The 288,358-nt window shown below is 45.2% G+C and overlaps 3 protein-coding genes across 3 annotated transcripts; 2 read left to right on the forward strand and 1 right to left on the reverse strand.

The window, feature by feature from the left end:
* Window positions 1-19,431: 19,431 nt before the first annotated feature.
* On the forward strand, window positions 19,432-65,834 carry PROZ (protein Z, vitamin K dependent plasma glycoprotein). Its single transcript, XM_073664407.1, has 8 exons — window positions 19,432-19,591; window positions 23,306-23,469; window positions 34,026-34,050; window positions 35,642-35,755; window positions 53,342-53,479; window positions 61,856-61,944; window positions 62,746-62,863; window positions 64,946-65,834. Exons 1-8 carry the CDS (start codon window positions 19,522-19,524, stop codon window positions 65,458-65,460), a joined length of 1,233 nt encoding a protein of 410 aa, XP_073520508.1. The 5' UTR covers window positions 19,432-19,521; the 3' UTR covers window positions 65,461-65,834.
* Window positions 65,835-68,087: 2,253 nt separating this feature from the next.
* On the reverse strand, window positions 68,088-135,544 carry PCID2 (PCI domain containing 2). Its single transcript, XM_073664408.1, has 15 exons — window positions 135,465-135,544; window positions 129,845-129,909; window positions 118,227-118,316; window positions 117,601-117,674; window positions 105,764-105,831; window positions 105,627-105,666; window positions 102,425-102,479; window positions 97,622-97,725; window positions 96,460-96,535; window positions 95,327-95,468; window positions 94,791-94,891; window positions 93,571-93,644; window positions 89,247-89,372; window positions 69,528-69,651; window positions 68,088-68,300 (listed from the first exon to the last, which is right to left on the reverse strand). Exons 2-15 carry the CDS (start codon window positions 129,878-129,880, stop codon window positions 68,211-68,213), a joined length of 1,200 nt encoding a protein of 399 aa, XP_073520509.1. The 5' UTR covers window positions 129,881-129,909; window positions 135,465-135,544; the 3' UTR covers window positions 68,088-68,210.
* CUL4A (cullin 4A) lies at window positions 135,514-228,439 on the forward strand. Its single transcript, XM_073664406.1, has 21 exons — window positions 135,514-135,634; window positions 142,605-142,823; window positions 146,848-146,963; window positions 154,857-154,960; window positions 157,950-158,019; window positions 167,441-167,514; window positions 168,169-168,331; window positions 169,894-169,983; window positions 170,678-170,760; window positions 171,952-172,019; window positions 178,610-178,728; window positions 179,728-179,920; window positions 181,865-181,969; window positions 185,251-185,361; window positions 198,296-198,381; window positions 207,571-207,678; window positions 210,023-210,136; window positions 214,904-215,009; window positions 217,650-217,822; window positions 218,088-218,240; window positions 227,738-228,439. The coding sequence occupies exons 2-21, from the start codon at window positions 142,694-142,696 to the stop codon at window positions 227,831-227,833; spliced, it is 2,262 nt and encodes a 753-aa protein (XP_073520507.1). The 5' UTR covers window positions 135,514-135,634; window positions 142,605-142,693; the 3' UTR covers window positions 227,834-228,439.
* The last annotated feature ends 59,919 nt before the right edge of the window (window positions 228,440-288,358 follow it).

Genomic DNA, 288,358 nt, shown 5'->3' on the forward strand with positions numbered 1-288,358 from the left:
AAGAAATAACTTGGTAAATGACTTTTGAGCATTTTGTCTTCAAATTGTACTTCCAAGTTATTCTACAATCACTTTAAAAATCATAATGTCTCTAATTATCTGGTTTCAAAATCAATTGTTAGGTCGATATCATAAGGTCTGTTTATGTGGCACCCCAGGGGTCTGGTTTCCACAGTAATAGCAGTATTACGTCTGTGAGCAGGTGGGAGGTCTCCTGGGCAGGAATCCTAAGCATGCCACACCTCCTGCTCAGTCCTGGGAGGGGAAGAACTTCCCCTACATAAACTGGGGCTGAGGCAGGGTTAGAAAGAGGAGTTCCAGACAGAGACGGAGTCTTGTCTGGACACACAGAAACAGGGACAGATAGACATCAGGAGCTCTGTAGGAGCCAAGGAGAAGCGCCAGGGGCTGGAGCTGTGCAGAGCTCGCCCTGGGAGAAGGCACTAAAACCGGACACAGGAGTCCGAGGCTGTGGGGACTAAGATATACCCAGCAGCAGAATCCATCCGGCAGGGGATTCCAGGTCCTCTGGCCATAAAAGCCCGGAGGCTCAGTCACAACGAAGGGACCAGCACCACCATCCCGGAGCGGAGGCTAACAGGAGGCCCCAGGTCACCAGCCATACGGGTGAGCACCACACGGTATACCCAGGGACGTGGGCTACTTGTAACCGCTGAAAGCAGGGTAGCCAGGAAGGGTACAGACTAACGGGAAGGCCTACAACTCCACCTGGCCAGGGGAACTCCGGCTTACCCGCAGACTAACCAGGCCCCAACTACTAGCCAGTACTCCCGGGGGAATTTGCCTTGTACCATCAGTAAAGGCCCTGAACTGTACCCTCGCGTCTCCGTGCTTCCATGTCGCACCGTTAGTGCCGGGACATCCCCACCATCACTCCCAACATCACCCACATCCGCTGCCCTGAGGCCATACCTCTCCCGTTGAGGGTTATATCAACATTGCTGCACACCTATACCACCGGCCTCAGCGGTCTGCCCTGCAGCGGCGGTTTCATAACCGCATTCAACGGGTGGCGTAGTCGGACACTAATACCATCACACCAATAACTGCCACTTAGTTTGACACCCTGGGCACGGACCGGGTCACCGCCACAAGAAGACTACTACCCCCATCGGATCCGGCTCCGGGTATCCCCGCGCGCACGCGCACCGCACTACAGCACTGGCCCAGGGGGCGAGTCATTTACATGGACTGCACTCGAATCAGAAAATCTGGCCCAACTGCTGGGTTCTCCAGCCCAAGCGAACTGCTTTATATAAGCCTATGAAGCAGTTAGCTCAGGTTAGGACACAAGGCAGTTAAGGCCGGGTCATCCAATGCAAGACAAATCTGTGTTTCATGGATGTGTGAAACTGGCCTTAATCCCTTAACGACCAATGACGGACATAGCATGTCATGAACGGCTGTCAGTTCCCGCACCATAACGTGCTATGTCCATCATGCATTTAAACTGTCACTGCGTGTAAACACGCAGTGACAGTTTCGTGCCGACAGCTGTAACTGACATCTGAGTAGCACAGGAGGAGGTGCGGGACCCATGCAAGCGGTCCCTGAACTCAGAGCGCTGTGATCGGTCAGTCAATCTGACTGACCGATCACACCATGATTGTGCAGGAGGTGCTAAAATATCATCACCTCCCGCATGATCAGTGAACACTGTAAAAAAAACACTTGGAAAACTATGGTTTTTCATCATACCACTGGAAAAAAATTGAATAAAATGCAAGAAAAAAAGCAAATGTAAAAAAAATGGTATAGCTGAAAACATCATCTTGTCCCGCAAAAAAAAATCTGACATACAGCTCCGTCAGCGGAAAAACTAAAAAGTTATAGCTTTCAGAATAAAGCGATGCAAAAATAATTATTTTTTCTATAAAATAGTTTTTATTGTGTAAAAGTACAAAAACATAAAATATATATATATATATATACAGTAAATGTAAACAAACAGTGGCCCACCTCATATAGCTAAACAGACCATGGTATCTGGTCACAATCGCAAGATGTGGTACAGTTGGGTTCCCGGGGAGGGAATGCCAAACAACTTCTGGCCCAGAAAGAGGCCAGATGGATTACCAACTTGGATACCATGACTCCGTGTGGCCTAAATGAAAATCTGGGATTTTCATCTTTTCTGTGATTTGTGACTATATTGTGGATGCTCTCCTGTAGTTCCCGCTCTGGATCATCCAGATCCGGGTGTGGCGATGTTTTTAGTTTGTTATTCTTATTATGTTTTAGTAATTTCTCCTATTTCTTTCATCTAGTGCTTATAATCTCAACAAGCTTTCTAGTGCCTGACCTTCTGTCCAGAGTCTGGAGTTGGGTGTCATTTGATTAGTCCCAGGAGATGATCTGGATATGCCTCTTGCCAGATGTTTTTGGTTATGATTGGACACTGCTGACTTTATAATGTGTATTTCCATTATTTCTTGTTTGAGTAATGCACGCCTGATATCACTATCACCTATTTTCTACTTTATGTGGTGTTGATGTGTGCGCGCTCATGTGCACTGGTACATGCACTTACACACATCTGTACCATGCACTCCTTATCAATGAGTGCTTGCGTGTATTATGCTGGGGGCTGTCCCTTTTGATCACCCTGCCCCCCCTTATTAGGACCTGCAACCCTTTGTGCCACCTACATTCACCTATGGGTGTTCCGATGGAGGGACGGGGCTCCGGGCGCACGCGCCGCTTGCCTTCAGATGGCTACTTCCTGATTTGTGGTCACATGACCACATATGGGCGTATTTATGAAGGTCCTTCTTTGTTTAGATGCGCCTCTTGAGAAAGTCCGGCAAAACGCGCGTCGGGGCGTGTTGCTACCACCACTGCACTCCTGTGATGGTCACAGTGGTCTGAGGGCTTCATAATATTCATCTCCTGGTGAGTGTTACATATGGATAGGAACAGGGAACAGGGAGATATGAGGTATGGGGTTGCTTGAACACTTCAGCCCACTAGGGCTCTCATGAGCTGATGCAGATTACCTGAAGTGGCGATCTCCATAGAATAATATCTTATACTCACCACCAATACCTATATAGAGATGCATTTCTAACCCAACGCCCATGTGTCCTCACAACACTTGGCACTCTGCACTTTATACCCCTTCTTTTTGATGTACTATTATGTATTTTGTGATATGCAATTCTTATTGAATAAAATTATGACTTTTATGCCTTTGTACTCATGTCTTCTCCTGTTTCTACATACAGTAAATGTAGTATCGCTAACACCCGAAGAATAACGCTGTTGTTCAATTTTACCACATGCGAAATGGCATTAAAAAAAATCAATTCCTGAATTGTTGGTTTCTGTTCATTCTGCCTCCCAAATATCGGAATAGAAAGCGATCAAAAAACGTTACATGCCCAAAAATTGTATTAATAAAAACATCAACTAATCCTGCAAAAAACAAGCCCTCACATCACTCTGTCGGCAGAAATATAGGAAAAATATAGCTCTCAAAATATGGCAATGCAAAAACATTTTTTTCCAAAAAAAAGCGTCTTATAATGTGCGACAACAGCCAAACATAAAAATCTTTATAAATTTGGTATCGCTGTAATCGCAGTGACCCGAAGAATAAAGTTGTCTAATCACTTACACTGCACGAGGAATGGCGTAAAAAATAAATAAAACCAATTTTTCATCTACTACTGATTTGTTCATTCTGCCTCCCAAAGATCACAGTAAGGCTCAGCTCACAATTATCCTGGGCTCTGCACTGAGCGCTTACATCGGGATTTCCTTGTAAATCTCTGAAATACATGATTTAGACGGAACCTCCAACAGAAGATGCCCTATAATGAGCAGTCTGGCCTGTGATCCAGAGGTGCCCATCTTTTTAAGCGTGCATGAAAGTGAGGAAGGCCACAGTTTTGAGCACTTCTGAAAAGGATACCGCAGAACAGAGGCCAGACAGAGTCCAGAGTAACTCTGCTGCTTCATTGTAGTGAATGGATCCTTCGGGGGTTTCATCTGAATCATGTCATTTGGAGATTTAGATGGAAACCCCCATGTAAGTGCTCAGCGTAGAGCACAAGATAGATGTAATCCCAAATGATATGTAAAATGTTCCCAACAAAAGCTTCAACTCAATCCACAAAAAAGTCCCCACTCAGGTCCATCATATGTTATTGGAAATATAAGTGGTTTCCACGTTACTGGTAGTACAAAGGCTCTAGAAAAGTGCTAGGGCGAGTCCTCATCCCTCAAAAAAAATCCAGCAAATTCTGCGCTCCCAAATCCAAATGCTCCTCTCCCTTCTGAGCCCCACAGTGCGCCTAAACCACATTTAGCATCCACATGTTTGACAGGGGTATAATTTCCAAAATAGGGTCACTTGCGGGGTGTATTCTGCTCTTTTAGCACTTAGGGGCTCTGTATATGGAGTCTGCAAACTATTCTAGTAAAATCTGCGCACCAGGAGGCAAATATCCCTCCTGAGTCTCGCTGTGTGGCTAAGTAGTACTGTACAGCCACATATGGGGTATTTCCACGTTCAGAAGAAATTGTGTGACACATTTTGGTGTTATTTTTACCCATTTCCCAATGTGAAAATGTAAAATCTGGGGCTAAAACAAAATTTTGGTCGTAAAAATTTTAATATTTTTTCTTCACTGCCCAATGGTATAAAATTCTGTGACACACCCATGGTGTCAATATGATCACAAAACCCTTAGATTAATTCATTTAGAGGTGTAGTTTTCAAAATGTGGTCACTTATGGGGGGTTCTGCTGTTCTGGCACCTCAGGGGCTCTCCCAGTGGGTCACAGCATATGCAAACCATAACAGTAAAATCTGCACTATAATATGGCACTCCTTCCCTTTTGAGCTTTGCACTGTGCATCAAAAGTAGTTGCCGATCATATGTAGTGTATTGGACCAATCAGGAGAAATTGCACAACAAGCTGAGAGGTCCTTTTTCCTACTGGCACTTATAAAAATTCAAAATTTCCGGTTAAAACACAATTTTTGAGATAAAAATGTAATTATTCTTTCTTCACCGCCCAATGGTATAAATTTCTGTGAGGCACATGTGGTGTCAACATAGAATCATAGAATGTTAGAGTTGGAGGGGACCTCCAGGGTCATCTGGTCCAACCCCCTGCTCAATGCAGGATTCACTAAATCATCTCAGACAAATGTCTGTCCAGCCTCTGTTTGAAGACTTCCATTGAAGGAGAACTCAACACCTCTCGTGCCAGCCTCTTCCATTCATTGATCACCCTCACTGTCAAAAAGTTTTTTCTAATATCTAATCTGCATCTTCTCCCATTCAGTTTCATCCCATTGCTAGTCTTTCTTTGTGCAGATAAGAATAAAGATGAGCTCGCTACAGTGTGACAGCCCTTGAGATATTTGTAGGCAGCCATTAAGTCTGCAGCTATGCAGTCTTCTCTTTTGCAAGCTAAACATTCCCAAATCCCGTAACCGTTCCTTATAGGACATTGTTTGCAGACCGGTTACCATTCTGGTCGCTCTTCTATGAACATGTTACAGTTTATTCATGTCTGTTTTAATATAAGGTGCCCAGAACTGGACACAGTATTCCAGATGACGCCTGACCAAAGAAGAGTAGAGGGGGATAATTACTTCACGTGATCTAGACTGTATGCTTCTGTTAATGCAACCCAGAATTGTGTTTGACCTTTTTGCTGCTGCATCACACTGTTGACTCATGTTCAGTCTGTGATCTATTAGTATACCCAAGTCTTTTTCACATGTGCTATTGATTAGCCCTCTTCCTCCCATTTTGTATATGCTTTTTTCATTTTTCTTTCCCACATGTAGGACTTTGCATTTCTCCTTGTTAAAAAACATTCTTTTAGTTACATGCTTACTGTACCCCTAGATGAATTCATTGAAAAGCGTAGTTTCTAAAATGACGTCACTTATGGGGGATTTCTGCTGTTCTGGCACATCAGGGGCTCTGCCAATGTGAAATGGCACCCTCAAACCATTACAGCAACATCTGAACTCCAATATGACGCTTCTTCCCTTCTGAGCTTTGCACTGTGCCTCAAAAGTAGTTTTCAACCACATATTGGGTATCGGTTAGTGTTGAGCCACCTCCGTAGTGTTCGAGTTCGGTTCGGTTCGTCGAACACCCGTGTGTTCGCCGAACTGTTCGTCGAACTGTTCGTCGAACACCTTCGAACACCGTTAAAACCAATGGCAGGCAAACAAAAACACATAGAAACACATAGAAAACACCTTCAAAGGTGTCCAAAAGCTGACAAACTGCTCAGAAGACATAACTAACACATGGAAAAGTGACAAGTACATATAGTCATGCGAAAATAAAAGAGGTGGAGGAGTAAAAGGAGGGGGAGACACAGATATAGGCATGTCATGCCCTTCTAAAATCCAAAAAGTGAGAAGCCGACACGGCCAGTCCGCTCCTGCCCGTGCCACCTTCGTGTCGCCGGGTTTGTGCCAGAGCCGCGGTGAACCCTGATGGCCAGCCTCCCTCTCCCAATACTGGTGCCTGTCCGCTGGTGGGTCGAGCGAGCCCCCCTGTGGTGGAGGCAGCTCTAAGCTTTTTAATTTAAATTGTCTCTCTAATTTGAATGAATACACTTTAAATCCATTTACAAGGATATATTGGAGGGCAAGTCTCATGCCAGCAGCCGTGTAATTCCAGCTCCAGTAGCGTCCACTAAAGCTGCTGCAGTTAAAAAGCTTTTATAAGGATCGAGCTCAGCTGTCCACCGCAAGGCATCCTACTGCCAGTCCCAGCACCTATGCCTTGGGGTGCCTCCTGATGCTCTTCACGGAGTATCCCATGGTCCCGAAGCATTTCCTTTGAAAAAATTAAGTGTCTAAACTACAGGTGGTGTAGCTTGCTTAACAGCCGGGATAATCCGCTGACTAGCAGACACTGCTACTAGGCACAAAGTATTTCCTGGGCTAGATGCAGTTAAAAATTTGTAATTAGATACTCTCGTTGGATGCTGAGAAAGCATTCCATAGAGTCTCCTGGCACGCCATATATGATTCTCTTAAAAAGCTTGGGGTAGGGGTCTAGGGGACCCTTTTATAGCCAAAATCACGGCCCTGTATCACAATACGTCACCTAGGCTGAAGATAAATGGAACTGTAGCACCCTGAGGGCTCGGTTGCTACAGAGGTATTGCACCTCACCCAGAGGTGTGATATCTCACTCTCAGGTAAGGATGGAGTGTGGATCAGGACCCGACACCTGCATGCATTACACCACATTGCCGTGGGGCAGGGCGACCAATATGCCTCTGAGATGGGCACGACAGTCCCTGTCCCTGGCTGGAGTGGGGGGAGGGAACACTGAGGAAGGGGAACCCTGTAGTGCAGGAGCAGGGAGGAAGCAGTTTCTGGGTGCATTGAGAAGGGAGTATAAAAGGTGGGCACCATCTTAGTTCAGTGCAGAGAAGTCTGAGCAGAAGTGGCAGGGAGCAGGGGCTCTGCATGAGCTCTGCTCCGGAGGCGAGCCTAGTAACAGAGGCCCAGGCCTGGAAGAGGGAGAAGGAAGGAAGAGGAGCGGAGAAGGCTCCAGGAACGAGGAATGAAGGGATCCCAGGGGTGCGGACGGGCGAGTCGCCACCGCACGCCCGAATCCACCTGCGTGGAGGGGTCAGGCCAAAGGGGGAGACCGGTCCCCGAAACTAGTGGAGGCAGGAAACGACCCTCAGCTAGAAACCGGAGGCTGTGACATTTTATGTGGCGCAGCCCCTCGCTACACCCGCTAGGAAGGCACCACATAGGGTCAGGGAAACTGGCGCCAAGTTTACCAAGAGGAGGCCCGAGGCAGCCAGACAGAAGGGTTGGTAAGAAAGGCCAGACAAAGGACACACAAAGGGGGTCCTGTGAAGCGCTCCAAAGTTATCTGGGAGTTGTCTGAGCCCCTCACCTGGTGAGCACAGTACGACGTGGGCAGCCGTTACCTGCAGACGTGGTCTGGATAATAAGAACTGTGAGTAAAGGCCCTGGACTGCATCACTGACTCCGTGTCGTTACTGCTGCTGCCCTGCACCATCACCCCCATCCTCCGCATACACTGCCCTGAGGCTATACTCCTCCCGTGGGGAGTTATGCTACGCTCTGCTGCACCCACAACACCAGCCTCAGAGGTCTGCCCTGCAGCGGCGGTTCACTCTGACCGCAATCCACGGGTGGCATAGTCGGACATTTAAACATCAAAACCACATAAATAGTTCCGCCACTGGTTTGACCACCCTGAGCCACAGAACCGGGTCGCCGCCACGAAGACTACAACCACCAGCATCCACCAAAAAGGGTCCGGCTCCGGGTGTCCCAAGGCCCAGGGGGTGCATCAGAACATTTTCATCACCTTTCACAATCACCAATGGGACAAGGCAGGGATGTCCTCTGTCCCCTCTCTTATACATCCTAGTGACGGAGCACCTGCTCTCATCAATTCGCCATAACCCCAATATTAGGTGGATTGAGGTGGGAGGCACCGAGTACAAGTGCTCTCTATTTGCTGATGATGTCCTAGTATATATCACTCAATCACATATATCCATCCATGCTGTTATGGCTGAAATAGATCACTTTGTTACATGGTCAAATTTTAAAATCAATGCAGCGAAGTCTGAGGCCCTCGATGTCTCCCTCCCCAAATCCATATAGGATTCCATCCAGTCCAACTTTCCCTTTGCCTGGCCCTCACAGGGTATCAAATACTTAGGAATTCCTATTCATAGAGACCTCTCCCATCTATGTTATCTTAATTTTGGGCCCTTTATTGAACAACTCCATACAGACCACGGTTGGCAAGTTAGAACTGTAAGATTCACTACGTGAACCACTGGTGTTTTGTGGAAAAGCACATGTACACTGCGTTCCAAATTATTATGCAAAAAGTGTTTAGGAGTGATAAGGGAAGAATTTGTTTGTTTGTCAGTTAAACTCATTGATGGTGATGTGTGTCAGGGCTCTTTATATCACTGTAAGCAATTGCAGACACCTGTGCTAATTAGTTTGGCAGGTGTGTCGAATGAAAGGCAAGACTACTTAAGAAGGCTGTCTCACATTATTAAGCAGCCTACATTTTCTGCCAAAATGGGAAAGAAAAAGGATGTGTCGGCTGCTGAGAAGCAACAAATTGTGGAGTGTTTAGGTCAAGGCATGACTACAATCAACATTGTGCGATGATCAGGATGAAGTGTCTTGGCAATCAAGAAGTATGTAGCTGATTCACAGTACACACGTGTGCGTGCTGATAAGGGCAAATTGAGGACTCTTTCCTACAGGCAATTACGTCAGGTTGAAAGAGCAGCGGCAAAAAAGCCTTGTCATAGCAGCAGACAAGTTTTTGAAGCTGCTTGTGCCTCCAACGTCCCCCGAACAACAAGATGCAGGGTCCTTCAGAGGTTTGCAGCTGTGCATACGCCATCCTGTCGACCTCCTCTATCCACTTCACACAAGCAGAAACGGCTCCAGTGGGCCAAACATTACATGAAGACTGATTTCAAAACTGTTTTGTTCACGGATGAGTGCCGTGCAGCGCTCGATGGTCCAGATGGATGGAGTGGAGGATGGCTGGTTGATGGACACCCCACGCAAACACGGCTACAGCGCCAACAAGGAGGAGGTGGAGTAATGTTTTGGGCTGGAATCATGGGGAGAGAGATTGTCGGCCCCTTTAGGATCCCTGAAGGCGCTAAAGATGAACTCCATAATGTATGTGGATTTTCTCAAACAGCACTTCCTGCCATGGTTCAAGAAGAAGAACCGTGTATTTCACAGCAAGATCATTTTTCTGCATGATAATGCACCATCTTATGCTGCACATAAAACATCTGCATCTCTGGCTGATATGGGCATAAAAGGGGACAAACTTATGGTGTGACCCCCATGCTCCCCTGACCTGTAGCCCATTCAGAACCTTTGGAGCATCATTAAAAGGAGTGTCTATGATGGCGGGAGGCAGTTCACATCTAAGCAACAGCTCTGGGAGGGTATTCTGTCCTCATGCAAAACAATTGAAGCAGAAACCATCCAAAACCTGACAAATTCAATGGACGAGAGAGTTCAGAAGCTCCTTTCGAACAAGTGGTCCTATGTGAAAATGTAACATCACCTAGAATAAAGTTTTGAGTTGAAAACTGTTTGATTTCAGTTTCTAACAACCTGCTAATGCTTACAATTTCAAAAATGACCATTTTTTTGGTCTTTATTAAAATGAAAAGGTTGATCGAAAAGTTTGGGGGATCTAAGAGTGTTTCAACCCAGTAGTCATGATTACTTCGAATTCTGACAATATGAGGGTCATGCTGCAGGTAGTGCAGCAAGAAGGCACTTATGTGTCTTGCGCAACTCGGAGCCCCAAAATTATTTTCCGGGCTAGATGCAGCTAAAAATTATTATTAATTTTAAATCTGGTGAAGCTTTAGTATAGATGGCCTAATAGGATCAGTGCTGCACACTGCTACAAAGCCCAAATTATTTTCCAGCCAAGATACAGATAAACATGATTAGTAATTTGAAAGCTTAAAACGGTTGGTAGGGTGATTTTAACCAATCATCAAGCTTTTACTCTCCCCAGGATGACACAGGGGTAGAAAAGTCGTTTCGGATCCATGATTTGTTCATCTTTATGAACGTGAGTCTGTCTACATTATCAGTGGAGAGCCGCGTGCGCTTATCTGTCAGCACACCACCAGCAGCGCTGAACACACGTTCAGACAGAACGCTGGCTGCGGGGCATGACAAGATCTCCAAGGCGTAAGTGGCTAGCTCCGGCCATTTATCCAGATTGGAAGCCCAAAAAGAGTAAGGGTCCAGTGACACAGTCGTGGCTTCAATGTTTACTTGGAGATACTCCTGTACCATCGTCTCTAGGCGTTGACTATGTGTCAGACTTCTTGTCTCCTGTGGCCTTGCAAAGGATGGGCTAAAAAAGTGGTGAAATGATTCCGCAAAATTGATGTTACCAGCAGATACTGTGGTTCTGTTACGGTTTGAGTGCTGAACACTTGACGGTCCCACGGTTGGCAAGTTGGAACTGTGAGATTCACTACGTGCACCACTGGTATTTTGTGGAAAAGCACATGTAAGATTCTGCAACAGTCTCTGCTGATACTCCTGCATGCGTGCATCCCTTTCTATGGCAGGAATAATTTCTGCAAATTTACTTTTGTACCGGGGATCTAACAGTGTGGCAACCCAGTAGTCAGGATTATTTCTAATTCTCACAATTCGAGGGTCATGTTGCAGGTAGTGCAGCAAGAAGGCACTCATGTGTGTTGCGCATCCAGGAGCACCAAGTCCCTGTTGTGTTGGTGGCGAGGTAACAATCATGCTTCCTTCCTCTGTCCTCTCCCCCCAACCTCGCACAACAGAAATGTGATCAAGGTCTCCCTCATCTGATGAGTCTTCCATCAGTTCGTCCTCCACTTCTTCCTGGGCTCCTGCACCTTCCTCACTAGTTTGGCTGCTACCATGCGCCCTGGTAAAACCATCTCCCCCACCCTCACATGCCTGCCGCCTTGGTGCTGCCGACCGTCTGGACCTTGCAGATGTTAGCCCTTCCGCATACAACTCCTCCTCCTCTACTTCCTCCACCTCCTCTTGTGCCACCACCTGACTCCGAATTCTGTTTAACATGTGCTCCAGCATGTAAATCACCGGAATAGTCATGCTGATAATGGCATCGTCAGCACTAAACATCTTTGTCGCCATTTCAAAACTGTGCAGAAGGGTGCATAGGTCCCTGATCTGAGACCACTCCTCCAGCGTGATTTGCCCCACCTCTGAATCTCGTTGGCCCAGGCTATACGTCAGAACGTATTGCACCAGGGCTTGTCGGTGCTGCCACAGTCGCTGCAACATGTGCAGAGTTGAATTCCACCGGGTAGGCACATCGCATTTTAGCCGGTGAAGTGGCAGGCCCAACGACTTCTGTAGAGATGTAAGTCGCTGAGCTGCGGGATGCGAACGGCGGAAGTGAGCACACAGCAACCGTGCCCTCTGCAGAAGGCCATCTAGTCTGGGATAGTGGGCTAAAAATTGCTGGACAACCAGGTTCAACATGTGAGCCATACAAGGCACGTGTGTGACATTGCCCCGGCGAAGGGCCGCACCCAGGTTTGCAGCATTGTCGCACACGGCCTTCCCTGGTTTCAGGTCCAGTGGAGACAACCATTCATGAAATTGGTTCTCCAGAGCTGACCACAACTCCTCAGCTGTGTGACTCACATTTCCCAGACATTTCAATGTAAAAACCGCCTGATGACGTTGAGCCCTACTGCCAGCATAGTAAGGAGGTGTGCAGGATCCCTTCTGCGCAGTTAGAAAGCTTGTGGCATGACCAGACAGGCTTTGGGTGCAGGTGGAAGACTGAGAGGAGGTTGAGGAGGCAGAAGCAGTGGAGGAACTTTGACATAAAGAGGATTGACGCACAACTCGTGGGGACGGCAAGACTTGGACAGCAGCCCCTTGTCCTGCTGTCACCATAGTTACCCAGTGCCCAGTCAGCGACATGTAACGCCCCTGTCCATGCCTACTCGTCCAAGTGTCTGTGGTGAAATGCACCCTGTCACACACAGAGTTCCTCAAAGAAGCGGTGATGTTGTGTGCGACATGCTGGTGGAGCGCAGGCACACCTTTCTTTGAGAAGTAGTGCCGACTGGGCATCTGGTACTGGGGCACTGCGACGGACATAAGGTCTCGAAAATCCTCTGTGTCCACCAGGCGGAAAGGCAGCATTTCTGTAGCCAAGAGCTTGCAGATGGTGAAATTCAACCTCTTAGCTTTCTCATGGCTAGGAGGAAATGGTCTTTTACTTGTCCACATCTGAGGGACCGAGGGCTGGCTATTGTGCTTAGACGGGGTTGATAAGGGTGTCCCCGGCAAACTGCCGGTCTGTGAGGAAGATGCAGGCGGACATGTTAGGTTGCCTTGATCCAAAGGTGGTGCTATCGATGTCAGACAGCGCTCAACACCAGCTGGTGTTACCACCTCCAAAGAAAATGATGACCTGCCAATCACGCTGGCTGTTGCGGGTAAAGAGGTGGCAGGTCTGCGCCCCAAAACAGGTGTGACTGCTGTACCCCCAGTCACAGAGGATGAAGAGGCCGCGGATGCACAAGATATGGCAGACGGTGGTTGGCCCGGCCGGCTAGGCCGCATTGTAGCACACTGAGCTTCCCACTGCAACTTATGCTTCATGTCCATGTGCCGGTTCATGCATGAAGCACTCAAACTATGTATTTTTTGGCCTCTACTTAGCTTTTGCTGACAAATGTTACAGATAACACGAGTTGGGTCATCTTTATCGATCTGAAAAAATACCCAGGCTATGCAAGGCTTAGCACCCATGCGACCTGAAGAGCCACCACGACTTGTGGTGAGAGGCAGAGTTGTGTTTGAGGATGCAGTTGTTGACGTGCTTCCAGTACTACGTCTCTGTCCAGGAAGGCGCAACCTGACCTCGTCGTCACTAGCATCTTCCTCCACCTCCTCTGCTGACCTCATCTCTTGGCTGACTGTGGGTTGACAGTAAGTGGGATCTCCAACCTCATCATCATCACCCTGTGCGTTATCACACCCGTCGTCCTCAGAGCCAACCTGTTCCTGCCCTGACAAAAAACTAAAGTTGTCGCTCCAATCAGGTATTTGAGTCTTATCATCGTCTTCCTCATTGTCTCCACCAACAGGAGTTACAGTTTGGGAATGAGGGTCTACATTATGGTCAGAACCTTCTGCGTCTGGTCCTGGATCCGACTCATAAAGATTCTGGGCATCAGTGCAGATCATTTCCTCGTCTGGATTCACAGAAGCGCTGGAGTCGACCTCTGATTCCCAGGCTATAGTATGAGTAAACAGCTCTGCAGACTCAACCATCTGTTCTACCTCATACTCAGACGGGCAGCTGGAGATTTGGGAGCTGTGAGGAAGCAAGTGCGATTGGGGTGACACCTTTGAGGACTGGAGTATTTGTGATGTTGAAGTTGATGTGGAGGAGAGCCCACTTAAAGGAGCACTTGATATCCGTTGAAGCACCTGCTGTTTTTGTGCCTCATCTGGAATTTGTAGCGATTGGCGTGGCCGTAAGAAAGGGATCTTATCACATTGTCCGCTAAAAGAAGTAGACATTTTAGTTTGGCTGGAAGATGGTCTTTCTTCTGCAGATGTTACTGTTGCTTTAACACCTACCCCACGGACACAACCTTTTTTCCCCTTCCCAACACGCCTATTCCCCTTTCCACCAGCAGCAGGCCTTTTTCCACTCATTTTGGTGGTTAACTAATTGCACAAAAAAACAATGGATGGGAACCGAGCAGAGCTGAGTGGCCAAACTGTGGTATTAGGCCAAAACTATTGGCTGGGTTAGATGCAGAAAAAAATTATATTCAATTTGCAACCTGATGGAGGTCTGTATAGATGGATTAATAGAACAAGTCCCACACACAGCTAGAAGCCCAATATTTTTTCAGAGGTAGATGCAGAAAAAAATATATTCAGTTTGCAACCTGATGGAGGTCAGTATAGATGGACTAATACAACAAGTCCCACACATAGCTAGAAGCCCAATATTTTTTCAGAGGTAGATGCAGAAAAAAATATATTCAGTTTGCAACCTGATGGAGGTCTGTATAGATGGATTAATAGAACAAGTCCCACACACAGCTAGAAGCCCAATATTTTTTCAGAGGTAGATGCAGAAAAAAATATATTCAGTTTGCAACCTGATGGAGGTCTGTATAGATGGATTAATAGAACAAGTCCCACACACAGCTAGAAGCCCAATATTTTTTCAGAGGTAGATGCAGAAAAAAATATATTCAGTTTGCAACCTGATGGAGGTCTGTATAGATGGATTAATAGAACAAGTCCCACACACAGCTAGAAGCCCAATATGTTTTCAGAGGTAGGTGCAGAAAAAAATATATTCAGTTTGCAACCTGATGGAGGTCTGTATAGATGGATTAATAGAACAAGTCCCACACACAGCTAGAAGCCCAATATTTTTTCAGAGGTAGATGCAGAAAAAAATATATTCAGTTTGCAACCTGATGGAGGTCTGTATAGATGGATTAATAGAACAAGTCCCACACACAGCTAGAAGCCCAATATTTTTTCAGAGCTAGATGCAGAAAAAAATATATTCAGTTTGCAACCTGATGGAGGTCTGTATAGATGGATTAATAGAACAAGTCCCACACACAGCTAGAAGCCCAATATTTTTTCAGAGGTAGATGCAGAAAAAAAATATATTCAGTTTGCAACCTGATGGAGGTCAGTATAGATGGACTAATACAACAAGTCCCACACACAGCTAGAAGCCCAATATTTTTTCAGAGGTAGATGCAGAAAAAAATATATTCAGTTTGCAACCTGATGGAGGTCTGTATAGATGGATTAATAGAACAAGTCCCACACACAGCTAGAAGCCCAATATTTTTTCAGAGCTAGATGCAGAAAAAAATATATTCAGTTTGCAACCTGATGGAGGTCTGTATAGATGGATTAATAGAACAAGTCCCACACACAGCTAGAAGCCCAATATTTTTTCAGAGGTAGATGCAGAAAAAAATATATTCAGTTTGCAACCTGATGGAGGTCAGTATAGATGGACTAATACAACAAGTCCCACACACAGCTAGAAGCCCAATATTTTTTCAGAGGTAGATGCAGAAAAAAATATATTCAGTTTGCAACCTGATGGAGGTCTGTATAGATGGATTAATAGAACAAGTCCCACACACAGCTAGAAGCCCAATATTTTTTCAGAGGTAGATGCAGAAAAAAATATATTCAGTTTGCAACCTGATGGAGGTCTGTATAGATGGATTAATAGAACAAGTCCCACACACAGCTAGAAGCCCAATATTTTTTCAGAGGTAGATGCAGAAAAAAATATATTCAGTTTGCAACCTGATGGAGGTCTGTATAGATGGATTAATAGAACAAGTCCCACTCACAGCTAGAAGCCCAATATTTTTTCAGAGCTAGATGCAGAAAAAAATTAGATTCAGTTTGCAACCTGATGGAGGTCAGTATAGATGGACTAATAGAATGATGCTATGCCCAAAAGATTTTACTTCACTAGGTGCAGTAAAAAAATTGGTATTCTATACACAGGTGGTATATCTTGCAACACAGATAGGCTACTCCACTGACTAACACACTCTGCAATAGGCCAAAAAGGATTAGCTTTGCTAGATTCAGCCAAATGCTGTGAAAAAAACTTGCACAGCACTGGCACAGACCTGCCTGGCAAAAACTGATAGGAACTGATGTAACCTAGTCCTGAAAAGGACTCCAATTACAATTAGTCTTTACTCCCACAATCTATCTATTTAAGAGCACAGACCTGCCTGATAAAAGTCGTAGGAAATGCTGTAACCTAGTCCTTAAAAGGACTGCAATCACAACTATTCCCTACTCCCAAGCTATCTGTAGATTTGTGCGAAAATTGGCTTGAAATTAACAAGGTATAGCGCACACAGCAACAGCGGTGCCGTCTAACACGCAGCTGCAGCAGTGAGAAAATGGTGGCGACGGGGAAAATGGCTTGGTCTTATAGGGCAAGGACATGTGACATACACTGCCAATGACACATGCCCTTGCTTGTGTGAAAAAAAGCACTTCGCTCCGTGTGTGCGCTGCTGATAGGCTGACAGATTGCACCTCCCCACTGCAAATGCGGGAAAGAGAAAAAAAAATGGAGATCTTCATTGTTCCTGCAGAGATCCATCCCCTGCCCCTCCCCCCTCCCCGCTGTACACTCAAACTGCGTATTAACATTAATTTTCAGCATTACTGAGAAAAAATCCAGTTATGATTTTGGTGCCACGAACAGTTATCGAACATAACCTCGAACAGCCGAATTTTTCTCAAATTGTTCGTGTTCGCCGAACGGCTCGAACACCGCCCAAAACAGCTCGAATTTGAGATTGGCGAACAGTTCGAGTAGAACAACACTCATCTCTAGTATCGGTGTATTCAGGAGAAATTGCACAACAATTTGTATGGTGAATTTTCTCCTTTTACCCTTTGAAAATGTGATTTGTTATTTTCATGGCTCTACACATCAGGGGCTCGCCCAGCACAACATGGCGCCTGCTCTCAATTCCAATCATTTTTGCATTCAAAAAGTTAAACAGTGCTCCTTCACTTCCGAGTCATGCCATGCGCCCAAATAGTTTTCCCCCACATATGTGGTATCAGCGTACTCAGGAGAAATTGCACAACAATTTTTTAGGTCAATTTTCTTCTGTTACCCTTGTGAAAATAAAAAATTTGGGGCTAAAGAAAATTTTTTGTGAAAAAAAGTAAAATGTTCATATTAATTTCTGTGAAACACCTGAAAGGTTGATAAACTTTTTGAATGTGGTTTTCAGGATTTTAAGGGGTGCAGTTTTTAGAATGGTGTCACTTTGGGATATTTTCTGTCATACAGGCCCTCAAAGCCACTTCAAATATGATGTGGATCCTAAAAAAAGAGGTTTTGTAAATTTTGTTGGAAAAATGAAAAATTGCTGATCAACTTTTAACCCTTCTAACTTTCTAAAAAAAAATTATGCTTCAAAAATTGTGCTGGTGTAAAGTAGACATGTTCTAAATGTTATTTACTAACTATTTTGTGTGACATAACGTTCTGGTTTAAAGGGCATAAGAATTAAAATTAGAAAATTGTGGCAGTGCGGAGACACATCTAGGTGTTAGGGGTCTATCTTAGTGTCGCTGGGTCCCACACATCTTTCAAGAAGAGTATAAGGTTATACACCCCTGTTGGGTGATCTATATATGGAAAGTACCTGTTTTAGACATTCTCCTTTCTCCCCTCCTTCCCTCCCCCTCCTAGCTTTTGGTTTGTCTTTTGACTTGATAGAACCATGCTTGGAATGTACACTCTGCTATTTACCATCTTATAACAACCTAGTCATGTATATTTTAAGTTTAAGAATATTTTAATATTCGCATTAATTAATGTAAATAAAAACAAGGTTTAAAAAAAAAAGAAAAAGAAGCACTCTCATAAAAACTTTTTTTTTGCCTTAATCTGTGTAAATGTACGTATATGTAATTGTATATGTAATATACTGTATGTGCGATAATATACTCATTCATCGCCGTCTTCTCCGGTTTCCAGCCCCGTTCCAATCCTCTTTTCTATTAGAGCATGCCGAATGATACTGGGGTTTATGTGTGAGTTGTAATTGGCTTTTACAATAAAAACCTATGGAGAAAACAATTGCAGCATGCTGCGAGTGGCTCCGTTATTCAGATCACACACACCCATACAAGTCTATGGGTGCATGTGAAACTTCAGACTGCACTAATCGGAGTGCAGTCCAACATCTACAGACAGAGACAATGGAGAAGATGGAGAAATTAAGTTCTCCTGTTGAGGAGAGCCATAGGATCAAATACTTAATTAACCTCAAGACATAGGAGATTGAGAGAAAAGACCCATAAAGTGTATTATTTCACCTTACATAAGCTTGTTTAGATCAAAAGATGGCTGTCATTTCCTGTTTCATCACACCATGCTCTGTTATGCAAGATGGCAACTGGACTTATGACTACATCCTGTCGTACAAGGAAGTTCTGGGAGGAAGCTGAATTCTATAGAAGGACTACCCAATCACAGAGCGACACATCGCTTGGAGACACCCACCCTGATGACCTCATGGATCACGCCCCCTGATGACCTCATGGATCATACCCCATGATGACCTCATGGACCAACCCATCCTGATGACCTCATGGATCTGCCCATGGACTAACCAATCTATACATCTGGTTACTCCCATTCTGGGGCTAACCGAGCCCATATAGAGAGTTTATATAAATCTATGTTCGAGTTGAATAAAGGACACTTGGAGCTGTGCCATAGCTGATTAAGGAGAGCTTACATCCGACTGTGTGTGTCTGATGTTATTCTTTCTTGCATGCACTTGATCATATCCATTAGGCCAGGAGCAGGCAACTAGTGAACATATCAAAGTGTTTGCCATAACACTCCGTCATCTCCACACCTGTGATGCAATTCTCTCATGCTAGAGAATCGGAGCACACTTAGATGATACTCGGATCAAACTCTGAGTTTGATCTGAGTGTCCTTAGTATAATCGGACCGTTACTCTTGCAAGAGAGAATATACAGCAGTGTGAGCGAGCCCTAAAAGTGACTTCGGGACACATAAACCCCAGTTTAATCCAGCGATCCGGAATAGAAGTCAAGTGAGTGAGAAGAGGATCGGGGAAACCGGGGAAGACGGTGATCGTTGAGTATATTGCTACATATACAGTTACATAGGTTTAGGTGATGAAAAGTTTAATGAGAGTGCTTCTTTAAGGGAAGTACTATTTTATTAACAAATGTACCAGTGACCTCACCACTAGACAAACTAAGCTTTGGCTTTCAAAGTGTACATTTACTGGACCCTGATCTTTGAACTTAAAAAAAAAAAAGGTTTCTCTATTTACCAGCTCTTAAATCAACATCTCTTCCCATTTTGACAAGGGAGCAAAATGGCAAATTCTGTGCAGACCCTGTGCATTACCTTTATAATACTCTTCATCCATCAGACTGAGCAATCAGGTATGATTTCATCTTGAATTTCTGAATTTTACAATTTGATTTATTTAGACATTTTTTTATAAAAATGAAATAAACCATTTTTATGTCATGGTTCCAACAAATGTAAATGTGAAAATTTGTCTTAAGTGTTACTGGTAAACTCATAGGGGAGAACTTTTGTGCCACAGGCAAAATCATTTAGATCATAGGAAATATTTTTTCTGCATATGCTCTTATCCTTACAAATGTTCTCAAAGCACAAATATTGGTAGACTCAATTGATCTGAAGGAGAATGTTTTTGGCTAGCTTTTCAGGATAATAATGTTAACTTCTGCTTCCTGATATCTCTATAATCCTGTACCTGGTCAGCATACATGCTGCTATACTGTACCTTACAATATAAGTGAATGGGAAGGCTTAAAACATGTCCGGAAGACGCTCGGGTATTTTTTTGAGGGCTTTCCCAGAGTGTTTGCTTCAGAAACCGCTAGAGGTTTCTTCATTGTTGAATGGAGAATAAAAAAAACAACGGGAGAATGTCAGTAAACAGAGAAGGTTCAAAAATGATGGAAAAATGCTAAAAAAAATAACCACTGGTAGATAAGAACGACAAAGCAAGCACTCGGGAAATGAGAAAAAAAAATACAAAATAGACTCATCAGGACTAAAAACACCAATGTGTCCTGAAGCATCTTCCTGATGGAAGCAGACTTTGTGTGAACATACCCTAATACAGGGGTGGGGAACCTTTTTTTCTGCCAGAGGCCATTTGGATATTTATATCATCATCATCGTACCAAATTATCAACTTGAAATTTAACCTGCTATGTTTGGTTTGGTCAAACAATTAATTAAATCCCCCCCAATGTGATGAGCTGTTTCTCTTTGGTGCAACGTGTGATGTTATGTGGTACTGATCATTCTACTCGCAACTGCTTTTCCAGATTTACATTGGTCTAGAGCGCAGTCGATTCTTTGGAATTAATTTTTGAAAAGAACTCACAGCAGTAAGTTCTGAACACAGATATATATTATACTGCGGGTCTCCTCACAGTGGGAAATTCATCAATGCTCATATTACTTTTGTAGAACTCAAGGAGTGAGAGGTCTTCAGTATACATCACTTAGGAGACACCAAGACTGCTGTATACATCCCATAGGATACACTAGAACTGCCGTATGCTTAACATAGCAGACACCGTGATACTAGGACAGCTGTATGTGTCACATAGGAGACACTGAGGCTAATGTATATACATCACATAGGAAACACTAGAACTGCTGTATATTCATCCAATAAGAGACACAGAGACTGCTGTATACATCACATAGAAGACACAGAGACTGCTGTATATAATTCACATAGGAGATGCTCGGGCTGGAGCATTTACATCACATAGGAGATGCTGGGCTGAAGCACATACATCACATAGGAAATGGAGGAGCTGGAGCATATACTGTACATCACATAGCAGAGACTGGTGTTGAAGTATGTACATCACATAGGAGATGCTGGAGCTGAAGCATATACAGTTATGCTCAAAAGTTTACATACCCCGGCAGAATTTTTCCTTTCTTGGCCTTGTTTCAGAGAATATGAATGATAAAAAAAAACTTTTTCTCCACTCATGGTTATTGGTTGGGTGAAGCCATTTATTGTCAAACTACTGTGTTTTCTCTTTTTAAATCCTAATGACAACCAAAAACATCCAAATGACCCTTATCAAAAGTTCACATACACCAGTTCTTAATACCATGTATTGCCCCCTCTAACATCAATGACAGCTTGAAGTCTTTTGTGGTAGTTGTGGATGAGGTTTTTTATTTTCTCAGATGGTAAAGCTGCCCATTCTTCTTGGCAAAAAGCCTCCAGTTCCTGTAAATTCCTGGGCTGTCTAGCATGAACTGCGCGCTTGAGATCTCCCCAGAGTGGCTCAATGATATTGAGGTCAGGAGACTGAGATGGCCACTCCAGAACCTCCACTTTGTTCTGCTGTAGCCAATGACAGGTCGACTTGGCCTTGGATCGTTGTCATGTTGGAACATCCAAGTACGTCACATGCGCAGCTTCTGGGCTGATGAGTGCAAATTTACCTCCAGTATTTGCTGATAATGTGCTGCATTCATCTTTCCTTCAACTTTTACCAAGTTTCCTGTGCCTTTGTAGCTCCCACGTCCCCAAAACATCAGCGACCCACCTCCGTGCTTTACTGTAGGAATGGTGTTCCTTTCATCATAGGCCTTGTTGACCTCTTTCCAAATGTAACGTTTATGGTTGTGGCCAAAAAGTTCAACTTTGGTCTCATCACTCCAAATTACCTTGTTCCAGAAGTTTTGAGGCTTGTCTCTGTGCTGTTTGGTGTATTGTAGGAGAGATACTTTGTGGCATTTGCACAGTAATGGCTTTCTTCTGGTGACTCGACCATGCAGCCCATTTTTCTTCAAATACCTCCTTATTGCGCATCTTGAAACAGCCACACCGCTAGTTTTCAGAGAGTCCTGAATTTCAACGGATGTTATTTGTGGGTTTTTCTTCGCATCCCGAACAACTTTCCTGGCAGTTGTAGCTAAAATTTTTGTTGGTCTACCTGACCGTGGTTTGGTTTTTACAGAGCCCTGATTTTCCATTTGTTCATCACAGTTTGAACGCTGCTGACTGGCATTATCAATTCCTTGGATATCTTTTTGTATCCCTTTCCTGTGTTATACAGTTCAACTACCTTTTCCAATAGATGCGTTGACAATTCTTTTGCTTTCCCCATGACTCACAATCCAGAAACGTCAGTGGCTGGATTAAAGATGCAAGAGTCTGTCTGGATCCCAGAAACTCACTCAGCTTTTATGCACACACACCAATAACAAGCAAACAGGTCATAGGTGAGGATGCTACCTTTAGTAGCCATTCAAACCCATTTGTGTCAAATGATCAGGGTCATTTGGGTATTTTTGGTTGTCATTAAGATTTAAAAAGAGAAAACAAAGTAGTTTGACAATAAATGGCTTCACGCAACCAATAACCATGAGTGGAGGAAAAGTTTTTTTTGTTAGCATTCATATTCTCTGAAACAAGGCCAAGAAAGGAAAAATTTTGCCGGGGTATGTAAACTTTTGAGCACAACTGTACATCACATAGCAGACGGTTGTGCTGAAGTATATACATCACATAAGAGACGCTGGTGCTAAAGTATATGCATCAGGTAGGAGAAGCTGTGGTTGGTGCATATGCATCCCTGGGGGTGGTGCATATACATCACAAGAGACACTGGGGATAAAGCATAAACATCATAGGAGACGTTGGGGCTTCAGCATATAGCTCATAGGAGACACTGGGGCTGCTGTCGTCATGGTGGGACTGAAGTGCACTGACTGCAACCACAAAGAACTGGCCATCGTCAAAATTTATTATTTTGTTGCATGCTCCACAGCGTTCAGTAGTGAACACTGTGTGCGCATGCTTGTGTTATAAGGAGCAATTAAAGATTCCCGAGCACTGCGGACCCTGGGAATTTGCACAGAAGCCAAAGAAAAGAAAATTGCGGACCGGAGGTTCCCACCCCTGCCCTAATGAATAAAAGCTTTGAATTTTTTTTTGCACATGAGAAAAAAAACTGATGGTAAAAAAGGACACAATGACCAAACACTGATGAATATCTGATCTTGCACACTGATGGACATCTGTTGAAAAATAACTTGTACCAAAAATATCTATCCTAATAATATTATATTCTCTACAGTTTTCCTATCCAGTGAAAATGCTAACCAAGTGATACAAAGAACCAAGAGGGCCAACTTCATACATATAGAGGAACTTAAAAAAGGAAATTTAGAAAGAGAATGTCTGGAAGAAATATGCACATATGAGGAGGCGAGAGAAACATTTGAGGACACAGATAAAACTGTGAGTTCTCATTGGGGGTTACATTATTTCTTCAACGTTTCCTTATATTGCAAATTATGCATAATGTAATCATTTTATATAATTCACAAAGGATAAACGTGTCCAAATAGATCACAACAGAGAAATATAAAAAACAAAAATATATTCTAATAAATATTAGTGCACATTTAAACGGAATATCACCTGGTTTTTACCACCTGAGAGCATCATAATGTAGAGAAAGAGAACCGGATTCCAGTGATATGTCACAGGGCTGCTTAGTCTAGTTTTGATAATTTCCTACTGATAAAATAGTGATTTTATCATTAGAGGTCTAGTGAACTGCTGACAGGTAGTCATTCATACTCATTATCCCCGTATAACCCTACTGTCCATGGGCAGAAAGCTGTCAATCAGTGGTTGGAGCTGGGTTATATAGAGTTCAACATTCAGATAACTGCGAGATCTGCAGCATATACTAATTTACTGAGATAATGACTTTTGTGTTTTCATTGGCTGTAAGCCATAATCATCAACATTCACAGAAATAAACACTTGAAATAGATCACTCTGTTTGTAATGACTCTATATAATATATGAGTTACACTTTTTGTATTGAAGAACTGAAATAAATAAACTTTTTGATTATATTCTAATTTAGTGAGTTGCACCTGTAAACCAGTGATTTTATCAAAATTACAGCAAGAAGCCCAGAAAGTTATTCATTGCTGAAATCAGGGTCTCTGCTTCTATGTTGTACTGTTCTCAGAAGCGGCAGCAAAAACCTGGTAAAATATTCCCTTTAAATGGGAACTGTACTTTCAATAAACATTGCAAAAATTAATAATACAAGCCAATGTAAGAAACTGATTCCTGAACTGATCATTCACGTAAAAACAACTCAAATCAGTCTTGTGTAAGACAAGGCAAACTGCCAGCACAATGAGGAGCTAGGTTCAACAGCATATTGAAGACTATGGAGAAGGGAGGAGGAAAGAGAAGCAAAGTGAGAAGCAAAGAAACTGATTCTAGGTAGCTTATACCAGTGCTGTATTCATAGCTATACTGCTCAGTACTGCTGTATGATTTCCTCCATGCATCTGCTACTTCTGTCTGTTTGTTACCACATCACCATCTTTCTGTGTGTTTTGCACAAAAGAGACATCACAGCAGCTAGTCTCCACCCACCAGCTCTGAGACAATTGCAAATTAGAGATAGAACAAGTAGAGCAAAAACTGATGAAAAATGCAGGATAGAAGTCATATAATAACCAGAAATAGTGTTATCACTCATTTATACACACAAGACAGCTTATTCTGAAGAGTAAAAAAAGTATAATTAGTTAACCTTTAATTCTGTGTAAATTCACATAAGTAAAATTGGCTTCAAAAATAATAAAAAATGTCCCTGTTGGTCCAGAATTCTTACAATACATGTGTATGACAAAGTTTTTGTAATTCCGTTTTAAGAACAGGAAAATAAAACATATGCCTATGTGATTACAAATCTGCGATGATTAAGTAGAATTGTCCATCTAGGTCCAAGGTCCATGGGGTTAACCTAAGGGTATCTTACCATTTTCACGGTAGAAGGTCTCAAAGCCAGCCTATGTTATCACCACTATATTTATATGTGTAATGATAACCTGTACAAAGTTGATAATTCATAATTACTTCTGTATCAGCTTGTAGCTGTGTTAACCAGCACTTGAAGAGGGCGTTATTCTAACATTTGCTATAGGTTTAATTTTTACCTCCAAGACAATAAAGGCCCCTACATCATTTTTTTTATTTTTTTATTATTTATTTTGGTTGGTGCCCCAGTGTGTTTCCTTTGTGTAATTACTAGAATTCCATTAATACTTAGTACTGGCTGTTACGGGGCCGGGTGGTGGAACCTCTGTGCCGAGGTGCAAGGAGGGACCCAGAGGGGCGTGACTAAGTATCCACCCGAACCGACCCTGGTCGTACGGCAGCTAACGACACCGTGACCAGGGAGGATCCGGGCTGAGGGACCAGGTGCTACTCTGGGGACGACCTTGTAAGAGAGCAGGTGGCTCCCACGGGTCAGATGGCTGGGACTGACCGGTATGGCGGATGGACTCGGCAAGCAGGCGGAAGTCTCTGGTAGCTGGCAGGTGGACACAGTTCGAGAAAGCAGGGCAGGTAGCAGTCTATAGGTTTTACCAGGAAGATGGTCACAACAAGTGACGGCAGGGTCTCCAGGCAGGCTGGCAGGAAACAGGTGGGTGCTCCCAGATGAGCGGGCAGACAGACGAGGCGGGTAACTGGCAGGTAACTGGTGGGCACTCCCAGGTGAGCGGGTTGATGGACACAGCAGGTAACAGGCGGGTGCTCCCAGGTGAGCGGGCAGACAGACGAGGCAGGTAACAGGCAGGTAACTGGTGGACGCTCCCAGGTGAGCGGTCTGACAGACGAGGCAGGTAACAGTCAGGTAACTGATGGACGCTCCCAGGTGAGCGGTCAGACAGACGCGGCAGGTAACAGTCAGGTAACTGGTGGATGCTCCCAGGTGAGTGGTCTGACAGACGAAGCAGGTAACAGGCAGGTAACTGGTGGACGCTCCCAGGTAAGCAGTCAAACAGACAATGCAAGTAACAGGCTGGCAGGCAGGACGAGAAGTCAGGCTAGCAGCGGAACCTGAGGGCTGAAGCACAGGTGAGACACAGTGCAAACAACTTTGCTCAGGCACCTCCATTTTGGAGGAGGTGCCTTATATATGGGAGGTCCTCCGGCAATTGGCCGGGGACTCCTTAGGACGGCGCGCGCGGTCCCTTTAAGAGAGGGGGAGCGCGCGCGCCCTAAGCACACAGCCGGGGAAGGAGCGCGTGCCGGAAGCAGCGGGGAGAGAAGCACTAGAGGACGCCGCGCCAGGAGCGGGGAGGTTAGAGGGACGGCGTCTCTATCTAGCAAGGGGCAGAGACGCCGATGCTACAGTACCCCCTCCCTTTAGGCCCCCTCTTTTTTAGGCCAGAAAGAAATTTTTCAAGGAGAAGCGGGGCGTTGATGTTCTCCCTGGGTTCCCAAGTTCTCTCCTCAGGACCAAACCCCTTCCAATCTACCAGAAAAAAGGTCTTTCCTCTTACCCTCTTGGTGGCCAGAATACTCTCTACCTCAAAGATGTCTTCAGCGGAAACCGGAGCAGGGGGAGTACCTGGATTGTTGGAAAAAGAGTTAAAGACAACGGGTTTGAGGAGAGAAACGTGGAAGGAGTTGGGAATCTGTAAGGTGGCCGGGAGTTTTAATTTGTAGACCACTGGATTAATTTGCCTGAGGATTTCGAAAGGGCCGATGAAGCGAGGACCTAACTTGTAGGAGGGTATCTTGAGCCGTACATGTTTGGAGGAGAGCCAAACCTTGTCTCCCGGACGGAATTGAGGCGGATCCAGACGTCTCTTATCAGCATATCTCTTCATCCGCTCGGAGGACAGAAGAAGTGCGGACCTAGTGCTCTCCCAAATACTAGAAAACTCGGTGACAAGAGACTGCGCGGCAGGGTTGTCCACAGAGGCGGAGACGGGAAACGGAATCCGGGGGTGCTGGCCATAGACAATAAAGAACGGGGACTTGGAAGAGGATTCGCTCTCGTGGTTATTATAAGAGAATTCGGCCCAAGGAAGGAGGTCCACCCAATCAGAATGGTGGGCATTAACAAAGTGCCGGAGATAGCTGGTAAGCATCTGATTGATCCGCTCCACTTGACCATTGGACTGTGGGTGGTAAGCGGAGGAGAAATCCAGGGTGACGTCCAGCAGTTTACATGTGGCTCTCCAGAAGCGTGAGGTGAACAGAACCCCTCGATCCGACACAATGTGGAGGGGTAGGCCATGGAGACGGAAGATATGGCTGATAAAGTCCTTAGCCAGCTCAGGTGCAGATGGGAGACCAGGCAGGGGAATGAAGTGGGCCATTTTAGAAAAGCGGTCCGCGACCACCCAAATGACAGTACACCCGGCAGAAACAGGGAGATCGGTAATGAAGTCCATAGCGATGTGTTGCCACGGGGCAACAGGTATGGGAAGCGGCAGGAGATGACCAGCTGGTAAGTGTCTGGGAACTTTGTTGCGGCCACAAGATGAACAGGCAGAGACGAAGTCTACCACATCCTTACGCAGGGTAGACCACCAGTAATGCCGGGAAATGAGTAGGAAGGTCTTCTTTTGGCCGGCATGGCCAGCTAGTTTAGAAGAATGACCACAGCGGAGAACCTTCTCATGGTCAGGAGCCGCCATGAATGTCTTGCCGGGTGGTAGACGAGTCAAATCCAAGGGGGCCACATTCATCACCTTGGAGGGGTCGATAATGTGCATAGGCTCCTCCTCTTGGTCGGAGGACAGGAAGGATCGGGACAAGGCATCAGCTTTGACATTCTGGTCTGCCGGGTGGAAATGAAGGATGAAATCGAAGCGGGCAAAAAACAAAGACCACTGGGCCTAACGTGGATTAAGTCTCTGGGCATTTTGGAGATATGCCAGGTTTTTGTGATCCGTGTAGATGATCACCGGGTATAGAGCCCCTTCAAGCAGATAGCGCCACTCTTCCAGCGCCAATTTGACGGCCAGCAGTTCTCGGTCTCCTATGGAGTAATTGCGCTCAGAGGAGGAGAAGATTTTGGAGAAAAAGCCGCAGGTTACCATTCTCCCGGATGAAGACTTTTGGGCGAGCACCGCTCCGGCTCCGGAGGAGGAAGCATCAACCTCCAAGGTAGAACTGTTTGTTGCAGTCCGGACGGTGCAGCACAGGGGCAGAGGAGAAGGCTTGCTTCAGGGACAGGAAGGCCTCCTCAGCTTCGGGTGGCCATACCTTGGGATTCTCTCCCTTATGGGTGAGCGCAGATATGGGAGCAGTCCGAGACGAGAAGTGAGGAATGAAGAGGCGATAGTAATTGGCGAAGCCCAGGAATCGCTGTATCGCCTTCAAGCCCTCCGGACGGGGCCACTTTAGGACAGCAGAGAGCTTCTCGGGATCCATTCGCAAGCCTGTCTGGGAGATAACATAGCCTAGAAATGGAAGAGAGGTCTGATCAAAAAGGCACTTCTCGTATTTAGCATAGAGGTGGTTCTGCCTGAGCCTAAGCAGGACCTGACGAACATCCCTCCGGTGTGTGGGAAGATCCGGAGAGAAGACCAAGATGTCGTCCAGGTATACCACCACGCAAGAGTAAAGAAGGCCACGGAAGATGTCGTTGACCAGTTCTTGGAAGACGGTGGGAGCATTGCAGAGGCCGAAGGGCATCACACGGTACTCATAGTGTCCGTCCCGGGTATTAAATGCCGTTTTCCACTCGTCTCCTTGACGGATACGGGCCAGGTTATACGCTCCACGTAGATCCAGCTTGGAAAAGATCCTGGCGCCTTTAAGGCAATCAAATAACTCAGAGATGAGCGGAAGGGGGTATTTATTTTTAACCGTGATCTGATTGAGTCCTCTATAGTCAATACAGGGGCGTAGCGAGCCATCCTTTTTCTTGACAAAGAAGAATCCGGCTCCAGCCGGGGAAGTAGACTTCCGGATGAATCCCCTGGCCAGATTCTCCTCTATGTACTCAGACATGGCCCGGGTTTCAGCCACAGACAACGGATAAATACGCCCACGGGGTGGAGTGGCGCCAGGTACCAGGTCGATCGGGCAATCATATGGCCTATGAGGTGGCAATGTCTCTGCTTCCTTTTTACCGAAGACGTCAGCATAGGGCCAGTAAGGAGCCGGAAGACCGGGTAAATTAGCTGGGGTAGGTGGAGGACGAACCGGACGAACCGGAACCAGGCAGGTTTTATGGCAGAGCGGCCCTCACCGGAGTACTTCACCGGAATGCCAGTTCAACACGGGTTCATGTGTCTGGAGCCAAGGTAGACCTAGCAATAGGGAGTGGGAGAGTCCGGGCAACACATGGAAGGAGATTACCTCAGAGTGCAGCATTCCCACCTGCAGGGTTATGGGTTCCGTGACGAGCAGGATGGTCACCGGAAGGAGTCTTCCATCCACGGAGGCGACTGACAAAGGTTCAGCCAGAGACTTGGTGGGAATACGGTATTTCTCAGCCAGGGATGGGGAGATGAGGTTTCCAGCGGATCCAGAATCCAGGTGGGCGAGTTCAAAGTGACGGTTCTCTCCCCAGGAGATAGATACAGACAAAGTCAGGGTTGGAGAGGACTTACTTTTGTCTAGGGCGACCTCTCCGAGTGGTCCTAGACACTGGAGTTTCTCGGCCTCTCCGGGCAGGAACGGATCAGGTGCTCCTTACTGCCACAATAGAAACAGCTCCCCTCAGCTCGGCGTGAGTCTTGGCGAGATTTGACCATCTGGGTCTGGTCGATCTGCATGGGCTCGGGTGAGTGCGCCCGGGGAGTGACAGAAGAGGAGATAGGTCTCTGGAAAGAAGGAGCTAGGCGGGGAAACCTTCTCTCACGGGTGGTCTCTTTGGTGCGTTCTTAAAACCGGATGTCAATCCGGGTAGCCAACGACACTAGGTCATCCAGGGTGGTAGGAATGTCCCGACCGGCGAGCTCATCTTTAATCCGACCGGAAATACCCTCCCAGAAGACGGACACCAGGGCCTCGTTATCCCAGGCAAGCTCAGAAGCGAGGGTGCGGAACCGTATGGCATATTGGCCCACGGTGAGACTCCCTTGGCGGAGACGTAGCAGAGAGGAGGCAGATGAGGTCTTTCGTCCCGGTTCATCGAAGACCCTCTGGAAAGCAGTGAGGAAAGACGACAGGTCGGACACCAGGGGGTCCCCTCTCTCCCACAGAGGGTTAAGCCATGCCAGTGCCTCCCCAGTGAGATGGGACATGATGAATGCCACTTTGGCCCGGTCGGAGGTAAACTGGTGAGCCAAGAGTTCAAAGTGCAGGGTGCACTGGTTTATGAAGCCCCGAGCTTGAGCGGGGTCGCCTCCAAAACGATGAGGTGCAGAAAGCCGGGGTCCGGGGCAGGATGCCATGGTATTGGTGGGCAGCGGCGCTGCCGGGGTGCGAGTCGTGCGACTTGCGGTGGTTGCAGGTGGAGCAGTCAGTGTGTCCAGGCGGGAGTTGACATTCCGCAGGTGGTTCAGGATGGACTCCTGCTGGGATCTCTGACGGGAGACTTCCTGGTATAGGTCAGAGAGCGAGGGAGCTTGGGTGCCACCGGGTTCCATGGCCCGAGCAAACTGTTACGAGGCCGGGTGGTGGAACCTCTGTGCCGAGGTGCAAGGAGGGACCCAGAGGGGCGTGACTAAGTATCCACCCGAACCGACCCTGGTCGTACGGCAGCTAACGACACCGTGACCAGGGAGGATCCGGGCTGAGGGACCAGGTGCTACTCTGGGGACGACCTTGTAAGAGAGCAGGTGGCTCCCACGGGTCAGATGGCTGGGACTGACCGGTATGGCGGATGGACTCGGCAAGCAGGCGGAAGTCTCTGGTAGCTGGCAGGTGGACACAGTTCGAGAAAGCAGGGCAGGTAGCAGTCTATAGGTTTTACCAGGAAGATGGTCACAACAAGTGACGGCAGGGTCTCCAGGCAGGCTGGCAGGAAACAGGCGGGTGCTCCCAGGTGAGCGGGCAGACAGACGAGGCGGGTAACTGGCAGGTAACTGGTGGGCACTCCCAGGTGAGCGGGCTGATGGACACAGCAGGTAACAGGCGGGTGCTCCCAGGTGAGCGGGCAGACAGACGAGGCAGGTAACAGGCAGGTAACTGGTGGATGCTCCCAGGTGAGCGGTCTGACAGACGAGGCAGGTAACAGTCAGGTAACTGATGGACGCTCCCAGGTGAGCGGTCAGACAGACGCGGCAGGTAAGTCAGGTAACTGGTGGATGCTCCCAGGTGAGTGGTCTGACAGACGAAGCAGGTAACAGGCAGGTAACTGGTGGACGCTCCCAGGTGAGCGGTCAAACAGACAAGGCAAGTAACAGGCTGGCAGGCAGGACGAGAAGTCAGGCTAGCAGCGGAACCTGAGGGCTGAAGCACAGGTGAGACACAGTGCAAACAACTTTGCTCGGGCACCTCCATTTTGGAGGAGGTGCCTTATATATGGGAGGTCCTCCGGCAATTGGCCGGGGACTCCTTAGGACGGCGCGCGTGGTCCCTTTAAGAGAGGGGGAGCGCGCGCGCCCTAAGCACACAGCCGGGGAAGGAGCGAATGCCGGAAGCAGCGGGGAGAGAAGCGCTAGAGGACGCCGCACCAGGAGCGGGGAGGTTAGAGGGACGGCGTCTCTGCCTAGCAAGGGGCAGAGACGCCGATGCTACACTGGCATCTTTAAGGGTATCTGTCAGTAGGTTCTACCCCCTGAGCATGGGCATGCAGGTCATAGAAAGTTGAATAAAATGAGTCACTGGAAGGGATGGAGGAGCGGAACAGCTGGGTCAGGAGTTGAAGAGGGGGGTGGCTCATGCAGGGAAAAGAGACTGCCTGTTTCTACATAGAGCTTAGAAGGATTCAGTCAATCTGTTTTTAATCATGTGATGTAATAGACCCAAGATTGGACTGGCACACAAGAGAACAGGAGAATCCTCCGGAGGGCCCCTCTGCAAGAGTGGGCCACCACCCTCTATGAGCAGTACTCGGCACAATATACATGAATCACTATGTACAGACAAAGGCAGCATCTTATTCATTTAAAAATCTACCCAGTCCATTGATATATAAATTTGTGATTGAGGATAATGTCACATTTGCATATATTTGAAAAGTGAGGTCCTGGAGTTGGTTACTGGTGGACCCTTGGCACCCCGGTCTGTCACTGCATAGACCTAATGGAAAAGAGAAGAATTAACTGTGTAGAAGGGCAATCTTCAATTCTGAGCTGCTGTCAGTGCCAGGTGCACGGTTAAAGCTAACACTATCTGTACACGGAGGAGTAACTGAACCCGCGCTGGTGCCACCCCCGTGACTGAAACCCGAACAGTGCTAGGGGCAATAAAGCTAATTTCCTCCTGGCAACGGGAATCGAGCAGCAGGCAAGTCCAGAACGCTATTAATCTGCAGATTAACCCTTAATACCATTTTTTCACGTGACTGGTTCCCTTTAAAACAGATTGGTCCTTATATGGCTATATTAGGATGCTTCAGAACATGATTGCAGCATTAGCAGCTGCACAGAGACCCGCTACAGTTCCTTAATACTTAGTGAGCCAGTCCTCTCCACTCCCAGCGACTTCACGCAGATGCATTACAGCGATGTGCATGCATGAAGCAAAGCTACTCTGTGTGAAATGTGTGGATGGAGAACAGATTCACATTTCTTCAAAATCATTTTTATTAATTTTCAATAAGGTTAAACGTACACAGACATGAAAAAATGAATTTACAATTACAATACAGAGATAAAGATAAACATAGTTATTAGTGATGATCGAGTATGCCTCATTAACCCTTTTGGTGAGCACGCTCGAGTGCTCGCCGATTATTTTGGCGTGCTTGGAGTTTCATTCATTGTCGCCGCACCTGCAAGTGTCACGGCTGTTAGACAGCTGTGACACATGCAGAGATTGACTGTTCGCCAGGCTATCTCTGCATGTGTCATAGCTGTCTAACAGCCGTGACACTTGCAGGTGCGGCGACAATGAATGAAACTCCAAGCACGCCAAAATAATCGGCGAGCACTTGAGTGTGCTCACCAAAAGGGTTAATGAGGCATACTCGATCATCACTAATAGTTATATAACACCAACTCCCTACGCCCCCAATACCATTCAGACATGGACAGTTGCATGTGTTTGATTGTAAAACCACATTGTGGAAAGACCTACCCTAATGAGGATTAATTTAAGAATATTCATATTAGGCTATCAACAAACCTATTGTTTAGGACACTCCACGCTACGCCTTATACCATATATGAATGGGATTATTGTTTTATATATCCCTGTTCTGTGACATGGAAGGTGGTGTTAAGCCTGGAAACTCCAACCATGTTAACCACAGTTTTTTATATTTAACATATACTCTTCTCTTAAGATACAGTATATTCTCACATATTATAACCAAGTTAACTTTGTTAATAAACTCGCTCTTGGTAGGTGGGGAAGGTTGAATCTAATGAAGCGCTATCAATTTACGTGCTATATACAATAAACGTCCAATAGCTGTTTTACCAAACAAGTCTACTGTTAACTCTTCTACATAACCAAGTATGCATGTCTTAGGGTTTCTGAATAGTTTAATGCAAAATACGTTATCTATAAGATCTAATATTCCAGACCAAAATCGATGGAGTTTCGGACAGGACCACAGCATGTGAATCATGTCAGCCTGATCCGCGCCACATCTGGGACAAATGGCATCCTGTCTGATTCCAATTTTCTTCAAAAACTTTGGAGTTCTATAAACTCTGTGTAATATATTTATTATATCACTCCATTGATCAGATGCTATAGGGCCTATGTCTCTTTCCCATTTATGCATATTTACCAGGGGATATTTATCGATTCATATTTCTTGACTGGTCTAGAGACACCACAGAAATTAATGCAAAGGTCTATAGCCATCTAACTTGTAATCAACTTATTTCTAACCAAGGTGAAGTTTCTCATTATGTTCTCAGTCATACTATGTCTTACTGTTTTTACAGGACACATTTTGGAAGACTTATTATTGTAAGTATAAAGGCCGGTCGATGTTTCGATGCGATTTCTTTGTAAAAGAACTCAATCCCCCCAACAAACAATATTTTCATATAATGATTCCGTTAACTGTTTTATTGAGTTGGTATAAATTTATTTGCATGTACCATTTTATCGGCAGCTACAGTAGTCTGTGGCTGCTGCACAGAAGAGGGAGTACCCCGACTCTTACCTGCTGATGTCCGGTGGATCCTCTTCTGATTAGCCAGCCTGGCGAGATATCACATCTGATTTACACCACAACTATGACGTCCTGCCAGGCTGGCTAATCAAAAGAAGAGCGGCGGACATCAGCATGTAGGAGGCGGTACTCCCTCTCCTGGGCAGGGGCCATAGATCACCATTGTGGTAGATGGAATGGGACGTGCAAATCAATGTGCACCACCCCAATTTTTTATAATCATGAATCTGTAACCTGCTTGTGCTTGATATACTGGACACAACATTCATCAATAAATTATGGCTAAAATTCACTCTTTTTATGCCAGGTCCTGTGTAGAATAGAAATATAACTTGTTTTCCGATTTACAATTTTTGTAACCCTTTCGTGAATGTGTTAAGGGTTCATTTCCACATTCAGACCAACTTTGGTCTATTCAGATCAAACTTGATCTTAATCTGACTGAAATCTATGTCATCCGAAAGAAAATTGATCTGACCTGCTTAACAAGCGCGACGATTGTAGTGTGGAAACAGATTTCTGAAAAACAACTCGATTATAAGGAATAACTGGATTCTAAGGAATAGGAAGGTTTTATTTTAGGATGATTACAACAGATGAGAGATGAGAATGTCTGTTGGTGTAAATGAGTAACTCAGACTAATGTTACAATCTAATATTGGCCTGGTTGGCCGCAAATCTCCAAGCGTAAATGCAGCTTTAATACTGGCCAAACCATTGGGGGCCCTTAGGTCCCTTTACAGCAGCACAACAGATAGGGAAAATCTTTGTCCTGCAAGCTGATAGGACAGGTGGAAATTTTACGTGACACCTGAGCACTATATAAGGTGACCCCAACTCCACTTGTGTATTCTTCTGTACTGCTGAGCTCAATAGGCCGGGGGGTGAGCAGACTGACTACATGGGATTTACATGGAGTTACCCATCTGGTATAATCTTAAACATTATTGCATTCAATCTGGCAGCATGATAGCAGGTCCGGGCTTCTCTGACTGCTTTTGTCTTCAAAGCGTTCCACTTACATGGTAGTAGGTATAGGCCATCACAGTAGCACAAGCAATATATGGCGCCTGATGTTGTCGTGTTTCACCTGTCCTCTTGTCTCGCAGGGCAGATAAATTCCCCATATGTTGCGCTGCTGACCGGACTAAGGGAAAGCAGGTTTACATTCTAAATCATCATTTTTTACCAGCAGGTTATTAATGTCCTATGACGTCTACAGTATATCCATAGGAATATGCTTTCTTTATGAAAACAGTATATGATCATAGGCAGGCAATAAGTTATAGCATGAGTGTATGAGCTGTTAGACACAGCACTGTATAATATGCAGTTCATAAAATAATTTAATCATCAAAAATACAATTTTACTCATATCTGTAGATGGGAGACCATGTTCCTCAGGCCCATGCCAAAATGAAGGTGCGTGCACAGACTCTATACGAAGTTACACCTGCACTTGTCCCGAAGGTTACACTGGAAAGAATTGCCAGTTTGGTAAGGACAAGAATCTACAAAAATATGATGCAGAAAAGTACAAGAATGTTGTGTATCTTGCTAGTTTTAGAGTGATTTAAAGGGAACCTATCACGTGAAAAAAAAATATTAACCTGCAGATATGGGTTTAGTTAGCAGGTTAATAGCACTTTGAACCTGCCTGACGCCTGCATTTAGAGCCCCGCTGCCTGGAAGAAATTAACTATATTCTTCCCGGTAGTGTTCGGACTTCAGTCATGAAGTGGCACCGGCGTGAGTTCAGTCACCACTGTGTATAGAGAGCGACGGCTGTAACCGCACCCCCAGCCCTGACTGACAGCAGCTCAGCATTAGGGCCAGCTATTAGTCAGTGTCAGGGGTGCAATTACAGCTGTCGCTCTCTATACACAGAGCCGTGACTGAACCCACGCCGGCGCCATCCCCACAACGAAAACCCAAACACTACTGAGAAGAATAAAGTTCATTTCCTCCCGGCAGTGGGTGTCTAAGTGCCGGCGCCGGGCAAGTTCAGAATGCTATTATCCTGCAGATTAACCCCATATCTGCAGGTTAATAGCATCTTTTCATGTGACAGTTTCCCTTTAATTATGGCCAAGATGTCAAAACTAGTATAAAAATAGAGTTCAGTTTACAAATCTACTGAAACAGCTTAAGGGTTATTCCCATCTCCAAGATCCTATGCCAATATGTAGTAGGTGTAATAACAATAATATTAGCAAATACCTCCAGTTAGAAATTTAGTATAGTTTTTAAGATTCACTATGTTGCTTACCCTATGTCCAGGGCATTGCAGTAGCTTAGGTATTCATGATTACAACCACTAACAGCTAACTTTGACTATATGAGTGGTCGCAACCATGGATACCTAAGCTACTGCAATGCCCTGTTCATGGGGAAAGTGACATAGCAAATCAGAAGAACTATACTACATTTCTAATTGGAGGTATTTGCTAATATTATTATTATTACACGTACTACATATTGGGATAGGATCTTGAAGGTGGGAATACCCCTTAAAATCCACGACACAAGTCCTGTAGCCATAAATATTGCTTACCTTCTAATGTACCCACATGGCAGCTTATTCTGAACCTGTCAAAAGCCATTTATCTGCAGATTTAATAGTACTTTGCAAGTGGTGTTTAATAATGTCTAACAGGCTTATTGAAGCAGTAGCCACTACTTAAGCCTTAGGCTGCGTTCACACATTGCGTATTTTTGCGCGCTTTTTTGCACGCGCTTTTTCAAAATACGCAATGTGCCTTGTGTCTGCCAGCAAAGTGAATGGGAAATTCACTTTGCCGTTCAGACACTGTGTGATTTTACGCAGCGTGAAAGCGCAGCTGCGTAAAGAATTGACATGTCAATCCTTTACGCACCGCGGCCTGCGCTTTCTCCCATATTGTGCCCATTATAAGCGATGGAATTAGGCAGCGGTGTTCACACACTGCGTAATTCCAGCGCTTTTTTACAGAGGTGCAGGAGAAACTATGGATACTCACCTATCCGATGGATGGGAGAGGCGTCTGGTCCGGTCCCACCGCTTCCAGCATCTGCTGGTGAACCGATCAGCTGACTGTCAGCTGACTTGCTTGTAAATCAGCTGATCAGTTTAGTCAGTTGATCGGTATACCGACCAATCAGCTGATGTATGAGCCGGTCAGCTGACAATCAGCTGATCGGTTCACCGGCAGAAGCTGGAAGCGGCGGGATGATGCCTCAGTGTCTGTAGGAGCAGGAGATGAGGCTTCGCCCTCCAGCTCTGGCCTGTAGCTCCAGCAGAGCGGCTGCTCCCAGCATGGCCCCTTCTCCCTGCCTCCCCTGTGCTCTCTCTCCCTGCCTACCCTGTGCTCTCTCTCCCTGCCTACCCTGTGCTCTCTCCCTGCCTACCCTGTGCTCCCTCTCCCTGCCTACCCTGTGCTCTCTCTCCCTGCCTACCCTGTGCTCTCTCTCCCAGCCTACCCTGTGCTCTCTCTCCCTGCCTACTCTGTGCTCTCTCTCCCTGCCTACCCTGTGCTCTCTCTCCCTGCCTACCCTGCTCCGCTCTCACCCTACTGCCGTCAGCCCTGCGATTTGCAAGAACACTCTGCAGTCGGGCCCTGGGAGATGGGAGGCTGCATCAGAGAAATGCATCATGTGGAATCATCTGCAGAGAGGGTAAGTCCATGTGTAATGTGTGTGTGTATGTGTGTATGGATATGTGTGTACATGTGTGTGTGTATATATATATGTGTGCATATATGCAGTGGTGTACCGCCAATGGCGGCAGGCCACTCCACTGTTATGGGACCCGTGAGCCTCACCGCAGCGGGCCCTGCTTCTTCTCGTTAGCACCCGCACTGCCTGGCCGCTCGCCCGCACAAAATGATGGGATTGGAAACGTCTTCTGATGCTTCCTCCTCCATCATCATTGCTCACACTGACAGCCGGAGGGGGCCCAGTGCAAGCAATTATAATGGAGGAGGTAGCGTCAGAAGACGTTTCCAATCCCATCATTTTACTCGACGTATGACGTCATTACAGGGCACTCGCTGCTATGAAATGTCCGGCGCTTCACACTGTACGCTGAGGAGACCGGAGCATCGGCTGGAACCAGGAGAGGTGAGTACTGGATCTATTTTTTTTAAATCAGTGACCGGTGGCCATAATACAGTATGAGTGTACACTGCAGAAAAAACGCATGCGTAAAAAAACACAGCACAAAACGCAGTGTGTGAATGGAGGTGCTTTTTTTACCTGCGCGAAAATACGCGCGCGTAAAAAAAAGCTACAAATACGCAATGTGTGAACACAGCCTTAGGCTGTGTGCCCACTATGCGTTTTTTAAGCGTTTCCGCAGCGGCAATTCCGCTGCAGAAATGCTTAAAAAACGCTGCAATGTTCCCCAATGATAATCCGCATTTGCTGTGCACATGCTGCGGAAATTTCCGCTGCGGATTATCATTGTGGAAAAATCCGTAGCACTACCAATTATTTTGCGTAATCGCGGCTTTTTTGTCACCATTGACTTGCATTTAATCGCTTAATATCCACATCACTACATGTGCACATGCGGATATTAAGCGATTCAATGTGTGGATGGTACCCGGGTTTGGAGAAGAGGAGACTCTCCTCCTGACCCCGGTACCATAGTACCTGTAAAAAAAAAGAATTAAAATAAAAAATAAATATTATGCTTACCTTCTGATGGGCCCCAGTCTGCATAGCGATCCGTCCTGGCTTCCCGGCAGCTCGCGATGGTCTAAAAGGACTTGCCATGACGTTATTTAGTCATGTGACGGGTCAGGGGACCGCTGAAGTCGGCGGTCGCGTGACCCGTCACATGACTAAATGACGTCATGGAGGGTACTTTTAGACCACCGCGAGACACCGGGGACACCGGACGAATCGGATAAGGACACCGGGGCCCATCAGAAGGTAAGTATAATATTTATTTTTTACCATTCTTTTGGTCACACTATATAAATCCATGCCGTTTGCATGGATTTATATAGTGTGACCAAGTTGTCAAGCACTTTCCAAGTGATGCTAAAATCGCTTGACAACCCACATGCGGAAATGCATGTGAAGAACGCTTCACACCCGCATGTCCCTGGCAGGAAAAGCGCATGTACAATCCGCATGCTTGTTTTCTGCCAGGGAGATGCAGAAACGCTCAGGAAAAATCCGGAGCATTTCTGCATCGTGGGCACATAGCCTTAATGAGAGTTACAACCTTGTGTCTATGCTGTATACCAGGTGGAAGTTGCTACAACTTGTTCAATCATTTCCTCACTCAGAAGAGAAGCCATGGTAAAAGTGTCAAGAAGCTACTTATCCTCATTTCCTTTGAAGCAAACATGAATGCTTAGTTGAGCTGACCATGCATGTTTATGGAAGAGTCGGAGAGATTAACAGTTGCATGACAATTATTATATGTCGATAGCTGCTTAAGGACCGAGCTATATTGTTAATGACCGAGCCTCATTTTTCAAATCTGACATGTGTCACTTTATGTGGTAATAACTATTTTTTTAGGGACCACAGCACATTTGAAGTGACTTTGAGGGGCCTGTGTGACAGAAAATATCCCAAAGTGACACCATTTTAAAAAATGCACTACTCAAAGATCTCAAACCCACTTTGAAGAAGTTTATTAACCCTTCACAAGAAATAAAGCAATGTGGAAGGGAAAAGTGTAAATTTTAAGTTTTCCCACAAAAATGTTGCTTTAGCCTCAAGTTTTCCATTTGCACAAGGGTAACAATTTCTAGTGAGTATGCCGACACCCCATATGTGGTAACAGGAGAAAATGGACCCCAAATTTTTTTGTGCAGTTTCTCCTGAGTACTTTGATACCCCATATGTGGTGGAAAACTAATGTTTGGGCGCACATTAAGGCTCGAACAGGAAGGAGCACGATTTTTTACTTTCGGAGAGAAAAATTGGCTAGAATAAATAGCAAACGCCATGTCGTGTTTGCAGAGTCCCTGATGTGCCTTAACAGTGCAAACCCACCACAAGTGATCCAATTAACACATGTGGAATTATATACTTAACAAAAAAAGTGTGAAACAACTGAAAATATGTCTTATATTCTAGGTTCTTCAAAGTAGCCACCTTTTGCTTTGATGACTGCTTTGCACACTCTTGGCATTCTCTTGATGAGCTTCAAGAGGTAGTCACCGGAAATGGTTTTCACTTCACAGGTGTGCCCTGTCAGGTTTAATAAGTGGGATTTCTTGCCTTATAAATGGGGTTGGGACCATCAGTTGTGTTGTGCAGAAGTCTGGAGGATACACAGCTGATAGTCCTACTGAATAGACTGTTAGAATTTGTATTATGGCAAGAAAAAAGCAGTGAAGTAAAGAAAAATGAGTGGCCATCATTACTTTAAGAAATGAAGGTCAGTCAGTCCGAAAAATTGGGCAAACTTTGAAAGTGTCCCCAAGTGCAGTTGCAAAAACCATCAAGCGCTACAAAGAAACTGGCTCACATGATGACAGCCCCAGGAAAGGAAGACCAAGAGTCACCTCTGCTTCTGAGGATAAGTTTATCCGAGTCACCAGCCTCAGAAATCGCAGGTTAACAGCAGCTCAGATTAGAGACCAGGTCAATGCCACACAGAGTTCTAGCAGCAGACACATCTCTACAACAACTGTTAAGAGGAGACTTTGTGCAGCAGGCCTTCATGGTAAAATAGCTGCTAGGAAACCACTGCTAAGGACAGGCAACAAGCAGAAGAGACTTGTTTGGGCTTAAGAACACAAGGAATGGACATTAGACCAGTGGAAATCTGTGCTTTGGTCTGATGAGTCCAAATTTGAGATCTTTGGTTCCAACCACCATGTCTTTGTGCGATGCAGAAAAGGTGAACGGATGGACTCTACATGCCTGGTTCCCACCGTGAAGCATGGAGGAGGAGATGTGATGGTGTGGGGGTGCTTTGCTGGTGACACTGTTGGGGATGTATTCAAAATTGAAGGCATACTGAACCAGCATGGCTACCACAGCATCTTGCAGCAGCATGCTATTCCATCCAGTTTGCGTTTAGTTGGACCATCATTTATTTTTCAACAGGACAATGACCCCAAACACACCTCCAGGCTGTGTAAGGGCTATATGACGAATAAGGAGAGTGATGGGGTGCTACGCCAGATGACCTGGCCTCCACAGTCACCAGACCTGAACCCAATCGAGATGGTTTGGGGTGAGCTGGACCGCAGAGTGAAGGCAAAAGGGCCAACAAGTGCTAAGCATCTCTGGGAACTCCTTCAAAATTGTTGGAAGACCATTTCCGGTAACTACCTCTTGAAGCTCATCAAGAGAATACCAAGAGTGTGTAAAGCAGTCATCAAAGCAAAAGGTGGCTACTTTGAAGAACCTAGAATATAAGACATATTTTCAGTTGTTTCACACTTTTTTGTTAAGTATATAATTCCACATGTGTTAATTCATAGTTTTGATGCCGTCAGTGTGAATGTACAATTTTCATAGTCATGAAAATACAGAAAAATCTTTAAATGAGAAGGTGTGTCCAAACTTTTGGTCTGTACTGTATATATATATATATATATATATATATATATATATATATATATATATATATATTTCCGAGTACATATATATATATATATATATATATATATATATAAATATCTATATATCTATATATTTATATTTATATTTGTTGTTGCTTAAAATACAAAGGGAATGTGTCATTTTTAACTTTAGGCCTTTTAGAGATTATTTCATCTTCAACTTGCTTAACTGTTCATAATAACAGTAATTTTGACCAGGGGTACTCAAACTATTACATGCCACTATAAAAAAAAAATCACGTACAAAAAATACGTGATTCAGACAGAACCCCTGAGGGATCCATTCACTAATTAGGCAGCAGAGATACTCTGGACTTCTGTTTTGTAGTATCCGGCTTTTAAGAGGTGCACAAAACTGTGGTTGACCGCACTTTTATGCACCCTTAAAAAGACAGACATTACCGGATCATAGGCCAGACAGTGTCCACAGTGCCTCCATCTGCCTCATTATAGGGAATATTCCATTGGGGTTTCCATCTGAATCAAGTATTTCAGAGATTTACACGAAAATCCTGATGTAAGCGCTCAGCGCAGGATAAATGTGAGCCGACCCATACTGGGATCTTTGGGAGGAAGAACAAATAAATAGCAGGTTAAGAGATGGTTTTATTTATTTTTTACACCATTCCTCATGCAGTATGTGATAAAATGACTTTATTCTTCGGGTCCGTGCGATTACAGAGATACCAGTTTTTTTTTATGTTTGGTTGCTAATCACACATTAAGCCCCCCACTTTTTTTTTACAAATTAAAAGTTTTTGCATTGTCATATTTTGAGAGCTATAATTTTACTATATTTCTGCTGACAGAGCCATGTGAGGGCTTGTTTGTTTTTTGATTGGTAACATTTTCGGGCACATAATATTTTTTGATCGCTGTCTATTCCGATTTTTGGGAGGCAGAATGAACAAAAATCTGCAATTCAGAAATAGTTTTTTTGGGTGTTTTTTATGCTGTTTTTATAGAAAACATTGTTTCTGCATCGCTGTATTCTGAGAGGTATAGCTTTTTTTTTCTACTGATTGAGCTGCATGGGGGCTTGTTTCTTGTAGGACAAGATGATGTTTGCAGCGATACCATTTTTATTTACATTTGTCTTTTTTATTGCGTGTTATTCTACTTTTTTTTGGAAGTATGATGAAAAAGCATAGTTTTTTTGCCAAGTTTATTTATTTTATTTTTTTTACGGTGTTCACTGTAGGGGTTAAATATTGTGACAGTTGTTTAGATCGGGATGTTCTGGATGCGGCTATTACTAATGTGTACTTTATTAGTTTTTGTTTTTACATAAATATGCATATTTATTGGTGTAATATTTTTTATTCTTTATTTTGTGGGTTGTTCTTTTCTGTAATATTTTTTTTTTCTTAACTTTTTTTTATACTTATTTCCTCTATGGGATCTTAACTTTTATTTGTATGATTACTGGTCTCATGCATTGCAATACAGAGTGTCCTGCAATGCATGAGACCTGTCAGATTACACAGATTGCCTGTTACACCCTGCCTATGGCTGGGTCTAACAGGTCACCGCACCTGGCACAGCAGGAGGTAATTGTTTGACTTCCAGGTGACATGACAACCATCTGTTCCCTGTGATTTCATCGCGGGTGTGCTGATGGTGGTGAGAGAAGGAGCCCCCTCCTTCTCATAAACTTCTAAATGCCGCGATCGCAGCATCAGTAGGGTCAAGCTACTGGAATCATGCTGATTGGGGGAAGCAGGCGGCCAATTAGGAGAGCCAGCTGTCAATCAGCAGGACACCAGTAGTCCCACCCTGTCAACAGGAAGAGAAAGAGCAGCTCTGCTGACGTGACGTCAGTGGAAGTCTGTGACCGCTATGTGCCGGTGGAGAACGGCGCTGGCCACAGAGTGCAACTACCTGCCTGTTAGGCACATTTTTGCTTTTTTTAAAGTCCCAGATATTCCCTTTAAATATTCTAAGGAGGGGTGTAGAATGGTGGGACAGCAGTCCGGCGCTTCAGGGATGGAGATATATGCTGACCCACCGAAGTGGTACAAAGTATAGATACCAGTGTTCACATGAATATAAACCTTGTTTCCTGCAGATATCAGCTCATCCATTTATATATGCTAATGTATGATATGTATAAGCTGCAATGGCGTCATGTGATCACAAGAGGTCACTGTTTCCTTACTACTCTCTGCTAAGTTTGTTTTTCAACAGAAAACAACGGAAATTGGTGTCTAGGGGAGATGGCAAAGGTGGGCGAGTACAACCGAAGGCCCACGTGAGGAGTGACAGTTGTCGGAGAAGGATACCAGCCACGAATGTCTGGATGGATATACCCCCGTTTGGGAAGGAAGTCCCCTCAGCTGCCTGCTAGTGTTATGTTCTGCTACCAGAGCTAAGGAAAGAGAGGAGATCTGTCCCTACGATAGAACTCAGCTGAATCCCTACGATGTAACAGGGAACCTGATCCTGCGATCAGACCTGCTAAAGTCCTAAGCTAGTCTGTACGGAGACCTATAGATGTGGGGAAGGAATCCCTACAAGTACTAAGGACTGGGAGGAAAATGGGACACCTCCTAACAGAAATAGTAGCAGACAGACGAACAAACAAAATATATAGAACATAGAGGTCCGTAGACCAAGCAAACTAACAGAGTTAGATACAGAGCACAGGCTAGCTAGAAAGTAGTTATACAATGAAGTCCAGCAAAGCCAGAAGGGCGGAGCAGGATTAAATAGGCCAACAAGGTCATGTGACCAGCAAAGGAAAAAACCTAAGAGCAAGGTTCTAACAGCTAGCACCTCACGAGTCAGACCCGGGTCTGTAAGAGATTTAAGGCCCTCGGCATCATTGTAGAGGGTAACCGTGCACGCAACTACATTTTTTTTTTAGACAGTGTTTTTGCGCAGGCCAGAACTTTTCCCACTAACGGAGCCCGGGATCTTGTTGTTATTTAGACTTTTATTTTTTTATTTTATGCTGGACTCCTGAGTATCTAGTACGGTGTGGCCGTACCTCACGTGCTATATAATTGAGAAGCTTTGAACCTTACGGACAGACTTGTTTTACATAGTAAGGTGCTTGAAAGGCACCTATGAACATTGCTATCGTAAAAGTCCCTGATCCAAAGTCCTGTTGGAGCAGCTGCTGTTAAAACGTAAATGTGTACACTAAGCGCTTTGGGGAGCCGGGATATTTAGAAGTAGTATTTGTAATGCAGCGGCTTGCTTGGCATTACTGTAATGGTACAGGGTGTGTTCTAGGCCGAACATGTACCTCCCCCTCAGGTGACTGGTCACATGACTGTGACATAGCACAGGTCCTGTGCACACAGAATGTCTGATCACATGACTGTGACATCAGCACAGGTCCTGTGGGTGTGTACTACAGGATATATAAACCCTGGTAGTCTTGGGACAGGGTGTGTAAGGCGTGAGGCCTATTCCTGTGAGGGATACCGCTAGAGTGTGAGGCCTAGTGAGGCCTATTGAAGCCTGAAAGGCGGAGGCTGGATCCTTAGCTGTGTAAGCGATCCCAGTAGCCTTGGAAGGCAAGAGGCTTGGAAGGCAAGAGCCTGAAAGGCAGAGGCTGGATGTTGGCTGTGTAAGCATACCAGTAGCCTTGGATGGTACGAGGGCTGAGACCCCCATCTGGGAAGCCGTAAAGCCACAGTGGAGGCAGAATAACCCTGAAGCAGCTAAACCCTGCCAAGTGTAAAAACACTGCGTTATATGGACATTTATGTTGTTGCCTAGCTGAGGGCTGTAACTGGAGCCAAGTGGACGTGTCTGTCGCTGGAAAGGCTCAAGAATGTTATGTGTGTAATATGCCGGTGAGCCACTAAGATAGACTGTGTGATAAGCAGTTATGAAGTGCAATAAACTGCTGAAGTGTATATATTGTGGGTGTAGCTTAATATAGCTCCCTCTTGATTCAGTAAAAACTTATTTTTTGGGGATAAACTGTGTGGGTCGTCTGCCTGGTCTGTGACTTCGTCGTATCCTGAGAACCCCCTCGGTACTCGGCTTACAATTTGGCGTAGTCGGCAGGATACGATGATCGTCATCAACAGGGACGCGGTGGGAGGTGGTGCCTCCACGCCAACTGCACCAGCACAGGCCCCAGCCCTGGATCTTTCAGCGATATCGGGCCCGGTGGCCCCGATGGTGTTCGAGCGACCTGCCCCCCTCTCCGGCTCGAGTATCTTCCCACGGGGGCGTTAATTCACCGCATGGCTAAGTTTGACGGTAGTAATATAGATCTACAGGATTGGAAAGAGAGGGTCCGAAGCGTGGTTAAATTGTGTAATCTGGCCCCAGAAGCACAGGCAGAGGTGGCTCTGAGCGCACTGGAGGGGGATGCTAGGCGGACGCTGATGGTGCGCTCTGAGCCTGAGAGAAACACTGTGGAGATTATATTCACCATACTGGAGAGGGTTCATGGGTCCCGTATACAGGTAACCCAGCTGAGGAGTAGTTTCTTCAACAGGCCGCAGGTTGAGGAGGAGACACTGATGTGGTATGCAAACGCTCTCTAAGAGGCAGTACAGGAGATTCGGAGGAAGGACGCCACAGGCCTTGGCGCATCTCAGGAGTTAGGCCAACTCCTGAGATCAGTTTATTGCAGGTATTAGTAGTGAGTCTTTGTGCGACAAGCTCAGAGAGAGGACTCGGAGCAATCCGGCTATGACGTTTGATGATAGCTACATGGCCGCTCTGGAAAGAAAAAAAGAAATCAACCCGGTGCACAAAACATCATTGAGCAGTGCATAAAATCGCAGAACCTCGAGTGGAATCAGGAGAAACAGTAGCCATGAGGGAGGCTCTCTGTGCCTTGACCACGACCCTGCAGGAACAAATGCGAGAACTCCGCCTAGAGATAGATGAAGTGAGGGCTTGACCACCCCAAACACCACCCGTAGCATCGCAACCTCGAACCCCTACAACAGGTTCGGCAAGAGAAAGGAGTCGCGCAGGATACAGCACTACAGAGGCCCGGCCCCGCCGTGGACGTCAATGCTGGTACTGCAGACAGTATGGCCACATGATTCGAGAGTGCACTAGACTGATGAGACCCGAATCAGCGTTAAACTTCAGCCTGCCGCAATAGATTGGCAACCTGCGGTGACCCACCGAAAGCCGAGCCCAGTGCGTGAGCAACATGACCTGTATACCAGTAGCCCCGTAATGGAAGCGGAGTTAGAAGGCCGACGTGTGCGCTGCCTAGTTGATACCGAGTCAGAAAGTAGCATTATGCCTCTGGCATTCTTCCAGAGAAACTTTGGACACATGATGAAGCCAGAAGACGGGAGTATCATTAGACTGATGGCCGCTAACAATCGCGAGATGAATGTGCGAGGGATAGTCTGGATGTGGGTCCATCTGTTTGGAAAGAACATCGGTAAGAAGTGGATCGTGCTGCTGAATCACATGCCCCGGATGGGATGAGATGTAACGCTGGGAATTAATGTGTTGCGAGACTTGGATCACCGTCTATATGCCAAAGAAAGTCCTGACTATTGGGAGAAGGCCATTACGCACCGGCCGACTCAAAAAGTTCTGCAACAAATGGTGAGGAGCTGTAGACTGCAGAAGAACATCAGGAGTGTTTGGCCTGTTGGACAGGTGAGAGTGTCCCCTAGAGGGCCAGTAAAGATTCCACCATGACAGGAGAAGTTATTCATGCTACCCGTGGGGACCTGGAAGTCTTGATTGAGCCTGCCAGCAGAGTAGACACGCCGACCCGACCACTGGTGGCTCGAACCCTCGCCACTGTGAAAGATGGCTGCGTGCCCATACGCTGCATTAATGTCCTAGACACTGAGATGATTATTCCTAGGAGGACACTATTGGCTGAAGTGCATGTGCTCGACGGGAAGGTCATGCGACGGGAAGATTTCACGCTGCGGCCTGACGGGAAATGCACTTGGACCTTTGCCATAGAAGTTCGACAGAAGGAGCTCCCGACGGAGGATTGGAATGGTTCCGTGATTATGAGTCGAATGGGAGTGGACCGGCATACCCTAACCCCGGGGCGACAGAAACTCCTGGAAAACACTCTTTGGGAATTCCAGGAGGCGTTGTCACAACATGACGAAGAATTTGGGTGTGCCTCCGTCATCGAGCATGAGATTCCCACTGATGATGCCACGCCAGTCAGGGAACGATACCGGCAGATTCCACCTAAAATTTATCAGGAGGTGAAGGACATGGTGACGAGTATGCTGGAAAATTGGGTGATTCGAGAAAGTGAAAGTCCTTGGGCAGCCCCAGTGGTCTTGGTGCAGAAGAAGGACGGGTCTCTCCGGTTTTGCGTGGATTATCGAAAATTGAATGCACAGACCGTCCGGGATGCGTACCCCCTTCCACGGATTGAAAAATCATTGTCCGCCCTGAGTCATGCAAAATTTTTCTTGACTCTTGATTTGGCCAGTGGATATTGACAGGTGCCGGTCGCCGAAAAGGACAAAGCAAAGACAGCTTTCATCCTACCTATGGGACTCTTTGAATTTAATTGGATGCCTTTTGGCCTGTCTAACGCGCCAGGCACCTTTCAGCGGTTGATGGAGCACTGTTTGGGCGACCTCAACTTCAAGTCAGTATTGATATACTTAGACGACGTGGTGGTGTTTGGAACCTCCTTCGAGGATCACCTTCAAAAGCTGCGACAGGTCCTAGAACGACTACAGAACCATGGCCTTAAGATCAAGCCTAAAAAGTGCCAATTATTCTGACGTCGGATAGAGTACCTATGACATGTAATCACTTCAGAAGGGGTACAGCCCACCACGAGCAAAGTAGAGGCAGTTCTGAACTGGCCTTGTCCAAACATGCTACGGGAGGTGCGAGCCTTCCTTGGACTGGCCGGATATTATCAAAGATTTGTACCCAAGTTTGCCCATCTGGTCGGCCCGATAAACGAGTTGCTGAGAGGCGTCAAAGGAGGGCCTAAGACTCGGCCCATCGGATGGGGACACCGACAACAAGAAGCATTTGCGGCTGTGAAGAAGGCCTTGACCAGTGCTCCGGTCTTAGCCTATGCACAATTTGATGCCCCATTTTTGTTGTACACTGATGGAAGTTTGCATGGTCTGGGAGCTGTGCTGTCTCAGGAACAAGACGGTCGCGAAAGGGTGATTGCTTATGGCAGCAGAGCTTTGAGGGATTCGGAACGTAATCCTGATAACTATAGTTCCTTCAAATTGGAACTATTGCCGTTGGTATGGGCCATGACAGAACGGTTCACTGAGTACTTGACAGATGCTTAGGTGACCATAATGACAGACAATAACCCATTAGCACACTTGGAAAATGCTAAACTAGGGGCCCTCGAACAGAGATGGCTGGCCCCACTCTCCAAGTACCAGTATCGCATTCGATTCCAGTCAGGGAGAGAGAACGGCAATGCAGATGCCCTCTCTCGGGTTCCTGTAGGGGTAGCAACCCAGAGTGTCGATGAAGAGATAGAAGACACTGAAACCCCGAATCTTGGTCAGTTGCCCCTGTTGCGGAACGTAACCCATTCAAGTGGGGTGGCGTCCGGGATGACGATGATGCTGGGGAAAACACTGACGGATTGGGAGAGAGTTCAGGGTGAGTGCCCAGACATTCAAAAAGTAAGAGAGTGGGTGCGAATTAAGGTCTGGCCCCGACCAGAGGAGAAAGCACGTCTGGGTTCTGAGGGCGAGAAGTTGCTGAGACAGTGGGATAGGTTGAGTGTTATCCAATGGCTCCTGTGCCGGAGAGTGTACTTGCCGGCGGAGCTGCAGCAGCGACAACAGATTGTTATCTGTTTGTCAATAGGGCCAGCGGCTGCTAGAGAAGCCCATGAGAAAGGTGCCCATTTTGGGAGCGATAAAACAAACAAATGGCTTCAGCGACTGGTGTATTGCCCTGAATTGGGAAGCATGGTGGCGGAGGCCTGTTTTAAGTGCCGGGCGTGTGGACTGAGCAAGAGTTCAGAACAGTGGGCCCCTGTTCAAACCATCACGACTTCTGCTCTCCTAGACATTGCGATGATTGATTATGTGCAGATTGGGTACTCTACTTCAGGTCATTCATATTGTCTAGTAATGATGGACCATTTCACGAAATACGGGGTAGCTGTACCCACCTGAGATCAGACTGCCGAATCGGCCACTGAGGCAGTGTGCAAACAGTTTATACAGGTGTTCGGGTGCCCACAGAAAATACACTCGGATCAAGGGGCATGTTTTCAGGGTGCTTTGATGGCTGAACTGTACCAACTTTATGGCATCGAACTTTCACGCACGACCCCGTACCATCCCCAAGGGAATGGGGCATGTGAGCGGTTCAATCGTACATTGCTCCAAATGTTACGGACCCTGGAAGACAGTCAAAAAGCCCAGTGGCCAGAATATTTGCCTGAGTTGATGTGGGCCTACAGCAATAGGGCACATAGCACCACCGGGTATTCACCGCATCTGCTCATGTTTGGAAGAGTGGGCCAAGAGATTAAGGATCTCCACATGCCCGATCCTATGCAACCACCACCCCGAAGCTCCACTGTGTGGGTGCAAGAACACCGCCGCCAGCTGAGGGCCGTACATAGGGTTGTGGGGGAGCGTTTGAGAGGAGTGGTGCATCCCAACCCATGGCTCATATGGCGGGATGAGTATGCCCCAGGTGATCGAGTTATGGTAAAGGCCAAACAGCCATCAGGGAAACTGGATGGGCGATGGGAGGCGGTCCCATACATAGTGAAGAGGAGGGTTGATCCGTATATTACAGTCTACGAAGTGGAACCAATGGGGACTGGGGGGCCTTCAAGAAACCTTCACTGTAACATGCTGAGACGTTGCACTTTTGAGGAGCCCATGGCTGTATAGGAAGTGCATACTCCGGCCACACATGCTGAGGAATCGTTCTTAGAGGATGAGTGGTGGGATACCCCCGTTTTGATCCCGACTGGGGTCCCGGCCATGACATGTTTGTCAACCCCGGAGGATTTCATACAGTCAACGGCCCCTCCCCTGGTGCCTGTGTATGACGCCACTGAGCCTACGGTATTGCGTAGAACGACTAGGTTCAATGATGGGGTGCCTCCACAGCGCTATACACAAGATGAGTTTGTATGGGGTGATTGCCGAGGACTTCAATCACTAGTGGGGTGGCTTATAGGATGGTGGGACAGCAGTCCGGCGCTTCAGAGATGGAGATACATGCTGACCTACCAAAGTGGTACAAAGTATAGATACCAGTGTTCACATGAATATAAACCTTGCTTCCTGGAGATATTAGCTCATCCATTTATATATGCTAATGTATGATATGTATAAGCTGCAATGGTGTCATATGACCACAGGAGGTCACTGTTTCCTTACTACTCTCTGCTACGGTTGTTTTTCAACGGAAAACAATGGAAATTGGTATCTAGGGGAGATGGCAAAGGTGGGCGAGTACAACCGGAGGCCCACGTGAGGAGTGACGGTTGTCGGAGAAGGATACCAGCCACGAATGTCTGGAAGGATATACCCCTGTTTGGGAAGGAAATCCCCTCAGCTGCCTGCTAGCACCTGACGAGTCAGACCCGGGTCTGTAAGAGATTTAAGGCCCCCGGCATCATTGTAGAGGGTAACCGTGCACGCAACTACATTTTTTTTGGCACTTAAACTAAAGTCTGATCAGAGCCCTGTATATAGCTAGTCAGTTAGTTAGACAGTGTTTTTGCGCAGGCCAGAACTTTTCCCACTAACGGAGCTCGGGATCTTGTTGTTATTTAGACTTTTATTTTTTTATTTTATGCTGGACTCCTGAGTATCTAGTACGGTGTGGCCGTACCTCACGTGTTATATAATTGAGAAGCTTTGAACCTTACGGACAGACTTGTTTTACATAGTAAGGTGCTAGAAAGGCACCTATGAACATTGTTATCGTAAAAGTCCCTGATCCAAAGTCCTGTTGGAGCAGCTGCTGTTAAAACGTAAATGTGTACACTAAGCACTAAACTGTCTGGGTCGTCTTCCTTGTCTGTGACTTCGTCTTATCCTGAGAACCCCCTCGGTACTCGGCTTACACGGGGAGGAAGGAGAAGCTAGAGACAGACAGCCACTCTGCTCCAAGTTCTCCTGAAATGGCAGTTACACTCCTTCATAGAACTTTATAAGCACCAACTGTCATCTCCTATCTCAGTAACGTAACAATCTGTCTTCACTGAATACACATTTTAACCGTGAACTGCAAATTTTTAGAATAAATGATCAGTCTTCAAAGAGGAAGAAGCAGATTTATCTAATTAGATATATAGCTGTAGGGAGGTGGACTGTCTTACCCTATTCCTACCACTGAAGACAACAATCGCGCTATGTGTATAGTGTCATTGCGGTTTTCCATGTAATGTGAATAGTGATGTGCGTCTTGTATAATGTGTTATGGTAATGTACATGTCAGTAATGTAAATTTTTAATGTATAATGTGAGTAGCGCATGGTAAGCACAGGATTAGATTAGGGATAAGATAAGTACTGTCTATATAGTAAGTGGTTTAGCCAAAGTATAGCGCATAGGATATGAGCAAAAGGTTTAGTCTATAGGATAGGACATAGTTAATAATAGAACTATCCCAGTGGTTGACTAGTGTTAATAAAAGGTGGGCACTTCCTAATAGTGCGGGAGATATAGAAGTGCAGTGACAAGTCCAAGTTCAAGTCCAGTGGGCTGCTAGGGTCAGCACATGTCTACTATTGGAGGCAGTGGGACGCTATGCTGGAATCCTGCGTGTACTCTGTCGTCGCACCCGGAGCACAAGGTGTGACATAGGGGCTGCCGGGCACATCATGTCCTTTGGCGTACAAGGGAATATGGACGGGGGCCCTCCAAGACGGAAGGTAATAGATCCTGGGTCCACTGCTGATCGGGAAAGGAGTTCCCTGGAGCTAACAGAGCCAGTAGGCGAAGGGATGCTCAAGGAGGAATGAATAGTAGGGCTGAAGTTGTGATGTGCTAAGAAAGTAAGGAATATGAATTGTTGTGCCCTATCCCATGTGTTACCACTTTATGAACTTGGACTGACCAGTTAACGTTTGCTTGTTGCAATGAATTGGTGTCCCCTGAATTGTGTGCGGTGGCTTCTGAGAATGGAGGCCTGGAGACCGCGGAGGCCTGCGGCCCATAAGTGAATGTGATGCACCCCACACCGGACAGCACATTGGGACTGGGACACAGTTTGTCTGTAAAGCGCCAGAGCGTAACCGGACAGAAGGCGGCAATGTAAAGTGTGCGAGAGCGGTAGTCATGACCAACTTTTTTTAAATTGACATTTAGTAAAGATTTCTGAAAAATAAATAAAACTAGGTTTACTTTTAAACAGTATTCATGTAAAAGCGGATGAGAATATGCTGCCCTATGTAAGGGAAAGATAATACATTGGCCACATAATTCTTGAATTCACAGTATTCACAAGGGAAGCAACTTTTTGCGGGGGCTGGCAGGGAAAGCACTTCTCTTATACATATTACAGGCTCAAACTATATGTCCAGTCTAATCATTTCCAATTACGGTATTTGTTTTTGCAGCGGTAAATGAATGTCACCCTGATGCAGAAGATGGATGCCAGCACTTCTGTGAACCTACTTATGGCCCTGACTTTGCTATTTGTTCCTGTGCATCTGGCTACAGGCTTGGTGAAGATGAAAAGTCATGTCATCCCACAGGCAAGCGAGAATAATACTGAAAATAAGATATTAGTATGTAATATTAGTATATAATACCTAGTATATGTGTAAAAACAAGGAAAAAAAAAGTAGATTATTGAAATTCAGTACAGTGCCCACGGAGGAGAGTAACCTGTATGCACATGTCGGCATGAGAAAAAAAATTGCTGCGTGCTGTGATTGGCAACATATCTCTGGTAACATGCACCCATACAAGTCTATGCATGCAAAACATCTGACTGCACTCAGATGTCATCCGAATGCACTGCAATTATTGCGGACGCCGGCATTGGAGAAGATGAAGAAATTACTTTCTCCGTCTCCTCCGCACCTGTGCTGCAATCTTCTCATGCGAGAGGAACGGAGCACAGTGCATTGACACTCGGCTCACGCTCGCAGCAAAGTTTGAGCAGAGTGTCATTAGCATATAAAATCTGATGCTATACACTAATGTGACCTCAGCCTAAGGCTATGTGCCCACGATGCAGAAATGCTCCGGAATTTTTCCTGAGCATTTCTGCATCTCCCTGGCAGAAAAATTGCATGCGGATTGTACATGCGGATTGTACATGCGTTTTTCCTGCCAGGGACATGCGGATGTGAAGCGTTCTTCACTGGCATTTCCACATGCAGGTTGTCAAGCGCTTTCCAAGCAATTTTAGCATCACTTGGAAAGTGCTTGTCAACTTGGTCACACTGTATAAATCCATGCAACCGGCATTGATTTATATACTGTGACCGAAAGAATGTTAAAAAATAAAAAAATAAATCTATACTTACCTTCCGATGGCCCCCGCAGTCTTGCTTCGCTCTGTCCTGGCTGCCGGCAGATCGCGGTACACTGAAGGACCTGCCGTCACATGACTATGACGTCAGCGCAGGTCCTTCAGTCCACCGCGATCTGCCGGCAAGTGAAGACAAAGAGACCAGGGGCCGTCAGAATGTAAGTATAATATATATTTTTTTTATTTTATTCTTTTTTTTTTACAGGTTCTATGGTACCCGGGTCCGGAGGAGAGTCTCCTCTCCTCCACACCCTGGTACCATCCGCACATTGAAACGCTTGGATTCCGCATGTACAGATGCAGTGATGCATAATCCATGCGTTCCAATGCAAGTCAATGGCGGCGAAAACGCAGCGCTTCCGCAAAATAATTGGTAGTGCTGCGTTTTTTTCCGCAATGATAATTCGCAGCGGAAATTTCCGCAGCATGTGCACAGCACATGCGGATTATCATTGGCGAACATGGCAGGCCTTCTACCATGCGTATTTGCCGCTGCTGAAACGCTTAAAAAACACTTTGTGGGCACACAGCCTTAAACTGAGTGTATAGGGTTTGTCTGAAGCCACTTGAAGACCTGTTCCTCATCACTACTCTTCTTTTTAAAAATGACCATTCAAAAAAAATGTCTTAGGCTGTGTGCCCACGATGCGTTTTTTAAGCGTTTCCGCAGCGGCAAAAACGCTTGGTAGAAGGCCTGCCATGTTCCCCAATGATAATCCGCATGTGCTGTGCACATGCTGCGGAAATTTCAGCTGCGGATTATCATTGCGGAAAAAACGCAGCACTACCAATTATTTTGCGGAAGCGCTGCGTTTTCACCGCCATTGACTTGCATTGGAACGCATGGATTACGCATCACTGCATCTATACATGCGGAATCCAAGCGTTTCAATGTGCGGATGGTACCCGGGTCTGGAGGAGAGGAGACTCTCTTCCAAACCCGGGTACCATAGAACCTGTAAAAAAAAGAATAAAATAAAAAAGGAGATTTTTATGTACTCACCGTAAAATCTCTTTCTCTTAGCCTCTAATTGGGGGACACAGGACCATGGGTGTTATGCTGCTGTCCACTAGGAGGTGACACTATGCTTAATCTGAAAAAGACTAACTGTGGCTCCTCCTCTGTAGTATACACCCCTGGACGGCGTCAGCCTTCTCCAGTTTTGTGCAAAAGCAGTAGGAGGAACGTAACATGGATAACATAACCATGCCTATAAGAAGGCAACTATGTACGAGCTAAAAAAAAAAACAATATGAGAACTCAACATAACAACGGCCCGGAACGGGCAACAGGGTGGGAGCTGTGTCCCCCAATTAGAGGCTAAGAGAAAGAGATTTTACGGTAAGTACACAAAAATCTCCTTTACTCTGTCGCCTCATTGGGGGACACAGGACCATGGGATGTCCCAAAGCAGTCCCTGGGTGGGAAGCAACGGACGAATATTGTGTAGACAGGCCCCTATAATTGGGGCACTGCCGCCTGCAGGATATGTCTACCCAGGCTCGCGTCTGCTGAGGACTGGGTATGAACCCTGTAATGTTTGGTAAATGTGTGTAGGCTAGTCCATGTGGCTGCCTTACACACTTGCTGCGCTGAGGCCTGGTGCCGAATGGCCCTGGAGGCCTCTACCGCACGTGTAGAGTGTGCCGTAATACCTGCTTGAAGAGGAGAATTTTTGAGGCGGTAGGCCTCTTGTATGGTGGATTTGATCCACCTGGCAAGGGTAGCTTTGGAAGCTGGTAGACCCTTGCGGAAGGAAGGATGGAACCGTACGGAGAACTACCTTGTCCTGGTAAAAAGCCAGGAAAGGGCGTCTGCAGGAGAGTGCTGTGAGTTCAGACACCCTGCGTAGCGAGGTGATTGCCACTAGGAAAACCACTTTCTGGGATAGAAGGCGGAGAGAGACTTCCCTAAGGGGTTCAAAAGGTGTTTCCTGCAATGCTGTCAGCACCAGGTTGAGATTCCACGTTTCTAGTGGTCGTCTGTAGGGGGGAACCAATCGGGAAACCCCCTGAAGAAATGTCATTACTTGCGGCCTGTTAGCAATGCGCCTCTGAAAAAGCACTGAGAGAGCTGACACCTGGCTCTTAAGGGAGGCCAGGGACAGTCTGGTCTCCAGACCCGATTGGAGAAAACCAAGTACCCTGGGGAGGGAATAAGGGAATGGGGTCTGGCCACGAGATTCGCACCAGGTAAAGAAGGCTTTCCAGGTACGGTAATAAATCTTTGCAGAGGTTGGCTTCCGTGCTCTGATCATGGTTCCAATGATGTCAGCCGAGAACCCTGACTGGGTTAAAACCCAGGTCTCAATGGCCATGCCGTCAAATTGAGGGCCCCTGAGTTCTGGTGGTAGAACGGGCCTTGTGACAGAAGATCCGGGCGGTCGAGAAGACGCCAGGGGACATCTGCTGTGAGCTGCACGATGTCGGCGTACCACGTACGTCTGGGCCAGTCTGGTGCGATTAAGATGGTTGGAACTCCCTCTTGCTTGATCTTCCTCACAACTCTGGATATCAGGGGGAGAGGTGGAAAAATGTACAGGAGCTGGAACTGGGTCCAGTCCTGGACCAGGGCGTCCGCTCCCAGGGCCCGCAGGTCGTGTGTCCTGGCCATGAAGTTGGAGACCTTGGCATTGAAGTGGGATGCCATTAGGTCCACGTCCGGAGTCCGCCAGCGATGGCAGATCTGGCGAAAAACTTTGGGATGGAGAGACCACTCTCCCGGGTCCATTCCTTGCCGGCTGAGGAAGTCTGCTTCCCAGTTGTCCACACCCAGAATGTGGACCGCCGAGAGAACCGAACCTGTGTCTTCCGCCCAGTGGAGAATGTGTGTCACTTCTCGCATCGCCTGGGCACTGCGGGTCCCCCCTTGGTGATTCACATATGCCACAGCCGTGGCATTGTCCGACTGTACTCTGATGTGAGAGGCTGCCAGTAAGTGATGGAAGGCTCTCAACGCCAGGAGAATGGCACGAATTTCCAAGATGTTGATGGGCATGGTCGCTTCTTCTGGGGACCACTTGCCCTGTGCTCTGTGGTGTAGGTGTACCGCACCCCAACCAGTCAGGCTCGCGTCGGTGGTCAGAACTTTCCATTGAGCCGTGAGAAAGGATTTCCCCTTTGTTAGTGAGGTTGGCTTGAGCCACCAGTGCAGGGACCTCCTGGTTGTCGACGTCAACTGGAACTCCCTGTCAAGAGAAAAAGGGTTCCTGTCCCATAACTTGAGGATGTTTAGTTGGAGAGGCCTGAGGTGAAGCTTGGCAAATGGGACCGCTTCTATTGCCGCCACCATCCTGCCAAGGACTCTCATGGCAAACCGGAGAGAACGAGGGGGTTTGCGAAGTAGGGTGCGGACTCCTAAACAGAGAGGCAGTGCTTTGTCCTTGGGAAGGAGTACTAGACCCTTGAGGGTGTTGAATAACATTCCCAGGAAGGTCAGAGACTGACTCGGGGTTGGTGATGACTTTTGTAGGTTGACTAACCAGCCCAGGTGACTCAGAATGTCTATTGTGATTGAGATGCTGAGTTCGCAGTCCTTGAAGGTGAAAGCCTTGATGAGGAGATCGTCCAGATATGGAACGACTATTATGCCCCTGGAGTGCAGGACGTCCATGGTGACTGCCATGACTTTGGTAAACACTCTGGGAGCTGTGGCGAGTCCGAACGGGAGAGCCACAAACTGGTAGTGTTCCTGGTTGATTGCGAACCTGAGAAATCTCTGATGGGCGGGCACAATTGGTATATGCAGGTATGCGTCTTGAATGTCTATGGAGGCGAGAAATTCTCCTTTCTCCATGGACGCAATGATGGACCAAAGGGACTCCATGCGAAAATTACGTACCCGTACATAATTGTTGAGCTGTTTTAGGTCCAGTATGGGCCGTAAGCTGCCTCCTTTTTTGGGGACTACAAATAAATGTGAGTAAAACCCTTGGAAGCGCTCGGCCGTGGGGACCGGTACTATGACTCCTGCTTGAAGAAGCGAGGAGACCGCGTGGTGGAAGGCAAGAGCCTTGTCTGGCGGTTTTGGGGGAACAGACAGAAAGAATCTGTTTGGTGGGTTGGACGTGAACTCTATTTTGTATCCTGAAGACATTAGTTCCCTGACTCACCTGTCTTCTGTAATAGGCAGCCAGACTTGGTGAACGAGCGAAAGACGGCCGCCTACAGGTGGGGTGTCTTCCAGAGTCCGTGAGTCATGATGAGGAGGAAATGCGAGATTTTCCCCTTTTAAATTTTGACTGGCCTGCCCTTGAATGCCAGGTCTTGTCCGACTTTTGCGTCGACCGAGTGTTGTCCCTGCATGGAGCGCGGTTGTTATTTTGTGCTGGTCGCGAGACGGACCAGCCGGAATCGTGCTTGATTGCGCTTTTTGTAAGTGAGTTTGGGCTTCAGTTGGGGGAGAGAGGTACTCTTACCCCCGGTGGCGTTGGATATCATTGTGTCCAACTGTTCACCAAAAGCCGACCACTGAGGTATGGGAGGTGTGTGAGGGACTTCTTTGAGGCTGCATCTGCTTTCCATTCCCGCAGCCAGAGGATACGCCGAATCGTGATGGCGTTTGATGCTATCCACGCTGCACCCCTTGCAGAATACAGAGCTGCATGGAGCATGTAATCTGCTACAACTGCTATTTTGGCCGCTTGGTCCGACAGTTCAGGGGTAGATGCTTGTAGGCCAGTTTCTAAATTTTTGGCTCAGGCCAAGATGGCCTTGGCAGCCCAAACCGAGGTGAACGCGGGAGCCAGGGAGGCCCCTGCGGCCTCGAAAATTGAATGAGCCATGCGTTCCACCTGCCGGTCTGCTGTGTCCCTGAGGGTTGAGCTATCTGGCAGTGAAAGGAGTGTCTGTGCTGCTAGTCTGGAGACTGGGGGATCCACCTCAGGTGGATCTGTCCACTGTTTGGTGACCTCCTGTGGGAAGGGGTACCGCGCCTCCAGATATTTGCGATTAGTAAATTTTTCACAGGTTGTGAGAACTGCTTTTTAAGGATCGCTTTAAACTCTGGGTGGTCAAAGAAGACCTTAGGCGGTTTCAGGACTCCATCAAAGGAAATCTTATGTCCTGGTGTCTCCAGGGGTGGGTCGGAGATGTCCAGCACCCGATGGATGGATGAGATTAGATCATCAACTAGCACTGTATTGCCAGGGGGGATAGGGATTAGGGACCCTTCGGTTTCCTTGTCTGAGTCGGAATCACAGATGTCTTCCGAATCCGGTGTATCACTAAGGCGTCTCCTGCTGGGAGAACCGGAGCGGAGGCCTTCTCTGGTCAGGGATGGCTGTGGGGATCTGCATTGTCTGTCCCTGTCAGGTGACGGTCTAGATGAGCTGGGAGTACGGTGTCTCTCACTGGAAGGGGACGACCGTGTGGTATGGGATGACGCAGATGAACGTGACCTGTGGGTCCGCTTGCGTCCTGACCTAGACGTGGATGTGCCCGTGCCATCATGTCCCCGAGTGGAACTCTCCCTTTGCTGAGTAGTGTTCATAGCCGAGGCATGACTCTGCAGAGCCTGAAGCAATGTGGATGTGAGGTTATCTATAGACTGCGTCATAGATTGCGACATCTGAGTGACCCATTCCGGTGTGGTATTAGGCACCGAAGTATTGGCAAGGGCTTCATGGGGCTCTGGCACAGCAGTCTGCATGCAGTCCTGGCAATGTGGATACGTGCTGCCACTGGGGAGAGTATTACTGCAGGCTGTACAGAGTGCATAATAGCAGTCCTGCCTGATTCTCTTGGACCTCGAGCTCGGCATAGTATACAGGGGTGGCTATGCAGAGGGGGCCAGCAATGCAGAGAAGCTTATAGGATTCACAGCCGAGTGAGAGACTCCAGCTGTGATCTTACCCCACCAGTGTGCCTCTTAAGTCCAGCGCCGCAGATCCACAATCCTGTGCCCCCCGGAGACTGGCAGGCCTGGTCTGTATGTGCCGACCGGTAGCTGCAGGGTTAATGTTCATGTAGCAGATAATGGCCGCCGGAGTGTGGAGAAGAAGGGGGGCGGAGAGCTGAAAAGGGCGGTATTATTGCTGAAAAACGCGCCCTTTCAGTCTGTCTCCGCCCCTTCAATGACACTGTAGAGTGTCATCTTCGTCATCTGGGGGGCGGGCCGGGGGGCGGAGAATGGGCGGCGGCTTCGGCTAGGCTGGAGCCGCGGTGTAAATTTATAGCCGATGCCCAAAAGGGCTCTAGGCCGGCGCGGAAGTCCGGGTTGGGGTGCCGGATCTGAACCGGACCCCCCCGGATTTAACGGCAGTAATGGCGGTGGGGGTATTAGTGTAAGGGGGGGGCCCTTGAAGGGTCCCCCTGATGCACCATAGCGCTGGTGCCAGCAAAGAGACAGGGCTGGGAAGGCCTGTGTCTATGTATGCCATGTCTGCCTTGCACTCTCCCCCGGCCCCAACAGGAGTCCGCAGCAGGGCTGGGATTCCTGAACTCGGTGCAGAGTGTCAGCTACTGGGAGCTGCTGATGCCTGCACAGGCCCTACCTGAGGCGTCTCAACCTAATACCCCCCCGAGGGGGATTAGGGAGGGTGCTGCTGTCACCATCAGGGGGCTGTTATCCTCGCCTCGACCTCAACCCAGAGACCAAAAGGAATTGGGGAAGGAGGGTGGTCTCGACTTCGAACCAGCACCCGAGGGGCTGGGGAAGGAGCGACATGGTAAGTAGACATCTGGACTTCAACTGTGCACCCCATAAAAGGGGGCAGAGGAAGGAGCCATGCCGGGAGTCTCGCAGACCCACTTATCTTCAACTGTAATTCTGTCGGAAAAAAATCGGAAAAAAGAAAAAAATCGGGAGTAAAAATCTTTAGGTGTGCCTCCTATGCGACACTAAGCAAAAACTGGAGAAGGCTGACGCCGTCCAGGGGTGTATACTGCAGAGGAGGAGCCACAGTTAATCTTTTTCAGATTAAGCATAGTGTCGCCTTCTAGTGGACAGCAGCATAACACCCATGGTCCGGTGTCCCCCAATGAGGCAACAGAATAAATAAATATTATATTTACCTTCTGATGGCCCACGGTGCGATTGTCTTCGCTTGCCGGCAGATTGCGGTGGACTGAAGGACCTGCGCTGACGTCATTTAGTCATGTGACGGCAGGTCTTTCAGTGTACCGCAAGCTGCTGGCAAACCAGGACGGATCGAATAAAGACTCCGGGGGCCATCAGAAGGTAAGTATAATATTTATTTTTTAACATTTTTTCGGTCACACTATATAAATCCATGCCATTTGCATGGATTTATATAGTGTGACCAAGTTGTCAAGCACTTTCCAAGTGATGCTAAAATCGCTTGGAAAGCGCTTGTCAACCCCCATGCGGAAATGCATGTGAAGAACGCTTCACATCCAGTTGTCCATGGCAGGAAAAACGCATGTACAATCATCATGCGTTTTTTCTGCCAGGGGAGATGCAGAAACGCTCAGGAAAAATCCGGAGCATTTCTGCATCGTGGGCACATAGCCTTACAACACTCAGTCCAATTCACGGAAATACAACATTGCTAAATTATAACATAGTGCAATGGAAAGTGATCAGTCATTGGAATAATATTTTGCTCTTGTTTTGTGCCTGTATTGACAGATCCCTATGCTTGTGGACAATTGGTAAATGATGAGAAAACTATATTGCCAGGTATCGAGAGCAACATCACCAATCCTTTACCCTGGCAGGTAAAGTTTAAAGTAGCACTGCAGGTTTTTTCTTTAACTAAAATCTATCACTAGTCCCCATTTGATATAATTCAGCTAAAATAGCTTCACGTAGTTGTTCCTATCTGAAATGTAATAGTATACTTGTCTTCAGCTAGGTCATATGATGAAATGGTCATCCCTTAATATATAAATGGCTTTATGTTCCCTTCAGAGGGTCACATTTTTAATTACTAGAACTTCCTGTGTAATGAAGGGGGAACAGAAACTTCTATCACAATTAATGATGATTATTACGCAGCTAGTGTCACCGAGTTATAATGTTGGAGATCACAGTTCAGCCTCCCTCACGGTCTATTAATAATCTATTAGCTTACTTAGGAGAATAAAGAGGAGAGGATAATCACACTGTTACCACAGTAGATGGTACTAGCTCTAACTGTCCATGTGATGCAGTGTTGAAGCATCATGGGATTGATAGCATAAAGGAGATCTGAATTCCAAGATGCAGTTTGAAGAGAAGAAAGGGATTGAAATGCATGGAAGTAAGTATACTATATAAAAGAAGTGCGTGTGACAGTTGAGGGTGCAAAGACAAAAAAAAACTAAATCCAGGGTGCTTCTTTACTGAAACATTATTAAATCTTATTAATTATGATCAGAACTTTTCTAAAAAACATTATTGGTATTTCAGAATAACAAGAACCTGTCACACTTGTTTTTTAGGTTATCATTAGGACTAAAAAACATAACCACAAAATCATTACAATGTAAGAACTTACCCCAAATTCTAATTCTCTAAGAAGGGTAATTTCTTTCCAGGTACTACTATTAGATTCAGAAGGGACTCCTTTCTGCAATGGGGTCATACTTAACCAGTCTTTGGTACTTACAACCGCAAAGTGCAGCAGTCAGCAGGATCCAATTTTCATCCTTGCAGGTAAGGGACAAACTTAATTGCTCGGAAGGGTTTAGTCCTTTCATTATGCAGGATTTTGAGGCTATTTATGCAGTAAAACAATTATTTCATGTTTTTAACTCTTTATAAGAATATACTTCTTTGTATCTAATAAGTAAAGTAGCACTCTGCAACGCTAAGTATGCGAACATGAAGAAACGCCTTATCGCGGCTACCAGGTACACATGAATTGGCCAATTTATGCGCTAAGATTTCTCAGTTATTTCTATTTTCTACAGCAGTAATGCTATTCATATTTCATATGTTTCATGTTTGCATACAGTACAGACCAAAAGTTTGGACACACCTTCTCATTTAAAGATTTTTCTGTATTTTTATGACTATGAAAATTGCACATTCACACTGAAGGCATCAAAACTATGAATTAACACATGTGGAATTATATACTTAACAAAAAAGTGTGAAACAACTGAAAATATGTCTTATATTCTAGGTTCTTCAAAGTAGCCACCTTTTGCTTTGATGACTGCTTTGCACACTCTTGGCATTCTCTTGATGAGCTTCAAGAGGTAGTGACCAGAAATGGTCTTCCAACAATCTTGAAGGAGTTCCCAGAGATGCTTAGCACTTGTTGGCCCTTTTGACTTCACTCTGCGGTCCAGCTCATCCCAAACCATCTTGATTGGGTTCAGGTCTGGTGACTGTGCAGGCCAGGTCATCTGGCGTAGCACCCCATCACTCTCCTTCTTGGTCACATAGTCCTTACACAGCCTGGAGGTGTGTTTGGGGTCATTGCCTGTTGAAAAATAAATGATGGTCCAACTAAACGCAAACCGGAAGGAATAGCATGCTGCTGCAAGATGCTGTGGTAGCCATGCTGGTTCAGTATGCCTTCAATTTTGAATAAATCCCCAACAGTGTCACCAGCAAAGCACCCCCACACCATCACACCTCCTCCTCCATGCTTCACGGTGGGAACTAGACATGTAGAGTCCATCCATTCACCTTTTCTGCGTCGCACAAAGACACGGTGGTTGGAACCAAAGATCTCAAATTTGGACTCATCAGACCAAAGCACAGATTTCCACTGGTCTAATGTCCATTCTTTGTGTTCTTTAGCCCAAACAAATCTCTTCTGCTTGTTGCCTGTTCTTAGACGTGGTTTCCTAGCAGCTATATTACCATGAAGGCCTGCTGAACAAAGTCTCCTCTTAACAGTTGTTGAAGAGATGTGTCTGCTGCTAGAAGTCTGTGTGGCATTGACCTGGTCTCTAATCTGAGCTGCTGTTAACCTGCGATTTCTGAGGCTCGTGACTCTGATAAACTTATCCTCAGAAGCAGAGGTGACTCTTGGTCTTCCTTTTCTGGGGCGGTGCTCATGTGTGCCAGTTTCTTTGTAGCACTTGATGGTTTTTGCAACTGCAATTGGGGACACTTTCAAAGTTTTCCCAATTTTTCGCACTGACTGACCTTAATTTCTTAAAGTAATGATGGCCACTTGTTTTTCTTTACTTAGCTGCTTTATTCTTGCCATAATACAAATTCTAACAGTCTATTCAGTAGGACTATCAGCTGTGTATCCACCAGACTTCTGCACAACACAACTGATGGTCCCAACCCCATTTATAAGGCAATAAATCCCACTTATTAAACCTGACAGGGCACACCTGTGAAGTGAAAACCATTTCCGGTGACTACCTCTTGAAGCTCATCAAGAGAATGCCAAGAGTGTGCAAAGCAGTCATCAAAGCAAAAGGTGGCTACTTTGAAGAACCTAGAATATAAGGCACAGTTTCAGTTGTTTCACACTTTTTTGTTAAGTATATAATTCCACATGTGTTAATTCATAGTTTTGATGCCTTCAGTGTGAATGTACAATTTTCATAGTTATGAAAATACAGAAAAATCTTTAAATGAGAAGGTGTGTCCAAACTTTTGGTCTGTACTGTACCTAGCATTGCAGAGTGCTACTTTACTTATTAGTTGTATATGGAGGTAGCTGCTTCTAGTAAGCACCTGCACACACCTATTTCTTGTCTTGGATGTGACGGTCAGTTTTTTTCTGTTTATACTTCTTTGTATAACCTGTGTCTAATTCTACAGGAAACAAGGGCACTGAGAAGATGCAGGAGATCAAGGTGGCGAGCCATCGTATCCACACAAAATACTCGAAGGACACAATAGACAATGACATTGCTCTCCTTAAACTGGAGGAAGGTATCAAGTTTAGTAAACATATTCTACCCATCTGCATCCCCCAGAAAGACTTTGCCGAGAGCGTGCTGATTCCACGTGTCCCAGGTACAGTAGGTGGCTGGACGCTAAACGCAGAATATATGGAAATAATGCCCGTTCAATTTTCTGTAGCAGAAACTAATAAAGAAACTTGTGAATCTGCTTTCAATGCAACACAAACGAACCGAATGTTCTGTGCCACATCAAACAGGAACATAGACCATGCACTGGTTGGCGGAAGCCATTTGGCTATCGAACACAATGGCGCATGGTTCTTGACCGGGATTATGGGATCCATAAATCAGGAAGCCTGGAACCCAAATGTGTTTACATTTACCAAAATATCCAGGTATATCATGTGGTTGAGGCAGAATAGTAGTTAATATTGTACTGGGCTTTTAATGCAAATGCTAATATATATTGACCATTTTCAAGTATTGTATTATATACATTTACTATCCTTAATGTTTGCTCTTCATAGAATATCATTTAACATGCCAAAAAGCTGAAAAATTATATGTAAATCAAATTATTGTGGAAATGGACACCAGGTCTCAAGATTGATTTTGCTTATTTTGGGAGAATGGGACAATATTGGCAGACGATCTGTACCGACAGTTTCCGAGATCTGAATCCAGTATTAGTTATTACTATTGAAAAAAAAATCTTTTAAAAAGATTTTTTTATTTTAAAGAAGACCCATTACCACCACAGATATTAATTTTAATAAATACTTGTATTTGCTTCAAAATAACAATTGTGGCTCATCTGTTGTTAGATCTGTGCTGTACAGTTGCTCGGTTAGTCACCTTGAAAAGCTGCTAAATCTTTGCGCATCTCGAAGTTGCGGCAACTTTTAGCAATTTCACACTATTCTTGGCAAAATCCATCAAAGTGGGTGGAGTATGGATGGGACAGGGCGTGTTGAAGCCAGCATGGTGAATTCTTCAAAAGTTACGGGACTGGGTTACATTTCTGGTGGGGCGCACACCAGTGATAAGATGTGCCTAAATCATTAAAGGGAACCTGTCACCGCCAGAAAACCCTATTTATTTGTAGATATAGGATTAATGCTACCTTAGTGAAAGTCCGGCTACTGGGAGGAAATGAACTTCTATGTTGTAAGCACCGGCTGTAATCATGCCCCGAGACAGTATAGAGAGTGGTGACTGTAGCCCCTCTGTTCACGCCCCCATGGCTCTAACTAGGCGTTTGCCAGGAGGGAGTAACTTAATTTATTGCTGGTAGCCGGACTCTCAGTAAGGTGACCGGACAGCATTGTGATGATATGTACCTGTAGATTAACCCTATATCTGCAGGTACATAGCACTTTCTAAGGTGACAGGTCCCCCTTAAATGTCTTGCGCCTCTTAATATATTAGACACATCTTACTCCTGCACGCCTTCTCTTTAAGTGCATTCATGCAGAGGTTTGGTATATTTCTAGTGTGATTGTGTGGGTAATTTTAAGGGTATGTGCACACGATGCAGAAATGCTCAGGATTTTTTCCTGAGCGTTTCTGCATCTCTCTGGCAGGAAAAAACGCATGCGGATTGTACATGCGGTTTCCTGCCAGGGACATGCGGAAATGAAGCGGTCTTCACTTTCATTTCCGCATGCGGGTTGACAAGCGCTTCCCAAGTGATTTTAGCATCACTTGGAAAGTGCTTGTCAACTTCACACTATATAAATCCATGCAACCGGCATGGATTTATATAGTGTGTGATGTCAAAAAATAAAAAATAAATCTATACGTTACCATCTGATGGCCCCCGGTGTCCTGCTTCATCGGTCCCGGCTGCCGGCAGTGAAGACTGTAGGACCTTCCGACGTCAGCGTCACGTGACCCGTCACATGACTCTGACGTCAGCGAAGGTCCTTCATTCAACCGCGAAGTGCGCGGGAAGCCGGCAGGACGCAGCGCGGGCCGTCAGAAGGTGAGAATATATATATTTTTTATTTTATTCTTTTTTTTTTAATGGTACCTGGGTCTGGATGAGAGTCCTCTCATCCACACCCGGGTACCATCCGCACATTAGACCGCATGAAAAGCGCATCAACATATACAGTGATGCGGATTCCATGCGGTCTAATGCAAGTCAATGGCGGCAAAAGAGCAGCGTTTCCGCAAAATTAATTGACATGCTGCGGATTTTTGACCGCAGCGTTTACACTGCGGAAAAATCCGCATCATGGGCACAGCACATGCGGATTTCCATTGGGGAACATTGCTGCCCTTCTACCATGCGTTTTTCATGCGTTTCCGCGGCGTTTACGCAACTGCAAAAACGCCGCGGAAACGCATGAAAAACGCATCGTGTGAACTCAGCCTATGAGTATGTGCACATGACATCTTCTCCAGGCAGGCAAGGTTTCCAACCAGAAACCGCTTCAGGAATCGCTGGTTTTCATTACTGAAGCGTCGTCTTTTTTGGCTTTTTTTTTACCGTTTCCGGAGCATTTTTCCATAGTTTTGCTCGACTGCGGTTTCTTCTTTAATTTTTGGGGTATTTATTTTATTTTTTTTAACTCTGACAATGAAGAAACCACTAGTAGTTTTTCAAGTAAAAACACTCAACAAGACGTCCTGGATATCTTTTGAGCCTTCCCACTGACTTGTATTGTAAAGTATACAGCGTCTTCAGAGTGCAAGACAGCTGAAGAAAGTTCATATCACTTCTTTTAACAACTTGGCATCTTTGGAAACCTGAAGTGGTTAAAAGACGCTGAAAAAACTGAACATATGAGCAGCAGGTCGTTTTTATATAGAAAATGCCTATGTTCACTATTTTGAGCCTCCAGTTAGAACTTTTCAGGTGAGTTTCGGAGTAGACTCACAAAGTTACAAAGATGTAATACCCTTAAGTTAACAAAAAAAAGTGAGTGTATATTACAGACTACAAAAACTGCATATATATTTACATGCAATTTGATTTTTTTCCCTACTGAAATCCCCAGTAAACAAGGCTACATTGTGTTCTGACCTGAACTGCAATCTAAAGCACGTAATAGAAAAAAAACTTGTTTTATTGGATTGTGAAAAATATACATTAACAGGAAAACAATAGAAAGTTACTTATACAAATCTATGAAATTAAAACTTGGCATTTATCATCTTCAATGCGACTCTTGTTAACTGATTGTTGACAGGGGAGGAAAGGGATTCTGCCTGCTGACCACAAGCTTTTGATGCTGATGAGAGATGTAGCCTTTAATGTGCCCCTAGAAAGAGAACAATATAGGTCACGGTAAAAACTGATGTTATATAATTACATTTTTACTAAGGTAAAGCAGGAGTACATGGTGTGTTCTCGCTGTGTGATACTCCATAGGAGCATGCTGATCAACGCTGCACGTTATGACTACGTCCGGGTTAGTGGCTTAAAGGGTAAAACATGCTGAATGTAATGTAAGCAGATTAGGGTACATAAGGGTGTCTATAGATTACAGGTCTGCTTCCTTCCTAGCAAGTCCTATGTGGCAAAACTATTACCACCACAGTGTGTAACATGCTTTTTACGTTAGTTTGCACACCTTTACTTTCTCAGTAAGGCATAATCAAAAGTGATATAGGTATTGATAAACAAAATAATCAATACACCTATTACAATCCATATTTTGGGAATATGTTATATTACCGCTTTATAAAATCATGTTTTGCTTCAGCTAAAAGTCAGCAAGGCTAAGCCTGCAGATATTGTTAGGATGTTCTGTAAGATGCTGTTCTATGGATAAGTTGTACTCACAGAAACAAGGCGCCTCCAAGTCTGTTTCAACATAATTATCCTTGACAACTAATAATTGCTTAGCAATTCTTTAATTATTACTGATGTTCCACATTATTTGGTCAGACATGCATAGAAACTCCATGGCTGTGAGCCAGAAAACTGAATCCTTTTGCAACATGTCAGATCCCTCTCTCATAGGGAATCCCATATATGAATTTATATATTATTGTTATCTATCCCTTTTAAATGTAATTTTTATTCTAAATAAATGTTCCTCTCATTCAAATCATCTGTGAAGACGGGATGTCTGTTGTTTTTTCATATCACTATATAATGCATTTTGATGCATAATCTGTTAACAGCATCAGATCACCGCACTATGATGGCAGTGGATTGGGCATTTTAATAAATATTAGGGTGATAATATTCACACATCTTCTCCTGAAATGACTGGGCTATATTGTATTACATAGGTCCATTAAGTCCTCCAAAGGAAAAGCAACGTTTCCCTGTTTCATGCCCTATATGATGATCATTTCAAACTAGATTTCTTTTTCTTGCCCTAAAGTCCAATCCCTCATGTAACATGTATAGAGAATGTTTAAACAATTTCAGAATAAATATTTCACAAATTATCCTTGGAAGAAAATTACGTGGTACATAATAATATTACTGGTAAGTGGCTATTCTGGAACATTAAAGACATCATTAATTAATTTACCGTGTAGATCAGATTGACTATGATACAATTCACTTCATCGATATCCACATCCTTCACTTGCATAAATTTTAGGGCAACCAGAAAGGCATCCAGAGAAAGCTGATGTGTCCGCAGTAGCAAATATCTGCATTTGGTCAATGAAAACACAAAAAAAAATATTAATAATTTGTATAATGTAAAAAAGCAAAACACAAAGAATACAAAAAACTGGTGTCAACAGTTTGGGACCCGGTCCTTTGTCAGCCATTATTTACACACGGAGTTCAACTTTGACACATGGTAAGGTTTTTAATATTACACAGAGTAGGACCATCCCGAAAGGGTTCACCTTGTCGTGGTGGGATAGCTTTTATGCTATTTTTGATCAAAAACAGTGTTACTAAGAACCCTATTTTATTTAAATGCACTTTTGTTTTTTATTTATTTACAGCAGGGTTTATGTTCATTTTGCTTCTTGTAGGTTTTTTTCTGATTTATGGCCATTGTGAACATGCGTTTATATGCTGCATGTATACCAGCTTAAATCAAGCTCAAATTTAGTGTTTTTTTATTTGTATAATGTGCAACACAAGATAATTCTCAATAAGCCTAAAACCTTTTGGATCAATGTTCTCTCTGTGAACCCTATAATGCACATTTTAAGAATGGCGTGTCTCTGTCTAAATGATCGAAATGAGATTTTACTGGGAAGAAAAGTTTTAATTTTAAGTTTTGACAGAGTGTATGGTGTTAGAGAAATCTCATGTTGCTATTAGTACATTCAATGAATTCCTAATGTAGAATGTAAATCATGAAATGTGAGAATATACACTATATCCTCTATGAGAGCACATTTTAATCAACGTCATGCATGTTAAATGGAGATGCTCACACTGCAATTCTTCATAACTAGAGATGGGCAACCCAAAACTTTTAGTTCGGGGTTCGTACTGAACAGTTCGTGTCCGATTCTAAATGCTGAACACGGACTTCTCCAAGAATTCGGGTGCAATGTTCGGCGTTCCGGGGGAAGTCCGCTGCAGAGAGAGGCAGAGATCGAGAGGGAGAGCTAGAGAGAGATCGAGAGGGAGAGCTAGAGAGAGATCGAGAGGGAGAGCTAGAGAGAGATCGAGAGGGAGAGCTAGAGAGAGATCGAGATCGAGAGGGAGAGCTAGAGAGAGATCGAGATCGAGAGGGAGAGCTAGAGAGAGATCGAGATCGAGAGGGAGAGCTAGAGAGAGATCGAGATCGAGAGGGAGAGCTAGAGAGAGATCGAGATCGAGAGGGAGAGCTAGAGAGAGATCAAGAGGGAGAGCTAGTGAGAGATCGAGATCGAGAGGGAGAGCTAGTGAGAGATCGAGATCGAGAGGGAGAGCTAGTGAGAGATCGAGATCGAGAGGGAGAGCTAGAGAGAGATCGAGAGGGAGAGCTAGAGAGAGATCGAGAGGGAGAGCTAGAGAGAGATCGAGAGGGAGAGCTAGTGAGAGATCGAGATCGAGAGGGAGAGCTAGTGAGAGATCGAGATCGAGAGGTAGAGCTAGAGAGAGATCGAGATCGAGAGGGAGAGCTAGTGAGAGATCGAGATCGAGAGCTAGTGAGAGATCAAGAGGGAGAGCTAGTGAGAGATCGAGATCGAGAGCTAGAGAGAGATCGAGATCGAGAGGGAGAGCTAGTGAGAGATCGAGAGGGAGAGCTAGTGAGAGATCGAGATCGAGGGGAGAGCTAGTGAGAGATCGAGATCGAGAGGGAGAGCTAGTGAGAGATCGAGAGGGAGAGCTAGAGAGAGAGAGGGAGAGCTAGAGAGAGAGAGGGAGAGCTAGAGAGAGAGAGGGAGAGCTAGAGAGAGATCGAGAGGGAGAGTTAGAGAGAGATCGAGATCGAGAGGGAGAGCTAGAGAGAGATCAAGAGGGAGAGCTAGTGAGAGATCGAGATCGAGAGGGAGAGCTAGTGAGAGATCGAGATCGAGAGGGAGAGCTAGTGAGAGATCGAGATCGAGAGGGAGAGCTAGTGAGAGATCGAGAGGGAGAGCTAGTGAGAGATCGAGAGGGAGAGCTAGTGAGAGATCGAGATCGAGAGGGAGAGCTAGAGAGAGATCGAGAGGGAGAGCTAGAGAGAGATCGAGATCGAGAGGGAGAGCTAGAGAGAGATCGAGATCGAGAGGGAGAGCTAGAGAGAGATCGAGATCGAGAGGGAGAGCTAGTGAGAGATCGAGATCGAGAGGGAGAGCTAGTGAGAGATCGAGATCGAGAGGGAGAGCTAGAGAGAGATCGAGAGGGAGAGCTAGTGAGAGATCGAGATCGAGAGGGAGAGCTAGTGAGAGATCGAGAGGGAGAGCTAGTGAGAGATCGAGATCGAGAGGGAGAGCTAGTGAGAGATCGAGATCGAGAGGGAGAGTTAGTGAGAGATCGAGATCGAGAGGGAGAGCTAGAGAGAGATCGAGAGGGAGAGCTAGTGAGAGAACGAGATCGAGAGCTAGTGAGAGATCGAGAGGGAGAGCTAGTGAGAGATCGAGATCGAGAGGGAGAGCTAGTGAGAGATCGAGATCGAGAGGGAGAGCTAGTGAGAGATCGAGAGGGAGAGCTAGTGAGAGATCGAGATGGAGAGCTAGTGAGAGATCGAGATCGAGAGGGAGAGCTAGTGAGAGATCGAGAGGGAGAGCTAGTGAGAGATCGAGAGGGAGAGCTAGTGAGAGATCGAGAGGGAGAGCTAGTGAGAGATCGAGATCGAGAGGGAGAGCTAGTGAGAGATCGAGAGGGAGAGCTAGTGAGAGATCGAGAGGGAGAGCTAGTGAGAGATCGAGAGGGAGAGCTAGTGAGAGATCGAGATCGAGAGGGAGAGCTAGTGAGAGATCGAGGGGAGAGCTAGTGAGAGATCGAGATCGAGAGCTAGTGAGAGATCGAGATCGAGAGGAAGAGCTAGTGAGAGATCGAGATCGAGAGGGAGAGCTAGAGAGAGATCGAGAGGGAGAGCTAGAGAGAGATCGAGAGGGAGAGCTAGAGAGAGATCGAGAGGGAGAGCTAGAGAGAGATCGAGAGGGAGAGCTAGAGAGAGAGGGAGAGCTAGAGAGAGATCGAGAGGGAGAGCTAGAGAGAGATCGAGAGGGAGAGCTAGAGAGATCGAGAGGGAGAGCTAGAGAGAGAGAGGGAGAGCTAGAGAGAGAGAGAGGGAGAGCTAGAGAGAGATCGAGAGGGAGAGCTAGAGAGAGATCGAGATCGAGAGCTAGAGAGAGATCGAGATCGAGAGGGAGAGCTAGAGAGAGATCAAGAGGGAGAGCTAGTGAGAGATCGAGATCGAGAGGGAGAGCTAGTGAGAGATCGAGATCGAGAGGGAGAGCTAGTGAGAGATCGAGAGGGAGAGCTAGTGAGAGATCGAGATCGAGAGGGAGAGCTAGAGAGAGATCGAGAGGGAGAGCTAGAGAGAGATCGAGATCGAGAGGGAGAGCTAGTGAGAGATCGAGATCGAGAGGGAGAGCTAGTGAGAGATCGAGATCGAGAGGGAGAGCTAGTGAGAGATCGAGAGGGAGAGCTAGTGAGAGATCGAGAGGGAGAGGGAGAGCTAGTGAGAGATCGAGATCGAGAGGGAGAGCTAGTGAGAGATCGAGATCGAGAGGGAGAGCTAGAGAGAGCTCGAGAGGGAGAGCTAGAGAGAGCTCGAGAGGGAGAGCTAGAGAGAGAGGGAGAGCTAGATCGAGAGGGAGAGCTAGATCGAGAGGGAGAGCTAGATCGAGAGGGAGAGCTAGATCGAGAGGGAGAGCTAGATCGAGAGGGAGAGCTAGATCGAGAGGGAGAGCTAGATCGAGAGGGAGAGCTAGATCGAGAGGGAGAGCTAGATCGAGAGGGAGAGCTAGAGAGAGAGGGAGAGCTAGAGAGAGAGGGAGAGCTAGAGAGAGAGGGAGAGCTAGAGAGAGAGGGAGAGCTAGAGAGAGAGGGAGAGCTAGAGAGACATCGAGAGGGAGAGCTAGAGAGACATCGAGAGGGAGAGCTAGAGAGAGAGAGCTAGAGAGAGAGATCGAGAGGGAGAGCTAGAGAGAGAGATCGAGAGGGAGAGCTAGAGAGAGATCGAGAGGGAGAGCTAGAGAGAGATCGAGAGGGAGAGCTAGTGAGAGATCGAGATCGAGAGGGAGAGCTAGTGAGAGATCGAGATCGAGAGGGAGAGCTAGAGAGAGAGGGAGAGCTAGATCGAGAGGGAGAGCTAGAGAGAGAGGGAGAGCTAGATCGAGAGGGAGAGCTAGATCGAGAGGGAGAGCTAGATCGAGAGGGAGAGCTAGATCGAGAGGGAGAGCTAGATCGAGAGGGAGAGCTAGAGAGAGAGGGAGAGCTAGAGAGAGAGGGAGAGCTAGAGAGAGAGGGAGAGCTAGAGAGAGAGGGAGAGCTAGAGAGAGAGGGAGAGCTAGAGAGACATCGAGAGGGAGAGCTAGAGAGACATCGAGAGGGAGAGCTAGAGAGAGAGAGCTAGAGAGAGAGATCGAGAGGGAGAGCTAGAGAGAGAGATCGAGAGGGAGAGCTAGAGAGAGATCGAGAGGGAGAGCTAGAGAGAGATCGAGAGGGAGAGCTAGTGAGAGATCGAGATCGAGAGGGAGAGCTAGTGAGAGATCGAGATCGAGAGGGAGAGCTAGTGAGAGATCGAGAGGGAGAGCTAGTGAGAGATCGAGATCGAGAGGGAGAGCTAGAGAGAGATCGAGATCGAGAGCTAGAGAGAGATCGAGATGGAGAGCTAGAGAGAGATCGAGATGGAGAGCTAGAGAGAGATCGAGAGGGAGAGCTAGTGAGAGATCGAGAGGGAGAGCTAGTGAGAGATCGAGAGGGAGAGCTAGTGAGAGATCGAGAGGGAGAGGGAGAGCTAGTGAGAGATCGAGATCGAGAGGGAGAGCTAGTGAGAGATCGAGATCGAGAGCTAGAGAGAGCTCGAGAGGGAGAGCTAGAGAGAGCTCGAGAGGGAGAGCTAGAGAGAGCTCGAGAGGGAGAGCTAGAGAGAGCTCGAGAGGGAGAGCTAGATCGAGAGGGAGAGCTAGATCGAGAGGGAGAGCTAGATCGAGAGGGAGAGCTAGATCGAGAGGGAGAGCTAGATCGAGAGGGAGAGCTAGATCGAGAGGGAGAGCTAGATCGAGAGGGAGAGCTAGATCGAGAGGGAGAGCTAGAGAGAGAGGGAGAGCTAGAGAGAGAGGGAGAGCTAGAGAGAGAGGGAGAGGGAGAGCTAGAGAGACATCGAGAGGGAGAGCTAGAGAGAGAGATCGAGAGGGAGAGCTAGAGAGAGAGATCGAGAGGGAGAGCTAGAGAGATCGAGAGGGAGAGCTAGAGAGAGAGATCGAGAGGGAGAGCTAGAGAGAGATCGAGAGCTAGAGAGAGAGGGAGAGCTAGAGAGAGAGGGAGAGCTAGAGGGAGAGCTAGAGAGAGAGGGAGAGCTAGAGAGAGAGGGAGAGCTAGAGGGAGAGCTAGAGAGAGAGGGAGAGCTAGAGAGAGAGGGAGAGCTAGAGAGAGAGGGAGAGCTAGAGAGAGAGGGAGAGCTAGAGAGAGAGGGAGAGCTAGAGAGAGAGCTAGAGGGAGAGCTAGAGAGAGATCGAGAGGGAGAGCTAGAGAGAGATCGAGAGGGAGAGCTAGAGAGAGATCGAGAGGGAGAGCTAGAGAGAGATCGAGAGGGAGAGCTAGAGAGAGATCGAGAGGGAGAGCTAGAGAGAGATCGAGAAGGAGAGCTAGAGAGAGATCGAGAGGGAGAGCTAGAGAGAGATCGAGAGGGAGAGCTAGAGAGAGAGGGAGAGCTAGAGAGAGAGGGAGAGCTAAAGAGAGGGAGAGCTAGAGAGAGGGAGAGCTAGAGAGAGAGGGAGAGCTAGAGAGAGAGCTAGAGGGAGAGGGAGAGCTAGAGAGAGAGAGAGGGAGAGCGAGAGAGAGAGGGAGAGCTAGAGAGAGAGAGAGGGAGAGCTAGAGAGAGAGAGAGGGAGAGCTAGAGAGAGATCGAGAGGGAGAGCTAGAGAGAGATCGAGAGGGAGAGCTAGAGAGAGATCGAGAGGGAGAGCTAGAGAGAGATCGAGAGGGAGAGCTAGAGAGAGATCGAGAGGGAGAGCTAGAGAGAGATCGAGAGGGAGAGCTAGAGAGAGATCGAGAGGGAGAGCTAGAGAGAGATCGAGAGGGAGAGCTAGAGAGAGATCGAGAGGGAGAGCTAGAGAGAGATCGAGAGGGAGAGCTAGAGAGAGATCGAGAGGGAGAGCTAGAGAGAGATCGAGAGGGAGAGCTAGAGAGAGATCGAGAGGGAGAGCTAGAGAGAGATCGAGAGGGAGAGCTAGAGAGAGATCGAGAGGGAGAGCTAGAGAGAGATCGAGAGGGAGAGCTAGAGAGAGATCGAGAGGGAGAGCTAGAGAGAGATCGAGAGGGAGAGCTAGAGAGAGATCGAGAGGGAGAGCTAGAGAGAGATCGAGAGGGAGAGCTAGAGAGAGATCGAGAGGGAGAGCTAGAGAGAGATCGAGAGGGAGAGCTAGAGAGAGATCGAGAGGGAGAGCTAGAGAGAGATCGAGAGGGAGAGCTAGAGAGAGATCGAGAGGGAGAGCTAGAGAGAGATCGAGAGGGAGAGCTAGAGAGAGATCGAGAGGGAGAGCTAGAGAGAGATCGAGAGGGAGAGCTAGAGAGAGATCGAGAGGGAGAGCTAGAGAGAGATCGAGAGGGAGAGCTAGAGAGAGATCGAGAGGGAGAGCTAGAGAGAGATCGAGAGGGAGAGCTAGAGAGAGATCGAGAGGGAGAGCTAGAGAGAGATCGAGAGGGAGAGCTAGAGAGAGATCGAGAGGGAGAGCTAGAGAGAGATCGAGAGGGAGAGCTAGAGAGAGATCGAGAGGGAGAGCTAGAGAGAGATCGAGAGGGAGAGCTAGAGAGAGATCGAGAGGGAGAGCTAGAGAGATCGAGAGGGAGAGTTAGAGAGAGAGATCGAGAGGGAGAGCTAGAGAGAGATCGAGAGGGAGAGCTAGAGAGAGATCGAGAGGGAGAGAGAGAGGGAGAGCTAGAGAGAGAGGGAGAGCTAGAGAGAGAGGGAGAGCTAGAGAGAGAGGGAGAGCTAGAGAGAGAGGGAGAGCTAGAGAGAGAGGGAGAGCTAGAGAGAGCTAGAGAGAGAGAGAGGGAGAGGGAGAGCTAGAGAGAGAGAGGGAGAGCTAGAGAGAGAGGGAGAGCTAGAGAGAGAGGGAGAGCTAGAGAGAGATCGAGAGGGAGAGCTAGAGAGAGATCGAGAGGGAGAGCTAGAGAGAGATCGAGAGGGAGAGCTAGAGAGAGATCGAGAGGGAGAGCTAGAGAGAGATCGAGAGGGAGAGCTAGAGAGAGATCGAGATCGAGAGGGAGAGCTAGTGAGAGATCGAGATCGAGAGGGAGAGCTAGTGAGAGATCGAGATCGAGAGGGAGAGCTAGTGAGAGATCGAGATCGAGAGGGAGAGCTAGTGAGAGATCGAGATCGAGAGGGAGAGCTAGTGAGAGATCGAGATCGAGAGGTAGAGCTAGTGAGAGATCGAGATCGAGAGCTAGTGAGAGATCGAGAGGGAGAGCTAGAGAGAGAGAGGGAGAGCTAGAGAGAGAGAGGGAGAGCTAGAGAGAGAGAGGGAGAGCTAGAGAGAGAGAGGGAGAGCTAGAGAGAGATCGAGAGGGAGAGCTAGAGAGAGATCGAGAGGGAGAGCTAGAGAGAGATCGAGAGGGAGAGCTAGAGAGAGATCGAGAGCTAGAGAGAGATCGAGATCGAGAGGGAGAGCTAGAGAGAGATCGAGAGGGAGAGGGAGAGCTAGTGAGAGATCGAGATCGAGAGGGAGAGCTAGTGAGAGATCGAGATCGAGAGGGAGAGCTAGAGAGAGATCGAGAGGGAGAGCTAGAGAGAGATCGAGAGGGAGAGCTAGAGAGAGATCGAGAGGGAGAGCTAGAGAGAGATCGAGATCGAGAGGGAGAGCTAGTGAGAGATCGAGATAGAGAGGGAGAGCTAGAGAGAGATCGAGAGGGAGAGCTAGTGAGAGATCGAGATCGAGAGGGAGAGCTAGTGAGAGATCGAGAGGGAGAGCTAGTGAGAGATCGAGATCGAGAGGGAGAGCTAGTGAGAGATCGAGAGGGAGAGCTAGTGAGAGATCGAGATCGAGAGCTAGTGAGAGATCGAGATCAAGAGGGAGAGCTAGACAGAGATCGAGAGGGAGAGCTAGTGAGAGATCGAGATCGAGAGGGAGAGCTAGTGAGAGATCGAGAGGGAGAGCTAGTGAGAGATCGAGATCGAGAGGGAGAGCTAGTGAGAGATCGAGAGGGAGAGCTAGTGAGAGATCGAGATCGAGAGGGAGAGCTAGTGAGAGATCGAGATCGAGAGGGAGAGCTAGTGAGAGATCGAGATCGAGAGGAAGAGCTAGTGAGAGATCGAGAGCTAGTGAGAGATCGAGATCGAGAGGGAGAGCTAGTGAGAGATCGAGATCGAGAGGGAGAGCTAGTGAGAGATCGAGATCGAGAGGGAGAGCTAGAGAGAGATCGAGAGGGAGAGCTAGAGAGAGATCGAGAGGGAGAGCTAGAGAGAGATCGAGAGGGAGAGCTAGTGAGAGATCGAGATCGAGAGGGAGAGCTAGTGAGAGATCGAGATCGAGAGGTAGAGCTAGAGAGAGATCGAGATCGAGAGGGAGAGCTAGTGAGAGATCGAGATCGAGACCTAGTGAGAGATCAAGAGGGAGAGCTAGTGAGAGATCGAGATCGAGAGCTAGAGAGAGATCGAGATCGAGAGGGAGAGCTAGTGAGAGATCGAGATCGAGAGGGAGAGCTAGTGAGAGATCGAGATCGAGGGGAGAGCTAGTGAGAGATCGAGATCGAGAGGGAGAGCTAGTGAGAGATCGAGAGGGAGAGCTAGAGAGAGAGAGGGAGAGCGAGGGAGAGCTAGAGAGAGAGAGGGAGAGCTAGAGAGAGAGAGGGAGAGCTAGAGAGATCGAGAGGGAGAGTTAGAGAGAGATCGAGAGGGAGAGCTAGAGAGAGATCAAGAGGGAGAGCTAGTGAGAGATCGAGATCGAGAGCTAGTGAGAGATCGAGAGGGAGAGCTAGTGAGAGATCGAGATCGAGAGGGAGAGCTAGTGAGAGATCGAGAGGGAGAGCTAGTGAGAGATCGAGAGGGAGAGCTAGTGAGAGATCGAGAGGGAGAGCTAGTGAGAGATCGAGATCGAGAGGGAGAGCTAGAGAGAGATCGAGAGGGAGAGCTAGAGAGAGATCGAGATCGAGAGGGAGAGCTAGAGAGAGATCGAGATCGAGAGGGAGAGCTAGAGAGAGATCGAGATCGAGAGGGAGAGCTAGTGAGAGATCGAGAGGGAGAGCTAGTGAGAGATCGAGATCGAGAGGGAGAGCTAGAGAGAGATCGAGAGGGAGAGCTAGTGAGAGATCGAGATCGAGAGGGAGAGCTAGTGAGAGATCGAGAGGGAGAGCTAGTGAGAGATCGAGATCGAGAGGGAGAGCTAGTGAGAGATCGAGATCGAGAGGGAGAGCTAGTGAGAGATCGAGATCGAGAGGGAGAGCTAGAGAGAGATCGAGAGGGAGAGCTAGTGAGAGATCGAGATCGAGAGCTAGTGAGAGATCGAGAGGGAGAGCTAGTGAGAGATCGAGATCGAGAGGGAGAGCTAGTGAGAGATCGAGATCGAGAGGGAGAGCTAGTGAGAGATCGAGAGGGAGAGCTAGTGAGAGATCGAGATGGAGAGCTAGTGAGAGATCGAGATCGAGAGGGAGAGCTAGTGAGAGATCGAGATCGAGAGGGAGAGCTAGTGAGAGATCGAGAGGGAGAGCTAGTGAGAGATCGAGAGGGAGAGCTAGTGAGAGATCGAGATCGAGAGGGAGAGCTAGTGAGAGATCGAGGGGAGAGCTAGTGAGAGATCGAGATCGAGAGCTAGTGAGAGATCGAGATCGAGAGGAAGAGCTAGTGAGAGATCGAGATCGAGAGGGAGAGCTAGAGAGAGATCGAGAGGGAGAGCTAGAGAGAGATCGAGAGGGAGAGCTAGAGAGAGATCGAGAGGGAGAGCTAGAGAGAGATCGAGAGGGAGAGCTAGAGAGAGATCGAGAGGGAGAGCTAGAGAGAGAGGGAGAGCTAGAGAGAGATCGAGAGGGAGAGCTAGAGAGAGATCGAGAGGGAGAGCTAGAGAGAGATCGAGAGGGAGAGCTAGAGAGAGAGAGGGAGAGCTAGAGAGAGAGAGAGGGAGAGCTAGAGAGAGATCGAGAGGGAGAGCTAGAGAGAGATCGAGATCGAGAGGGAGAGCTAGAGAGAGATCGAGATCGAGAGCTAGAGAGAGATCGAGATCGAGAGGGAGAGCTAGAGAGAGATCAAGAGGGAGAGCTAGTGAGAGATCGAGATCGAGAGGGAGAGCTAGTGAGAGATCGAGATCGAGAGGGAGAGCTAGTGAGAGATCGAGATCGAGAGGGAGAGCTAGTGAGAGATCGAGAGGGAGAGCTAGTGAGAGATCGAGATCGAGAGGGAGAGCTAGAGAGAGATCGAGAGGGAGAGCTAGAGAGAGATCGAGATCGAGAGGGAGAGCTAGTGAGAGATCGAGATCGAGAGGGAGAGCTAGTGAGAGATCGAGATCGAGAGGGAGAGCTAGTGAGAGATCGAGAGGGAGAGCTAGTGAGAGATCGAGAGGGAGAGGGAGAGCTAGTGAGAGATCGAGATCGAGAGGGAGAGCTAGTGAGAGATCGAGAGGGAGAGCTAGAGAGAGCTCGAGAGGGAGAGCTAGAGAGAGCTCGAGAGGGAGAGCTAGAGAGAGATCGAGAGGGAGAGCTAGAGAGAGAGGGAGAGCTAAATCGAGAGGGAGAGCTAGAGAGAGAGGGAGAGCTAGATCGAGAGGGAGAGCTAGATCGAGAGGGAGAGCTAGATCGAGAGGGAGAGCTAGATCGAGAGGGAGAGCTAGATCGAGAGGGAGAGCTAGATCGAGAGGGAGAGCTAGAGAGAGAGGGAGAGCTAGAGAGAGAGGGAGAGCTAGAGAGAGAGGGAGAGCTAGAGAGAGAGGGAGAGCTAGAGAGAGAGGGAGAGCTAGAGAGAGAGGGAGAGCTAGAGAGAGAGGGAGAGCTAGAGAGACATCGAGAGGGAGAGCTAGAGAGACATCGAGAGGGAGAGCTAGAGAGAGAGAGCTAGAGAGAGAGATCGAGAGGGAGAGCTAGAGAGAGAGATCGAGAGGGAGAGCTAGAGAGAGATCGAGAGGGAGAGCTAGAGAGAGATCGAGAGGGAGAGCTAGTGAGAGATCGAGATCGAGAGGGAGAGCTAGTGAGAGATCGAGATCGAGAGGGAGAGCTAGTGAGAGATCGAGAGGGAGAGCTAGTGAGAGATCGAGATCGAGAGGGAGAGCTAGAGAGAGATCGAGATCGAGAGCTAGAGAGAGATCGAGATCGAGAGGGAGAGCTAGAGAGAGATCGAGATCGAGAGGGAGAGCTAGTGAGAGATCGAGATCGAGAGGGAGAGCTAGTGAGAGATCGAGAGGGAGAGCTAGTGAGAGATCGAGAGGGAGAGGGAGAGCTAGTGAGAGATCGAGATCGAGAGGGAGAGCTAGTGAGAGATCGAGATCGAGAGGGAGAGCTAGAGAGAGCTCGAGAGGGAGAGCTAGAGAGAGCTCGAGAGGGAGAGCTAGAGAGAGATCGAGAGGGAGAGCTAGATCGAGAGGGAGAGCTAGATCGAGAGGGAGAGCTAGATCGAGAGGGAGAGCTAGATCGAGAGGGAGAGCTAGATCGAGAGGGAGAGCTAGATCGAGAGGGAGAGCTAGATCGAGAGGGAGAGCTAGATCGAGAGGGAGAGCTAGAGAGAGAGGGAGAGCTAGAGAGAGAGGGAGAGCTAGAGAGAGAGGGAGAGCTAGAGAGACATCGAGAGGGAGAGCTAGAGAGACATCGAGAGGGAGAGCTAGAGAGAGAGAGCTAGAGAGAGAGATCGAGAGGGAGAGCTAGAGAGAGAGATCGAGAGGGAGAGCTAGAGAGAGATCGAGAGGGAGAGCTAGAGAGAGATCGAGAGGGAGAGCTAGTGAGAGATCGAGATCGAGAGGGAGAGCTAGTGAGAGATCGAGATCGAGAGGGAGAGCTAGTGAGAGATCGAGAGGGAGAGCTAGTGAGAGATCGAGATCGAGAGGGAGAGCTAGAGAGAGATCGAGAGCTAGAGAGAGATCGAGATCGAGAGGGAGAGCTAGAGAGAGATCGAGATCGAGAGGGAGAGCTAGAGAGAGATCGAGATCGAGAGGGAGAGCTAGTGAGAGATCGAGAGGGAGAGCTAGTGAGAGATCGAGAGGGAGAGGGAGAGCTAGTGAGAGATCGAGAGGGAGAGCTAGTGAGAGATCGAGATCGAGAGGGAGAGCTAGAGAGAGATCGAGAGGGAGAGCTAGAGAGAGCTCGAGAGGGAGAGCTAGAGAGAGCTCGAGAGGGAGAGCTAGAGAGAGATCGAGAGGGAGAGCTAGATCGAGAGGGAGAGCTAGATCGAGAGGGAGAGCTAGATCGAGAGGGAGAGCTAGATCGAGAGGGAGAGCTAGATCGAGAGGGAGAGCTAGATCGAGAGGGAGAGCTAGATCGAGAGGGAGAGCTAGATCGAGAGGGAGAGCTAGATCGAGAGGGAGAGCTAGATCGAGAGGGAGAGCTAGAGAGAGAGGGAGAGCTAGAGAGAGAGGGAGAGCTAGAGAGAGAGGGAGAGCTAGAGAGAGAGGGAGAGCTAGAGAGAGAGGGAGAGCTAGAGAGAGAGGGAGAGCTAGAGAGAGAGGGAGAGCTAGAGAGACATCGAGAGGGAGAGCTAGAGAGAGAGATCGAGAGGGAGAGCTAGAGAGAGAGATCGAGAGGGAGAGCTAGAGAGATCGAGAGGGAGAGCTAGAGAGAGAGATCGAGAGGGAGAGCTAGAGAGAGAGATCGAGAGAGAGAGCTAGAGAGAGATCGAGAGCTAGAGAGAGAGGGAGAGCTAGAGAGAGAGGGAGAGCTAGAGGGAGAGCTAGAGAGAGAGGGAGAGCTAGAGAGAGAGGGAGAGCTAGAGGGAGAGCTAGAGAGAGAGGGAGAGCTAGAGAGAGAGGGAGAGCTAGAGAGAGAGGGAGAGCTAGAGAGAGAGGGAGAGCTAGAGAGAGAGGGAGAGCTAGAGAGAGAGGGAGAGGGAGAGCTAGAGAGAGAGGGAGAGGGAGAGCTAGAGAGAGATCGAGAGGGAGAGCTAGAGAGAGATCGAGAGGGAGAGCTAGAGAGAGATCGAGAGGGAGAGCTAGAGAGAGATCGAGAGGGAGAGCTAGAGAGAGATCGAGAAGGAGAGCTAGAGAGAGATCGAGAGGGAGAGCTAGAGAGAGATCGAGAGGGAGAGCTAGAGAGAGAGGGAGAGCTAGAGAGAGAGGGAGAGCTAAAGAGAGGGAGAGCTAGAGAGAGGGAGAGCAAGAGAGAGAGGGAGAGCTAGAGAGAGAGCTAGAGGGAGAGGGAGAGCTAGAGAGAGAGAGAGGGAGAGGGAGAGCTAGAGAGAGAGAGAGGGAGAGGGAGAGCTAGAGAGAGAGAGAGGGAGAGCTAGAGAGAGAGAGAGGGAGAGCTAGAGAGAGAGAGAGGGAGAGCTAGAGAGAGATCGAGAGGGAGAGCTAGAGAGAGATCGAGAGGGAGAGCTAGAGAGAGATCGAGAGGGAGAGCTAGAGAGAGATCGAGAGGGAGAGCTAGAGAGAGATCGAGAGGGAGAGCTAGAGAGAGATCGAGAGGGAGAGCTAGAGAGAGATCGAGAGGGAGAGCTAGAGAGAGATCGAGCGGGAGAGCTAGAGAGAGATCGAGAGGGAGAGCTAGAGAGAGATCGAGAGGGAGAGCTAGAGAGAGATCGAGAGGGAGAGCTAGAGAGAGATCGAGAGGGAGAGCTAGAGAGAGATCGAGAGGGAGAGCTAGAGAGAGATCGAGAGGGAGAGCTAGAGAGAGATCGAGAGGGAGAGCTAGAGAGAGATCGAGAGGGAGAGCTAGAGAGAGATCGAGAGGGAGAGCTAGAGAGAGATCGAGAGGGAGAGCTAGAGAGAGATCGAGAGGGAGAGCTAGAGAGAGATCGAGAGGGAGAGCTAGAGAGAGATCGAGAGGGAGAGCTAGAGAGAGATCGAGAGGGAGAGCTAGAGAGAGATCGAGAGGGAGAGCTAGAGAGAGATCGAGAGGGAGAGCTAGAGAGAGATCGAGAGGGAGAGCTAGAGAGAGATCGAGAGGGAGAGCTAGAGAGAGATCGAGAGGGAGAGCTAGAGAGAGATCGAGAGGGAGAGCTAGAGAGAGATCGAGAGGGAGAGCTAGAGAGAGATCGAGAGGGAGAGCTAGAGAGAGATCGAGAGGGAGAGCTAGAGAGAGATCGAGAGGGAGAGCTAGAGAGAGATCGAGAGGGAGAGCTAGAGAGAGATCGAGAGGGAGAGCTAGAGAGAGATCGAGAGGGAGAGCTAGAGAGAGATCGAGAGGGAGAGCTAGAGAGAGATCGAGAGGGAGAGCTAGAGAGAGATCGAGAGGGAGAGCTAGAGAGAGATCGAGAGGGAGAGCTAGAGAGAGATCGAGAGGGAGAGCTAGAGAGAGATCGAGAGGGAGAGCTAGAGAGAGATCGAGAGGGAGAGCTAGAGAGAGATCGAGAGGGAGAGCTAGAGAGAGATCGAGAGGGAGAGCTAGAGAGAGATCGAGAGGGAGAGCTAGAGAGAGATCGAGAGGGAGAGCTAGAGAGAGATCGAGAGCGAGAGCTAGAGAGAGATCGAGAGGGAGAGCTAGAGAGAGATCGAGAGGGAGAGCTAGAGAGATCGAGAGGGAGAGTTAGAGAGAGAGATCGAGAGGGAGAGCTAGAGAGAGATCGAGAGGGAGAGCTAGAGAGAGATCGAGAGGGAGAGAGAGAGGGAGAGCTAGAGAGAGAGGGAGAGCTAGAGAGAGAGGGAGAGCTAGAGAGAGAGGGAGAGCTAGAGAGAGCTAGAGGGAGAGCTAGAGAGAGAGAGAGGGAGAGGGAGAGCTAGAGAGAGAGAGGGAGAGCTAGAGAGAGAGGGAGAGCTAGAGAGAGAGGGAGAGCTAGAGAGAGATCGAGAGGGAGAGCTAGAGAGAGATCGAGAGGGAGAGCTAGAGAGAGATCGAGAGGGAGAGCTAGAGAGAGATCGAGAGGGAGAGCTAGAGAGAGATCGAGATCGAGAGGGAGAGCTAGTGAGAGATCGAGATCGAGAGGGAGAGCTAGTGAGAGATCGAGATCGAGAGGGAGAGCTAGTGAGAGATCGAGATCGAGAGGGAGAGCTAGTGAGAGATCGAGATCGAGAGCTAGTGAGAGATCGAGATCGAGAGGTAGAGCTAGTGAGAGATCGAGATCGAGAGCTAGTGAGAGATCGAGAGGGAGAGCTAGAGAGAGAGAGGGAGAGCTAGAGAGAGAGAGGGAGAGCTAGAGAGAGAGAGGGAGAGCTAGAGAGAGAGAGGGAGAGCTAGAGAGAGATCGAGAGGGAGAGCTAGAGAGAGATCGAGAGGGAGAGCTAGAGAGAGATCGAGAGGGAGAGCTAGAGAGAGATCGAGAGGGAGAGCTAGAGAGAGATCGAGAGCTAGAGAGAGATCGAGATCGAGAGGGAGAGCTAGAGAGAGATCGAGAGGGAGAGGGAGAGCTAGTGAGAGATCGAGATCGAGAGGGAGAGCTAGTGAGAGATCGAGATCGAGAGGGAGAGCTAGAGAGAGATCGAGAGGGAGAGCTAGAGAGAGATCGAGAGGGAGAGCTAGAGAGAGATCGAGAGGGAGAGAGAGAGGGAGAGCTAGAGAGAGAGGGAGAGCTAGAGAGAGAGGGAGAGCTAAAGAGAGGGAGAGCTAGAGAGAGATCGAGAGGGAGAGCTAGAGAGAGATCGAGATCGAGAGGGAGAGCTAGTGAGAGATCGAGATCGAGAGGGAGAGCTAGTGAGAGATCGAGATAGAGAGGGAGAGCTAGAGAGAGATCGAGAGGGAGAGCTAGTGAGAGATCGAGATCGAGAGGGAGAGCTAGTGAGAGATCGAGAGGGAGAGCTAGTGAGAGATCGAGATCGAGAGGGAGAGCTAGTGAGAGATCGAGAGGGAGAGCTAGTGAGAGATCGAGATCGAGAGCTAGTGAGAGATCGAGATCGAGAGGGAGAGCTAGACAGAGATCGAGAGGGAGAGCTAGTGAGAGATCGAGATCGAGAGGGAGAGCTAGTGAGAGATCGAGAGGGAGAGCTAGTGAGAGATCGAGATCGAGAGGGAGAGCTAGTGAGAGATCGAGAGGGAGAGCTAGTGAGAGATCGAGATCGAGAGGGAGAGCTAGTGAGAGATCGAGATCGAGAGGGAGAGCTAGTGAGAGATCGAGATCGAGAGGGAGAGCTAGTGAGAGATCGAGATCGAGAGGAAGAGCTAGTGAGAGATCGAGAGCTAGTGAGAGATCGAGATCGAGAGGGAGAGCTAGTGAGAGATCGAGGGGAGAGCTAGTGAGAGATCGAGATCGAGAGCTAGTGAGAGATCGAGATCGAGAGCTAGTGAGAGATCGAGATCGAGAGCTAGTGAGAGATCGAGATCGAGAGGGAGAGCTAGAGAGAGATCGAGAGGGAGAGCTAGAGAGAGATCGAGAGGGAGAGCTAGAGAGAGAGGGAGAGCTAGAGAGAGATCGAGAGGGAGAGCTAGAGAGAGATCGAGAGGGAGAGCTAGAGAGAGATCGAGAGGGAGAGCTAGAGAGAGATCGAGAGGGAGAGCTAGAGAGAGATCGAGAGGGAGAGCTAGAGAGAGATCGAGATCGAGAGGGAGAGCTAGAGAGAGATCGAGATCGAGAGGGAGAGCTAGAGAGAGATCGAGATCGAGAGGGAGAGCTAGAGAGAGATCAAGAGGGAGAGCTAGTGAGAGATCGAGAGGGAGAGCTAGTGAGAGATCGAGATCGAGAGGGAGAGCTAGTGAGAGATCGAGATCGAGAGGGAGAGCTAGAGAGAGATCGAGAGGGAGAGCTAGTGAGAGATCGAGATCGAGAGCTAGTGAGAGATCGAGAGGGAGAGCTAGTGAGAGATCGAGAGGGAGAGCTAGTGAGAGATCGAGATCGAGAGGGAGAGCTAGTGAGAGATCAAGAGGGAGAGCTAGTGAGAGATCGAGAGGGAGAGCTAGTGAGAGATCGAGATCGAGAGGGAGAGCTAGTGAGAGATCGAGAGGGAGAGCTAGTGAGAGATCGAGAGGGAGAGCTAGTGAGAGATCGAGATCGAGAGGGAGAGCTAGAGAGAGATCGAGATCGAGAGCTAGAGAGAGATCAAGAGGGAGAGCTAGTGAGAGATCGAGAGGGAGAGCTAGTGAGAGATCGAGATCGAGAGGGAGAGCTAGTGAGAGATCGAGATCGAGAGGGAGAGCTAGTGAGAGATCGAGATCGAGAGGGAGAGCTAGAGAGAGATCGAGAGGGAGAGCTAGTGAGAGATCGAGATCGAGAGGGAGAGCTAGAGAGAGATCGAGAGGGAGAGCTAGAGAGAGATCGAGATCGAGAGGGAGAGCTAGAGAGAGATCGAGATCGAGAGGGAGAGCTAGAGAGAGATCAAGAGGGAGAGCTAGTGAGAGATCGAGAGGGAGAGCTAGTGAGAGATCGAGATCGAGAGGGAGAGCTAGTGAGAGATCGAGATCGAGAGGGAGAGCTAGAGAGAGATCGAGAGGGAGAGCTAGTGAGAGATCGAGAGGGAGAGCTAGTGAGAGATCGAGAGGGAGAGCTAGTGAGAGATCGAGAGGGAGAGCTAGTGAGAGATCGAGATCGAGAGGGAGAGCTAGTGAGAGATCAAGAGGGAGAGCTAGTGAGAGATCGAGAGGGAGAGCTAGTGAGAGATCGAGATCGAGAGGGAGAGCTAGTGAGAGATCGAGATCGAGAGGGAGAGCTAGTGAGAGATCGAGAGGGAGAGCTAGTGAGAGATCGAGATCGAGAGGGAGAGCTAGAGAGAGATCGAGATCGAGAGGGAGAGCTAGAGAGAGATCAAGAGGGAGAGCTAGTGAGAGATCGAGAGGGAGAGCTAGTGAGAGATCGAGATCGAGAGGGAGAGCTAGTGAGAGATCGAGATCGAGAGGGAGAGCTAGAGAGAGATCGAGAGGGAGAGCTAGTGAGAGATCGAGATCGAGAGGGAGAGCTAGAGAGAGATCGAGAGGGAGAGCTAGAGAGAGATCGAGATCGAGAGGGAGAGCTAGAGAGAGATCGAGATCGAGAGGGAGAGCTAGAGAGAGATCGAGATCGAGAGGGAGAGCTAGAGAGAGATCAAGAGGGAGAGCTAGTGAGAGATCGAGAGGGAGAGCTAGTGAGAGATCGAGATCGAGAGGGAGAGCTAGTGAGAGATCGAGATCGAGAGGGAGAGCTAGAGAGAGATCGAGATCGAGAGGGAGAGCTAGTGAGAGATCGAGAGGGAGAGCTAGTGAGAGATCGAGAGGGAGAGCTAGTGAGAGATCGAGATCGAGAGGGAGAGCTAGTGAGAGATCAAGAGGGAGAGCTAGTGAGAGATCGAGAGGGAGAGCTAGTGAGAGATCGAGATCGAGAGGGAGAGCTAGTGAGAGATCGAGATCGAGAGGGAGAGCTAGTGAGAGATCGAGATCGAGAGGGAGAGCTAGTGAGAGATCGAGAGGGAGAGCTAGTGAGAGATCGAGATCGAGAGGGAGAGCTAGAGAGAGATCGAGATCGAGAGGGAGAGCTAGAGAGAGATCAAGAGGGAGAGCTAGTGAGAGATCGAGAGGGAGAGCTAGTGAGAGATCGAGATCGAGAGGGAGAGCTAGTGAGAGATCGAGATCGAGAGGGAGAGCTAGAGAGAGATCGAGAGGGAGAGCTAGTGAGAGATCGAGATCGAGAGGGAGAGCTAGTGAGAGATCGAGAGGGAGAGCTAGTGAGAGATCGAGAGGGAGAGCTAGTGAGAGATCGAGAGGGAGAGCTAGTGAGAGATCGAGATCGAGAGGGAGAGCTAGAGAGAGATATAGAGGGAGAGCTAGAGAGAGATCGAGAGGGAGAGCTAGAGAGAGATCGAGAGGGAGAGCTAGAGAGAGATCGAGAGGGAGAGCTAGAGAGAGATCGAGAGGGAGAGCTAGAGAGAGAGATCGAGAGGGAGAGCTAGAGAGAGAGATCGAGAGGGAGAGCTAGAGAGAGAGATCGAGAGGGAGAGCTAGAGAGATCGAGAGGGAGAGCTAGAGAGATCGAGAGGGAGAGCGAGAGAGATTTCTCCCAGCAAGGTTCGGTTCCCCATTGTTTTCAATGGGGTTCTGTTTCAAATTCAGGTACAGTTCTGGTGCTGAACTTTGGAATAAAGTTTGGGTATGGTCCGCTCATCCCTATTCATAATACAATCACACTATTGGAGTCTTTTTTTGCAAGCTGAACATGCAACATCTACAGGTGAAAGCTATGATTTGCGGCCTTTTGCTAACAGCGTTCTCTCCAAACCTATGTTCTGTTCTCTATACAAAACCAATAATGTAAAGTAAACTGAATCTGATTTTCTTGGATGTCCACTACGGTCACAGAAAAGTGTATGCACACCTAAGGGAAAATGGACCAGTTACTAATTTGTCGAGGATTTTCTGCTGTGCGGCTAAATCAACAATTGTTATAAGTGGATTTTGGTGCAATGGAAAGGGTAAAACCAACAGTAATTCTGCACAAAGATTTGGAAGGTTTCGAAATCCGTGCCAAAGGCCAATTTATGTACAGTAAATGAAAGCATTAAAGCAAAGCATAGTTAAGATTTTAAAAATATCATTAATTTAGTTTGGACTGTATTACCCATGGTGTGCAATTACCCTAAATCTTTCCAGACAAGTAACTGCCACATGGAAGTAATATGTATGACCGAATTAAGCTGCGATGCTGTACCTTGAGATTCCTACACTGGCAAAGTAAACTTACACTTTCTTAAAAAGATTCCTGTGTGTGATTATCTTCAATTTTTCCAGGATCAGGAAGATGCCACAACGGATGAAAAAAGTTTCATGTTTGGTCAAAGCCTCGGTCAGCAGTAAAAGATTCCCATCACTGAGAAGACAAACAATGAAATGAAAAAGGGGCCTTGTGGCATTGTATATCACTTCAAAGAAAACATCCTCAATACAGCGTACTAAGTAAATGGTCCTGATGTTCCCAATAATACTGTCAGATGGGCAAACAGGGAGCTGCATATGCAACAGATTTTATGGACAATTCAGATTGGTTGCTTCAACAGAACATCGATGATTAAGGCTACGTTCACATCACGTTTTTGACACACGTCAGTGATTCCATTGGGGCTTCTGTCTGATGTCCTTATAAACTTTAATGACTTTAATGAGGTGGACAGAGTAACTTTGTGCTCACTCTGACAATATTTTAGGCAGTATTAGACTTTTTCAAGCAAATACAAAAATGAGGACACTAAGGTAAATGAGGTCAGAAAGAGCACAGAGTGACTGTCTCCCTCATTAGGTTCAATGGCCCCATTAGGGTCATCAGAGCTAGTGAGACAAATGATCAGAGCTTTGTCTGGGGATAAGCTGCTGCAGGAGATTGTTCTGATAAGCATAGCACTCAGAGGAAGAGACAGGTGCTGACCCCTTATAATATAATAATAATTTTTATTTTTATAGCGCCAACATATTCCGCAGCACTTTACAAATTTTAGCGGGGACTTATACAGACAATACAGAATAAACATATCTCATATCAAAAGGAGTGAGGGCCCTGCTCGCAAGCTTACAGTCTATGAGGAAATGGGGGAGACACAAAAGGTAGAATGTACATATATTGTATAATGCAGCCTTGATATACTAAATAGGATAAATAATAATACTAAATAGGATAGATAATAATACATGGACTGGTCGCCTGCCAGTATGTGTACAGTCCTGATCGAGGCTATTAAGTGCATGGATGGTATGAACCTGAAATTGAAGAAGATTTTAATATGGGGGAAAACTGGGATGGACAACTGGGGTGGACAGATAGTGTGTGGAGGCGATACGCCAGTCTAAAGAAATGGGTTTTTAGGGTCCGCTTGAAACTGTGGGTATTGGGAATTAATCGAACTGTCCTGGGTAGTGCATTCCAAAGAATTGGCGCAGCACGCGAGAAATCTTGGAGACGGGAGTGGGAAGTTCGGATTATGGAGGATTTTAGTTTTAAGTCACTGGCAGAACGGAGGGCACGTGTAGGGTGGTAGACTGAGACAAGGGAGGAGATGTAGGGGGGTACTGAAGCATGGAGCGCTTTGTGGGTAAGCGAGATAAGTTTAAATTGAACTCTATATTGGATGGGCAACCAATGCAATGACTGGCATAGGCATCGGTGTAGCGTTTGGCGAGGAATATGATCCTTGCTGCTCCGTGAAGGACGGATTGGAAAGGGGAGAGTTTAGTAAGAGGGAGCCCGATAAGTAGAGAGTTGCAGTAGTCCAGACGAGAATGAATAAGAGCTACAGTAAGAGTTTTTGCCGAGTCAAAGGTGAGAAAAGTCCTGATTCTTGAGATGTTTTTGAGGTGTAGATGACATGAACGAGCGAGTGATTTGATGTGAGGAGTGAAAGAAAGATCTGAATCAAAAATGACCCCAAGACAGCAGGCTTGATGCTGGGGAGTAATGGTTGAGCCACAAACGGAAATGGCAATATCGGGCACAGGTAGGTTAGTGGAGGGAGGACAGACGAGTAGTTCAGTTTTTGACAGATTCAGTTTTAGACAAAGGGAGGACATGATGTTAGACACAGCAGAAAGACAATCACTGGTCTTTTGTAGTAATGCAGGGGTGATGTCCGGAGCAGAGGTGTATAATTGGGTGTCATCAGCATAGAGATGGTACTGAAAACTGAATCTGCTGATTGTTTGTCCAATGGGAGCGGTGTATAAGGAGAAAAGAAGGGGGCCTAGGACTGATCCTTGAGGAACCCCGACAGTAAGGGGAAGGAGAGAGGAGGAGGAGCCGGCAAAAGACACAGAGAAGGCGCGGTCAGAGAGATAGGAGGAGAACCAGGAGAGAACAGTGTCCTTGAGGCCAATAGTGCGGAGCATAGTGAGGAGGAGCTGGTGATCCACAGTGTCGAATGCTGCAGAGAGATCCAGGAGAATCAGCAGGGAGCAGTGACCATTAGATTTAGCTGTTAGTAGATCATTAGAGACTTTAGTGAGGGCAGTTTCAGTAGAATGTAAAGAGAAGAAACCAGATTGTAAAGGGTCAAGAAGAGAGTTATCTGAGAGATAGTGGATTAGACAGGAATGGACCAGGCGTTCCAGGAGTTTAGAGATAAAGGGAAGATTGGAAACAGGTCTGTAGTTGGCCGTGACCCCTTCACTGCCATCATCTCTACTCTAAATTATACATTCTGATATCAGTGAAGAAAGAATCCAGCACTCATTGAGTTGCAGAAATATAATGTCAGATTTATTAGCAAAGGAATCCAAAAACAGTGACGTTTCGGTCAAAAGGACTTTCTTCAGACAGACTGCATAGGGTACACTGTAACAGCGCTGTGGGGAATAAGGATTCAATGCTCATAGGATTTCCACTCTGATATCAATGCAACTAAAGGCAGGAAAATAGTCTGGGAAAAAGCAGATGTATGAATTCCAAATGATCAGAGCGTTCACTGCCATCATCTGTACTCCAAATGAGTACATTCTAATATCATTACAGTTGGAGGTAGACAGACTGGGGAAAAGCAGATGTATGGATTCCACTTAGGAGATTTGTCTTCATTTGTGTAAAAAAAACTGCATGCAAGTGGCTTCTGAACCCTTGGTTTTTCCCAGTTTATTTGTCTGACTTCAGCTGCATTGATATCATAATGTACTCATTTGGAGTACAGATGATGGCAGTGAAAGGGTCATCTCAGCACCTGTGTCTCTCTTACTCTGGGGTAAGCCACTGCAGGAAACTGTTCTGATAAGCACAACACTCAGAGAAGGAGACAGGTTCTGACCCTTTCACTGCCATCATCTTTACTCCAAATTAATATGTTATGATATCAATACAGCTGAAGGTAGACAGACTGGAGAAAAGCAGATGTATGGATTCCACTTAGGAGATTTGACTTCAACCTGTAACATTAACTGTCTATTTGTCTGACTTCAGCTTAATTGATATCATCTGGAGTACAGATGATAGCAGTGAAAGGGTCAGCATCTGTCTCCTCCTCTAAATGTTGTGCTATGGAAAGTCTCCTGCAGCAGCTTATCCCCAGTGTTAATGAGACAAAGGTGCTGTCCATTTCACTGCCATGACCTGTGCTCCAAATAAGTACCGTACATTCTGATACCAATGCAGCTAAAGGGTGGCAAAAATACTGAGGAAAAGCAGGGGTTTGGAAGCCACTTACATGCAATTACTTTACAGAAATGAAGACAAATTCCCTAATAAAGAGATTTGCAATGTTTCAGAACTTCCCATGCTGGACAAAATTATGAAAATAAATAAAAGTTTAAACTACCCTTTAATCAAAGTAAAATGTGAAGTATACCAACTTTAAAATATACTTTTGGCTTCAACGTTTTCAAGATATCTGCTTTTTCTTAGCGAATATAAACTTTTGTTTATGTCCCTAGGTATTTTACAGATGTCCTTAGATACCAGCAACTACATCAGTAACCTGCACTTGCTCCACCACCACCAGGCGCAATCATGCTGCTCCTTTACGCTGCTGTGCTCTGTGCTAGACTGTCTGCAACCATCACAGGAGGAGGCTGGCTGACACTGACATGGCAATTTATAAGTAAAAGCTGCTGACAAGTACACAGGTTATCCACTGCTCTTTTGAACCTAATACAGTTAATTTGTGGCCGAATTTTAAAGCGGTTTTGCAGTGTTAAAATATTGATGATCCACCCATAGTACAGGTCATCAATATCAGATCTGTCGGGGATCAGTTTCAGTGACGTCAGCAGTAAACCGTGAAAAGAGCCAAAACCGCTCTGTGTGTTGTAGCTGTTCTCTGGTGATACAGCTCTTATTAACGTGAATAGGAGCTTCAGTATCTGGGAACAACCACAACATAGTGAACAAAGCTGTGATGTTCCGGCTCCATGTACTGTTGACTTCAAGCAGCCAAAACTGATAACAGCTGGGAATTTCTATACTAAGAATAAGTCGTCAATCAATTCCTTTTAAGAGTCCCTGATTCCTACAGGTCTACAAGAAGGTCAAGATCGATCACTGACGCATTTCAGAAAAAAAAATCTGTTCCTTACAGAGAAAAGCAGAATGTACATACCGGACAGCTTTCGTCACTTCTGCAAACTGCATCAGGTCATATTTTTTCAGAAGCTGAATGGTTGGCATGTGACCCTAAGGGTTAACGGAAAACCAGTCACACACTGTATTTATATTCAGGTAATGCAGAGTACACAACACATTTAGTAAATATCAGATTAGGAATAAATGCTTTATAACTAAGCATCAGCAGATGTAGCAGCGCCTAACTGTTCGGGGTACACAGAATATGAACAATGAAAAGGCAAAATATTCTCTGTACAGCTCATACCCCACTTGGCTTAAAGCCCCATGCACATTAGAGTAACATTGGGCAAACTTGCCAATACAGATGGGTTCGGGAATCATTTAATGTGTATAGCCCCGGCCCTCCGAGTCTCCCCAGCAGATGATGTTCGGGGACAGAAGAATCCAGCATGTCCAATTTCGGACCGCCTATACCTGTTCTTCCTTGAGATTATAGATACCTGGCAGAGCGAGCGCTCCTGTGCATGGGAGAGTTGGGAGAGACAGCTGCCAGCTGAGCGATTGGCTGGACCCTTGTTTAGCCAACAGTTATCTAAAGTATATGGGGGTCTTTATAATCTATAACACAGTGATCGTCATCTTTACTACACACAGTTGTTAAGTAGCCACCACAGACACTAAGTACTGGTGAAGTAAACCCATATCTAGCAGAGTAAAGGTGCCCTCTAGAATGACATAAGGGTTTAACACCACCGACGGAATGATTAGTATTGATTTGGTGCCTCCTTTTTATCATTGTGGCGGCAATCCACGGATTTCAGGGCTCCTCTTCTTTCCCCACATGGCCGCAGTACTTCTCCAATACATGCCCCCAGCCGATCGGTAGCATGATGAATCTTCAAATCATCACTGTTACATTATTATGTGAGACTGGAGTGTCGCTTTCATGGCCATTTAATACAGTAAAGTGAACTTGTGACAAGGCAAAGGTCCAGGGATTTTAGTGGGGGCCTGATCTACTGTGCAGTTTACCCAGCAGGGGCCAGTTCTCCAGCAGGGAAACTGGTGAGAAGACTAGGCGAGTATAAAAAAGGACCACAAAGCAGGAGGTAAGAAATGACTTTGTTAGAAGTAGACTTTTACAACTAAAATAAAATGTGAATCAACCTGAAAGTGACTTTAGACTCCACACAAAGAGGAGCAGCTCCCAGACTCTAATGTGCGACAGAAACCGCTAAGACCCCGGACACTCACCAGGAGCATTTTCACAGGCAGCAGGTATATGAGAATCATCCTTTTATTTTTCTGGCAGGAGCGGAGACAATTCCTAAAGGCAAATGACAGATATTCCTCAGCTATGGGGACAAAAAAAGGAAATGAAAATTTTATATAATCATTTTGTTTACAAGCCAACAAAAGATAAAAGGACTAGTCTGGCACTTCAGTGTAACAGCCTAGATTATTAGATACACAAAGGGTTATCCGGGACTTTTACCCTGATGGCCTACCCTTAGGATAGGTCACCAATATTTGATTGGTGGGGGTGTGACACCTGGCATTGATTTAATAGGGGTTGGATGTGTAGTACACAGCCACATCCACAGCCACATCCACTGTGCAGCTCCACAACTGAGCACTTCCCATTGCCGCCAGCGACCCCATCAATCAGGCACTAAGGATAGGCCATCAATGTAAAGGTCCAGAAAAGTACCAGTGCCCTGCAATACTCTTTTCACTGTTTGAGAACTACATAAAGATTAGTGCTGGATTATCACTTCTACATAACTTACCTTTTTTGAACTCGCTGTCAAACATGGCTTTCTGACCCACATAGTATCTGTAAGTGACCTTTTGTGAAAGAGTATAGTCGTCCTTGAAGTTGGAACTTTCAATTGCTCTGATTAAGGGCTTGCATAAATGGAGTTTACTGATCTGCATTTGAAATAGAAAATGAATATGAAGGCGTGTAGCACCCACCAAACTCTTGATTAAGGCACCTTATAAATATGAAAAGGGTCTACGAGAAAAAACAGATTTTTCTTTTTCTTCTGTGCCCCTCCAGTCCAAAGTTATGCCACACAGAAATAAAGGTGCAAATTTTCCCTTCAATCAACTGGGTGTGCACCACAGAGCTTTCTCTGCGGGCGTGCACCACAGAACTTTCTCTGCGGGCGTGCACCACAGAACTTTCTCTGCGGGCGTGCACCACAGAACTTTCTCTGCAGGCGTGCACCACAGAGCTTTCTCTGCGGGCGTGCACCACAGAGCTTTCTCTGCAGGCGTGCACCACAGAGCTTTCTCTGCGGGCGTGTACCACAGAACTTTCTCTGCAGGCGTGTACCACAGAACTTTCTCTGCGGGCGTGTACCACAGAACTTTCTCTGCGGGCGTGTACCACAGAACTTTCTCTGCAGGCGTGTACCACAGAACTTTCTCTGCGGGCGTGTACCACAGAACTTTCTCTGCGGGCGTGTACCACAGAACTTTCTCTGCGGGCGTGTACCACAGAACTTTCTCTGCGGGCGTGTACCACAGAACTTTCTCTGCGGGCGTGTACCACAGAACTTTCTCTGCGGGCGTGTACCACAGAACTTTCTCTGCAGGCGTGTACCACAGAACTTTCTCTGCGGGTGTGTACCACAGAACTTTCTCTGCGGGTGTGTACATTTTCAACTCTGGTGCTGGCCAATCAGAACACAGCCACACCCACAGAGTTCTATGCTTTACGCCCAGTTGGTTGATGGGAAAATCTGCACCTTTATTTCTGGAGGGGGGACACAACTTTGGAATAGAGGAGCACAGAAGAAAAAGAAAACCTGTTCCAGAATCAATGTGGCAGCATCAAATGAAGGAGGTAAACAGTTTAAACTAAATAATCCAGGGAAAGTTCTTCAAAAAAAAGAATCAACTACTACAAACTTACCTTAAAATAAATTTTGAAAAGCTGGTTGACCAGAAATAACATTCCCCACTTTTTTGAGTCCTCAAAAGCCGCACGGCTGTCGTGAAAAGCAATACAGTATAAATACACAAAGAAAACTCAACAAAGTAAAAGGACACTCTTGTGATAGGAGGCAGAAACTGGGAATTGGTCACTTGATTTCTATTGTATAGTTAAGTGGTTTGAAACGATTAAAGGGAATATGTAAGCAGGTTTTTACTACGTAGTCTGAGAGCCTCATTCCAGTAATGTACTACTTACTGGTCTGCTTGCTGTCATTTTGATACAATCACTGTTTTTTCTGCTGCAGATCTAGCAGTGCTCAGAATGTTGAGATCTGTATAACCCGGCCCAAAACTATGCTTTCACTGAAATGCTTGAGTGTTTCAGAGTAAAATATCCCTGCAATGGTGCAGCCAGGTTCTGATTCATGCTACTTGTGGCTTGGGAAGTATGAATCAAGTGACAGGTTCCCTTTAAATGCCACTGTCAGTGATTGACAGCAGCATCTATATGGTTAAACAGCAGCGATTGGAGCTAGCTGCAGATGCCTGTTGTATTCCACGGCCATCATCTGCCTCATGTGGACGGTGGCTCAGTGGTTAGGACTGTTGCTTTGCAGCGCTGGGATCCTGGGTTCAAATTCACCAAGGATAACATCTGCAAGGAGTTTGTATGTTCTCCCTGTGTTTGTGTGGGTTTACGTAGGTTTCCTCCCACACTCCATACTGATAGAAAATTTAGAATGTGAGCCTCGATGGAGACAGCGATGATGATGATGATGTCTGTAAAGTGCTGTGGAATTAATGATGCTATATAAGCGAGTAAAATAAATAATAAAATTATATTCTGAGAACCCCAGCATAGATTAACAGTTACATCAATATACATTAAGGGGTTAAGCAGCTTAGAAAATAAAAAACATTGGAACCTATTGAAGAAGACTACTGAAAATTGCATTAAAAAGTGGTCTTCTGAGGGGGTGAGGGATATGCAATATGAATAATATATAGTGGGACTGGTAATCTGTCTAAATAAAGGAGTAGTTTTTCTGCACGTTCTAATCCATAGCTTAGCTATAAAGCTAGGAGAATGCAAATTGTAACTAATTTTATAGGGTCACTTCCAGGAAGGAAATACTCACGTATCACTAGCACACACCCTGAAGCAGCTCATCAACAGTTCTGCCGCTTTTTCCAGCATATCTCCAATTTTTCCTTTGCCTTTTTTCGCTAGCTGTTGGTCGGCCTAAAGAAAAATATATGAAGTTAAAGTTTAAAAGTGGATTTTAGCTTCAGCAAATAAAACTTTATTAATGTATACTGAGAAGCAATCATATATGTGGAATCATGAATTTTTAAGATGTAGGTCATTTTATAGGATTCTTTATTGTTTACTTCCAGTGGATAAGAATCTGTTCCTGCCATGTTCTGGCTTCTTCTCCATCAGAGCTCATCCTTGTAATTAGTTGTAAAGTATGACATGAACAAAACGGATTTTCCTCTTCAGGAAGTAAACACAGATGTCCCCATTAAATGAAAAAAAGCAAAAAACATCTTGTAAACTGTGAGAAACTGATACACAAAGTGAAGTGTAGTACAGATCATATGATTTTAAAGAAAGCCAGTCACAAGGACAAGGAAGGCCAGGTTTTGTCTTTATTTTATCCATATTGTTCCCCTGAGCATCTGGTATTTTATCTTTTTAAAATCCACGATACGGATCCAGAGATATGGGCCTTTTCATTTAGCCCTAATTTTTAGTCGTTATGGAGGGGGCGTAACTCACATTATTAACTGGGGGCATGTCTTAAATTGTTCCGCAGTATTGTTCTGTAAGCACTGCCCCCTTAGCACTAAAAGTAGATTTTTGGTACTCATCGTAAAATCGGTATCTCGAAGCCTTCACTGGGGACACAGAACCATGCCTAGTCTGCTGACACCTGGAGGCGGATACTAGTATTGCATTTTAATAAAATTGGCTCCTCCCCAGCAGACTATATCTTGGCTGCTAGAGTCAGGCTTCCTCAGTTTTGTGAGAAAGCAGTAAGAGGAGAAAATAAAAGAATTAAGGCAAGAAACATAACTGCACTCTTAACCTGGTAACCAAAGAAGGGAGCCGTGTCTAATGAAGACTACGAGAAACAGATTTTACGGTGACTACCAAAAACCTACTTTTCTCGTTCGTCTCATTGGGGGACAAAGAAACATGGGACATCCTTAAGCTGCCCCTAGGGTGGGAAAGAATTAAATATCATACTGTTACTACCTAGTCTTCCGTCGTACCTCAAGTGGAAGTCTAGAGACACTCTGAAGTATGAAGAGGAAGTCTGGGCTACTGCCGCCTGTGGTATCTTCCTACCAAGGCTTGCATCTGCAGAGGTAAAAGTATAGATCCTGTATGCACTGATGCCCAAATAGCTGCAAAGCCGATGCCTGATGATGAACCGCCCAGGATGCTCCCACAGCTCGTGTACAGTGCGCCTTAATCCTAAATAGGGCCATCCTGGCCTTAGCTCTATAGGACTGGATAATAGCTGTCTTGATCCAGCAGGCAATAGTCGCATTAGAAGCGGCCAAATCCCTACGAGGGCCCTCTGGTACAATAAACAAGGAATCAGAACGCCTGAATGAGGCAGTGGCCAATAAATAATATCTTACGGCTCTCACAACGTTCAACATGTGCAGAGCCTTCTCAATAGGATGAGATGGTGCCGGACAAAAGGAAAATAAAATAATGTCTTCATTAAGGAAAAAACACAATTAAAGACGGTACTGGCCTCAACAATACATTATCCTGATGAAGAATAAGGTAAGGAGCACATCAAGACAGAGCCACAGGCTCGAAGGCCCTCCTAATAGAAGTGATGGCTATAAGGAAAGCTACCTTATAAGGATGAAAAAGTGTAGAGATCTTTCTGATAGGTTCAAAAGGCGGAGACTGAAGAATCTTCAAAACAAGATTCACATCCCAAAGATATCGAGTCTTCACAAAGATAATGGCAGCAGTAATGGCCCTTCTACAGGACGGGGGCCTAGTGGTCATCCCTTACATCGACGACATCGTCATCAAGTCTCAATCCTTCTCCCTCGACCCAGGAAAGTCTTTCCATCGCTCTCAATACACTGTCTTGGCTGGATAGTCAACAGGAGAAAAATCTTGTCTTGTTCCTACCCAGCATTTGATCTTCTTCGGCATCCTATTCAACATGCTTCAGGCAAGGGTCTTTCTTCCCAAGTAGAAGAAGAGGACAGCCCCCAGTGGGGGGGGGTTCGCTCTCTTCAGGCCCCTCAACCTCCATCTCTCTGCTCGGCTATGGTAGTCCTGAGAAGGATGGTGGAGGTGTCGGAGGCGATTCCATTCGTGCAATTCTGCACCAGACAGCTTCAGCAAGCCATCCTATACCAGTGGAACAGATCAGTTCTCTCTCTGGACCGTCCAGTTCGGATCTTGTCTCTGGTCAGGACGTCCCTGAACTGGTGGCTGTTTTGCCCACTCATTCATCAGGGTCGATCCTTTCTACCCGTTCAGTGGCAAGTGGTGATGACGGATGCCAGCCTCCTCGGCTGGGGAGCGGTATTCCGCAACCTTCTGTCCCTTCGTCACTAGGAGGACCTTCTCAGGCGCCTACCAGTCTGGGTTCAGACAGACAATGCCACGGTGGTGGCATATGTCAACCAACAGGGAGGGACCCATAGTCCTTGGAGTTATCTGAAGTCTCCAAGATCCTTCTCTGGGCAGAGAGCAGGTTTCCGGCGATATCCGCAGTGAGTATTCCCAGCTTAGAGAAGTGGGCTGCCGATTTTCTCAGTCGCAAGGGCCTCAAGGCAGGGGAATGGTCTCTACATCAAGACATCTTCCGTCACATTTGCCTGAGGTGGGGCAACTTGGATGTAGATCTCTTGGCGTCTCAGTTGATCAGGAAGGTGCTGCAGTTCATCTCCAGGTTCCGCGACCCCCTTGCCGTTCGACTTAAAGCGCTGGCAATACCCTGGTTGCAGTTTGCGCTTCCTTATCTGTTCCCGCCCCTTCCCCTTCTTCCCAGGCTGTTGGAAGAAGATCAAAGCAGAAGTGGTGCTGGTCTTTCTGATAGCTCCGGGTTGACCCAGGAGGTCCTGGTATGCAGGGGTCGTCAACCTTCTCGTAGATGCCCCATGGAAGCTCCCGGACAGGCCAGATCTGCTTTCCCAGGGCCCCACTTCCCACCGGAATTCTCGGTCGCTGGATTTGACAGCGTGGCTGTTAAAACCGCGCTTGTAAGAGCGTCTGGGTTTTCAGAATGAGTGGTTCAGACGATGATCTGGGCTCGGAAGCCTTCATCGTCTCGAGTACACTATCGGACTTGGAAGGCCTTTTTCCGTTAGTGTGAGACTAATCACTCCGCACCTATGACATTCTCCCTTCCGTCGATTTTGGCCTTTCTTCAGGCTGGGCTTAACGCGGGACTTGCTCTCAGCTCCTTGAATGGCCAAATCTCTGCGCTTTCTATCTTCTTCCAGAAGAATTTGGCTTCTCACTCTCAGGTCAAAACCTTGCTTCAGGAAGTGGCTCATGCAGTTCCTCCGTATTGAACGCCGGTTGATCCCTGGGACTTAAACCTAGTTCTGGAGGCCCTTAGGAGTTCCCCCTTTGAGCCACTGCGAGAAGTATCTCAGTCTTTTCTTTCTTGGAAGGTGGTCTTCATTTTGGCCATCACTTCCATCCAGCGCATGTCGGAGCTGGCAGCTCTTTCCTGTCGTACTCCTTTCCTGATCCTCCACCAAGACAAGGTGGTCTTGAAACCGATGCCTTCTTTCCTTCTCAAGGTGGTCTCTCCACCTTTCATCTCAATGAGGAAATCGTCCCCGTTCTTTTTGTCCGGCTCCGTCTCACCCTCTGGAACGTTCCCTGTATAGGTTAGACCTTGTCAGGGCAGTTCAAGTTTACCTTGCTAGGACAGCCCCCTTCCAGAGGACGGATTCCCTCTTTGTTATCCCTGAGGGGGCGTGGAGAGGCCTTCCGGCTTCTAAGGCTACAATTGCTCTCTGGATCCGGACGGCAATCTTGGAGGCGTACCGGAGTAAGAACAGAACGCCCCCCCTCGGGATTAAGGTTCGTCATAGGGCATCCGCCCTACAGCTTTGCAAACCAGCAACCTGGTCCTCCATCCACACGTTCGCCAAAGTTTTACAGGATTCATTCCAACGCTTTGGCAGATGCCAGCCTAGGTAGGAGAATTTTGCAGGGGGCAGTGGTTAGTTCTCTGAGCTTAATGGAGTTCTGCTGTTTCCCTCCCCAGGGACTGCTTTGGGACGTCCCATGGTTTCATGTGTCCCCCAGTGAAGCGATAGAGAAAACAGGATTTTTGGTTACTCACCGTAAAATCTGTTTCTCGGAGCCTTCATTGGGGGACACAGCACCCTCCCACTTTTGACAGCTTTACTAACTGTTATTGTTATGTTACAGTTTGTTTTTTTTCTTGTATTTTTCTCTGTTTAATGTTGCTTCTCCTACTGCTTGTACACTAACTAATTAACCTAATGCCAGTCGGTGGGGTGTACACTGCTGGGGAGGAGCTAACTTTTTTTGTGCATAGTGTCAGCCTCCTAGTGGCAGCAGCATACACGAATGGTTTCCTGTGTCCCCCAATGAAAGCTCCGAGAAACAGATTTTACGGTGAGTAACCAAAAATCCTGTTTTCCTTCGCAACGGCCACCCAGAGACAGTTACATACAAAGAGCCAGAAAACAGGTAATTTTATTAATTCTATAGGAGGCACCATCTCTATAATAAAACAAATATCTTTATAACCATTCAATATCACTATTAGGAGTGAATTGAAAAAATGAAAAAATACAATTGTCTTCACAAATAAATATAAATATGATGGAGGCACAACCCTTTTAATGCCAATATTAGTGTTAAAAACATATGCATTAAAAAAAATATATACATATTTTTTACTTACGCTGTTGGCAAAATTTCTTAAATCAAGCGTAATAGCATACATAATAGGCAATGCCCTGTAGCAAGAGAAAAGAGCACAAATAAAATATATACACTTCACATATACAGTATTCATTCTCCCTCTATAAATATATATAAAATATATACAGTATGTGTGAATGTAATTTTATATAGAGAGATATATATATATATACACACACACTATATCTATATACACATACACAATATAAAACACATCTATAATATACATTTACATAATATGTGTGTGAGTATATATATATATATATATATATATATATATATATATATATATATATATACACACACACAGTACAGACCAAAAGTTTGGACACACCTCATTTAAAGATTTTTCTGTATTTTCATGACTATAGAAATTGTACATTCACACTGAAGGCATCAAAACTGTGAATTAACACATGTAGAATTATATACTTAACAAAAAAGTGTGAAACAACTAAAAATATGTCTTATATTCTAGGTTATTCAAAGTAGCCACCTTTTCCTTTGATGACTGCTTTGCACACTCTTGGCATTCTCTTGATGAGCTTCAAGAGGTAGTCACCGGAAATGGTTTTCACTTCACAGCTGTGCCCTGTCAGGTTTAATAAGTGGGATTTCTTGCCTTATAAATGGGGTTGGGACCATCAGTTGTGTTGTGCAGAAGTCTGGTGGATACACAGCTGATAGTCCTACTGAATAGACTGTTAGAATTTGTATTATGGCAAGAAAAAAGCAGCTAAGTAAAGAAAAAGGAGTGGCCATCATTACTTTAAGAAATGAAGGTCAGTCAGTCCGAAAAAATTGGGAAAACTTTGTTCCCAAGTGCAGTTGCAAAAACCATCAAAAGCTACAAAGAAACTGGCTCACATGAGGACCGCCCCAGGAAAGGAAGACCAAGAGTCACCTCTGCTTCTGAGGATAAGTTTATCCGAGTCACCAGCCTCAGAAATCGCAGGTTAACAGCAGCTCAGATTAGAGACCAGGTCAATGCCACACAGAGTTCTAGCAGCAGACACATCTCTACAACAACTGTTAAGAGGAGACTTTGTGCAGCAGGCCTTCATGGTAAAATAGCTGCTAGGAAACCACTGCTAAGGACAGGCAACAAGCAGAAGAGACTTGTTTGGGCTAAAGAACACAAGGAATGGACATTAGACCAGTGGAAATCTGTGCTTTGGTCTGATGAGTCCAAATTTGAGATCTTTGGTTCCAACCACCGTGTCTTTGTGCGACGCAGAAAAGGTGAACGGATGGACTCTACATGCCTGGTTCCCACCGTGAAGCATGGAGGAGGAGGTGTGATGGTGTGGGGGTGCTTTGCTGGTGACACTGTTGGGGATTTATCCAAAATTGAAGGCATACTGAAGCAGCATGGCTACCACAGCATCTTGCAGCGGCATGCTATTCCATCCGGTTTGCGTTTAGTTGGACCATCATTTATTTTTCAACAGGACAATGACCCCAAACACACCTCCAGGCTGTGTAAGGGCTATTTGACCAAGAAGGAGAGTGATGGGGTGCTACGCCAGATGACCTGGCCTCCACAGTAACCAGACCTGAACCCAATCGAGATGGTCTGGGGTGAGCTGGACCGCAGAGTGAAGGCAAAAGGGCCAACAAGTGCTAAGCATCTCTGGGAACTCCTTCAAGATTGTTGGAAGACCATTTCCGGTGACTACCTCTTGAAGCTCATCAAGAGAATGCCAAGAGTGTGCAAAGCAGTCATCAAAGCAAAAGGTGGCTACTTTGAAGAACCTAGAATATAAGACATATTTTCAGTTGTTTCACACTTTTTTGTTAAGTATATAATTCCACATGTGTTAATTCATAGTTTTGAGGCCTTCAGTGTGAATGTACAATCTTCATAGTCATGAAAATACAGAAAAATCTTTAAATGAGGTGTGTCCAAACTTTTGGTCTGTACTGTATATACATACATATATATATATATATATATATATATATATATATACATACACACACACACACACACACACACACACACACAATAAAATATGTATATATTTTTTATATTTTGGACATAACTCACTCTAATCAATTGGATATTACTATCAGGGAACAGCAACTTGATTATGTGCAATATAATACTTGTATATTGATTTTGAATTGTCTCCTATAATATATGCAATGTGGGATTGTGGCACCATCTTGTGGTTTCCCACTTTTTAATGCACTTTTTAATGCACTTTTTTTGTAATGCTGTAATTCATAAAACTTTCTATTGTTTTTGCCATATGTAGTTCTCGTGTACAATTTCTTAGATGATCTTACATGTTCACTATATGGTAGCAGTAATCTGGCAATATGATTCTCCAGCTCAGTATGAGTGCGAAGATATCAAAAACGTGCATATTTTTTAACTGGCACGGTGGTCTTCAGCAGACCCTCGCCTATCATGACAATCCATTGACAGCCTGCGATCTCGTTGATTAAATCAGCCATCATGTGCAGGGAAAGATGCGTGCTCAGCGAGTGAGTTGGCTTAACAGAGAGGGACATGACATATGACGTCGTATGTCATGAAAAGTGGCGTGTGCCTTGCCACAAATTTTACTCCAGTTGAGGACAGGAGTAAGATTTCTGGCATAAGGTACACCACAGATTGTAAAAATGCCAAAAGTTGCAAAATGTTTGAGTAACACTGAGTTGTGCAAAAATGTAGTGGCTTTTCTGACAGTTTTGTGGCGTAAAAGCTTTGATGAATCGGGGATTAAATGTTTCTACATTTAACAAAAACAAACTATGAACTTAATGTATGTGCTAAAACTGTTTTCTTTTTTGGGCTGATTACCTATTTTTAAAGAGTTATTTCCATCACACAAATAGAATAGTGTTCGGATAGGCCATCAATTTCTGCTACATGGTGGTGTGAGCGTTCAATCAATGAAACAGGCAATCTCATACCTTTAAAGGGAGCATGGAACGGCTGACCCTCCACCGCACTGACCATTGTGGAGTCTACGTGGTGAAGCAGAGCTTATGTGAAGATGAAGGACACCACCTTCTTCAAGGCACTTTTGTCAGCCAGTTACCCTGCAATATCACTGAATGGCTAACCATGGCAAAGATGAGCGTACCAAGTCCTCCATAGCAGAAGACACGCTTTCAAGCAGCTCTGCCACCATGTGGAATAAATCACAAACTAGTACAGTCACACTCACCAATTTTCTTCTTTATGCGCCTGGAAAATTTTCAGAAATGATGTAATCAATGTTTAGGAAAACATATAGAATGGTAGATGTAAATAAGTGTCTGATAACACATATCAATACTACAGTATCCCATCAGTAAAAAGGATATTGAACGACAACAGTCTGGCACTTGTATGCCTCCACAAAATCATGGTTAGAAACGGCATAAGTACACCTAAAGAAAGAATATGGAAGAGATTAACATAAAGTACATGATCATACTCTACTAAAACGTCCTAATATATACTACCTGAAATATCCATCAATTCAAGATGTTATTAGCATGTTTTACGGAATTGGCTTATACTATGTAACATTTGTCATTTTACAGCTGCGTGACAGCAGTGAGCTGGGTTAGCCGTATTGCAAGGGACGTGTGCCATAACTACTGACTGATACTCTCTGGTTAGTAATACATGCCTAGGATTCGCTTCAATGTGCACTTTTGTGTAAGGATGCAGTCACGATTAATGGTCAATGTGCTTCCGATTTATGGCTGATATTCCGCATTTTTCTCTTAAGCTATCCATTTAATAAGACCTATAAATGTGCAGCCATCTTTACATTGAAGTCGATCGCAGCATTGCGGGAGTAAGGGGGGAGGTAAGCGCTGCTTACTTACCTCCTCTCCGGCTTCCGGCGCCGTGTCTGCTGGATCCCGGTGGTTGTCATGGTGACCCGGATGTCGTAATGACGAGATCCGGGTCACCAGACAGCAGGAAGTGACTTTGATCATGCGCAGTACGCGATCAAAGTAACTTCTGCCTGTGCAGCACTGACAGCCTGTATAGCACAGGGTGCTGCTGCATCCCTATGCTATAAAGCCTATCAGAATGCAAAAAGTGAAAGCCCCTTAGTGGGACAAAGTATAAAAATAAGAAAAAAGTGTCAGAAAGTGAAAAAAAAAAAAAATTGTAAAAATATTTTAAAAAAATTAAAAAAAGAATCCCAAAAAAAGAAATTCCACTGTTTAGGCGCATCAGGGGCTCTCCAAATGCAACATGGCGTACGCTCTCGATTCCAGCCAATTTTGCGTTCAAAAGATCACACAAGGCTCGTTCCCTTCTGAACCCTGCCGTGCTTCCAAACAGCTTGAATGCGGTTTTGAGCACCTTGAGGGGTGCATTTTTGAGAGTGGTGTCACTTTTAGGTATTTTCTGTCATAAAGACCCCTCAAGGTCACTTCAAATGTGATGTGGTCCCTAAAAAAATGGTTTTGTAAATATTGTTGGAAAAATGAGAAATCGCTGGTCAACTTTTAACCCTTAGAACTTCCTAATAAAAAAAAAATTTTGGTTCCAAAATTGTGCCGATATAAAGTAGACATGTGGGAAAAGGAGATTTTTGTGTACTCACCGTAAAATCTCTTTCTCTTAGCCTCTAATTGGGGGACACAGGACCATGGATGTTATGCTGCTGTCCACTAGGAGGCGACACTATGCATAATCTGAAAAAGATTAACCGTGGCTCCTCCTCTGCAGTATACACCCCTGGACGGCGTCAGCCTTCTCCAGTTTTGTGCAAAAGCATTAGGAGGAACGTAACATGGATAACAAAACCATGCCTATAAGAAGGCAACTATGTACGAGCTAAAAAAAAAAACAATATGAGAACTCAACATAACAATGGCCCGGAACGGGCAACAGGGTGGGAGCTGTGTCCCCCAATTAGAGGCTAAGAGAAAGAGATTTTACGGTGAATACACAAAAATCTCCTTTACTCTGTCGCCTCATTGGGGGACACAGGACCATGGGACGTCCCAAAGCAGTCCCTGGGTGGGAAGCAATGGATGAATATTGTGTAGACAGGCCCCTACAATTGGGGCACCGCCGCCTGCAGAACACGTCTACCCAGGCTCGCGTCTGCTGAGGACTGGGTATGAACCCTGTAGTGTTTGGTAAATGTGTGTAGGCTAGTCCAGGTGGCTGCCTTACACACTTGTTGTGCCGAAGCCTGGTGCCGAATGGCCCAGGAGGCCCCTACCGCACGAGTAGAGTGTGCCGTAATACCAGCTGGAAGAGGAGAATTTTTGAGGCGGTAGGCCTCTTGTATGGTGGATTGGATCCACCTGGCAAGGGTAGCTTTGGAAGCTGGCAGACCCTTGGGGCCGCCTTCCAGAAGAAGGAAAAGAGAATCAGACTTCCGGAAGGGCGCAGTCCTAGACACATAGATACGCAATGCCCTGACAAGGTCAAGCGTATGCAGAGCCTTCTCCACTCTATGAACCGGGACTGGACATTGGGATGGCAGTGAAATTTCCTCATTAAGGTGGAAGTTGGACACAACCTTTGGAAGGAAGGATGGGACCGTACGGAGAACTACCTTGTCCTGGTAAAAAGCCAGGAAGGGCCGTCTGCAGGAGAGTGCTGTCAGTTCAGACACCCTGCATAGCGAGGTGATTGCCACCAGGAAAACCACTTTCTGGGATAGAAGACGGAGTGGGACTTCCCTAAGGGGTTCAAAGGGTGTTTCCTGCAATGCAGTCAGCACCAGGTTGAGGTCCCACGTTTCTAGTGGTCGTCTGTAGGGGGGAACCAATCGGGAAACCCCCTGAAGAAATGTCCTTACTTGCGGCTTGTTAGCAATGCACCTCTGAAAAAGCACTGAGAGAGCTGACACCTGGCTCTTAAGGGAGGCCAGGGACATTCTGGCCTCCAGACCCGATTGGAGAAACCCAAGTACCCTGGGGAGGGAATAAGGGAATGGGGTCCGGCCACGAGATTCGCATCAGGTAAAGAAGGCTTTCCAGGTACGGTAATAAATCTTAGCAGAGGTTGGCTTAAGTGCCCTGATCATGGTTCCAATGACGTCCGGCGAGAACCCTGACTGGGTTAGAACCCAGGTCTCAATGGCCACGCCCCTGAGTTCTGGTGGTAGAATGGGCCTTGTGACATTAGATCCGGGCGGTCGGGGAGACGCCAGGGGACGTCTGCTGTGAGCTGTACGATGTTGGCGTACCATGTACGTCTGGGCCAGTCCGGTGCGATTAGGATGGTTGGAACTCCCTCTTGCTTGATCTTCCTCACCACTCTGGATATCAGGGGGAGAGGTGGAAAAATGTACAGGAGCTGGAATTGGGTCCAGTCCTGAACCAGGGCGTCCGCGGGTCGTGTGTTCTGGCCATGAAGTTGGAGACCTTGCATTGAAGTGGGATGCCATTAGGTCCACGTCCGGAGTCCCCCAGCGATGGCAGATCTGTCGAAAAACTTTGGGATGGAGAGACCACTCTCCTGAGTCCATTCCTTGCCGGCTGAGGAAGTCTGCTTCCCAGTTGTCCACACCCGGAATGTGGACCGCAGAGAGAACCGAACCTGTGTCTTCCGCCCAGTGGAGAATGTGTGTCACTTCTCGCATCGCCTGGGCACTGCGGGTCCCCCCTTGGTGATTCACATATGCCACAGCCATGGCATTGTCCAACTGTGCTCTGATGTGAGAGGCTGCCAGTAAGTGATGGAAGGCTCTCAATGCCAGGAGGATGGCACGAATTTCCAAGATGTTGATGGGCATGGTCGCTTCCGCTGGGGACCACATGCCCTGTGCTCTGTGGTGTAGGTGTACCGCACCCCAACCCGTCAGGCTCGCGTTGGTGGTCAAAACCTTCCATTGACCCGTGAGAAAGGATTTCCCCTTTGTTAGTGAGGTTGGCTTGAGCCACCAGTGCAGGGACCTCCTGGTTGACGACGTCAGCTGGAACTCCCTGTCGAGAGAAAAAGGGTTCCTGTCCCATGACTTGAGGATGGCTAGTTGGAGAGGCCTGAGGTGAAGCAGGGCAAATGGGACCGCTTCTATTGCCGCCACCATCCTGCCAAGGACTCTCATGGCAAACCGGAGAGATCGAGGGGGTTTGCTGAGGAGAGTGCGAACTCCTAGACGGAGAGGCAGTGCCTTGTCCTTGGGAAGGAGCACTAGACCCCTGAAGGTGTTGAATAGCATTCCCAGGAAGGTCAGAGACTGACTCGGGGTTCGTGATGACTTTTGTAGGTTGACTAACCAGCCCAGGCGACTCAGAGTGTCGACTGTGATTGAGACGCTGAGCTCGCAGTCCTTGAAGGTGGGAGCCTTGATAAGGAGATCGTCCAGGTATGGAACGACTACTATGCCTCTGGAGTGCAGGACGTCCATGGTGGCTGCCATGACTTTGGTAAACACTCTGGGAGCCGTGGCGAGTCCGAACGGGTGAGCCACTAACTGGTAGTGGTCCTGGTCGATTGCGAACCTGAGAAATCTCTGATGAGCGGGTGCAATTGGTATATGCAAGTATGCGTCTTGTATGTCTATGGAGGCGAGAAATTCTCCCTTTTCCATGGACGCAATGATGGACCGAAGGAACTCCATGCGAAAGTGACGTACCCATACATATTTGTTGAGCTGTTTTAGGTCCAGTATGGGCCGAACGCCGCCTCCTTTCTTGGGGACGAATAAATTGGAGTAGAACCCTCGGAAGCGCTCAGCCGCGGGGACCGGTACTATGACTCCTGCTTGAAGAAGCGAGAAGACAGCTTGGCGGAAGGCACGAGCCTTGGCTGGCGGTTTTGGGGGAACAGAAAGAAAGAGTCTGTTTGGTGGGTTGGAAGTGAACTCTATCTTGTATCCCGAAGACACTAGTTCCCTGACCCACCTGTCTTCTGTAATAGGCAGCCAGACTTGATGAAAGAGCAAAAGTCGGCCGCCTACAGGTGGGGTGTCTTCCGGAGTCCGTGAGTCACGATGAGGAGGAAGTCTGAGATTTTCCTCCTTTGGACTTTGACTGGCCTGCTTTTGACTGCCAGGTCTTGTCTGACTTTTGCGTCGACCGCGAGTGGTCCCTGCGTGCGGAGCGGTTGCTATTTTGTGCTGGCCGCGAGACGGACCAGCCCGAAGAGTTCCGAAAGGATCGGAATCGAGTTTGGTTACGCTTCTTGTTCCTTGGTAGCCTCCTGTGGGAAGGGGTACCGCGCCTCCAGATATTTGCGATTGGTAAACTTCTTCTCAGGCTGTGAGAACTGATTTTTAAGGATAAACTTAAACTCTGGGTGGTCAAAGAAGACCTTAGGCGGCTTCAGAACTCCTTCAAAGGAAATCTTGTGTTGTGGTGCCTCCGGGGGCGGATCAGAAATGTCCAGCACCCGATGGATGGACGAGATTACGTCCTCAACTAGCACTGTATTGCTAGGGGGGATTGGGATCAGGGACCCTTCAGTTTCCTTGTCTGACTCGGAATCACAGATGCCTTCCGAATCCTGTGTATCGCTAAGGCGTCTCCTGCTGGGTGAACCGGGGTGGAGGCCTTCTCTGGTCGGGGATCGCTGCGGAGAACTGCATTGTCGGTCCCTGGTAGGGGATGGTCTAGATGACCTGGCACTACGGTGTCTCTCCCTAGAAGGGGATGACCGTGTGCTATGGGATGACGTAGATGAACGTGACCTGTGGGTCCTCTTGCGTCCTGACCTAGACGTTGATGTGCCCGGGTCGTCATGTCCCTGAGTCGAGCCTTCCCTTTGCTGGGTAGCGTTCATAGTCGAGGCATGACTCTGCAGAGCCTAGACCAATGTGGAGGTTAGGTTATCTATAGACTGCGTCATAGATTGCGACATCTGAGTGACCCATTCCGGAGTGGCATTAGACACCGAAGCATTGGCAGGGGCTTCTTGGGGCTCTGACACAGTAGTCTGGATGCAGTCCTGGCAGTGCGGGTACGTGCTGCCACTGGGGAGAGTATTGCTGCAGGCTGTACAGAGTGCATAATAGCAGTCCTGCCTGGTTCTCTTGGACCTTGAGCCCGGCATAGTGCACTGGGGTGGCTATGCAGAGGGCCCTACAAGGGTGGCTATGCAGAGGAGCCTATAAGGAATAATGGACTCACAGCCGAGCAAGAACTCTAGCTGTGATCTTATCCCACCAGTGTGCCCCTAGTTCCAGCGCTGAAGATCCACAGTCCTGTGCCCCCCCGTAGACTGGCTGGTCTTCCCTTATCCTGCAGCAGGTAATGGCCGCCGGAGTAAAATTAAGAAAGAAGGGGGGCGAAGAGCTGAAAAGGGCGGCAGAACTGTGTGAAATCGCGCCCTTTCAGTCTCGATCCGCCCCCTCTATGACACTGTAGAGTGTCATATTTGTCATCCGGGGGGCGGGCCGGGGAGAGGAGGTGGCCTAAATTAGATGCCTGATGCCCAAAGGGACTCCAGGCCGGCGCGGAAGTCCGGGAGGGGGCCGGATCTGAACCGGACCCCCCCGGATTTAAAGGCAGGATAGAGGTGGGGAATAAGCGGAAGGGGGGGGCCCTGTGAAGAGTCCCCCTGAGGCACCATAATGCTGGTGCTGCCGCAGAAACAGGGCGCAGGGAGGCCTGTGCCTCTGTTGTGTCATGCCTGCCTGCACTCCTCCCGGCCCCGACAAGAGCCCGCAGCAGGGCTGGGGTCCCTGGATTCAGCCGTAGTGTGCTGGCTGCTGGGAGCTGCTGCCTGTACAGGCCCTACCTGAGGCGTTTCAACCTAATACCCCCAGGGGGGGATTAGGGAGGTTCTGCTGTCACCGTCAGGGGGCTATATCCTTGCCTCGACCTCAACCCAGAAACCAAAAGGAATTGGGGAAGGAGGGGGGCCTCGACTTTGAACCAGCACCCGAGGGGCTGGGGAAGGAGCGACATGGGGAATAGCCATCTCGACTTCAACCGTGCACCCCGTAATAAGGGGCCGAGGAAGGAGCCATGCCGGGAGTCTCGCAGTAGACCCACTTTTCTTCATCTGTAATCCCGTCGGTGAAAATGGAGTAAAAGTTTTAGATGTGCCTAAATGCGACACTAAGCAAAAACTGGAGAAGGCTGATGCCGTCCAGGGGTGTATACTGCAGAGGAGGAGCCACGGTTAATCTTTTTCAGATTATGCATAGTGTCGCTTCCTAGTGGATAGCAGCATAACACCCATGGTTCTGTGTCCCCCAATGAGGAGACAGAGTAATGATATTTATTAACTATTTTGTGTAACATATCTCTCTGATTTAAGGGCATAAAAATTCAAAGTTTGAAAATTGTGAAATTTTCTCAATTTTCGCTAAATTTCTGATTTTTTCACAAATAAACGCAAGTCATATAGAGGAAATTTTACCACTACCATGAAGTACTGTATATCACGAAAAAAACAATCTCAGAATCAGTGGGATCCGTTGAAGCGTTATTACCTCAAAGTGACAGTGGTCAGAATTGTAATAATTGGCCTGGTCATTAAAGTGCAAACAACCTTCGGGTGTAAAGGGGTTAATGAAGAACAATTGTCTGAGCTTTTCATTAGGTTCCTTAATTGTCTCTACTCTTATTCTGAAGAAAGTCATGGACTTCCTGGTGAGGTTGTGATACTTGTGTGGCTACACCGTGTACCGTCCGGCCCAGGAGGGAGAGCAAGATATGGAAAAGGAGCGAATTAAAGGGAATCTGTCAGGTGTTCATGCAAATGACAGAAAGAAGCGGAGTTCTGTTACATAAAGGTTTGTATGATTAGGAACTCTATTTCACCCCACCCACACTGTGTGCACAATTATTATTACAGGAGTATTTTGACCATATCATTTTTATGCAGATTTGCCAATTCCAAGCTATATAAACTTCAGTGCTTATGGATGAAGCAGATCAGGTGATGGGTATTTGTGCAATGGCAGAGGATGTTGCCTAAGGATATCCTTGGGCAGAATTATTAGGTAGCTTGTTTTCAAGATATTTGGATGTGATCACAAAACCATCAAGTTTTGTTGCAAGTAGTCAATAGGGTAGCAAAAAACTTGTTAAGAAAAAAAGGCGCACGTTAAAGCACCATTCCAGTTTTTTTGTTACTGCAGAACAGGAGTTGCACTATTAATCTAAGGTCTCTGCACCTAGTATTATACTCAGCTTTTCCCAGCGTCACTCCAGTCTCGCGCCACCATCTTGTGACAGCAACTTCTGACAGACCAGAGGTAATGGTCAAAAGCTCTGAATTCGAGACTATGACAGCCAGAACGAGGCGAGAACGAGGCTCTCATAGACTTGCATTGAGAAGTGACCTCCAGCTTGCTCCAGAAAACATTGGAGTGATCTGGCAGGTCCCAAACTGCTGGTGACTGACCAGAGTGACACGGATAAAAGATGAAGATAGCGGCTGGTGAGTGTAAGACTAAGGACCTTATTTATTTTACTCACTTATATAGCGCCATTAGGGAGGAAACCGGAGAACCCGGGGGAAACCCACGCAAACAAGGGGAGAATATACAAACTCCTTGCAGATGCTGTCCTTGGTGGGATTTCAATCCAGGACCCCAGCGCTGCAAGACTGCAGTGCTAACCACTGAGCCACCGTGCTGCCCCTGACCTTAAATTAGTAGCACAACTCCAGTACTGAATTTAAAAAAAAAACACTTAAGTGGTGTCTTAAGATTTGAGAAAAATCAAACATGAAGTAACCAGGCAGCCATTATCCTTCAGTGCTGTCATATTCTACAACCCCTGGCAAAAATTATGGAATCACCGGACTCGGAGGATGTTCATTCAGTTTTTTAATGTTGTTGAAAAAAAGCAGATCACAGACATGGCACAAAACTAAAGTTATTTCAAATGGCAACTTTAGGGCTTTAAGAAACACTAAAAGAAATCAAGAGAAAAAATGAGGTACTAAGTAAGGGTAATTTTTTTTCAGACCAAGCAGAGGGAAAAATTATGGAATCACTCAATTCTGAGGAAAAAATTATGGAATCACCCTGTAAATTTTCATTTCCAAAACTAACACCTGCATCAAATTAGATCTGCTCATTAGACTGCATCTAAAAAGGAGTAATCACACCTTGCAGAGCTGTTACACCAAGTGGACTGACATGAATCATGGCTCCAACACGAGAGATGTCAATTGAAACAAAGAAGAGGATTATCAAATTCTTAAAAGATGGTAAATCATCACGCAATGTTGCAAAAGATGTTGGTTGTTCACAGTCAGCTGTGTCTAAAATCTGGACCAAATACAAACAACATGGGAAGGTTGTTAAAGGCAAACATACTGGTAGACCAAGGAAGACATCAAAGCGTCAAGACCGGAAACTTAAACCATTATGTCTCCAAAACAGGAAATGCACAACAAAACAAATGAGGAACGAATGGGAGGAAACTGGAGTCAATGTCTGTGACCGAACTGTAAGAAACCACCTAAAGGAAATGGGATTTACATACAGAAAAGCTAAACATAAGCCATCATTAACACCTAAACAGAAAAAAACAAGGTTACAATGGGCTAAGGAAAAGCAATCGTGGACTGTGGATGACTAGATGAAAGTCATATTCAGTGATGAATCGCGAATCTACATTGGGCAAGGTGATGATGCTGGAACTTTTGTTTGGTGCCGTTCCAATGAGATTTATAAAGATGACTGCATAAAGAGAACATGCAAATTTCCACAGTCATTGATGATATGGGGCTGCATGTCAGGTAAAGGCACTGGGGAGATGGCTGTCATTACATCTTCAATAAATGCCCAAGTTTACATTGAGATTTTGGACAGTTTTCTTATCCCATCAAATTGAAAGGATGCTTGGGGATAATGATGATGACATAATTTTTCAAGATGATAATGTATTCTGCCATAGAGCAAAAACTGTGAAAACATTCCTTGAAAGAAGACACATAAGGTCAATGTCATGGCCTGCAAATAGTCCGGATCTCAATCCAATTGAAAATCTTTGGTGGAAGTTGAAGAAAATGGTCCATGACAAGGCTCCAACCTGCAAAGCTGATCTGGCAACAGCAATCAGAGAAAGTTGGAGCCAGATTGATGAAGAGTACTGTTTGTCACTCATTAAGACCATGCCTCAGAGACTGCAAGCTGTTATTAAAGCCAGAGGTGGTGCAACAAAATACTAGTGATGTATTGGGAGTGTTCTTTTGTGTGTTTGTTTTTCATGATTCCATAATTTTTTCCTCAGAATTGAGTGATTCCATAATTTTTTCCCTCTGCTTGGTCTGAAAAACATTACCCTTACAGAGTATCACATTTTTAATCTTGATTTCTTTTAGTGTTTCTTAAAGCCCTAAAGTTGCCATTTGAAATGACTTTAGTTTTGTGCCATGTCTGTGATCTGCTTTTTTTCAACAACATTAAACAACTGAATGAACATCCTCCGAGCCCGGTGATTCCATAATTTTTGCCAGGGGTTGTACAACTGCAACTTCCTTGGAGGCCCAGAAGTACAAGGTGTTAAGTGCTCAGAGACATCGCCAAGGTAAGGAGGCTGAAACCCGACCACTACTGAACAAGACACAGAAGTTGAAACGTCAAGACTGGGCCAAGAAATATCTGAAGACAAATTTTACAAAAGTTTTATGGACTGATGAGATGAGAGTGACTCTTGACGGACCAGATGGGTGGGCCCGTGGCTGGATGGGCACAGACCTCCACTTCGACTCAGATGCCAGCAAGGTGGAGGTGGGGTACTACTATTAAAAATTATTAAAAATGAGCTAGTTGGACCTTTTCAGGTTGAAGATGGACTTAAAATCAACTCCCAAACCTACTTCCAGTTTTTAGAAGACACTTTCTTCAAGCAGTGGTTATAGGAACAAGTCTGCATCTTTCAAGAAAACCCTGATTTTTATGCAGGTTACTATTCCATCAAATGCATTAAAGTATCCACTACTTGTCTAGCCTTTCTTGGCCCAGTCTTGACGTTTCAACTTCGGTGTCTTGTTCAGTGGTGGTTGAGTTTCAGTGTACCTAACCTTGGCCATGGCTTGAGCACTGAACACCTTGTACTTCTGGGTCTCGAGATAGGTTGCCGTTCTGAAATATGACAACACTGGAGGATAATGGGTTCCTGATAGCTTCACATTTGATTCTTACCAAATATTAAGCAGTTAAAGTACATCTTGTTTTATCAACACGTTTTTGCGACTGATGACTATTGCAACAAAACTTTTGATGGTTCTGTGATCACCCCGCAATATCTTTCAAAAGTGCTGCATCCCTCTGTAAAACTTATTGTAACAATTTTTAAGTTTTCAGCTAAATGTCTTTTTTTACCTATTTTTCCTGAGGAGAACAATCTGCCTAATAATTGTGCACACCTTGATAAAGGGTGTTGTATGTTTAGGAAGCATCCTCCTCATTATACAAATACACATCACCTGATCAGCTTTATCAAATAAGCACTCAAGTTTATACAGCGTCGAGTTGGAAAATCTGCATAAAAATGATGATGTAGTCAGAATACTTCTATAATAAGTCTGCACACATTGGACACGGACTGTCAGCACCCTCTGTAACTACACTCATACAGGGCTGTCAGTCACTGTGCGGGGGGAGGGTGCTTAGGATGCTCACCGTCCCCTTTATGAGTGCTGTAAGAAGTGCTTGGCTTTTTACTCTGAAATCCTGCTCCCATAGTCTACACATAACAGGGCCAAGCATCTCCCCCTTATTGTATCCCGCTTTCAGAAAAAGTAGGATAAATTACCGGACAGGTTGGCTTTATCATAGAGCCAAAGAGGACTATTGTTTCTGGAATGCCATTTTTGAAGGGTATGGTGTGAACGGAGCTCTATAACCAGGGCTGTGGAGTCGGAAAGCCAAACCTCCAACTCCAACTCCTCAATTTATATGACACCAACTCTGACTCCGACTCCCTCATACATGGCTCATGTTTAAGTGACAAATTTCCTGTAGCACAGATTCATCTCAGCTAAAAGTCTAGACCCTTAGATCAGGAATAGGACAGACATTTATAGGACATTTCATAACTCTCCCAAATTCTTATGAAAAAATATTCCCCACAAACTGCATTGAACTACTGTACACAATTTATTATATATTTCAGGAGTTGGAGTCGGTCCATTTTATACCGACTCCACCAAAATTTGATCTGACTCCGACTCCACAGCCCTGTCTATAACCTCAACTACTTTAATCTATTATACAGCCATATGCCAAAACGTTTAATCCCCTTCAATCGCTGCTAAATTACCTTAAATGGGCTGCAAACATCTCATCATATGGAGGTTCCAAAATCTGCTGACATTTGTCCTCGGGAGCAGACAGCTGAATGGTAAAAGAGCCGATTAGTAATACGTGCACTATGATGTAGTATACAATAATAGCTCTAATTAGGTCACATATTGTGTCATATAGATAGCAAATAAATCATTAATGGGGTTGTCCACTACTTCAACTACCCACTTCTTAAAGGGTTATTCCCACTAATCACTGGGGATCCGATGTGGAGCAAGTTCCCATGGACATGGGATAACCTCATCGCGTTTCAGCGATGTTGGTGGCTGGTCTGCTGGTCCGTGGGTGATATTGTTATACCATGAGAGCACAGCAGTCAATCATACTCACATTTCCCTTTGACGAAACTTGGATGTCCGAGGAAGGTGTGAAAGCTGCAGCGCTCATGAGGAACAATAATGTCACCTTAGTGCCAGCAGACCTGACATCGCCAAAACGTCATCAATGCAGGAAGCGAGTATCTGGGGTTTTATCATTATTTTACATAACAGAATATAGTATTTAACAGGGGTTGTTCACAACCCTTTAATATAATCTAGTACAAATGCTGATGTGACAGGTAGATCAGGGACAATTTCCTACCTGTAGTCTGGGGTTGGCGCTGTGTGCATGTCTAAATGAAACCAGCTCCGAACAAGCTGCGCCATTCTTCTCTTCAATAGCCTCTACCACCTATAATACAGAACACATACAAATTACCTCTGATTTATTCACAATGACCTTACAGCACAATAAATATTACAGGAAAAGTTAGAACTACTACAATGACAACAGATCTAAGAAAATGAAAAATAGTTTATACTGTAAAATGACTCAGCCGGTACACAGCAGGAGCAATTTTTAAAATTTTTTTTTATGGCAATTTTCAAGTGGGAGGTGTAGGGCTTGGTACTCATTAGGCAGCGGTTGAGGTAGGCACAGAAGTGTTTTCAGTGAAATCCATGCTGGTTTATTAAACAGCATAAACCGCTCAGGAAACAAAACAAAAAGAAACAGCCTTTTCTGGCACAAAGTGGAAACTCAAAGAACAATTTCCATACAACGTTGCGGGGTCGCCAGCTCAGGTTACTGTCCAGTCCTTAGGTCCTAACACAGACCAACACTCTGGAGATCCACACATCTCCAGACACAGCCCACAAATGAGACGCTTGGTCTCCATTTTATATACATGCCCTGCGGTGGGGATATGTGAGCAGCCAATCCCCCCCAACTCTTATGACGGCTCGTAAAAATTGAATGCGCAGACCGGTAGCTCTGGCGGCCATTTTCCTGCAGATCACAGCTCTAGGAAGATGGCCGCACATACCGGAAACCTGCGCAGGCCGTACTGATTCGCCGCCCACTGCCTGACATCTGCCGCAGCCCGGTACAGCCCGGGCTCAGCACAGTACAGGCCCCAGCCCGAGGCCCCGGCCTCAGCCCCAGGCCGAGGCCCCGGCCTCAGCCCCAGCCCGAGGCCCCGGCCTCAGCCCCAGCCCCAGCCCCAGCCCCAGCACAGGAACCGGCCAGGCTAAGGGCCTCAGCCAGGCACAAGTCCCGATACAGGCTCCACAGCATCTGACCTCTTCTGCTGCAGCCGTCGACTTCCTGAGGGACCCTGCCTCCTGTGACCCTCGCTCCAATGCCTCCCAGGTAAGATACCGTACCTATTCAGACTATAAGATGGACCCCCATCTTGTAAAAAATATTTTTTTATATTTTCCAGTCCAAAATTTGGGGTGCATCTTATGGTCCAGTACGATATCTATCTATCTATATGTGTATATACACACACACACACACACACACACACACACTACAGACCAAAAGTTTGGACACACCTTCTCATTTAAAGATTTTTCTGTATTTTCATGACTTTCACACTGAAGGCATCAAAACTATGAATTAACACATGTGGAATTATATACTTAACAAAAAAGTGTGAAACAACTGAAAATATGTCTTATATTCTAGGTTCTTCAAAGTAGCCACCTTTTGCTTTGATGACTGCTTTGCACACTCTTGGCATTCTCTTGATGAGCTTAAAGAGGTAGTCACCGGAAATGGTTTTCACTTCACAGGTGTGCCCTGTCAGGTTTAATAAGTGGGATTTCTTGCCTTATAAATAGGGTTAGGACCATCAGTTGTGTTGTGCAGAAGTCAGGTGGGTACACAGCTGATAGTCCTACTGAATAGACTGTTAGAATTTGTATAATGGCAAGAAAAAAGCAGCTAAGTAAAGAAAAACGAGTGCCCATCATTACTTTAAGAAACAAAGGTCAGTCAGTCCGAAAAATTGGGCAAACTTTGAAAGTGTTCCCAAGTGCAGTTGCAAAAACCATCAAGCGCTACAAAGAAACTGGCTCACATGAGGACTGCCCCAGTAAAGGAAGACCAAGAGTCACCTCTGCTTCTGAGGAGAAGTTTATCCGAGTCACCAGCCTCAGAAATCACAGGTTAACAGCAGCTCAGATTAGAGACCAGGTCAATGCCACACAGAGTTCTAGCAGCAGACACATCTCTACAACAACTGTTAAGAGGAGACTTTGTGCAGCAGGCCTTCATGGTAAAATAGCTGCTAGGAAACCAATGCTAAGGACAGGCAACAAGCAGAAGAGACTTGTTTGGGCTAAAGAACACAAGGAATGGACATTAGACCAGTGGAAATCTGTGCTTTGGTCTCATGAGTCCAAATTTGAGACCTTTGGTTCCAACCACCGTGTCTTTGTGCGACACAGAAAAGGTGAACGGATGGACTCTACATGCCTGGTTCCCACCGTGAAGCATGGAGGAGAAGGTGTGATGGTGTGGGGGTGCTTTGCTGGTGACACTGTTGGGGATTTATTCAAAATTGAAGGCATACTGAACCAGCATGGCTACCACAGCATCTTGCAGAGGCATGCTATTCCATCCGGTTTGCGTTTAGTTGGACCATCATTTATTTTTCAACAGGACAATGACCCCAAACACACTTCCAGGCTGTGTAAGGGCTATATGACCAAGAAGGAGAGTGATGGGGTGCTACGCCAGATGACCTGGCCTCCACAGTCACCAGACCTGAACCCAATCGAGATGGTTTGGGGTGAGCTTGACTGCAGAGTGAAGGCAAAAGGGCCAACAAGTGCTAAGCATCTCTGGGAACTCCTTCAAGATTGTTGGAAGACCATTTCCAGTGACTACCTCTTGAAGCTCATCAAGAGAATGCCAAGAGTGTGCAAAGCAGTCATCAAAGCAAAAGGTGGCTACTTTAAAGAACCTAGAATATAAGACATATTTTCAGTTGTTTCACACTTTTTTGTTAAGTATATAATTCCACATGTGTTAATTCATAGTTTTGATGCCTTCAGTGTGAATGTACAATTTTCATAGTCATGAAAATACAGAAAAATCTTTAAATGAGAAGGTGTGTCCATACTTTTGGTCTGTACTGTATAATATTCACCTTCCTGTGAAGCGCGCGGCGTCCTCCAACGCTCCTTCCCTCGCTGCTGCCGGCGCGCGCGCGCTCCCCCTCTCTTAAAGGGGCCGCGCGCGTCGTCCTAAGGAGTCCCCGGCCAATTGCCGGAGAACTTCCCATATATAAGGCACCTCCTTCAAAATGGAGGTGCCCGAGCAAAGTTGTTTGCACTGTGTCTGATCTGTGCTTCAGCCCTCAGGTCCCCTCTGCTTGCCTGACTTCTCGTCCTGCCTGCCAGCCTGTTATCTGCCTGTTACCTGCCTTGGCTATCTGTCCGCTCACCTGGGAGCATCTGCCTGCCCTGTCTGTCAGACCGCTCACCTGGGAGCGTCCACCAGTTACCTGCCTGTTACCTGCCTCGTCTGTCTGCCTACTCACCTGGGAGCATCCACCAGTTACCTGCCTGTTACCTGACTCGTCTGTCTGCCCGCTCACCTGGGAGCACCCGCCTATTACCTGCTGTGTCCGTCAGCCCGCTCACCTGGGAGCGCCCACCAGTTACCTGCCTCGTCTGTCTGCCCGCTCACCTGGGAGCACCTGCCTGTTTCCTGTCAGCCTGCCTGGACACCCTGCCATCACTAGCTGTGACCACCTTCCGGGTAAACCTAAAGACTGCTACTTTCCCTGCTTTCTCGAACTGTGCCCACCTGTCAGCTACCAGAGACTTCCGCCTGCTTGCCGAGTCCATCTGCCATACCGGTCAGTCCCAGCCATCTGACCCGTGGGAGCCACCTGCTCTCTTACAAGGTCGTCCCCAGAGTAGCACCTGGTCCCTCAGCCCGGATCCTCCCTGGTCACGGTGTCGTTTGCTGCCGTACGACCAGGGTCGGTTCGGGTGGATACTTAGTCACGCCCCTCTGGGTCCCTCCTTGCACCTCGGCACAGAGGTTCTACCACCCGGACCCGTAACAGTTTGCTCGGACGATGGAACCTAGTGGCACCCAAGCCCCCTCGCTCTCTGACCTATACCAGGAAGTCTCCCGTCAGAGATCTCAACAGGAGTCCATCCTGAACCACCTGCGGAATGTCAACTCCCGACTGGACACACTGGCTGCTCCACCAGCAACCACCGCTGCCCATCAATACCATGGCATCCTGCTCTGGACCCCAGCTTTCTGCACCTCCTCGTTTTGGAGGCGACCCCGCTCAAGCTCGGGGCTTCATAAACCAGTGCACCCTGCACTTTGAACTCTTGGCACATCACTTTAACACCGACCGGGCCAAAGTGGCTTTCATCATGTCCCATCTCACTGGGGAAGCACTGGCTTGGCTAAATCCCCTGTGGGAGAGAGGGGATCCCCTAGTATCCAACTTGTCAGCTTTCCTCACTGCTTTCCGGAAAGTCTTTGATGAACCGGGACGAAAGACCTCGTCAGCCTCCTCTCTGCTACGTCTCCGCCAAGGGAGTCTCACCGTAGGCCAATATGCCATACGGTTCCGTACCCTCACTTCAGAACTTGCCTGGGATAACGAGGCCCTGCTGTCCGTCTTCTGGGAGGGTCTTTCCGGTCGGATTAAAGATGAACTTGCCGGTCGTGACATCCGTACCACCCTGGACGACCTGGTGTCACTTGCTACCCGGATTGACATCCGGTTCCAGGAACGTACCAAGGAAACCACCCGTGAGAGAAGGTTTCCCCGCCTTGCTCCTAACTTCCAGAGACCTGTCTCTTCTTCAGTCACCCCCCGGGCGCACTCACCAGAGCCCATGCAGGTCGACCAGACCAAATTGGTCAAATCCCGCCAGGAGTCACGCCGGGCCGAGGGGAGCTGTTTCTATTGTGGCAGCAAGGAGCACCTGATTCATTCCTGCCCGGAGAGGCCGGGAAACGCCGGTGTCTAAGATCGCTCGGAGAGGTCGTCCTAGACAAAAGTAGGTCCTCTCCTTCCCTGACTTTGTCTGTCTCTCTCTCCTGGGGAGAGGATCGGCACTTTGAAAACGCTCACCTGGATTCTGGAGCGGCTGGGAACCTCATCTCCCAGTCCTTAGTAGAGAGATATCGTATTCCCACCAAGCCTCTCACTGAACCTTTGTCAGTTGCCTCCGTGGATGGTAAACTCCTTCCAGTACCCATCCTACTCGTCACTGAACCCTTAACTCTGCAGGTGGGAATGCTGCACTCTGAGAAGATCTCCTTCCATGTGCTATCCAGACTCTCTCACTCCCTGTTGCTAGGTCTACCTTGGCTCCAGACACATGAACCCGTATTGAACTGGCGATCCGGCGAAGTACTCCGGTGGGGTCCAGACTGCCATAAGACCTGCCTGGTTCCGGTCCGCCCAGCTCGCCCTCCGCCTACTCCAGCTAATCTACCCGGTCTCCCGGCTCCATACTGGTCCTATGCGGACGTTTTCGGTAAAAAGGAAGCAGAGACGTTGGCACTCCATAGGCCATATGACTGCCCGATCGACCTGGTACCTGGCACCACTCCTCCACGTGGGCGTATCTACCCGTTGTCTGCGGCCGAAACCCGGGCCATGTCTGAATACATTGAAGAGAATCTGGCTAGGGGATTTATCCGAAAATCTACCTCCCCGGCTGAAGCCGGATTCTTCTTTGTCAAAAAGAAAGACGGCTCGCTACGTCCCTGTATTGACTACAGAGTACTCAATCTAATCACTGTAAAAAACAAATACCCCCTGCCGCTCATCTCCGAATTGTTTGACCGTCTCAAAGGCGCCAGGATCTTCTCCAAGCTGGATCTACGAGGAGCATATAACCTGGTCCGTATCCGTCAAGGAGACGAGTGGAAGACAGCATTCAATACCCGGGAAGGTCACTATGAGTACCTTGTGATGCCCTTTGGTCTCTGTAACGCCCCCGCTGTCTTTCAAGAGCTGGTCAACGACATCTTCCGTGACCTCCTGTACTCCTGCGCAGTGGTTTACCTGGACGATATCTTGGTCTTCTCTCCGGATCTCCCCACACACCGGAGGGATGTTCGTCAGGTCCTGCTTAGGCTTCGGCAGAACCACCTCTATGCCAAATAAAAGAAGTGCCTCTTCGACCATACCTCCCTTCCATTCTTGGGCTATGCTATCTCCCAGACAGGTCTACAAATGGATCCCGAGAAGCTCTCTTCTGTTCTAAAATGGCCCCGTCCAGAAGGTTTGAAGGCGATACAGCGATTCCTGGGCTTCGCCAATTACTATCGTCTTTTCATCCCACACTTCTCGTCCCGGACTGCTCCCATATCTGCGCTTACCCGGAAGGGGGCAAATCCCAAGGTATGGTCGCCTGAAGCCGAGGAGGCCTTCCTTTCCTTAAAGAGAGCCTTCGCCTCTGCCCCCGTCCTGCATCGTCCGGACTGTAATAAACAATTCTACCTGGAGGTTGATTCCTCCTCCTCCGGAGCCGGAGCGGTACTCACCCAAAAATCTTCTACCGGGAGAATGGTAACCTGCGGCTTCTTCTCCAAAATCTTCTCCTCGTCTGAGCGCAACTACTCCATAGGAGACCGTGAATTGCTAGCCGTCAAATTGGCACTGGGAGAGTGGCGCTATCTGCTAGAAGGGGCTCTTTACCCGGTAATCATCTACACGGATCACAAAAACCTGGCATATCTCCAAAATGCCCAAAGACTCAATCCTCGCCAGGCCCGGTGGTCGTTGTTTTTTGCCCGCTTCGACTTCATTCTTCATTTCCGCCCGGCGGACAAGAACGTCAAAGCTGATGCCTTGTCCCGGTCCTTCCTGTCCTCCGATCAAGAGGAGGAGCCTACGCACATCATTAACTCCTCCAAGGTGATGAATGTGGCAAGCTTGGATCTGACTCGTCTTCCACCCGGAAAGACGTTTGTAGCAGTACCAGATCGGGAGAGGGTTCTTCGCTGGGGACATTCCTCTAAACTAGCTGGCCATGCTGGCCAAAAGAAGACCTTCCAGCTCATTACCCGGCATTACTGGTGGCCTACCCTGCGTAAGGACGTTGTAAACTTCGTTGCGGCCTGTTCATCCTGTGCCCGTAACAAAGTTCCCAGACATCTACCAGCTGGCCATCTCCTGCCCCTGCCCGTACCTGCTGTTCCTTGGCAGCACATTGCTATGGACTTTATCACCGATCTTCCTGTTTCTGCCGGTTGTACAGTCATTTGGGTGGTCGTTGACCGCTTTTCTAAAATGGCCCACTTCATTCCCCTGCCTGGTCTCCCATCTGCACCCGAGCTAGCTAAAGACTTTATCCGCCACATCTTCCGTCTCCATGGCCTACCCCTCCACATCGTGTCGGATCGTGGGGTTCAGTTCACCTCACGCTTCTGGAGTGCCACATGTAAGCTGCTAGACGTCACCCTGGATTTCTCCTCCGCTTACCACCCACAGTCCAATGGTCAAGTGGAGCGGATCAATCAGATCCTGACCAGCTACCTCCGGCACTTCGTTAATGCCCACCATTCGGATTGGGTGGATCTACTACCATGGGCCGAGTTCTCTTATAATAACCATGAGAGCGAATCCTCTTCCCAATCCCCGTTCTTTATAGTCGGTGGCCAACATCCCCGGATTCCAGTTCCTGTCTCCGCTTCTGTGGACAATCCTGCCGCAGAGTCTCTTGTCAGCGAATTTTCTACTATTTGGGAGAGTACCAGGTCCGCTCTTCTTCTGTCCACCGAGAGGATGAAGAGATATGCTGATAAGAGATGTCTGGATCCACCTCAATTCCGTCCGGGAGACAAGGTTTGGCTCTCTTCCAAATATGTGCGGCTCAAAGTACCCTCCTACAAGTTGGGCCCCCGGTTCATCGGACCCTTCGAAGTCCTCAGGCAAATTAACCCAGTGGCCTTCAAATTAAAACTCCCGGCCACCCTACGCATTCCCAACTCCTTCCACGTATCCCTCCTCAAACCCATTGTCCTTAACACTTTTTCCGACAATCCAGGTACTCCTCCTACTCCGCTTTCTGCTGAGGACGTCTTTGAAGTGGAGAGCATCCTGGCCACCAAGAGGGTAAGAGGGAGAACCTTTTTTCTGATGGTTTGGAAGGGGTTTGGTCCTGAGGAAAGAACTTGGGAACCCAGGGAGAACATCAACGCTCCGCTTCTCCTTGAGAAATTTCTCTCTGGCCTAAAAAGGGGGGTACTGTTGCATCGGCGTCTCTGCCTCTTGCTAGGCAGAGACGCCGTCCCTCTCACCTTCCTGTTCAGCGTGCGGCGTCCTCCAACGCTCCTTCCCTCGCTGCTGCCGGCGCGCGCTCCGTCCCGGGCACTGTGCTTAGGGCGCGCGCGCTCCCTCTCTCTTAAAGGGGCCGCGCACGTCGTTGTAAGGAGTCCCCGGCCAATTGCCGGAGAACTTCCCATATATAAGGCACCTCCTCCAAAATGGAGGTGCCCGAGCAAAGTTGTTTGCACTGTGTCTGATCTGTGCTTCAGCCCTCAGGTCCCGCTGCTTGCCTGACTTCTCGTCCTGCCTGCCAGCCTGTTATCTGCCCGTTACCTGCCTTGGCTATCTGTCCGCTCACCTGGGAGCATCCGCCTGCCCTGTCTGTCAGACCGCTCACCTGGGAGTGTCCACCAGTTACCTGCCTGTTACCTGCCTTGGCTATCTGTCCGCTCACCTGGGAGCATCTGCCTGCCCTGTCTGTCAGACCGCTCACCTGGGAGCGTCCACCAGTTACCTGCCTCGTCTGTCTGCCTGCTCACCTGGGAGCGTCCACCAGTTACCTGCCTGTTACCTGCCTCGTCTGTCTGCCCGCTCACCTGGGAGCACCCGCCAATTACCTGCTGTGTCCGTCAGCCCGCTCACCTGGGAGCGCCCACCAGTTACCTGCCACTTACCTGCCTCGTCTGTCTGACCGCTCACCTGGGAGCACCTGCCTGTTTCCTGCCAGTCTGCTGGACACCCTGCCGTCACTTGCTGTGACCACCTTCCTGGTAAACCTAAAGACTGCTACTTTCCCTGCTTTCTCGAACTGTGCCCACCTGTCAGCTACCAGAGACTTCCGCCTGCTTGCCGTGTCCATCTGCCATACCAGTCAGTCCCAGCCATCTGACCCGTGGGAGCCACCTGCTCTCTTACAAGGTCGTCCCCAGAGTAGCACCTGGTCCCTCAGCCCGGATCCTCCCTGGTCACGGTGTCGTTTGCGGCCGTACGACCAGGGTCGGTTCGGGTGGATACTTAGTCACGCCCCTCTGGGTCCCTCCTTGCACCTCGGCACAGAGGTTCCACCACCCGGACCCGTAACATACAGTACAGACCAAAAGTTTGGACACACTTTCTCATTTAAAGATTTTTCTGTATTTTCTTGACTTTGAAAATTGTACATTCACACTGAAGGCATCAAAACTATGAATTAACACATGTGGAATTATATACTTAACAAAAAAGTGTGAAACAACTGAAAATATGTCTTATATTCTAGGTTCTTCAAAGTAGCCACTTTTTGCTTTAATGACTGCTTTGCACACTCTTGGCATTCTCTTGATGAGCTTCAAGAGGTAGTCACTGGAAATGGTTTTCACTTCACAGGTGTGCCCTGTCAGGTTTAATAAGTGGGATTTCTTGCCTTATAAATGGGGTTGGGACCATCAGTTGTGTTGTGCAGAAGTCTGGTGGATACACAGCTGATAGTCCTACTGAATAGACTGTTAGAATTTGTATTATGGCAAGAAAAAAGCAGCTAAGTAAAGAAAAACGAGTGGCCATCATTACTTTAAGAAATGAAGGTCAATCAGTCTGAAAAATTGGGAAAACTTTGAAAGTGTCCCCAAGTGCAGTTGCAAAAACCATCATGCGCTACAAAGAAACTGGCTCACATGAGGACCGCCCCAGGAAAGCAAGACCAAGAGTCACCTCTGCTTCTGAGGATAAGTTTATCCGAGTCACCAGCCTCAGAAATTGCAGTTTAACAGCAGCTCCGATTAGAGACCAGGTCAATGCCACACAGAGTTCTAGCAGCAGACACATCTCTACAACAACTGTTAAGAGGAGACTTTGTGCAGCAGGCCTTCATGGTAAAATAGCTGCTAGGAAACCACTGCTAAGGACAGGCAACAAGCAGAAGAGACTTGTTTGGGCTAAAGAACACAAGGAATGGACATTAGACCAGTTGAAATCTGTGCTTTGGTCTGATGAGTCCAAATTTGAGATCTTTGGTTCCAACTACCGTGTCTTTGTGCGACGCAGAAAAGGTGAACGGATGGACTCTACATGCCTGGTTCCCACTATGAAGCATGGAGGAGGAGGTGTGATGGTGCTTTGCTGGTGACACTGTTGGGGATTTATTCAAAATTGAAGGCATACTGAACCAGCATGGCTACCACAGCATCTTGCAGAGGCATGCTATTCCATCCGGTTTGCGTTTAGTTGGACCATCATTTATTTTTCAACAGGACAATGACCCCAAACACAACTCCAGGCTGTGTAAGGGCTATTTGACCAAGAGGGAGAGTTATGGGGTGCTACGCCAGATGACCTGGCCTCCACAGTCACCAGACCTGAACCCAATCGAGATGGTTTGGGGTGAGCTAGACCGCAGAGTGAAGGCAAAAGGGCCAACAAGTGTTAAGCATCTCTGGGAACTCCTTCAAGATTGTTGGAAGATCATTTCCGGTGACTACCTCTTGAAGCTCATCAAGAGAATGCCAAGAGTGTGTAAAGAAGTCATCAAAGCAAAAGGTGGCTACTTTGAAGAACCTAGAATATAAGACATATTTTCAGTTGTTTCACACTTTTTTGTAAAGTATATAATTCCCCTATGTTAATTCATAGTTTTGATGCCTTCAGTGTGAATGTACAATTTTCAAAGTCATGAAAATACAGAAAAATCTTTAAATGAGGAGGTGTGTCCAAACTTTTGGTCTGTACTGTATATTAGTAAGATGGCTGCCGGACAGGTCCTTGAGGGGAGATATGCATCACCCAGGTTGGTAGCTTCAGTGATGTAAAACCGGGAAAGCATGCTCCAGCATGTTTAGTGCTGAGAGGGTTAATAGAGCGTGTCAGGGACGATTTTTTCGAGCAGTCATAAGAGATGGGCGGGATTGGCTGCTCACATATCCCCACCCCAGGGCCCGTGTATAAAATGGAGACCGAGTGTCTCATTCAGGTCTGTGGCTGGAGGTGTGGAGACCTCCAGCGCGTCTGTGCTACAGGACACTGACTGGTAGCGGGCGAACCCGCAGCACTGTATGGACTGTTTTTCTTGTTTTGTTACTTTGTGCCAGACAACAGGGCTGTGGAGTCGGAGTCGTGGAGTCGGTGTCCATTTTGGCGGAGTTGGAATCGGAGTCGGTATAAAACGGACTGACTCCAACTCCTAAAATATATAATAAATTGGGTACAGTAGTTTAATGCAGTTTGTGGGGAATATTTTTTTCATAAGAATTTGGGAAAGTTATGAAACATTGTCCTATAAATGTCTGTCCTATTCCTGATCTAAGGGTCTAGACTTTTAGCTGAGATGAATCTGTGATACAGTAAATTTATCACTTAAATATGAGCCATGTATGAGGGAGTCGGAGTCATGGAAATTGAGGAGTCGGAGTTGGAGTCTGAGGTTTGGCTTACTGACTCCACAGCCCTGCCGGACAAGGCTATGTTTCATTTACCTGGAGAGTGTGGTTTATGTAGTCCGAATAAACCCACCTTGGACATTTTTAAAGAAACTGACTCCTGTGACTACCTTAAAAGCGGCTGAGTGAGTACCAACCCCCTTATATATATTTATTTATTACACATACATATATATAATTTTTTTTTCAGTTTATATTTTGAAGTATACGCATAAATTCTACAAGGTCCATAAATCCAAAAATTAAAATGGTTGTACCTGTTGTAAATACTGATTGATGGTAATATGTGCCATTTTCTCCACTAAATTATGAAACACAGGCCCTGTTGGGAAAAAAATGTCAGAAACAGAGATGAAGATGTGCAAGAAACCGCACAAAGGTGTTTCATCCATCCAGATCAGCCCCAACAAACTTGTACAGTGTAATAAAGCCAATGGAAATACTCACGCAAAATTAAAATGATCAATTAATTCAAACAAGTTAATCAACAAATATTAAATCAATGCATAAAATCAGATAAAAGGAGTTGTACTTCAGAGAATAACAACAGGTAAGTATAAATTAATTGCGTGTGCCCTACGAATTGTTAACCATCTAGACAAGTAATAGCTCATATGCATGGATTAATCTGGAAGAAATTTGATGGTAGAAACCCATATGGAGAAAAGTATACCATTGTTTGATTGCATTCAGATCTATAAATGATTCAAACCATAAACAATGTAATGTCTCCACCTAGTGGTATATTGCAGTATAAATTCAGATGCAAGAATTCAATAAACAGATCCATGATGAGATTATATAGGGTTAGCTAATACCACACAGGATAAATAAATATATGACCATAATTTGATTAGAATTGGCATCCAAATGTCGGGAAGTACCCTGCTCCAAATAGAATAATCTAAATAAATAAAGTGCTAGTGCTTTGACTTATCTTAAAGGGTGTAATCTGGTAACTATGAAGTGTGTATTTGTCATTTCAAGTGTTTGGTTATACCTCTTTTATCACTATTGAGCCTTGGACAACTGAGTGTCTGGATTTGCGATGCCTCCCTTAATCTAAGGTAAATCAAAGCGCTAGCACTTTATGCATTAGATTATTCTATTTTAAAGCAAAGTAATTAGCCCGGGCCCCAGCGTGCCACGCAGTCTGCCAGGCCGTTTAAACAGTAGTTCAGCTGTGCCCCCCCTCTTTGCTTCTGCTCACCGGTCCCCATACACCAGTAATGCCCTGATGGCGGCTCTGACAGACATAATTTACAGTATGAAAATAAATAATATAACTCAAATGAGGTGAATATATGGTAAAAAATCAAATCACCTAACCCCAGTAGATATAATCACCAAAATCAATAATATCCTAATAGTGCATATGAGAAAACATAAATATAAACTATGGGTCAAAAAATGTACATACAGTGGCATGTAAAAGTTTGGACACCCTTGGTAAAAATGACTGTTATTGTGAACAGTTAAGTAAGTTGAAGATGAAATGATCTCTAAATGGCCTAAAGTTAAAGATAACACATTTCCTTTGTATTTTAGGCAAAAATATATATATTTTCATCTTTTACATTTTAAAAATTCCAAAAAAGGAAAATGGGCCGATGCAAAGCTTTGGGCACCCCGCATGGTTAGTACCTAGTAGCACCCACTTTTCAAAGTATCACAGCTTGTAAATGCATTTTGTTTCAGCCAAGAGTCTTTCAATTCTTGTTTGAGGGATTTTCATCCATTCTTCCTTGGAAAATTCTTCCAGTTCTGTGAGATTCCTGGCTCGGTATTGCATGCACTGCTATTTTGGGTTCTAGCTACAGATTTTCAATGATGCTCAGATCAGGGGACCGTGAGGGCCATTGTAAAACCTTCAGCTTGTGCCTTTTGAGGTAGTCTATTATGGATTTTGACATGCGTTTAGGATCATTATCCATTTGTGGAAGCCATCCTCTTTTCAACAGATGGTGTTATGTTTGCATCAAGAATTAGTTGAAATTTCATTGAATCCATTCTTCCCTCTACCCGTGAAATGTTCCCCGTGCCATTGGCTGCAACACAATCCCAAAGCATGATTGATCCACCCCCATGCTTAATGGTTGGCGAGATGTTTTTTTTCCTGAAATTATGTGCCCTTTTTCTCCACACATACCTTTGATCATTGTGGTCAAAGAGTTCTATTTTAACCTAATGGGTCCACATGATTTGTTTCCAAAATGCATCAGGCTTGTTTTTTTGCATACTTCTGATATTGAATTGATGGTGAGGACGCAGAAGAGGTTTTCTTCTGATGACTCTTCCATGAAGGCCATATTTGTGCAGGTGTCTCTGAAAAGTAAAACAATGTACCACAACTCCAGAGTCTGCTAAATCTTACTGAAGGTCTTCTGCAGTCAAGCTGGAGTTCTGATTTTTCTCTCTAGCAATTATACAAGCAGATTTCACTGAAATTTTGCTTGGTCTTCCAGACCTTATTTCGACCTCCACTGTTCCTGTTAACTGCCATTTCTTAATTACATTTCGAACTGAGGAAAGGGCAACTTGAAAATGCTTTGCTATCTTCTTATAGCCTTCTCTTTGTGGGCCTCCACCATTTTCATTTTCAGAGTGCTAGGCAGCTGCTTACAATAACTCATTGCTGCTGTTTTTTGGCACAAGGTTAGAGGCGGCTGGGTTTTTATAAAGCTGGGAAATTTGCATTACCTGGCCTTTCCTAACGATTATAGTGAACAAGCCATAACCCTAACAGGCTAATTAAGATCTGAAACCTTGGTCAAAGTTAACTGAGCAAACAAATCTCCAAGGGTGCCCAAACTTTTGCATTGGTCCATTTTCTTTATTGTACTTTTTAAAATGTAAAAAATGACTATATTTTTTTTTGTCCCAAAATACAAAGGAAACGTGTCATCTTTAACGTTAGGCAAAGGTAACCTGGATTGTAAAGAATGCATCAATAGGGGGAAAAGCCATATTCCACACGTATCGCCACTATAATTGTGGCTTCATCAGGGACAAGGATGCAGCCTCCCACAGCTAGTAACAATCGTTCAATTTCATGTGTGTATAGGATTACATGAGCCATTTGCACTGCATCCATTTTTAATGTTGTCTCTGGTTTCTTTAAACCATTAATTATTTTAAGCAATTCCTTTCTGCATACTTCTCTATATTTTCATGCATCTATCCTGTGTATAGGTGATAAATGAGTAACCAGTAGAAGTAGAACACTGTGTTACCTGCCACTACAGTGTTTTCTACCACATAATTGCACAACTTTTGGGGTCCAATTTCTCCTGCTATCCTTATGAAAATGGAAAATTGGGGGCTAAAAACATTTTTGTGGGAATAATTTGAAAATTCACGGCTCTAAATTATAAACTTCTGTGAAGCATCTGGGGGTTCAAGGTGCTCACCACACATCTAGATAAGTTCCCTGAGGGGTCTAGTTTCCAAAATGGTGTCACTTGTGGGGGGTTTCCACTGTTTAGGCACATCAGGTGCTCCCCAAAGGCGACATGGCGTCTTCTAATTATTCAAGCAAATTTCACATTCAAAAAGTCAAATGGCGCTCCTTCTCTTCTGAGCCCTGCCGTGCGCCCAAATAGTAGTTTCCCCCCACATATGGGGTATCGGCATGCTCAGGAGGAATTGCACAACAAATTTTGGGGTCCATTTTTTCCTGTTACCCCTGTGAAAATAAAAAAATATGGATCTAAAGTAATATTTTTGTGAAAATACACATTCAAAAACTTCCTGTGAAGCACCTGAAGGGTTAATAAACTTCTTGAATGTGGTCTTGAGCACCTTGAGGGGTGCAGTTTTTAGAATGGTGTCACTTTTGGGTATTTACTGTCATAAAAGACCCTCAAAGTCACTTCAAATGTGATGTGGTCCCTAAAGAAACGGTTTTGTAAATTTTGTTGGAAAAATTAGAAATCGCTGGTCAACTTTTAACCCTTATAACTTCCTAACAAAAAAAAAAATTTGAGTTCCAAAATTGTGCTGATGTAAAGTAGTCATGTGGGAAATGTTAATTTATTAACTATTTTCTGTGACATATCTCTCTGATTTAAGGGCATGAAAATTCACAAATAAACGCAAGTCATATCAAATAAATTTTTCCACTATCATGAAGTACAATATGTCACGAAAAAACAAACTCGGAATCAGTGGGATCCATTGAAGCGTTCCAGAGTTATTACCACATAAAGTGACACTGGTCAGAATTGTAAAAATTGGCCTAGTCAGAAAGGTGAAAACAGGCTTCGGGGTTAATGACCAGGCCAAATTTTTTAATTCTGACCACTGTCACTACATGAGGTAATAACTCTGGAACGCTTCAACGGATCCCCCTGATTCTGAGACTGTTTTTTTCATGACATATTGTACTTCATGATAGTGGTAAATTTAGGTCAACATGCGTTTATTTGTGAAAATATCAGAATTTTGGGGGAAATTTTGAAAAATTCACAATTTTAAACTTTCAGTTTTTATACCCTTACACCAGTTAGTTATTCTGCACAGCGATACCAGATTTATATCCGGGTATTTTTTTATGATTTGCGGCTATCACACAGCAAAAATGCTTTTTTTTTATATAATAAGAAAATAGTTATTTGAGCTCCATATCCTGAGAGCTGTAACTTTTTTATTTTTTTGCCTAATGAGTCACATTAGGGCTTGTTTTTGAGGGATGATTTGGTGTTTTAATTTACACCATTTTTTTTTTTACGTATGACTTTTTGATGAAAAAGCGATATTTTTGGTGTGTTTTTTATGGCATTCGTCATGCGCAATAAATACGTGACAGTTTTATGGTTCAGGTTGTTCCAGACGTGTCGATACCAATTACATGTACTTTTTTTTACTTTTATTTTATCACAAACGCTGAGTTTTTAATGGCGAAACGGGTTTTCATGATTTGTATGCACTTTTTTTGTGTTTTATATTTTACATATTTTGTTTTCTTTATTACTTCTTCACTCTGTCTTACTGTGGAACATGTATATTTTTCACGTTGATCTCATTCTCTGCAGTGCTGCCTGAGACCTGTCCCTGACTGTGCCTGTGAGACTCTGCTTATGGCCACGGCCCCACTATCAGTATTCGGTCAGTATTTTTCCTCAGGAGTGGAAGCCAAAACCAGGTGAGGAACAATCAGAGAAAAGGTGTAATAGAAACAAGTCACCAATTCTGCATTTATCACCCACTCCTGGTTTTGGCTCCCACTCCTGAGAAAAAATACTGACCGAATGCTGATAGTGGGGCCGTGGCTTATAACTGGATCTCACAGGCCACTGTACCCTGGGGTCATCAGATGACTTCAGGTACCATGGCAACGATTGGCACTTGCGATGTCGATCCTGCCATAGGGAGTCTTTTAACCACTTAGATACTGCTGTCGTGACTGACAGCGGTATTTGAGGGGGCCAATCGGCTCTAGTCTCTTATTCCGATCGTCATTTTAAAATGGCGATGAGAAATAAGGTCCTTAACGGCCCCGTTTTAATGCGTATCTGCAGTCTTTAACGGGTTTCTAACATCTGTCAGTGACAGTGCAGCTTCCCCACACAGGGTGATATCTGGTGGTAATACACCGCCAAGTGGTCCAAACCCTGTCTCCACAGCCTGGTGGTCTATGTGCCGGGGGCTGCCCCCCGAATATCGTGAAGAAGGTAAGCCTGATGTCCTACAATGATGGCTGCACAGCCTGGTGTACCTCAGTGCCGAGCTCTGCAACCCTGTCCCCAACCAAACACCCAGCTGGAAAGCAGAAATCAGCAGTGCAATGAATGGGCTCCGAGCCGCTGCCCATGTAGATACCAAGCACTTATACCAGTCATATGAATACATCGTTATTGAACATTCTGCTCCACTTACCGTAAAGGACCGCGCATGCTCCGAACACGGTGTAAGGGCGACTACTGATGACGTAACGGCCTCTCTGGCGAGTACTATCTGTCACCGAAAGGCGCCTGCGCATAGAACTCAAGCGTCATTAGTAATGTCTGGCGGTGGAGACCTCATGGCGCATGCGCGATGCCTGCTTGGTGAGTCCCCGAGATGTAGCGGCGCTGGGTCCCGGTGTTACCGGAAGAGAGGGGCGCTGCACGTAGTCAGTGTAGCCGGGGCATCCACCTGTGTGTCACCAGTGGTGTCCGTGTCATTACTGTGCCAGGGCTCCAGAACGTGAGGCCTGTGGTGCTAGCACTGCTCCGGCAGTATGGAGGAGGTTAGTGCTAGGAGGAAGCCTGGTGCCTGCCTTCTCCTGAGTGCTGTGTGTAGCCATTAATAAAGCAGTCCACCCTGAGCTAGTGAGGGCAGCTGTCAGGTGACTTCTGCCAGTGTCACCCCCTCTCTGTACATAGGGGGGAGTCAGTCACCTATAGACCCGGGAGACGCTCTTGTTCCTCTAAGCTGAATGCCAGACTGTGATTTGTCGGTTGCTCTGGGTATCAGCACCTGTAGAAATCCCCCCTCTTGTGTTTCGCCAGGCCTTGCTGCAGCATTCTGCATGAGCGACACTTCAGAGCTGCGGCTCCTATGCCCCCGGAGTGCCCAGGCGGCTTCAGTATAGGGGAGTGGGCAGAGGTGAGGAGAAAGGCACCATCACGTCACCTGACTTGTAGCATAGCGTGTTACATCGGGTGTAGATCTCCAGAGGGCTTGTGATCCCTGGGCCCCAGTGTGACCTGTCGCACCATAAGCTGTGTATGGTGTCCTCATATCTAGTGCTGCAGCCAGCGAGGACAGCAGACACCCCAGTGCAGGTGTATGGCCACACAACCCGCAGAGTAATGACTACTGCACAGTGTCCAGCCAGTGAGAACAACGGACACCCCAGTGTAGGTGTATGGCCACGCAACCCGCAGAGTAATGACTGCTGCACAGTGTCCAGTCAGTGAGAACAACGGACACCCCAGTGTAGGTGTATGGCCACGCAACCCGCAGAGTAATGACTGCTGCACAGTGTCCAGCCAGCGAGAACAGCGGACACCCCAGTGTAGGTGTATGGCCACGCAACCCGCAGAGTAATGACTGCTGCACAGTGTCCAGCCAGCGAGAACAGCGGACACCCCAGTGTAGGTGTATGGCCACACAACCCGCAGAGTAATGACTGCTGCACAGTGTCCAGCCAGCGAGAACAGCAGACACCCCAGTGTAGGTGTATGGCCACGCAACCCGCAGAGTAATGACTGCTGCACAGTGTCCAGCCAGCGAGAACAGCAGACACCCCAGTGTAGGTGTATGGCCACACAACCCGCAGAGTAATGACTGCTGCACAGTGTCCAGCCAGCGAGAACAGCGGACACCCCAGTGTAGGTGTATGGCCACACAACCCGCAGAGTAATGACTGCTGCACAGTGTCCAGCCAGCGAGAACAGCGGACACCCCAGTGTAGGTGTATGGCCACACAACCTGCAGAGTAATGACTGCTGCACAGTGTCCAGTCAGTGCTCTGCAGTCGGGATGGCCGGGCTTTCAAGGCTTGTGGCCTCTTCCTCTGTCTAAGGCTATGTTCACACATGTTGGGGTTTTTTTACGTCACAAATCTGCAGCAAAACTGATCTCTGGCAGGAAATCAGCTGCGTCAAAAACGCACTGTCCTTCTGTCTCTATTTATGCATGTACATAAAGTTCTGTGTAAAAAAAGAACCCCATTCTGTGTTGCCATCAAAAATGCTGATGCAAATTTTGGTGCGTTTTTGATGTATTTTTTTTCACCACCCATTACTTCCTATGGGTGAAAAATCGCTGAAAGAAGTGACGTGCTCTATTTTCCAAAAACCCAACCAAGCCACAAAATACGCAACAAGAGAAAAAACAAGATGTGTGAACCGAGAATTCTGGTTTCTCATAGACTTTGCTGGTACTGCAAAATGCAGCTGAAAATGTGCATAAAAATCTGCACCAAAAAACGCTGAAAAACACAACGTGTGGGAACATAGCCTTATGGTTGTCACAGCAGTAATCCCCTCACCCTCTATCAGTAGGAATATCATTCCTCCGCTTTCCCAGGTTTTGGAGCAAAACAGAAATTAAAACTAATTCTTAATAGATTCATGGCTAACAAAGTGAAGAAGAAAACATATTATGGCGTCGTATTTCGGAGCCTCTTCAGACCTACAATAATGTTATGTGTTATGAGTGCCAGGTCTGAAGGTATTGCATGTCCGCCGCCAGCCGTCTTGCATGTGCCGGGCACTGTGCAGCAGGTTTATCAGGCAAAGCTATATACACAACAGGAGGAGATGGCTGGCAGACATGGGCATAATATGGCTGCAGGATTTAGGCCAGAATTCACATTTTTCCTGTCCATCATTTTTCTACATGAAGAACTAAACAGCGCCCCCAAATGCTTTCTGTGGGAATATTTTCCACCTTTTTTGGTTTGGACCCCTTTAGTAATTTTGTGGAATAACAACAAAACAGATCTCTCAAATATGAGAGCAAATGCTTCCTAAATTCAAGCGATGATTACCAAACGATGGAAGTGAGCAATTTTCTTGTTTTCCACATTTTCAGGGAAACATCCAAATTGCTAAATAAGGCCTTTAAAAAGTACCTGTCTCCAATCTGGGACTGCTCTTTATATTTAGTGAGATAGAAAAGCCTTGGGCTACCCACTAACTGTTATTGACAGAAGGGCGCAGAACACTCCCAAATGTTCCCCGAAATGGCCGGACTTCTAACAAAAGTCATCCCGAAACTCCTGCTTGTGGACCCATTAGACACAGAGAGGTATCTCACAGCCCTACACGGCCCCACTCTCAATGATAACATACAAGCGCTCCCTCTTTTCAGTAAACCAACACTGTCAAATCATTTACAAAGCGGTGACCCAAGCGGTCACATCCTTAGAGCGGTTACTATTTGGTCAACATTTAGTAATTGATTTGGGAGTGCTGGGTTACTGCAAAGAGCGAGATTTCCCACTCTTAGGGCTTGTTCTTTTTTTTTTTTTTTTTTTTTAAATCAGATACATTTTTTATTCATTTAAAGATAAAATAATGAAATACAACTTCAGTACAATAATTTTCCATTTTCTTATTATCAAAAAGAATCCCTCCCTCAACCCCCCTCCCCTTTTACGGAGAACAACAAACCTTTATTGTTATATAAAATATGGTTCAATATCACAAAAAACATCTTATAACCATTGCAATGCATTTTATATTGTAATCACCGGATTCTTCCCTCCAAAAGCATTAATCACACCGTCCATGGTGCCCATAGGTTGTCACTGAGTTTGGCGTTTTTCCTTTTTAAATAAATTTTCTCCTCCATCTGTACCACATAATCCACCTGCCTTATATACTCTTGTTTAGAGGGAGGCTCCGTTCGCACCCAATACCTTGCTATTACTTTCCTAGCTGCATATAAGAGTCTGGCAATTGCCAGTTTAGCGACATCATTCCCCACAAGTTCCTCCTCATATTCCAGCAAGCAAACCACTGGATCTCTAGGAATTATACAATGATACCGTCCTTCAATTAGGGCAGCTACTTCAGACTAATAGTTTGCAAGCTTTGGGCAACTCCACATAACATGTAGTATACCGGCAACTTCTGACCCACATCTCGGGCAGTCCGAATTCTCCCGTACCCCTATTCTGAACAAAAAATCGGGCGATCTCTATGTACAAGAAGTAGTTGGGACATTCTGGCAGGTTCATTTAGAGACAACTTGGGGATATATTCCAATATGGACTCCCACCTGTCATCTTCAATGGTACCAACATCCGCTTCCCACTTTTCCTTCGCCAAAACAGGATATTTCAATAAAAAGGTGTGAAGCAGATCAGCATACACCTTAGATATGCTCCTGTTGTACATCCCCCCCATACAAATATAATCAATAACGATATCCTTTTGAACAGATAGGTTCCTAGTTTTCCTTTGCTTAATAAACGCATGCTTAACCTGTGTATACTGATAGCTGTGTCCATCTAATAAGTGAAATTCCTCTTTCAGCGTCTCTAGGGTTTTGATGTTTTGATTATCCATCAGTTGGTAGATGTATTGTATACCCCTTGCCACCCATCCTCTCAGCTCTCCTATTTTATAAAATTCAGCTAAGTTTTCATTATCCCAAATAGGAGTATACATAGATATTCTCACTATGCCTCTAATCTTCTTCACCCTCGTCCACAGTTTATGGACTAAGCCACAGGTCGGGTATGACCTGCCCATCTTCCCAAAAAGTCCCGACTCTAGGCCCACTACCAATGGACTTTTTTAAGATGAAATTCCAAAACCACCTGGATAGTCCCCTTCGCTGCCCTCTGCGCCCACCCTCTAATATGCTGGGACTGTGCTGCCAAAAAATATATCCACGGGTTTAGTAGGGCTAGACCCCCCTCTTCTTTCGGCCTCTGGAGAGTCTCCAGCTTAATCCTAGGTTGTCCTCCACCCCAGACCAGATCCCTAAATATTGCATTAATGCGCTGGAACACCGGCTGAGGAATCCACACGGGGGAGTTATGTAAAACATATAGCAATTTGGGGATCAGCACCATTTTAAGAAGATTGGTGCGTCCCACCACCGAGAGGCACATTTTGCTCCATGTAGATGCTTTCTCTTTTAATTTCCCAAGTATTGGGTATACATTCAACTGAAGGTACTCCTTTACTGGTAGTGTTATTGTAATTCCAAGATATTTAAACTCTTACTAATTTAAGTTGTGTACGTTCCACCTGTTCAACATCTAAGCCATCCAGGGTATCTATTTCCATAATATGAGATTTATCCCAATTAATTTGTAGCCCAGATAACAGGCCAAATCTATTGATGATAGCTATTGCACCATATAATGACATCTGAGGGTCCTGTAAGAATAATAAAATATCATCTGCGTACAATGCTATCTTCTCAACCATTCCATACCGAAATCCCTTTACCACGTCTGACTGTCTCATTACAGAAGCCAGTGGCTCTATGGCCAGGTCAAATAACAGCGGGGAAAGGGGGCAGCCCTGTCTGGTTCCTCTTGTCATATCAAATTTATCTGACCGTTCCCCATTTACTCTTACTCTGGCTACCGGGCGCGTATACAATAACTTTACCCAGGCCATGAAAACCAGACCAAATCCCATCAATTGGAGAACTCGCCAGAGATAGCTTCACTCCACACTATCAAAGGCTTTCCGTGTGTCCAGTGAGACCACAACTCTATGCCCAGCATTGTCAGCGGCCAATTGCATGTTAAAAAATAGTCGCCTCAAGTTAATGGCCGTTGATCTATCTGGCATAAAACCTGACTGATCTGAGTGTATAAGGGCTTGTTCACACAATCGTATTTTCAGTCTGTTTTCCGTGGAAAAATTGAACAGCACTTGGATGAATGTTATTCTATGGAGCAGGGAAGATGAGCGATTTTTAAAAAAATGTTTTCCACTGACCGAATCTGTGTGTGAAAAAATCTCAGCACTAGTTTCTTACGTAAATTCACAGTATAGGATCTGATTTTTACAGATACATTACAATTCTGTAACATAGCAAACTGTAAATGGTCCTGTAAAGTATTAATAGCTGCTGTAGGAAAAAAAAATGGATAACAAGCGAAAGGAAAATTGTCCGAGTTTTCTGGACGAAACTTTTTTTTTATACTGTCGTGTAAAAGTTGGGCCATTTTGGGGGATATTTGGGTGTGTTCTGTGCATTTTTTGTCAATAACTTGAGCTGCCCACTCTTTTATAACAGGACGGGCAGCCGCAGACTGGTGATACTGTAAGTGCCCTTATTGAAGCTGTGTGCCCTCATTGAGTTTTTGATGTTGTGTATTTTTGCCTTATCAATAATGCGACTTCCAGATCCAGGAGAATGGATGGGATTTATAGAAATCTCATGCCCACTGTGCTTTTTTTTTTACTTAGCGTAAACTAACCTGCGGTGCATGTTTCAAGTTCACAAAATGTCAGTTTCTCTTGCGGGTGCGCTGGGTTTTATGTGCAGATTTTCCCTTAAACGTACGTCATCAGATGTGGAAAATCTGCATGGTAAAAACGCACTTGCTCATGTAATCCGCACTTAAGTATATCAATAACGTTTTGTCAAAGCAAATAACCAGGAAGTGTTAAAAAGAGCCGCAGCCAGTCCTTGTGTTGCAGTTCATGCTCGGACCGATTTGCACTGAATGTATCCTTTTTGATCAGTGTTATCAGAGTTTGGTTATTGTGTCCGTTTTACCATCAGTTTTTTGTCAGCTTTTTTCAGATAAAAAATAAAAATTGTGGAGGTTTCTCAGCCTTCTCATATCAAACAGTGCATGAAAAACTGACAGTACACAGATGGCATGTGAGTTCTGGGCGCTTCTTTCATGGACCCATAGACATATTGGCACTTTTGATCCTAGAATTGGATCAAGATCGGACATGGCTCCATGATTTTGTGCCGACTCTCTCTTTTCACTATCTGTGAAAAACATGGATAGATGCGAAAAACTGACTACTGAACAAGGCCTAGCAGTGGAGAGAAGTAGCAAGGAGTTGTATTGCCCCCATCCCTAACAGGAGGCTGCCATTTATAGAGCTGGGTTGTCATACCTGCATCATAATCTCTCTAAAGCTATTTCTACAGCATGACTCTGTTTTATAACCTAGATATAAGAGGTAAAAAAAAAACCAAGCCATGTTATTTTTTTTCAGCCATGTTTGCACTTTGACCAGATTTAATATTAACCTGGAAAACACAGGATAAACTTTCTTGTAGTCTTTAGTTTGTGTTTACCTAAAAGTGGATGAATATGGTGACCCGAAATGAAGCCTTGTACACACTGCACCGCTTACGATGTGCATTATGGCCGCTAAAACCAAATCTAATAGGTTTTTTCTATGCTGCTCGTTGTAACGCTACACAAGTTTAATACTTGTGCACATAAACTGTTATGACCCAAGCCTTTCAATGAAAAAGAAGCCTTTTTAGCCTCATTATCAAGTGTTCATTCACAAATCATTACTGCACTTATAAGATAAGTGTTTGTTATATATTCTGGATTTTCTTCTCTTTTGTATGCTCCAGACTCTGAATAAGTGGCCAATGATCATCACTCATTGAGGACATCTACTTGAAATCTTCTCCTCTGTGGCGTGCCGAACTGCCCTGCTGCCATGGAACAAGACGCTCAGAGGAAAGCAAACTTTTCAACACTAGTTAACCATACCAATGGACTGACTAAAAGTTCTGCACTGGCCGCCAAACCCTCAGCTTCCAAAAAATTAATAATTAAGAATTTTAAAGGTAATGTAATGGATGTGTTTAACGTATGTTTTATTACAGCCAAGCTGATAAGTACGATATAGAGATTGTACAAATGTACGAATTAACCTACGATGAAAACAAAATGAGCAAATACCCTGCTGTAAGTAAATAAGTGAATAGTAATAAATAGTTCATGTAAATAACATAAGTTACTCAATTGATATATTTTGATCACCCCTGGCACTGACTGACAGCTGACACTAGTAATGAGCAAGCTATCAGTCAGTGCCGGGGTGTGGTTACAGCCGCCGCTCTCTATACACAGAGCAGTGAATGAACCCAGCTGGCGCAACCCCCACAACTAAAACCGGAATGCTACCTTGAGAAATAAAGTTCATTTTTTCCCGCCAACATGATTCTACTTGTCGGCGCCAGGCAGGTTCAGAACGCTGTTAACCTGCAGATTAACCCCACATCTGCAGGTTAATAGAATTTTTTTCACCTGACAAATTCCCTTTAACCCCTTTTCGACGTGCAGTATGTCGGGTCTCTCCCTTTGGTGCGGGCTCCAGTGATGAGCCCGCCTTTCTGGGGACACGACAGCTGATCTGATCATCTCTCATGTGCCCCTAACAGTCGTGGGTGGAATCACGATCCACCCGCGGCTGTTAACATGTTAAATGCCACTGTCAATCTCTGACAGCAGCATTTAACATGGCCGCAGCGGAAGGACGTCATAAGTCCCTCCCATCGGCGCCTGTGTCACATGACCGCGTGTCGCCGATGAGTTGGCATGACAACCTGGGGTCTGCAGGAGACCCCTGCCATTCTCATTGCTGGGAAACTATTCTGATACATACAGGTGATTGGATGATAGCAGCTTCCAGTCTCCCGTGGAGACTATTGAAGCTAGTGTAAAGTAAAAAAAAAAAAAATGGTTTTAAAAATATAAAAGTTTAAATCACCCCGCTTTCGCCCAATTCAAAATAAAAAAATAAAAGAAAAATCAAATATACACATATTTGGCATCGCCGCGTTCAGAATCGCCCGATCTATCAGTATATAAAAAGAATTAATCAGATCGGTAAACGGCGTAATGAGAAAAATATCAAAATTTTAAGTTTTTTTGGTCACAGCAACATTGCAATAAAATGCAATAATGGGCGATAAAAATATCGTATCTACCCCAAAATGGTATCAATAAATATGTCAGCTCGGCGCGCAAAAAAATAAGCCATCGCCCAGCCCCAGATCCTGAAAAATGGAGACGCTACGGGTCTCAGAAAATGGCGACCTTTTTTTTTTTTTTTTTTTTAAACATATTTTTGATTTTTTTTTTCACCACTTTAAAAAACAACCTACACATGTTTGGTATCTACGAACTCGTAATGACCTGGAGAATCATAATGACAGGTCAGTTTTAGCATTTAGTGAACACGGTAAAAAAAACTGTGGAATTGCACTTTTTTGCAATTTCATCGCACTTGGAATTTTTTTCCTGTTTTTCAGTACATGATATGGTAAAACCAATGGTGTCGTTCAAAAGTACAACTCGTTCCGCAAAAAATAAGCTCTCACACGGCCATTTTGACCAAGAAATAAAAAAGTTATGACTCTGGGAAGAAGGGGATCAGAAAACGCAAAAATGGAAAATGGCCCGGGAGTGAAGGGGTTAATACTTGAGATAGGACCATGCTGATTGGGTACACCTTCTCACTGTGGGATGGATTTTACATGTTTTATTTAATCAAAATAGTGTCAACTAAGTACCCTATGTTATTTACATGTACTATTACTATTTGCTTACTGCAGGGTATTTGCTTCTTTTCTTTTTATCCTAGGTTATGTTTGTTAATGACCACCGCGTGATTGAGCACCTACACATTGCCCTTATACCAACATGTGCTCCGACTCATTTCTTTGGTTTTATATATAAGGATTAGTTAGGGACCAGTTAAGGCAAATTAATTTATCTGAATGGCTAGTATTTAGTGTACAAATAAACCAAATCTTCTGTTATTTTCTTAAATTGACCAAAAGCCAGTCTCTTACCTTGTGAATTAAGTCATCAATGCATCCCATTGGGAAATTAAGCCAAATAACCTGGTCACTTCTGCTAATTGAAATGTTTGGTTAGATTATGTCAAAGGGGGAGCCAAGAGCCATGGCAGATATGGGCCAACCATGTGTTATATAGACAACATTTCCTTTTAATTTACAGTGTGTTATGTAATATTCTTTGCTGAAGAGGAAAAGAGCGGCAGCATGTTGCTTCCCCAGCAGACTATTTTGGGTTAAAGCAACTAGACCTCCAGTGATCAGCCGATCATGGGGCAGCTTACATCTGCAAAGGGAGGACAAGCACTTTAAAGCGTACTGCCAGGTCTTATCTTGTGGTAATAAAAGAACATCCTGCACTCACAGATATATATCTCTCTATTATAAAAGTATTTTCATGTAAAAATGTATTGAAATATTGCTAGACTCTTAGAAAAAAGCCTGTGAGTCCTACTTCTGCTGCCCACATGCAGTCATCAGCTGCTCTCTGTATGCAAACTTGGGAATATGGAAACAGCAATGCGTGTGAACAGGGGATGAAGGACTCAGGCTTTCTTGGTAGCATTTCACCACAAATACTGAATCAAATGTAGGAAACAATATATCCCCAAGTGCAATGTCTCTATCCCATGCTGGCCTCCGCTTAGGTTTTACAGCAGACCTTAGCGATCTCATTGAAAATGTTCATTCAGTGTCCCACAGGATTTCACGTCAGGCTTTGGAGAAGTGCATCTTGACTTAGATGCAGGCTTAGATGCAGAGACCCGGATTCCAGTGATGTGTCACTTACTGGGTTCCTTACTTTAGTTTTGATAATCTCCTGCTGATAAAACAGTGACTTTATCAGTAGAGGACTTGCAAATCTGCTGTATTGTAGTTCTCAATATTCATGAGCTCTGTATAACTCCGCACCCACCGCAGATTTCTATGTGCATAGGCAGAAAATTGACAATCAGTGGTGTGGATGGGGTTATACAGAGCTCAGCATTCAGAGAACTGGTAGATCTGCAGCAGATAGAAAAGTTTTTAATAAAAACAGCAGCAAGCATCCCAGTATGTGATATAGCGGCTCCTATATCGTTTTTCTGACTGGCCACCTGTCTAATGTTGGATCCTGTACCCTCTTCACACTAAGGTTGCATTCACACATCTGTGTATTTTTTCGGACAGCACACGGACGCATTGATTATGTCCTATTATGATCCTGAAAATTATATCAGAATAAACTTGCTCTGTGTTTCTTGAATATGTAATTTTACAGATGTCTTAATACATCAATAGCGGGCCCATGCTAAAATTAAGTTGAAATTAAAGAGTAACCGTCATTTTTATTTCTTAAATCAATAGTACAGATGAAAATAAGTAGCTTTGTAATATATTTTATCAGAGAAATCTGATAAATTTTGAAAATGACTGATCAGTCCAGGAGGAGAAAGAAGCAGATTGCTAATATTTATTTATTTTGCTCACTTATATAGCGGCATTCATTCCGCAGTGCTTTGCATACACTATCATCACTGTCCCCATTAGGGCTCACAATCTAGATTCCCTATCAGTATTATAAAGCTGCTTATTTTCACGTGTGCTATTGATTTCTGAAATAGAAATTAAAATGACAGTTGCTCTTCAACTCTCATGAGAATTCCTGATCTTCCTGTAGGAGGCGTGAAAACCATCAGAGTCTTAGCAGTGATCACATAGAGGGGATGCTCTAAGTCTGCTATTTCTCACTCCATTCTAAAACAGCAGTTCTCTAAAATAAGAAAATTTATTCGAGGGGAATTCCAGTCTATAGAAATGAATACCTATTCACTTCTTAGATCATTATAGGTCCTACTCCTGCTAGGAAAGAGTGTGGACATACAACTAAAGGCCACATTCTGCTAGCAGAGCGCCCTACAAATTCTAAGTCTGCAGACCACACACAGTGAAGAATGATTATGTGCTGCTATTGCTGCCTGCCTCTAGTTGGTATGTCGACTTAGTACTATGTTTGTATTTCCAGACAAACCAAAGCTGCCTGATAACTACACTCAGGACACATGGCAGAAGCTTCACGAAGCAGTAAACGCCATAGAAAGCAGCACGTCTATAAAGTATAATTTGGAGGAACTTTACCAGGTATGATAATTCATTGCTTCAGAAACCCCTTTTTTACGTGAGGCGCCTTTCCCGTACAGTTGATAATTACTTCTTTCATGCGTCTTATTTATCTTCATCTGCAATACTGATACAAGAGTAATAAAGTTTAATGCATATATGGGTTAAAAGGGAACTGTGCTTTACATATAGAGTGGATGGAAAAGTTTTGCCACCCCTGGTCAAAATTACTGTTATTGTGAACAGTTAAGCAAGTTGAAGATGAAATGATCTCTACAAGGGCTAAAGTTAAAGCTTACACATTTCCTTTGTATTTTAGGCAAAAAAAAATTGTCTTTTAATTTTAAAAATTACAAAAAGGAAAATGGGCAGATGCAAAAGTTTGGGCACCCTTGGAGATTTGTGTGCTCAGGTAACTTTGACCAAGGTTTCAGACCTTAATTAGCCTGTTAGGGTTATGGCTTGTTCACTATCATCGTTCGGAAAGGCCAGGTGATGCAAATTTCCCAGCTTTATAAAAGCCCAGCCTCCTTTAATCTTGTGCCAAAAAACAGCAGCAATGGGTTATTGTAAGCACTCTGAAAATTGTGGAGGCCCACAAAGCAGGAGAAGGCTGCAAGAAGATGGCAAAGAATTTTCAAGTTGCCCTTTCCATAGTTCGAAATGTAATTAAGAAATGGCAGTTAACAGGAACAGTGGAGGTCAAGTTAAGGTCTAGAAGACTAAGCAAAATTTCAGTGAGAGCTGCTCATAGGATTGCTAGATAGGCAAATCAGTACCCCTGCATGACCGCAAAAGGCCTTCAGAAAGATGTAGCAGACTCTGGAGTTGTGGATCATTGTTCTACTTTTCAGAGACACCTGCACAAATATGTTCTTCATGGAAGAGTCATCAGAAGAAAACCTCTCCTGCGTCCTCACCATAAAATTCAGCATCAGAAGTATGCAAAAGAACATATAAACAAGCTTGATGCATTTTGGAAACAAGCCCCATTCACCGACGAGGTTAAAATAAATCGCTTTGGCCACAACGATCAAAGGTATGTGTGAAGGAAAAAGGGCACAGAATTTCAGGAAAAGAACAGTTCGCTAACTATTAAGCATGGGGTGGATCAGTCATGCTTTGAGATTGTGTTGCAGCCAATCGCATGGGGAACATTTCATGGGTAGAGGGAAGAATGGATTCAATGAAATTTCTACAAATTCTTGATACAAACATAACACCATCTGTGAAAAAGCTGAAGTTGAAAAGAGGATGGCTTCTACAAATGGATAATGATCCTAAACACACGTCAGAATCCACAATAGACTACCTGAAAAGGCACAAGCTGAAGGTTTTACAATGGCCCTCACAGTCCTTTGATCTGAACATCATTGAAAAAAAGAATTTTCCAAGGAAGAATGGATGAAAATCCCTCAAACAAGAATTGAAAGTTTTTACCAGGGGTGCCCAAATTTTGACATGCCACTGTATCAATTGCACAAGTGAATGTAAGTAACATTTTGTAATAAATATTCTCAAAGAAATCTGCTACTTTCTTCTCTTATGAGCCACTTCTTCCTTTCCATCTGCCTCCTAAACTCATCCACTCTTGAAAAACTGCTCAACTCCTTCTTCCTGGAGACAAGATGGGCTGTCAGCTCAGTGAAGTGTCAGGTTACACCTCCTATTATACTTTATCGAGCAGAGTAACAAAACTGCCAGAGATAAAAACAAAAAATTCATGTTACACATAAGTCTTCTACCTCATACTAGAGCTGGATTCACATCTACACTACTCAGTATTGCTGATTCATTTCTTCCATACTGATTATGCTTCTTCCTTTTCTGTGCTAATTAAGGAGTGAAGAACAGGAATCCCTCTTTGTGTGCTGCATATGGGAGACATCATAGCAGCTCATACCTCATACACAAATCTCAGAGTAGTGCAAATTAATAGATGGAGAATGCAGTGTGGAAAACTAGTGAAAATTCAGGATACAAGTCATATCCTGTCCAGAAATCTCCTTCTTATGCACAGGATAGTTTATTATGAGAAGTTACTTGAAAATACAGTTACCATTTTACAATGGATTACTATTAGCAGGCTTTACATTTGGCTATTGCACCAAGTATAGATGTGAAATGTGGACGAGGGACGGCCACAGGACGAGGAGTACAGCAGCAATCAGCAGACATGCACAAAGATTAGATAATATAATATAAATATTTACTAACCCGTTTATAGAACAAAGGAAAGGATGGTAGGTAAACAGTGTATAAGTAACAAATACAATGACAGCAGTTCCTCTGAATAGGAGTATACGCAGGTACACTAAAACAGAATTAACAGTTATATGCAAGCAAAATATAATGCTTTTTAACCCTTTCTATGCATGAATCAATAAAACTACAGTGTTGTGCCAGCACTTTAGTAATCGCCTGCTCGGGGCAGTTTTTGAAGTGTCTCCTATAGAAAAGACCTTTTCTCCTAACTAACTGGACCTCTATAAGGCTATTTATATATGCGCATATATATTCAGATGTAAGATGGTACCAGTGCGTCCTGAGACTGAAGTAGAAGGGTCCTTGCTGGGCTGACTCCCGAATAATCAGAAACGCCATCTTGAAGCTCTTAGGGAATGCCGATCTCTCCAATGCTGGGCTTCCCTAAGTCCTTAGAGAGAGGGCCTCACATGACATAGCCCAAGATGCTGTGTCCTTGGTTGTTTTCATCGAGGTGGCTCATGTCAAGCCGGACAACGCGTCTTAGAATCACCAAAAACGGATCCAGATTCACACCGCTCTATCCAGACCTTTCTCCAAGGATCCGCAGCTTTTCTTCAACCGCTCACCAACCGCCAAAAACCCTGTGCTCCAACTCCGGCCTCTCGCTGTTGCCCTATACAAGACAGATCTTATGTTACATCACAAATCTCCAACAATACAGTAAGCTGTGATTAACCCTTACATTCCACCCTACTAACATTTTCACATCTTGGCAAAAACAACACCAACCGAGATCTGGCCCCACTCAGTCTTTTTCGAGGTACCTTTGTGGAGACACGCCTACTGTGGGACGCTCCAACCTATGCAAGCCATCAGGATCCAAGGACTCTCTAGGGTTTTCAGCTTCTCTCTCTCTGTAGTTGTGGCTCTGGTTCGGGTGCCAGAGGTGTACTGTCTGTTAAGCTCGGCGTGACCAGTACAGTCCACCATTCATCATCATCGTAATCTCCCACAAGGGGTCTGTTGTTCCTGCTGGACTCAGGTTGAGGTTGTCTTGGGGAAGTCAATGGAACGAAAGGGGTGAAGCATGTTCCGATATAGTCGGCGTACCAAACCGAATCCGTGTTCTCGCTTCACATTGTACACTGGTCCATTCAGAATTATCTGCTTCAACACCTTGTAGAGTTCATACTCCCAGTGAACATCTATCTTTCCAATGGTAGTCTTTACACGGACCAGCACTCTGTCCCCAGGTGAACTGTTCACTTTGGACTGAACCACGGTCTCTGGGTAATTGATTTTGTTGCTTGTCTCCTACCAACTGGTGAATAGTTTTCAGTCTGATTCAGTGCTCCTGCACCCATGAGTCTGGACTGCGGTGTTTTTCTTCGGTTGGTGTACTCAACTTAAGTTCAGATACTTCTCTTCCTTACTGCCCGAATAATAACATGTAGGGAGTGTAGCCAGTAGTGCTATGCACTCGGTTATTGTAGGCCCAGAGTAGTTGAAGCAAATAATCCGGCCGTCGCAAATTCTTTTCTTCCTCCAGGATTCGAAGTATCTGCAGCAGTATTCGATTAAATCGCTCACAGGTGCCATTTTTCTGTTGGTGATACGGTGTTGTTCGGGACCTCCGTATCCCACAGATCTCATAGATCTTTCCTTGAAAGCATGCTCCTTGGTCAGAGTGAATCATCCTGAGACATCCTTATACCTTAATGAAGTGTCTATACACGATCATAGCCGCCGTCTCTGCAGTTTGGTTGCGGGTCGATATGGCCACTGCAAACTTTGAAAAGTGATCCATAATTATTAAACAGTACTGTAGCCCTCCTGCGGCAGGCCCGACCAGTAGATAATCGATCATCAAGATCTCCAGGGGTGTGCAGTTGACTAGATGACTTGAGTTGGCTCCCTTTGCTCCGTTGTCTTCGCAAACTCTGCATTGCTGGCAGAGACTCTGCTCTAGCTGAGGACACATTGTTGAATCCATTTGTAAGTTTTCTGTGGACTGAAATGGGCACTTTTCTCATGGCCCTCCTTAGCCACACTCCAAGCTAGGCTGCTATGAATCACGACTTGCCACTTCTTTTCTCTCTCTGACGTCAAATACACTATCTGGTGCATTACGCCATCTTTAACACGGAGTCTTTTCCACTGATGCAGAATCTTCCAGCCATCTGAGGACAATTCGGCCCGAGCCATCACAGAAGGCTATTCCCCCTTCTTGTAGCCAGCCCTTGATCATCTGGATTACAGGGTGGTCATCTTGGGTCTGGGCCCATTCAGCCAGTGTCCTGCTGAGCAGCACCATCTGGCCCGCTGTTACTCCATTACTCCTGGCTACGGAGGCCACAGGTTTCACTCGACCTAAGTCCAGTACATCCGTCTCTTCTTCTTTATCCACCTCTCCAGAGGAAACAAGAAGGGTGACTCGACACAAAGCGTCAGCATTAGCCTTCTCTTTTCCGGAATGGTACTTGATGGCGTAATTAAACTTCGCCATTTGGGCAGCCCACCTCTGTTCCAGGACCCCCAGCTTCGCACTTTGCAGATGAGCCAATGGATTATTGTCGGTCCGGACCAAGACTTGTGCCCCAGTGAAGTATTTGGCAAACTTCTCGGTCATGGCTCAGACGAGCGGCAACAGCTTCAGCATAAAGAAGCTGTAAAAGAAAAAAGGTTATAGTTCAGCTCACCTATTTAGTACACGGTCAAAAATGCTGAAAGCAGCTAGGCAGTATTTAAGGACCACAAGGGTCAGAATCGCGTTGCCTTATCTTTTTATGTTTTCTCTATATGCCTCATGGAGTACTGCTGTGTGAACTGTTGTTTTTATCTTTATTGGAATAAAAGCCATTTTTATGGATGAAGCTAGTGCTGGCCTCTTCCTGGACTTAAAAGACCTGTAGTTATCTGGGTTTCGTTTGGAGTATCTCAAAGACCGACTGCCTTACGCTAATACTTGTTCCTGGCCCCCCTGCTCCAGGGCCAGCACCGCTCTCAATCCGGGAAAACTTCTGTCCGTATATAGAATGAATGGACAATTATATGGAGCGTATACCAACACTGGAGCACTGGTCAAGACTTCTTTCAGTTGATCCAGGGCTTGTTGTCGTGAGGGTCCCCAGTTAATGGGCCGATTCTTTGGGCCTTTTGCGGTCCCCTTTAGTAACTTGTGAAGAGGCTCGGCTATCTTGACAAAGATCAAGATGAAACATTGATAATATCCTCTTCGTCTTAGGAAGGCTCGCAGCTCTGAGAGTCCATGGCGGAGGCCAGTTCCTTACCGCTTCCAGCCGGGCTGAAACCTTGAGCCTGTAGACGGGTCAGCACTTGTCGTAGTCTTCATAGATGTTGCTCGAAGGTGGGTGCATAAACGATGACGTCGTCCAGATAGATCAAGATAAATTCAAAATTCAGCTCTCCATACAGTGCTCCATTAACTACTGAAACATCCCAAGTGCATTGGTGAGTCCGAAAGGCATTCTGTTGAACTCGTACAGGCCCATTGGTATAATTAAAGCTGTTTTGGGCTTGTCTGTTTCAGCCACCGGAACCTGCCAGTATCCACTTGCCAGATCTAAGGTGGAGAAATACTTAGCCTGTCGAAGCTACGTCAGGGACTCCTCCACTCTAGGCAATGGGTAAGCGTCTTCAACTTGCGATAGTTGACACAGAATCTCAAGCTTTTGTCCTTCTTTCGGACGAGCACTATCGATGCCGCCCATAGACTCTGACTCTCCTGCATTACTCCACTACTCAGCATCTGTGATAGCATGTCTTTTACTACCTGGTACAGGTTAGGGGGAATCTGTCGATATCGCTCACGGATCAGAGGTTTGTCTCCTGTCAGAATCTCGTGTTCAATGCAGATTGTACATTCAATATCATCTTAATTTCTGGAGAAAGCAGCTCAAAATTCCCATAACAGGTTTTCAGCTGAATTTGTTTGGAGAACTGACTGGTGTCCAGTCGTATTATTTCGAGGATTTTTCAGCCATTCCACTCTGGAGTCAGGTCTGTCGTCGGAGATCACGTGGACCACGGTTCTGTTCCTCAGCAATCAGAGCCAGTTGGACTTCGGGGACTGTCTCTCCTCCATACACGTACATATCCACAACTTTTTCGCCCTTTTTTTTGGGCTTCTGGGGCTCAATAATTATGTTTATTCCGTTGAATCTTCGGTGGCTACTCACATCCATCTGTACTATCTGCTTCTGACGAGACGATATAGTAATATTTTGACCCCCTGGTGGGACAGTCGCAATCCTCACCACTTCATCTTCGGGAACACTGTAGCGAATCCCACATACCCGGCTCAGTCTCTGGAACGCCTTCTGTGTAGGCTGTTGTTTGGTGACTCTCTGCCAGTATGCCGGGCCATCTTTGTGGAACATCAACGGTCTAGATCACCAGGATATTCATTCCTAATATAATCGAGGTTTCTGACCGTGCATGACCATCCACCATCCTCCTTTTTGACCCACATCCAGGTCTCCAATCTTTCACGTGCGTTCATGCTATCCCGTGGACTGGAGTCTTCGTCTGGTTAACGGCCGTCAACTTAATCCGTTTTCCTCGCTAGGCTTTGATAAAGTAACCGTAATGAGTCTCGAAGTACTCCAGTGGCACTCTGGAGACTGCGGCTACTGTATCTACTAGGCTGCGCATGGTCTTGTCTTCAATCAGTACATCCATCACTGGACTTTGGGACACTAGGTTCTTAGGGCATTTCAGGCCTTGCCTACATGGGGCATTTCCTCCAGTGCACCCCACCACTGGAGGTGATCCTCGTCTAAATATCCTGGCTCAACCTCAACCATTCATTCTTTGTCTGATCTGGGGGGACAGTTCTGGGAGATATACCTTCTTTTTCGTCACCTCCAGCATATTGGGCCCCGGGGTAGAGAGTGTTCAGGTGTTTTTGGGTTTGGACGAGGTTGTCCTTGGGGGTGGGTCAGGCCGTGCTGGGGCCATCCAGTCCCAGGTCTATTCTATACGAATACGAAGGAACGTTTGACAGATGGCTTAGTTCCTCCCACCCCATCTGTTGACCAAAAAATTAAAACGTTTAATGTGTGTCGGAAAATGATGACACAAACCAAAAAAAACCCAGTTTTTACAAATTTACAATTTTTTTTTCACCACTAGAATAATAAAATAAACTGGATAAGGTTGTAATGTTGTAATCTCTGTAATTGTACTGACCTTGAGAATCATGATGGCCGGTCATTTTACCACACAATAAAAACCATGAAGCTAAACCCAAAAAAACAATGTAAGAATTGCATTTATTTCGAAATTTCACCATGGTTGGAATTTTCATTTTCTTTTTTTCCAGTACATTTTCTGTTAAAATGGATGGTGTCATTCAGAAGTACAACACGTGCCACAAAAAAAGAGCCCTCAAGCATCTGTGTGGAAAAATACAAAAGTAATAGATTTTGGAGAAAGGGAAGGGAAAAAACACCTCAAACACAAAAATTGGCTGCGGAGGGAAGTGGTTAATGATATTTATGAGATACAAGGGTCTTACGGTTTGCACATTGGCACCAGGTTCTTTAGTGAGCAGTTTTTTCCTTTTTTGCTCCTTGTGGCATTACAAACCTGATGTGATACCTGTAGTTGTATGCTTAGTGTGTAATAGTGTGTGGATGTGGAGTTCCGCTCTGCAGCATTAATTCTGCTTTTTTTCTTTCCTAGGCTGTGGAAAACCTATGCTCTTATAAAGTGTCACACACTCTATATAAACAGCTGCGCCAAGTGTGCGAGGAACATATGAAGTCTCAGATCCACCAGTTCAGAGAATATCCTTTACTTCTGGTACATTTGTGCAGTAAAAGAGACCCTACAATTGAACAGGTTAGGCTTTTCAGCCACCCATGGCATCATTATTAACTTGCAATGTTGTTGTATGCCATAATTAACCACTTCATTGCCGGAGGGTGTACATTCTGTTATTACCAGGCCAACATGTATTCTCATTTAGCGATAGGCGAACTATTAACCCCTTCATGACCTTGCGATTTTCCGTTGCTGCTCTTTCGTTTTTTCCTCCCTTTATTCTAAGCGGCATAGCTTTTTTCTATTTTTCTGTCTCCATAGCCATATCAGGGCTTGTTTTTTGCGGGACAAGTTGTACTTATAAATGACAACATTAATTTTATCCTGTGAGGCACTGGAAAGTAGGAAAAAAAATCCCAAGTGCGTTCAAATTGCAAAAAGTGCAATACCACAATTGTGTTGTTTTTTTTGTATTTTTTATTATTTATCATGTTTACGATATGGTAAAACTGACCTGGCAATATGATTCCCCAGGTCAGTATGAGTACGCTGATACCAAACATATATTGTTTTTTTTTTATTTATTTAAGTGTTAGAAAAAAAATGTTTCTAATGTCTTCATTTTCTGAGACCTGTAAAGTTTTAATTTTTCAGGATATGACGCGGTTTGAGGGCTTATTATTTGCGCCCTGAGCTGACATTTTTATTGATACAATTTTGGAATAGATGCGATAGTTTCATCGCCCATTATTGCACTTTATTGCAATGTTGCGGCAGCCAAAAAAACGTAATTCGTTTGTTTTGAATTTTTTTTTCGTTACGCATTTTACTGATCAGATTAGTTTATTTTACATTTTGGTAGATTGGACTTTTATGAACGCCGCCATACCAAATATGTAGTTTTTTTTCTTATTGTTCCATTTATACACTGTGTTCCAAATTATTATGCAAATAATATTTTCTCAGATTTTCCCAAATTACCTATATGAATTGCAGTCATTGTAATTTTCCAGTCAAATAACTGAGTACAATTGAAAGTTTTTTGTACAAACTGCCTATGATAACAGTATATTTTTAAAAAAATAAAAACTCAAACTGCACTCAAAATGCATGTTCCAAATTATTATGCACAGCAGAGTTTTCAACCTTTTCATTTTAATAAAGAACAAAAAAATGGTCATTTTTGAAATTATAAGCATTAGCAGGTTATTACAAACTGAAATCAAACAGTTTTCAACTCAAAACTTTATTCTAGGTGATGTTACATTTGCACATAGGACCCCTTGTTCGAAAGGAGCTTCTGAACTCTCTCGTCTATTGAATTTGTCAGGTTTTGGATGGTTTCTGCTTCAATTGTTTTGCATGAGGACAGAATACCCTCCCAGAGCTGTTGCTTAGATGTTAACTGCCTCCCACCATCATTGACACTCCTTTTGATGATGCTCCAGAGGTTCTCAATGGGCTTGAGGTCAGGGGAGCATGGGTGCCACACCATAAGTTTGTCCCCTTTTATGCCCATAGCAGCCAGAGATGCAGATGTGTTATGTGCAGCATGTGACGGGGCATTATCATGCATGAAAATGATCTTGCTGCGGAATGCACGGTTCTTCTTCTTGAACCATGGAAGGAAGTGCTGTTTGAGAAACTCGGCATACATTATGGAGTTCATCTTTACCCCTTCAGGGATCCTAAAAGGGCCGACAATCTCTCTCCCCATGATTCCAGCCCAAAACATTACTCCACCTCCTCCTTGTTAGCGCCGTAGCCGTGTTTGCATGGGGTGTCCATCAACCAGCCATCCTCCACTCCATCCATCTGGACCATCAAGATCATTTCATGCATAATAATGCCCCGTCTCATGCTGCACATAACACATCTGCATCTCTGGCTGCTATGGGCATAAAAGGGGACAAACTTATGGTGTGGCACCCATGCTCCCCTGACCTCAACCCCATTGAGAACCTCTGGAGCATCATCAAAAGGACGGTCTATGATGGCTTGAGGCACTTCACATCTAAGCAACAGCTCTGGGAGGGTATTCTGTCCTCATGCAAAACAATTGAAGCAGAAACCATCCAAAACCTGACAAATTCAAAGGACGAGAGAGTTCAGAAGCTCCTTTCGAACAAGGGGTCCTATGTGCAAATGTTACATCACCTAGAATAAAGTTTTGAGTTGAAAACTGTTTGATTTCAGTTTTTAATAACCTGCTAATGCTTATAATTTCAAAAATGACCATTTTTTTGTTCTTTATTAAAATGAAAAGGTTGAAAACTCTGCTGTGCATAATAATTTGGAACATGCATTTTGAGTGCAGTTTGAGTGTTTTATTTTTTTAAAAATATACTGTTATCATAGGCAGTTTGTACAAAAACCTTTCAATTGTACTCTAATAGTTATTTGACTGGAAAATTACAATGACTGCAATTCATATAGGTAATTTGGGAAAATCTGAGAAAATATTATTTGCATAATAATTTGGAACACAGTATAATGGTGCAAATGGGGGTGATTTGAACTTTTGTGATTTATTTTTTTCATATTTTTAAAAACTTTTTTTTCACACTTTTTAATGTATCGAATAATCTTCTTAAGGGACTTGAAGCTGCTATTCTGTGATCGCTTGTGCTATACATATCAGTGCATCAACCTGCTATGTATAGAAGAAATTACGATCTCCTGTGAAAGCCAGCCATAGGCTGGCCTTAACAGGAGTGTTGTAATAACAGGCACGGGGGGGTCACCCACAGACACCCAGCTGCATGACAATCTATCGGCGTCCCGTGATCATGTGACAGGGGCGCCAACGGCCGGGATGATTGGTGGGCTTCTGGTCGTCGCGTGTTAAATCCCCCTGTCAGTGATTGACAGTGGGATTTAACTCGTTAACAAAGATGTGGGTTCTGCGTGCGAGCCCGCATAAAAAGTTGGGACAAAGTTATATATTGTTGGTTTACTGCCTGAATTACCAAATCTTTTCATCGCTTTTCCTTAACTTATGTAATTGTGTACAGAATCTCTTGACAGCTTTCTGTTTTTGAAAAAGGTGAACTTGTGTTGGAAAGATCACTGCAGACAAATGGTAAGTTTGCCGTGCTTCTGTGGGTACGTTACACTTCATATACACTCTGAATGGCCATTTTATAAGAAACTCCTGCCCTTTATACTGTAGGAGCTTCCCTGTATAAGACATGTGCTTATACTCCAGGGAGCCTGTTTTCAGTGTTCGACTAGCCAGGGCAAGTATTTTAAGAACTGCCTGCCTTGTGGTGTTTTCTTGTGCAATGATGTCAACAGTATACAAAAATGATGTCATCAAGGAAAACATCCAGTAAAAGTGAATCCTGTAGATCTAAACAACTCGTTGAATGGCGTCATAGGAGGATGTAAAGAATCTTTCAGATGAACTGGCGGTGCACAGACAGGCACATTGCTGCTGAGTACAACACCGGTGCTACAGCTTACCTAAGTGAACACACAACTTGCTGTTCCTTAGCATAGATAAACAGAAGACGACCAGTTTGAGTGTCTTAAATTCCTGTTAGGGAAAAGTGGTCAAAAGGGCACAAATATTGCGGGAAATAGAAATACATTTTCTGGTTAGATTAATCCAGATTTGTGTTGCATCTTGCTGATGGGAGCCTAATCTATTCCTATCAGGTGTCAACGGTTCAGGATGGTGGAGGTAGAGTAATGGCGTGGGGAATGTCTTCTTGGCACAACTTGGACCCTCTGATACCTGTACTTGGATATTTGGATAGTATAGCTAACATAAGCATTGTGGACAAGTTTTATTCCTTCATGACAGCTGTTTACCCTGTGGCAGAAGAAGCACTTCATCCATACAGTGCCCCGTGCCACAAGGGTTATGTAGTCATGTATTGGAACATGACAGCAAATTTTCCTTGCTGCCTTCGCAATCATTAATGTTATTCCTATAGAGCAGGGGTGAGCAATTAAAGGGGTTGTCCACTACTATGACAAGTCCCTTCTAACTCTGAATGTTTGTCCCCATTAAAATAAAAACAGTTCAATTCACCTCCCGTGCTGCCGCCATTCCAGCAGTGTCGGCACCGTTCCATCAGTGTTGGTACTCGTGTTCTTGGGTCTCACATGATGTTATGTAATGTGAGCCCTGCACTCAATCAGCGCTGGTGTCACTGTCCCCTCTTACGGACGTATAAGTAGTTAGGCAGTGAAGTGAGAGCTTCGACTGACCGTTCACTTCCTCTTGATTACTTATATGTTCTGAAGGAGGAGACTTTGACACCAGAGCTGATTGGGTGCAGGGTGTGACGTAACAATCACATTTGAGCACCAGGAGCGCGAGTGCCGGCACCACTGGAATGGAGCCAGCACAGGAGGTGAATATAGGTATTTTTTATTTTAAGAGCAAACATCCAGAGTGATGAGGAGTTGTCCTAGTTGTGGACAGCCCCTTTAATTTTCCCCGGGGGGGCAGATGAGAGACCGTGACTGTTGTGGAGGGCCAAACCAATAGGCTGAAATTAATTTTTCTTCATATTAACATTTATTACAATTATTATTAATATAAAATAATTATATAACCTAATATTGAGCAGAATTAAGTATGCTGACATCCCCCTATATACGGTATGAGTTCCCACACAGCCCCCTATATGCCGTATGAGCCCCTTCACAGCCCGATATATACCTTAAGAGCCCACAAACAGCCCCTGTATACAGTGTGAGCACCCACATAGCCTCTCTATATACAGTATGAGCCCTCACATAGTCTCCTATATAGATGCAGATGTTGGGCGTATCCAACATCACATGCACAGGTAAGAATTAAAATCAAAGTCGTTTATTATCCATGTTAAAATTAGAGATTAAAAGCATTGTTGAAAAATGTTGCAAACAATATTAGGGATGAACCTTATGCATTTCGGACAATTCAGTTCTTATTTATAGTATTATACAGTGTGAGTCCCCACACAACCTCCCATATACAATGAGGCCCCACATAGCCTCCTATATACGGTATGAGCCCCCTCATAGCCTCCTATATACGGTATGAGCCCCCACATAGACCCCTACATACAGTATAAGCCCTCACATAAACCCCTATATACAGTATGAGCTCCTACATAGCCTTCTATATACATGCAAACAACACATACCCACCTCGCTCCCGTTTCCTGGCACTCTGCTCCAGTGTCTCTGGTGTACTAACTCTCCACACAGCATACACGATGTAATGATGTCATCGCATCTGCTATCTGTCGTACACTCCGATTGGTGGAACAAGGAGCCGACTGTTCCATACTTCACCAATCTGATTACCACTATCTGCATCCCGAGGATGTGGATAGCGGTGTCAGCGGGCGGCGGCTGACGGATGGCAGGTGAGGACAATGTGCGGCCCATGAGCCACTGTTACAGCCCTTCCACTGTATCGGTCCACGACCCGGACTGGAACAGCCAGAAGGCCGGATGTGGCCTGCAGGCTGCAGTTTCCTAGCCCTGCTGTAGAGCATCTTTAGTATGAGGGAAAACTGGCTTTTCAGAGCAATTACACCTCCATCTAACCTGTTCACATGGACCAATATTCATGCAGAAAAATATAAACACCTAGTGGTAACTATGCTACGATTGCTGCAACGCTGAAGGCCAAAAAGTGGTCCAATACACTATCACATGGGTGTCTCTAATAAAGTGGCCATTCAGTATATACATATGTATACGTGTGGGTGGGTGTTATATAAAGCAGAGTAGCCTTATACAGTGAATGAAATAAGTATTTGACCCCTTGCTGTTTTTGTAAGTTTGCCCACTGACAAAGACATGAACAGTCTATAATTTTAAGGGTAGGTTAATTTTAACATTGAGAGATAGAATATCCCCAAAAAATCAAGAAAATCACATTGTATAAATTAGATAAATTTATTTGCATTTTACAGTGAGAAATAAGTATTTGAGCCCTCTGGCAAACAACACTTAATACTTGGTGGCAAAACCCTTGTTGGCAAGCACAGCACTCAGACTTTTTTGTAGTTGATGATGAGGGTTGCGCATATGTCAACTCGGAGCTTCAACTCCCTCCATAAGTTTTGTATGGGATTAAGGTCTGGAGACTGGCTAGGCCACTCCATGACCTTACTGTGCTTCTTTTTGAGCCACTCCTTTGTTGCCTTGGCTGTATATTTTGGGTCATTGTCTTGCTGGAAGACCCAGCCACGACCCATTTTTAATGTCCTAGCGGAGGGAAGGAGATTGTCACTCAGGATTTTACAGTACATGGCTCCATCCATTCTCCCATTGATACGGTGAAGTAGTCCTGTGCCCTTAGCATAGAAACACCCCCAAAACATAGTGTTTCCACCTCTATGCTTGATAGTGGGGACGGTGTTCTTTGGGTTATAGGCAGCATTTCTCTTCCTCCAAACACGGTGAGTTGAGTTAATGCCAAAGAGCTCAATTTTGTCTCATCTGACCACAGCACCTTCTCCCAATAACTCACAGGATCATCCAGGTGTTCTTTGGCAAACTTCAGATGGGCATGCACATGTGCTTTCTTGAGCAGGGGGACCTTGCGGACACTGCAGGATTTTAAACCTTTAGGCTGTGTGCCCACGATGCGTTTTTCAAGCGTTTATGCTGCGGAATTTCCGCAGCGGAAACGCTTGGTAAACCTTCCCCCATGGTCTCCAATGCAATTCCGCACTTTCAATGCCCATGATGCTGATTTTTCCGCAGCTTTTATGCTGCGCTCAAAAATCCGCAGCATGTCCATTAATTTTGCGGAAGCGCTGCGTTTTCGCCGCCATTGACTTGCATTAGAACGTGCCAATTCCGCAAGACTGCATCTGTACTTGTGTAATTGGCGCGTACTAATGTGCGGATGGTACCCGGGTGTGGAGGACAGGAGACTCTCCTCCGGACTGAGGTACCATTAAAAAAGCTGTAGAAAGAGAATAAAATAAAAAAATAAATGTATACTTACCTTCTGGTGGCCCCCGATGCGCTCCTCCTTGCTTCCCGGCACTTCGCGATGGAATGAAGGACCTGCGTTGACGTCACAGTCATGTGACGGGTCACGCGACGCTGACGTCGGCAGGTCCTTCAGTCTACGGCTGCCGGCAGCCAGGACCGAGCTAAGCAAGACAGCGCGGGCCATCGGAGGGTAAGTATACATTTATTTTTTTATTTTTTGACATTCTCTCGGGTCACACTATATAAATCCATGCTGTTTGCATGGATTTATATAGTGTGACCAAGTTGACAAGCACTTTCCAAGTGATGCTAAAATCGCTTGGAAAGCGCTTGTCAACCCAAATGCGGAAATGCAAGTGAAGAACGCTTCACATCCGCATGTCCCTGGCAGGAAAAACGCATGTACAATCCGCATGCGTTTTTTTCTGCCAGGGAGATGCAGAAACGCTCAGGAAAAAATGCTGAGCATTTCTGCATCGTGGGCACATAGCCTTAAGACGTAATGTGTTACCAATGGTTTTCTTGGTGACTGTGGTCCCAGCTGTCTTGAGATCATTAACAAGTTCCCCCCGTGTAGTTTTAGGCTGATCTCTCACCTTTCTCATGATCAAGCATACCCCACAAGGTGCAATTTTGCATGTTGCCCCAGATCGATGTCGATTGACAGTCATTTGGTGTTTCTTCCATTTTCTTACTATTGCACCAACAGTTGTCTCCTTCTCACCTTACTTATGGTTTTGTAGCCAATTCCAGCTTTGTTCAGGTCTATGATCTTGTCCCTGGCATCTTTAGAAAGCTCTTTGGTCTTGCCCATGTTGTAGAGGTTAGAGTCTGACTGATTGAGTCTGTGGACAGGAGTCTTTTATACAGATGACTATGTAAGACAGCTGTCTTTAATGCAGGTAACGAGTTGATAACGAGCGTATAACTGGTCTGTAGGAGCCAGAACTCATAATGGTTTGTAGGGGATCAAATAGAAATAAAAATACAAAATGCTAATAAATTTATCTAATTTATACAATGTGATTTTCTTGATTTTTTTGGGGGGGATATTCTATCTCTCAATGTTAAAATTAAGCTAACCTTAAGATTATAGACTGTTCATGTCTTTGTCAGTGGGAAAACTTACAAAAACAGCAAGGGATCAAATAGTTATTTCCTTCACTGTACATATGTTGCATTACTAGTCATGCGTTGGCTAGTCCACAATTCTCCCTGATATTATTGGAATCTATCAGCACGGTTTTTGCTTGACACCTCCCTAAAAGTTTAGCTGCGCTCGTATACTATAGTGGTTTTCCTGTATCATATTCATGTAAGCTGACATTGAGTCTGCAAGGAATACAATCGATGGGAGCATTGATTACTGGCAGTTCTTTCTAGTTTTATTTTCCTACTATGCTATTCCATGCAGCATAAAAAGTATACCAACATATAACCACCCAAAGGAGGAGCAATGGAAACTGCTTGGACCTCTGTGGGCTCATGTTTTATAACTACTTGTAAAAAATGACCTGTTGTAAAATGGCATCATTAGGCTTCTCATCACCATCATGTAACTAATTAAAGATGAGCTGAACTTTTGGTGTGGTCATAAATCAGCATAGAAGAGCTCAGAAGAAAGGTGAGAATTGCAAACCCTGTTGCCAGTACAAGTTCACTGACAGTCATGATTAACTCATTTTGCAGCAAGCTATGTTCCATAAAACATAAAGGGCCCCATTCATCAGTTGCGCTATTATTTTTATATCAGTGACTTTTAAAATCACTCCAGGGGGCACTGAAGTACATTTGCTGAACGGTTCCAATAGTTTATTGATATCCAATTGCAAAAAAAAAATGCGTTCAAGTAAAACAAATTGCTCCCAAAGTGTCCATTTACTTTAAAAGGTTGCAAACTATTTATAAAAACAAACAACTTTACAATTTACTTTTAATAAAACTCCTTTCCATTCTCAGGTATGGCAGAATTTTAGTTTTTAATTTTTTTTGTTACTGCCCATTGCCTAGGTTACCATCCATCTCTGCAGTCTATCAGAGGAGGCCAGTCTCCTAGGCAGCTCTTTTCTCTAGAGGTTATTAGTGCTGCTCAGTAGCTGGCCGGGATCGCAGGAGTACACAGCTCCTCATCCAGCCAGCCTCCATGTCACTGCTGCAGAGACAAAGCTGCTTTAGGCTTTGTGCACACGTTGAGTATTTGGATGCAGAAATTTCTGCATCTCTTGGCAGGAAAAATGCAACTGCAAACTCGCATGTTTTTCCGTGCTTTCATTGTGATTTTGCATGCGTTCTTCACCTGCATTTTTGGACAGCAAAGAATGCTATAGAAATATATGTAGATGATGGATTTAGATAGATATAAACACAGACATATAATTGCACAACCCACCAACATATGATAATTTCACCCTATGGAGCTTATTCTACAGATTTTTATAAATAATGAAATAAAAAAAACTGACATGGGGCCTCCCCCATTTTTTGAAACCAGCAAAGGTAAAGCAGACAGCTGTGCGCTGATATTGTCACCCTGGGAAGGTCCCTGGTTATTCAAAGGGACATACATATTAAAAACCATTTAAAAGAGAAAATAGGGTAATGTGTAGGATGCTAAAAAACAGACCCAGTACACAATATAAACCCACCACACTGGTTGTAAATATAATATGGTAAGGTATACACACATAGAATATAAAGAACATTTAAATAATGGATGGTAGTGTGATGCATAAAGCAAATAGATAAACATGTACCTTATTTTTCCATAGAACGCACTTTTTTCCACCAAATTTGTGAGGAAAGTGGGGGGTGCGTCTTATGGTCCGAAAGTATGGTGGTAGAGTGGGATCGCCGCAGCAGAAGAGGAGGTGAGGCGGGCCGGTATCTGCTTGGGGACCGGGGCCTTGCCGGGTACAGGGGCCGGTGTTTTGCTGTGAGCGGCTTCCGGTGCGCGCAGCCATCTTTTTGAAGCTGTGATATACACGAAAATGGCCGCTGGAGCCGGCGCATGCGTTTTGCCATTCCGGCTGCCATTTTCCTGTAGATCACAGCTTCAGAAAGATGGCCATGCACTCCGGAAGCCGCTCTGCCCCGCCACTCACAGCAAGACACTGGCCCCGGTACCTGTCCCGAGCCCCAGGCCCCCAGTGCCAGGCTCCCAGCGCCAGCCCCCAGCCTCAGGCCACCAGCGCCAGGCACCCAGGCCCCAGCCTCTCAGGCCCCCAGTGCCAGCCACCAGGCCCCCAGTGCCAGGCACCCAAGCCCCCAGTTACCAGGCCCCCAGCGCCAGCCCCCAGGCCCCCAGCTTCAGGCCACCAAGCACCAGGCCCCCCAGTGTCAGCCACCAGGTTCCCAGACCCAGGCCACCAGCGCCAGGCCTGGCTTCCTGAAGGACCCTGCCTCCTGTGACCCCCACTCCACCGGTCCCCCCCCCCCCAGGTAAGATACCTATTCGGACGGACCCCTATCTTTTTTCTAAATTTTAACTATTTTCCACCCCAAAATTTGGGGTGCGTCTTATAGTCCGAAAAATATGTTATATATAAAAACAAAAGAAAGTAAATGGAGTGTGAGGAAATAATGCTCCAAGGTGTGACAGTATGGGAGTCTCACAAAGGGAGAACTAAGGCTGTGCAAACAGATGAGCAGACCAAGGTGCAAAATCACATAACAACCACACATAACCAAAATATGTTCAATACATCTGTAAACAATGCAGGAGGATAGTTATCTCATGAATGTGCCCCAGGGACGCCTCTCATATTGACACTGAGGCAACATTAGGTTATTATCTATCTCTTTAATAAAACCAGACACTGAGCATACACTGCTCAGCAACAAACAAGAACAGAATACATGTCCATTATAACAAAATCTATTTTTTACTAAGTAATGTATATTAAAAACAAGTAAAAACTCAGAAAAGATGCTGAAGATTGAGTGACACAAAGAATTATGCTATACAGTGCAACCTTTATTTATTATCTATCTCTACAGCATTCACTGCTGTCTAAAACGCATGCAAAAAAATGCTACAAAAGTACAGCAAATCCACAATAATTTTTAGACCTGCATTTTTGTAGCAGTTTTGATGGACTTCTTTGAAGTGGGTGGGTGAAAATGACCATGCTGCAGATTGGTATCTGAAGTCACAAATAAGCAATGTGTGCATGGGACTTCAGGATTCTCATTCACTTTGCTGGCATCAGGATTCCCTTCAGGTTTTTGTGACAAATTTGCACTGAAAAAACGACGCAGAAACGCAACGTGTACGCATGGCCTTACAGTTCAGGTCAGCGGTGCAACCATAATGCTGGTTCAAATTGTCAGTCATTCAGAAGTGTATTCTGACGAGCAGAAAGGTAAGAGGCTCTGGCCTTGAAAGCAAATGATGAGATGAACTCTATAAAGGGGATCTGTCAGCTGGTTTTTACTATGTAATCTTAGAGCAGTTGAGGTAGGGGCTGAGAGCCTGAATCCAGGGATGTCTCACTTTCTATGCTGTTGCTGTTTCAATAAAATCAGTGTTTTATCAGCAGGAGCTTATCATCACTACAGGACTGGGTGCCTTGTGTTAAGGCCCCGTCACACTTAGCGACGCTACAACGATCCCGACAACTATACGACCTGTCAGGGATCGTTGCTGCGTCGCTATGTGGTCGCTGGTGAACTGTCAAACAGGCAGGCTCACCAACGATCAGGGGAGCAGCGACATCGTGGAAAGAATCTTTCCACGATGTCCTGCTCCTGGTTACCAGCCTGCTGAAGCAGGAGCAGGCTGGTAACCATGGTAAACATCGGGTTACTAGGGGCACACGCGCACCTAGTAACCCGTTGTTTATCATGGTTACCACTCTGCTACGGTGAGCGGGAGGTTACCACTCACTTTAGCAGGCTCGTAACCATGATAAACAGCGGGTTACTAAGTGCGCGTGTGCCCCTAGTAACCCGATGTTTACCATAGTTACCAGCCTGATCGCTGCTCCCGCTGGTCACACACAGCGATGTGTGCTGACCAGCGGGAGGGCAACGACCAAAAAATGGTCCAGGACACTTTGCAGCAATCAGCGACCTCACAGCAGGGGCCTGATCGCTGCAAAGTGTCACACATAGCGACATCGCTGGTGAGGTCGCTGTTGCGTCACCAAAACTGTGACACAGCAGCGATCTCGCTATGTGAAACGGGGGCTTTACTAGTCCAACCCTGCCCCCACCACTGATTAGCGACCGTCTGTCAATGTACAGTGTACTTTGTGTGTCACAATAACAGTGCAAGTAGAGAGGGAGTTAGACACTGGACAGAAAGTAGTTTATATTAAGCAAATATGAAAACACACATCACCATTTTTTCTATAGACAATAAAAGATGTAAATAATAGTGAGAGATCATTAGTTACATTTTTTTAACTGAAGTGTCCCTTCTATCAGATTAGGCTTCATTCGGATGCTGCACATTTTTAGTGTGGGTTCTGTGATACTACAACACATATAAATATGGTTTTCTGTACACGAAAAAGGTTGAAACAGATCTGTCTTCCATTCTTTAGATCATGATTCGAAGCATTTTCCTATTCTTGGATCGAACCTACGTCCTGCAAAACTCTATGCTTCCTTCTATATGGTAAGTGTCTGTGTAACGGATGCTCTTCGGGACACCTACCTGTTATCAGACTGCATACAGGTTACTACTCGCAATCAGCATTTATTCTGGCCGCCCTTGGTTTACACACAGTAATTCTTCTCTATGGTCACCATGTAATTTTACATTCTGGCTGTGGCTTTCCCCAGCAATAGCAGCTGTTTGGTTGGGGTGCTGGGAGCAGGCTGCATTCTGGATGGGCTCATCTCTCATAATAACCCCTTTATTGACTGTCGCTGGATGACTGCTTACACTATGAATTCTACTACCATTGAAATATCAAATCTTTTGTTCAATAAACAGTAAAAATCCTTACAGAAATGTTGCCAACCCTATCATAAAGCACTCCTGTCCTCTGTTCTGTGTGGACTAGGTGGCGTAACAACGTGCCATGGTACTATATTACTAGCTCTACAACATAGGACTGATTGTCTCTACTATGTGTCGGCCAGTCTGGATGTACATAGGACTATTAGGAAACCATTTGCCAAACCCACCGCCTTCTAGTGGCCAACTTTACACTCAACTTAACATACATTTAGTGTGATTTTTGTCTTCTGCTCAGTGTGACTTGCTCAAGTCATAAATCACTCTTTAGAAAGTCATTTGCTTGCTTTTGTTCCTTTTTTCTTGTAGGGATATGGGTTTGGAGTTATTTCGCTGTCATGTTATAAGTGATAAGTTGGTTCAGACAAAAACAATAGATGGCATCCTCCTCCTGATTGAGAAAGAGCGATCCGGAGAGGCAGTGGACAGAAGCCTCATGAGAAGTTTGCTTGGCATGCTGTCTGACCTGCAAGTATGTGTCTTAAGTAGAGGAATCAGTCTAGAAGACAAAATTGTAGAAAGTCAGATTTGTTTTACACCATGTCCAAAAATAAATCCTAAAGAGAGATGGATAACTGAAATCTAACCCTCACCCAGCAAAACTATGAATTAGATTAAAATTACGGGCCAAATTAATCAAGACCAGCATTGTTCATGTCTGTCTTCATGAGGGGTCATGCTGGAGTCATACGCTCCTGATTCATAAAGAGGTGCACAAATCTGACGAGCGGCGTGCACCTCTGTGTGCTATGCCAGAAATCTTTCTCCAGTCAGGTACTGGAGTGAGATTTGTGGTGTAGAGACACTTCATGACTCGTCACAAACTAGTCGAGCTGTGGCATTGCACCCCTGTCCTGCCACAGTACCTCCCATTTAGTCAGTGGTGGGTGAAACTGTTGTGAAAACACCAAAAGTTGCAAAATTTAGGCACAACTCCAAGTTGAGCCTAAATTTTGCGACTTTTCAAAACTTTTACGCCAGAATTCTGGTGAGAAAGCTTTGATGAATCGGGCCCGTAGTGTTTGGGATTATTGGATGTTCTTAGAAAAGTGTCTAAAACTCACTTGTATAGGTGAAATATATCCAGTGGGATAGCCCAAATAAAGAGTACCTGTCATCAGGTAAAATTGATCATTGCTTGCTCTTGTTTTATTCCCAGTGCTTCCCAATGTCATCTGTTTTTTTTTTTTTTTTGTTATTTTTATGGACTTTACCAAGTAGGCGTAAATGCCCCCTTGGTAAAGACTGTCAAGTTAAGCTATACATAAAAAAGGCCCATATCTCCTGAAAGGTATGGTGAATTAAAAAAAAAAAAAGAATGGATTACTCAGGACTATAGGTTGGAATATGATAAGAGCAAAATCTGTTCACTCTTGGCCTGGTTACAGGTCCTTTGTGAGAATCATCACTCTTTATGAATCGGACCCTGTGTTTTTTTTTCTTTTTTTAACCCTGTATTGTAGATTCATTCATTCATACATGAAGGTAAAAAAATATAGCTGCAGGTAAGCTAATAGGGTCTCTGACCGTATAGTGTTGTTTGTCAGGCAACGAATCATGGTTTCTGGTACAAAGAAAACATGATTCTGTTGTAAACAGTATCTTCATGATATAATAACTTTTATTGCAGCATGTTGGGGGGATTGGGTCCTGCCGACTCCCTCCCAACAGGAGATGATGTGGTAGAGAAGGGTAGGGCATGTTGAATTACAGCACCTGTTTTCTTTTGTTCCCACTGGAGGTAAGCCACCACCATAGGTGTCTGACAGCAACTTATTTCACTTTCCCCATTAAAAACACATGCACGGTGGGCCACACGGAGTGTGTATATGTACGGGGGATGTTGGGAGAGCTAGATGTGTGTTCAAATTTATCTCAGGTGTACATGGACATATTTAGTATGGTTTTACCAGCTGAAAATCAATGACACAAGCATGAACTAACAGCCATTTTCAATGCTTCATATAAGACCATACCTTATATTGTTGCAGGATGCATTCGTGTACATCTCACTATTTTATCTTATTTGTGTAGGTGTACAAAGATTGTTTTGAAGGAAGATTTTTGGAAGAAACAAATTGCTTGTATGCATCAGAGGGGCAGAGGTTAATGCAAGAGAGAGAGGTAAGTAAGGCTAGCTTCTAACCCTATATCAATCAGCTTCCTTTATGAAGTGCCTTTCTACAGTTACAAATTGCATGCAGGCCTGATTTCCAGCAGTCTAGGAACCAATATGATGTATAGTTCTTTTAGTGACTGACCATATAGTGTTATGGCTAATGGTCTTAAAGGAATTGTCTGGTTTAGGAACCTCTGACAAATCCACTATTAGGGAGTTCTTCATTAATACAGGTGGTCCTCCATCTGGACCCACATTACCAAAGTGGAGGGTCCTGTATCTGGAAGATGTACGTGGACAGCCTCTTCATTATAATAAAGACGCCTTATGATCAGGAGACCCCCCTTCTAACAAAAAGAGGTTAATAGCTGACAGCCCCTTTAAAGAGAAGCCAATGTCACAGGTAGTGGCAAGAGAAAATCCTTTACCTGATCATAAAGAAGCAGTTTAGAACCATTTCCATCTTCTGTTTGCTGCCTATATAGCACACAATAAGCGATATGTAGTGAAGAGACAGTCTCAGGAGCACTGACCCCATTGGACCTGCAGAGCAGCTGGGGGTCCGTCTTATCAAACAGTATATGGTTGCAGCTATAAAACAAGCTAGGGTGTCGGTGTGTAAGTATATTTAGCTAGCATAGCAACTTGCCATATCTTCTTTCCTTTGGTTTACTTTCATGCCGGGTTTTCTGTTTCTAGATTCCTGAATATTTACATCATGTGAATAGGCGTTTAGAAGAAGAGGTTGACCGGGTCATCACATATTTGGACCATGGGACGCAGTAAGTAAAGTATTGTGATATTGTTAAAATTGTTGCCTGTCTTAGATGCCTCCAGTTCATATCCCCTTAGGACAAATAATATGAGGGATCACTTGTTAGCCGTAGGATCTCCTCTTCTGCGCATGACATGGATGACCCATTGATGTCTTTGTGCAGTAACACTGCAGAGAAATGAACACTTACGCTACTACATGATTTACTCAACTTCCACTGTCATGCTTCTATAATAATTTTCTCTTCAGGGCCAAATTCACATTAATAGATTGTCCAGATTGCCCCTTCGAGCTAATATTGACCCAATACAGTTGTGGAAATGTACTCTCAGGATAAAAGTTAGATTAGGTCAGGAATTCTGTTCTTTGTTGTGTATTTCTTTATTTTAATTTACTTGATGGAAAAATGAACACAACACAACACAGTACCAGCGGATTAAACAGAAGCAAGAAAATTTGGCTTGGTATCTTCAACCAATGGAAAACATCCAACAAAGGCAAACCTTACATAGTAACATTTATACAAGGGCCAAATGGTGGCATCATTTTACATACAGCCACCCAAGCATAGAGTTTAGAGCAATATTGGTAACATGGAATAACATGAGTGTAACTGCTGAATCTCTATAAATACAAAGTCATTGAGACCTATTGAAAAAACGTGAGTTTAAGGGGTTGTCCATCTTTACCCCATATGGGTCTGCAGGCTGGTTATGCTTTAAAATAATAAAATACTCATAGAATCTCCTGCCGCCCCCTTGCCACTCCGGTAATATTTCTGTTGACATATCTGCTGCGGACAGTAGATGAGACCCCACTGATGAATGCAGGCCAATCCCTGGCATTAGTGGGCATACTGAGGCAAAAGGCCCAGTATTGCTGAGTGCAGTGATGTTATTGCTTGGATGTCACCACTCCATCCCTGTCGACAAAGAACTCTAGGAAGCAGCGGAGAGGTGGCACTGGAGCAGAAGGGACATCCGCAGATAAGTACTCCTTTTCAATTATTTTATAGCATCACCAGTGTGTATGACTGCTTGGCCTGAAGATCGATAACCCATTTAAGCTTATTATATCTTCTTCTGACCAGAACAGTTCCTCTTGGTTTCACATACTTGGGCGTTGGCACTAATTTGCTATATTTTTAACTGCATTTGCAAATGCTTAACGAAGTAATGTCTTATATTTTATCATGCAGCAAACCTTTGATCGCTTGTGTGGAGAAACAACTACTAGGAGAACACTTGGTTGCCATCTTACAAAAAGGTAATTTCTTTTTTGGAACTTTTGTGTTAGCTATGTACAGTGGTTATTCATCCTGACTTGCTTTTGGTCAAGCATTTAGGAAATAAGTGTATTATGCCGCAAAGTTACTATACATATATATATATATTATAGAGCGAGAGTGAGAGATATAAATAAATATATACCTGGCACATAGACAGATTGAATTCTTGTGTTTTTTATCCACAGACGTCATTATTAATGATGAGCGAGTATGTTAACCCTTTTGGCGAGCCTAAGAAACAGGCATTCCTCACATGTATTATAGCTGTCAAACAGTTGCAAATCATGTGCACGAGTAACTAAAATATAACACCCAAGCACGCTGAAGATACTCGGCGAGCATGCTCTTAAATCTCGAGTAACGAGCATGCTCGCTCATCACTACTCATTATGTCTGTGGATGAAGAGGTTGCTGCACCACCCAGTTGTCTGTGTTCTCAATGCCCTAGCCATAAAAGACATAAAAGTATGCGGAATAAGATGGGAATAGGTTTTTGTTGGTGCCCCCGTTCTGGATTATGCAAATTTATAAAAAGTGCCACTATCGCCCCCTGCTTAATTTACAAAAATGTACAGTCGTTTCCTAAAGTTTTGAAATTGTCACAAATTTAGTTTTTCACAAAGTTTGCTGCTTCAGTGATTTTTAATTTTTATAGTCAGATCTTTCTGTGGTTACTGAAAGCACCACTCCAGCATTTTGTTTTTTTTATTGCACCGCTCGAGTGATGCTTTAAATGGTAGTCACCTGCCCCCTGTCTAATACTCGTCTTCCGCCGCCTTCATCAATTTCCACGCCTCTCCGGTCTGTTTCCTGTGAAAAGTGACCTGCTCCTAGCTCCAGTGTTTCATGGAGCTGCACTCCATCTTTGCTTCTGAGGCAGAGTCTCAGAAGCAAAGATGGTCAGAGGCTTATCAATCTGTGAACAACTGTGTCTAAAAATTGTGGAACAATTTCAGAAAAATCAGGTGGCACTGCATTAAAAACAGGCAATCAAATTAAAAATTTGGTCATGCAAATTACTTCATGGGTTCATGAATACTTCCAAAACTCATTGTTTGTTAGTATAGTTCTCTGTACAACCCCCAAATGCAAATTAAAGCTCTAGAATGCAAAGAAGAAGTCCTATATCGACACCATCCAGAAACGCTGCCGTTTTCTCTGGGCCAAAGTTCATTTAAAATGGAAAACTGATTTGTGGTCAGATGGATCAAAATGTTTATTTTTTTATGGACTTTATGCATCTCTGATGGTATGAGGCTGCACTAGTGCCTATAGCATGGCCAGCTTACACACCATGAGAAGCATTATCAATACTGAGCATTATACACAGGTTTTAGAATAACATATGCTGCTGTATAGACAACGTCTATATCAAGGATTAAGTTGCATATTTCAGCACGACAATGCTAAACCACATACTGCATCCATCACAACAGTATGGCTTCAAAGAAGAAGAATTTGGGTGATGAACTGGCCGCCTGCAGTCCAAACCTTTCACCAATAGCAAACATAGGCTGTAGGGCGTGCATCACTAATTGCATCATTGATGTTATTGCAGATTTTTACTCTGTGCGCACATGACATATGACATACAGTTACTTCATATGTTATGTCCCTGACTTTGATGTGGGATCGTAAGCTGAGCCTGCTTCTTTCCCGGCTGATATTGGCTGTTCAACCATCTTCCTCTAACAGCTGCAGGTGTAGTGTAACGCGGCCCGCGGCTGTTAAATGCTGCTGTCAATCCCTCACAGCTGCATTTAATACATTCCCGCACCCATCGGCCAACCCGTGATGTGATTGTGGGGCGCCAATGGGTTGCCATGACAACCTGGGGTCTGCTGAAGACCTCCAAGCTTGTCATGATGATTTTCTTGTGAAAGATTTGTATTAGACTGTGATTTTTGCTGAAGCACTGCTATGTATAGTACAAGCGATCAGATGAGCGCAGCTTCAAGTCCCCTAGGGAAAAAAAAATACAAGTTCAAATCACCCTCCTTTTGCAATTAAAAATACACATATTTGGCATCGCTGCGTTCGTAAAAGTCTGATCTATCAAAATATAATGTAGATTAATCTTATCGGTAAATGGCGTAACGATAAAAAAAATGGAAATGACAGAATTACGATTCTTTTGGCAACATTGCAATAAAATGCAATAAGAGGCGATCAAAACATCATATCTATTCCCAAATTGTATCAGTAAAAACGTCGGCTCAGGGCGCAAAAAATAAGCCCTCACACATCCCTTTAGCCCTTTATCCCGAAAAATGAAAACATTACGGTATCAGAAAATGGCAACACAAGCAACATTTTATTTAATTTTTTTTTTTTTCAAGTTTCTGATTTATTTATTTTTTAACCCCTAAATTAAAAATGTTATGGCGGCAACGCAAGTGCAAAATACTGATGAGACAATCACTCACAGCCTACCAGTTCATGGAGGGGGAGATTACTTAGTATTAAAATTGCAAAAAAAAAAGGCTCCTATAGGGCTCTGGTCATACATTAGTAATGCACAATGTCCTACTTACAGCCTATTCGTGACGCCCATACTATTAGATTAGGCGGGCTGCCCAGCTCTATATAAGTGCACCTCATGAGGACAGACATCCCAGTTTACAAGGCCAACGTTAATGGGCCTGCCTGCGCCCAGCAATTTTAATACTAAGCAATCACCCCCTCCATGAACTGGTAGGTTGTGAGTGGTTGTCTCATCAGTATTTTGCACTTGTGTTACCGCCGTCTCAATTATATGGGTTTGCTGCATCCTGATAGTGATTAGTACTGAGACCTGGGCAGGTAAATACTGCTGCCCCCTTTTTTTTTGTTTGCTGTGTTAATTTACAGTCCACTATGTGGTAACATTAATGGTGTCATTCAAAAGTACAACAGTACAAAATAAAAAAGTTATGGCTCTTGGAAGAAGGGGAGAACCCCCCCAAACTCCTCCCCCAAAAGAACTGAAAATAGCCCTGTAATGAAGGGTTTAAGGGGGTTGCCCAGTGATAACATGCTATTACCTATCCATGCTTGTTTTGACCAGACAACCACTTTAATTTCATTATAAGTGCCTACTTCCTCAAAAATTGCTGTTAATTTGCAATGCCAAGACTTGTTTGACTGAGGCAAAGCGATCACGTAGTGGTTTCCAAGCTACAGTGTATTTATATGAACAGCTATTTCACATACAGTGAGAGATAAAAAGTGTAGGCACAGCCCTAGCCTTACACAAGACTTGTAGAAAGAGATTCCTTAAGCCGATAATGTGCAGAAGTCTTTACATCCAATATGTAGATATCATGTTCATCTTAGTGTTATTCTTTAATTTACCTTTTGGTTGCAGTATTTCTACTAAAGACAGGGGTATATACAGTTTTGTCTAAGTGAAAGAACAATGTTTAACTAGTTAAATGATCTGACAATGTCAATTGTGTGGTGCGCGGGGCCAGTGATGCGTCCTTTGCAAAGCCCATCACACCGAAATACGAGTACAACTGGCCCCAGCAGCTCTCACTTCCTCCGGATGTACAGTACAGACCAAAAGTTTGGACACACCTTCTCATTTAAAGATTTTTCTGTATTTTCATGACTATGAAAATTGTACATTCACACTGAAGGCATCAAAACTATGAATTAACACATGTGGAATTATATAGTTAACAAAAAAGTGTGAAACAACTGAAAATATGTCTTATATTCTAGGTTCTTCAAAGTAGCCACCTTTTGCTTTGATGACTGCTTTGCACACTCTTGGCATTCTTTTGATGAGCTTCAAGAGGTAGTCACCGGAAATTGTTTTCACTTCACAGGTGTGCCCTGTCAGGTTTAATAAGTGGGATTTCTTGCCTTATCAATGGGGTTGGGACCGTCAGTTGTGTTGTGCAGAAGTCTGGTGGATACACAGCTGATAGTCCTACTGAATAGACTGTTAGCTGCTTTTTCCTTGCCATATTACAAATTCTAAGTAAAGAAAAACGAGTGGCCATCATTACTTTAAGAAATGAAGGTCAGTCAGTGCGAAAAATTGGGAAAACTTTGAAAGTGTCCCCAAGTGCAGTTGCAAAAACCATCAAGCGCTACAAAGAAACTGGCTCACATGAGGACCGCCCCAGGAAAGGAAGACCAAGAGTCACCTCTGCTTCTGAGGATAAGTTTATCTGAGTCACCAGCCTCAGAAATCGCAGGTTAACAGCAGCTCAGATTAGAGACCAGGTCAATGCCACACAGAGTTCTAGCAGCAGACACATCTCTTCAACAACTGTTAAGAGGAGACTTTGTGCAGCATGCCTTCATGGTAAAATAGCTGCTAGGAAACCACTGCTAAGGACAGGCAACAAGCAGAAGAGACTTGTTTGGACTAAAGAACACAAGGAATGGACATTAGTCCAGTGGAAATCTGTGCTTTGGTCTGATGAGTTCAAATTTGAGATCTTTGGTTGCAACCACCGTGTCTTTGTGCGACGCAGAAAAGATGAACGGATGGACTCTACATGCCTGGTTCCCACCGTGAAGCATGGAGGAGGAGGTGTGATGGTGTGGGGGTGCTTTGCTGGTGACACTGTTGGGGATTTATTCAAAATTGAAGGCATACTGAACCAGCATGGCTACCACATCATCTTGCAGTGGCATGCTATTCCATCCGGTTTGCGTTTAGTTGGACCATCATTTATTTTTCAACAGGACAATGACCCCAAACACACCTCCAGGCTGTGTAAGGGCTATTTGACCAAGAAGGAGAGTGATGGGGTGCTACGCCAGATGACCTGGCCTCCACAGCCACCAGACCTGAACCCAATCAAGATGGTTTGGGGTGAGCTGGACCCCAGAGTGAAGGCAAAAGGGCCAACAAGTGCTAAGCATCTCTGGGAACGCCTTCAAGATTGTTGGAAGACCATTTCCGGTGACTACCTCTTGAAGCTCATCAAGAGAATGCCAAGAGTGTGCAAAGCAGTCATCAAAGCAAAAGGTGGCTACTTTGAAGAACCTAGAATATAAGACATATTTTCAGTTGTTTCACACTTTTTTGTTAAGTATATAATTCCACATATGTTAATTCATAGTTTTCATGCCTTCAGTGTGAATGTACAATTTTCATAGTTATGAAAATACAGAAAAATCTTTAAATGAGAAGGTGTGTCCAAACTTTTGGTCTGTACTGTATGTGATTTGTCCAAAGGCAGGGAGAGTGAAGCTAGCGCTGATTGGCCGCAGGGATCGCATGACATAACAATGTTACACAATCCCCGGGAGAGCCAGTGCCGACATCACTGGAGCGGCACCGGAGTTGAGTTTAGGTGTTATTATTTTACAGGGGGGAAACATAGGGATTGAGAAGGCATTGTCTGAGTAGTGGACAACCCCTTTAATAAAAATAAACATTTCAACCAAACCATAAATAAGGAAATTAAAACAATTAAAAAACATATTTGGTATCACTGCGTCCAATCTAAAAATCCGATCTATGAAAATTAAATATGAATGACCCCATACTGATAAAGTCATGAATGAAAAAATTGAATCACCAAAATTGCCATTTTCCATTCACCGCACCTCCTCTTAAAAATGCAATCAAAATGTCATGTATACCCAGAAATAAAAAAGAAAGATTGACACGCAGAGAATCAAATCCTCACATAGCTCGATCAATGGAAAAAAAAAAAGTTACGGGTCTCAGAAAATGGTGACAGAAACAAAAATTTATTTACATTTTTAACCAATAGAAATCAGATTATAAAAGTTTAGTTTTACTGTAATTGTACTGACCTGTAGAGTCATGTTGCCAGGTAGTTTTTACTGTACAAGAACCCTGCAAAAGCCAAAAAATGAATTGCATTATACTAATTTATTTTTTCTCATTTTACTGCACTTGGATTTTGAAATGCATGCTCATATAGGGAAGATGGTTAGTCTTTAAGGGAGACTACCCTTGGACTTGTATTCTCAGAATGAGCAGGGATTTCAATGAATGAATTAGAAATTGAACTGAATATTTAACAGTAACCTGCACATTACTCGGATCTGCGCCTCCTGATCTACAACATGGTGCCAGTAGATCGGCAGCATCTCATGGTGACTGGTTCCCTTTAAAGAGGACCTGTCACAAGGTTAAAAGGGGTCAGTATTTTCTCTTATTTATTCTTGTTGCTCCCCTTATTATTCTGCATTAAATCCACTATACGGTTCTAAATATTTAAGCCTTTTTATTCAGTGCTAATTTCTATTGTTTTTACAATGGGGCGTGGCTCACAGGATTCTCTGGGGCTTGTCTTGGGCTGCTCTGCATTATTACCCTATTTTCTCCTTGGTAAACACCATTGAAATTAGCACTAAATAAAAAGGCCGATATGTCTGCAATCATATGGTGGATTTTTTTAATAAAAACAAAAAACTGAATGCTTAGCAGAGCAGGAATCATTTAGGATCAAAAACGGACTACTCTTTACCTGGTGATAGGTCCTCCATGAATATTCCAGTAGTGTATTCCTTCCCTTTTGTATATAGCGACGTATGCACACTGTGTTCTCTGGCTTGTCTGTAATAGCTGTGCGTGGTTTTCTACACGCAGGTCTGAAGAATATGCTGGATGAGAACAGAGTTCCAGACCTGACTCTTATGTATCAACTCTTCAGTCGGGTCAGAGGTGGTCAGTCAATCCTGCTGCAACACTGGGGGGAGTACATTAAAGTATGAAACCAAATACTGTATCATATTTGCATCACTGTAAAGCTGAGCTTCACGTCCTCTATTTATGCACATGAGTATATTTCCATAACTGGATAGTTCTGTGTCCTGTATGGTCTGCCAGCATGTAAAAGCTATGGAAACATATTTTCTAGAAGTCATAGACTGAAAGTTACTGTGGGCAAAGATGTACTGGAATTGTGAACCCAACATTACAGCCTAGTAATGCACAGCACAGTCATGGTTCATTTAACCTTCCCAAATGAGCGATCACAGTTATTGGCAGATTGGTACATCAATAGAGCAATAGTACCCACCTTATCAATAGTTAAAATCAGTGGCCCAGAGAAGGAATCAATGCAGTGTTAACCCAACCTATATCACAACACTGTCCATGTTTTCCCCCATTACTTCCCTAGTAGTAAAATTTGTGTATCCCCTCCAAGTAGTCACATCACTTCTTTTAATAACCTCCTTCACCCAAGTCATTGTGCTTCACCCATGTAGTGGCAGAATTGTCTTCCACCTTCCCCCAAACATGCACCTACAATGCACCCTCTGCTGTCAGCCTCCACTTGTAGCTGTCAATCTTCCCTAAGAGAGGTCTATTGATTGACAGCCGCTGAATGCCTTTACTACTTGGCAGAAGCCAACAGTGGCTTTATCCAGATGAAGTGTATGCTTCTTACAGGCACCGCCGTCTTACCAAGGTTTTGCTCCATAAACATATAATTTACCTAGTCCATGCATCTGTGAGGTGCAGAATGAAATGCTTTTATAAATTCATATATAAGCAGAGTCCTCCAGAGGGGTATTAGCTTTCCACTTTGGAGACTTATAATGAACCCTATTAGCCATATGGTTATGGGTTGTCTATAGAAGCCTACGCTTTTCTTTGTGGTGGGAAAATGAATGCAAATCAGCTATGTAATCTATACCATATGTAATTAATATTTGTAATGCTTATAAGATTATTGTGTTATGCACTGCTTCCTTCTACAGAGCTTTGGTAGCTCGATAGTCGTGAATCCAGAAAAAGATAAGGACATGGTGCAGGAGTTGCTGGATTTCAAGGATAAAGTGGATCATATCATTGATGTCTGCTTCCAGAAAAATGAGAAGTTTGTCAATGTCATGAAGGAATCCTTTGAAACATTTATCAACAGGAGAGCGAATAAGCCAGCAGAACTGATAGGTAAAAGAGTTGCTGAGTACCTAATAGCCATTATAATTCAGTAAAAAAAAGATACATATGTTAAATATTTCTAGTGTTGACATTGAAGATGGACTAATCAACACCATTATGTATCAATACACATTTACTGTGAATGTCTCACATACATACTCTCTAGACGTGTATGAATGCAGCCCACGCCAAGATCAGGATTTTCTGGCAAAAGCATGATACTATATGCAGCCATAACATGACTATAAATTAATAACATAAGAACTATTTCCATTATATTCACTAGGCTTCACATATACAGTACAGACCAAAAGTTTGGACACACCATCTCATTTAAAGATTTTTGAGCATTTTCATGACTATGAAAATTGTACATTCACACTGAAGGCATCAAAACTATGAATTAACACATGTGGAATTATATACTTAACAAAAAAGTGTGAAACAACTGAAAATATGTCTTATGTTCTAGGTTCTTCAAAGTAGCCACCTTTTGCTTTGATGACTGCTTTGCACACTCTTGGCATTCTCTTGATGAGCTTCAAGAGGTAGTCACCAGAAATGGTTTTCACTTCACAGATGTGCCCTGTCAGGTTTAATAAGTGGGATTTCTTGCCTTATAAATGGGGTTGGGACCATCTGTTGTGTTGTGCAGAAGTCTGATGGATACACAGCTGATAGTCCTACTGAATAGACTGTTCGAATTTGTATTATGGCAAGAAAAAAGCAGCTAAGTAAAGAAAAACGAGTGGCCATCATTACTTTAAGAAATGAAGGTCAGTCAGTGCGAAAAATTGGGAAAACTTTGAAAGTGTCCCGAAGTGCAGTTGCAAAAACCATCAAGCGCTACAAAGAAACTGGCTCACATGAGGACCGCACCAGGAAAGGAAGACCAAGAGTCACCTCTGCTTCTGAGGATAAGTTTATTCGACTCACCAGCCTCAGAAATCGCTGGTTAACAGCAGCTCAGATTAGAGACCAGATCAATGCCACGCAGAGTTCTAGCAGCAGACACATCTCTACAACAACTGTTAAGAGGAGACTTTGTGCAGCAGGCCTTCATGGTAAAATAGCTGCTAGGAAACCACTGCTAAGGACAGGCAACAAGCAGAAGAGACTTGTTTGGGCTAAAGAACACAAGGAATGGACATTAGACCAGTGGAAATCTGTGCTTTGGTCTGATGAGTCCAAATTTGAGATCTTTGGTTCCGACGCAGAAAAAGTGAACTAATGGACTCTACATGCCTGGTTCCCACCGTGAAGCATGGAAGAGGCGTGATGGTGTGGGGGTGCTTTGCTGGTGACACTGTTGGGGATTTATTCAAAATTGAAGGCATACTGAACCAGCATGGCTACCACAGCATCTTGCAGCGGCATGCTATTCCATCCGGTTTGCTTTTAGTTGGACCATCATTTATTTTTCAACAGGACAATGACCCCAAACACACCTCCAGGCTGTGTAAGGTCTATTTGACCAAGAAGGAGAGTGATGGGGTGCTACGCCAGATGACCTGGCCTCCACAGTCACCAGACCTGAACCCAATCAAGATGGTTTGGGGTGAGATGGACTGCAAAGTGAAGGCAAAAGGGCCAACAAGTGCTAAGCATCTCTGGGAACTCCTTCAAGGTTGTTGGAAGACCATTTCCGGTGACTACCTCTTGAAGCTAATCAAGAGAATACCAAGAGTGTGCAAAGCAGTCATCAAAGCAAAAGGTGGCTACTTTGAAAAACCTAGAATATAAGACATATTTTCAGTTGTTTCACACTTTTTTGTTAAGTATATAATTCCACATGTGTTAATTCATAGTTTTGATGCCTTCAGTGTGAATGTACAATTTTCATAGTCATGAAAATACAGAAAAATCTTTAAATGAGAAGGTGTGTGTCCAAACTTTTGGTCTGTACTGTACAATGATCTGCACATTGTCATTTCTGTTTCAATTTTCTTACAGCTAAATATGTTGATTCTAAGTTGCGCTCTGGGAACAAAGAAGCGACGGACGAAGAACTGGAGCGGTGCCTTGATAAAATTATGATCATTTTTAGATTCATTCACGGTATGTTGGTTACTTCATTTTTCATTTATTGACAACTTCAATCATGTAGATTCATTCTCTGTTACAGTGGTTTTTCACTAATATTTGATCCTCTTTCATATGTCCTTACAGTTCATAGCAATATAACATAATATACTTTCATTACCCATGCTGCTTCTATGAGTGCATCTCTGTATGCAATGTGATCCTTAATTGACACGTAGACACTTCTTCCTGTCTGTTACGTCCTATACCCCCCCAAATCCCTGCACAGTATCTGGATGGAGTGAGAAGAGCACGTCACTCTGCTCCTAATGTAGGCGAAGCTCCCTTAAAATGCTTGACAGGGTGCCTGAGCACCCAAGCTTAGCTCACAGACGTCTGTCTTTGCACTAATCCTGCCAATGCTTTGGAGTGCTGTCCCCTTCAATTGACAAGCACTGCATCTATAAAGAACCTTTCAGCATTTGTCAAGTGAAGGGGCTGCCACTTGTGCCCCAAAGCACCAGCAACATCAGTGCAGAAAACTGTGACATTCGTTATCGGAGCTTACCGATTCCTGGTGGAGACTGACCATGTTGATGCTTTGGAGTGCAGGATGCAGATGTGTAAAAAAAAAAAAAAAAATTGTATAAATATAAATTTGAAAAAAAAATAGAACAAAAAAACCACACAGTTTCTCCAATAAATATGCAATTTTATGTAAAAACAAAAGAGCCACATAATTGGTATCATCACATCCAAAACGACAGTCTATAAAACTGTCACATTATTATTATTATCCCATACAGTAAACACCATAAAAAAAATTGCAAAAAGGGGGGGGGGCTGTTTGTAAATAAAAATGTTGAAAAGACTTTATTAGTGCTGTCAGTGGAACAATATAAAAAGTTATACAGTCATGGCCGGAAGTGTTGACACCTTTAAAATTGTTCAAGAAAATGAAGTATTTCTCCCAGAAAATTATTGCAATTCTGCATTTTTTGTTATACACCTGTTTATTTCTTTTGAGCTTATTGGAACAACAGAAAAAAAAAAAAAATGGACATAATTTCACACAAAACCCCAAAAATGGGCCAGACAAAATTGTGGCTAAACAACTTTTTTTAAGCATGTGATGCTCGTTCAGCTCACCTGTGGCAATTAACAGGTGTGGACACTATGAAAATCATAACTGAAACCAGATGAAAAGGGGAGAAGTTGACTCAATCTTTGCATTGTGTGTGCCACACATTAACATGGAGAACAGAAAGAGGAGAAGAGAACTGTCTGAGGACTTGAGAACCGAAGTTGTTTAACAATATCCACAATCTCAAGGTTACAAGTCCATCTCCAGAGATCTTGACGTTCCTTTGTCCCACGGTGCGCAATGTAATCAAGAAGTTTAAAACCCATGGCACTGCAGCTTATCTCCCTGGATGTGAACGGTGGAGAAAAATTGATGAAAGGTTGCAACGCAGGATGGTTTGGATGGTGGATAAGCTGCTCCAATCAAGTTCCAAAGAAATTCAAACTGTCCTGCAGGCTCAGGGTGCATCAGTGTCAGCGCAAACTATCCGTTGACATTTGAATGAAACACTATGGCAGGAGACCCAGGAGGACCCCACAGCTGACACAGAGACATAAAAAAGCTAGCCTGCTGTTTTCCAAAATGTACGCAAGTCAAAATCCTTCTGGGAAAGCATCTTGTGAACAGATGAGACGAAGATGGAGCTTTTTTGGTAAAGCATATCATTCTACTGTTAACCGAAAATGGAATGAGGCCTACAAAGAAAAAATGTAGTACCTACAGTCACATATGGTTGAGGTTCAAAGATGTTTTGGGATTGTGTTGCTGCCTCTGCCACTGGTTGCCTTGACTGTGTGCAAGGCATCATGAAATTACCAAAGGATGTTGGGTAGCAATGTAGTGTCCAGTGTCAGAAAGTTGGTTTGCATCCTAGGTTATGGGTCTTCCAGCAGGACAATGACCTAAAACATACTTTAAGAAGCACCCAGAAATGGATGGAAACAAAGTGATGGAGAGTTCTGAAGTTGCCAGCAATGAGTCCGGATCTAAATCCCATTGAACACCTGTGGAGAGATCTGTTGGGAGAAGATATCCTTCAAATATGAGAGACCTGGAGCAATTTGCAAAAGAAGAGTGGTCCAAAATTCCAGTACAGAGGAGTACAAATCTTGATGGTTATAGGAAGCAATTGATTGCAGTTATTTATTCCAAAGGGTGTGCAACCAAATATTAAGTTGAGGGTGCCAACAATGTCCAGCCCCTTTTTAGGTTTTGTTTTAAATGATGTCCATTTTGCCTTTTTTTCTCTTTTTTTTGTGGTGTTCCAATACACAAAAAGGAAATACACATGTGTATAACAAAACAAATTCTGTGAAGTACCTTTGGGTTCAAGATGGTGTAGTTTCCAAAATGTAGTCACTTGTTGGGGTTCCTGCTGCCAAATTTCTGCTCCAAAAATCAAACGTCACTCCTTCCCTTCCGAGCCCATCCGTTCGCCGTAGTAGTTTCCCAACACATATGTCGTATATCAATGTACTCAGGATAAATTGCACAACAAATTGTGGGGTCTATTTTCTAACTTTACCCTTGTGAAAATGGAACGTTTGGGGCTAATGCAACATTTCCCTAAACAAAAATTTAAAATTTTCATTTTTTCTTTCCACTTTGTATTAACTGCTGTGAAGCACCTGAAGGGTTAACAAACTTTCTAAATGTAGTTCTGAATACTTTGAGGGGTGCAGTTTTTAAAATTGTTTTTTTGTTTGTGAGTTTTCTGCCATATAGACTCCTCAAAATCATTTCAAAAGTGAAGTGGTCCCTAACAAAAACCGGTTTTATAAGTTTAATTGAAAAAAAACATGAAAAAATACTGCTAAAATTTTAACACTTCTAAAATCCTAACGAAAAAAAGTTGTTAAAATGATACTGACATAAAGTAGACATGCTAAGTGTTAATTATTAACTCATTTGTGTGGTATGACTATCTGTTTTATGGGCATAAAAATTAAAAGTTAAAAAATTAAATCTTTTTAAAATTGTTGTCAAACTTGAGATATTTTCATAATCAAATGCAAATCTACCTAAATTTACTGCTAAATAAAGTACAATGTGTCGTGAGAAAACCCTCTCAGAATCACGAAGTATGTGGAAGCATTCCGAAGTTATTACCACAAAGTGACACGTCAGATTTAAAAAAATCAAAGGTGGCTTTGGCGGTAAGGGGTCAAAATAAGACTTTGATGTTTTCCTCCCATTCTTAATGTACAAATTGTCGTTTTCATTTATTTTATAGGTAAAGATGTGTTTGAAGCTTTTTATAAAAAAGACCTTGCTAAAAGACTGTTGGTGGGAAAGAGTGCATCTGTTGATTCGGAGAAATCAATGTTATCTAAACTTAAACATGGTATGTATGAAGGTTTGTAGCAATGGCACCCCTCATATGTGTGACTCTAAATTATTGGGTCGGTTAGTAAATATGTGTATGCTCAATATGTACAGTCGGGTCCAGAAGCATTTGGACAGTGACAATATTTTAATAACTTTATGCCACTTCAATGTATTCAAAGCAATGCCATCAAGAGTGTCAGCTCCAGTAAAGAGGGAAATAGGAGAGCAGGGCAGCCAGGCAGGTGCTGGTAGTGGGGGACTCAATTATTAGGGGAACAGATAGGGCAATCTGTCACAAAGGCAGGGATCGTCGAACAGTGTGCTGCCTAACTGGCGCTCGAGTCCGGCACATCGCTGATCGGGTTGACAGATTACTGAGAGGGGCTGGTGAGGACCCAGCGTTCATGGTGCACATTGGCACAAATGACAAAGTTAGAGGTAGGTGGAAGGTCCTTAAAGATGATTTCAGGGAATTAGGCTGCAAGCTGAAAGCAAGGGCCTCCAAGGTGGTATTCTCTGAAATACTACCGGTACCACGTGCCACGCCAGAGAGACAACGGGAGATTAGGGAGATAAAGAAGTGGCTCAAGAACTGGTGTAGGAAGGAGGGATTTGGGTTCCTGGAGAACTGGGCCGACTTCTCAGTTGGCTACAGACTCTACGCTAGGGACCGGCTGCACCTCAATGGGGAGGGTGCAGCCGTGCTGGGGGAGAAAATGGCTAGAAGGTTGGAGGAGTGTTTAAACTAGGGATTGGGGGGGAGGGTATTCATTTTATAGGTGGGGAAGATAGTGCAGATAGTGATCTGGGCACAAATAAAGAAATTGGGGGTGGGGTTAGAACAGTCAATAAAGTAAGAAGGAATAGAGGTACATAGAGATACATAAAATGCATGTACACTTATGCCAGAAGCCTCACCAACAAAATGGAAGAATTAGAATTAATTTTGTTGGAAAATAATTATGACATGGTAGGGATATCTGAGACGTGGCTGGACGAGAGCCATGACTGGGCAGTTAATTTACAGGGCTATAGTCTGTTCAGAAATTACCGTACAAACAAGCGAGGGGGGGGGTGTTTATATGTAAAATCATCCTTAAAACCCATCTTGCGGGAGGATATACAGTACAGACCAAAAGTTTGGACACACCTTCTCATTTAAAGATTTTTCTGTATTTTCTTGACTATGAAAATTGTACATTCACACTGAAGGCATCAAAACTATGAATTAACACATGTGGAATTATATACTTAACAAAAAAGTGTGAAACAACTGAAAATATGTCTTATATTCTAGGTTCTTCAAAGTAGCCACCTTTTTCTTTGATGACTGCTTTGCACACTCTTGGCATTCTCTTGATGAGCTTCAAGAGGTAGTCACCGGAAATGGTCTTCCAACAATCTTGAAGGAGTTCCCAGAGATGCTTAGCACTTGTTGGCCTTTTTGCCTCCACTCTGCGGTCCAGCTCACCCCAAACCATCTCGATTGGGTTCAGGTCTGGTAACTGTGGAGGCCAGGTCATCTGGTGTAGCACCCCATCACTCGCCTTCTTGGTCAAATAGCCCTTACACAGCCTGGAGGTGTGTTTGGGGTCATTGTTCTATTGAAAAATAAATGATGGTCCAACTAAACGCAAACCGGATGGAATAGCATGCCGCTGCAAGATGCTGTGGTAGCCATGCTGGTTCAGTATGCCTTCAATTTTGAATAAATCCCCAACAGTGTCACCAGCAAATCACCCCCACACCATCACACCTCCTCCCCCATGCTTCACGGTGGGAACCAGGCATATAGAGTCCATCCGTTCACCTTTTCTGTGTCGCACAAAGACACGGTGGTTGGAACCAAAGATCTCAAATTTGGACTCATCAGACCAAAGCACAGATTTCCACTGGTCTAATGTCCATTCCTTGTGTTCTTTAGCCCAAACAAGTCTCTTCTGCTTGTTGCCTGTCCTTAGCAGTGGTTTCCTAGCAGCTATTTTACCATGAAGGCCTGCTGCACAAAGTCTCCTCTTAACAGTTGTTGAAGAGATGTGTCTGCTGCTAGAACTCTGTGTGGTATTGACCTGGTCTGACTGACCTTCATTTCTTAACGTAATGATGTCCACTCGTTTTTCTTTACTTAGCTGCTTTTTTCTTGCCATAATACAAATTCTAACAGTCTATCCACCAGACTTCTGCACAACACAACTGATGGTCCCAACCCCATTTATAATGCAAGAAATCCCACTTATTAAACCTGTCAGGGCACACCTGTGAAGTGAAAACCATTTCCGGTGACTACCTCTTGAAGCTCATCAAGAGAATGCCAAGAGTGTGCAAAGCAGTCATCAAAGCAAAAGGTGGCTACTTTGAAGAACCTAGAATATATGACATATTTTCAGTTGTTTCACACTTTTTTGTTAAGTATATACCTCCACATGTGTTAATTCATAGTTTTGATGCCTTCAGTGTGAATGTACAATTTTCATAGTCATGAAAATACAGAAAAATCTTTAAATGAGGTGTGTCCAAACTTTTGGTCTGTACTGAAGGTGAATCTAATGAAAATGTAGAGTCCCTGTGGGTGGAGATAAGGGGAGGGGGACAAAAAAAATAAATTACTGATAGTGGTTTGTTATAAGTCTCCAAAAATAATGGAAGTAGCGGAGAATATCCTCGTAAAGCAAATAGATGAAGCAGCGACTCAAGGAGAAGTCATTATTATGGGAGACTTCAACTACCCTGAAATACATTGGGGGACAGAAACATGTAGTTCAAGCAAAGGTAATAGGTTTTTGACAACTATGAGAGACAATTACCTTTCACAACTGGTTCAGGACCCAACAAGAAGGGGGGCACTGCTAGACCTAATATTAACTAACAGGCCAGACCGCATATCAAATATACGAGTTGGGGGTCACTTGGGTAATAGTGATCACAAAATAATACGTTTTCATGTAACCTTTTATAAGATGTGTAGTAGAGGGGTTACAAGGGCACTTAACTTCAGGAAGGCAAATTTCCAACGGTTGAGAGATGATCTTAGTGCAATAAACTGGGACGATATCCTGAGACATAAAGCTACACAAAGCAAATGGGAGACATTTATTAACATCCTGAATAGGACCTGTGCACAATATATACCCTTTGGGAATAAACATGCTAGAAATAGGAGGAAACCACTATGGCTAAATAGAGCTGTAAGGGGCGCAATAAGTGACAAAAAGAAAGCATTTAGGGAACTAAAGCAAGTAGGTAGTGATGAGTCATTAAATAAATATAAAAAATTAAATAAATTATGTAAAAAACAAATCAAGGCAGCAAAGATTGAGGCAGAGAGAATCATTGCCAGAGAAAGTAAAAATAAGCCCAAAATATTCTTTAACTACATAAATAGTAAAAAACTAAAAAATGATAGTGTTGGCCCCCTTAAAAATAGTCTGGGTGAAATGGTGGATGAGGATGAGGAAAAAGCCAATATGCTAAATGATTTTTTTTCAACCGTATTTACACAAGAAAATCGCATGACAGAAAACATGATTAGTGATAACAAAAATTCTCCATTAAATGTCACTTGCTTAACCCAGCAGGAAGTACGGCGGCATCTAAAAACCACTAAAGTTGACAAATCCCCGGGCCCGGGTGGGATACACCCGCGAGTACTGCAGGAATTAAGTAACGTCATAGATAGGCCATTATTTTTAATCTTTAAAGATTCCATAATAACAGGGTCTGTACCACACGACTGGCGTATAGCAAATGTGGTGCCAATATTCAAAAAGGGGACAAAAACTGAACTTGGAAATTATAGGCCAGTAAGCTTAACCTCTGCTGTGGGTAAAATCCTGGAGGGTTTCTTAAGAGATGCTATACTAGAGTATCTGAAGAAAAATAACCTCATGACCCAATATCAACATGGGTTTACGAGGGACCGTTCCTATCAAACTAATCTGATCAGTTTTTATGAGGAGGCAAGTTCTGGACTGGACCAAGGAAATGCAGTGGATGTTGTGTATATGGACTTTTCAAAAGCTTTTGATACGGTTCCACACAAAAGGTTGATACATAAAATGAGAACAATGGGGATAGGGGAAAATATATGTATGTGGGTTAAGAATTGGCTCAGTGATAGGAAACAAAGGGTGGTTATTAATGGAAAACACTCAGACTGGGTCTCCGTTAACAGTGGGGTACCACAGGGGTCAGTATTGGGCCCCCTTCTTTTTAACATATTTATTAATGACCTTGTAGGGGGCATACAGAGTAATATTTCAATATTTGCAGATGACACTAAACTCTGCAGGGTAATCAATACAGAGGAGGACAATTTTATATTACAGGAGGATCTATGTAAACTAGAAGCTTGGGCTGATAAATGGCAAATGAGCTTTAATGGGGATAAATGTAAGGTAATCCACTTGGGCAGAGGAAATAAAATGTATAATTATATGCTTAATTGTAAAACACTGGGCAAAACTGTAACTGAAAAAGACCTGGGTGTATTGGTGGACGACAAGCTCACGTTTAGTGGCCAGTGTCAGGCAGCTGCTGCAAAGGCAAATAAAATAATGGGATGCATTAAAAGAGGCATAGATACTCATGAGGAGAACATAATTTTACCTCTATACAAGTCATTAGTGCGACCACACTTAGAATACTGTGTACAGTTTTGGTCTCCGGTGTATAAGAAAGACATAGCTGAACTAGAGAGGGTGCAGAGAAGAGCGACCAAGGTTATTAGAGGACTGGGGGGTCTGCAATACCAAGACAGGTTATTACACTTGGGGTTATTTAGTGTGGAAAAAAGAAGGCTTAGGGGTGATCTTATTACTATGTACAAGTATATGGGGGGACAGTACAAAGACCTTTCTACTGATCTTTTTACTCTGAGGCCAGAGATGGGGACAAGGGGGCATCTTCTACGTCTGGAGGAAAGAAGGTTTAATCATAATCACAGACGGGGATTCTTTACTGTAAGAGCAGTTAGACTATGGAACTCTCTGCCGCATGATGTTGTAATGAGTGATTCACTATTAAAATTTAAGAAGGGCATAGATGCCTTTCTTGAAAAGTATAATATTACAGGTTATATATACTAGATTCCTTGATAGGACGTTGATCCAGGGAACTAGTCTGATTGTCGTATGGAGTCGGGAAGGAATTTTTTTCCCCAATGTGGAGCTTAGTGTTTGCCACATGGGTTTTTTTTTGCCTTCCTCTGGATCAACATGTTAGGCTATGGGTTGAACTAGATGGACTTGGTCTTCCTTCAACCTTAAAAACTATGTTACTATGTAAGATGTGATTGAAGTATAGACTTGCAGCTCTAATTCAAGGGGTATTGCAAAAATCTTGCATTAACCATATAGAACCTTCTTTTTCACAATCTCAAAAGTTAATGGATAATTGACCTCGAAGCTGCTAAATGAGGCCTGATACCTCTCAAATTAAGGGTGTTGAAACTGTATTTGGGAATTGTTCATGGGACTCTCAATATTTATTCCAGAGAGGTGACGATGCAGGCTTCAAGGGAATCTGTCAGTAGGATCAACCCTCTTAAGTCATCTACATGGTCGTGTGGGTCATAGGAAGCTGAATAAAGTGATACCTGGATATCTGTGATCCAATGTATTATTCTAGAGAAATCCACTCATAAATTTTAACACCTAATTTAAATATTAAGAAAAATGTGTACTTCTCTGGAGTAAGATCACCGATATCAAGGTATCATATTATTCAGCTTCTTATGACCTACATGCCCATATAAACGGCTTAAGAGGGTTGATCCTACTGACAGGTTCCCTTTAACTTGTACCAGAGTGATGGGAAAAGAACAGTATGTGTTTGTAACAAACTAGAACTGCTTTGTAACAAACAAGTCCTACCTTACTAATCTAATTTCCTCCTGTGATGGAATCACTGACTGGGTGGATCAGGGAAAGGCGGTAGATCTAGTATATCTCAACTTCAGCAAAGCATTTGATAAAGTATCTCATACTATCCTTATTGAAAAAATGACCAAGTATGGGATTGAAAAGGCTACGGTTAGGTGGATTTATAACTGTCCCAGTGATCGTACTGAAAGAGTGGTAATAAATGCTTGCACATCCAATTGGAAGAGTGTTTCAAATGGGGTACCACAAGTCTCTGCCCTGGCCCCAGTGTTGGTTAACATTTATATAAATGATCCGGATAAGGGAACTTAAGTTAAACTAATCAGATTTGCAGACGATGCAAAGCTAGGAGGGATAGCTAACACTAGAGAAGACAGAGAGAGGATTCAGGAGGATCTAGATAAGCTTGAACAATGGGCAGCGACTAATAGAATGGTATTTAACAGGAGAAATGCAAGATTCTACATCTGGGCAAAAAAAAAAGAAAATTACAGAATGGGAGGAATAGAACTAAGCAACAGCACGTGTGTAAATTACTTGGGTATACTTATAGATCACAGACTGCACATGAGTCAACAGTGTGATGCAGCTGCAAAAAAGGCAAAAAGGGTTCTGAGATGTATTAAGAGCAGCATAGAATCTAGATCACGTGAAGTAATTATCCCCCTCTACTCCTCCTTAGTCAGACCTCATCTGGAATTCTGTGTCCAGTTCTGTGCACCACATTTAAAAAAAAGACATTGAAAAACTGGAGCAAGTTCAGAGAAGAGCTACCAGGATGGTGAGCAGACTGCAAACTATGTCCTATGAGAAACGGTTAAAAGATCTGGGAACGTTTAGCTTGCAAAAAAGAAGGCTAAGAGGAGACTTAATAGCAGTCTACAAATATCTGAAGGGATGTTACAGTGTAGAGCGATCATCTTTATTCTCATTTGCACATGAAAACACGAGAAGCAATGGAATGAAACTGAAAGGGAGAAGATACAGATTAGATATTAGAAAAAGCTTTTTGACAGTGAGGGTGATCAGTGAGTGGGACAGGCGGCCATGAGAGGTGGTGAGTTCTCCTACAATCGAAGTCTTCAAAGAGAGGCTGGAAAGACATCTGTCTGAGATGGCTTAGTGAATCCTGCAATGAGCAGGGGGTTGGACACGATGACCCTGGAGGTCCCCTCCAACTGTAACATTTTATGATTCTATAGTAAGGAAAGTAAGTGTTCATGATCTCAAGCATACCAGATCATCTGTCAGTTGTGGAAAAGGAATTCTTATGGCATCGCCATGTCTGCCACTGTAAGTGGGCTACTGGTGTTAACTAATGATGTGACTCTTGATAGAACTAGTGGAAGAAATTGTGAAGTACATGAAGCTATACATTCTTCTCACATTTATTGAAATGGTGCAAAATTGATAAGACTGCTTCACAATACAGAAGTATGATAACCTGTACATAATTATTTGTACAGTTGGAATTTAGCCTCTGAAAATGGCTGGAATTCATTTTTTTTTTTTTTAAATCATTTGAATTAAAGTTGAAAATTAGCTTAATGGGGTATTCCCATCTCAAACATCTCAAAGACCCAGTCTGTAGTAGGTATAATAATAATAATAATAATAATATTAGCAAATAGCTCCAATTAGAAATGTAGTATAGTTCTCCTCATTCGTTATGTTGCTTACCCCATGTGCAGGACATTGCAGCATCTTAGGTATCCATGGTTAAAACCACTCGTATAGTGACAGTGAGGGCTCATTCACATGTCAGTGATTTCTCATCAGTGTTTTTATGCGAATACCAGGAGTGTCTCCAAAACACAGAACAGGTGTTAAGCTACTATTAAAAGATTTTCTCTGCATGTTCCACTCCTGGTTTTGGCATTCAAACACTGATTAAAAATGGCTGACATCTGAATAAGCCCTTAGTGGTCATAACTGTGGATATCTAAGCTACTGCAATGCCCTGCACATGGGGTAAGTGACATAGCGAATCGGAAGAACTATACTACTTTTCTAATTGAAGGTATTTGCTAATAATTTTTATTATTACACCTACTAAATATTGGGATAGGATCTTAGAGATGGGAAAACCCATTTAAGTCACACCTTCGGGGCTTTGATTTTCATTCTGTGTACTAGTGTACAAATATGAGGTTCTGAAATTCCTGTTACTTTCCAAATACTTCTGAACCTAACCGTATGTGTCGGTTAACTTTATTCCCTCTTTCCTTAGCCGTCTGTGGTAAATACTGTTTGTTATAAGCATGAGATCTGCATCTTGTATACTGGACTAAAGAATGATCAGCATAGGTAATGATAAACTTGGCTACAATCCCATACATCTTATGTTTCCAAAGAAGATGTAACTTTATAAGGGTCTCATCACCATAAATCGGTAAAATCACAAATTATTTGTAAAAACAAGCAACTTTGAAATGTACTTCTTATTTTGAAATCCTCTCTGTCCTAATCAGAGAGGCCGGTTTCCTAGGCAAAAGTTGCTATGTAGTAAGTGTCACTGTGCTCCCCCAATACTGCATCTGCAAAGCTGCCTCTGCTTGCAGCATGACAAAGTGCATAAGTCAAGTCTGCGGCGCAACAATGCCGCTTGTCTGAACTATAAGGCTATGTGCCCACGTAGCAGATGCAGAGCGTTTTTGCTTCTCTCTGGCAGAAAAAAACGCATGCAGATTTACATGCGTTTTTTCTGCCAGAGAGAAGCATTTTTTCAGCGTTTTTACATGCGTTTTCGCATGCGTTTTTTCAAGCACTTTTCCAAGCGATTTTGAGAATCACTTGGAAAAGTGCTTGACAAGTTGGTCACACAATATAAATCTGTGCAACCGGCATGGATTTATAATGTGTGAACAACTTAGATGCTTTAAATGCAGCATCAATAGTAAAAAAAAAAAAAAAAAAAAAAAAGAATTAAAAATAAAAAAAACCTGTATACTCACCTTTCCAGTCTCCTCCCGGCGGCGATCCTCTCTCGTCGGCGTCCAACAGTGTACTGGCAGGACCTGCGGTGACGTCATTTAGTCAGCTGATGGTCAAACGACCATCACCTGACCGCTGACGTCAGCGGTCGCGTGACTATCAGCTGACTAAATGACGTCACCGCAGGTCCTACAAGTACACCGTGAGACGCCGAGGAGAGAGGATCGCCGCCAGGAGCAGACCGGAGAGGTGAGTATACAGGTTTTTTTTATTTTTAACTTTTATATTTCTTTTTTTTTCACCGCGTGGTAGCCGGGATGAAGAGGAGCTGTAGTCTCCTCTTCATCCTGGGTACCACACCCACCGCGATTACGCCGCAAATTCGCGGCCATTGAATTTACTTGAAACGCAGCAAATCCACATATACCTGCGGGTTTGCTGCGTTTCAATGTTCCTCAATGGCCGCAAATTTGCGGCGTAATCGCGATAGAAATGTTCATGCTGCGTTTTGCAACGCAATGCGAATTCGGTGCGCTAATTAGCGCATCATGGGCGCAGCACATCCGAAATTGCATGGCAGACGGTTTTACAAGCGTTTTCGCGGTTGTAAAAACACCGCAAAAACGCTACGTGGGCACATGGTCTGAGTCACCGCTTCACAGGTGGGAAGGGAACAGTGCACTCCTAAAGATCAATGATTACAACATTTTAACGGGCATTTCCAGAACAGTTCCACTTTCACCATGTAGATCTAAATACTGTGACTGAATATTCTTTAAACTGAAGTCCTCACAGCATTTTACAGAATGAAAGGAATCTGACGTGTTTATTCAGTAATAACTAACAAAGCTCCACTCTGTATTTTTACGCTATAGCGTACAAACATGAAATATATGAAATTGGAATTGCATTACAGCTCTAGAAAATAGGAAAAAAAACAAAGATACTTAGCGCATAAATTGGCCAATTCATGTGTGCCCAGCAGCCATGACAAAGTGCAACTCTATATGTTCGTTATATATGGAGGTGGCTACTCTTAGTGTGCACTGTTCACACCCGTTGGAAGAGACTGTCAGTGTTTGATATTTGTGTCTATTCAGTGAGACTTACTAAAGCTGCTACATCTTCCTTTTTATTATGCAATTTTAGCTTTAGATCACATTTAAAAAGTTGTCTGAGAATTGCTTTTTCTATGTTTAAAATACCAAATAGATGCGATAGAGGCATTTTGTTTAGTAGAATTAGTTAATTAAAAGATAAACAAATAAAAGCAACACGCTCCTTGGAAATGACTGTGTAAATGAGTTATAATTAGTGTTGAGCGATACCTTCCGATATCGGGAAATATCGGATCGGATTGGATCGGACCGATACCCAAAAAATATCGGATATCGCCGATTCCGATACCGGAAACCAATGCAAGTCAATGCGACACAAATATCGGAATGAAAATAAACCCTTTCTTTCCTTGTAGGTTAATTCTACATGAAGGAAAACAACTAAGAATAATGTAGAATGTATTACATGAAAAGCCGGCAATTCATCAGCGGCATTCACCGGTACCCGACAATTTAGAACAGAAAGAATAGAGCATCACACATAGATTAGATAGATAGAAACATGTCAATCACATATATATGAAGTACAGTGACAGTGTTGCTTACTGTACTTGTCATTTAGTGTTAAAGGATTTATTTAAAAAAATAATAGTGTTTTCATGCACCGTCTCTTTAAAAAAGCCGGCCGGCAATTCAGCAGCGGTACCCGACAATTTAGAACAGAAAGCATAGAGCTTCACACATAGATTAGATACATAGAAACATGTCAGTCACATATATAAGGAGTACAGTGATAGTGTTTATTACTGTACTTGTCATTTAGTGTTAAAATAAAGGGTTTATAAAAAAAAAAAAATTGGCGTGGGGTTCCCCGTAATTTTAGTCTCTAGCGGAGGTTAAACAGACAGCTGGGGCAGATGTTTGAAGCCTGGGAAGGGGGTAATACCCACGGAGCTTCCCAGGCTACTAATATCAGCCCCCAGCTGAATACCTAGCCTTTACTAGCTATTAAAATGGGGGACCCCCTCAAAAAAAATGACGTGGGGTCCCCCCTATTTTAATAGCTAGCAAAGGCTAGGCAGACCGCTGGGGGCTGATATTAATAGCCCAGGAAGGGTGCCATGAATATTGGCCCCCTGCCAGGCTAGAAACACCAGCCGTCAGCCACAGAAATGGCGCATCCATAGGATGTGCCAATTCTGGCACTTAGCCTCGCTCTTCCCACTGCCCTGTAGCGGAATAGATTTAACCCCTGTGCTGTTAGCAGAAATCTGCACCATTTATTATGATGGTGAAGTGCTTCTGATCAGTGCAGGAGTATGTGGAATCAGACACAGCGGTCTTCTGGCCTCTCAATGTCGCGGTAAACCCGTGACACCTCTACTCCAATTAGGATGTGAATGCCCTCAAATTAGAGTTGAGATTCTGCACTTTAAGCCCATATTGATTGTATAACTGTATCTTGAATATGTTTTGACAAACAGCTGAAATGCCAAAACTTGTCACTGTCCAAATATTTCTGGACCTAACTGTAACTATGGCCTGGTAGGAGTCATACGGCTGTACTCCAATGCCCACTATCAAATTTTCTGGCAAGGCATTATAAAATATGTAGTTACCAAAGCTGCTGGCTGCTGACAGGGTTCTATACAGTCACAATTTCAGAAAGAATGGATTATTCTGTGGGAAAATAACAGAACAGTGTTTTAGTATAGGTTATAGGGAGTGGTGGGGATTATTTCATATTTCTCTAATAGATTTTAAAAAGTGGCTCCAGAGTGAAACTTCACTGTGAATCTTAGGCTGTGTTCTCACACGTTGTGTTTTTCAGCGTATTTTGCTACAGATTTTTATGCACATTTTCAGCTGCTTTTTTTCAGTACCAGCAAAGTCTATGAGAAACCAAAATTCTCTGTTCCCACATGTTGTGTTTTTTTTTACTGCGTATTTTTTGCCTTGGTTGAGTTTTTGGAAAATAGAGCATGTCACTTCTTTCAGTGTTTTTTTCACCAATAGGAAGTAATGGGTGGTGAAAAAAAACGCTGAAAAAAGTTGGTAAATTTTTTTCAGCGTTTTTGATGCAAAATAGAATGAGCTTTTTTTTTCACAGAACTTTATGTACATGCATAAGTAGAAACAGAAGGACAGTGAAAAAAATGCTGAAAAAACGTAGCAAAACCTGCAGATTTGACGCAGCTGATTTCCTGCCAGAGATCAGTAAACTGTATACACGGCCAGATAATCGTGAAACAATCATTTTTAATGAAGTTCGTTCACAATTATCTTTCAATGTAAATTTCCCTTAATTGTCTGAACCCTAAAATCCAAACCTTGCAATGTGATTGACAAGGGTAAACTAGTAGTAATACATTTAAAATGGTTATTAAACAAGACTCCGCAGCTTCTATTACCCCCTGAAACAGGACCTCATCATGGGGCGGCGCTCACAACTTTTTCGCTGCCGTTCCCTGATGCTGCCCTGTTTCATTGGGGTGGTAGAGAACTGGTGGCTGCCACCCTCATTTTTAATGGCCGCTGTAATTCACCTTGCTTCTATCGCCACCCCCTGATGACGTCTCATTTGAGGGAAAGAGATAGTGGTGATAGAAGCAGGGATTGTGGCAGCAGACATTGAAGATTTTGTCACTTCTCCATCTTCCCCCTGAAACAAGACATCATCAAAAGATGGCAGTGACAAAGCTGTGTTAGGTGACCGCAGTGCTGCCCCCTGAAGACTGTCTGTTCCAGGCGGGGTGATTAAAGGGATAAGTGACTGCTGGGCCATTTGCTGTGGTGTCCCTTTTGAGACTCCCCTCAAACAAGACATAACAGTAAATAAAATAATAAAAAAAAGCACAGATAAAGTGGTTAGCTATATAGGGAGAATAGTATGAAATTTCATAATAAAGCAAATTACTAAAGTTAGTTAGGGCTTAAAGATAGATATTCATAAAGGGCTTTCAACCACCCCATTACATTAAAAACCATATTTATAGGATGACCCCTTTTAAATCCAATTTGATCTTGAAAATTGTATTTCCCCCTGTTCTAGTCTGACTTCTTGTTTTGCTAATTGTAGAGTGCGGTGCAGCGTTCACCAGTAAATTGGAGGGAATGTTTAAAGACATGGAGCTGTCAAAAGATGTAATGGTTCAATTCAAGCAGGTAAATCATCTTGTCTTTTTTTTTTTTTTTTTTAAAGCCTTTTTCAGAAAAATCAGTGAACTGCATATAAACCTAACGTCTAACTACACTTTTAGAAAACTTTTGATATGTCATAGAGAAATGTCAGTTTTAACCATGGAGACTCCAGGTGTGAAGCAATCCCAGCTCTACTTGAGACTGAAGACGGACCCAATTGAAAATCGGTGGAATCCGTCTTCAGTCTCTGTGTGTGTTTCATTGTATGTCATGTATGTCTTTTTTTTTGAGGGTCTGTACTCTCTAGCTTCATTCTTTAATCAGATTTCACAATATAAACTGCACACATTATTAGATAGATCTCTTAGATCTGATGAGGCTGCTGTACTTACTTTGAAAATCCATATCCAAATGGCTGTATTATCCTGATCTAAAAATAAGCGTTTTGATGGTAGACAAGGAAACCTTCAAAGGAGTGCATTTCCAAAGTAAGTACACCAACCTCATTGGGTCAACAAGATTTAATCATTTAAGCTGTTTACTTTGTGAAATCTGGAGACAGATCCGCTTTATCTAAGCCATAACGGCTATGATAGGTCAGTTTGTCTTCAAGCAGACCGCAACACATCCATTAGATCCAGTTACCGTATTTTTCGGACTATAAGACTCACCAGACCATAAGACGCACCTAGGTTTTAGAGGAGGAAAATAGAAAAAAAATGTAAGCAAAAAATGTGGTCATGATGCCCTGTTAAGGGGGAGGCGGTCTGCTGTTGACACTGGTATAGGGGTAATGTCTCCCAATTCTGTTAGTATCCCCGATCCTGGTATATATGGCCCCCTCCTTCCTGTTATACGTGGCCCTCATCCCCATCCTGATATGCATGGCACCCCAATCCACAATCCTGGTATTCATTACCCCCTTAACCTTCTTCCTGGTATGTATGGCACCCTTCATCCTGGTATTTATGGGCCCCCTCACATCTATCCTGGTATCTATGGCACCTTAATCCCTCTTCCTGGTATGTATGATACCTTCATTCCTCTGGTATGTATGGCACTCTTCATCCCTGTATGTATGGCCCCCCTTCATTTTGGTATGTATGGCCCCCTTCATCCCTGGTATGTATGTCCCCTTCATCCCTGGTATGTATGTCCCCTTCATCCCTGGTATGTATGTCCCCTTCATCCCTGGTATGTATGTCACCTTCATCCCTGGTATGTATGTCCCCTTCATCCCTGTATGTATATGTATGGCCCTCCTCATGCCTCATCCCTGTATGTATGGCCCTCCTCATCCTTGTGTGCATGGTCCCCCTCATCCCTGTATGTATGGCCCCCCTCTTCCTGGTATGTATGGCACCCTTTATCCCTGTATGTATGGCCCCCCTCATCCTGGTATGCTTGGCACCCCGTGATCCCCATCACGCTGCACAGAAAAAAATAAACAATCATACTCACCTCCAGCGCTGTTTCCCGCTCTGTTGCCAACAGGGTTCTCACTGAGCCGCGCATGGCGAAACATTGACCGTTCATTCTCCCTAATGACGCACACACACTGTAGCCGCAGCAGGCTCCTGCAGCGCTCGGCTGTCAGCGTGCCCGCTGTTAAAGTCCGTGAATATTCATGGACTTTACTAGCGGGCACACTGACAGCCGAGCGCAGCAGGAGCCGCGCTATGGGTACAGTGTGTGGCCGTTATTAGGGAGAATGAATGGTCACTGCTCCCCATGCACGCAGTCCCAGCGTGGGGAGCAGTGACTATTCCGGCACAGAGCGGGACACAGCGCTGGAGCTGAGTATGAGTGTTTATTTTCTTTCTGTGCAGCGTGACGGGGATCAGGGGTGCCAAGCATTTGAGGATGAGGAGGCCATACATACAGGAATGAAGGGTGCCAAGCATACCAGGATGAGGGGGGGGCCATACATACAGGGATGAGGGTGGCCACGCTGAAGGCACAGTGTGCCGGCTATTAAGGAAAATGAATATTCACTGCTCCCCACACCCATGTGCGTGGGGAGCAGTGAATATTCGTTGTCTTTAGTAGCAGGCACAGTGTAGGCTACAGCAGGTGGCTGCTGCCTCCTGTGCCACGCTACTCAGCCGCTGTCGCTTCCCCCACATCCCCCACCACTCATAGCCACAATATTTATGTACATTGGACTATAAGAATCACCCCCCATTTTCCTCCAAAATTTTGGAGGAAAAAGGAGATTTTTATGTACTCACCGTAAAATCTCTTTCTCTTAGCTTCTAATTGGGGGACACAGGACCATGGGTGTTATGCTTCTGTCCACTAGGAAGCGACACTATGCATAATCTGAAAAAGATTAACCGTGGCTCCTCCTCTGCAGTATACACCCCTGAACGGCGTCTGCCTTCTCCAGTTTTGTGCAAAAGCAGTAAGAGGAGCGTAACATGGATAACATAATCATGCCTATAAGAAGGCAACTATGTACGAGCTCAAACAAGGACAATATGAGAACTCAACATAACAACGGCCCAGAACGGGCAACAGGGTGGGAGCTGTGTCCCCCAATTAGAGGCTAAGAGAAAGAGATTTTACGGTGGGTACCCAAAAATCTCCTTTACTCTGTCGCCTCATTGGGGGACACAGGACCATGGGACGTCCCAAAGCAGTCCCTGGGTGGGAAGCAATGGACGAATATTGTGTAGACAGGCCCCTACATTTGAGGCACCGTCGCCTGCAGAACCCATCTCACATCTGCTGAGGACTGGATATGAACTCTGTAGTGTGTGGTAAACGTGTGTAGGCTAGTCCAGGTGGCTGCCTTGCACACTTGTTGTGCCGAAGCCTGGTGCCGAATGGCCCAGGAGGCCCCTACCGCACGAGTAGAGTGTGCCGTAATACCAGCTGGAAGAGGAGAATTTTTGAGGCGGTAGGCCTCTTGTATGGTGGATTTGATCCACCTGGCAAGGGTAGCTTTGGAAGCTGGCAGACCCTTGCGGCCGCCTTCCAGTAGAAGGAAAAGAGAAACAGACTTCCGGAAGGGCACAGTCCTAGACACATAGATACGCAATGCCCTGACAAGGTCAAGCGTATGCAGAGCCTTCTGCACTCTATGAACCGGGACCGGACAGAGGGATGGCAGTGAAAAACCTCATTGAGGTGGAAGTTGGACACAACCTTCAGAAGGAAGGATGGAACCTACAGAGAACTACCTTGTCCTGGTAAAAAAAACAGGAAGGACTGCCTGCAGGATAGTGCTGTCAGTTCAGACACCCTGCGTAGCGAGGTGATTGCCACTAGGAAAACCACTTTCTGGGTTAGAAGGTGGAGTGGGACTTCACTAAGGGGTTCAAAGGTGTTTCCTGCAATGTTGTCAGCACCAGGTTGAGGTCCCACGTTTCTAGTGGTCGTCTGTAGGGGGGAACCAATCGGGAAACCCTCTGAAGAAATGTCCTTACTTGCGGCTTGTTAGCAATGCACTTCAGAAAAAGCACTGAGAGAGCTGACACCTGGCTCTTAAGGGAGGCCAGGGACAGTCTGGCCTCCAGACCCGATTGGAGAAACCCAAGTACCCTGGGGAGGGAATAAGGGAATGGGGTCTGGCCACGAGATTCGCACCAGGTAAAGAAGGCTTTCCAGGTACGGTAAGAAATCTTAGCAGAGGTTGGCTTCCGTGCCCTAATCATGTTTGCAATGACGTGCAGCGAGAACCCTGACTGGGTTAGAACCCAAGTCTCAATGGCCACACCGTCAAATTGAGGGCCCCTGAGTTCTGGTGGTAGAACGGGCCTTGTGACCGAAGATCTGGGCGGTCGGGGAGACGCCAGAGGATGTATGATGTCGGCGTACCATGTACGTCTGGGCCAGTCCGGTGCAATTAGGATGGATGGAACTCCCTCTTGCTTGATCTTCCTCACCACTCTGGATATAAGGGGGAGAGTTGGGAAAAAATGTACAGGAGCTGGAACTGGGTCCAGTCCTGAACCTGGGCGTCCGCTCCTAGCGCCTGCGGGTCGTGTGTTCTGGCTCATGAAGTTGGAGACCTTGGTATTGAAGTGGGATGCCATTAGGTCCACGTCCGGAGTCCCCCAGCGATGGCAGATCGGGCGAAAAACTTTGGGATGGAGAGACCGCTCTCCCGAACCCATTGATTGCTGGCTGAGGAAGTCTGCTTCCCAGTTGTCCACACCCAGAATGTGGACCGCAGAGAGAACCAAACCTGTGTCTTCGGCCCAGTGGAGAATGTGTGTCACTTCTCTCATCGCCTGGGCACTGCGGGTCCCCCCATGGTGATTCACATATGCCACAGCTGTGGCATTGTCCGACTGTACTCTGATGTGAGAGGCTGCCAGTAAGTGATGGAAGGCTCTCAACGCCAGGAGGATGGCACGAATTTCCAAGATGTTGATGGGCATGGTCACTTCTGCTGGGGACCACTTGCCCTGTGCTCTGTGGTGTAAGTGCACCGCACCCCAACCCGTCAGGCTCGCGTCGGTGGTCAGAACCTTCCATTGACCCGTGAGAAAGGATTTCCCCTTTGTTAGTGAGGTTGGCTTGAGCCACCAGTGCAGGGACTTCCTGGTTGACAACGTCAGCTGGAACTCCCTATCGAGAGAAAAAGGGGTTCCTGTCCCATGACTTGAGGATGGGTAGTTGGAGAGGCCTGAGGTGAAGCTGGGCAAATGGGACCGCTTCTGTTGCCGCCATCATCCTGTCGAGGACTCTCATGGCAAACCGGAGAGATCGAGGGGGTTTGCTGAGGAGGGTGCGAACTCCTAGACGGAGAGGCAGTGCCTTGTCCTTGGGAAGGAGCACTAGACCCCTGAAGGTGTTGAATAGCATTCCCAGGAAGATCAGAGACTGACTCGGGGTTGGTGATGACCTTTGTAGGTTGACTAACCAGCCCAGGCGACTCAGAGTGTCGATTGTGATTGAGACGCTGAGTTCGTAGTCCTTGAAAGTAGGAGCCTTGATAAGGAGATCGTCCAGGTATGGGACGACTACTATGCCTCTGGAGTGCAGGACGTCCATGGTGGCTGCCATGACCTTGGTAAACCCTCTGGGGGCCGCGGCGAGTCCGAACGGGAGAGCCACTAACTGTTAGTGGTCCTGGTTGATTGCGAACCTGAGAAATCTCAGATGGGCGGGTGCAATTGGTATATGCAGGTATGTGTCTTGTATGTCTATGGAGGCGAGAAATTCTCCCTTCTCCATGGACGCAATGATGAACCGAAGGGACTCCATGCGGAAGTGAGGTAGCCGTACATATTTGTTGAGCTGTTTTAGGTCCAGTATGGGCCGTACGCCTCCTCCTTTCTTGGGGATTACGAATAGATTCGAGTAGAACCCTCGGAAGCGCTCGGCCGTGGGGACCGGTACTATGACTCCTGCTTGAAGAAGCGAGGAGACCGCTTGGCAGAAGGCACGAGCCTTGCATGGCGGCTTTGGGGAAACAGAAAGAGAGAGTCTGTTTAGTGGGTTGGAAGTGAACTCTATCTTGTATCCCGAAGACACTAGTTCCCTGACCCACCTGTCTTCTGTAATAGGCAGCCAGACTTGATGAAAGAGCAAAAGTCGGCCGCCTACAGGTGAGGTGTCTTCCGGAGTCCGTGAGTCATGATGAGGAGGAAGTCTGAGATTTTCCTCCTTTGGACTTTGGCCTGCTTTTGACTGCTTGGTCTTGTCCGACTTTTGCGTCGACCGCGAGATGTCTCTGCGTGGGACGCGGTTGCTATTTTGTGCTGGACGCGAGACGGACCAGTCCGAAGAGTTCCAAAAGGATCGGAATCGAGTTTGGTTACGCTTCCTGTAAGTGCTTTTGGGTTTCAGTTGGGGGAGAGAGTACTCATACCCCCGGTGTCGTTGGATATCATCATGTCCAACTGTTCGCCAAAAAGTCGACCACTGAGGTACGGGAGGTGCGTGAGGGACTTCCTTGAGGCTGCGTCTGTTTCCATTCCCGCAGCCAGAGGATACGCCGAATCGTGATGGCGTTTGATGCTATCCCCGCTGCACCCCTTGCTGAATGCAGAGCTGCATGAAGCATGTAATCTGCTACAACTGCTATTTGAACCGCTTGGTCCAATAGCTCAGGAGCAGATGCTTGGAGGCCAGCTTGTAAATTTTTGGGGCTAAGCCTGGATGACCTTGGCAGCCCAAACTGAAGCGAACGCGGGAGCCAGGGAGGCCCCTGCGGCCTCGAAGATTGAGCGAGCCTTGCGTTCCACCTGCCCGTCTGCTGTATCCCTGAGGGTTGAGCTACCAGGCATTGAAAGGAGTGACTGTGGTGCTAGCCTAGAGACTGAGGGATCCCCTTTGGGTGGATCTGTCCATTCCTTGGTGACCTCCTGTGGGAAGGGGTACTGTGCCTCCAGATATTTGCGATTTAAGGATCGATTTAAACTCTGGGTGGTCAAAGAGATCTTAGGCGGCTTCAGAGCTCCTTCAACGGAAATGTTCTGGTGCGTCCGGGGGCGGATCAGAAATGTCCAGCACCCGATGGATGGGCGAGATTACACCCTCAACTAGCGCTGTATTGCTAGGGGGGATTGGGATCAGGGACCCTTCAGTTTCCTTGTCAGAGTCAGAATCACAGATGTCTTCCGAATCCTGTGTATCGCTAAGGCGTCTTCTGCTGGTGGGGCGGAGGCCTTCTCTGGTCGGGGATCGCTGCGGAGATCTGCATTGTCTGTCCCTGGTAGGGGATGGTCTAAATGACCTGGAATTACGGTGTCTCTCCCTAGAAGGGGATGACCGTGTGCTATGAGATGACGCAGATGAGCGTGACCTGTGGGTCCGCTTGCGTCCTGACCTAGACGTGGAAGTGCCCAGGTCGTCATGTCCCTGAGTCGAGCTCTCCCTTTGCTGGTTAGCATTCATAGCCGAGGCATGACGCTGCAGAGCTTGAAGCATTGTGGAGGTTAGGTAATCTATAGACTCTGTGTCATAGATAGTGACATCTGAGTGACCCATTCCTGCGTGGCATTAGACCCGAAGCATTGGTAGGGGCTTCTTGGGGCTCTGGCACAGTAGTCTGGATGCAGTCCTGGTAGTGCAGGTACCTGCTGCCACTGGGGAGAGTATTACTGCAGGCTGTACAGAGTGCATAATAGCAGGCCTGCCTTGTTCTCTTGGACCTGAGTCCTGCATAGTGCACAGGGGTGGCTATGCAGAGTGCAGAGGATCTTATGAGAAATAATGGATTCACAGCCAAGGAGGAACTCCAGCTTTGATCTTACCCCACCAGTGTGCCTCTAGGTCTAGTGCCGAAGATCCACAGTCCCCTGCCACCCGGAGACTGGCAGGCCTGGTCTGTATCTGCCGACCGGTAGCTGCAGGGTTAATCTTTTTCCTGCAGCAGATAATGGCCGCCGGAGTAAACGTTTGAGGAAGAAGGGGGGCGGAGAGCTGAAAAAGGGCGGCAGTTTGCTGTGAAATCGTGCCCTTTCAGTCTGGATCCACCCCTTCTATGACACTGTAGAGTGTCATATTTGTCATCTGGGGGGCGGGCCGGGGGCGGAGAGGGGGGGACGGCTTCGGCTAGGCCGGAGCCGCGGTCTAAATTAGAAGCCTGATGCCCAAGGGGCTCCAGGCCAGCGTGGAAGTCCGGGAGGGGGCCGGATCTGAACCGGACCCCCCCGGATTTGAAGGCAGGATAGCGGTGGGGGTATAAGCGGAAGGGGGGGCCCTGTGAGGAGTCCCCCTGAGGCACCATATAGCTGGTGCTGCCGCAGAGACAGGGCGCAGGGAGGCCTGTGCCTGTGTTGTGCATGCCTGCCTGCACTCCCCCTGACCCCGACAGGAGCCTGCAGCGGGGCTGGGGTCCCTGGATTCAGCTGCAGTGTGCTAGCTACTGGGAGCTGCAGAGTTCTGCCTGTACAGGCCCTACCTGAGGCGTCTAACCTAATGCCCCCAGAGGGGGATTAGGGAGGGTGCTGCTGTCACCATCAGGGGGCTTTATCCTCGCCTCGACCTCAACCCAGAATCCAAAAGGAATTGGGGAAGGAGGGGCGGGTCTCGACTTCGAACCAGCACCCGAGGGGCTGGGGAAGGAGCGACATGGGGAATAGCCATCTCAACTTCAACTGTGCACCCCTTAATAGGGGCAGAGGAAGGAGCCATGCCGGGAGTCTCGCAGGAGACCCGCTGTTCTTCATCTGTAATCCCGTCGGAGAAAACAAAGTAAAAGTTTTAGGTGTGCCTCCTTATGCGACACTAAGCAAAAACTGGAGAAGGCTGACGCCGTCAAGGGGTGTATACTGCAGAGGAGGAGCCACGGTTAATCTTTTTCAGATTATGCATAGTGTCACCTCCTAGTGGATAGCAGCATAACACCCATGGTCCTGTGTCCCCCAATGAGGCGACAGAGTAAAAGTGCATCTTATAGTCCGAAAAATACGGTAATTTATAATGGGTTCAGTTGGAGTTCCTGTAAGAAAAACACAGCACATCTCAACATTAAGGAAAAGGTCAATGTGAACAGACCCTTTCTACTTAGATTCATTTGTGGTATAGATATTTTCTTGATAATCATGGAAAAGTTGACTATGGTTGTAATCTGGTAACTTGGTACATTGCAATGTTTTTTTTCTGTATCAATTTTAATATGGGCTAAAATAAAGGTTAGATTAATTTTCACTGATTCCATTGAACTGGCACCTGTTTAATCCAGAATGTGGCAAAAATAAGACCGTGCTGGATTATCAGAAATCTACTTGATAGTCCAGAACTGCACGCAGCAGGTTATGTAGGAGGTGTCATTGCCAGCGACTCAGCACTGCATCTGAATCTATAGCCTTAGCGCGGACATGACTGTCCAATCTCCATCATCTCAGACCCTCATGCCCTTGTCTCAGTTTTACTATAGCATGTTGTATTTTATGCCAGGTTCTGTTTTGTAATATTCATAATTGTTTTGTTCTGATTTTTTTTTTCTATAATGGAGCCCCTCTGTTAACTATGTTTGGTGAAATCCATTATCTGTATAATATTTGTTGGTTCCTTTGTTTGCACATTCGGCTTATTTTTAGTATATGTGGTGTAAAATGAAATCTTCTGCTGCCTGGAAACCTTTGACATGCTGCTGAGTCTTTGCTTGCGATTGTGTACTTTGTGCAGCTTCGCTTGGTGTTTGGGAACCTTTTAGAGCAATTAAGTCTTCATAGTGCTAAATATTACGTAGCAAGTATAAGAAATGTATCAATAATATCTTTGATAAACTATCTGATATTTTTTATACAGTTTATGCAGAACCATAGCGACCCCGGCAATATAGACTTGACGGTCAATATACTGACAATGGGTTATTGGCCTACCTATACACCAATGGAGGTCCACTTACCAACAGAGGTAGGCAAGCTCGAATATTTTACCATTCTAAGTATTTTTTTTGTCTTGTGGTATATAGTGTTATCATATGTAAGGTTAAAGGGAATATCTGTCACCGGGTATTTGCTACCCCATCTGAAAGCAGCATGATGTAGGGGCAGAGACCCTGATTCCAGAGATTTATCACTTACTGGGCTTTTTGCGGCAGTTTTTATCTCCTTAGATCTAGCAGTTCTCTGACTGCTGAGCTCTGGATAACCCCACACACACCACTAATTTGCAGCTTTGTGTACTGTGCATAGGCAGAAAGCTGCCAATTGGTGTTGTGGGCGGAATTATACATAGCCCACTACATGGAGCAGGTAGTGTAGCACTACGTGGCAGCAGGTTTAATAGTCCTCTAGGAATAATCTCCCTCCTGATAAAATAGTGATTATATCAAAACTACAACAAGCAGCCCAGTAAGTGACACATCTCCGGAATTAGGGTCTTTGTCTGTTTATTGTGCTGCTCTCCGATTAGGTGGTAGAACGCTGGTGACTGATTCCCTTTAAAGAGGTGTTCCTTTTTTTATATGTTATTTGTATCTAAAACAGAGAACCATAGAATTTTCTAGTATGAGTTATGCACAGTACAGCCTATACATCTTTGTATGGAGTATACAATTACTGAACTGTTCCAAAGGCTTTATTCTTCTACAGGCCTGAGACAGACTAGACGGGGTGGTGTACACATGACCCACTTACACGCACCATGCCACCATTCATTAAGATAGCAGCAGGGCTGAGTCAATACAAATAGATGCTAGATCATCATGGTGCTGGTGCCTGATCTATATAGCACGCATCATGTTAACCTTGTGGTTCAATGAATGACAGGAATCACTTGACTTAATACCATTAGTATTATTAATTTAGTCCATGGATGCGCCTTACAGGACACATCCATGGGTTAAATTATTTAGGTTCACTGGTGTAAGAGAGGTGTGTGGGTAGTTTTGTCAACTTACAAACTATATAGTGCAAAGACGAATCATTTTTTATTTTTCTGACATAAAAGGCCTTAAAAAACAATTTTAACCCCCTCCGAACCTGTTGATTTTTTTTGTTTTTGCATATTCATTTTTTCCGCCCTATTTTCCATGAGCCATAGCGTTTTTTATTTTGACATAGCCATATATAGGCCTGGTGCTTTTTTGCAGGATGAGTGCCATCATTGAAGATTACTATTTCTTTTTACCACATAATGTACTGAAAAACGGGAAAAAAATCAAAAGTGATGTGAAAACGATAAAATAAAATCCAAAATTGATTTTTATTTTTTAGGGTTTCTTTTTACGCTTTTCATTGCATGGTAAAAGTGACCTGGAAACATAATCCTTCAGATCATTATGATTATGACTATATGAAACGCATAAAGTTTGTGGGGGGTTTTTTGTTTTTTTTATAAAGTGGTGAAAAAAAATTTGTTTAAAAAAAAATAAATAGTTTTGTGTTACTAAGAGACACAATGTTTTCATTTTTCCATTGCCGGAGCTGTATGAGGATTTGTCTTTTACTTAGCAAGCTGATGATCAATTTGGGCTATAGATGACATTTTGAATGCTTCTTATAGCATTTTTTTTTTTGAGGGGTTGCAGTGAAAATATGCAATTTTGGCGTTTGCCTTTAGAGGCAGATGTGGGCTGTGTAACTGAGCGGAGTCTGCTCCATACACTGGATTCAGTTGGGGTTAAAGAGAACCTGACACCTGATAACATTCTGCCTAATTCTGGGCAGCATGTATCAGGCACTGACTGTATGATCCACTCTGAAACGCTGCGGCTTTTCAGAGACAAACAAACTTTAAAAGCGGCTTCTCTTCTCCTGCTGCCTTGAATTGAAAGGGATCTTTCTATACTCTCACGTAGGCAGTGGACAGGAATAACCCACCTGTCCCAATAATCTACAGCGCGGCTTTTTCTCTAAAACGCTGCAGCTGTTCATACGTACTGTAAGAGAATGGTCAGCCAGAATATGATGAACTGACATGTTGTGCCTAGCTGCTATTTTGGGCAAACATAACGGTCTTTCTATCAGATCCAGGCTGCCCACTGACAGGGCAGCATGTTTCAGCTGTCACTTTAAGTCACAGATTCTGCACATTAATGCAGACAAAATCCAGAGATTTTTTTTTCCATTCTTGCAAGTCAGTGGGGTATTTATAAAACCTTCACATTCTAGATGTGATTACTACCCACACAGCCTTTCTCTTTTGTGGACGTGGCCTTGGTTGCTTTGGTTTATAGTCCTATAAATATATCTCATTGTTGCTGTAAACATTACCGTTTCAATTCCTAATTCTTCTGTTTCTTTTTTCCTTTGAGATGGTGAAACTTCAGGAAATTTTTAAGACTTTTTACCTTGGTAAGCACAGTGGCAGAAGGCTACAGTGGCAGTCAACACTGGGGCACGCCGTTTTAAAAGCAGAGTTTAAACAAGTAAGTGCCCGGTGTCTGCTTCATGTCATGTGCTTTATTATCAGGATCTACCGGTTACTTGTCTAACTTCTTTATTATCTGATCATTTAGACTACATTGTAATATTATTAGTTTTGGCTATGCCTTTCTACATGTTATGGGACAGGTGCTTTAAGCATATTCAAAATTATATCCATTGATTCAAAAGGAAACTAAATCAGATTCTATTACTAGCAATCTTTTTTTGTCAGGGCATCTATAAAATGCCCAACAACAAGAGATCAGGGTCATATTCTATTGAAGGCACACGGGAGAACAAGAACTAGGGTCAGAGCCAGCCGCAATGAATAGTTTCAGAGACGCTCTTGCCCCTATTTTCGTATGACAAAGATGCCTATGTTGTTGTTGACCATTGCTGATTTTCATCTGTAAACCATTTTTGAAATAGGATGTCATTAAAAATGTTGGACCAATTGGCTTCTGCAGCCATTACGTACCATAGTACATAGCTGACTGCGGAATGAGCCAACAGTGAAATCCATTAGTGAGCTTTCAAACTCTCTCTCTTTTTCTGAAAGATATTCTAAGCTGATTCATGACCAAATTCATATTTGATTTTGTCCTCGATCAATGTAAAATATTACTTAGGAACGCAGAGAAAGGCTACAGCCGGCAACTTTATTGTATTTTATGCATAATAATAATAAATAATGATACCAAGTAACATTGAAAATCTTTGTTCTACTGATCTCTCTTTATAAAAACGTTATTGTGTAATTTTCTTAATAAAAATTATCTGTTTACAGAAAAAAAGGCTACAGCCGTCAGGCAAGCTCAGTGAGAAACTTTACTGAACACGCCATTCTGCAGGCACTCTAATAGATGGAGACTGCTGAATACAAACCCCATTACAACAATAATCATTTTATTTATATAGCGCCAACATATTCCGCAGGGCTTTACAATTCAGAGGTACTAGTACAAACAATAGCGCACATTAGAGTCACACATTCAAATTAGAGGAGGTACATCTCTACTCACAAAAGCTTACAGTCTATAGGGGTACAGACAAAAATATCTGCATTGATGTATAATACACTGTCCTGATTGGTGTCCATTTACACTAGTATGACATCTACAGCTGCTTTTAGCTGCCTTCTAGGAGGCCAAAGTCTTGCGTATCTAAACACTGACCCTTCCTCCTGATAAGATGTTTCCGTGCTCGCTTAGAGCGCACTCAGCATTTGCTATACTCCTGGCATTTTTGCTGCACTGTTTTTTTTGTTGTCTCTTGTTGAGGGGAAGTTTTATTTTTGTTTTTTAATAAAGATGCTCAGTTTATAGTAAGGTCTGCATTCACCGCAAAAGCCATGTAATATGATACTGATCTTGCTTTAACAACTGCGTAGTCACCGGGTTGGTCAAACAAGTTTCTCAAGCTTAGTTGTCTCCAAATACATTTGTGTTAGAAGGGGTGGTGCAACTAACAAATAAGCTTCCTGAAATGTGCTGCCAACATTATACATCTAATGATTGTCGCTGAGAGTGTGAGTGGTCAAAGTCCTTACTTAAAGGGAACCTGTCAACAGGTTTTTGATGCCTAATCTGAGAGTAGTGTAGTGTAAAGACAGAGACATTGATTCCAGTGATGTGTTACTTACTGGACTGCTTGCTGTAGTTTTAATAAAATCACTGTTTTATCAGCAGGAGATTATCACTGGAGGACTAGTAAACCTGCTGCCATGTACTCCTCCATATTCATGAGTTCTGTATAACCCCACCCCCTCCCTGGAAACTTTCTGCCTATGCACAGTGTGCACAGAAAGCTGTCAATCACTGGTGTGGGTTGGGTTATACAGGGCTCAGCATGCTAGATCTGCAGCAGACAAAACAGTGATTTTATCAAAATGACAACATACAGCCCAGTATATGACACATCGCTAGAATCCAGGTCTTTGCCTCTACATCATGCTGCTCTCAGAAGGTTGTAGCAAAAAACAGGTGACATATTCCCTTTAATTACTATTCCAGCCATACGGGTGGGATAACTGTTGGCCAAGCACAAGTGTCCAAACCTGTAAAGTAAAAAAAAAATAGTAATTTACTGTATAAATTGTATACTTGTATCCCTTCCACTTGTCATCATTGGTCACATGGTGCCACACATACAGTGACGGAGGTCACTCTTACCATTGCGCTGTTTAGATTTTTCTACACTTAGATCACATGAAGGTCCCAAGAGGGGACTGAAACATTACTATTTTTTTGAATTGGATAAAAATAATCTAAATCACTTACTTCATGGAGTGTCGAGTATTTTATCTATGCTCTGCTTGCCCATATAGACGGCTTATGAGTAGTGTTGAGCATTCCGATACTGAAATATCGGGTATCGACCGATATTCGCGGTATCTGAGTTCCGATACTTTTAGAATATCGAATACCGGAATCGGAAGTTCCCATAATGCCTGCGCTCTGCAGTGTCTCTGAAGGATGACAAGCTGGATGGCTAAGAATAATGTAGAATGTATTACATGAAAAGCCGGCAATTCAGCAGCGGCATACACCGGTACCTGACAATTTAGAACAGAAAGAATAGAGCATCACACATAGATTAGATAGATAGAAACATGTCAATCACATATATAAGAAGTACAGTGACAGTGTTGCTTACTGTACTTGTCATTTAGTGTTAAAGGATTTATTAAAAAAATAATAGTGTTTTCATGCACCGTCTCTTTAAAAAAGCCGGCCGGCAATTCAGCATCTGTACCCGACAATTTATAACAGAAAGAATAGAGCATCACACATGGATTAGATACATAGAAACATGTCAGTCACATATATATGAAGTACAGTGATAGTGTTGATTACTGTACTGTTCATTTAGTGTTAAAATAAAGGATTTATTAAAAAAAAAAATTGGCGTGGGGTTCCCCGTAATTTTAGTCTCTAGCGGAGGTTAAGCAGACGGCTGGGGCAAATGTTTGAAGCCTGGGAAGGGGGTAATACCTACGGAGCTTCCCAGGCTACTAATATCAGCCCCCAGCTGAATACCTAGCCTTTACTAGCTATTAAAATGGGGGACCCCCCCAAAAAATGACGTGGGGTCCCCCCTATTTTAATAGCTAGCAAAGGCTAGGCAGACAGCTGGGGGCTGATATTAATAGCCCAGGAAGGGAGCCATGAATATTGGCCCCCTCCCAGGCTAGAAACACCAGCCATCAGCCGCCCCAGAAATGGCGCATCCATAGGATGCGCCAATTCTGGCACTTAGCCTCGCTCTTCCCACTGCCCTGTAGCGGTGGCAGTGGGGTAATAGGGCTGGGGTTGATGTCAGCTTATAATGCCAGCTGACATCAAGCCCAGGTTAGTAATGGAGAGGCGTCTAGAAGACACCCCCATTACTAACCCCATAGTCAAAGTTAAAAAAAAACACAAACACCCAGAATAAAGTCATTTAATTGAAATAAACACACATTTTTTTAATGTTCTAAATTAAACCATACTTACAACCACGCCCATTCCAGCTGAAGCCAATGTCTTCTGCAATAAAAGTAAAATAATAAAGCAACCTCATCCTTACCTTTCCATGGTTCCCAGGACGGCTCCAGCTCTGCTACATTCACATGACAGGCTGAATCACAGCCGAAAGCTGCCATCCAGCTTGCCATGCCGCAGACACTGAGAAGTGCAGGCATGCTTGTGCTCCTCAGTGTCTGGCTGTGATGGCAGCCAGTTGTTTTCCTTCATGTAGAATTAACCTACAAGGAAAGAAAGGGTTTATTTTCATTCCGATATTTGTGTCCCATTGACTTGCATTGGTTTCCGGTATCGGAATCGGCGATATCCGATATTTTTTGGGTATCGGTCCGATCCAATTCGATCCGATATTTCCCGATATCAGAAGGTGTCGCTCAACACTACTTATGAGGGTTGATCCTAATAACAGATTCCCTTTAATTTTTCCTTTCTCTTCTTTTGACTAGCTGTTGGTCAGCCTAAAGATAAAAAATGAAGCAAAAAGTTTAAATACGGATTTAAGCTTTAGCAAATAAAGCATTAATAATGTAGAATGAAAAATGATATAGGTGCATCAATTCCTCATGGTTTTCAGTATGTAGGTAATTTTATAGGATCCTTTATTGTTTACTTCATGTAGGTAAGAATCTATTCTGCCAATGTAATGATTACAGGTGCATGGCGTCTTCCAGCACAATTATCACAGCTTTTCCTTGTAATAAGTCGAGCATCAGTGTGATCTATGGCCTAAGACTTATTTCCTATAAATACTGCTTTAATGCCAGCATAAAGAAAGTAGCAAAGAATGGAGATTATAGACACATGGCGGCATGTCACTATTGTGGTGGCCTAATGAAAACACAAACTGGAGAACAGGATTGATAGAAGTATACTGATTTTAGTGTTTTTCTAGTTTTTAAAGTCCTATGGTTTTGTTTCATTTTTTTTATAGAATTTCTGATCTTTTTAAAGGATAAGGATTAGTGATGAGCAAGCCTGCTCAAACATGGCAGGCAACCCCGGCATGTTTTTTGGCTGTCTAACAGCCGTGAAACATGCGGGGCGGGGACTCGAGCATGATACTCAATACGTACCTGAGCACCCCAATGCACGCTCGCTCATCACTAATAAGTATACCTACAATATGCTAAAATCACAAGAGTATTTCATTTTCTGCTAAAAACTTCTGAATTGTCTGTTACTTTTTCCCTGTTGCTAGACAAACACTATAGACTTTGTTTTTTTCTTTCTTTGGGGGGTCTTTAGGAGAAGAAAGAACTTCAGGTATCTTTATTTCAAACACTGGTGCTGCTCATGTTCAATGAGGGAGGTGAATTCAGCTTTGAAGAAATTAAACTAGCTACAGGAATAGGTGAGATCTTTGTCTATTGTCGTAAAGGGAATGTGTCCTCAGAAAATGTTGTTTTTGACCAGGGTTTTATGATCCTCATTTTTTTTCATAGCACAATCTATATTAAAAATGACTTTAAGATTAATATTTGACTCACACTTCCTATTCTGTGCAGGAAGCCACATGGACAAAGGCAGAATAGTCTGTCTTAGTCTTGAGTTATACAGAAGTGCTATTCTAGGCACAGGCAAAGAAGGGGAGCAGGAGGAACTGTTAAAGCGCACCTGTCAGCAGGATTGTGCTCAGTAAACTACATACTGTCAGGTGGGCGCCATTACACTGATTAAAATGATACCATAGTTGATGAAATCCGTCCTGTGGTTCTTGTGTAATCTTTACTTTCAGTTTGGAGATAATGATATGCCCGTGCTTCGGGGAGGCCTGTCGGGGGCACTCTGTCTGGTGCTCTGCTTACATATTCATCTGTATACTCTTATGGCAGGTCACTGTGCCTTCACTGACCTGTCTCCTATTTTACCTAGCACTGCACTACTGGATGCATTATGTAAAATAGGAGGCAGGTCACTGAAGGCACAGTGAGCTGCCATAAAAGCATACAGATGAAGATGTAAGCAGAGCACCAGATAGAGCGCCCCCCCCCAGGCCGCCCCGAAGCACGAGCATATCATTATCTCCAAACTGAAAGTAAAGATTCCACAAGAACCACAGGGCGCATTTCATCAACCAAGGTATCTTATTACTCGGTGTAATGTCACCCACCTGACAGTTTATGTGGTTTACGGAGCATAGTCCTGCTGACAGGTGCGCTTTAAATCGCCTAATGTCAATGGTGAAATATGTGTTCTCAAATATGCATAGAGGTGTCCGCTGTCATTGTATAATCCTTTCTGTGATGATTATGAGTTCTGAAAAGGCTCCTGTAAAAATAGCGAGTCTGAGTCTTGTATTAGACTTGATAGCTGATGTAAAATTGTTGGATTATTGTTTTTTTTTGTTTGTTTTTTCTTTTTCATATGGATAATGTTAGAAATGTAAAAAAATATATATACACTTAACATACAAAAAATTCTGCCTGATATACATCTGCATATTGCCAGTTTAAGAATGTATCCTGGCCCACAAAATAAATGACATCTAAAACTCTTCAAATTTGCAATTTTTATCTTATTGTGCCACAAAGGGAAGCAGTTGTGAAAAGTGAGCATGGTCAACCACAGACCGTAACTTTTAGACTCATTTATCAAACGCAGACATTTGCAGAGTGGCTTAAATCTATGGCAGGTCATGAAAAGGGTAAAAAGAAATTGTCACATTGTCTCTTTTTACCAAATTATACACAATTTTCAGTAAGTACTCTTTCCCATTTCATTTGGTGCGGAGTATCCAATTATTAATAAATGTAGACTATCACTGAGCAGATATGAAATGTATGTCTTTTTTATAGGAATTACAGCAGCTCTGTGGATTCTTACAATAAGCTATACCCCTAGTTGTGCAGCTAATAGAAAACCATGTTATTTACTTTTAAATGGGTGGTCTGAAACCAACATGGATTTAATCCTACATATCTATCTATTTAATGTAATAATCCAATCGCTTTTCTAATAGACTTTCATTAACAATTCCCTACTGTTCCCTTTCTACCCTCTCAAACTGCTTTATTTATTTTTCATACTTCCAGATTGGTGACATTTTGTTTGAGAATCCCCAGTACATGCTGGGAAACTCCAACGAGACATCGTCAGGGGGCAGAGGCTGAGATCACTGACGCAGACTTTGTCTCACCTATGAAACGAAGCATCATCAGTGACATCCGTGTCAGGGACTGAACTAGTCCCAGCTCTCCTGAGAATGCGTTGGTTGTCAATTCCAACTTATGTACCATGCGAGCTCTCATGTTACTGTGTGATATCCTTTTCAATGCACAGTGACAGTGCGCTCCCTCGCCAATTCTGATGAGAAGTGATGAGCTAGCAAGAGAGCACACTGTCTGTGTGCATTGTAAAGAGAACCTAGCAAGCAGAAAAAGCTGACACCACTCCCACCCCCGTAACAGACCTCACATTTGGGGGTGGGGCTGGTCTTTGTTCTCCCTGCTCAGCAGGTTCTCTCTTGCCGGATCGTCACTTCTCATCTGAGCCAGCAAAGAAGTGCACTGTCAATGTGCATTGAAAAGGATATTGCATAGTGGCAAGAGAGCTCGCACAGTACATACATTGGGATTGACAACCAGCTCATGCTCAGGAGAGCTGGGACTAGCTCAGCTCCTGAAACGGTCATCACAGATGTCTCTTCGTTTCAGGGTGTGGACAAAGGCTGCGGCACTGACCACAGCCTCTGCCCCCTGATGATGTCTTGTTTGAGTATCCCAGGATGCTGGGAGAGAGGGAACGGTAGGAGCTTTTTAATTAAGCTATTAGATTATTACATTAAAGAGAAATATATTTAGGATTAAATAAATGTTAGTTTTAGACCACCCCTTTAATGAAGAGGGAGAAGTGATCAAAAGAATACAACCCCTACTGATATAATGCAGACCTATTTGTGATGTAAGCAGTACTGTAATTATTACTACAGTTCTAAAACCTCACAAGGTTGCTAGTATTTTATTCTGTTGTGGTGATTTTGTTTCCTTGACAGAGGATAGTGAACTGAGACGGACTCTGCAGTCGCTTGCTTGTGGAAAAGCAAGGGTGCTAAACAAAATGCCAAAGAGTAAGGATGTTGAAGATGGAGACAAGTTTAACTTTAATGGGGACTTTAAGCACAAATTATATCGAATTAAGATCAACCAAATTCAGATGAAGGAAACAGTGAGATGCTTTGCTTGTTTGTTTGTTTTTTTTCTCTATTTTTAAGGGTTGATTTACGTGTCACTTTCTCATGTACGTGTACCGTCAGCATATTATTGCTGTTCTTTTTTAACTGACTTTGTATGCAAGAAAAATAGATGACTTGTTGGTGGTAATAATGGATTCAGTAAATGAAAAATGGTCTTATTTGCGAGAAAAAAACCTGATGTGAATTCAGGTTAACACATGTAATACTGCAGATCATTAATGTCTGTCATCTTTACAGGTAGAAGAACAAGTTACCACAACAGAAAGAGTTTTCCAAGACAGACAATATCAGATTGATGCAGCAATTGTACGCATTATGAAAATGAGAAAAACCCTCGCACACAACCTCCTGGTCTTAGAACTATATAATCAGCTGAAATTCCCCGTGAAGGTAGATAAAGCTTTGTGTGTTCTTTCCATGTTTGATTAAATTAAAACATCTTGTAAAATACAGTCAAAATCTTAAACACATTTTTTTAATATACCGTAACTTGTACATGTATGTCACACATTGGATGCATATGGCAGGCTCAGGAGCGGAGGTTGCTACATACAGGATGAAGTTTGGCTGACATTTTTTAACTGCCCAATTTTTGGCTCTCCTGACACGGTCTGTGGTTATAGAGTTGGGAGGCCCCCGTACACATTAGATCTCAGATTTACAATATTAAAGGGGTTGAACAATATTTGACAACCCCTGCTTACTTGACTCACTTTTGCTCTTCAGTAAGCCATCTGAGTGTACAAATTTCCCCTGTTATGGAAAATCTGAGACTGGCACCTTGTTATGGGAGCCACTTAAGAAGACATAGAAAATGTGTACCTTTTTAAAAAAAAAATGAAAAAGAAAAAAAATATGAATATATATTATACACACACACTTATATATATGTGTTTGTATAGATATATATTGGCAAAATTGTTTGTAACTTTCTGTTAAAATAAGAAAATCCCACAATGATCACTGAAATAATTTGAAACTGATGAGTAATTTTTAATTAAAATTTACTGAATATCAAATAATGAGAATAAGACACTGCTTTTGAATTATGGTTCAACAGAAAATTAAAAATAAAAGACTAATGAAAATGGCCTGGATAAAAATGATACCCTTGAAAAAGATTGAAAATAATTCGACCATAGCGACATGTTAAATCAAGGTGTCTCCTGTAATTAGCATCACAGGTGTCTAAAAACTTGTAATCAGACAGTCTGCCTATTTGAAGGTTGAAAAGTAGTCATTGTGCTGTTTGGTATCATGCTGTGTACTACACTGAACATCGCATGATATTCTGTACCTTAACTTTGTCTATAATTTTATGTCTAATCTCCTGAGACCTTCATTAGCTTTCTTTGGTCCATGTACTACACTGAACATGGACCAAAGAAAGCTAATGAAGGAGTTGTCTCAGAAGATTAGAAATACAATTATAGACAAACTTGTTAAAGGTACAGGCTATAAACCATCGTCCAATAACTTGATGTTCCTGTTACTACAAGTGCACAAATTATTCTGAAGTTTAAGATCTATTGGATTGTAGCCAATCTCTCTGGATGTGGCCGCAAGAGGAAAATCAATGACACATTTAACAGACGGATAATAAGAATGGTTAATAATGAGCCCAGAACAACTTTCAAAGAGATTAGAGGTGAACTCCAAGGTCAAAGTACCTCAATGTTAGATCGAACCATTTGTCACTGTCTTGGCAAAAGTGGATCATCGCCAAGATCCTATCCCAATATGTAATAGGTATAATAATAATATTAGAAAATACCTCCAATCAGAAATGTAGTATAGTTCTTCAGATTTGTTATGTCGCTTACCTCATGTAGGACATTGCAGTATCTTCGGTATCCATGGTTATGACCACTCATATAGTGACAGTTAGTTAGCTCTTAGTGGCTGTATCCATAGATACCGAAGCTACTGAAATTCATTGGACAGATTAGACGAAACTTCTTGGCAAGTCACATCAGCTCAAATTAAGAATACAAAGAAAAAAAACATTAGACCTACTGTGAAACATGGAGGTTATGTTTCAGGGCTGTTTTGCTGCATCTTGCACTGGATGTCTTGAATCTGTGCATGGTACACTAAAATATTCAGACTGTCAAGGTATCCTGTAGCAAAGTGTGCTGCCCAGTGTCAATAAGCTTGGTCTGAGTGGCAGGTCATTGGTCCTCCAACAGGATAATGACCAAAAACGCAGTTAAAAATATCCAAGAATGGCGAAGACCAAAGCATTGGGCTATGTGCACACTGTGCGTTTTTGATGCGTTTTCGCAGCATTTTTTCTTCTCGGAAATGCACCAAAATGCTAGGTAATCCGTGTGCCAGCTAATGCAATGACATTCTGAAGTGCTGCGCACATGATCAGGAATTTTACTGTCAGAATTCTCATTGTGTTTAAATCTGCAGCATGTCGATTCTTTGTGCGTTTATGTAGCGTTTTTCACTCATAGACTTGAATTGAGTCAGTCAAATCCGCAGCAAAAATGCAGGTATAAATATATTTGCAGATTTGCTGCAGATGTTTGCTGCGTATTTGACTGACTCAATTCAAGTCAATGAGTTAAAAACGCGGCAAGGCCGCAAAAAGAATGGACCACGGGAGACTACTCCTCCCATCATCCGACGGCCGCTCCCACTGACAATAACGGGAGCAGGCTCGGCTGATGAGAGAAGTAGTCTCCTCAGCCGGTGTCTGTGCGCAGTGTTTAAAAAAAGTAAAAATCAATTTTAAAATAAAAACATTTTATTCTCACCTGTCTGCCATCCTCCCGATGTCCCACGGCGACCTGATCACCCTGCATCCAGCAATACACTGACGGGAGCGTGGAGTTCATCAGCTGAAGATCAACTGATCAGCTCCACGCAACACTGATGCAGTAAGTGAGGGCACCAGAGTGGATGAGCTGATCATCAGCTTTTGAACTCCGGTGAACTCAGCCCCAGCAGCGCAGCACTATACACTGTCAAGAGTGATTACACTCCTGTCAGTGTATACAGTGCTGTCTTCTACAGCGGTAACAACAGTGATTGCTTATGTGACTGCTGTAGAAGTGACCCGGATCACCGTGGGACACTGGGATTACGCCATGACGGCGGACAGGTGAGGGATATGGTTGTTTTTTATTTTTGGTTTGTTACAGGAGACGATGTCTTCGGGGATTGGGCGTTAGGTGAATATACAGTGTTTTTTTTTTTTAAATAAAAGATTAAGACCGTGTGGAATTTTATTTAAAATAAAAGACTTTATTCTGGCTGTGTCTTTTTTTGAAAAACGTCAAAAACATTACTACGGGGTTAGCAATTGGGGTGTCTTATAGACGCCCTCCATTACTAACCTGGGCTTCATGTCAGCTGCCAATACAAGGCTGACATGAACTCCAACCTTATTACCCCACTCACCACCATTACACGGCAGTAGGTAGAGCGGAGGCTAAGCGCCAGATTTGGCGCATCTTAAGGATGCTTCATTTCTGGGGCTGCTGAGAGCTGATATTATTAGCCATGATGGGGGCCAGGATCCATGCCCCCTTCCCTGGCTATTAATATCAGCCCGCAGCTGTCTGTTTAGCCTTTGCTGGTTAGATTTTAATAGGGGGACCCTACATCAATTTTTTTTTCTGGGGTCCCCCTGTAATCTAGTCAGTAAAGGCTAACCAAACAGCTGTGGCGTCTTGATAGTAAGTCCCGGCACTCACATGTAGATTAAATTTTCTTTTATGAACATCCGCATACAAAACGTTTCAGCCTTCCCAGGCTTTTGTCAACTGACTGACTGTCAATTTAATCTACATGTGAGTTCCGGGACTTACTATCAAGACTTTACAATTTCTCCACGCACACTACAACGCCTAGCGGAGTGCCGACTATTTACTACTTACTGGATCAAGCAAACCGCTATGGGCTGTTATTATTAGCCAGGGAACATTTTTGGCTAATGGCCCCTTCCCCGGCTACTAATATCAGCTCCCAGCGGTCGCCTTTCCCCTACTGGTTATGAAAATGATGCGGGAGCCCACACCTTTTTTTTTAATAGTAGGCTATGTGCCCACGATCCGGACATAGCAGTGCTTTGGACACAGCATGGTCTTGCTGCGTTCTATTGAACGCAGGTAAATCTGCATGTGTTCACTGAACCATGTGGATTTATCGCATTCAATACATCCTAGTGGTCAAATTTCTGTTGCAGAGACTAGCGACTCCGCAAGAGAATTTGACATGCTGTGGTCTGAAAGACGCGCCGCATGCACAGTGGACATGGGATTTCTAGAAATCCCATCAACTATGCTGTAACATCTGGCCGCTGTGCGTTTGACGCTGCATAAATACGCAGCTTCAAACCCGCAGCTGCTCCTGATCGTGGGCACGTACCCAAACTCACCCGCAGCATGTCAATTTGACCGATTGAAATGACAACAAAAGTGCGGCATTAGAATTTTCTGCATTCAAATCCTGAACGTGCACACATACCCTTGGACTATTCTGAAGTGTCCTTCTATGAGCACTGATCTAAATCCTATTGAACATCTGATCTGTAGAAGAATTTGAAACATGCAGTCTAGAGAAGATACCCTTCCCACCTGAGACAACTGGCATAGTTTGCTCACGATGAATGGACCAAAATATCTGTGCTTAAGAGTACCATCATTTTTGTCTAGGCTATTTCCCTTCTTTTTTTTTTTCTTTTTTTTTTTTTTTTACTTTTTCTGTTGATCTACAATTCAAAAGCAATGTCTGATTTTCAAGTAATATTGAGTACATTTACATTGAAAATCACTTTTGGCTGTTTCAAGTTTTACAGGTGCTTCTCACAGAATTAGAATATCATCAAAAAGTTCATTTATTTCAGTTCTTCAATACAAAAAGTTAAACTCATATTTTATATAGAGTCATTACAAACAGAGTGATTTATTTCAAGTGTTTATTTCTGTTAATGTTGATGATTATGGCTTACAGCCAATGAAAACACAAAAGTCAGTATCTCAGTAAATTAGAATACTTTATAACAGCTTGAAAAATGTTTTTAAAATCCAAAATGTTGGCCTACTGAAATGTATGTTCAGTAAATGCACTCAATACTTGGTCGGGGCTCCTTTTGCATCAATTACTGCATCAGTGTGGCGTGGCATAGAGGTGATCAACACTGCTGAGGTGTTATGGAAGCCCAGGTTGTTCTGATAGCAGCCTTCAGCTTGTCTGCATTGTTCGCTCTGGTGTCTCTCATCTTTCTCTTGACAATACCCTATAGATTCTCTATGAGGTTAAGGTCAGGCGAGTTTACTGGCCAATCAAGCACAGTGGTACTGTTGTTTATAAACCAGGTATTGGTACTTTTGGCAGTGTGGACAGGTGCCAAGACCTGCTGGAGAATGAAATTTCCATCTCCAAAAAGCTTGTCAACAGAGGGAAGCATGAAGTGCTCTAAAATTTCCTGGTAGACGGCTGTGCTGACTTTGGTATTGATAAAACACAGTGGACCTAAACCAGCAGATGACATGGCTCCCCAAATCATCACTGATTGTGGAAACTTCACACTAGACCTCAAGCAGCTTGGATTGTGTGCCTCTTAACTCTTCCTCCAGACTCTGGGACCTTGATTTCCAAATGAAATTCAAAATTAATAGTGTTGAGCGAGTATGTTATGTTCCGAGTATGCTCGGGCGAGCTCTGAGTATTTACAGCTGCTCGGTGTTATGTTTGAATCACTCCCGTGTACATGATTTGCAACTGTTTGACAGCTTTATTACATGTGAGGAATGTGTAAGAAATAGACATTCCTCACATGTAATAAAGCTGTCAAACAGTCGCAAATCATGCACACGGGAGCGATTCAAACATATCACCAAGCAGCTGTAAATACTCGGAGCTCGCCCGAGCATTGTCGCCGAAAGGGTTAACAGAACATACTCACTCATCACTAAAAATTAACTTTCATCTGAAAACAACACCTTGGACCACTGAGTAACAGTCCAGGTCTTTTTCTCCTTGTCCCAGGTAAGACGCTTCTGGAGTTGTCTATTGGTCATGAGTGGCTTGACACAAGGAATGCGACACTTGTAGCCCATGTCCTGGATACATCTGTGTGTGGTGGCTCTTGAAGCAATGACTCCAGCAGCAGTCCACTCCTTGTGAATCTCCCCCAAATTTTTGAATGGCCTTTTCTTAACAATCCTTTCAGGGCTGCGGTTATCCCGGTTGCTTGTGCACCTTTTTTTACCACACTTTTTTTCCTTCCACTCAACTTTCCATTAATATGCTTGGATACAGCACTCTGTGAACAGCCAGCTTCTTTAGCAATGACCTTTTGTGGCTTACCTTCCTTGTGGAGTGTGTCAATGACTGCCTTCTGGACATCTGTCAAGTCAGCAGTCTTCCCCATGATTGTGGAGCCTACTGAAACAGACTGTGACCTTTTTAACCCCTTCACAACCCAAGTTGGTTTGCACGTTAATGACCAAGCCAATTTTTACAATTCTGACCACTGTCACTTTATGAGGTAATTACTCTGGAACGCTTCAACGGATCCCCCTGATTCTGATAGTTTTTTCATGACATATTGCACTTCATGATTGTGGTAAAATTTCTTCGATATCACTTGCGTTTATTTGTGGAAAAAACGGAAATTTGGCCAAAATTTTCAAAATTTAGCATTTTTCAAAATTTTAATTTTTATACCCTTAAATCAGAGAGATATGTCGCACAAAATAGTTAATAAATAACATTTCCCACATGTCTACTTTACATCATCACAATTTTGGAACCAACATTTTTTTTATTAGGGAGCTATAAGGGTTAAAAGTTGACCAGTGATTTCTCATTTTTCCAACAAAATTTACAAAACCATTTTTTTTAGGGACCACATCACATGTGAAGTCACTTTGAGGGGTCTTTATGACAGAAAATACCCAAAAGTGACACCATTCTAAAAACTGCACCCCTCAAGGTGCTCAAAACCACATTCAAGAAGTTTATTAATCCTTCAGGTGCTTCACAGGAATTTTTGGAATGTGGAAGAAAAAAAAATTAACATTTAACTTTTTTCACAAAAATGTTACTTTAGACCCAATTTTTTTTTTTTTCGCAGGGGTAACAGGAAAAAAATGGACCCCAAAATTTGTTGTGCAATTTCCCCTGAGCATTTTTATACCCCACATGTGGGGAAAAAACACTGTTTGGGCGCACGGCAGGGAAGGAGCGCCATTTGACTTTTTGAATGTAAAATTTGCTTGAATAATTAGCGGATGCCATGTTGCGTTTGGGGAGCCCCTGATGTGCCTAAACAGTGGAAACCCCCCACAAGTGACACCGTCTTGGAAACGAGACCCCTCAGGGAACTTATCTAGATGTGTGGTGAGCACCTTGAACCCCCTGGTGCTTCACAGAAGTTTATAACATTGAGCCCTAAAAATAAAATTTTCACATTTTTCTCACAAAAATCTTTTTCAGCCCCCAATTTTTCATTTTCATAAGGGTAACAGGAGAAATTGCACCATGCAGTTTGTTTTGCATTTTCTACTGAGTAAACAGATACCCCATATGTGGGGGAAAACCATTGTTTGGGCGCACAACAGGGTTCGGAAGGGAAGGAGCACCATTTGACTTTTTGAATGTAAAATTTGATTGAATAATTAGCGGATGTGCCCCTGATGTGCCAAACAGTGGAAACCCCCCACAAGTGACACCATTTTGGAAACTAGACCCCCTCGGGGAACTTATCTAGATGTGTGGTGAGCACCCTGAACCCCCAAGTGCTGTGTACGACACAGAATTTGATAACACTAGGTCATCATATTGAATAAGTTGTCATTAGTCTTGAACGCAAGTGCTCGCTACTTGAGTTTGCATCGGGTGCTCGGGTATGCACCATGTATCGCCGGTGCTTGAGTGACATGCTCAAGTCCCCGCCCGCATGTTTCACGGTTATTAGACACCCAAAAAAAAAACATGCGGGGGATCGCTCGTGCATGGCGGGCAATCCCTGCAAGGGTTTTTTGGCCGCGAAGACTCGAGCACCTGCGATACTCAGTGCATACCCAAGCACCCGATGCAAACTCAAGTAGCAAGCACTTGTGCTCAACACTAGTCGCCATATCATCATCTTTTTTTACTTTTGAAAAAAATCCAAACCCTAGCCCAACCTTAACCCTAACCCCAACCCTACCACTACCCTAACCCTAGCACAACCCTAACCAGAGAGTTTATTTTTTACGCCGTTCCTCGTGCTTTATAAGTGATTAGACGACTTTATTCTTCGGGTCGGTGCGATTACAGCGATACCAGAATCATATTGGGTTTTTATGATTGACAGCTGTCACACACTAAAATACGCATTTTTTGGTAAAATCTAGTTTTTGCATCGCCATATTTTGAGAGCTATAATTTTTCAATATTTTGGCCGACAGAGTCATGTGATGGCTTGTTTTTTGCGGAATGAGTTGACGTTTTTATTGGTGCCATTTTCAGGCACGTGACATTTTTTGATCGCTTTCTATTCCGACTTATGGGAGGCAGAATAAACTAAAAACAACAATTCAGGAATTGTTTTGTTTTTTTATGCGGTTCCGCGTGTGGTAAAATTGATAAGGTAGCTTTATTCTTCGGGTCAGTACGTTTACAGCATTACCACATTTATATAGTTTTTCTATGTTTTGGCGCTTTTACACAATAAAAGCTATTTTATAGAAAAAAATATTTTTTTGCAACGCTTTATTCTGAGAGCTATAACTTTTTATTTTTCGGCTAATGGAGCTGTATGGTGGCTTGTTTTTTGCAGGACAAGATGACGTTTTCAGCGGTACCATTTTTATTTATATTCGTTTTTTTGATAGCGTGTTATTCCATTTTTTGTTTGGCGGTATGATGATAAAGCATTGTTTTTTGCTTCGTTTTCTATTTATTTTTTTTACCATGTTCACTAAAGGGGTTAACTAGTGGGACAGTTTTATAGGCCAGGTCGTTCCGGACGTGGCGATACCAAATATGTGTATTTTTACAATTTTTTTTTCATAATAATATTTATTGATGAGTACATTATAGTTTTATTTTTGGCGGATTAATTTTTTTTTTTTTTTTTTTTCACTTTCTTACACATTTTTTACTTTTTTTATTCTGATCGCCTGTGTAGCACAGGGATGGAGCACCATCCCTGTGCTATACAGGCTGTCAGGGCTACAGATGCAGAAGATACTTTGGTCATGCACTGCACATGACCAAAATATCTTCCTGCTGTCTGGTGACCCGGATGTTGTCATGACGACATCGGGTTGTCATGGCAACATCCGGGAAGCCGCAGCAGACAGCGCTGGAGGCCAGCAGGAGAGGTGAGTATCCCGATCACCTCCCCTTGCCACCGCAATGCTGCAATCAACTTCGATCGCAGGATTGTGGGGGTTAATGTACCGGGAGCGGTGTGGGACCGCTCCCTGCACATAGCACCTGGTGTCAGCTGTGACAATCAGCTGACACCCGTCGGCAATCGCACCCGCACAGCCTGTGTGCAGGCGCGATCGCAAAGACGTACTAATACGTATCAGGCTCTTAAAGCCCAGGGCACAGATACGTATTAGTACGTCTTGGGCTTTAAAGGGGTTAAACACTTAGCAGGTGTTTTTGTTAATTATTCTAATTTACTGAGATAATGACTTTTGTGTTTTCATTGGCTGTAAGCCATAATCATCAACATTAACAGAAATAAACACTTGAAATAGATCACTCTGTTTGTAATGACTCTATATAATGAGTTTCACTTTTTGTATTGAAGAACTGAAATAAATTAACTTTTTGATGATATTCTAAGTCAGTGTATATATACACACACATATCACATGTACTGTAAGTATACTTTTTTACATTGCTCAGTAATTTCTTTTTTTTTTCAGCCTGGAGACCTAAAGAAAAGGATTGAATCATTAATTGATAGAGACTACATGGAAAGGGACAAAGAAAACTCAAAGCAGTACCATTACTTGGCATGAGGAACTGGCTGCTCTAATGTGATGAAGAAGCAGATAAACATTAAGTGCTCAACTAAGGTTTATTGGCAAAAGTAACGCAGCAATTGTTTGATATCCCAGCATCAATAAACCTTAGAACTATTCAATTAGCATTTTAGGTAACTCTTTTTGTGTGACTGTTTAAAGAATGTTTTACTAGTTTATTTTTGCATAAATGCATAACAACGTATAGACTTCTGTTTCCCCAGTCTGCAGTGACATATACTTTTTGTTTTCCCTCATTTTCTTCCATATTGTTTTGGCTTGTCACACACATCACCACTGCTACAACAAATAGGCCCTTAATGCTGCAATCCTTATTATTGGCTGAGAGAAGAATTACAGCTATTATATACTGTTCTTATAACAATAGACCTACAGCTAAGTCACTGTAATACAGTCTAAACTTCAAAGAATGTCTAAAGTTGGGAGACGGTCAGCATTGGTGAAGCTGTATCGTGGCGCAGTGCTACTGGTATATTCCACGTCCATTGTAAGGTGAACCATTTCTGTTTTCGGACAGTCTGTGACATATGACATAACAGCTTTTCAGTGTCTGTACTCATCAATGAATAAATCAGTAATTCTGCCCAAATTTCACTTTTAATGTAAAATGTAACGACTCTTCTTTGGTAGAATCGGAACAGCCATACCTGGGACAGCGACTGATTGGCCCTTGTCTCATTCTGAGGTCATAACACTGCAAATAACCATTGGTGAAGATTACTAGAGTCTACTTTACCTGGGTGATTAATCAAGGTCACTCATATTACTGCACTAGAGCATTCTGGGTGCTCATCTTACAGGTCTCTTATCATTGCACATAAAATGTAGTAAACGTCATTGCTGCCTTGAGATGTAATTGACCTTAATTAATCATTCCTGATGGAGCACTTAGTAGGGTTTTTGAAAGAAAGAAAAGCCTCACCACAAATAAGTCATTGCTGCCGTGATCAGGAGAGCTTTCAATATGCAATTTCAAGCGTAAATGACATTTGAATGAGGACACTGTAAACAATGTATAAAGATATGGGTATTTGCATTTGCTAATAAAATTATTTAAGGCACAACTGTCTGTATTGAATGTAAATTATATCATTGTTTCATGGGTGAAAAGATACAATAGGATTTTCATTTATATCACATTGGGGTAAGAGTTTTCCATAGCAAGTGCCCCTTACATACAACACCTAGGCTGATGGACTCCCAAGATATTTTGTGGAGCAAATAGCAAAAAAAAAATTGGAGAATAAATGAATAAATAAATCTATGAAATGAATGGGGGGGGGGCAGCAAAAATAAAATGAAAATTAAAAATAGTAAAAAAGTGTTTGTATGGTCCAGCCAGCAATATAATAAACAACGGTATTGCAATTATGAACTAAGAACAGGGAATAGTGAGGTGAGGTGATGTGCCAGTCTAAAACATGTTTTTAAAGCAAGTTTATAACACTGGATACTAGTGATTACTTCATACAACTGATGCTTCATGAGAGACGTCTTGGAAATGGGAGGGTGAGGTTTGGATTTTAGATGGTTTGTCTTAGATCAGTAGCAGAATGGAGAGCACAGGTACGGTGATAGACAGAGATGAGAGAGGAGCTCTTTGGTGGTGCAGAACTGTGGAGAGTTTTGTGGTGAGAATGATAAGTTTTCATTATACTCTAGTGGTTGGGCAACCTGTGCAATGACTGGCACAGAGGGGATGCATCAGCTTAGCAGATTCAGAAATATGACAATAGTTATACTGGTGTTTGAAAGATTATGAAGCTTTCAGAATTTTACATATTTCTGCATAAATTTGACCTAAAACTACATAAGCTATTCACACTATGTAAAATTAGATAAAAAAAAAAAAAAAATCAAACAAATGACAATTATTAGTCTGCAAGTGATATGTGAACCTTTGCTCTCAGTATCTTGTGTGACCTCCTAGTGCAACAATAACCACATCTAAAAAAAATTCTGTAATTGTTGATTAGTCATCCTCATCTGCTGGTAGGAATGTTAACCTATTCCACCCCCCAAAATAGACTTCAACTCTGTTATGTTGGTGAGTTTTCTTACATGCTGCTTGCTTTAGGTCAGGGCAGGGACTAGGTATTTTGGTGCCCTAGGCAGCTCTGATGACCACTTCCACTAGAATAGTTACCTTTTCCACCAAAAAATACCAGCAAAAGTAAAAAAAAACAAAATAAAAAATGGTGTACTTTAGGGGTGTGACTTAACAGGGAGTGCAATTTCAAACTTAGATATAGAATCACTCATTGATTGCGGACCATTTACACAATACAAGGGACAAATATAGGATGGCAGGAATTCAATTTCGTTATTTTAAATGACAAACCAAGGATAGTCATAAAAACTAATATAGCTTAACTATAATGGAGGCTGTCTGGTTTCAGTTAAGGTGTCCAATATGCGGTGGATACTCTAATGGAAACTAAACAGATCCCCATCATAGATAAAGGGAGACATATGATTTTTTTGCATTTATCATGAAACAAATACAGCTTGCATAAATCTGATGATGGTTCTGGTGATTATATTCAGGTACTGATGGTGGTTCTGGTGATGTATTCATGTACTGATGGTGGTTCTACTGGCATATTCCGGTTCTGGTGACGTATTCATGTAGTGATGGTTGTTTTGGTGCTGTACTCATGTACTTCTGATAGCTCTAGTGATGTATTCATGTAGTGATGATGATGAGTCTGGTGATGTGTTCATCATCCGAACCACCAGAAGTATATGAATACAAGAACCAAGTAGTACAATGATCAATTGTTAAGTCCGCTCCATTTACAATTGTATCACATGAACCTAAAACTCACAGTATGTCCTTAACAATGGTAAGGAGATGCTGGGAGTTGTTGTAATCTATCATTATCAGACTGCGGACCATACAGGAACCACAGTACTGATGAGGGGCAGGCAGTACTTAATAAGTGACATCTTTTTCTAAGTCGTCTTTCTTTTCGTCTCCATGTTGTCCAGACGCCATGATGACGTTTCACATCCACAGCTTTTATCTGCAGACTTCTATCTTCTCCGGCTTCTACAGCACATCCCAACACGGTGCCCTTAAAAATGAGTGGTATTAAAATGCCCTTTGCATAAAAATGTCTGTCCATACTGTACCATAAATAAGCCTCCTATGGTATATGGCCTCCAGACTGTCTGTCATTTATGATCTACACCCCCCACACTGTCCTCCTTAATGAGCTATAATCAACACACTGTATGCCATTATCAGCTCTAACCACCACACTGTTCGCCTTTATGAACCATGGCCTATACCATGGCTGTCCCCTCTTCACTGTTTTTATAATAATAATAACGGTTTTCCCTTATGCTCTCTATATCTCCACACTGGCCCCTCGCCATGCTTACCTCTTTCCATATTGTGCACCCATTTAACAATGCCCTTTCTCCATTTCCATGCTGTGCCCGCTCTTCACACTGTCCTCATACTGACCACTTCTCTGCCTTCTCCAAACTGTACCCCCTCCTCACACTGTCCCCCTACATAGTATGATGGTCACCACAGCCACCCATACAGTAAGATATCCAGAACAGCCCCCCATTATATAGTATGGTCCCCACCATAGCCCCCCCCTCATATATAGTATGATGTCCACTACAGCCCCCCTTATATAGTATGATTGTCTCCACAGCACCCCATACAGTATTATGGTCCCCCACTCCCTCATACTGTATAATGGCCCTTACACTCTGATATCTACCACAATTTCCTATTTAGTATGGTCACCTCAGCCCTTCATATAATATGGCATCCCCCACAGCCCCTCATCTGATGTCCCCACACAGCCCACATTTAGTGGCCAAATTGTATAAGAATGAAAAAAGATAAAAAGCTTTTACTCACCTAATCCAGGTTCCATCTACACTGCAGCTGCCATCTCCTCTTCTATATTGCATAGCAGTGGGAGCTGGACTGCGCAATGTAGTGAGGTAATCATGCTGCCCAACACCACCTGTGTGTGCTGTCTCCCAACAGGGTGCAGGCAGGAAGCAGAAGCAGCCTGTGTTCATCGGAGTTCCTGGCGGAGCAGGAAACTGACTACAGCTCCTCTGCTCCTGTCCCAGGTGGTGCACACATCAATTCGCTGCCGCAGGCATTCAGCAATGTCAGGTTTTGTTTTTTAAAGTGTGCCCCCCTCGGAGAGGCAAGAGGTAGGCGCATGTCTACCCCTCATCCTGGCCCTGCTTGTGTTCCTTCCACAACATCTCTGTAGAATTAAGCTCAGGTCTTTGATTTGGCTTTTCCAAAACTTTAACTGTACTCTTCCTTAAAGGAGGTGTCCACTACTTTCAAATTGATGCCCTATCCGTAGGATAGGGCATCAATGTATGATCGACCGGGGTCCCGCACGCGGCACCCCCGCCGATCAGCTGTTATCGGTGCAGCGGCCGCCGGCCGGAAGTGCTTACCTGCGATGCTTGGCCGTCAAGTTGTAGTGGCCGGTGCTTGTTACTGCACATCCGCCTCCTATTCAATTGAATGGGAGGCGGATGTGTAGTACCCCGCGGCGGCCACTACACATGGACAGCCAAGCACCGCAGGTAAGCCCTTCCGGCGGCCGCCGCCGGCATGAATAACGGCTGATCGGGGGTGCTGCATGCGGGGCCCTGGCCGATCATACATTGATGCCCTATGCCACGGATAGGGCATCAGTGTGAAAGTAGTGGACAACTTCTTTAATCATTCTTTTTTAGAACGACTTGTGTGCTTTGGGTCGTTGTCTTGATATATGACCCATTTTCTCCTGAGATTCAGCTCATGGACAGATGACCTGACATTTTACTTTAGAATTTTCTGCTACAAGCAGAATTCATTATACCATCAATGTTGGCCAAAATATTCCATAAATTGTTCCATAAATACCATGTACTACCACCACTCTACTTTACATATTATATGAGGTTTAATGTTTTAATGCAGTGTTTTTCTTTCTCCAAACATTATGCTTCTCATTAGAACCAGTAAGTTCTATTTTGGTTTCATCCCACTACCAAAAATTGTTCCAGTAACCTTATAGCTTGTCCTGGTGATCTTTAGCAAACTGCAGATGGGCAGCAATGTTATTTTTGGAGAGCAGTGGCTTTCTCCTTGCAATCCTGCCATGCAAACCATTGTTGTTCAGTGGAATTCTAAACCTTAACATTAGCTAATGTGAGAGAGACATTTCTTTAGTTGCTTAGAGGATACCTTGGGTTCCTTTGTGACCTTTCAGATTATTATACACTTTGCTCTTGGAGTTATCTTTGTTGGACAACCACTCCTGGGCAGAATAATTATGTTCTTAAATAGTCTCCATTTTTACACATTTTATATCTCCTATGCTGGAGTAACGATGGCCCCTGTGTTCACCATATGGCTCCATCTATCTGTTCCTGATGGAGGCGAGTCCTGATAGGCTGTCAGTCAAACACTGACAGGTTAGAGAATACACTGTAGTACATAGGTAGTACAGTATATTATCAATGCAATATAAGGATCACATATCCCAAGTCCCTTTGTGGGACTTGTAAGCATTGTAAAAAAAATTATAATTTTAACCCGTTAGTGACCAAGCAAATTTTGACCTTAATGACCAAACCAAATTTTAGAAATCTGACTAGTATCACTTTATGTGGTAACTCTGAAACGCTTCAACGTATCCCAGTGATTCTGAGTTTTTTCGTGACACATTGTGCTTTGTTAATGGTAATTTGTGAAAAGAACGCAATTTTGGTGAAAATTTTGAAAAATTTTTTACAATCTTAAACCAATTAGTCAGTAGGCGCACAGCGCATGTGCCCCCGTTTTTGCTTCATGAAGAGGAGTGTGGACCAGGGGATGGCAACACCGGGACCTGGGGACACAATTTCTCTCTTTTTTGACATGATAGATCATGTGAGAGGAGAAAGAAATTATTTTTAATGTGAATCTTCCTTTTTTTTTTTTTGCACATGATTTTGTTAAATAGCAGCAATCACGTGATCGGAGACCTTAAAAACCATCCGTGATTATGTTCTCCAGGGTCTCAGCTACCCTCAATAGGTGAAACCCTGGAGATTTTCCGACTCTGGGGGGGCGCTATTATCTTATTTCTCGCTGCCGTTTTAAAATGGCAGTGAGGAATAAGGCCCCTTAAAGGGAACCTGTCATGTCATTTGTATAATTTAAACTGTCCCCATGCACATTGCATCACTAATTGTGACATCACTAACATGCTTTTTCCATGAAAATCGTTGCTACAGTAGGGAAAAAAAGTATTTAGTCAGCCACCAATTGTGCAAGTTCTCCCACTTAAAATGTTGAGAGAGGCCTGTAATTGACATCATAGGTAGACCTCAACTATGAGAGACAAAATGAGAAAACAAATCCTGAAAATCACATAGTCTGATTTGGAAAGAATTTTTTTTCAAATTTTGGTGGAAAATAAGTATTTGGTCAAATACAAACAAGCAAGATTTCTGGCTGTCACAGACCTGTAACTTCTTCTTTAAGAGGCTCCTCTGTCCTCCACTCATTACCTGTAGTACTGGCACCTGTTTGAACTTGTTAGCAGTATAAAAGACACATGTCCGCAACCTCAAACAGTCACACTCCAAACTCCACTATGGTGAAGACCAAAAAGCTGTCGAAGGACACTAGAAACAAAATTGTAGCCCTGCACCAGGCTGGGAAGACTGAATCTGCAATAGTCAAGCAGCTTGGTGTGAAGAAATCAACTGTGGGAGCAATAATTAGAAAATGGAATACATACGAGACCACTGATAATCTCCCTCGATCTGGGGCTCCACACAAGATCTCACCCTGTGGGGGTCAAAATGATCTCAAGAACGGTGAGCAAAAATCCCAGAACCACATGGGGGGACCTAGTGAATGACCTGCAGAGAGCTGGGACCAACGTTACACAGGCTACCATCAGTAACACACTAAGCCACCAGGGACTGAGATCCTGCAGTGCCAGACGTGTCCCCCTGCTTAAGCTAGTAATGTCCGGGCCCGTCTGAAGTTTGCTAGAGAGCATTTGGATGATCCATAAGAGTATTCGGAGAATGTCATATGGTGAGATAAAACCAAAGTAGAACTGTTTGGTAGAAACACAACTCGTCGTGTTTGGAAGAGAAAGAATGCTGAGTTGCATCCAAAGTACACCATAGCTACTGTGAAGCATGGGGGTGGCAACATCATGCTTTGGGGCTGTTTCTCTGCCAAAGGACCAGGACAACTGATCCATGTACATGAAATAATGATTGGGGCCATGTATCGTGAGATTTTGAGTGCAAACCTCCTTCCATCAGCAAGGGCATTGAAGATGAAACGTGGCTGGGTCCTTCAACATGACAATGATCCCAAGCACACCGCCAGGGCAACGAAGGAATGGCTTCGTAAGAAGCATTTCAAGGTCCTGGAGTAGCCTAGCCAGTCTCCAGATCTAAACCCTATAGAAAATCTTTGGAGGGAGTTGAAAGGTCCATGTTGCCCAGCGACAGCCCCAAAACATCACTGCTCTAGAGAGAGATCTGCATGAAGGAATGGGCCAACATACCAGCAACAGTGTGTGCCAACCTTGTGAGGACTTACAGAAAATGTTTGACCTCTGTCATTGCCAACAAAGGATATTTTCCACCAAAATTTGAAAAAAATTCTTTCCAAATCAGACCATGTGATTTTCAGGATTTGTTTTCTCATTTTGTCTCTCGTAGTTGAGAGGTCTACCAATGTATATTACAGGCCTCTCTCATCTTTTTAAGTGGGAGAACTTGCACAATTGGTGGCTGACTAAATACTTTTTTTCCCCACTGTATACTCCTTTCCAAAAACAACTTTACATACAGTGCATTGTGAAAGTATTTGGCCCCCTCAAACTTTTCTACCTTTTGCCACATTTCTGGCTTCAAACATAAAGATATAAAATTCAAATTTTTTTGGGAAGAATCAACAACAAGTGGGACACAATCGTGAAGTGGAACGAAATTTATTGGATATTTTAAACTTTTTTAACAAAATAAAAACTGAAAAGTGGGGCGTGCAATATTATTTGGCCCCTTTACGTTCTGTGCAGCAAACTCACTCCAGAAGTTCAGTGAGAATCTCTGAATGATCCAATGTCCTAAATGACTGGTAATGATAAACAGAATCCACCTGTGTGTAATCAAGTCTCCTTATAAATGCACCTGCTCTGTGATAGACTCAGGGTCCTGTTTCAAGTGCAGAGAGCATCATGAAGACCAAGGAACACACCAGGCAGGTCCGAGATACTGTTGTGGCGAAGTTTAAAGCCGAGTTTGGATAGAAAAAGATTTCCCAAGTTTTAAACATCTCAAGGAGCACTGTGCAAGCGATCATATTGTACTGGAAGACGTATCAGACCACTGCAAATCTACCAAGACCTGGCCTTCCCTCTAAACTTTCATCTCGAACAAGGAGAAGACTGATCAGAGATGCAGCCAAAAGGCCCATGATCACTCTGGATGAACTGCAGAGATCTACAGCTGAGGTGGGAGAGTCTGTCCATAGGACAACAATCAGTCGTACACTGCACAAATCTGGCCTTTATGGAAGAGTGGCAAGAAGAAAGCCATTTCTCAAAGATATCCATAAAAAGTCTCGTTTGAAGTTTGCCACAAGCCACCTGGGAGACACACCAAACATGTGAAATAAGGTGCTCTGGTCAGATGAAACCAAATTTGAAATTTTTGGCCACAATGCAAAACGATATATTTGGCGTAAAAGCAACACACCTCATCACCCTCAAAACACCATCCCCACTGTCAAACATAGTGGTGGCAGCATCATAGTTTGGGCTTGCTTTTCTTAGGCAGGGACAGGGAAGATGGTTAAAATTGATGGGAAGATGGACGGAGCCAAATACAGGACCATTCTGGAAGAAAACCTGTTGGAGTCTGCAAAAGATCTGAGACTGGGACGGAGATTTATCTTCCAACAAGACAATGATCCCAAACATAAAGCAAAATCTACAATGAAATGGTTCAAAAATAAACATATCCAGGTGTTAGAATGTCCAAGTCATAGTCCAGACCTGAATCCAATCGAGAATCTGTGGAAAGAGCTGAAAACTGCTGTTCACAAACGCCCTCCATCCAACCTCAATGAGCTCGAGCTGTTTTGCAAGGAACAATGGGCAAGAATTTCAGCCTCTCGATTGTGTCCCACTTGTTGTTGATTCTTCCCAAGAAAATTAGAATTTTATATCTTTATGTTTGAAGCCAGAAATGTGGCAAAAGGTAGAAAAGTTTGAGGGGGCCAAATACTTTCACAATGCACTGTACTTATATCTTACTTGCTCATTCAGTCATAGGGGTGCTCTTTACTGTATTCAGTCATGGTGGTTGCCACCCACTCAAATTTGCATTCTGTCCAAGTGTTTGTGGTGACGTCATATGATTAGTGGAGTCAAATTCTGTACTTGCGCACTTTGCAGTATTAACCTGCTTGCGCAGTGTGTGTGTTACATCTGCGCTTGCGCAAAGTGTAGGTTTTAGCCGCGCTTGCGCATTCTCCGTGGCGTCCCCCGTGACACGCGACTCCCTCGCGCGTGCGCACACAGTCTGTGAAGCTGTGACATGAGCATAGAGTCACTGCGCATGCGTGGGAACCCCATGGACAGTGCGCAAGTGTGGATGTAACACGTGACAAAGCCCACCTGTCAAATTCATCAAAATTTGCACCACTTTACTGGCATAAATTACACTCCCTCCAGCGTTCCCTTCATTGAAATTCATACACAACACCAGTCTTAATGAATTGGGTCCATTGTGTGTGTTGTATTCTCTCTATTTAAATAATAGAGTGGAAAGTCAAGCAATATGTACACATCTAGTCCTACTAACTGGGCCCATGAGAACATACATTGTCCATGTAGAAATATAACAATACATTACCAATAGTGTCTAACATAGCATTTATATGACTCGGCTCTGTAGCCTGGATTCTTTCAAGCACAGACTCCCCCGGAGCCCTAAGCGGGGGAGGGGCAGACCCATAACGCACAGCTGCAGTATTGTTTTGCATAGCTGTGTAGTTTTGGCGGTCGAGTTCGTTTAAGGTGTAAAATGGCCTCTTAGTGGCGGTTTAGGAGTCAGGTAGAAGTTGGAGGCAAGTTATAGTGACTACTTTGATGTAATTAAAGATGTAAAATCTCATGGTGGTGAACAGGCTCGGCTATGGGGGACCAGCCTGAAGGATGTGATAAGGCAACGTCTTCAAGGCTGTCTGGCCTGGTTAACTATGTCGGACAGCTGCGATATCACAGTATCCAGGAATCCCTGCGACCAAGGACTTCACTTGACTCCTACTATGGTTGTTATAATCCTGTGATTTAAATAAAGCTGTGGCCATTTTTGACATTCAAACTCATGTATTTTGTGCACTTACGGTTTTAGGTTTGAGGTTTACTGGAGTTCTGGTTGTTTTAAGGGGCAGTTAGGGTCCATCCCATCCCATATCCAACAGTCAAGATACACAAAATGAAAGAGACACAATAAATGGATTGGACCAGATATATACAAATCATGGAGCTATGCTAAAACTGGCATCAGAAGAGTTTCTTATGGCTAATATAAGAAAGAAATGCAAATGTCTGCAATGACACAGATGCTAATATTGTCATATCACTGTTATATTGTGTCATATCAAAAATGTCAACTCTGGGCAATAATGTAAAACCTAATTGCTCAGGAAAAGTGCTCTACTCCCCAAACTTAATGTGGTGTATTACAATACATAGATATTTGGGGTGCTGTCAGCATGGTTCCTGACATTAATGACTTCAAAGCTGCATTGTCATGAGCGTTCTGCACAAAGAGGAAGAACCCAAAAGCTTGACATTCCAGTATTAACCCCCTTATAAACCAGGCAATTTTTATCGTTTTTGCTTTTTTGTTTTTTCATTCCCCCTCTTCCTAGAGCCATAACCTTTTTTACTTTTCCATGGAAATACGAGTAGTCATTAGAGGGCTTATTTTTTATTTAACGAGTTGTACTTTTAAATGACCCATTCTTTTTACACTATATACTGAAAAAGAGGATAGTTATTTTGGTGACCTAGGCAGATGAAGCCGATAGCGCTGCCCTCTCCAAAGCAAAGGAATGGGTCAGAAACTAAGGTAACAAGACCACTAAAGCACCCCCCTCCGATTGGTCAGGTAACAAACTCTGACAACCGCTTCCACTAGAATTGTTACCTTTTTCACCAAAAATACCTGCAAACGTAAAAAAAAAGTAGTATACTTTAGGGGGAAAGCTCAACATAGAGTGAAATGAGTATAGAATCACTCATTGTGTGCAAACCATTTGCACAATACAAGGGTCAAATAGCGATATTCATCCCTGACATCCTATGTTTTAAATGTCAATCCCAAGAATAGTTATGGAAACTAACATGGCTTAACTATAATGGGGACCATTTGGTTTCATTTAAGGTGTACAGCATTTGGCGGATACCCTAAAGGAAACTAAACAAGACCCCAGTATAGCTAAAGGGATATATATGATGGTTCTTGTGTCCGTCATGCGACAAATACAGTTTGCAACAAAACTGATGGTTCTGGTGCCATATTCATGTACGGATAGTGGTTCTGGTGACGTATTCATGTAGTGATGGTTGTTCTGGTGCTGTATTCATGTACTACTGATGGCTCTGTTGATGTATTCATGTGTTTATGATGATTCTGGTGCTGTATTCATCACCAGAACCATCATAAGTCCATGAATACAAAATTAAAATCATCATCAGTACATAGAACACCAAAGTCATCAATAGTACATAAATACAGCACCAGTACCACCATCAGTAAATAAATAGGCCACTAGAACCACCAACAGTACATGAACACATCACCAGAATCACCATCAGTATATGAATATGGCACCAGAACCATCATCAGTGCATAAATGCATCACCGGAACCACCATCAGTATATTAATGCATCTCCGCAATCAACATCAGTACATAAATGCATTACCACAACCATAAGCAGTACATAAATACATCACGAGAACCATTGTCAGTAAATGAATACAATACCAGTACCACCGTCAGTACGTGTACACATCACCAGATCCACCATCTATACATGAATACATCACCAGAACCACCATCAGTACATGACTACATCACCAAGGCTAGTACAGCAATCAATTGTAATGTCAAGACAGCCCAATATACATTTGTATCATATGAACCTATAACTCCTACTATGCCCTTAACAATGGTAAGGATATGCTGGGAGTTGTTGTCAGTCATTATCAGACTGCAGACTAATAGTTATTAGGTTTAGGGGGCAATCACTTTTTCACACAGGGCCCTGTAGGTTTGGATTTCTTTTTCCCTTAATAATAAAGACCTTCATTTAACCCCTTTCTGACGTATGACCTAATAGTACGTCTTGGTGACCTGGGCCGATTGGACCAATGACGTACTATTAGGTCATATGGCAATCGCGCCCGCACACAAGCGGTGCGGGCGAGCGCCGCCGGGTGTCAGATGGTTGTCACAGCTGACACCCGGTACTATGTGCTGGGAGCGGTCCCGCACCGCTCCCGGCACATTAACCCCCTTAATGCTGCGATCGGGGGAGATGATCGCAATACTCACCTCCTCTTCCGGCCTCCAGCGCTGTCTGCCAAGGCTTCCTGGATGTTGCCATGATGACCCGATGTCGTCATGACAACATCCGGGTCACCAGACAGCAAGAAGATTCTTTGGTCATGCGCAGTGCATGACCAAAGAATCTTCTCCCTGTGCAGCACTGACAGCCTGTATAGCACAGGGATGGTACTGCATTCCTGTGCTATACAGGCGGTCAGAATAAAAAAAGTGAAAGTCCCAGAGTGGGACACAAAATAAAAGTCCAAAAAGTGTTAAAAAATGAAGAAAAAAAAATTGTAAAAATATTTAAAAAAAATAAAAAAAAATAATCCACCAAAAATAAAAATATAATGTACCCATCAATAAATATTATTATTATGAAAAAAAAAAAAAAAACAATAAAAGTACACATATTTGGTATCGCCGCGTCCGGAACGACCTGGCCTATAAAACTGTCCCACTACTTAACCCCTTTAGTGAACACGGTATAAAAATAAAATAAAAAACAAAGCTTTATCATCATACCGCCAAACAAAAAATGAAATAACACGCGATCAAAAAGACGAATATAAATAAAAATGGTACTGCTGAAAACGTCATCTTGTCCCGCAAAAAACAAGCCGCCATATAGCTCCATCAGCCAAAAAACTAAAAAAGTTATAGCTCTCAGAATAAAGCGATGCAAAAAAAAATTTTTTTCTATACAATAGCTTTTATTGTGTAAAAGCGCCAAAACATAGAAAAACTATATAAATGTGGTACCGCTGTAAACGTACTGACCCGAAGAATAAAGCAGCCTTATCAATTTTACCACACGCAGAACAGCATTAAAAAAAAAAAACATAAAAATATTTTGGAATTGATGGTTTTTGTTTATTCTGCCTCCCAAAAATTGGAATAGAAAGCGATCAAAAAATATCAAGTGCCTGAAAATGGCACCAATAAAAACGTCAAATCATCCCGCAAAAAAAAAGCCATCATATGACTCTGTCGGCTAAAATATGGAAAAATTATAGCTCTCAAAATATGCAGAAACTAGATTTTGCAAAAAAATGCGTCTTTAGTGTGTGACAGCTGTCAATCATAAAAACCCGATATGATTCTGGTATCACTGTAATCCCACCGACCCGAAGAATAAAGTCGTCTAATCACTTATACCGCACGAGGAACGCCATAAAAATTAAACTCTAGGGTTAGGGTTGCGCTAGGGATTTTTTTTCAAAAGTAAAAATAAAAAAAATGATGATATGGCGACTAGTGTTGTGCGCAAGTGCTCGCTACTTGAGTTTGCATCGGGTGCTCAGGAATGCACTGAGCATCGTGGGTGCTCGAGTGACATGCTCGAGTCTCTGCCCCATATGCTTCGTGGCCAAAAAAACCTCGCGGAGATTGCCTGCCATGCACAAGCGATCCACGCATGTTTTTTTTGGGTGTCTAATAACCATGAAATATGCGGGCGGGGACTCGAGCACACGCGATACATGGTGCATACCCGAGTACCCGATGCAAACTCAAGTAGCGAGCACTTGCGTTCAAGACTAATGACAACTTACACTGTGTTCCAAATTATTATGCAAATAATATTTTCTCAGATTTTCCCAAATTACCTATATGAATTGCAGTCATTGTAATTTTCCAGTCAAATAACTATTAGAGTACAATTGAAAGGTTTTTGTACAAACTGCCTATGATAACAGTATATTTTTAAAAAAATAAAACACTCAAACTGCACTCAAAATGCATGTTCCAAATTATTATGCACAGCAGAGTTTTCAACCTTTTCATTTTAATAAAGAACAAAAAAATGGTCATTTTTGAAATTATAAGCATTAGCAGGTTATTACAAACTGAAATCAAACAGTTTTCAACTCAAAACTTTATTCTAGGTGATGTTACATTTGCACATAGGACCCCTTGTTCGAAAGAAGCTTCTGAACTCTCTCGTCCATTGAATTTGTCAGGTTTTGGATGGTTTCTGCTACAATTGTTTTGCATGAGGACAGAATACCCTCCCAGAGCTGTTGCTTAGATGTGAACTGCCTCCCGCCATCATAGACACTCCTTTTGATGATGCTCCAGAGGTTCTCAATGGGGTTGAGGTCAGGGGAGCATGGGGGCCACACCATAAGTTTGTCCCCTTTTATGCCCATAGCAGCCAGAGATGCAGATGTGTTATGTGTAGCATGAGACGGGGCATTATCATGCATGAAAATGATCTTGCTGTGGAATGCACGGTTCTTCTTCTTGAGCCATGGCAGGAAGTGCTGTTTGAGAAGCTCAACATACATTATGGAGTTCATCTTTACCCCTTCAGGGATCCTAAAGGGGCCGACAATCTCTCTCCCCATGATTCCAGCCCAAAACATTACTCCACCTCCTCCTTGTTGGCTCCGTAGCCGTGTTTGCATGGGGTGTCCATCAAACCTGCCATCCTCCACTCCATGGCGTCTGCTCTCAATTCCACCCAATTTTGTGTTCAAAAAGTCACACAATGCTCCTTCCCTTCTGAACTCTGCTGTGCGCCCAAACACTGTATTTTCCCCACATATGGGGTATTGGCGTACTCAAGAGAAATTGCACAACAGTTTTTGGGGTCCATTTTCTCCTCCTAAAAAATTGGGGCTAAAACATTATTTTTGTGGAAAAAGTTTGATTTTTTTATTTTCACGGCTCCATGTTATAAACTTCTGCAAAGCTCTTGGGGGTTCAGGGTGCTCACCACACATTTAGATAAGTTCCCTGAGGGGCCTAGTTTCCAAAATGGTGTCATTTGTGGGGTTTTTCCACTGTTTAGGCACATCAGGGGCACATCCGCTAAGTATTCAAGTAAATTTTACATTCAAAAAGTCAAACAGTGGTTTTCCCCAACATATGGGGTATCTGCTTACTCAGGAGAAATTGCACAACAAACTGCATGGTGCAATTTCTCCTGTTACCCTTATGAAAATGCAAAATTGGGGGCTAAAAAACATTTTTGTGGGAAAAATGTGAAAATTTTATTTTTACGGCTCAATGTTCTAAACTTCTGTGAAGCACCTGGGGGTTCAAGGTGCTCACCACACATCTAGATATCTAGATAAGTTCCCTGAGGGGTCTAGTTTCCAAAATGGTGTTACTTATGGGGGGTTTCCACTGTTTAGGCACATTAGGGGCTCTCCAAATGCAACATGGCGTCCCTTAATTATTCAAGGAAATTTTACTTTCAAAAGTCAAATGGTGCTCCTTCTCTTCCGAGCTCTGCCAAGCGCCCAAACAGTGCTTTTCCCCCACATATGGGGTATTGGCGTGCTCAGGAGGAATTGCACAACAAATTTCATGGTGCAATTTCTCCTGTTACCCTCATGAAAATGCAAAATTGGAGGCTGAAAAAAATTTTTGTGCAAAAATGTGAAAATTTTATTTTTACGGCTCAATGTTCTAAACTTCTGTGAAGTACCTGGGGGTTCAAGGTGCTCACAACACATCTAGATAAGTTCCCTGAGGGGTCTAGTTTCCAAAATGGTGTCACTTGTGGGGGGTTTCTACTGTTTAGGCACGTCAGGGGCTCTCCAAACGCAACATGGCGTCCGCTAATTATTCAAGCATATTTTACATTCAAAAAGTCAAATGGCGCTCCTTCTCTTCCGAGCTCTTCCGTGCGCCCTAACAGTGTTTTTTTCCCCACGTATGGGGTATCTGCGTGCTCAGGGGAAATTGCACAACAAATTTTGGGGTCCATTTTTTCCTGTTACCCCTGTGAAAATAAAAAAAATTGGGTCTAAAGTTACATTTTTGTGAAAAAAAGTTAAATGTTAATTTTTTTCTTCCACATTCCAAAAATTCCTGTGAAGCACCTGAAGGGTTAATAAAGTTCTTGACTGTGGTTTTGAGTACCTTGAGGGGTGCAGTTTTTAGAATGGTGTCACTTTTGGGTATTTTCTGTCATAAAGACCCCTCAAAGTGACTTCAAATATGATGTGGTCCCTAAAAAAATGGTTTTGTAAATTTTGTTGTAAAAATGAGAAATTGCTGGTCATCTTTAACCCTTATAGCTCCCTAATAAAAAAAAAATTGGTTCCAAAATTGTGCTGATATAAAGTAGACATGTGGGAAATGTTATTTATTAACTATTTTGTGTGACATATCTCTCGGATTTAAGGGCATAAAAATTAAAATTTTGAAAATTGCTAAATTTTCAACATTTTCGCCAAATTTCCGTTTTTTTCACAAATAAACGCAAGTGATATCGAAGAAATTTTACCACTATCATGAAGTGCAATATGTCACGAAAAAAACAGTCTCAGAATCAGGGGGATCCGTTGAAGCATTCCAGAGTAATTACCTCATAAAGTGACAGTGGTCAGAATTTTAAAAATTGGCCCGGTCATTAACGTGCAAACCAACCTCGGGGGTAAAGGGGTTAAAAACTACATTTTGTGTTATCTTTGTCTAATGTTTAAATTTGTTTTGTGATCTGAAACAATTAAGTGTGACAAACATGCAAAAGAATAAGAAATCAGGAAGGGGGCAAACACTTTTTTGTAGTATGATATCCACAACAGCCCCCCAATATACACTATGATGTCCACCATGAGACCCATTATATAGTATGGTCACTACCAAACTCCCCCATATATAGTATGATGTCCACCACAGCCTCCCATAATACAGTATAATGGCCTCCACAGCATCCCTGAGAATGATATCCACCACAGGCCCCAATACACAATATGATGACACCACAGACCCTATACAGTATAATGTCCCCCACAGTGCCCTTTACAGTATGGTCACCACAGCCCTCAATATAAGGTCTTCAACAGCCCCCAATACAGAATGGTCACCACAGACCCCAGTATGCCCCCTATACAGTATGGTCACCATAGCCTCCTATACAGAATGTTTCCACAGCTCTCAGTATATCTCCCACAGCTCCTATACAATATGATATCACCAGAGCCCCAGTATAATGTCCCCATAGCCCCCTATACCATATGATGTTTACCACAGCACCTTATACAGTATGATAGCCGCCTATGTAGTATAATGTCCTCCACAGGACTCAGGTATAATGTCTCCCACAATCCCCAGATACAATCTCCCCCACAGATCCCGAGTATAATGTCCCCCAAAGGCCCCAATTATAATGTCCCTCATATGCCGCAGGAATGGCGCCGGAGCATCCTCACATCGTGCTGTGTGCGCGATGTGAGGAATCTAAGGCCGGACAATCCCTTTAAGAGTCGCACACCTCTTAATGAATTTGGAGCCTCGCACTCCACCACACTCCTTCATCAAGACCACTCCCAAAAACATCAGTTTTAATAAATCGGGGCCAAAGTATAAGAAATAGGAATTCACAGACTAATTATAACTAGTGTTGAGCGAGTATGTTCTGTCCGAGTATGCTCGGGCCGAGCTCCGAGTATTTACAGCTGCTCGGTGATATGGTTAAATCGCTTTCGTGTGCATGATTTGCAACTGTTTGACAGCTTTATTACATATGAGGAATGTCTAACAGTTGCAAATCATGCACAGGGAGCGATTTAACCATATCACCGAGCAGCTGTAAATACTCGGAGCTCGGCCCGAGCATACTCGCCGAAAGGGTTAATAGAACATACTCGCTCAACACTAATTATAACTCAATTGCAATGTATGAATAACATATTATTCTAAATTATACAACAATAAATATGATATTTACATATGTTCTGAATGGGGATGAGGTTTGTCTTTACTCTAAAAGAACTAAAGAATCTGGCAATGAAACACATGCACTGCTTCTGCATTTTTCACCCAATCCTGGTTTTGGCTGACAAATACTGATGTAAAATACTGACCAAATACTAAAGGTGTGAACGTGGCCATCATTCTCTTCCTCAACTTCTGCCTTTCAGTGAGAGTTAAGCTACCATAAACATTAGATGGTCAGTGAACCACACTGAAATCAGCAGGTTCAGTTGTTATACAGTGGCTTGCGAAAGTATTTACCCCCCTTGGCTTTTTACCTATTTTGTTACATTACAACCTGTGTTTAAATATTTTTTTAATCCGATTTGTGTGTGATGCATGAGCACTAAATAGTCAAAGTTGGTGAAGTGAGAAAAATATAGGCATAAATTAAATTTATGGGATTAAATAACTAAAAATTGGCATGTGCATATGTAGTACTAGTCACCCGTTTCATGATGAAGCCCCTAAAAATTTCTGGTGCAAGCAATTACCTTCACAAGTCACATGCTTAGTGAAAGGAAGTCCACCTGTGTGCAATCTAAGTGTCACATGGTCTGTCAGTATATACACACCTTTTCTGAAAGGCCACAGAGGCTGCAACACCATTAGGCAAGAGGCACCACTAACCAAACAACACCATGAAGGTCAAGGAGATCTCCAAACATGTCAGGGACAAAGTTGTTGAGAAATACAAGTCAGTGTAGGGTTATAAAAAAATATCCCAATCTCTGATGACTCCCTGAAGCACCATCAAATCCATTATCATCAAATGAAAAGAAAATGGTACCACAACAAACCTGCCAAGAGAGGGCCGCCCACAAAACCTCTCAGCCCGGTCAACGAGGGCATTAATCAGAGAGGCAGCACAGAGACCAAAGGTAACCCTGAAGGAGCTGCAGAGTTCCCAAGCAGAGACTGGAGTATATGTGCATATGACCACAATAAGCTGTACACTCCATCGAGGTTGCCCTTATGGAAGAGTGGGCGGAAAAAAAGCCTTTATTTACACATAAAAATTGTAAGGCTCGTTTTGAGTTTGCCAAAAGACATGTGGGAGACTACCCAAATGTATGGAGGAAGGTGCTGTGGTCAGATGAGACCAAAATTTTACTTTTTGGCCACCAAGGTAAGCACTATGCCTGGCACCAAACCAGCGCGGCTCATCACCATCCCCAAAGTGGAACATGGTGGTGGCAGCACAATGCTGTGGGGATGTTTTTTTGGCAGCAGGGACAGAGAAAATGGTCCGAGTAGAGGGCAAGATGTATGGTGCAAAATACAGGGATATTCTTGAGCAAAACCTTTTTCAGTCTGTCAGTGATTTGAGAATGGAATGGAGGTCCACCTTCCAACAAGACAATTACCCAAAGCATACTGCTAAAGCAACACTCCAGTGGTTTAAGGGGAAAAGTGTAAATGTTTTGCAGTGGCCGAGTCAAAGTCAGGCCTTAATCCAATTGAGAATCTGTGGTCAGACTTGAAAATTACTGTTCACCAGAGGAAACCATCTAACCTGAAGGAGCTGGAGCAGTTTTGCCTTGAGGAATGGGCAATAATCCCAGTGGCATAGATGTAGAAAGTTTATAGAGACTTATCCAAAGAGACTTGCAGATGTAATTGACGCAAAAGGAGGCTTTACAAAGTACTGACTTTAGGAGGGGATGAATAGTTATGCACACTGAAGTTTTCAGTTATTTTGTCTTATTTGTTGTTTGCTTCACTAGAAAAAGAAAATCAAATGTTCACAGTTGTAGGCTTGTTCTTTACATGAACTGATGCAAACCCTCAAAAAAAAACTGTAAAATTCCAGGTTGTGAGGTAACAAAACACGAAAAAAGGGAGGTCAATACTTTCTCAAGCTAATGTACAGATAATGTGAATAGCCAATTGACAGGGTTATTAGAATCTTAAAAAAATAGGAATAGAATGGTGAACAGTGAAAAACTAGGCACATTTGCAATTCACTTGCTGTTTCTCTTTGACTTGTCCTCTTGATAACTTTACTTTTCAGCATGTGAGAGGTTTCTTTGTTATTTTTTTCAGTTTGTTTATTGCTTGTTGCAAAGAAGAGTTCTGCTGTGCAAGATCAGTGGCCAAACATATGCAGTGCTTACAAGCTGCATCTAGCAGAGCTTGTAAGCATTACACTGTCACTGGATCATGCGATTAGCTCCTGATCCTGGCCAGCTCTAGCCCCAGTGCTCTTCTGATGCTGGAAAAGCAAGGCAGTCTCATAAAGCAGTATCTGAAGTGCATAGTTCGGGCCATCAGCACAACACTACTACTGGCCTGAAAAGTCACTGTCAATTAGGTCTGCACGCCCAGCAAACAGGAAGAGATAAGATCCAGCAGCACGACTCATGCCTTGTTACAATAAAGAAGATGCATTTTAACATTACATAAATCTCACTTCTGGATCTTATCTTATGGCTGTGTGCCCACGTAGCGTTTTACAAGCGTTTATGCTGCGGAATTTCCGCAGCATAAACGCTCCAAAAACGCTTGGTAATCCGCCCCCCATGGTCCTCAATGAGAAGCCGCACTGTCAATGCCCACGCTGCGTTTTTTTCCGCTGCGTTTATGCTCCGCGGAAAAATCCGCAGCATGTCATTTAATTTTGCGGAAGCGCGGCGTAATCGCCGCCATTGACTTGCATTGGGCCGCTTCAAATCCGCAAATATGTAAAAATAATTGCGGAAGTGAAGCGCATTTGCTGCGGTCTTGTACCTCAAAACCGCAGCAAATAGGAAGTGAAGTCACAATTGGGCGTTCCATCCATCCATCCCATGAGCATCCCATAATCCAGGAAGACGAGAATCCCATAATATTCCCGTCTCTCAGGATCATGGCTGCTAACGTGGGATGGTACAAGCGGATGAATGTCAACGTGGGATTCATGATTAGTGTGGTAAGTGTCTGTATGTGTCTGTGTGGTGTGTATGTGGTCTGTATGTGTCTGTGTGGTGTGTATGTGGGGTCTGTGTGGGGTCTGTGTCAGCAGGCAGACATAGGCCGATGTGACACTACTACTCCCATCGGCCTATGTCTGTCCCCCGTCCACTCATGCCAGCAGGATCAGCTCGATGGGAGCAGTAGTTCCCATCAGACTGATCCTGCTGTAAAATGTGCCCCAAAATTAAATTTAATAGCCCCCATATGTGCCTCCATATATTATTGACCCTATCCCCCCCCCCCTATTTTTTTTTTTTTTTTTTGGGGGGGTGCTATCATTATTAAAGTTTTTTGTTTATTGGCCCCAATAATATGTAATCTACTGCCCCCTTTTTTTTCATTGGTGGCCAGTGGTTACCTAAAAAAAAGTTCATACATTACCTGTCCCCGCCGATCGCCACCTAAAATAAAGTAAAAAATAAAAAACTACACCTATACTCACCTAGACACCTAATTCCCCGAAGCCACCGATCTCCTGTAATAAAATATAAAATAATAAACCACAACCTTATCCTTACCCCTCCGTAGTAGTCCACGAGTGTCCCACGATGATCTCCAGTTCAGAGCAGCCACACAGAATGTGACCGCTCTGAACCGCTGCCGCCGCTAGAATGAACGCGTTCGCCGGAGTTCAGGCAGCGCTGCTCCGGTTAGCTGCTTTACGGCCCCGCTGTATCGTGAGAAATTCCCACGGTACAGCAGTGCTGTAAAGGAGGTCACCGGAGCAGCGCTGACTGAATGCACTCCGGTGACCTCAGTCAGTGGCTCCCGCTGCCGGGAGCGGACGTGTTCCCGGCAGTGTGAGCTTACAGCAGCCATGCACAGCTGTCACCATCTCCAGATGTGACAGCTGTGCATGGCAGATCAGCGCAGGAACGTGGACAGGTAACTATTTTTTTTTTTTAGTAAAATTATAATTAAATAAAATTGTGTTTTATTTCAAATAAATTATTTTTTTCTGGGTGTTTGTCTTTTTTATTTTTAACACTTTGTCGGTTAGTAATGGGGGTGTCTTATAGACGCCCATCATTACTAACCTGGGCTTCATGTCAGCTGGCGCTGACATGAACCCCACCACTATTACCCCCTGCCACCGCACCAGGGCAGCGTGGAAGAGCGAGGCTAAGTGCCAGATTTGGCGCACAAATATGATGCGCCAAATCTGGGGCAGCTGAGGGCTGATATTATAGCCTGGGAGGGGGCCTATAACCATGGCCCCTTTCTAGGCTATTAATATCAGGTCGCAGCTGTCCGCCTAGCCTTTGCTGGCTACAATTTATAGGGGGACCCCATGTCATTTTTTTTTGGGGGGGGGTCTTCTTATATAGTAGCCAGAAAAGGCAAAGTGGCTAGCCTTTGCTGGCTACAATTTATAAGGGGACCCCATGTCACTTTTTTGGGGGGGGGTCTTCATATATAGTAGCCAGAAAAGGCAAAGTGGCTAGCCTTTGCTGGCTACAATTTATAGAGGGACCCCATGTCACTTTTTTTGGGGGGGGGCTTCCTATATAGTAGCCAGTAAAGGCAAAGCGGCTAGCCTTTGCTGGCTACAATTTATAGGGGGACCCCATGTCACTTTTTTTGGGGGGGTCTTCATATATAGTAGCCAGAAAAGGCAAAGTGGCTAGCCTTTGCTGGCTACAATTTATAGGGGGACCCCATGTCACTTTTTTTTGGGGGGGGGTCTTCATATATAGTAGCCAGAAAAGGCAAAGTGGCTAGCCTTTGCTGGCTACAATTTATAGGGGGACCCCATGTCACTTTTTTGGGGGGGGGGGGGTCTTCATATATAGTAGCCAGAAAAGGCAAAGTGGCTAGCCTTTGCTGGCTACAATTTATAGGGGGACCCCATGTCACTTTTTTGGGGGGGGGGGGTCTTCATATATAGTAGCCAGAAAAGGCAAAGTGGCTAGCCTTTGCTGGCTACAATTTATAGGGGGACCCCATGTCACTTTTTTTTGGGGGGGGGTCTTCATATATAGTAGCCAGAAAAGGCAAAGTGGCTAGCCTTTGCTGGCTACAATTTATAGGGGGACCCCATGTCACTTTTTTTGGGGGGGGGTCTTCGTATATAGTAGCCAGAAAAGGCAAAGTGGCTAGCCTTTGCTGGCTACAATTTATAGGGGGACCCCATGTCACTTTTTTTTGGGGGGGGGTCTTCATATATAGTAGCCAGAAAAGGCAAAGTGGCTAGCCTTTGCTGGCTACAATTTATAGGGGGACCCCATGTCACTTTTTTTTGGGGGGGGGGGTCTTCCTATATAGTAGCCAGAAAAGGCAAAGTGGCTAGCCTTTGCTGGCTACAATTTATAGGGGGACCCCATGTCACTTTTTTGGGGGGGGGGGCTTCCTATATAGTAGCCAGTAAAGGCTAAGCTAACTGCTGCGGCCTCGTATTAATAGCAAAGGAAGGGTCCATGGTTATTGGCTACTTCACAGACTATAACATCAGCCAACAACCGTCTGCTTTCCCTTTGCTAGTTATTAAAACTATGCGTGAGCCCACTTATTTTTTTTGGTTAAAAGATTTTATTAAAGTGAAAGATTATTGTACAGTGTATGTAGGTTCATTCACTGAAAGCTCCTGCATACGCTGTAAGGTTGATTTCTCACGTCCACATATCCACGTTAGTACAGATAAGTGTGACCGAGCATGCTTTGCAATGGGTCTGTGTGTGGGTCTCCGCTGTGTGTGGAAAATGGCATCAACACTCGTCCCGGAGATTGACGTGTGAAAGAACCGTACAATATAGGTGAGGGGTTAGTGTTGGTGTGTGTGCGTACATATCTCCATATGTTTATTTAATTATTTTTTGGGGGTTAATCTTTTATTCCTCCATTTTGTTTTTAAAATAATATTCACACACGTTATTATTCACTGTAGATTGAAAAATATCCCGAAATATGGGACCGAGCTAGTCCTGATTGCGAAGACAAGCAGAAGAAAAAAGACGCCTGGGCCTCTGTGTTGAGCCAAATGTATCCCCAGTGGGTGAATGTGGAACGTGATGCCCAAGAGGAAATTAGTAAGTTTTGATTTTTACATTTATTTTTATATCTATTTATAATTGCACTTTTTGGTGTTAAAGCAGTTCATAAATTGTTTTGGTTTTGTCATTGCAGTGTATGATATTAAAAATCGGTGGAGATCGGTCACCGACCGGCTGGTGAAGTATCACCAGTCGGTGCAAAGTGGCTCATCACCAAAAAAAAGAAAATTTCCTTTTGCGGACGAGCTGGCCTTCATACTAACCAGTAGGAGTTTGCGGAGGTAAATTCCCAAAACATATTAATTGAAATGTTTCCAAAAATGTTGTATTTACATTGGGATTTACCTTTTATTATATACAGAACTGAAGGAAACATCATGGCCCCAACAGCAGAAGAGGACACAAACACAGAGCAAGCAGAGGAGGAATCCGAGGACTTTTTCCAGCTTTCCTCACCGGATCCATCTGCTTCGGCATCTTCAGCATCTGGTTGTCCCTCACATTCTTTGTCCGATCCAGCGGACATCGGGACGGGTTTGGTGACTGATTCTCCTGCTCCTGCTCCAAGTGACGCTGGAAGCTCTGCTGGTGATGTGTTGAGGCCCACTGGGAGGGGGTCTGGTTCTGCTCATCTCGTGGCATCGAGAAGGGCGGGCAAAAAAAGGCCAAAAGCCACGGGGGTGGGACTATTGTGCTTGAAGCACTCACAAATCGAACCCTCAGCCTTGTGGAAAGGGCATCCCAGGAAGATGCCATCGATAAATTTTGCTCAGCCCAAGCTGCCCGCATCAGATCTCTGCCACGAGATAGGCAGAACATGTACATGACTGCAGCAGGCGCTATGGTCATGGCAATTGAAGAGGCAGCAGTTATGCCCTCGCCCCCAGCCGTAGTATGCGGAATATTTAATTGTTTCAAACCCAGTGTGCCTCCACCACGACCAGCAGCTGCAACCCAGCGTTTTGGGCAGGTTGCTGCAGCATACCGTCCAGAAGATATGCAACCAAGTTATGGTCGCCAAATGGCTCATGGTGCATCATCATTTATCAGAGGACCATCCCCCAACTCTACTTTTTCTCAAGAAATGTTTCCTGGGTACAGCTTTGAAGAAGACCTTCAAAACATGTAGTTAAATAATTTTACCTCTCCCTGTCAGCATTTTTGGACCCTAGCAAATACAGACAGCACCTGTAGGTCGATAGATACACAATGTTTTAGAGAATCAGACAATTAACAAAGATCTTTTCTTATGGTCACCTATACCAGGCTTCAGGCGTAGGGGACTGTAAGAAAAGGTGTTTCTTTTTATATAATTAAACAACCTACAGGTGCTGCCCGTATTTTAGGGCCCAAAACTGATTACAGGACAGGTGTGCTGTACACAGTGTGTAATTTCTTCCCAAGTTATGGGCAATGTTTGTCCGATTACATTTTATAGAAGTTTGTTGTTTTTTGTTTTTACAAAGTTTTTTACAGTTATTCTATATTACGTATTAAAAAAATTATTTAAACTATCTGTTATTTTTTCTTTTCAAGTGTATATGTGGTTGGATTGGGTTGTAATGAAAAAGTGTTCCCCTGATCTGCGCTCACCATAGCGCAGGTCAGAGGAACTCTACATTTTTGAAATTTGTTCAAACTAATCTACGTATGTGGTCGGCTGTATACAGTCGTTTTTAAATTAGAAATATACTTTGATATTTTGGACCACAACTATTTTTTTGTATGAATACTACTCTCAACACTGTTATTTGCTAGTTCTGTTCTTAGCGCAAGCAAATAACAATGGTGAGGGTTGACTTTAGCAGACAGTACTTGTGAAGAGCGCTCTAGGTAGTAATGCCAATTTACAGGCTCTGGTCTTTGTGGGTTGTTCACTTTTGCGTTGACGTATTGTCGGAAAACAAAATGTAGAAGGTTGCAATTCAAGAAATATTTTAGACAAATTTAAGTTTAACCAAAATTTATTTTTTTTAGAAACATTTTTTTTTACATTTTTATTTAAAAAAAAAGGAGGAAGTTCTTCTTTTATTGTTCATCAGATCTTCTCTGCTGGTCAGGCTGCTCAACACCAGCACAGGAGTATTGCCAGTGCACGGCACCTTCAGGACTCATGAAGTAGTCAGCGAAGGTTTCTCGCACCCTGGCACCAGAGTTGGATGGCCTTCCCTGACCGGAGTTGACAACTGGAATTAATTCAGATAGCTGTGACTCCTCATCTTGCTCGGTGCTGTACTCACGAGCATAGTTGTGGAGTACACAGCATGCCTTAATTACAGTGTCAACGGTCTCCGTATCCAACTGGATGGCAGTGTGAAAGATCCTCCACTGACTACACATGATTCCGAAGGTGCATTCCACATATCTGCGTGCACGACTCAGCCGATAATTGAAAATCCTCCGCCGGGCATTCAGTGCCCTTCGTGGGTATGGGCGCAGCAGGTTGGTCTGTAAGGGAAATGCCTCATCCGATACCATCACAAAAGGAACTGGATGTGTGGAACCCGGCAAAGGTCTTGGGGCTGGGAGCGTTACGCCATCTTGAAGAATTTGCAGCCCAATCTGTGATGATCTAAACACCCGAGAGTCCCCAGTACTGCCATAAGCACCAACGTCAATGGCAACAAATTTGAAATGTGCATCAGCCACCGCCATCAGGACCACAGAAAAATATTTCTTATAATTAAAGAAGCGTGATCCTGATCGTGGTGGCTGCTGAACTCTCACATGTTTGCCATCGACAGCACCAATGCAGTTTGGGAAATTGGCCACAGTTTGAAAGCCTGCTGCGACCTGCAGCCAAGTCTCCTCGGTTGGAGAAGGCATCACGATGGGCTGCAACTTCTGCCAGATGACGGTACATGTGCACCTCACAATTCTGGAAATGGTGGATTTACCAACCCTAAATTGGAGGTGCAGTGATGTATAGCTCTCTCCTGTGGCCAAAAACCTGAAAAGGAAAAATAGATAATTAGAAAAGCCATAAAAAGAAATACAAGCCAACAGTAATTATCTATTATTGATTCATCTTTTAAAAAATTAAGGTCTTTATTACAAAAAACTATTCCAACAATGGGCGCGTTTTTTTTTGGGGGGGGGGGTGCTCCACATTTTCAATCTTTTTTGGTCATCTTTTGTTTTCTCTTGAGTTCACACATATCAATTTATAATGTGTTTTGACTTTGTGTCTGTGTTTGCCTACGATGTTTGCTCTAGAGTTTACACATCAGTGACCTTTTCAATCTGATCTCTGTGCATGGTGATCTCATGGTCAAGCCAAAAATATGTACACAACGACAGACACAGTGGAGCCATCACCGCAGGGTGGCGAACAAAACCAGGTACATATAAATCAACATTCAACTTACCGCAAGGTGATGAGCAGCCTTTCCTCAGCAGAGATGGCCCTTCGCATTACAGTGTCTTGGAAGTCCAGGTCAGGAGACATAAGGCTCAGCAGCCGATCAAATGCAATAATGTTCAGACGGCAGAACTGTTTAAATTTTTCAGGAAAACTATAGTAAACAGAGAAAAAAAAAATATTAAAAGATAATTTTGTAACATAGTATACAAACAAAACCTTAAAAAAACAGCATAGACGGGTGACATTATACTTTCTTCACATATATCTTACCTCCTTAAATCCTGGTAGAGAACATTAAAGTGGCCCTTATCCGTCCGCTCCTGCAAGATAGGGTGCACCCAAATTTTTTTTGGTCGTCTTCTCCTCCTTAAACGCTCCTGTGGCACCCCAGGGGTCTGGTTTTCCACAGTAATGTAATGTTATGTCTGAGAGCAGGTGGGAGGTCCTTTGGTCAGGGATCCTGTGCATGCCACACCTCCTGCCCAGTCTTGGGAGGGGAAGAACTTCCCCTGTATAAACCCGGGGCTGAGGCAGGGAGAGTCAGACAAGGAGAGTGGAGAAGAGAAGCAGCATAGGAAACAGCAGAGTTACAAGGAGTCAGGGGCTGGCAGCTACAGAGCTCGCCCTGACTAAGAAGATTCTTTACCGGACCCGGAGTCCGAGGCTGTGGGGACTAACTCCTACCCAGCAGCAGAATCCGTCGGGCAGGGGATTTCAGGTCCTCTGGCCCAGAAGCCCGAAGGCACGGTCACACGCGTGGGACCAGCACCGCCATCGTGGAGCGGAAGCCATTAGAAGGCCCCGAGTCACCGGCCATACGGGTGAGCACCACACGGTACACTCAGGGACGTGGGCTACTTACATCAGCTTCTAGCAAGGTAGCCAGAAGAGTACAGTCAGTTTGGGAGGCCTACAACTACGCCTGGCCAGGGGAGATCCCATCTGCTCAAAGACTGACCAGGCCCCGTTTGCTAGCAAGTACTCCGGGAGGGTCTGTCGTTGTTACCAGTAAAGACCCTGAACTACACCGTACCGTCTCTGAGTGGTTCCTGCTACCCCCATCATCCACGTCGGCTGCCCTGAGGCCATACCCCTCCCGTTGGGGGTTATACTATCACGCTGCACAATCCTACCACCGGCCTCAGCGGTCTGCCCTGCAGCAGCAGCTTCCTGGCTGCACTCAACGGGTGGCGTAGTCATCAACTATTTACTACTAATAGACTGCCGTCTAGTTTGACTCCCTGGGCACGGACCGGGTCACCGCCACGAGACTACAACCCTCCACTGATCCGGCTCCGGGTAGGCTCCCGCGTGCGCAACGCAGCGCGACACAGGCCCAGGGGCGCGTCAACTTTGGCGTAGTCGGCAGGATTTCGTGCCCGCAACCACCGGGTACTGCGTGCCTGAAAAGCAAAGACTGTTCAAACTTACCAGTGGTGAAGATTCCCGCTATCCGTGGAGGTTTCCCGCCATCCGGCGCCATCTTCTACCTTCTTCCCGCCATCGGTGAAGTTTCCCGCCATCCGGCGCCATCTTCGGCCTTCTTCCCGCCATCCGTGGAGTTTTCCCGCCGTTGGACGCCATCTTGGGGACGCCGCGCGGGAAGAAGAGGGGCGTGGACTCTGAAAGCGCGCGAGAACTGAAGCCCCGCCTCACGTCCGGACGTTGCGTAAGGTCCTGGAAGGAGCCCAGCAGACGCCGACGTCACAGGAGCGCGACGGAAGGTCCTCAACCCTGACGATCCACTGCGGAGCCGCGGCCTACGGAAGAGGATCATCGCAAGGTAGGCCACGGTCCACTAGGGGGGAGGAAGATGTCAGATACGGAGGAGAGCTTCACTGCCCCAACCCCCGCCAGCGCTACCGCTGCTGCAGTTATGCCCTTCACCATGCCCTATATCCCGGGAGCAGCTTGGCTACCCCAGTACTCAGGGGAGTCACATACCCTGCATGACTTTAGAGAAAAGCTGGATAGCCTCTTCCAGGTGTACCCCCTCACAGAAGAGCAAAAAGTGAGCATCCTGGTGGCCCAACTAACCGGGGCAGCCAAAAGGGAAGTAAAATCCTGGCCACCTGGGAGGAAGACTGTCGCAGGGATACTAACCCGGTTGAAGGACACCTTTGATACCCGCACCTCAGCCGAGATTAAGCTTAGATTCTACGGGTGCAAGCAGCGAGCGCATGAGAGTATAAGGGACTATGCACTAAACCTACAAGAGGCCCTGAGGGCCATAAAGCAGACCGACCCTGATGGGGTGGGAAACGAGGACAGGCTATTGACTGAACAATTTATAGAGGGTTTATATTGCAATGCCCACCGAACCCAGTTGCGGGCAATGGCCTTACAGGATCCCCATCTGGACTTTGCACAGTTCAAGGATAGAGCTATCCGGGTGCTCCGAGAACCAGCACCGGGTGGCGTTGTTACCCACAGGCGCCCAGCTATCACTTACCACCAGGAGGCGGCGCCCTTGTCAGCAGGGCCTGTGGGAGCTGATGCGCAGGCTTTGGACAATGACCCGGCTCCAGGCCTACACCATCAGGTCCAAGAGCTAGCTAAGAGCGTTGCTGCGCTAACCCGAACTGTGCAGTCTTTACAGGTTTCCACCCCAGGGAAGATCCAGCTGGCATCCGGACCGGAGGATATCCCGTGGCGTCGACCAAGGAGGACCCCACCGGCCAGAGGAAGACCCAGTGACCGATACAGCGAGGACGGACGACCCATCTGCCGCCGCTGCAATCAATCCGGACATATGGAAAGGTACTGTTCTTTAAACGGGCACAACCTGGGGTAGAGGGCCAACCCCCAGGAAAAAGATCACCAGGCCCATCGAACTGGCGCGACAGATATGTGGGAGGACGTCCAGTCTTGCCTGTGGTACTGGATGGCATTCCCATGAGTGCCCTACTGGATACCGGGTCACAGGTCACCACCATCCCGTACGTGCTCTTCAAGCAGTACTGGAATGACTCGGATATTACCCACTACCCTGACGACGACTTGAGTATCATCGCCAGCAATGGCCAGCCCGTGCCACAGATCGGATTTAAAGAGGTGGCCCTCAAAATCGGTAGAGTCGAACTGGCCGCACAGGGACTGATCATTGTAGATATTGATAAACATGAGAGTCACCCAAAAATAACTCTAGGAACTAACGTAATTGAAAATTGTCTTGCAGAGGTGATTTTCCTTTTACAGCAGGTTGCCAAGAACGCCAGCTCCGGCGAGCAGCGGGTGCTCCAGAAAGAGATCCGGGCACTGATGCAACGGCAACAAGTGGAACTCTCCGGCGGTGAGATTGGTAGCGTAAGAATGTGTGACCCTTTTCCTATTGCCATGCCCCCAAAAAGTGAAATGATGATTTGGTGCCGGGCAGCTATTGGTCTGAGAGGAAGAGATTACCAGGCAATGGTAGAACCAGTTTACTCAGACAGTAGGCCCACCATTTTGACAGCACGGGGGGTGGTCAATGTACGCCATGGGAGGGTGCCCATTCGCATAATAAATATCGGGGAGAGGGAAGTGTACCTGCCCCGGTATGCCACGCTAGCCAAATTATATACCACTAATCAAAATTCTATACAATCTGTGGAACCCTTGCCTCCATCTCACCCGGAGGAAGGTAACGGCTCTAAGAAAGACATGGAGGACTGGTGTCAGCAACTACATTTGGGTACTGATTCCACTCCCTCACATCAGAAACAAGGAGTCTATCGGGTGGTTCAAGAGTACGAGAGAGTGTTTAGTAAACACCCGTTAGACTTTGGGCGGGTCAAGGGGGTAGAACACCGCATCCCCACGGGAGATCATCCTCCCATAAAAGAGAGGTATCGACCCGTACCCCCTGCACACTACCAACACGCCAAGGGGATGCTTAGAGACATGAAGGAGGCTGGGGTAATCCGGCATAGTTGTAGCCCCTGGGCAGCCCCATTAGTTTTAGTCAAAAAGAAAGACAACACCATGAGGATGTGTGTAGATTACCGGAAAATCAACCGTATCACACACAAGGATGCGTACCCCTTACCAAGGATAGAGGAGTCATTGGCTGCTTTAAGATCTGCTAACTTCTTCTCTACCTTGGATCTCACTAGCGGGTACTGGCAGGTTCCTGTAGCAGAGGCAGACCGGGAGAAGACCGCATTCACCACCCCGATGGGACTTAGCGAGTTCACCTGCATGCCGTTCGGACTCTGCAACGCACCAGGAACCTTCCAACGCCTAATGGAGTGTTGTCTGGGCCACAGAAACTTCGAGACGGTCCTGTTGTACCTGGACGATGTCATCGTATATTCCAAGACGTATGAGGACCACCTGAAACACCTGGCGGAAGTGTTCGAGGCTCTGGCGAGTTACGGCCTAAAGGTGAAACCCTCCAAGTGTCACCTCCTGAAACCAAAGGTGCAGTACCTGGGACATGTAGTGAGCGCTGACGGAGTGGCTCCCGACCCTGATAAAATCACCGCAATTAAGGAATGGCCAAGCCCCTCCAGCGTAAAAGAAGTGCGGCAGTTCCTCGGGTTGGTAGGCTACTACCGAAGGTTTATTCCCGGTTTCACCAAAAAGGCAGCGCCTATGCAGGACCTCCTGATAGGCCAGTCCCGGAAGGCCAAGAACCAGAAGCCGCCCTTCAAATGGGAAGAGCTAGAAGAAGAGTCCTTCCGCCAGCTGAAGATGGCCCTCACGGGGGATGAAATCTTGGCGTACCCGGACTATAGCCAGCCCTTCATCCTCTACACCGACGCCAGTAACATCGGGCTAGGAGCCGTACTGTCCCAGATTCAGCAGGGGAGAGAACGAGTAATCTCCTATGCCAGCCGAAAACTGCGACCCACCGAAAGGAACCCCGAGAATTACAGCTCATTTAAGCTAGAGTTCCTGGCCGTGGTATGGGCAGTCACCGAGCGCTTTAGGCATTACCTCGCTTCTTCCCGGTTCACCGTATACACGGATAACAACCCGTTGATACACCTGGACACGGCAAGACTCGGTGCCCTGGAGCAGAGGTGGATGGCCCGTCTGTCCAACTACGAGTTCACAATCAAATACCGGGCAGGACGCTCCAATACTAACGCGGATGCCCTGTCCAGGATGCCCAACCTGCCGGACGAAGGAGAAGATCCGGAGGGACTGGAAGAAGTTGAACTCCCTGCGTTCCACCGTCATGGGACTATCCAGTATTCCCACCGGGTAAGGGGTAAGCAGGCTGCTACGTTGAACCCCTTACCCCACTACAACTGGGCGGAAACGCAAGACAGCGACCCTGCCGTCCGACTAGTGAAGGAAATGCTGACTCGGCCGGAGGCTCGCCTTGAACCAGACGCTCCGGAGGAAGCCAAACAACTATGGGCGGAGAAGAGTCGACTATTCCTTTACAAGGGGAAGTTGTGCCGCAGAATGGTCAACTCCCGGACGCATGAACTACTCTGGCAAGTAGTGGTGCCACGAAGAGACGCAGCCATGGTGATGGAGGCATACCACGAAGGAGCTGGACACTTCGGGTGGAAAAAGCTGGAGTTCCTGCTGCGCGAGCGGTTCCACTGGGTAGGCATGAGGGGAACCATCGAGAAGTGGTGCAGAGATTGTGGCCCGTGCAACCTGAGAAGGAAGGACCGAGCCAGCCAGAAGACTTCCCTGCAGTCCATCGTCACCCGGCAACCGTTGGAACTGGTAGCCTTGGATCATGTAAAACTGACCCCAAGCAGAAGTGGCTACGTCTACGCGTTAACCATCGTGGATCATTACTCCCGGTTCTTGGTTGTCGTCCCCGTCAAGGACTTAACGGCTCAAACAGCAGCTAGAGCCTTCCAGCAGCACTTCTGCCGTCCACACGGGTACCCGGACCAAGTGCTGACGGACCAGGGACCTGCCTTTGAAGCGGAGGTCTTTCAGGAATTCTGCAATCTGTATGGCTGCCGGAAGATAAGGACGACACCCTACCATCCGCAGACTAATGGACTTTGTGAAAAAATGAACCAGGTGGTAATGGATCTTCTAAAAACGTTGCCCCTGGAAGAACGCAGTCTGTGGCCTGAAAAGTTGCCCGACCTGGTGGACCTATACAACCACATCCCAGTAGGTTCCACCAACTGTACCCCGGCTTACCTAATGAGGGCAAGACCTGGTAAGTTACCTGTTGACCTGGAAATGGGAGTCCTGACCCCCGAGGACACTTCACCAGAAACAGACTGGGACACAGAGAGGCAGCAGCAGTACCGGAGAGTACAGGAGAGCATGGAGCGAAGTCTCTGTCAGGCTAGGGAAAGACAAGAGAAAACTTACAACCAGTATGCTCCCGCTGTTCCCCTGGTACCCGGAGAGCAGGTCTTGAAGAGGAAGAGACGGCTCCACAAGTTGGACGACCAGTGGGAGAAGGACCCGTACACCGTACTGCCCTCAAGCCACGAGAACCCGAAGGTCTGTACCATCAGTAAAGACGGAGGGGAAACCACAGCCATTGTATCCCGGGACCACCTGAAGAAGTGTCCCGAACAACTGAGGAACCCTGAAGAGGAACAAGAAGACCATCGACCCGTGGAAGAAAGGGAAGATATGGTTAGTACCGTGCTCGGGGACTTCCCTCAGTCTTGGACTCAAGTCAATGGTGCAGTTGTGGTACCCGTACTCACCTTCCTCCAACCATCATCCCAAGAACCTACGGAGCAACGGGTAGAGCTGGAAGAACAGCCGGTCCAGGAGGCAGAAGACTCCACACAAGCAGAACAGGAGAATCAACCCTCTGCTTATAGTGAGCCTGCCGTACCCCTAGTGAGACAAAGAGCCGGTAGACAGCTGCCCAGTTTACCCTTGACAGTTCCTACACCCTGTAGTTCAGGGCCAGACAGTCAGCTCCGTAGGTCCACTCGGGCCACTAGAGGCCAGTTACCCGCACGCTGGAGAATTTGAAGTGTGTAAATTGTTTTATTTATGTTTTTCTGTGTCTTGTTGCTTGTATATAATTTTGTGTTTCTAGTTATTTTTAGGGATCCTTGGTGGATTTACCGGGAATCCTTGTACATAGTTGGAGCGTAACCCAGGATGGACTAGAGACTGTTAAGGACTCGGGGTAGGACAGACCCCTACCTGGTTACGTCTCCCTGTGTTGGTGAAATGGACACCTTGCTTTCTTCAGAGACTGCACCCGGTTGCGGACACGCCGTAACCATCTTTATATGTTTTCTTATTGTATTATTAATGTTTTTGCCTTGTTATGTTTTTCTAAATGTGTTTAGTCCCGGAGTACTAAATTTCACTAGGGGGGAATGTGGCACCCCAGGGGTCTGGTTTTCCACAGTAATGTAATGTTATGTCTGAGAGCAGGTGGGAGGTCCTTTGGTCAGGGATCCTGTGCATGCCACACCTCCTGCCCAGTCTTGGGAGGGGAAGAACTTCCCCTGTATAAACCCGGGGCTGAGGCAGGGAGAGTCAGACAAGGAGAGTGGAGAAGAGAAGCAGCATAGGAAACAGCAGAGTTACAAGGAGTCAGGGGCTGGCAGCTACAGAGCTCGCCCTGACTAAGAAGATTCTTTACCGGACCCGGAGTCCGAGGCTGTGGGGACTAACTCCTACCCAGCAGCAGAATCCGTCGGGCAGGGGATTTCAGGTCCTCTGGCCCAGAAGCCCGAAGGCACGGTCACACGCGTGGGACCAGCACCGCCATCGTGGAGCGGAAGCCATTAGAAGGCCCCGAGTCACCGGCCATACGGGTGAGCACCACACGGTACACTCAGGGACGTGGGCTACTTACATCAGCTTCTAGCAAGGTAGCCAGAAGAGTACAGTCAGTTTGGGAGGCCTACAACTACGCCTGGCCAGGGGAGATCCCATCTGCTCAAAGACTGACCAGGCCCCGTTTGCTAGCAAGTACTCCGGGAGGGTCTGTCGTTGTTACCAGTAAAGACCCTGAACTACACCGTACCGTCTCTGAGTGGTTCCTGCTACCCCCATCATCCACGTCGGCTGCCCTGAGGCCATACCCCTCCCGTTGGGGGTTATACTATCACGCTGCACAATCCTACCACCGGCCTCAGCGGTCTGCCCTGCAGCAGCAGCTTCCTGGCTGCACTCAACGGGTGGCGTAGTCATCAACTATTTACTACTAATAGACTGCCGTCTAGTTTGACTCCCTGGGCACGGACCGGGTCACCGCCACGAGACTACAACCCTCCACTGATCCGGCTCCGGGTAGGCTCCCGCGTGCGCAACGCAGCGCGACACAGGCCCAGGGGCGCGTCACTCCTATAGAACAATAATAGGTTAGTACACACACTACATAAAAATAATGTACCCCAAAAAAACTTAGTTTATATTACCTGCTCAACGTTGTAGTGCAGGAGATTTAAGCAAGTCATTAGCAGAAGGTTTAGGCATGGTCTGCTGACCCGCAGGGGCTGCAATTCCTGTGGCATACTGTCTTTTGCAAAAAACAAAATGGTGACGAGGGGTTGAACTAGGAAATGACATCAGGATTTCCCTCTTTTTTTTTTTTTTTTTCAATAACTTTATTTGTGCTCAAAAACGCATGAAATAAGCTTACAAAAACGCATGTAAAAACCGCATACAAAAACGTGTAAAAAACGCGTCAAAAACGCGACCAAAAAACGCACGCGATTTTCTGGCAAGGGACATGCAGAAATGTTGCAGAAATTTTCTGCTTCATTTCTGCATCGTGGGCACATAGCCTATCTCTTCCTGCATTCATCTTGCTGTACTCCCAGTATTTTGTGCATGGGACGTGCTTGGCCTGCATGGTATGGAAGTAAGCATATGCAGTGCTTACAAGCTCTTTCCAGCAGAGCTTGTAAGCATTCCACTGAGAGTCACTGGATTTAGCTCCTGATCCTGGCCAGCTCTAGCCCAATGCTCTTCTAATGCTGCAGAAGCAACGCTCTCTCATAAAGCAGCATCGGAAGTGAATAGTTCAGGCCATCACCACAGTAATATTGCTGGCCTGAAAACTCACTGTCAATTAGGTGTGGGCGCCCAGCAAACAGGAAGAGATAAGATCCAGCAGCAGGACTCGTGCCTTGTTTAAAAATGCATCTTCTTTATTGTAGATCAGTAAAACGTCCCGGAATAAATCATACAAAAGTTAAAAGTCGCAAACACATTTCAGAGCTATGTTCTACGCAATGATTGAGGAAATAGCTCTGAAATGCGTTTGCGACTTTTAACTTTTGTATGATTTATTCTGAGTTGTTTTACTGTTCTACAACAAAGAAGTCACATTTTAACAAAGCAAAAATCCCACTGCTAGATCTTATCTTATCTCTTCCTACATTCATCTTGCCGTGCTCCAAGTACTCTGTACATGGGACGTGGCTGGTCTGCATGATATGGAAATAAAGGTGAGATATTTTCAAATTTCCGTCAGCAACCAGGAAGTTAGGAGCTTCTGAACAGGGAAGATGGGACAAACCCTTTAAATAACCAGTTGGTCTGACTGAAATCCATTGCCTCTGCTAGACCAGAGGGCTGTGAGCCTGCTACTACCTGCAGAAACCCCAGTGCCTCTTCTGATTAGTAGTCCCTGTGACGTTGTAGGTGCTTACTATTCAGTATAGGCATCGGGGATATGCATATAGTAGGAAATTTGCAGTGCAATGTGGCTGTTGGACCAAGGGTCCTGTGATTTGCTCATCTCTAGATCTGATGCCTAAATATTAATTAATTTTGCCAGGTAAACTTACAGCGTCTAAAAGATCATAAAAATGCTGAGGATTAGCCCTATCTGTACTGTAAGATCTGTAATCAGTGTGTGTAAACCCAACATAAGTCACAGATACTTGTCGTCACACGTTGTCCCGGGTCACTGTACCCATTGCTTCATTTCCTGTCTGTCAGCATCAGAGATGAAGCATCAGGCAGTCGTTATTGATATTATGAGCTGTTTTTTATATGCTGCTTTTTTCCCCTTAATAATTTTACACTTATGGACAAGATAAAGAAGTGTTTACTGTGATCTGTAATATAACAATAACCTGCACAAGCTTCTCCAGCTTCTAGAAGAGCACGAACGCATCCATTGGTTATAGCCTTGTTTCCAAATTTATTAGGAAAGAGGATGCTACTCAGAATGGTCAGTTGTAAAAGGAGCAGGAGACCAAAGACCCGTTGGCTGGAGACCATCAAGAATGACACAGGCATGAACATCAAGCAATTGGAAGAAGCCGCAGTAAACAGTGAAGCATAGCGAGCACTAGACTAGAGTATCCAAGGGTCGGAATCAGGATAACTTTCAGATTGTTTTCCTCTAGAGCTGTAAAAAACACAGGAGGGAAACTAATGTGAGGACGAATCCATAGTTTTCTATTAATTGGTTTTAGAGCTGAATCAGAAATGGCTACTTGCATTGTTTTCTGATCTGGCTATAGATGAAGGACCATAGCTGGACCAGTGAACAACATTGCATCCATTGGGATGCATCCATAAAATCCATCCCGACACAACTGATGAATGGAAACTCAGCTTAAAACATCTAACCTGTGGCAAAACTTGAAATATGTTGTGATAGGTGCAGGTTGTCAGGACTTTCTGGGAGTAGTAATTTTGCAATAGTTAGAGAGCCAGATGTGGGGAACACAGTATGCTGTAGTTATGGAAAAACATTACAAGGGTCACTAGTACTTGGGTCTGTCCATGAATATTAATCTACAGCTACTGTATTCTGTATGTGATGTCATGGATGGACAATATATTTTGTTAACCTAGGCAGATTTGGCAAATTCCACCCAACCCCCTTCTACACAAACCCTGAATCAATTAAAAACAATGTTTAGGCTACGTTCCCACAATGCGTTTTTGTTCAGTTTTTTACACTGCGTATTTTTGAAAAAATGGAAGTAACTTATTTTACTTAATGGGTGCAGAAATGGTTCAGAAAATCTGTAACATCAAAAATTCACAAAAAGCTCATCCTGGGAACGTAACCCAAGTCTGATTTCACACATTGGTGCCGAGTTACGCTGTCTGAAAAGAACTCAATGCAGCTGCGATGTGTGAACATAGCCAAATTGAAAACTAATCAGTAACATTTCAGGGTCACTGAGAATGGAGCCCAAACTCAACAGTTAGTTATGTGTATTTAAATGACACATTAAATATATATGTAAATATTCCGTACTTGTATTTACTCCTCTCCTAACCCATGCATCATTGAGGAGATTGATGGGCGGTATAAAGGACTTCATGCACATTATAGTCAATCAAACCCACAAATTTCAGGTGACTGGGGTCTAATATGTATGGGGGCTTCCTGGCTCGCTCCCTACAGGTGATGCCAGGGGGCAGAAGGATCAGGACTGATGAATCTTAAGGGCTGATCCTTTTTTTTCCAGGAATAAGCCACTGTCAGAGGAGTCTCTCAAAGAGAACAGGAGCTTATGGCTGAGCTTTCCTGTGTATGGGGGAGTGGGGGAAGACACGATAGCTGTCGGCTGAAGAACTGTCTAATGTGTATGGGCAGCTTTAGTAACCCTGTATATTTCAGGTAACAAAGTCAGATAATAGATGGGAACAATGCTTATGTATGATGTGCTGTGTAATGTCTTTATTGTCTGTACAAGTCCCCTCTAAAATGTTAAGTGCTGTGGCATATGTTTTTCTACAATTTCTAATTGATATGGTGTTACCCCCCAATCTGATTCAAAATGGTGTCCTAAACAGTCGCATACTCTTCATCCTTGCCCCATATGATTTTGAAAATATAACTTGGCACAATGATGGCAGAGGTCAGAAAAGATCTATGATAACATCACAAAGGATGTCTATTTTCACATGGTTGGGACCTGTAAGGCTGTATGATCAATACAATAGCCAAAAAAAAACCTTGTTTTCCAGTGGAGCAGCTTCAGTATGTACCTGCCACAGCGGCAGACTACTGTACATTACTCTTTATGATCTGAGCAGTGGTTCTTAACTGCTGTGTATTTTTCTGCCTCAATAAAGGGTTTGGATTGTTCACTATATCAATGGCCTCAAGGTACTGGCTACAATTAAAAGAAATGTATACTTATTTCTTGGACTGGCGCTGCTGCTCCTCTCCTAGCCCTGTCCCCTGTCGGTCTTGTGTCATTAACAATGTCAAGTGACCGCTGCAGCCAATCAGAGGACGCTGATTGTCTACAGACTTGACTATTCTATAAGAGCAGAAGAAAATGTTTTCTTTCACTCTGGTGGAAGTGAGAAGGTTGACGCCAATCAGCAGCCTTTGATTGACTGTAGAAGTCCCTTGACATTGTTTATGTTATGATACAGGCAGGGGACCTAGGGCTGAGAGTGGAAAATGGGCACCACACTGGGAGGTAAGTATACATTTATTTTATTACATTATTTCATTCAACACATACGGGCCATTAATAAGGTGTTGTCCAGTGGGGGACAGAGCTTTTAAGACCCCCATACACATTAGGTTAAAGTATAACACCCAGAGGCGTAACTAGAAGTCCAGCTCAGGGGGTGGGTTTGAGGGGATGATGAAACATTTGAGTGGGCCCCCAACCAGGTACCCCTGAATACAATTATGGGGGCACACCCTAATTGTGGGTATAGGGGAACCTCAGCAAATGACCATGGTATTACTGAAAACAAATCTCTATACAAAGGCCAACACTGATATTACTGCCATATGGTGACCATATAGTGGTAGATATCAATGCTGTAGAATTTGTAAGAGATTACAGTACAGTTACAGATAGTGGCTTATGTAGCACCCCGAGGGCTCGGCTGCTACAGGGGTATTGCACCTCGAACCAGAGGTGTGGTATTCCACTCCCGGGTAAGGATGGAGTGTGGACTAGAACTCAGTTAGCTGCATGCACCACATACATCCCATTTCCGGGGGACAGATCAACGGTACTCCCACCAGATAAATGTGCAGGTATGACAGCGTCTGTCCCTGGCTGGAGTGGGAGGGGGGGAGGAATATCCCAGTGGTGCAGGAGCAGAGAGGGGAGGGACTCTGGGCATAGGAAGGAGCCCATTGGTGGCTAGTCACCTGGGCTCGGGTGTCAGAGGGAGTATAAAAGGTGGGCACCATCTTAGGAGTTCAGTCAGACAGAAGAAGAGGAGAAGAGTAGTGACAGGGAGCAGCAGCCCTGTCTGGGTGCTGCTCCTGAAGGGAGCAAGAGAGAGAAAGACAAGAGGAAAGGAACAAGGAACAAGGAAGGAATGGAACCTGGAGAAAGGCCCAGAGACATGAAGGAAGAGGGAACCCGAACACGCTAGGAGTCAGCGGGTGAAGGGTTGGCAGATCAGGGTACCGGATCCCGAACTGGTGGAGGCCACTTATCCTCAGCCAGGAACCGGAGGTCGTGGCCACGTCTTGGCGCGACCACTCACTACACTCACCACGAAGGCACGCCACATAGGGTCAGGGAAACCGGAGATAGGTTTCGCCACCAGAAGGCCCGAGGAAGCTGGACATGGGTGGGTCCCTAGTGGGGACGGCCAGAGAAAGGAACGGAGAAAGGAGTTCAAGGTCACACTCTGGAACTGCCTGGGGGTTGGTCGAGCCCCGTACCTGGTGGACGCAGCACGGCTCAGGTCGTCATCACCTGCAGGACTGACACTGATAACATCTGTGAGTAAAGCATTGAAAACTGCAATCAGTCTCTGTGTTCCATCGCACTACCAGCACTAAAGGTACCGGGACGCCCTTTCTATCACTCCCTTCACCCGCACCAGCTGCCCTGAGGCCATACCTCTCCCGTTGGGGGTTATACCACCATTGCTGCACACATACCACCGGCCTCAGCGGACTGTTCTGCAGCGGCGGCCTTGCGACCGCAAATCAACGGGTGGCGTAGTCGACACTTAAACAACATCTACAAAGACTGCCACACACTTAGTTTGACCACCCTGGGCACGGACCGGGTCCCCGCCACTCGGAGACTACTACCCCCATCGGATCCGGCTCCGGGTATTCCCCCGCGCATACGTGCGCCGCACTACAGCACTGGCCCAGGGGGCGCGTCAGCTTACAGCTGACGTTCTTTCTTATTTAGTTGTTCCTGGATTGTGAGTCATGGGGAAAGCAAAAGAATTGTCAACGGATCTATGGGAAAAGGTAGTTGAACTGTATAACACAGGAAAGGGATACAAAAAAATATCCAAGGAATTGATAATGCCAGTCAGCAGCGTTCAAACTGTGATTAACAAATGGAGAATCGGGTTGTGTTAAAACCAAACCATGGTCAGGTAGACCCCCATATACATTGGGAGGCTGCACGGCGCCCCCCCCAGAAACAGCGGGAGGCCGCACGGCGCCCCCCCCAGATACAGCGGGAGGCCGCAAGGCACCCCCCCAGAGACAGCGGGAGGCCGCACGCAGTCACGCACACACACAAACATATACAGACATATACATGCATAAACACATTTGAAACACAAAAATACATATAAACAGACATTACACAATGATATCTGGACACACACTCACACACACACACACTCACTCACTCACTCACCATCCCCCGGCTCGGTTCCAATCCTCCAGCTCTTCTCCGGTGGTAAGTAGCAGTGCAGGGCGCTCACTGCGTGACGTCACATTAGCAGACACGGCCGCACACAGGGCCGTGTCTCCTAGCTGTGATGCGGCCGGGCCAGCACACAGGGAAGTTAACAGGTGCAGTGCTGGCCCTGCCGAAGAAGAAGCAGCGGCCGTGCGCCGCTGCTGGGGGAGCGGCCCGGGGGCCCACGCCTCTGACTGCCGGTATGTGCCACGGCACCGCACATATTATAATGAGGGCAATCTGGCCATGGACCCCCCGGAGTCCCGGGGCCCCGGGTGGTAGCCCAGATTGCCCTCATTATAATCCGCCTATGGCTTCACCAAACCAATAACCATGAGTGGAGAAAAAGTTTTTTGTTATGCTTCATGTTCTCTGAAACAAGGCCAAGAAAGGAAAAATTCTGCCGGGTTATATAAACTTTTGAGCACAACTGTATATGAATGAATAGTAAAAAAAAGAACCTATTAAACTGAAATCATAAAGTCATACTTAGCAATACAGATTTGTATTTCATTTTAGTGCTTATAATCATTTAATGCAAGATGGTCTTGTAATAAAGTGTTACTGTTGTCTCAAGGCTTCATTCCTAAACCACTTGGCTCGGTCCTGCCTTTGAATATATTTTGTCCCAGTGATTCTGCTGACTTTAGTATCATAAACATTTCATAACATGATGCAATTTACTTCAAGTGACTAATACAGGCTTCCTTTCAAAAAAACAACCATCTCTGGTGTTGCTGACCTGGAAGATCTGATATCTGTTTTAACAAAGCTGAATGCGCTGATATCCTGATTGGAAGAGATCCTCCCAGTGTATGAGCAGTGCACTTTATATAACAGATTGGTAAATCATTGATGTTTACTTCTGGTGACAGAGCTTGGACTTTGCTCTAGGTTATACCATGGTAACAATGAACAAAGTGAATTATAAGCCTCACAGTGTGAGCCAAGGCTGACTGAGCTCTGCTATTGTGATCCATGTTCTTATGTCTAGCCAGCAGTGATCAGTTAGAACGGATCTAACAGCAATCCATTGGCAAAAAAGTTGTGCAGGCACAACTTTTTAGTCCGCTCTTAAATAACTGATCTCTGCTGGTTCTGTTTTTTTTAACATTGAAGTCTATGGAAAACCGATCCATTAATCAGCAATCCGATTTTCTTTCATTTATAATGGATCCATTTTTTGCTTACTGGATCCAATAAACGGATCCTTTACAAATGAAAGATAAACAGATGCCTAATCAATGGATCAGTTTTCCATAGACTTCAATGTTAAAAACACGGATCCAGCAGAGATCAGTTATTTAAAAACGGACTAAAAAGTTGTGTCAGCACAACTTTTTTGCCAACAGATTGCTGCTAGATCCGTTCTAACATCACTACTGAACATGTGAACCTAAAGGCCCCGTCACACTTAGCGACGCTACAGCGATCCCGACAACGATACGACCTGTCAGGGATCGTTGCTGCGTCGCTATGTGATCGCTGGTGAGCTGTCAAACAGGCAGGCTCACCAGCGATCAGGGGAGCAGCGACATCGTGGAAAGAATCTTTCCACGATGTCCTGCTTCTGGTTACCAGCCTGCTGAAGCAGGAGCAGGCTGGTAACCATGATAAACATCGGGTTACTAGGGGCACACGCGCTCCTAGTAACCCGCTGTTTATCATGGTTACCACTCTGCTACGGTGAGCGGGAGGTTACCGCTCACGTAGAAGAATGGTAACCATGATAAACAGTGGGTTACTAAGTGCGCGTGCGCCCCTAGTAACCCGCTGTTTATCAAGGTTATCAGGCTGATCGCTGGTCCCGCTGGTCACACACAGCGATGACCAAAAAATGGTCCCGGACATTCTGCAGCGATCAGCGACCTCACAGCAGGGGCCTGATCGCTGCAAAGTGTCACACATAGCGACATCGCTGGTGAGGTCGCTGTTGCATCACCAAAACCGTGACTCAGCAGCGATCTCGCTAGCGATCTCGCTATGTGAGACGGGGGCTTAAGCCTAAGACAGTAGATATAAATGATAATGATCAAGATTATTCCAATCGGTACACATTATTGTGACCGTTGCAATTTGCACTTCATTTACAAACCACAATTGTTTCAGTAATTTGCTCAATCTAGTTTTGCAGATTTTTGCTTATTTACAAAGTGGAAACTTGGAGCACAAGCATTATTTTTAGAACTAACCTAGTATTTCTGTTGTCTCTGACGTTTAGTGTTGGATGGGCTCTTGTATCAAAATCTGGCACCTAAGGGTAAAGGGTATGTTCCCACTGGGTATTACCATTGCGTACATCGTTGTGAAAATGGTGCATTGCTGATAAACTAATTGTCCAAGGCCCTAGCCAAAATATAATTCCACAAAATAGGACATGTTGTGTGCAAAAATATACTTTAGAACAGGGGCGTACATAGGAATCATGGGGCCCCATAGCAGAAGCTCTAATTGGGCCCCCCCCCAAAAAAAAAAATGTAAATAATTGTCGGGGTCACCAAAGATCAGATCTCACAACTTTCCATCCTTTACATAGTAATTTTCCTCCTGCTAACGTCCTAGATCTCTCTTTCATTGCCCCATAAAGTGTGATGCCAATAAAAGGGCCCCCCAAACACAGTATGAAACTCCCATGGTGAATTCCTCCACATGCACAGTATAATGACCCTACTGTACCCCACCTCAACTCCCAGGGTAAAGTATGCTGACCCCAACACAGTATGATCCCCCAACTGTGAGTCGCTAGAGAGGATGGTTCATAATAAGGGACGGTGCTATACATAATAAAATAGGAAACTATATAACTAAGGATGGCGCTATACATAATAATTGAGTACACTATATACTAAGGGACTGTGCTATACATAATAAGTGAGTACACTATATACTAAGGGACTGTGCTATACATAATAAGGCTACATTCCTGCATCTGTGTGCAGTGTCAGTGTGCAGCCCTGTTTCACTGACGCATTGAGCATGTCCTATTCTAATCCTCAAAATCGGATCAAAACAGGACATTCTCTGACCCTCTTAGATCTCATTCTCAGATACGTGATTTTCATGGATGTGTGAATGGATCTATAAAACTGTACGAGTCCGTGGACCATCCGATAAAAAGATCTGGCAGCACACGGACATTTCACACAAATGTGAGAATGTGGCCTAAGGGATTTTACAGATAACTATCACTTCAAGTCACACAGTGCAGATATAGAATAATATTTACATCCAGGCACTTACCGCGGACGTCTCATCTGATCAGAGTCGGTTTCTGCTGCTTCTTCTCCATCTGGTCAGACCTTCATGTCTACATCTCCCAGTCACGACTCGTCTTGTCATGATGATCTCCAGCCTAGAAAATAACAAGGTCACATATTGTATGCATACATGTGTCTCCCCCGCTCTGTATCCTCGAATACAGATATGTAACCCCCCCCCCATTAATATACTATTAGCCACTTAGTAATCAAAATATAAAGTGATAAGCAGCATTGTGCCCCCCATTAACTATAATCTGCACTGGCCAATAATATAAATTATTCAGTCTCTGTGACTCTCCCCAATTAACTGTAAGGCTATGTGCACACGGAAAACATACAAGGCTTCACAGTACAAGCAAAGTGAAACCCCCATAATTGCTCTCTCCCAGCACCCCCATCATTGCTCTCTCCCAGCACCCTCGTCATTGCTCTCTCCCAGCACCCCCGTCATTGCTCTCTCCCACCACCTCCATCATTGCTCTCTCTCAGCACCCCCATCATTACTCTCTCCCAACACCCCCGTCATTGCTCTGTCCCACCACCCCCATCATTGCTCTCTCCCAGCCCCCCATCATTGCTCTGTCCCAGCACCTCTATCATTGCTTCTCCCAGCACTCCCATCATTGCTCTCTCCCTGCACCCCCATCATTGCGCTCTCCCAGCACCCCCATCAATTCCTCTCAGCACTCCCATCATTACTCTGTCCCAGCACCTCCATCATTGCTCTCTCCCAGCCCCACATAATTGCTCTCTCCCAGCTCCCCACCATTGCTTTGTCCCAGCACCCCCATCATTGCTCGCTCCCAGCACCCCCATCATTGCTTTCTCCCAGTAACACGTCATTGCTCTCCCCTTCCCCACCATCCTCATCATTGCTCTCCCCAGCCCTATCAGCCCCATTATTGCTCTTCCCAGCCCCATCATTCCTCTCCCCAGCCCCATCAGCCCCATTATTGCTCTTCCCAGCCCCATCAGCCCCATTATTGCGCTTCCCAGCCCCATCATTCCTCTCCCCAGCCCCATCAGCCCCATTATTGCTCTCCCCAGCCCCATCAACTCCATTATTCCTCTCCCCAGCCCCATCAGCCCCATTATTGCTCACCCCAGCCCCACCATCCCATAATTGCTCTCCCCAGCCCCACCTTCCCCATCATTGCTCTCCCCAGCCCCATCATTCCTCTCTCCAGCCCCATCATTGCTCTCCCTAGCCCCACCATCCCATTATTCCTCTCCACAGCCCCATCAACCCCATCATTCCTCTCCCGAGCCCGATTATTGCTCTTCCCAGCCCCATTAGTCCCATTATTCCTATCCCAAGCCCCATCACTCCTCTCCCCAGCCCCATCAGCCCCATTATTGCTCTCCCCAGCCCCATCAACCCCATTATTCCTCTCCCCAGCCCCATCAGCCCTCTCCCCAGCCCCAATATTTCTCTCCCCAGTCCCATCAGCCCCATTATTGCTCTTCCCAGCCCCATCATCTCACCATTGCTCTCCCCCCACCTCCCCTCCCCAGCATTTCAGTAAAAAAAAAACAAAAAAAAAAAACAACAACTTAACTCAGCTCGCTCCCCTGCAGCAGCATCCTCCTGGTTGCCGGCAGCTTTCTTCCTGACCCAGGCGCGCGCGCTGCATGATGACGTCATCAAGCAGGACGAACCCTCCAGCTCCGCTGCTATTCTCCTCCTGACAGCAGCGGAGCTGCAGGGATCTCTCCCTGACTGCCGCGTGCAGGGAGCAGCTGCACCTTGCGGGCCCCTTGGTGCAGCTGCATGGTGGGGACCCGGCGCAGCTGCACCGGCGGCGGTATGTCCACCCCTGGACTGCTATGGGGCCCCCCCCGGCTTACGGGCCCCATAGCAGTCGCGTGGTCTGCCGCCACTGCTTTAGAAGCTAACAGACACCAGCATATATTATATATAGAGGTTATTATTAGTGATAAGCGAGCACTAAAATGCTTGGGTACTTGTTCGAGTCGAGCAAATTGGAATACTCGAGTGCTTGGACCGAGTAACAAGCCCAATGTAAGTGTATGGGAAAATGTTCCCATTATTAGGAAGTGTGTCTCCCATACTGTTTGCCAGGCAGTGAAGCAATAGCTGCCAAAAATGTGGAGGAACTCCAATGTCCCTTGCAAGAGACGTAGAGGTCGGAGGGCCTCCTGCAAAAAATGCTCCCATTATTAGGAAGTGTGTCTCCCATACCATTTGCCTATGCAGTGAAGCAACAGCTGCCAAAAATTTGGAGGAACTCCAATGCCCCTTGCGAGAGACATAGACGTCGGAGGGCCTCCTGAAAACAATGTTCCCATTATTAGGAAGTGTGTCCCCCATACTGTTTGCCTATGCAGTGAAGCAAGGGCTGCCAAAAATTTGGAGGAACTCCAATGCCCCTTGCGAGAGACGTAGAGGTCAGATGGCCTCCTGCAAAAAATGCTCCCATTATTAGGAAGTATGTCTCCCATACTGTATGCCTATGCAGTGAAGCAACCGCTGCCAAAAATTTGGAGGAACTCCAATGCCCCTTGCAAGAGACGTAGAGGTCAGAGGGCCTCCTGAAAAAAATGCTCCCATTATTAGGAAGTGTGTCTCCCATACTGTTTGCCTATGCAGTGAATGCAACAGCTGCCAAAAATTTGGAGGAACTTCAATGCCCCTTGCAAGAGACGTAGAGGTCGGAGGGCCTCCTGAAAAAAATGCTCCCATTATTAGGAAGTGTGTCTTGTGTCACCCTAGCCTGGATGCCACAAATATAATAAAGCTGTGTCTGAGAGCAAGGGGGAGGTTCTCTAGTCAGGGGAACATTAGCATGCAATACCTCTTGTCTCAGGCCAGTAGGGGGAGCAGGCTGCCCCTATAAAAGCTGGAACTGGGGGCAGGGTTAGAGAGAACTGGATGACCTGTCTCAGGATTGAGAGGTGTCCCAGAGCAGTGAGGGACAGTTGTATTGCACCCTAAGAGGACGTGTGGCAGTAGGAAAGCCACGAGCCAGGGACAAGAGGCGAAGGGCGCCTGTCCTGGCAGATAAGGAACCAAATTTACCAGACTTTGGCGTCTGAGGCTGTGAGGATTCCACGTCCCAGTCCGCAGGGGACTGTACGTTCCCTGGCTAAGAAGCCCGGAGGCTCCGCCACAGCAGAAGGGACCAGCAGAGCCGTACCAGGCCGGGAGTAGAAAGGGACCCACGTTGCAAACCATACGGGCGAGAGGACACGGTGAGCTCGGGACCGTGGGCTGTTACCCTGCCAGGAGGAGATAGCCAGAAGGAGCGCAGAGAGCACGGTAGGCCTACACCCTCACCCTGACTAGGGCCAATTTCCCAATTGCTCTCAGACATCCAGGTCCCCTCCTAGCCGGGACTGTTTGTGGGTCAGTTCACCTGTTCTAGTAAAGACCCTGGACTGCAACCTGTTGTCTGTGTGCTCCTTGCTCCTCCAGCACTAACGGTACTGGGACGCCCTACACCATCACCCCCATCTTCCATTATACTGCCCTGGGGCCGCACTCTTCCCGTGGGGAGTCACACTACCCCAGCTGCATACATCATCAGCCCCAGCGGTCTGCCTGGCAGCGGCGGTTCGCACTGACCGCAATCCACGGGTGGCATAGTCGGATATACCCACAGCGCATAGCAGACTACCACTGGCCTGACCACCCTGAGCCACGGAACCGGGTTGCCACTACTACCCCCATCGTTTCCCTATTGCCCGGATCCGAGTGCCCCACGGCCCAGGGGGCGAGTCAGCTTTGGCGTAGTCGGCAGGATAGTAACCAACCCGCCACAAACGGGTATTGCGTGCCTGAAAAAGACTGTACACACAACTGAAAAGAGGTTTCCCGCCATCCGGAGCAGTTTCCCGCCATTTTCAGCCATCTCCCGCCATCTTCCGTCGGTTCCCGCCATCTTCAGCCGTTTTCCCGCCATCGGACGCCATCTTCAGGACGCCGCGCGGGAAGAAGAGGGGCGTGGACGTCCAAACCGCGTGAGACCTGAAGCTCCGCCCCACGCACCGACGCTGCGCAAGGTCCTGGAAGGGAGCGAGAGCGACGCTGACGTCACCAGGGCGCGACGCAAGGTCCTCGTCCGGAGCAGCATCAGCAGAGCCGAGGCCTACAGAAGAGGATCGTCGGAAGGTAGGCCACGCTTAACTAGGGGGGAGGAAGATGTCGGACACGGAGGCGCCCACTACCACCAGCGCAGCTGCAGCAGCGGTGATGCCATTTTCCCTGCCCTACATCCCTGGAGCAGCCTGGCTGCCTAAGTATTCAGGGGAGCCCCATGCACTAACTGACTTTAAGGAAAGTCTGTACAGTTTGTGCCAAGTTTACCCCTTGACAGAGGAACAGAAGGTTAGCATACTAACAGGGCAGTTAACTGGCGCAGCCCAAAGGGAGGTAAAGTAATGGCCCGCTGAGGAGAGAAGGACCGTGAAGGATATTCTGGCCCGGCTGCAGGGTACCTTTGACACACGTACCTCCGCTGAAATTAAAATGAGGTTCTATGGATGTAAGCAGCGGGCACAGGACAGCATCAGAGACTATGCCCTAAATTTGCAGGAAGCCTTGAGGGCCATCCAACAAACTGACCCTGGCAGTGTGCAGGAAACGGATAAACTACTAACAGAACAATTCATAGAAGGTCTGCTGTCTAGCGCCCACAGGGCCCAACTGCGCCTCATGTTCTTTCAGAACCCTGATCTGACCTTTGCCCAATTTAGGGACAGGGCCAGAAGGGTGCTCCGTGAACCCGTAACCAGTGGCGCTATAAACCCCCGGTGTCCTGCTCTCACCTACCACCAGGAGGCAGCGCCCTCCCCTATGGACTCTGTGGGGGCTGAATCAAGCCCCGTCGAAAGACCTGCACCACCAAGTCCAGGAGCTGACCAGGAGCGTCGCGGCGTTGACCAGGACCGTCCAGGCGTTGCAAGTGGAACAGTCAAGACCCATCGAGTTGGCTTCAAGTCCGGAGGATGTCCCGTGGCGTCGACAGAGGAGGACCCCGTCGTTCAGAGGGAGGCCCACAGACCGCTACGCAGAGGATGGACAGCCCATTTGCCGCCGATGCAACCAGCCCGGACACATTTCCAGGTACTGTAATTTAAACGGGTCCAACCTGGGGCAGAGGGCCAACCACCAGGCATAAGGTCACCAGGCCCTTATAATTGGCGTGATAAGTACGTTGGGGGGCACCCAGTTTTACCCGTGGTGCTGGATGGTATCCCCATGAGCGCCTTGCTGGATACTGGGTCGCAAGTAACCACTATCCCTTATGTACTTTTTAAGCAGTATTGGACTGATGCTGATATCACACGGTATCCAGACAGTAACTTGAGCATCATCGCCAGTAATGGCTTACCCGTGTCGCAGATGGGGTTCAAGGAGATGACCATTAAAATTGGTAAAGTTGAACTACCGACACAGGGAGTGATTATTGTGGACATTGACCGTCGTGAAAGTCACCCTAAAATAACTGTGGGTACTAACGTGATTGAAAATTGTCTTTCAGAGGTAATTGTAATTCTACAACAGGTGGCGGTGAATGCTAGTTCCAGCCAACAGAGAGTCCTCAACAAGGAGATAAAAGCCCTGATGAGACGGCAGCAGGTAGAACTGTCTGGTGGTGAGATCGGTAGCGTAAGACTGAGTGACCCATTTCCCATTTCCATGCCTCCCAAAAGTGAAATGATGATCTGGTGTCGGACTGCAATCGGGTTGAGAGGTAGAGACTACCAAGCCATGGTAGAACCTGTGTACTCGGACAGCAGGCCAACCATTTTGACAGCCCGGGGGGTGGTTAATGTCCGTCATGGGAGGGTGCCCGTCCGCATCCTCAACATTGGAGAGAGGGAGGTACACTTACCCAGGTACGCTACACTTGCCAAACTGTTTGCTGTTGAGCACAAAGCTATCAGGGCCGTGAAACCCTTGCCTCCATCTCCACAGGCGGAGGGTAATGGCTCCCAGAAATAAAAGGAGGACTGGTGACAGAAACTCCACGTGGGTGCTGACTCCACTCCCCTGCACCAAAAACAAGGAGTCTACCGGGTGGTACAGGAGTACGAGAGAGTCTTTAGTAAGCACCCGCTAGACTTCGGCAGAGTAAAAGGGATAGAACACCACATCCCCACAGGGAGCCACCCACCAATAAAAGAGAGACACAGACCTGTACCCCCTGCACATTATCAGAACGCAAAGGGCATGCTAAGAGAAATGAAAGAAGCTGGGGTCATTAGAGATAGCTGTAGCCCCTGGGCAGCCCCCTTGGTTCTGGTGAAAATGAGAACCATGAGAATGTGCGTAGACTATAGACAAATCAACCGTATCACCCATAAAGACGCATACCTGCTGCCTAGAATAGAGGAGTCTTTAGCCGCACTAAAATCAGCTAACTTCTTTTCTACTTTGGACCTTACTAGTGGGTACTGGCAGGTTCCTGTGGCAGAGGCTGACAAGGAGAAGACCGCCTCCACCACCCCGATGGGACTGAGCGAGTTCAACTGTATGCCCTTCGGGCTCTGCAACGCACCAGGGACCTTCCAGAGGCTGATGGTCCTCCTATACCTGGACGACGTGATCGTCTATTCGAAGACCTACGAGGACCATCTGAAGCACCTGGCCGAGGTGTTCGAAGCCCTGGCAGGCTATGGCCTGAAGGTGAAACCATCGAAGTGTCACCTGTTGAAACCAAAGGTCCAGTACCTAGGGCACATGGTAAGCGCGGAAGGAGTGGCCCCTGACCCTGACAAGGTCACGGCAATCAAGAGCTGGCCAAGCCCCTCGAACATCAAAGAGGTGAGACAGTTCCTCGGGTTGGTAGGCTACTACCGAAGGTTCATCCCCGGGTTCACTAAGATGGCAGCTCCTATGCAGGACCTCCTGATAGGACAGTCTAAGTCCCGAAGTCAAAAGCCACCCTTCAAGTGGGATAAACCGGAAGAGGAGTCCTTCCGCCAGTTGAAGATGGCCCTCACGGGGGATGAGATCCTTGCCTACCCTGATTATGGCCAGCCTTTTATTCTCCACACAGACGCCAGTAATGTAGGACTGGGAGCCGTACTGTCACAAAAGGGTGAGAGAAAGGGTGATCGCGTACACCAGCCAGAAGCTGAGACCCACCGAGAGGAACCTGGAGAATTACAGCTCTTTCAAGCTAGAATTCTTGGCGGTGGTGTGGGCCGTGACGGAAGGCTTCAAACATTACCTGGCCTGCGCAAAGTTCACGGTGTACACGGACAACAACCCGTTAACACACCTAGACAATGCAAGACTTGGTGCCCTGGAACAGCGGTGGATGGCCCGTCTCTCCAATTATGACTTTGTGATTAAGTACCGGGCAGGCAAAACCAATGCCAACGCTGATGCCCTATCAAGAATGCCTCACTTATCTGAAGGTGACGAAGACCCAGAAGAGCTGGAGGAGGTAGAACTCCCCGCGCTTCACCGGTACGGAGCCGCTCAATACTCCCACCGCGTGAAGGAGGAAGATTTAACCACCGTTATGATCAATCCCCCTACCTCACCACAGCTGGGCCGAGACCCAAGATAGTGACCCTGCAATCCGCCTGGTGAAAGATCTGCTGACCCGGGAAGACGCCCGCATAGATCCGGATGCTCCAGAGGAAGCCAAGCAGCTACGGAAAGAGAAGAGCAATCTGTTCCTCTACGAAGGCAAGCTGTGCAGAAGGCTTGTCAACCATAGGACGCACGAGCTGACCTGGCAAGTCGTGGTTCCAAGGCGGGATGCAGCTATGGTCCTGGGGGCTTACCATGACAGAGCGGGGCACTTCGGTTGGAAGAAACTGGAGTTCCTGCTAAGAGGACGGTTCTTTTGGGTCGGCATGAGAGGGGCTGTAGAGAAGTGGTGCAGAGACTGTGGCCCTTGTAACCTAAGGAGGAAGGACCGCACCAGCCAGAAGACACCCTTGAGGCCCATCGTCACCACGCAGCCTCTTGAGCTGGTAGCTCTGGACCACGTCAAATTGGCTCCAAGCCGGTCAGGATACATCTATGCCCTGACAATTGTGGACCACTATTCCCGTTTTCTAGTGGTGGTCTCGGTAAAAGACTTGACAGCCCAAAGGCGGCCAGAGCCTTCCAGCAATACTTCTGCCGTCCACAAGGGTATCCGGAACAGGTCCTGACAGACCAGGGTCCAGCGTTCGAGGCTGAAATCTTCCAAGAGTTCTGCAACCTCTATGGCTGTAAGAAGATTCGGACAACGCCTTACAATCCACAAACCAACGGGATGTGTGAGAAGATGAACAATATAGTCATTGATCTCCTGAAGACGTTGCCCCTGGAGGAACGCAGCCTGTGGCCAGAAAAACTGCGGACCTGATAGACTTATACAACCATATCCCGGTGAATGCTACAAACTGCACCCCGGCTTACCTGATGCGAGCCAGACCAGGTAAGCTGCCCATAGACCTGGAGATGGGAGCCCTAACGCCTGAGGACACCTCCCGGATGCAGACTGGGATACGGAAAGGCAATTGCAGTACAAGAAGGTCCAGGAGAGTGTGGAGAGGAGCCTGGCCCAGGTGAGAGAAAGGCAAGAAAGACTCTTCAACCAACACGCCCCTGCTGGTCCCCTAGAACCTGGTGAGCAGGTCCTAAAGCGAAAGAGAAGGCTACATAAGTTGGACGACCAGTGGGAAAGGGAACCCTACACCGTACTGCAGTCTGACCACGACAACCCGAAGGTGTGCGTGATCACCAAGGACGGAGGAGAAACCACTAGTACCGTCTCCAGAGACAGCCTCAAAAGATGCCCCGAGCAACTCCGTAGTGCAGAAGAGGATCAAAGTGACCTTGAACCCGCAGAGGACAAGGAAGAAATTATCAGCACCGTTCTCGGAGAGTTCCCTCAGTCCTGGACTCGAATAAACGATGCCATAGTGGTACCCGTCCTGCATTTCCTGCAACCGGCTCAGCAACAACCTACACCAGAGCTGAAAGGTGAAGAACAGCAAGCAGTTCCAGAGGCAGAAGAGCCTGTACCAGCAGCCCAGGAGAGTCAACCCTCTGCTGACAGTGAGCCTGCCATGCCTGCGGTAAGCCAAAGGACCCGCAGACAGCTGCCTGCCCTGCCTGTAAGTCCAGCTGGTAGCTGTACCCCTAACGCTAGTGGAGAAAGCCAGGTCGGTCCACCACCAGACAGTGGGTTAAGGAGATTAACCAGGAGCACAAAGGGGCAGATACCCGCTCGCTGGAGAATATAGGGTGCACTAAAATTGTAAATAACCCTGTTGCCAAATGTTGAAATGTTTGCCAAGTTACCTGCATGATTATTAATAGTGTATTTCAGTTTCTTGCAGTTACCGTACGGACTCAAAGGTTATGGACTTTTAATAACCGGGACTTTGTATGGACTGCGTTCGGAGCTTAACCAAGGAATGAACTAAGACTGTAAAGGACTTGGGGTAGGACAGACCCCCACCTGGTTAAGGCTCCCCATTGTGTTGGTGATATGGACACCCGGTCACAGACCACACTGTGACCTTAAGAACTCAATCTATGCGTCGTTTGTCTACTAATGTTTTATAGTCATGTATATTATCTTTGTTTACTGTTTAGTCCCGGAGTACTAAATTTTACTAGGGGGGAATGTGTCACCCTGGCCTGGATGCCACAAATATAATAAAGCTGTGTCTGAGAACAAGGGGGAGGTTCTCTAGTCAGGGGAACATTAGCATGCAATACCTCCTGTCTCAGGCCAGTAGGGGGAGCAGGCTGCCCCTATAAAAGCTGGAACTGGGGGCAGGGTTAGAGAGAACTGGACGACCTGTCTCAGGATTGAGAGGTGTCCCAGAGCAGTGAGGGACAGTTGTATTGCACCCTAAGAGGACGTGTGGCAGTAGGAAAGCCACGAGCCAGGGACAAGAGGCGAAGGGCGCCTGTCCTGGCAGATAAAGAACCAAATTTACCAGACTTTGGCGTCTGAGGCTGTGAGGATTCCACGTCCTACAGCAGATAACCAGTCCGCAGGGGACTGTACATTCCCTGGCCTAAGAAGCCCGGAGGCTCCGCCACAGCAGAAGGGACCAGCAGAGCCGTACCAGGCCGGGAGTAGAAAGGAACCCACGTTGCAAACCATACGGGCGAGAGGACACGGTGAGCTCGGGACCGTGGGCTGTTACCCTACCAGGAGGAGATAGCCAGAAGGAGCGCAGAGAGCACGGTAGGCCTACACCCTCACCCTGACTAGGGCCAATTTCCCAATTGCTCTCAGACATCCAGGTCCCCTCCTAGCCGGGACTGTTTGTGGGTCAGTTCACCTGTTCTAGTAAAGACCCTGGACTGCAACCTGTTGTCTGTGTGCTCCTTGCTCCTCCAGCACTAACGGTACTGGGACGCCCTACACCATCACCCCCATCTTCCATTATACTGCCCTGGGGCCGCACTCTTCCCGTGGGGAGTCACACTATCCCAGCTGCATACATCATCAGCCCCAGCGGTCTACCTGGCAGCGGCGGTCCGCACTGACCGCAATCCACGGGTGGCGTAGTCGGACACACCAACAGCGCATCGCAGACTACCACTGGTCTGACCACCCTGAGCCACGGAACCGGGTAGCCACTACTACCCCCATCGTTCCCCTATTGCCCGGATCCGAGTGCCCCACGGCCCAGGGGGCGAGTCATGTCTCCCATACTGTTTACCTATGCAGTGAAGCAACGGCTGCCAAAAATTTGGAGGAACTCCAATGCCCCTTGCAAGAGATGTAGAGGTCAGAGGGCCTCTTGCAAAAAATGCTCCAATTATTAGGAAGTGGGTCTCCCATACTGTTTGCCTATGCAGTGAAGCAACGGTTGTTAAAAATTTGGAGGAACTCCAATGCCCCTTGCAAAAGACGTAGAGGTCGGAGGGCCTCCTGAAAAAATGCTCCCATTATTAGGAAGTATGTCTCCCATACCGTTTGCCTATGCAGTGGAGCAACGGCTGCCAAAAATTTGGAGAAACTCCAATGCCCCTTGCAAGAGACGTAGATATGTTGATATTTTACATATGGGGGTGATATGGTGGTGGAGGATGAGGATGCGAAGAAGGAGGAGGACAAGAGCAAATAGACAAAATCAGGAAGCGTATACCCATATATGGGTGTGAAGACAGAGGTGCATGAGAATAGAGTTAAAAAAAAGACACTGTATTTGAGTTTATGTTACGCTGCTATCATTCGGTGGTGTTGAGAAGTCTGGCCCAATCCAGCCCTTGTTCATTTTTATAACAGTTAGCCTGTCAGCATTTTCAGTTGACAGGCGGATGCGCCTATCGGTTATAATTCCACCGGCGGCACTAAAAACCCGCTCTGACAAAGTGATAGCGGCAGGGCAGGCCGGGACCTCCAAGGCATAGAGAGCCAGTTCATGCCATGGGTCCAGCTTGGATTCCCAATAATTATAAGGCACAGAGGAATCACAAAGAACGTTGATACGGTCGGCAAGGTACCCCTTCACCATCTTCCGAATCTTTCATTTCTTGAGAGAGTACCCCGCGCATCAGGGCTTGTGCAATTGGAGGGTCTGAGAAAACTGTCCCAGAACCTTGACAGTGTTCCTCTGCCTCTGCTCGATTGAATGTGTCTCTCTCGCCTGTACTCCTTGGCTGTCCAACGAACTGTGACCTCTGCCGCCAGCGTTTTCAGATGGGAATTTTTTTTAATAATTCCGTAACAAGGGCCTTCTCGTACTACACCATTTTATTAGGCCTGTCCTGCAAGGGAATAAGAGACAGAAAGTTCTCCTTTTAGCGTGGGTCTAGAAGTGTCACCAACCAATAATGACTGTCACCCAAAATTTGGACAACGCGAGGGTCACGGGAAAGGCAGTGTAACATAAACTCAGCCATGTGTGCCAGACTGCAAAGAGGCAACACTTCTGTGTCCTCACCAAGAGGATGACAGACCATGCTCTCCTCATCATCCTCCTCCTCTTCCTTCACGTCCCTGTCCTCAGGCCATCCACGCAGAACAGACGGTATGACAGTTGTGCAAGTAGAACTGTCTATCATCCTCCTTATTGTCACCCAATCCACGTTGGGATGAGATGAGGCTGGGCTGTGTGGAATCACCCTCCATGGTTCCTTGCTCCATCTCATCTTGCTCCACCTGCAATGCATCCTCTTTAATTGTGAGCAGAGAGCGTTTCAGAAGAATTATGGCGTCATCGCCGCTCACCATCTTGGTGGAGTCCTCAAAGTTTTAGAGGATGGTACATATGTCTGACATCCATGTCCACTCCTGAGGTCTTATGTGTGGAGTCTGAGCTGAATACCAACGGCCTTGTTGATGCTGGTAGTCAACAACTGCCCTCTTCTGCTCACAAATCCTTCCCAACATCTGCAATGTAGAGTTCCAATACGTGGGGACATCGCAGATTAGTCGGTGAGCTGGAAGCTGCAAACGCTGCTGAAGCACGGCAAGGGTGGTGGAATCTGTAGCTGACTTTTTAAAATGGGCATACAGGTGGCGTACTTTGACAAGCAGATCCGACAGATCCAGGTAGGTTTTGAGAAACCGCTGAACCATGAGGTTAAGCACATGGGCCAGGCATGGTACGTGTGTGAACTCGCCTTGCCTGAACGCTGCCACCAGGTTCCAGGCACACCAGGAGAAATAGTGGTGTCTGGGGACCGAGTACCGAGGGACGGCCGCCGCCATTAGGTTGCGGAAAGCTTCCGTCTCCACGAGCCTAAAAGGCATCATTTTGAGCGCAAGCATTCGCGAAATGTGTGAATTTAGTAGTGTGGTCCGTGGGGCGGTGGCTGCGTATTTGCGCTTGCGTTCCAAGGACTGGGGTAGGGACAACTGAACGCTGTGCTGGGACGAGGTCGTGGATGTGCTTGCTGATGGTGCTAGTTGAGAGTGTGCAATGACAGGTGCAGGGTGAGAGGCATCTTGGAATGCGCTATGGACAGGGCATTGGTGTGCACGTACAACAGCGGAACAAGCAGTGGTGTCACCCGCAGACACTGTTACTGGACCCTGGTGTTCGGCCCACTTAGTTGGGTGCTTTGCTGCCATGTGCCTTATCATGCTGGTGGTGGTCAGGCTGCTAGTTTTGCTACCCCTGCTGATGCTGGCCTGACAGGTGGTGCTAATGGCCTTTTTGGGTTTATCTGCAGAGTCTTTAAAAAATAACCAGACTAGGGAAGTCCTAACAGTTGTACTGGCAACTTCCATCGTGTTGGAGCTACGAGGAACACTTTCCCGCCTTGTGTCTGCGCCCACCACACTGCTTCTTCCTGCTTGTTGTGGTGCTACGCATCCCTCCCCCTGTGTGCTGCTGTCCTCACTCTGTATGTCCCCCTTTCCAGGTTGGGTCAGTTACTATATCATCCACCACCTCGTCTTCCACTTCCGCACCCTGGTCCTCCTCCTGAGTTTCTGGCAATTGTGTCTCATCATCATCATCCAACTCTTGCGACAGTTATTGCACTTTCCCACCATCGCCTTCGTGTGACCGTGGCTGCTCCAATATTTGGGCATTGCTACACGCGTTCTCCTCTTGACTCGCTTGAAGCTGGCCGGGCGAGAGGCCCGAATCTATAAATGGAAAAGTGAACAGCTCTTCTGAGTGTCCAAGTGTGGGATCAGTTGTCTCCGGGCACTCGGCATGGTGGGAGGAAGGAGAATCAGGGTGAGGAATATGCGGTCCAGACTCACGGCTACTGAGACTTGACCGTGTGGAAGACAGGGTGGTGGTGGTGTTGGCTAAGTGACTGGAAGCATTATCTGCTATCCAACCAATAACCTTTTGACACTGCTCTGTGTTCAATAGTGGTGTTCTGCGGTCTCCTATTAAGTGGAACAGGAAGGTTGAGATGTGGGTGTTTGTTGTGGCACAATTTCAGCTTGCCCACGGCCATGTCCTCGGCCTTTGCATGCACCATCACCATCACGTCCACTTCCCCGTCCCTTGCCCATTTTTAATGGAGGACAATATTTTCCACGTTCACGAGAAATGGCTGATTTTGGAGCACAGTTATATGTGATTCGTCTGACAGAGAACCACAATTTTAAATGACAGGCCTGTAATTTGCTAATACAGACACCTAGTGTGAATAGCTTCACCGACACACTGCAACGGAATGAAAATGGAAGAAATGTATGATTTTTGAACAGTCTTATAGGTGATATGTCTGACAGAGAACCACGGTTTTAAATAGCAGGCCTGCAATTTACTAATATTATTCTACACAGAGACCTAGTGTGAATAGATTCACCGACACACTGCAACGGAATGAAAATGGAAGAAATGTATGATTTTTGAACAGTCTTATAGGTGATATGTCTGACAGAGAACCACGGTTTTAAATAGCAGGCCTGTACTTTACTAATATTATTCTACACAGAGACCTAGTGTGAAGAGCTTCACCGACACACTGCAACAGAATGGAAAAGGAGGCCAATATTTTCTACGTTCAGTTCAAATTTCTGGATTTTTATCGCTGAAATATGGAACAGATCTGGCTTTATTCTGCAGTGAGAACAAGCAAATGGAGCAGAAAAATGGTGTACTCTGGATTGCTTTTTAAACAAATAACCAGGATTAAGATAAAAAAAAAATTGCCTTTCTATGTCTAGAAATATCTGTAATTATTACAACAGCAGCAGACAGGACGTTCAATGGACCCTCTTTTGCACTGCAGTCTGCCACATACACTGACTGCCAGCCTAACTTCTGCTATCACCACTGAATATATGTAGCTGGATTAATCCTCAGAAGGACTGTTAGTTCAGATGGATATAGATATACAGTGCTCAAAAAAATAAAGGGAACACTCAAATAACACATCCTAGATCTGAATGAATTAAATATTCTCATTGAAAACTTTGTTCTGTACAAAGCTGAATGTGCTGACAACAAAATCACACTAAAATCATCAATGGAAATCAAATTTATTAACCAATGGAGGCCTGGATTTGGACTCACCCCCAAAATTAAAGTGGAAAAACACACTACAGGCTGATCCAACTTTGATGTAATGTCCTTAAAACAAGTCAAAATGAGGCTCAGTATTGTGTGTGGTCTCCACATGCCTGTATGACCTCCCTACAACGCCTAGGCATGCTCCTGATGAGGTTGCAG

Source organism: Phyllobates terribilis, unplaced genomic scaffold, assembly GCF_046119375.1.
Source record: "Phyllobates terribilis strain yellow unplaced genomic scaffold, ASM4611937v1 Scaffold_2__4_contigs__length_985480577, whole genome shotgun sequence".
NCBI lineage: Eukaryota > Metazoa > Chordata > Amphibia > Anura > Dendrobatidae > Phyllobates > Phyllobates terribilis.

Excerpts from the sequence above, each read along its gene's own strand:
- PROZ (XM_073664407.1), top strand. The coding sequence starts at position 19,522 with ATGGCAAATTCTGTGCAGACCCTGTGCATTACCTTTATAATACTCTTC. Across the intron at positions 35,756-53,341 it reads TGGAAAGAATTGCCAGTTTG|CGGTAAATGAATGTCACCCT; the intron begins GTAAGGACAAGA and ends TTGTTTTTGCAG. Across the intron at positions 53,480-61,855 it reads AAAGTCATGTCATCCCACAG|ATCCCTATGCTTGTGGACAA; the intron begins GCAAGCGAGAAT and ends CTGTATTGACAG.
- PCID2 (XM_073664408.1), bottom strand. The coding sequence starts at position 129,880 with ATGGCACATATTACCATCAATCAGTATTTACAACAG. Across the intron at positions 118,317-129,844 it reads TCAATCAGTATTTACAACAG|GTGGTAGAGGCTATTGAAGA; the intron begins GTACAACCATTT and ends TCTGTATTATAG. Across the intron at positions 94,892-95,326 it reads TGACAGCGAGTTCAAAAAAG|CTGAGGAATATCTGTCATTT; the intron begins GTAAGTTATGTA and ends TTGTCCCCATAG.
- CUL4A (XM_073664406.1), top strand. The coding sequence starts at position 142,694 with ATGGAACAAGACGCTCAGAGGAAAGCAAACTTTTCAACACTAGTTAAC. Across the intron at positions 146,964-154,856 it reads ATTTGGAGGAACTTTACCAG|GCTGTGGAAAACCTATGCTC; the intron begins GTATGATAATTC and ends TTTCTTTCCTAG. Across the intron at positions 215,010-217,649 it reads TAAACTAGCTACAGGAATAG|AGGATAGTGAACTGAGACGG; the intron begins GTGAGATCTTTG and ends TTTCCTTGACAG.